Below are 274,756 nucleotides of genomic sequence, written 5' to 3' on the forward strand. Positions count from 1 at the left end.
GGGCATTTTAAAGGTAGTTCTTAAGAAAATGAGTTCATGCAACTACAAAGTCCTACTGTTTCACTTCACAGACGTTGAGGAAATGACAACCAAACTCTGTGGGCTTCGTTTCCTTTACTTTGTAGTACAGAAATCATTTGAGCCCAAATCTCCTTACATATATTTGTCTTTATACAGCATTTCAGGGCTCTAATCAATTCATCACTGCTGCAGCACACATTTGGTCCTTAAGCAACTACAGTGAACCACATCTGCTGGTAATGTTTGGGTCTGCCATCGTTTGATAGATCACAGGACTGCTTTAATGCGATGATGTAAATCAAGCTGTTGAACAGGTAGTTCAGGTTTAGGTATAGATGCTGCTGTGGCTCGACTTCTCATCAGATTCATCTGCAGGGATTTGATGACATCAAGTAAAAAAATATACATATGAAAATAGCCCACAGTAAATCACTTTACTTCACAAAACTTGACCATGTGATGTCTGATGTGCTGCAACCTGTATTTGCTTTAATTAGCAGAGCCCAGAAATAGAGTTACATGATTTAATACAAAAGGACCAAGCCAAGTCCTTCTCAATCTGAGACAAAAAGAAGAGATTTTCAAACAAAACATTGAATTTGCAGATATTTATCATTTTTAAAGAAACGTTAACGCGACAGAAAATCGAACACCCCCTCTTCACAAATACCGCCAGTATGTTTTAGTGATTAGGACTCATTTGTTTTGGCATCTTTGGACTATGCATCATCTTAACATGTTTACTTACAGGGTTTTACTGTCAACTCGCCATTTCCAATGTTTAGTGCAACATCCACCCGAATGATCTGAAAAAGCTTTGTTCCATCCCTGAACCCTAAAACTCTATCATACCTCTATATATCATCAACTTCCATAATGGGCAAACTCTATGTGAATATGCAGTTGGCCCAAAGGTTTGTACTTTTTTTTTTTTTTGTAGAATTTCTGTTGTCGGATAATGCGTCGCCTCTACTCTGCAGCATCGCCGAAGATGTCCTGCTTCCCGCGCTCCATCTCCGCAAAGTTAAAGTCTGAGCCGGTCATCCTCCGGTAGATATCTTTGATGTCATCGCAGGTCGTCTCAAAGTGAGTCGTTGCATCGTAGGTACGGGAGATGAAAATCTAGAAGGATTAAAAAAAAAAGTAATTCTGAATATTTTTCTCTGTTAACAGCCAATTATGTTTATATTTTTTTAGTAAATGGACAAGCAAGCCATTAAGCACATACAAAAACAACTGTTTCAAATCCTCATTGAAAGCTTCTATTTTACTGTCTGAACTCCAACGTTGTGCTTCAGCACAGTTTACTGGTGCTAAGAAGACTTTAATGTAGCCGTCTCAATTATACTTTTGTGTACAATATGGTGTAATTCAGTCAAATATTTCCAAATCCATCTCATCTGGGTGTTAAAGCATTTATTCATCTTCTAAACCCCTTTTGCCCCTTTCGGGGTCACAGGCTGCTGGAGCCTATCTCGACCATGGTCGACCTGTTGCAGAGCCACATATCACACACCAATTTATACCTAGGGGCAATTTAGAATAACCAATTAACCTATAAGGCATGTTTTTGGATGGTGGGAGGAAGCCAGAGTCCCAGGAGAAAACCCACGCATGCACAGGGAGAACATGCAAACTCCGCACAGAAAGATCCTAGGTTACTAGAGATGCAAGAGTTAGCGAGTTCTGCCTTATTCTCTACATCAGCAGCCACAAACAAAGCAAGCTGAACAAATAAATGAGATACCCTGACGATGTTATATTCTATAGTCTTCAACATTCACCCATGTTTGATCCTACCTGACTGTCGGTGCCTGCGTCAGTGGGTTCATACTGGTCGCTGATGCTGACAAACTTCTGCTCGATGGGCTCCAGCAGGTCCAGAGCCGGCTTGATCTCCTTCTCTGGGTTGCCCGTTTCCACTGTGGTGCTGGCAATAGCAATGTATTTACCCTGTGCAGCCACATTGTGAGCAAAGGAGATCATACAAACGTAGATGTCTGAAAACAGAGAAGGTCACGTTAACCTTTTTTAAACTGATCTTCAACTGCGTGCAACTGACAATTAAGGTCACACTCTTCACAATTACCACGTCCATCATGCTCAACATAAATGTATCACACAAGTAAGAATGTAAACTTTAACAGCATTTCCACAACACTGAAGCTAGAAATATCTGTGCTCCATTAGAAGGGAGAACAAAGACTTGAAATGCTCACCATGCTTCCTGTTGACCTGATTTTGGGGAATGATGATCTGGCAGGAGTTGATATCACCCGTGTTGGCAATAGGGTGGTTCATGATGCAAATGACCCTGATCACCTGACCCACTTTCCTCACACGATCCATTACATAGCTGGGGTCACAGATCAGCTGCTTGCACCTTGCAATCTATGGTGGGCAAATCCAGAAAAGAAGTTGAATGTAGATGTGTTTACTCTTCATGGCTATTTTGATTTTTTTTTTAGGAAATAGTGCATTAAACACAATGCCTTTGTAGGTCAAGGTTGATACTCCGTTATTACTAAATGCTGCAAATGTTTCAGGCGTGTCTAAAATCCTTCATTAACTTACGGTAAGTACTTTCAATCTGTTCACAGTGCCATCTAGTGGTCGTGCCAGTTATTGCAACTACAAACCGTTTATTTGCATAAACTTTATTGAAAGTGAGTTATGTTCAGTCACAGGAAAAAACAGAAAGAGACCTGCCAGAACACACGCATTTTTGTGGTGTTATTTTGGAGAAAATCAATACGCACATCTTGTGTTGAGTGTTGCCTCATCAGTATCTAGATGGTAAATGCCGTATGTTTTTCTTGTTTTAGCTCTGTACAGTCACAGTCCCATTCACCCAAGCGCACACACACATTCACACACTGATCCGCTGCCTAATACTGGCACCAACCTATAACCATTATATGCAATGTTGTTCTAGATTCAAACAATGCATGTTTAAATATGTATAAATACTGTGTATAAATACACAGCATTTATACAATTTTGAGTGTCGTTAAACCTGCTCACAATGTTCAACTGTCTCAAGAAATGTGATATTAAGAAGCTTTCACTTTAAACAGCCCAGTTAAAAGCTAGAAAAAACCTTTTGCAATAAAACAGGAACATAAATATTGATTTGATGGAAAGGCAAACATTCTTCCTCTGACTCCATAATCAGGAGACTTTCATTTTCAGTAGATTTGTTCATGATGGGAAGTTCAGGATGAACAGATGGTGTGCAGACCAGCATGCTCACCTCTCCCTCTGACTTGACTCCCACCACCTTCCCCTTCTCAATCACGATCTCTTCTATGGGTTTGTTAAGCATGTACGTCCCTCCGTAGATGGCACTGAGTCTGGAATTTCAAAATAAATTGTAACACATCTGACAATGTAGAACACTTGCAGCGGTTTGTCACAAACTATGCAAACTAATAATTAACAAGACTTAGAAACATTGTTTTACCTGGCAAAGCCTTGAGGAAGTTCTCCCAGACCATACAGAGGGTAGAGGTATGGGCTCTTGCCGTACCTGGCCAAAGACTCGCTGTAAAGCTTTATTCTGTTAATTGTTTGAATGCAAGGTTGATCCAGGTAACTGCAGGAACACATATTCAGAGCGTTAAACATCTGGAGTTGCTGCATGTGATCGCATCCCAAAAACCAATGAGCACTGACTCATCTGTGCGGTAGAGCGCCAGGGAGTGACCCGTGAAGTCCATGACCTCCTGCCCAAGGCTGAACTTCTGGAAGATGGCCCGCATTGTTGTCTTTTGAGGATCGACGTCTTCCATGGTTTTTGGGTCATTTTCGTCGAAGTTGGAAACAAAGATCAAGAACTTTCTGAAGCGCCGCTTCTCAAACAGTCCCATGAGGCCTTTAATGGACAAAACCAAAATCAACTGGATTATAACATTCCTAAATCTCTTTTGTTGTTGCTTGATTTGATGTTCTCCTGGATTGCTGGTGTAGTACTTTAGATTACTATTAATGTGAAATGGTGCTTTTAAATTTGTTTTAAACTGAACAGAGTAAGGGAAAGGTTAGCAGTACAGGAAATGATTCTGTGAATAGATCTTACTAGACGCTAGGGCCTCCGTCTCAGTGGAGGGGACTTTATGGATTTTTCCTCCCTTGTACACATAACTTCCTTCAATCACTTTAAAATCCAGGTAGCGGGTCACCTGTGTGATCAGCAGCATGCGGACCAGCTGACCTGAAACAAGGAGAAGTGAAGGTCCGTTTTAAACAAAAACATCAAGTTATTTTAGGGATGCACAGTATGGGGCTTTTGGTATATACTCGACTAAAAACGTAGCTTGTGGTACTGGCTGATCTAAAAAAGAAATTCTGTTAATACACTGATCCCTCACTATACACACTTCACCTTTCATGGTCCCTTTGTGAATTTTGTCTATCGAAGATTTTTTTTAGAACAGAACTCCTGTGATAAACGTTTAGCATATCCATCTCAGATTTGAACATATTGCCACAATAACTCACCATACCTGCACACCTGTAACAAATCTTCAGACGCCCAATGGGAAGAGGGATTTCAGTTTCAGAAAAAAACTTGTTCTTAGTAAGGGGTTTAAAGCAGCAGTGATGTGCATCAGGGTAACAAAATTCATGCTAAAATATGAAATACCCCGTCTTATAGCAACAACAGATTAAATCTCAATGTGTAGTCAATGACTGGGTTCATAATCGATCAATATCTATCCATCTATCCATCTATCTATCTATCCATCTATGCCAGACTGCACAACCTTAAGGTATGGTCAACCAAAGGAATAGTTTGCTAAAAACTTGGTTCAGCTGGTTTCCTACATCTTGAATAAAAAAGAATAGGAAATATTTCAGGGGAATGACAAACACCGTTAGCCATCAGGAACTTGGGGATGAGGTCCACGTTCCAATCCCGGCCTTTTCCCATTGAATCTGGCGGGTTGCCAGGAATGTTGAAGCGCTTGTAAAGCTGAAAGGATGAAGAGAAGCAGATTTCAAAATATGAACCAGGTCTAACAGAACAGCTGTCCTTTACGGTGTCAATTCCCAACAGACTTTAAAGCCAGTCTAAACTTACATCTTCAAGGGGTGTGATGGAAGCACTCTCAGCTCCGTAGTAGGAGTTGCGGTCCATGTGCAAAACCCTTTTCCCCTTCACTGACATGATGCCTGACAGGATGCATTCCTGTTAAAGAAAATTAAAAAAAAAGAACAAAATGAACTTGGAGAAAGAACAAGCAAGAACTAGGCACTGTTCCACAAAGCAGGTTATGTGAGTAATCTCTAAGTTTGAGGGAAAGGAAGCGGATAACCTCAGCTTTCAGTTCCAAAAACGGAGGTATGTTTAAAGGTATGTTAAGTTGCCATAGCAACTTATGCTCTGAACATAACCTGGTCTGGAGCAGGTTTAGTTGAAGGTTATGATGGGCGTATACTCTTCATACACCGTCATTAAAAACTGAAGTATGAAGCTCTCTTTTTAATCCACGTGTTTCCACGATGCTCTGGAAATTGTCAATCCATTGAAAATGCCTTGGTGCACTCACTGTGCACGCGCATTAACTCAGGATTACCAAGGGGAGGTTAATTAAGCAAACTCATAACAGGTGTTTTGGAACCAACATAACCAGAGTAAGCAAATTTAGGCTTCCTTAAGCGAGAGTTCAGGGTTAAAGTCAAGGTAGTTTTACCTTGCTTTCTGGAATAACCCCCTGAAAGTCTATTTTTTAAATGAATCAAACCGGCTCCAGCAGTACGATGAGGAAGAATGAATATGTAGAATTTTACCCTCCAGTAAAGAACAGTGGCTGCCTGTCACTGGAAAACATCTCTGATGACTGCCTTTCTGTTTCAACATTTCTGCAGTAGCACTGGCTGTGTCATTTCAATATCTATTGGTTTTTTTTCTTCTAATATTCTGGCATTTTCATTTAATTGTATGTAACAAATGTATAATCTACTACTACACTACCCAGAATGCATTGAAGGGCCAAGAAGCATATGATTGGGTGAAGGAGTTGATTGATGGGAAGTTTGTCTAATGAACTGTGTTGGTCTTCTTGTTTTTCTCTTATCCGCAACAGGCAGCTTTAGCAGAGACAGCAACACCATAGTTAAAAGTTTACTCAATTCATTCGCAATTACTGAACTTTATTCAGTTCTACAGTACCCATAATGCTCCAACAGTCCAAGCGATGCAGCTTCATAGTTGCCAAAGTCAAACTAAAACAATAACAGCTTTTTGAGCACCATGGAACACAGAATTTTGAGAAAATTAAAGTTTAATGCGTGCCCTATGGCCCACAAAGTACAGGACACTCAAAGTGTTTAATCCCACTTGTTCACAACCGCCATCATAAGATGTATAGACGACTAATAACAAAATATTTGTTCACCGATCCATGCTACAAATACTTTTTCTGTATGATTCAATTGTTTTTGCTGTGTGATCAAAATCAATGTGTATTGTGCAATTCCTGATCAATAGTCCAGGAGGTGAGGCAGCACCGACCTCTCCTTTGGTGCAGCCTTTTGCCAGCTCGTTATGCTACCAATGTAATGCTTTATTTAAATGTTTTTATACGTCCTATACATGTTTATAACATGTCCTTACTTTCCATATGACAGTGAATGCATTTCATGTATGTACATGCCTTATTAAGTGTTTAAATCTGACAAAGGTGCACTGAAAAGACAAAGTGAGACAGGAAGTAGCTCTGCCTCAATGAAGAGGGCACGTGTGCTCACCTGTGTTCTCCTGTGTTCTCCTGTGGTTGCTAAAAAATTTCAATAAGAGTCGGGGTTTTTTTGTTTTGTTCTGACAGACTACAAAAAACTGGCAACAACTCATGGGCAACATATTTACAATTTTAAACCAGTTATTTGGGCACACATATGAATTGGTCCTTTGTCATTTGTACTGGCTCCCCAGACTGCTTGGGCTTCCTGAACTTCATGATAATTTGCTTATTTTCATTTAGGTAAAAATAAAAAAGGTCCCCTGATTTTATTTTTTACCTTCTCTGGTAATAAAGTAACACATTTAAAAAAAAAATATTTACATTTTCCAATTAATACAATGCATAGTGAATATACATAGTGAATCAGTGTTTAATACATAGGACATATTCAGTCATGATCTACAGAGGATTTCTGCCAAGCAGAGAAACGCACTAAAGCTTGATGAGAACAGTAATCTTTTTACTTTTTCCATGTGAGCTTTTGTCTCTTTTAGATTCAGCAGTATGGGGAGATTTAAAGATTTGGATCACAATAATTATCCTCTGTCCTGTTCTTCAGTTCCCTGGTTGTAAACATTTAAAAACACAAGCTTGAAAGTTCACCACACAGTCTGTCTACTGAATCACCAAGACTTTAAAACTTTATATTTTCTGACCCAGAACTTGACTGGTTATTTAGTGTTCCAACTTTCCAAATTTCACTTTAAACATCTCCAACTTCTTAGGGTTCTTAGCTCCAACTATGAACGAAACACTGCCGTCGCCCATACAACTGATCCAAAATTTAAATAGGGAATCCTGTGCAAATAATGTTTTTCTTGGAATACATATAAATAACTAGACCTTGGCCCTCCTCCTAAAAGGTTAAGCAGGTTTGTACAAGTTACATGCTATTCTTTGTAAGATTATTTTTTATTTGCTACCTTTTTCTTAAGGTGAGCTCATGTGAATACAAAATAAAAGCATAAACATGTTTTACATATGTGGAAAACAAATTGGGACGGTTTACTTCACTAAAGTGGTTTTGCGGAGAGCTCTGCATGCAAAACATGTGACATACTTATACAATTAGAATGGAATGTGTTGGAATTCAGAACAGTGTGAAGGCAAAAGAGACATTCTTAAACAGTATGACATTTTGATGTCTTGACTAAATCCGCATATGATGTACCCACAGCATCCATGTTTATAATATTTCAATACCCCATGCATCCATTTTCATTAGTTAAACATTTCTGAATTTCATTTCTCAACAGTAATACTGCAGCTCTTACTTACACATTTTCTTCTACTTAAAAGAAACTGTTACTAATACAATAAAACAATAAAATATTAGGAATAACCCAGATTTTCAAATGTGTCTTTTTGTTAATGTTCTTGTGTGTGCAAAATGTAAAATATCATATATATGAATATTGTCCACTATAAATTGTCATTCATTAAAGTAATTATTACATGACCCATTGTCCATATTCTTTTAACCCACAGTCAGGACCATAAATATTTGGACAGAGACACATTCTTTCTAATTTTGTTTCTGTATATTACCACAGTGAATTTTAAATAAAACAACTCAGATGCCATTGAAGTGCAGACTTTCAGCTTTTATTTCATGGGTTGAACAAAAAGATTGCATGCAAATGTGAAAAACGAAAGCATTTTTTAAACACAATCCCTTTATTTCATGGGCTCGTAAGTAATTGGACAAATGAAATACAGTAAACCCTTGTTTATCGCGGGGGTTACGTTCCAGAAAGAACCCGTGATAGGCAAAATCTGTGAAGTAGAAACCTCTATTTTTTTAGAAAAATATTATACAATTAAATACTCTATTATACATTGAAAAGAAAGAACAAACCATTTTACAGGCTCAAGCATTTGTTTCACAAATCAAAGTACTTTAAAAACGTTTTTTTTTTTTTCAACAAATAACTTCTGTACTGTACTGTCAATAATTTGAATCATTGATGTAAACAGGCTTCAAATCGCGGAGATTAGCCCCGCCCACCGCGACCCGAGAGTAATTGAATTAGGGAGAAAATTTAAAATGATCATGAAAAAAATACAAAGTACAAATGGACAAATAGTGGCTCAGGTGTATTTCAATGCTCTTCAGTCTGAGAAGCTGCAGTGTTTTCTCCTTCTCAAGCCCGCGGTGCAGCTGTGTGTTTGTTCGGGAGAAGAATATAGTGATTGACAGTTGGTGTTGCTCTTTTTCTATGGGTTTTAGAGAAACTTGAAATTGCAAGATGATTTGCATGTACGTAATTTGGAAAGCTGATTTACGCACGTGTACATATTAAACTGCAACATTATTGACGCACAGGTAGAGAAGAAGCGGAGTGACTTTTTTAGCCAATCAGAATGCAGAACACAATGCACGATGCAAATCCGTGAAGTAGCGAAACCGTGAAAAGTAAACCGCGTTATAGCAAGGGATCACTGTAACTGCAAACAAAATGGTCATTACTAATATTTGGTTGAAAACCCTTTATTGGCAATGACAGCCTGAAGCCTTGAACTCATGGACATCACCAGATGCTGGGTTTTCTCCTTCTGAATGCTCTGCCAGGCCTTTACTGCAGTGGCTTTCAGTTGCTATTTGTTTGTGGGCCTTTCTGTCTGAAGTTTAGTCTTCAACAAGTGAAATTAATGCTCAATTGGGTTAAGATCAGGTGACTGACTTGGTCATTCAAGAATATTCCACTTCTTTGCTTTAATAAACTTCTGAGTTGCTTTGGCTGTATGTTTTGGGTCGTTGTCCATCTACATTATGAAACGCCCAATCAGTTTGGCTGCATTCACCTGGATCTGCGCAGACAGTATGTCTCTAAACACTTCAGAATTCATTAGGCTGCTTCTGTCCTGTGTCATGTCATCAATAAACACTGCTGTCCCAGTGCCACTAGCAGCTCTGCACGCCCAGACCATCACACTGCCTCCACAGTGTCATACTGATGATGTAGTGTGGTTTGGATCATGAGCTTCTCCATACTTTTCTCTTGCCATCATTCTTGTAGAGGGTGATTTTGGTTTCATCTGTCCAAAGAATATTTTTCCAGAACTGTGCTGGCTTTTTTAGATCCTTTTTAGCAAAGTCCAATCTAGCCTTCCTGTTCTTGAGGCTTATGAGTGGCTTGCATCTTGCAGTTACCCTCTGTATCTACTTTCATGCAGTCTTTTTGTTGTGAACGGGTTCCTCTTCACCATGGAAATGACTCTGCGGTCATCCACCACTGTTGTCTTCCGTGGACATCCAGGTCTTTTTGCGCTGCTGAGTTCACCAGTGCTTTCTTTCTTTCTTTCTCAGGATGTACCACACTGTTGATTCTGCCACTCCTAATACTGTAGCAATTTCTCGCATGGTTTTTTTCTGTTTTCTCAGCTTAATGATGGCTCCTTTCACCTGCATGGAGAGCTCCTTTGACCACATGTCATCTGTTCTCAGCAAAATCTTCAAAATGCAAGCACGAGTCCTTTAATCAACTCCAGGGCTTTTATCTGCTTCACTCATAATGACATAACAAGGGAATTGCCCACACCTGCCCATGCAATAGCATGGAAGTCAATTGTCCAATTACGTACGAGTCCATGAAATGAAGGGATTGTGTTTAAAAAAATGCTTTAGTTTTTCATATTTTTATGCAATCTTTTTGTTCAACCCATGAAATAAAAGCTGAAAGTCTGCACTTTAATGGCATCTGAGTCGTTTTATTTAAAATTCACTGTGGTAATGTACAGAAACAAAATTAGAAAGAATGTGTCTCTGTCCAAATATTTATGGTCCTGACTTAAAAGTCTATTTGCCCAGAAAAACAGAAGTTCTGTAACAAATTGCTTGATAACCTTTCTTAAAAAATAGTTGTGTCCAAATTGATTTACTACTCACTACATGGTACGCTATATATATTAATTTGTGGAGCTGTCCAAATCTACAATTCCAAAATACAGTGCCCCAGAAATCTCCCAAAAGTCTTGGCGAAAAGTTAGCATGTATCGATGCTCGCTAAATTGGCGAATATAGACCACACAAATAAAGATATCATCTTTGCAGTTCAAAAGAAAAATGTAGTGAGCATAGCGTCTGAACTGTACTAGATAGTTCTGCACCACACAGTTTTAGTAGTTAGGAAGTAAGGAGGAAATTCTTACACAGCAAATGTCAGTTTAGACAAGACGATGTTTTCTTTACCAATACATTAAACTGTTCTGACCCATGAACATGTTAAACAGTAAACAAACTGACTTTGCACCTCAATTAAAGCTCTATGTCAACTTATTATGGATAATTTTTTAATTGGAGGAGAGAATTTCACCAAAAAAAGAAAAACTAAAATGCTTTTTTTAATCTATTTAAAAATTTAAAACCTAAAGGTTTGTGCAACCAACTGGATTTGTAGGAATAACTCAACAACTGTTGGTGTGAGACACAAAAAGAGGAAGGAGACAAATGTTGAAGTCAATTTTTTGTTAGGGGAACTAAAATCCTGTTCACTGGCATGAACGGCCATTTAGGTTGCATTTCTCTTTTGATCAGTGGGTAACTCTCACTAAACTGAACTGAGCTCTCAATTGAGCTCTCAATTACTCTCAGTTCCAGCCTTTAAACACCCACAACCTTTAGGTGGTTTAAGAAACAGCTCTTTCAAACACCTTTTCCCCTCCTGAGTACTGTATTAAACATGTGTCACCTAATTTTTTTTGCAAACGCCAATTTGCATTCACTCATTCTGATGTTCTTCACAGTGTTGATGTTAAAGGGCCTATATCATGCAAAATCAACTTTTTGAGCTTTTAAGTGTATTATAATGTTCATTCCTCACAAAAACAATTCCAAAGTAGTATTTTGATCCATTCACACATTTCTGAATATTCCTCTAAAAATCTGCTTTCACATTGTGACATCATAAAGTGAGGAACCCTTCCTGGAAGGGTCTGAGCTGCCAGCACCACCCCTACCCTAACAAACACGCCCACTTTCTCAGTGTAGCAAGCGGTGATCAGCTAAACACTTTTTTTAATAAACAATATGCACATCCATCTTTGCAAAACTTCGGATGTTGTTTGTTTTGGTGAACGAAATGCAGACCCGCTGCTGAGGCCGAGTCTAGGTTGACGTCACGAAATGGGCGGCACCCACCAAGAGTGACAGTCAGCGATACAGTCGTCTTACTTCCAGGTTAGAAAAGAACTCAGGAAAACACCTAATATTTAATTTTTTTTATATTCTTTTGTGTGCCAAAGGTAAAATATCATAAATGAATATTGTTTACTATCAAATGCTTAAAAATAGCATGTTATAGGCCTTTTAGAAAATAAGTTAAAATGAGTTGAAAAAGTTACATATCGAACTATTTAACATATCTATCTACTGATGCACAAACGGTATAAAAAGCAATTAAGCACCAACAATAAAGCTGCTAACTGACTGTAAAGACGTCACGCGATTCTCACAAAAGCATCAACCATTCAAAGTTGACAGCGAGTCAGGAGGCCTGCTCACAGCTGAAACCGCCTTAAGCAGTAGCATAGAAATGTTGACCACGTCTAAAGTAAATACACACTGAACAAACAGGAAGACTGCAGTCTCCTTCAAATACCTGTTGGGTCTCCGTGCACTTTATAGATTTTATGACAAAACTATATTTTGTTTGAATCTGTCAGCTTGAAAGTCAGTCACGGAAAACGGACCCGCCTACAAAACTACTCACTCAGTCGTTTACTTTAAGTAATTTCTTACGGAACTTTTTACAATAAGACATAAAGATACAATCTATATCCTGAGTTTAAGAGTCAAAAGCTTTAATTATTTAATGCAACGTTTGTATAAATTAATCCAGCCGGCTAAACGGAAACTGCTGCGCGAACCTTACGTTCATTTCGATGTTGTTACTTTATGAATATTATGAATGCGAGCGGGAAACGAGTTAAAATGTCGTCAAAGTGACACAGAACCGATAACCCGGTCTACAAAGAGCTTGTAAAATAGATTAATTGCACAAGTTTAGACGAGTCGCTGATCTATCGTTAGCAAGCTAATTAGCTAACTTAGCTTAGATCGGCTAATGTTGGCGGAGTGACCATCCACTCGGCTGAGGAAAGCTGTAAAAAAAAAAACGGCTGCACATTTATTTTTTTACTTAGTATTATAAACATTTATGTTAACATAAAGCCGATTTAGGAACATTATTGGACAGTTTTCGTGCCAGCTTACTATCAACATTCATCTTTATAGCCAAATACTAACAAGTAACTTAGTCTCCGTTTCCATTACATTACACGCTACAGCTAAGCTAGCTACTTAGCGTTAGCCCATACCTCAAGGCCCGGTCACTGAAATGCGCTAACTGCGCTGGAAACAACAGGTTGCAAATCACTTTCACGCAAACACATGACAACACATGATCTCCTCACCGTCAGCCCGGTGCCGAGCACAATAACGTCATATTCTTCATTCATCTCTCTAATTGTTCAGTCTTCCGCTGTAGGAAATCTGGAAGCTAGAAAATGGAGATTCGTGGAGGTGGAAATGAAAAGGGGCTGTGGTGCAGCGTCAGGCGGCGAGGGGCGGGCCTCTCAGCTGTCAATCACTGACAGCACAGTCTGATTGGCTACTAGTTTATGGTAAAAACGCAATTACAAACGGAAAAGTTACACATATTTAAATCCCTTTATCATAAAATCAAACTACTTGGTCCAACGTTGGATTAAAATGAACTAAATAAAAAAAATCATGAGCAACATTTGAATTTTTGTGAAGCGAAAAAGTCAAAATGCTTTAACTTGGGGAATTATACAAAAAACCTTAAAAGTAACTTTAAAATGCTGATAGGAATATTTTTTAACAGTTTAGGCTACTATCGTTCAAATTAAATTAGACTTTTCACAATAGGTATGTGAAATGTATTCTCTGCATTTGACCCATTCCCTGGGGGAGCGGGGAGCTGCAGATACAGCTGCGCTCGGGCAGCATTTGCTGGTTTAGCCCCACATTCCAACATCTTTATACAAGTGTCAAGGCAATGGGTCCCATTTTTAGTCTTTGGTACAACTTGACCCGGACTTGAACTCGCATTCTTCCAGTCAAAGGGTGGACTCTCCAGTACAATAAACTGCTAGACTTGGAACCCTAAACAGTTAGCCGAAAGAACAGCAAAGAACAAATTTAAAGCTTTAAGACCTTATCGTAAAAGTTAAGATTCTGTTGTGGTTATTTGCATCTGTACAACAAGCAGCAGTGAACAAAGTTTCTTCTCAAAATAATTAGAACTCTAAATCCAGGTCAATAAGATAAACTAAGCTTGTATCTGGAATGGGCTCCAGCTCTCAGGGAAACAGCCACATGCATGTTATATTGTGTTTACTGAAGTTTTAGTATAACAACGCGATACAGATAAGTAATGTTGAGTTGATTTACACCAATTACACTTAAAGTCTTCACCTTTTCGGCACTCATTCTGCAAACTTTTATTAAAGCAAATCTTGGCCTCTTTCTCTCTAAAATACCATGACACTTTAACTTCATTCTCAACACTTTATTCTTTCAATAAAACTATTTCAACAGTAGTGTCTTTAAAATAATATCCTTTAATAAAGTTTATTTCGATCTAAATACTTATTTGAGGCTCCAAGAAGGTCAAGGTTCATCAAATTGTAGCCCAACTTCTAAAGCAGTGTTTTTCAATCGGTGTGCTGTGCCGTGGGAGATGGTGAGGTGTGCCATGGGAAATTACCCTTTTTCACTGATCTATCTAAAAACATTTACCATCTCCAGGATATCAGCTCTGTGTTCATCCAAACACACTGAGTAGTTAAGAATATGAAAGATTGTAAAATACTTTTTTCTTTGTTTTTATTTGATTCCATTAAAGACATTTTGATAAGAATGGCGGTACCGCGATTTAGCCGCAGCATCAGCTCTGTTTTCGGAAAAGTCCCGCCCCTTTAACTGTCTCTACCAATCATTCTTGGAGCCTTAATCCTACGTCATCAGTCTGACCAATCAGAAGTGGTTAAAGTTTTCACTTCCTTGTTCCGATTCTGCTCATGAAGCAGGGGTGTCCAAACTACGGCCCGCAGGCAAACTGCGGCCCGCGGGTCTGTTTTTAATTGGCCCGCAGCAAATTTTGAAAATATAATTGAATATGGCCCGCACATGGCGCTCAACTCTGTTGCACTCCTCAGTTTCAACACTAGATGGAGTTGGTCACAGAAAGGTGTTTCTCCACTAAACAAAATTAAGCAAAGAAGACTATTTACCACGAGTCGCCAGAAGTGGCAGAACCGAAGAAACGCAAGATAGCAAGTGAGTGTCGAAGATTTCAAACACGGTGGGAAAATGAACATTTCTTTAAGGAAATCAATGGAAAGTGTCTCTGTTTGATTTGCACCGAAGATGTTACCGTGATGAAAGAGTAAAATGTCCGTCGGCACTATGAGACCAAGCATCAGAGCAGCTACGCTTCATACACAGGTGCCGAACGAGCACAGAAATTCAAGCAAATGGCAGCTAGCCTGCAAGTTGAACAACAGTTTTTTTTTTCCCATCACGGTGAGTCAACACCATCCAGGCCTTCTTCACTATTTTCCTCGTGTAATTAGCAGCGTTACACGAGGGGTTGTCGCCTGCCTGTCTCTCCTAATAATGGCCTTCACATCTCCACACAGGCTTTATAAGAGCAAAGGGCACAGGCTTAGGAACTAAAGGAAGCTCCTATGAGCTGTCTCCGTCTGACACCTACAAGGATGCTGTTCGCAAGGCCATGTTTGCATGCTACACAAAGATAGAGTGAACCTAAAAGGTGAAGAAAATGCATTCTGAACTGTGAAAAAGTATTCCCTTATGTAAAAAAGAACTTGTTTTGTTTTTGGAATTTTTTTTGTTCATAGCTGCATATTTTGTCACAGAGTGAAATTGTAAAATGAAGCTTTTAAATTGTGTGTGTTTAATGTTAAAATTGTCCTCGTTGGTCACCCATAAGCCCTTTTTTTTGGTCTACTTTTCTGAGAAAACAGTCGACTCTTTATAAACTACAAAGTCGTGTACTCTGCCAGTCAACCACACTAACAGCTACGTATGTAAAGATCTGCTGGCTTCAGCTGCTCAATAAACCTGTTCTGAACTGCCTGGTTGGAATGAGGTTTCATTGTCTGAGTGAATGTTTCATTTTGACGTGCGCTTGTTTTATGTGGCACAGATCCGCATCACTGCTCCCACTGAGAGCAATGTTCTTCACATTATAGGTGAGTTAAAAATACACAGTAATCATGTGTCAATATGTCACCTCTTGTGTGCGGCCCGGACCTTTGCTCATTTTTCTGTATTTGGCCCTCACCCAAAAAACTTTGGACACCCCTGTCATAAAGTCTCTCAATTCCATCATAAATACCAGCTAAAGCTCGTCTTTAATGGTGTAGCTTTCTGCGGGATCCGGTGTCAGACCGTGGAACAAGTGAACAAAACAATGAAGCTCAGAGAAGCAAGTATGTCTGTCCTCTTTGGCAGTTTTTGCACTACATCTCCCATGATGCATTGGGTTAAAGTGACAGGGTCTCAGCGTCTCAGCGTACAACGTGTCTTCCCTGTTAAACGTTTTGAATCAATTCACAATACTATCCAGTTAGTTCTTAATTTGATTGACTATAATCAATTAATTGAAGATGATGGCTTCATTTTATTTTTAGATTTCTTTAAAGCCTTTGACACGGTTGAACACAAATTTATGTTTCATACTTTCATACATTACAGTCATCAAATACCGGAGATCATTCAGAGCGTAGATTTCTTCTCTAAAGCATCTGGTTTAAAATTAAATCTCAGCAAGTGTGAATTCTTGCCAATTCACCATTCTGGTCAGTCAGTTATTCATAACATACCTGTTAGGACTGTTGTGAAATATATTGGTGTTCATATTACCAAATATAGCCAAAACTTGGAGGAAACGACCTTATGGAAAACCTTAGAAAAGTGTAAAGTCAATTTAAACATGTGGTCACAGCATGACATTTCTATTCTGGGCAGAGTGTTTCTCACTAAATTAGAATGTTTATCCAGATTCATTTATCTAGCAAATTCACACCCAATTCCTAAATCTGCAAGGAAAGCAATAAACCAGGCCAATTTTAACTTAATCTGGAAAAACAAAACTCATTGCATAAAAAAAGGGACAATATTTCAGGATTATACTGAAGGTGGACTTAAAGCCATTGAATTTGAAAGTTTGGATGGTATGATTAAAAGAAATTGGCTTAGGTCTTTTCTGCAAAATGAAAGAAATATTTGGTTTCATAGTCCTTCAAACATTTTCTCTCATCTAAGGGGCATTGAATTCCTTTTAAAATGTGATTTTGATTACAGAAAACTTCCTATTAAACTTTCTACTTATCATCAACAGGTGTTACTGTACTGAAAACTCAAATTCAAACACAACTTTAGTCCACACAACACTCCCATATGGAACTGTCAGTATATTTTATGTAGTAACAAATCAATATTTTACAAGGATTGGATTTATAACGGTATTTGGTCATTATTACATATTATTAATAATAATATAAACATAATCTTATTTGAAACTTTTTCCAGTAAGTTTAAATTGAATGATAGAAAACAATACAACAATTTGATCAAAGCATTTCCTCAGACTTTGATCCAAATGTCCTCCAGTCTGGTTCAATATGTTCAAGTTCAGCTTCCATCTCTGTTGTTTGATGGTCGACCGGTTAACTCAAAACTTCCAAACTCATTTATACGATCTTTGTTTGTTAGAGAACTGTTTCCAACATCTTACAAAAATCATTCTATGTCACAGCATTACACAAAAGAAGAAATAAGCAAGTTAAGATCTCAGTTTATAAAATATCCAATTTTTACAAAATACAAAGAAATCCATTTTAAAATAATGAATGCAGTCTATCCATGCAAGGAACTATTACAAATACTTTTTTGTTTTCCAGAAAATAACTGTTCTCTCTGTGACATAAATATAGAAACACTTGATCATATGTTTTTTGAACGTACAGTTTTTGGGAGGATTTTTTTTCTTGGTGCTCCTCAAAGTTTCCCTTTCCTATTTCTATTCAATTACAAAAGCACATCATATTATTTGGAGTAGTTTTTAGTGATAAATTTTTTGATTTGACATTCAATACTTTAATATCTGGGAAATCTTTCATTCATAAGAGCAGATTTTCAAAAAACCAAACCATTATTTAATACATTTCATAAAGAGATCAGTTTATATTTTAAATCTCTGAAATTAATAAAAAGCAAAAATTCAATAAAACTGTCTATTTTCATTGAAGATTACATGTTGTATGACAAATGGTAAATGGCGTATACTTACATAGCGCTTTCTACCTTCTTTTGAAGGCCCAAAGTGCTTTACAGTCACAGTCCCATTCACACACTGATGGTGGCTCCCCTGCCAAACACTGGTGCCAACATCCCACCAGAGGCAAAGTGGGGTTCAGTGTCTTGCCCAAGGACACTTCGACACATGGGCGTGCAAGGCGGGAATTGAACCTGCAATCTTACGATCATGAGTTGACTGCCCTACCGCTGCACCACGGCCGCCGCCGAATAAAATCCCTAGTATTGTAAACTACAATTTTAATGTTTTTTTCATTTTTATTTTATTTGCATTTTATTATTTTTTATTTCTTTCTGTTGTAGCTATGTTTATATGTTTGTTTGAAGTTCAATTAAAAGAAAACATCTTGAAACCACAACGAACACACATCAAACAGTTTTTAAATCTTCTTGATGAAATCAGAGGTAAACAGTTTAGTTCTCCTTCAAGGTTTGTGTTTTTTTAATAACAGCAAAACATTGTCTTTTATCTTTCTAACTGAAACACTTATCTAATAATGTCTGGATTATTTTATATGGTATATTTAAGAATAACAATATTTAAGAAACAGGATTAAGGTGAAGTGGCCAACAGACAAAATTAAACTAAATTGAAACCATTTATTCATCTTAAAATAAATAAAACATTTATGTTAAAGTTTTCAAAGACTTAATCTTTGATTAAGACAAAAGAAAAAAACGAATAAAACTTCAACATGTTCACTTTTTGTGTAGCTACAGAAAACATAAATATGTTATTTTTTTTGTGTAAAATTTATCAAACATATTGTGATCACATAATTGCTAAAAAAAAATTACAGTTCCCTTTGCACAAACATTGAAAAAAAAAAAAAAACATTATTTAGAAAGAATATATTTGTTTTTTGTGAGGTTACATAAAATTGCATGTTAATAAACTGTAGGAAAAAATAACTACCAGGGTAAAATGTCAAATAATTTAGTTGAAAATGATAACGGAAAACTAACTTAACTTTTATTAAATCTTTTAGAAAAACTCACTTTCACTGAGGGCCACATCAGCATAGTGTCTGTCCTCAAAGGGCCAGAGAGAACTTGTAATAAATGTATTGAAAAATAAATGTAACTACTCCTTAACGTTAAATAACTCATTATTTATTATAACTTTTTAAAGTGAGAATTACAGTTGCAGAGAAAACATGTTTTCTTGTTACTTTAGCATAAATCCTTTTAAATTTGATTCTGTTAGGTTAGGTTATATGGACAGCGTTTAAGTCCTAATGTATAGTTGCCCAATCCCATATTTCAAATCCAATTCCCCCTAGATATGAATAAATACACACCCATTTTTTATTTTAAGAAATTAAAAACTTTGATACTCTCGCGGGCCACATAAAATGACATGGAGGGCCACATTTGGCCCCCGGGCCTTGAGTTTGACACGAGTGCTATAGCATCCTGCTGAAAATGATCAAATCAATCTCAACTGCACACGTTTTCTTTATTTCTTTACTCAAATAAACCATAAAAAAAGCTGCAAATGCAACCAGGTTCACAGCAGAAACTTCTAGGATCCTTTTAGTGAGACACATTCAAAAGCTTGCACAACGCCAGGTTTTTTGGCGAGCTGTTGTGCCATTGTTCCAGAGGCATCCTGGGAATCTTTCAGACCAAGCAGTAGCAGCATCCTGACCGTCTCTGCATGCTGCCCGATGCAAGCCATATGAAGAGCTGACAAGAGAAGAGAAGCAAAGATGAAATGGGAAATGTTAGTGGAGCAGAAGACATAAAGCATAAAATTTCAGCAGGTCCACAAGTTCAGTTCTGGTATACAATAAAAAACAGACCTATAAAAAAATCAGTACATTACCTGCTGTATCATAATATGTTTTTTAATTAATTAGTTCCTGTATTTATATTTCTTGTTACATGCAAAAAATATGGACAGACCACAGATGTTTAGACACCAAAGCTTCTTTCCATACATGAAGGGTTCCATCCAAATCCAGCATCCTAAGACTGTATGCTAGCTGCAAGGAAGGAGGCTTAGGACTGGTGAGCGTGGAAGCCATTACCCAGGATGAAAGATCCAAGATGCATGAATACATCAAGCTCAGGGCCCCAACTGACAGTGAATGTCTCAGGCAATGGAGAGCACACGATACAGTGCTGGAGGACAGCTCCCCATGGGAGGACAAGCCCCTGCATGAGATGTACCACCGGACCGTTACTGAAGTGGCAGATATCAAGAAGCCCTACCAATGTCTAGAAAGGGCTGGCCTACAGGACAGCACTGAAGCACTTATCCTGGCAGCTCAGGAACAAGCCCTGAGCACCAGAGCAAGAGGCTCAGATCTACCACACCAGACAAAACCCAAGGTGTAGGCTGTGCAAAGAAGCATTTGAACAATACAGCACATAACTGCAGGATGCTGACAGGAAAAGCATACATGGAGCGCAACAACCAAGTGGCTGGAATAATATACAAGGACATGTGTGCAGAATATGAACTGGAGATCCAAAAGTCAAAACCCATCCGAAAGTGGTCGAGAATGAGAAAACAAAGCTCCTGTGGGACTTCCAGATCCAGACTGACAGGATGGTAATGTCAAACCAACCAGGGACTAGCCACAAAATATCTTTAATCGGATTAGAATTCAACTGTGTACATGGGCTCAGAAAAACCTTTTCAGATTATAACAAACGTTTACATACGCCACACTTTCAGTCGGAAAAAATCATTTTGACATGCGCAGAACTATCTAAAATACCGGAAACAACCTTAGAAGAAGAAAAATTGAGTTCCGTTGTAAATAAACAGAGCTGCTACATAGAGGGAGATGATCTTCTAAACATGCTTTTATTATTGTTATGATTATTATGAAGTACCTGTTTGCTCATGATTTTATTTTTATTCCATGTGGTCGGTGCTTATTTTGAGGCGGAACGGAGCTGCAAGAAGGGTTAGAATTAGGCTAACACGTGCTAACAACATTTAGCCTTGGATGAACATAGAATCCACGCTGTCAATGCCGCAATGTGCATCTTGGCCGCAGGTAAATATGTGGGAATAACATCAGCCTTAATTTTGTCGGGACACGACTGGCAACAGAACACCTCACACACCGCCCTAAAGCCAGTGTATGAGCTGGCGGTCCGCGCCCTGCTCGGAGTCACAGTTCTCCTTAGTTCGGCAGCTCGCACAACCAGGGCAGCGGGACAGATTGCGATCCTGAAGATTCCCCCGGGCGCACACGTAACAAAGCGACCTCCGTTGTGGTGGATGTGGCAGTACCAAGTGACAGAAACATCAGGAAGAAGGAACATGAGAAACGGGAGAAATACCAGGGACTCAGAGAAGAACTGGAGAAAGCATGGAAAGTGAAGGTGACAGTGGTGCCTGTGGTAATTGGAGCACTCGGGGCAGTAACCCCCAAGCTGGAGGAGTGGCTACAGCAGATCCCTGGAAAAACCTCAGACATCTCAGTGCAGAAAAGTTCAGTGCTAGGAAAAGCTAAGATATTGCAGGACCGTCAAGCTCCCAGGACTCTGGCAAAGGTAGAGCAGTAAAGCATTTTTTAAAAAGTATAAAACACTGCTGACCAGTTCGTCCCTTTTTGTCTCGAACATGAAGGTCTGCCCCCAGCTCCACCAGGGTCTTAATGATGGATGAGTGACCCTCCTAAAAATTATGAAAGAAAATAATAAGTTGTTTAAACATTAAAAACTTTGATTTTGTGGGCCTTTAAGACATGATGATGCAGTTAACTCCTCTAACCTTAGCGGCATAATGCAGTGCAGTGATCTGGATGTCAGTTGCCCTCTGATTCACCTCCACTTTGAGGTCCCCCACCAGAAAACGGAGTGCCTCTTCCTGTCCCGTTACAGCAACCTGGTGCACTGGCTGAGCCCCAAGTATATCAGCTGCCACCGGTGATGCCTGACACATACACCTTAGGTCAGGGATGTCCTCATAAAGACGGACAAATCAGTGTGCTGTTGGGTCATGCTGGACCTGGTGGTTCTCCAGAAGCAGTCTTGCCACGGAGACGTGACCATGCCGAACGGCATCCATGAAGGGAGTGACTCCACAGCTGTCTTTGCTGTCTGGGGTGTAGCTGCACCTAGAAGAGGACCAGCCAAGTATCATTCAGAGTGGACTCTTAGTTTTTCCCACTTTTGTGACTTGTACATCGAGTACAACCTACCTATCCAACAAAACCCTTACGACGGCTTCACAGCCATGCATTGCTGAATGGTAAGAAGATGACACATTAAAATCAAATATATAATCCCCTAAAGCTTAACTTTGCATAAAAGGCTCCTTCACCTGCAGTGTGCAGTGGCGTTCTGCGTGTCTTACTCTCTGTCCTCCATATGTCAGGAAAAACAAGAAGCAGATGCTCCACAACTTGAGGATCTCCCTCCCTACAGGCAATGTGGAAGGCATTCCACCCATCCTTGTTCCTCAGCGCAGGGTTGGCACTATGATCCAGCAGTTCCTGAATAACATCTAGGTTTTTACGAGTGCATGCCATCATGAGAGGAGTCCTAGGGAAATAAAAGACAAATACCTGGAGTGAAATGAGCAGGCATATACTGAATCTGTCTGCCTTTTTTAAAATATGTTAGTGAATTTTCTGTGAAATGGACAGTATGAGTGGAACAGACGCAGAAGTGGATTTATAGCAAATAATAGTTATGATCTCAGAAAAAAGTTAAAATGTGGGAAAAACATGAAATAAAGAAAGCAACAATCACATATAAATACATATTTTATTCACAATGGAACCTCAAAAAAATTCAATCCTGGAAAGTGGGGTTGGGCAGATCAATCTGAGTATCAATAGCATTGATAGCAAGGTGAAGTATTGATACTAGAAATCAATGCTTTCGTTGCAGTTTTTCTTTAATACATACAGCAACGAGCTTGAATTTATGAACATAGTTCATGCAAGCACAGTGTCTGTCTCTCTCCAGTGTTGCCAGATTGGGAAAAAAACTGCCCAACTCGAGCAGAAAACTGTCCTGTCTGGCAACACTGTGTAAACAGCGTATACACCCCTGCTGCTGCTCACACCTTGCCCTTCCCTGCTTCATAGGTCAGCGGAGAGGTTCATTGAGGATTGTTTGTTGTGTTCTTTACATTTTTGTGTTTACCGGTTTTTAAACCACCAAATGGTTCATGAGGAGCTGGGTCTGCAGTTCACCCAGTGATCAACTATGAACACATTTCACAAACCGTAGTGTGATACAAAAAATTGTTGTAATCAGTAAACAAACATTTCTATTTGCTGAAAGTCTCTCTCTTGTGTTTTATTATAAAGTTAATGAACAAAAAATTGTTTATTTCCAAAAATGTTCTCTACTCAAATATTTCAAGAAAAAGTATCGATATCGGCACTGTTATTACTTGGTATCAGACTAATACCCAAATTTCAAGAATCGCCCATCCCAACTGGAAAGTGAAACATTTCAGTAGCAAAAAATAAATACCGTTTTCATTTGACAGTGACTCTGGACAGCATTTTATCATGGATCCATCCCTCTTCTAGTCCTGATTGGTCCTATGCAGGGTCATGGGGTTGCTGGAGTCTATTCCAGCTACTTTAGGGTCATGGTGGGGTACACCTTGGACTGTTGCCTAGTCCATCACAGGGCCACACACACACAGGTCTTCCAATAACAACAGTTGACAAATATGTGGACGCAAAAGTAATCTGCAGATGCAGTTTTGGAGTAAAATGTTTTCTACTGCGTTTCCTTTTTGCTGATTGTTTAATTTCATGGGTTTAGATCTGGCAAGCACACCATTTAGCACACAGACACAAAAAAAGACACTGAAAAATTCATATTCATTAGAATTATCGTACCAAAATGCAATTGATTCTGCTTTTATTTAAAAGTGTATTGGTAAAATTGTAAGACTGAATTGTAAATTTTCCTATCTATATCTAAATTGCAACATCATAAGACGGAATTGCTAATGGAAATGCAGTGGCGGGCCGTGCATTACACACCTGGGCCTTCAGTAGTGCTATGTGTGAATCACTCAACCCCTCATTAACCATTTTACGATGGAGAAACGACCTCTGCATTGCAAATTGAAAATTTCTGTAGCCACAATAAATGCCTCTAAATAAACTGAATGGACAAAACAGTGAACAAATCCTGTTATGTAACAACATCCACCAAAAATTGTTGAAAATAACCACATAAATTTGGAATATTATTTATAATGATATTTTTCATTTCACTCAAAAATCGGATTATTTGAAGACAAAATCCATCCTCCTCTCTTTCCTCAAAAACAGTTCGATCTCCCTGTCAAGAAGTCCTTTTCTATTGCCATCAAGGCCAGTAATGAGAGCCAAGTCTGTCCAGTTGTGTTTTTGCCTAAGTTTTAATTTGCTTTAGAGACGAAAATGTCCACACGACAGACGTACTGGACACGGGAGATGGTCAGCACTAAATACACAAATCTACATGGCTTAGATTTTTCTGATGAAGTCAAGGAAATCAGTGAGAGATTTTCTTGCAAAATCATCCATGGCGTACATTACAGTCAGCTCTGTTTTTAACTGAGCTGCTCCGTGGCTCTGTGTCAAACTGGGCAAGGCTGCATGTGGGAAATTCTTCCAGTATCCCTGAAACTTCTGTCCAATCAGAAGGTCTGAATACCGTGGTGTTTCCTGAGACTTCTAGAAGAAGTTTCAGTTGCTGACACCAACTCAAAATCCGATTGGTTGAAAGAAATGAATGTCCAACATTGATTTTGCATTAGGGTACTTTCAGAACTCATACTGAAGGCTTCTTTAGCTCTGACCCCGCCTGGCAACAATGGACAGCTGAAATGCGATTGGTTAAATGCTCCAATGTGAAAATACGTCTGTCTGGAAGAAGCATAACCATCATAAACACAATATAAGGGAATGATTTAATGAGTATGCATGGACAAAATAGAATTAACACATGATTCAGAAATTTTTTTAGGTCTTCAGACAAGGCCTTGAAGGCCCTGACAGCCCACCAGTGTTGAAATGTCAATTGCAAAATGCATTTTTAAATTGCATCATAAAATTGCAAATTGAGTAGTCAATTGAGAATTGCATATTACTTGAAATGGGAGGGTGAAAAACTTCCCTGAGAGCTTGATCTTGATTAAATGGTAAAAACTCTCACTTATGATATTTAATTCTTTTTTTCTTTTATGAATCAAATTAAACGTTTAAAAAAGTTGTGTTTTTCACTTACATCTTACAAATCATCTGAATACATTTCAGTTTTGGATTGCAAAAATAATCTTAACATTTCATGATTTTTCAATATTTCAAAATCTGAGAAGCTTACAGTGGGTCATTTTTGTTAACAAGCATAATGATCTACCAATATTGTTGTGACTAATAGATTTTTAACTTCTCTCATTTTTATTTCATGAATGAATCCATATATGTAGTAGAGGTCTCAAGCTAATCCAGAAAGTCATTCTCACCTGAAGGTCCACAACATGAGTTTCACTTTGCTTCACTTGTAAAAAAAATTGAGAATGGTAAAATTTCAAATACGAGGAGTAAATAAAAGTCTAAAACAAAAAATGGTTTTATTAAAAATGTAAATATAATCAACAACAAAGAATTGTTTGCTTCAAACCGGAGTCGAAGTAGCAACCTTAACTTAAGACTTCGACGTTCATAATCAATTTGCCCCCACGTTATCGACTGAGCTATCGTAAGTCACACGCATTAGTGAGGCGACAACCAGATAAGAATCTTGACGCCTGTAAATTGTTGGATATTTCCTCACCAGTCAGCTTTTTTTAAGCTGTCCACCATGGCTCCCTCCCGGAGCAGGTATCGGACACATTCTTTGTGCCCCATTGAAGCAGCTTCGTGGAGCGGCGTCTTATAGTCGTTGTTGCACACGTCCACATCCGAACCCAGTTGCGTTATGATGTACTTTACAATGTCCAAATGTCCGTGTCTGGCGGCATAGTGCAGCAGAGTGTCTCCAGAGCGGCCGAGGTGTTTGCTACAGACCATGTGAGCCGCCTCGGAACCGCCTGAAGTCACCACTTCCTGCACAGAGCCCAGCCGGCCCTCGGTGACGAGCTTCACCAACACCTTGATATGATCGCTGTCCATGCTGGCTTCTTGTGGAAGACTGGACATCGAGGAGTTTCATGATATTTTTAAAGACTAATACTTTAAGAGGAAACGCTCTGCTGAAGTGTTTACAGTGATCTCTGCACAGGACAGTAGATGGCAGTGTGGTCCCGTTTCGCTGCTCTGCCCAACTACCCCTGGCTGCACGAATAATGAATTACAGATTAAAATTTTCATTTGTTTGTTTATTTATGTTCTTTTTAAAATTTGCCTTGTAAAAATATGTAAGCTACTTATGTATGACTATAAAACATGTAGGTCTTTGAAACCAATGAGTTATATTGCTAGAGGAGACATCACGTGATTGCTCATGGGAGGTGAGCACCGCCATCTTGGTGAGGTCGAGTCACTGCTGCAGTGCATGCATGTGAACGCATTATTTGCAAAATGCCAGTTCATTGTGCGGGATTCAACTGCCAAAATCGGAGAAATGAGTCCACGAAGAAGGAAGGCATAACATTTCACTGATAAGTGCTATATTTTTTTCTTTCAAAGCTCCAGGGGCTTCATAAATAGTACACATGTATATGCATATGCATGATGCTGCTGCAGGGCTAGATAGATAGATAGATAGACAACTTTATTTATCCATTTGGGATGTTCCCGCATGGAAATTGATGGCCATTATCAACATGCTGCATGATGTACGTATAATTTGCTGTTGACATGAATGTAAACTTAATTTAGTTGAACCTATATACAGTATACCAGGACTAAGCTTTTATAGTAATATAGATTTATACATTTCTGACTCAGTGACTGAACTTTTCTTGCAGGTTTCCAATGGATTCTGACTTGAGGAAAAAATGGGCCTTAGCTGTCAAAAGAGCTAACCCAGATGGATCATTGTGGTTACAAACTAGCAATACCTTCTGGCTATGTTCAAAACATTTTGTGGAAACAGATTTTGATAAAAGTGGCCAGACTGTTCGCTTGAACCCCGGCACCATACCATCTGTGTTACACAAATTGATCACTTGCATGAATCAGTGGGGTAAATCTATTGGGTTTTTTTTTTAAGTGTAAATCTATTGTTAACTTTTGGACTTTTTGTTGACTTATTATTTATTATTATTATCATTATTATTTATTGACCTATTATTGATTTATTATTAATATTTATTGACTTATTGTTTATTTATTGTTGTTATTTATTATTTCTTTTGACTTACTATTGATTTTAATCTATTATTGGTGACTTATTGTTGGGCTTTTCTAAATAATTTCAAAGAGGTCTAAAACTTCAAAATGTTTAGAAATTATTTTAAAAAATTATTTGTAATAATTTTTTATTTGTAAGAAGTCCTGCAACTATGCATGTTTCATCAAAGTTTAAGCTTTTAAGGCTGACTGTTTCTCTTATTTAACAACAGCAAATGATTTATCTATATATTTATATAATAATATATATACAGTATCATTTTTTATCATATATATATCATATATATATATATATATATATATATATATATATATATATATATATATATATATATATATATATATATATATATATATATATATATATATATATATATATATATATATATATATATATATATGTATGTGTATAAAAGCTACTTAGATGCCACTAAACTAAAGGCAATAGAAAGCATTGTCATGTTGTCGCCAACGACCTTACCAAGATGGCGTCGGGCTCCGCCACCGGTTGCCAGGCTTCTCAAGCGGGCGTGTCTCCTCTAGTGATATAACTCATTGTTTGAAACGTTAGCAAACAATGGTAGATTTGTGATTTATAAAAACGAACGACCACTTATTTAACTGAGATTAATACTTATGTTGTCCATTAAAAAATCACACAAGAACTCATGGGAAATGTAGTTAAACACCCACTCCAAGAACTACAAAATGTGTTTTAAGTGTTTTTGATATGTTTTCATGGCATTTTCTCATAATGGAGGACATAAACAAGATTTAAAAAGTGTGTTTCCGGGAACTTCATTGAAACCGTTGTAAAACAGGGGCAGAAAAAAAGGCCAAAAAGCTTGTAGCAGTGATGCTGGTGCAACAGTCAGGGACTTGGTGGGCCACAAGCTCTCTGCACAACCCCATTCCGATGCATCTACTATATATAGATCCATGAATGTCTTCGTTTTCCTTTTCTGAGTTGGAATCTGGATCAGAACTGCATGTCTAGATGGCTACGATATTGCTCACCATTTTTGTGAGGTTGAGTTGTGAGGGGCTGCAAGATAGTGGGGAAGAGTGTAAACCAGGGGTCGGGAACCTATGGCTCGCGAGCCATATATGGCTCTTTTGATGGTCACATGTGGCTCGCAGACAAATCCTTAATTATACTTTTTTTTTTCATTAGACCAGTCCTTCTCGGGCGCGATGCAATGCCAGAGGCGCGCAGTAGTAGCGGTGCTTGGAGAAAAAACTATCAGTTTACTGTTATCTATTATTTCACAGAGTTTGTACCACCCGGAAACCTTTGAATTGCCTCCCTGAGGAAGAGCGCGCAGTTTTGGGGACGGGATGTGTGAGGAAGAAAGCAGAGGGGGTGGGGAGTGGGACCGGCAGCAGGTGAATCGCGCAGAGATGGTAAAAACGTAAACCTGCTGCCCGTCACTCCTGCAGCGTGGGTGTGTGTGTTTGGTTCCATGTCTGTCTCACATCTAAAGAACATTCAGACCTACGATCACGTTTAAAGTCTCAACGCCTGCATGAAGCAGAAACTCACCACGGATCAACCAGACTAGACCATCAGCAAAACCACCACGAGAAATACTCATCATTTATTAGCAACAGTATAACAATGTTATTAAAAAGAATCCACAGACTTATTGGACTTTAAAAATGTTGAAATTACATCAAATGCACACATTCATTTGTATATTTAGTTTTAAACATATTGTCGCGGACTGAGTTTAACTTGGCTGTTGGGCCACGTTAAAAGTTCTGGAGTTCATGGAACGCATCGTTCAAGCAGAGATCTGATTGGCCCTCAGTTCTGTCGCTCAGCCTGTTGTTAGGGAGTTTGGACCAATGGGGTTCAGCCATGGGCCGAATAAGGAAATGGGAGGGCTGGAGCAGGACGGGGGAATATAAAGTTGGGAGAAGCGCTCTCGTCTCGGCGGGAGAGATTCAGGAGTTGCTGAATTGATTGTACGGCGTTTGTTGCGGTCTACAGTAACCAGAATAAAGAACCCTAAAAGAGGTTAAGTCTCCGTGCCTTAGTGTGGGAAAGGGACACTACATTATTGTATGGCTCTTTCGAAATTACATTTAAAAATATGTGGCGTTTATGGCTCTCCTGGCCAAAAAGGTTCCCGACCCCTGGTCTAGAGTCTAGAGTCTAGAGTCTAGACGTAGTGGTCTCCAAGCCTGTTCTAGACAGTTGAGGAGAGTATAATCTGCACTCCAACCAGCAGTTGGCAGTGATAAGCACTGCATGTTGAGAGGAGGCCATTAACTGTACGACAAATTGACCGACTGAGTGCGACGTCACCCACAGGAAATGGAGTACTTCTGGCTTGAACCAAATGAAATAAATTTTTTGCGATAAGGACGTCCACATTTTCAGTACGCAGTGATTGGTCCGAGTTGGCCTGAGTCATCATTTCCATAGCAACCCCATAGCATGTTAGGACTTTTTTTGAGGCATCTGATTGGTCCATTTATGCCTTGAATACCTTAAAGTACAAAAAGAACATCATGACCAAAACATGATTATTAAGAACATGTTTAAAAAAAGCTATCAGATCAAGAATGGCTATTCTAACTAATGGAATGACTGAGTAACAGCTGTTTATTTCTCTATAGAAGTCTATGGGATATTGGCTTCTTGGGACTAGCAGGTACTTCATGTTTAGAAGGCCAGGGGAAGGGGTCATTGACTTCTAATTTGCATATACGGTCAATGGAGAGGGCAGTGTCTCTACTCAGTCTGTATTGGAAACCTGATTGGTACCTCTCATGCACAAATCTTACATCACTTCGTCTTGTCACCAACACTGAGACAGTTTGACCAAGAGTACTTGTGGTAGACTTGTAATAGACTACTTTTAGCTAAGAAGGAATTTTACAAGTTTACAAGATGCAGGACTTGAAGAAGAAATTGAACATCTCATCTTAAAAACCTTGACATCTTCTCATAGAAGCTCGTATAGGTTTCTGGGTGAAGAGAGGCGTATAGATCTTGGCCAAAAGTACCATTCTTAGAGAATATTGTTAAATTCTTCAATTTTATTATTTTACAGGTGACATTAGGCATCTGTTTGGCATCTATCTAAGAAGAGGTCACGCAGCTGCTTTTGCCACTGACTGCGACCTGCCTGGAGCCCACGAGATGGTTCAAAGTATCGGCATGCAGGTAGACTTTTCCAGCTTTATAAAACTGATATAATAATCAAACTCTTTTTTTTTTCAATAACACGAATCAGTGTTTTGTTTATTTGCTGTTTAGTACTTCTTGCAAAAGCTTGTGTTTGTATACTAAAGTATTTTGTTGTTCATGCTTTAGACGACGTACATGGGCTTCTTGGACTATAGGAAACAGGAAGTTAAAGACCTGGGCATCAACCCCAGTGATTGCACTTTCAACCCTGGAGTGTTTGTAGCCAACATTAAAGAGTGGAAGAAACTAAAAATAACCAAACAGCTAGAGAAATGGATGGAACTAAACTTCAGGTCGATATGGGGTATTTGAGTTCTAGACATTCAGCTGCAACATGCTGTTCTTCATGGTTGTGAGACAAATGCAACATTTAAATGATTAAATACTTTAGTGAAATGTTAGAGTAAATGGAAAAACCATTATCAGGTTGTTTGGCTGAGATGTTTGTATACAAAGAATAGGAAACCATTCCTGTGTGGGTTTTTATTTATTTTTGTTTTTGGTGAAACATTTGGTAATTTGTTTATGCACATTTATCACAATAATGTTTTTAGATGTCTATGTTTATTTAATGCAGACCAGTCCCCTGATCAAAACCTCCTTTTCCCCCTTTTGCAGACAGAACATATATAGCAGTTCTATGGCAGGAGGCGTGGCAACTCCACCCATGCTGATAGTTTTTCATGCCAAATTTACACGTCTGGATCCTCTGTGGCACGTCAGACACCTGGGTAAGACACCGTTCAAACACATCAAACACAACAGTGCAAGATGCTAATCCCACTGTGTTTGGGATTTAGCAAAGACTCTCATACCTCAATCTTAGAAGTTGTCAAAAAAATACAGCTAATACAGATGTTAAGACAGATGATATGTCATAAACTCCTTGTGTGTCCAGGCTGGAGCCCAGACCCCTTTTATTCAACGAGCTTCCTTCAGAGGGCTCAGCTGCTGCACTGGAATGGCCCATTTAAACCATGGAATTATCCTGCTGTCCACCTGGATATGTGGGAGAAGTGGTTCATCCCAGACCCCTCTGGAAAGTTCATTTTGATTCGCTCTGATAAAGACAGTTAAAGTCTGCACAACATCCTGCTGTAGCTCAGAGAAGTATAAATCTCTCTGTATAACCTAAATTGTTGCATGTGAAACTTGATTAAATATTGGTAATCTTACAACTTGATATTTCTTCATTTTGCTGAGCTCAAATCTTCTCCTGAATAAAAGACCAGGACGCAACAATCCACACTGTTTGCTGCTTTGACACTGCTAGACAAATCAGAAATCCTGACAGAAATCGGGTTATCAAACATCCAAAGACAGATCGGACAGGCACACCAACCCCACCTGCTCTATGGAATGTATCCAAACGTAAAAGTTCCATCTGGGCAGGAAGGGTCCGCCTTTCCCTTCCTTATGGAAAAAATGTTGTCAATCGCATTCATAGACCTGCTTGTCAAATCGATTTTCACAATGCGAGATACAGGCTCAGAAGGGAGACAGAACAGAAGCCTTAAGAAGACACAGGAAATACAAAGAATTGTCAAACTATGGTGAGAGCAGGAAGAAGACGAAGGCCGGCAGAACCATCTGAAAGGTAGAGATAAACATCCATGAATTTAAAAGCAGAAAGATGATTGGGATTGGCTGAGAAAAGAAGGCAGGGGCATTTAGCCAGTGAAATAGAGCTATGGAATTAATTCAGTCTCAATAATCAGAAATGCACACAACCTGTTTCACAAACCTGCTCTCATTTGTGAATTTCCCCACATTTGTGAGAGATAGCTCTGGTCAATTTTGAGACTCCCTTCACGGAGAAGTTTAACTAATGTCACCATTGGCTAATATATCTGTCAATCAAATTCATCAGAAAAACAGGCCTGCTGGCTTTCAGCCAATTCAATGGCCCCTTGGATGTTTTTTTCCTTTAAAAAAAGATTTTGCAATTCATTCTTTGCATCCTTACAAATGTTAGAGATACTGAATTCCCAGTGCAAACGTTTAATTCTTGAGTCGCTGATCCCGGCAGTCGGAATCACTGAAATTCTTTCTAATATTTTATTTTTATTTTTTTAACTTTATTAACAAATGTTGCAAATACAAAATACCAAATACAAAACTCCACGTGTGCAAAAGACAATTTTCACGTTTGGCAGGGAATGATTTATTTTTTTCAAAAAACATAATAATAACAATGTTTAACACGTTAAGCAAAAATAATAAATGCAAAGGAATCTGTTAAAGTTTCAAAAGAGACCATGTTTCAACTGTTCTAACAGCTTTTTTGTTAGTGGAGGATTTTATGCTTACATACAGTACCATTTCTTTCTGGGGGAAAAAATACTGTTTTTTTGTTAGAATATTTACACTTGTGTATAAAGTATTTAGCCATAATTATAAGTAAATTAAGTACATATTTTTTCTCTGCATTAAGTCTCCCTTGTGTAAAATATCCAAAAATAATATGCTCATAGAATAATATATAATCTATACATAGATGAGTTCTTATAAAATGTATCAAATCTTTCCAAAATACTTGAGTGAAGGAGCAATCCCAAAAAGGATGAGGTAAAGTTTTTGGTGAGGAATGACAAAATGAACAGTTTATGTGCAGATCTTTTTTAAATTTGGAAAAAGAAGTGTTTCACTGGGTAAAATTTATGAAGAATTTTGAAAGAAATTTATTTAATTTTATTGGTGATAAAATACTTTTGGGGCAAAGACCAAACCTTTTCCCACTGAATTCTACAGCCAGACCTATTCCAGTATGAGATAACATGCGGTTTTGCAGCAATCTCATTTTAAAACAGAGAACGGATACTTTGATTATTCCTGCCAGCTAACAAACATAGCTTTCCACACCACAATTCTTTTAATTTGGGAGGAGAAAATGGAGTATTTGAAGGAGAACTGCTACACAGAAGTCTAACACCACTTGGGATGGCTCCAGTAACCAATGCAAACTCTGCAGGTGAGACATGCAGATTATAGGTGGACAGAAACTCAACATATGACATCAGGTTACCTTGTGGATTAATCAGCTGTGTCACAAGAGAAATGTTCTTTTCAAACCAATTTTAAAGAAAAATACTCTTGTTTTTGTACAGAATTATTCCAAAAATAGTGGGGCTGAGGAGAAACATTATGTTTGTAGATCAAAGTCAATGCCAATAAAAACCTGCTTATGAAAATTAGACAGTTTAAAGGAATTTTTCCTATTTTGAAATTACATAATTGAAGAAATGGCAGACCTCCAAGCTTATCATATATATATTTTTGCCCCTGAGACTTTATGAATGCTTTCACACAGGTGACCAAAAAAAAGCCCCGCCCATCTTTGATTCTGTACCGGTCGGTTGTTAACGTGTTAGCATGGCTTGTAGGTTCATTGCCTTCGGTCGTCAAAAATTACTGGCTTGTGCATCTTTCCAGTTGATCTGGAAGCAAGGGAACAGTGGTTGAACGCAGTTGGCATTGAATCCAGCAGACTGTGTCAGGGTGATGAGATTTCCAATGAATGTTTCACTTGGGATCATTTACTCCATACGGTATCCTTATATTTATGATGCAAGCGTCCTTTTAACACTCAGACACCGGTTCCCTTCAGTCTGGATCATGAGGAGGTGGAGGAGAAAAATCCTCAGCTTCCAGAGACCGTTTTGTGGAGAAACTGGCATCACTTTGCTTTGTACTATGACAGTAAAATAAAAAACTAATTGAAAAGCAAATATTTAATATTTTCATGTGCGACTAAGAAAGTTTTGTGTGCAACGTGGTGGCAGAAATTTCCTGTGCCACTGTACCACTCTCCATATTAAAGACGGGGCGTGACTACGTTACCTCATGCTAACCTCACTGTCAATCACGGATCCAAACACCTCCCCCACTCAGCCCCTCCCCCCCTTTTTTATTTTTTCTCATTCTTCAAATCTGGGCTGAGAGTGGAGTCAGCCTCCTACTGTCCTGTTGCGTTACCCCTAAAGTTAGGACAGAGTTACTATACAGACTTTAATCATAATGTATGAGTTGATTTTGTTACTCTTAACTAGTGGACTTTGCATCTCCTGCACTTTATAACATTTCCGCCATACTTGTGTGTTGTGCACCTTCAGTTTCCACATCAGTGTGAAAGCGTAGATAGATAGATAGATAGATAGATAGATAGATAGATAGATAGATAGATAGATAGATAGATAGATAGATAGATAGATAGATAGATAGATAGATAGATAGATAGATAGATAGATAGATAGATAGATAGATAGATAGATAGATAGATAGATAGATAGATAGATAGATAGATAGATAGATAGATAGATAGATAGATAGATAGATAGACAACCTTATTTATCCATTTGGGAGGTTCCCGCATGGAAATTGACATCTCCATCGCATGCAGCACTATTAGAAATAATCAGAAAAGTAAGAACAGTAAAGACAGTTTACATTTCTGCAAAACAGCATTTAAAAAAGTCAATCAAGGCAGTTTAGCTCGTGCTGGTTTGCGGCGCCTTCCGTCCGTGAAACCCGGGTTCGACTCCGGGCTGCTCCCTGTTCCCTTCTCTACCTCTGCCGGTTCCAAGCCCGGTTTGAGAAGGTTGCGTCAGGAAGGGCATCCGGCGTAAAACATTACCAAATTTACCATGCGACTTGTTCGCTGTGGCAACCCCTGATGGGAGAAGCCGAAAGTGGAAGAAGAAGAAGAAGAATCAAGGCCCTTTCCTTTCTGTCCCACTCCCCCCTCCTAAGTGGTGGTTGAAGAGTTTGATGGCCCGGGGGACAAAGGAGTTCCTCAGTCTATTAGTCCTGCACCTTAGGAGGAGCAGCCTCTTGCTGAAGGTGCTTCTCTGGCTAATGATGGTGTGATGTGCAGAGGGTGGGTGGCATTGTCCAGGATACCCGTTAGTAGAGAAAGTCTAAGGGGGCATTCGATTGGCCAAAAGCGAAAACACGTGCTTTGCTGATGAGTTTGATTGACAGATTTACTAGCCGATGGTGACATTAGTTGATCTGCTCCGTAAAGGGAGTCTCAAAATTGACCAGAGATATCTCTCACAAATGTGGGGAGATTCACAAATGAGAGCGGGTTTGTGAATGCATATTCTAAAATTTGCACAATCTGTGAGTTCATATTACAAGTGTACCTAAAAATGATGTTTGTGAAGCATCTATTGTGAATTTCTGAAAAATTTATTGTGTTTTTGTGAAACACAGCATGCACATTTGTGAGAAACACTTTGTCACAATGTGATGTGACAAGAGTGGCCTGATTTACAAAGGAGGCAGATGACTTTTAAGTTCAGCTCCAGGTTTTTATTTGCTGGTCTCACACATTGGCCACACAGCTCACACATGCCCTCCTTCACACTGAGCTTCTTCTCCTTTATGGGCTCCAGTTAATTGGCTGGCCACGCCCAGGAAGGAAGCCACATTTAAACAAACATTTCAAATAATTACAACAAAAAATAGAAATGTCTTGTAAATAATACAGTTGAAGTCCTGCAAGTAATACATACATAAATAAACAAACAACTGAAATCATTACAACATAATGTATATACAAAGAAATCCAAATTCTTTCCACTTCCTGTGCCCAACTATTAAACAGGAAGTAAAGGCCTTGGCCACCATTTTGTTCCTTGGGCAACAGGAAGAGTAGGTGAGAAACATTACAAAAATCAAAGAAGTTTTAAACATGTGGTGATTATGCATGATGTGTCTAAAGGTTATGAGCCAGACCGGTGATAAGTAGATAAACTACTTTGTCACACACTTATTGTACATGTGTGTAACATTAAGTGTGCATGTGTGAAACACAATGTGTGTGTTTGTGAAACACAGGGTGTGCATTTGTGAAACACGTGTGTATTTCCAAATTTATTTTGCACGTTTTCGTAAAATTACAGTTGTGAATCAATGCATGTGTATTTGTGAAACTTATGTGCATTTCTGATTATTGAGATTGAATTAATTCCATATTAGAGCAGGGGTGTCAAACTCCCAAAATTAAGCAATGAAGAAACACACGCAAGACAAACAGGGCTGTCCTTTATATTCACGAACAGATAATCTGCCTCCCAACTGTTTCGAAAGCTCCTTTCCATCTTTCGTTTGGCCATTTTTGTGGAGGGTGAAATACATTTTTCTGATGTGACTGGAGCATGGTTGTCAATGACTGTCCCCAGAAAAAAGGAGTACTTACTGGTTTTGACTGTGCGCCAACATACTAGCAAAGCATTGTGGGATTTGTAGTATTAGTAGTGTATACCGTCAATAGCTCTAATGCACATTTAACATTATCTCGTGGGTCAATTATAATTACATTGCGGGCCAAATTTTGCCCGCCGGCCTGAGTTTGACACATGTGATTTAGAGGGAGGGCTGCAAGAACGCAGCTTATCTAAGAGTGAGGTACATCTTTACTAAAATTGCTCCAAAGCTTCACTTATTACTTTTTTACATTTTGACTTCCTGGTTTTTGCATCTGTGAGAATGCCATATTAGGTCAGTTTTAGTATTTACTGCAGCCTTTCAGGCATAAAAACACACTATCATAAACACACAATCATAAACACACACTATCGACCAACAATCTTGTTCAGTCTCTGTTGTTTAAGGGTACATCTTTCACTCAGACGATTTCATTAGCAAAATATTGATAATTGACGCCATAAAGACCTTCAAGACCAGCTTTTAATGATTAGCCAAGACGCTGATGTCACTCTGACAGAGATAACAAAAATCCACCAGAAGCATGTGGAGGTGGGACTTGGCAGATGCGGGTGAGCAACACCCCCACAGAATTTAATATTAATTTATATTCTTTTTATGTTTATAAAAAAATACTCGTATGTATGTAAGTATCCCTGGTATCCCTGAAAGTAAAATCTTTGGTTCAACACAACATAGAAATAACTTCATGTTAGGTGCACTGTGGCGCTGAATCAGCAACTCTTAAAAGGCTTTTCCCTTGTCCAATGTGGGAGAACTAAAAAAAACAAAATCCCGTTTGTTGTCTGTAATCGGATTGGCCTGTCGTCCTGTTGGCTGGTGAACAGGGTTGTCTCAACTCAATCTGAAAGAGTTTTTAAGTTCTCAGACACAGTTTATGTTTGTCAACATACCTAACATGCTTTGCTGGGATCACGTCCGCCTTCATCAAAGTCATGCATCTGAAAGATTTAAGCACAAAGCTTTAAAATCAAGCAGCTGCAACTGAGAACAAAGACAAAGATGTGAGCAGGTGTTCAGCAGTTCTGTGGAGGAACGGTGGATTAATGAGCACAAATGAAGATTTAAACAGAAGCAAAGCAGATCTGAGAGAGAGAACACATAGTCTGCAGATGTTTGAGAACAAACATGTATGTTAACATATTATTGTTAAAGTGTGCTCTCACATTGAAAATCAATGCTCTTGGTTAAATAAGGATTGGATACTAATGAAATTCCTGTTTATGTGTCAGAACTTCAACCAAAGAGTCTTGTCTCTTTTCAGAACTCCAGCAGAGAGCGCTCTTGTATGAAGAAGAGGCATAGAGGTCATCATAGCTGCTTTTGTATTGAACAATTGGAACATGAAAGACTAGAACATGAAAAAACATGGCTTGACATCATAAATTGGACAAAATCTTTGGATGAAAACGAACAGGGAAGAAACGCAGAGTAAAAAAAATCGAATGTCCTCGTAGCTTCTGTCTGTATTGTCTCAGAAAAAGCCCTTCTCTTATTGTGCTGAAGTGCTGAAACACTTGTTTCCTTGTGTTTCACCTCTTGGCTTTCTGAGCCATTTCCAATCTTTTAAAGTGATACAGGAGACAGATTTTCAAGCTTTTTGAAGGTCTGTAAAAACTTTTCTGAGGACACTGGTTGAATCTTGTCCCTCCCTCTTTCTATTTGTAAAGAATCATGACTCAGTCTACTCCTACTAACTTAAAGTACTTTTTTTCTTATCCCTTTCTTAGTTTATAAAATTAGTAAAGTGTGGTTTAGAGTTCTAAGCGTTCAGTTGCAGAAGACGGTTCTACCTGCTAACCCTAAAATTTCCCTGCAAACCATGAAAGAGCAGTTGTGTTTGTAGGCGAGCCTCCGGTTGGATTATGGCGTTGGAGAACTGGGTTCAGGATCAGCTCTCAGGTCCAAGGGTTACCTCGAGGCTTCAGGGGTTCCTATAGCAGTAGGCTCATGCTGGCAGAGGGCTTTGGCAGGACCCAACAGTCTCAGGATCCCAGATCACTAATTAGGTTTGGGGACTGTGGTGAGGACAAAATAAACTCAGTTACAACTTTTGGGCTACTAAATAGAAACAAAGGGCTGAAGTTCTTTGAACTGCAAATAATTTAATATGATTTTTGTGTCAGACATAGCATGGAGGCAGAGCAGTGAATCATCCAGGTCTGCTGAGAGAAAAGACTGCGGTCTGTGGGAAAGCGCGATGTGAGAGAGTGCACGTAAGCAGGCGGGCATGCAGAGCAGGGGCTCAGCAAGGCTGTGAGCGAAAGTGAGACTGAAACAGAGAAACAGGGATTGCAGTGATACTTCTGTGTCCCAGTAGAGGTTACAGATAACTCAAGACTGTGAGGTTTATATGTGTGTGCGAGTCTGTGTGCACGTGTGTGTTTGCACGCGTGTGCGCGTGTGTGTGTGTGCGTGTGTTTGCCTAGGTGTGTGTGAATAAGAGTATGTGACAAGAGTCACGTTTAGCTGCAGATTGTGTGACACCACTTCCTGCCAAAGGGCCAAATCTTAAGTTTCAGCTCAGGCTTAGAAGAAAACTCTGGGTCGATGGTACACAGATGATTGTTTCTTCTTCATGCTCCTGAGAATGAGAAAAAATGTTTGTAACACAAAATTTAGAAAGAAATCTGCAACATTCATCAAAGACAGACTTCAACTGTGACAGGCAGAATGTAAAAAAGACTCTTGAGATTAAATACTTGTTGGTTGGCACATGTGAGGATTCGAGAGCTGGGGATGGGCTCAACATTTTGAAGAAAAAACTTAGACGGTCATTAAGAGGTTATAAACCGTGTAGGTGAAAGGCAGACTACTGAATGTTTTAGATTAATCTGCTTGTATGATGTCATCCCCTCTAGATGCTTTAAACCTGTTATAAACTCAGACTAATGAGTAACACGGTCAGTCTGAACTTCAGCTAGACAATCTGCTTTATACAAACGACTGTCATTAATCGGCAAAAAAAATTCAGAATCAAAAAACCTCTCAAAAAATTACTCAGAAGACCAGTTTTCATTGAGAAAAGAAGAGTTCAGCCCCTGGAAAAGCCTGCAAGTGTCTTCATAGTCAGATTTAGTGAAGGACTGTTGACAAACAGGGGTGTTGCCAGGTATGAGTTGATCCACACAAAAAGGTTGATCAGAAGAAAAACTTCAAGCCTAGAAATCTGGACATTTGAGAAGTGACCGTAGAGCTGAATTTAAACTTTTCTGAGAGAATTCATAATTTAGAAGCATTTTATTTGCAGATCTGAACTTTGAGTTTGTTCTGTCCTTTATTTCTGCATAGACATAATCAACATGAGTCACTTTGTTGCTGTTTTCATTGCTACAGTAGAGAAATCCTCTTTCCATTTGCTGAAATATCCATCTTTAGACTCAGTGGTGAAATGGTAGAGCCTCCGACTCCAAACCAGAAGGTTGCTACTTCAACTCCCTTCAGGATAAATGCTGATGGTTCCCCACCTTAAGCCCGAGTATTTGCTGCAAGTGATCTGGAGGTCAAATAAACAAGTTTTCAGAGATCTTTCTTTAACTGCCTCAATAGTGGAGTGTCAGCTCTGAGTAAGAGCGTTTGAATCTGCTGTGAAGTCTCACTGAAGACAAGAGGACTAGGACAAGGATCTGTATTGGTTGCAGCACCAGAATTGGTTCCAGAGCGCAGTTGGTCAGCAGGTTGTTACCACCTCTGATTTCACACACTCTGGTCATAAACTCAGTTCGGTTCTTCTGTGCTGGATTATTGGCACCAGTTTACAGTTTACAAGGCATGTCATCATCAGTTTACTGGATGCATTGTAAGAAGTGTCAGAGCCAATCATAAATTTGACTGTCTTTGTCTTCTTCTTCTTCACCACAAACGCCACATTTGGAGCCCTTCCTTCTCATGTTGTCCTTCTATGGGGATCTGTCCCTCCTAGACTGTCTGATGAATGTTGTATAATAAAGCTATTTTTACAACATTTTTTATAACTCTGACACTTAAAAGCCATGAGTCACCAGTGTGAATGCATTTATACCACATGATTATTCTTTAACCAAGTTTGGCTGCAGAAATGTGGAAGCAGGTTAAGGTTGCAGGATCTCATCTGTTCTTTACAAACGTAAGCCGACCTCCAGGTTTTCCTGGGGGGAGCCTTTGAAATGTCATCTAAACTTAACGCAACCACCATTAAACAGATCCAAAAACGCCTTTCAGTCCAAAATGATCTCCTTCTGGTAATGGTGCATGGAAAGAGCTTTGTTTACACTCCATCATGATCTCAGGAGCACAGGAATGTATCCATGATCCTGTCTGTGTGCATTCCTATTTGGAGCTGTCATTCCTCCTTAAATCCCGTTTTACTGAAGCAGTGTCTTTCCACTTGTTTGCCGTGACCATTTCTTTCTGAATCTGTCACACCACCCCAGGTAAGCACTACACTACAGTCTTGCTCAAGAAAGACATTTCGCGTCCGATAAACCAGAACGTGATTTTTGAGAGCAGAGTCAGATTTTAAGTAGGCCAAAGAACACATAACTCCAATTGCTGTTAAATTGCAACTAGGCTGCAGCTAAAGCTGAACATTTTGACGTCATCGTGATTCACATCACATGGTTCTGGTAATCTGTCAGAGCACGCATACCAGTAACTATCAGCTTGAAATTAGCACACACTACTAGCTGCGTTTACATGGAAAAAAGTAATCGGAAGGAACGCCTGATCGGAAGCAAAATGCGTCATCTAAACACGCCGTTCGAAATAGTCTGACCCGATCAGACTCATTCGGATCAAAATTTCTTTACGATCGAGGTAGGTGAGTTACGCCAATTGTTGATCCGACATGTGAGAAACAAATCAAGATATTTTGCACATGTAACCGCAGCTACTTATTCTGAACAGGACGAGTAGAGGTATCTAGCTCTCTAAAGCAACAGGAAAAAAGTCAAGATTCTGATTCTGATAAAGATTGTGGATTAATCACCAACCTCACAACCGTCACTTAGAGTTTTCTCTTTTATTATAAATGCTGAATCTTTTTCATCTCTTCCTGTTGTTTGGTGAACTCACATAAAACCATCATGAACTGGAATCTGCTTTGACAAACAGGAGGAGCCTGTTTGCAAGAGATCTTACTGTGTAACATATTGTAGTTTTGGAGTTTCAACAAACACGACAAAGCTTTTCTTAAGTTTCAACTCACTCATGATCTCTAGGATTTGAGGTAGATACAGAATACATGATAGATACAACAAAATCATCTAAATAGGACTTTATTTGAAACTTAACTTTAGTTTTAGCCTAAGCTTACATGAAGTGAGGTGGCTGCTCTGCACTCAGTCCATGAAAGCCAGCAGCATCACTCCATAACTCCATCACTCCCTCATGGGTACAATAAACTGGTTAGACTTTCAGCAGCAGAGCTAATCTTTGGGACTGTCTTGAAAACCCTCTGGATTCCTAGTATTCCTTTAGAATGCCACATGTGTTTGGATTTTTGGTCCAACGGACGTCATTCTCTGGTTTGTTTAGCGGAGCATCAGTGTGCTTGTTACATAAAGGCAGTTGAGGCTTGGAATGTGATTTCTGCTCCAATGTGAATGTGAATGCTATGGCAGTAAAATGTGATAGGTGTGGACTTCATTTAATGGATCTCATTAAATACACACAAAAGGAAAAACAGCAGAGGAGAACAGAGGTAAAAAGAACACTTTGTTTTTTTGCTTAATTTTGTCCCATGGGGTACCAAAGCTGATAAGAAACCTGAAGATGATGCCCCCAACCACCACTTCCCGAGACACAAAATCATATTCATGATGTAATTGTCTGCATTTAAACCTCAGTACCGTCACCAAAATCTAAAATTCAAGGACAGAATAGTTTCTTGGACAGATGCAAAACCAGAAAGGAGTTTTTTCTCCGGCTGACTGAAAGTACGTTAAGTTGCATTTTTATCTCAACAGATTATGAAAGGCCTCCAACAGTTTTAATCTGAGATGTAACACATTGTACCAAAAATGGTTCCCTACACTTTGTTGTCATTCTAGCTCCTTGAAAATAACCTCTAAGTACCGTAGTTAATCTTTTTTGAATGGTCACAACAAGATTACATTGTGCAGTACATGAAATTGTCTTTGAAATACTTGGGTACCTAGAGAACGTTTCTGTCTGCTGGTCTTATGAACAACCAACCAAATGGCTGCAGGCTTTGTGTCCTATTGTACATGTCGACTGGAACAGTGGAAATACTGAAACGTGAGATCTTTAAGGTAATATGAGCAGCTGTGAAAACCTTTGATTTTTCAGTTCTTTAAACAAGCAGTGAGTGAGGAGCAACTAAACGGGACAGAAAAAAATACTTGTTCATCACCAATTCTGCAGGATGTTCTAAATTGTTCATCTGTGATTTTCTGGTTTGGGTTTATGTTATTTCTCATTTTCCTTTCTGTGGTTTCTGTGCTGGCTGGCTGTGACTCTGCCCATTGTTTTGGTGATCCGTGGAGCAGTTACAGCTGCCTGCGCTTTGTTAATCAGCCCTGACTGCATATAAAGGAAGTTTGAGTCCTTAGTGGCGGCTCATTTTGTGTTGTTTCTAGTCCCCTGAGTATATGTTACCTAAGTTTATGTTTGTAGATAAAACCTTGGGACTTTGCTTCAATGTGCATGTGGTTCTTCCTTGCATCTTGGTTTCCTCCTGCTTGCTTATATGTGACACTATCAAAGAAATACTTCAACTGTAAGACAGAATGGAAAAAAACAATCCAGGAAATCACATCAAATGAGTTTGAAAAAATATTTGTGTAATGGTGCAGAAAATTTCCTTAGTATTTATCTCCTATAAATAATTAAAAATTCTGTCCCTGGCAGACCTGTCACTTGCTTGAACTGGTTTTCTGTAAGAAGGAAATTCTGTCGAAACAGGTGTTTTTCCAAGATCAAAGGTTTTCCCTAAAGCTCCAGAACAGTTTCAGTGAGGAGTTGTTGTATGTCTTTACTAAACCCTGTACACAGTTTCTGTACAACATAAGACCAGTTATTTCTACCACCAAACAGTAAGCCAATGGCGGGTCAGCTGTAATTGAAATGTGTCTCAGTGGTTTTGTTAAAATTCGAAAGAAACATGACCTTAAAGCAGTCAGGGCATAAGCTGACAAATAATGGTGTTCTAAAGGAGGAGGAGTTGGGAGCGAGAACTTTTTTTAAACATACATTCACTATTTATACTAGTGTAAAATAAAAAAAAGTGTTCAATCAAATAAAGTAATGTAAAGGCAGCATATTTGACAGTCAGACCCGGTCCTCACAGAGACCGGTTCTGATGTGAAGAAAACTCATCATCAGGGATCTGTCATATTGTTGTCTGGCTCATCTGTGCTCCTGAACCTGTACTTGTCTATGGCTCGTCTCTGCTCCTGCTCTTGTAATTGGCTGAGGACCTCGCCTCTGGCTAGTCTCTGCTTCTGCTCCTACACTTGGCTGTGGACCCTGCCTCTGGCTTGTCTAGCGCCCCCAGCTGTCCCCCAGTTCCATCTGGATTAAGCCCATCTGCTAAACTATTTGAACATGTAGGTGTAGTGTTAGATAAGCTTCTTCTCTAAGAGTTCTGGTACATTACCTGCCGCCCAAGAAGAGGATCTCTACTTTAGGTGGACACCCCTGAGGTTTCTTCTCTTTTTCCCAGAATCTTTTTTTAGGAGTATTTTCTTACCAAGAAAGTGGGTCTAAGGGCAGGGATGCCCAGTTTAGCCTAGTCTGTTTAGTTTAGTTTAGCCAATACCTATTGAATTCTATGACTTCATGTTTCTTTATGATTTCATGTTTATTATTCAATTAGCAGTATGAAGCCCATTGAGATGACTATTGTAATATTGGGCTATATAAATAAAATTGAAATTGAACTGTTTGATCAGTTCAAAACAAAAATGAACAACAATGATCCACAGGACTTGTATTGATATCAGTCATCTTTGCTGGACACCTGATTAGATCAGGATTTTCCCAGTTTGATTCTCCAGAGGCTCTCCACGACCTCCTTATGGGATAAAGAAAGGTTAAAACTGTCCATATTCAGTCATGTGATATGACAAATCTGAGATTTCATCCAGGAGTCATGAATGCGGATACAAGATAATCTCATTCATTTGTCTTTGCAGTGAAATTCTGTTTGCAGACCTTCATTCAGACTCCTTGTGGGTCACATTCCAGCGTTTCGGGACTATTGCAACACTTTCATTCTTCTGTTTCAGCCATTCTGAGGAAGACCTGCTGCTCTACTGTGGGTTCATTGTCTTGCTGCATGACTCCATGTTAGTCAGGCTTCAGCTATTTCACAGAGGGGTGGAATTGACCACTGACATCAAGGTGTCTGATTGGTCAATAGGACTAAAAGAATGATGACAAATTTTGAAGAATGATGCATTTTAAGAGAAGGTTGTTGCTTAACCGTTGTGCTATCCTAGGCACTTTACCATTGGGAGTTGGGTCATCTAGACCCACTAGACAGTGCACTGAACCTTTTTTCTTCAATGATTTGTGATCTTCACTGGTGTTCATGGATTACATGAAATCTTTCCACCTTTATCCACCTTTGTCATGGTAGGGAGAACACGTCAAAGTAAGGGTGGGGTCATCTAAGATAGCACAAGGGTTAAAGTAAAATGAAAGTGGAGAACCAGCAGTAAAGCCCCACTCCGACCATCTTCCGATCTATTTTAAAGTGATTTCATTAGTCTTTTAATGAGGATGATGCCGTTTTTAGGCAAAACATTTTTAGGACAGTTTCTGCAGAGCGGTAGGATTTCATTAGAATTCACCTCTGAGTTGTGGGTGGGACCGTTAGAACAGAGTAAGCTTGCACTCATTTCCTATCAATTCTTTGTTTACTCTCTCCCGCTAGTTTACAGCCCCTCACAACCCCTAACTTAACATTAGCAGTGGAACAAAAATAGTGAGCAATATCCTAGCTATACAGCCTTACAGTTTAGATCCAGAGTCCAGCTCAGAGGAGGAAAACAAAGACAATATACGATCTTTTTCAAATGAGGTTTTTTTGTCTGCTCCTGAGTCACAATGATTTACATTAGTTAATACTCAAAAATGCAATTTTCAGGTTAATTTTCTTTCTACATATCCTCCATCATGAGAAAAGTGCCCCCCCTCCTACATTTTTGGTTAAATTCGTTTTTCCATTGTCTGTCTCCTCGCATCACCAATATCATTCGCACTTCTCTTACGTTTCGCGTTGTCTCCACCGGTGTCAATATAGCAGTTGTAACCCTAATTCCTGACTTTCAAAGCTCTTCATAACCTCGCTCCACCTTGCCTTACTTAGCTCCTTCAAGTTGCCACTCCTGCCCAGCCCTTAGACCCTCCTCCTCCCTTCACCTGGCAGTCTGCTGTGCCTGTCTTGTCACCATGGGGAGCAGGGCTTTTAGCTACTCTGCCCCCCCCAGCTCTGCAACTCTCTTCCAACCTCCTAAATATGGGCTCACTCTCCAATTACATCTGTTATCTTAAAACTAACCTATTTCAACTCACTTATCCATTTTGATTTTAGCTGCACTCATTACATCATCTTGTATTTTAACCGTGCTCTTTCATCTTTTATTGCCTTCACATTTTTATATAGCTTTTTTACTATTTGCTTTATGTTTATTTTTATGTAGGTGACCTTGAGATTCTTGAAAGGCACCCAACAAATAAAATGTATTATTAATATTATTAAAAACACCAAAAACACAAGAGGGACTTTAAAGTCTCATTAACCCATACAGGTGCTACAAGTTTGGGATTGTCTGGGGCATGGAGTGACATAGAGAGAAGCATCTTAATGGGAGCTGTAGGAATGTCTTGAAGTTCATTTGTGAGTCGTGGGGCAGAAATGAAAATGAAACTTCAAATTGTCGTGTGGGTGGTAATCGTATCATAAAGTATTTGTTACTTATGATGTTACAAGTGATGCTGTCGTACGGTGCCCTTTAAGCAGCACTATAGCTGTCAGTAAGGTACGAGTACTGGTCTCTTTCCTGTGTACAAACTGTGTGCAGCACACACAGGGTGTGTAAGTAATAAATAGGTGCCTGTAGGACACCCGTAGTATGTCCACACAAACTACACTGTTTAATTTCCTCATTTCTAACAGTCAGGCTGCATGTAAGGAAAGTGTATTAATAATGTGAACAGCACTAACAGGTGGCTTGCACAGACCACAGGATTTTTTTTGGGGGGGGGAGCTAGATAATTCTGTATGACGTGCCTGCGTCTCTCCATGTGTTAAAGAGTTGTTGGGCAAGACACTGAACCCCTCATTGCTCCTGGTGGCTATAGGTTGGTGTCAGTGTTCGGCGGAGCCGGCATCAGTGTGTTTGCGGGTGAATTAGACTGTGACTGTAAAGTGCTCCAGGCCTTCTGACATATTTTGCCTCGCCTGCTCTCCCCTCAGCGCCCAACAACACACTTCTGTGGAGCATACTTGTGGCAAAAGGGGGGAATTCTGATGAGCGATGTGGAAAAATGTTCTCGCACTGAAACAAATACACAGCAGGTCCAACCTTCAAAACTGTTCTTGTGAACTAGTTTTGACTTTTTGTGATTTTCGGAAATGACTTCTGTAATAAGTAATCTGAGTTGAAAGGGGGAAAAAAATGACCACAGACTAAACAGAAACACAGAAAAGACCCTTATGATTATTTAACACAACAATAATCCACCATTTACCTGCATCAAATGATGGATGATAAAACCTACGATTGCATTTTAAATATCAGGAAACGTTAGACCCAAGTGGAGTTCCTGGACCAGATCAATGAAGCAATAAAAACACAAATAAACAACAACACTTTCTCATAACACCTTAAAAAACATACTCCATGACATTTAGAAGAACAATAGTTGCCCTAAATGAAATGCATTATTTTAGTTTAATTATTATAGGAGAATAAAAACATATTAGTTTTTTTGGCATACACGTTCTATTGTCCTGAGAAAATGCGTGCAAAAATGTACCGTTTTATCAAAACAGAGCAAAATAGAATACAAATTCATTAGTTCATACACTGAAAGTGTAAATGTTTACAAACTCATTGCTTACAGTAGCCTGTAAATATTGTTTAAAGGTCAAAATAGCCTCATAGACAGAGATGAGAAATTATTATTCACAGTTTAAACTAAGTTAGACCAAAGCTTTGTAAAAGTACCGTCTTGGTGAGAAGAGTTATTCACACAAGCCACAGATATGAAATGAGATGTATGACACACGGACAAAAAATGTCCCTTATGTACATCTGTGTACCCGTCATTTACAGTGAGCAGTGGAGATTAAAGGCAGTTTAATTGTTTTAAGTGGTTTCAAATGAATTTCTGTCCAGTTTTAGTTATAAATCATTTTTTGTATTTTTGATTGACAGTTGACATTTCAAAGGATAAACAAAGAGAGTCCGACAAAACAAGTTCTGCTCTTTCGGCTGTTTTTGTTCATCAGTTTAGCCTTTTCTTGGACATGAAAACATAAATGATGGTGTCTAACAGTGATGCAGAAGAACTGAACTGAAGCTTCTGCTCCCACAAACATGTGCAAAAACAAACATGTCATGACATCATTCAATGAAATAAGTCCTGCTGTCTCAACTCGACCTTCACCTTTCCTCCACATTAGCAGCTGCTGACCTGGCCAATAGCTGGAGTGCGTTGGACCAAACCCCCTCCATCAGTCATTGACTGTTCAGTCACACATCCTGTACGCCTGACGTGACTAACTGTCAGATCATGTGCTGATTTCTGGATGTTTTACCCACATTTTCCTCTGAACCCTGTTTGGCTTGAGTCAGTTAATGATTGATTCAATTGGGCTGTTGGTCAAAGTCATGCAGGGAAGAGAAAATACAGGAAAGTGAGCTGAATCCTTTGCTTTTGGTGGAGGTTAAAAGCTTCACCTTTGTTATTTTCAATTATTGATTGATCTTGTTCTGTAGAAAATGCACACAACACAAATTTAAATGATCCTCTTTTGTATATTTCTTTATTATACAAACCTAAAGACACAATAAAACAATAACAATCACAACTCTCCTTCCTATCATATTTAAATGAGCAAAGATAAGATAAATAGCCATACAGGTAACAACATACAGAGATAACTTAAATACTTAAAATAAAATAAATACTTTGGTTTAACATATTATTTGGATTCTTCACAGGTGCATTCTTCTTGACGGAGTGCACTGACATTTTCAAACACATTTGCAGACAATCTCAAAGCAACGTTGGCAGAAGGACATCATCCAGCTTTCTCAAGTTTTGACATTGAGTGAAGTTCAAGTAGTGACAAAACATCAACACGGTCACATTAAAGTGCTTCCTGTGACTTAAAAGGAGGTCACGTGACTCGCAAAGCTAACAAAAAACACTTTCTGCCCACTCCAAAAACTCTACAAAGCAGAGCATGACGCAACAGTTGACGTCCCAAAAGAAGCAACCTTTGCTGAAGGTTGAAAATCTCTTTAAATAATGGAACAATCCACCGGGCTTCTTCTGAAAATGTTCAAACCATTTTAATGGGATGAAACAATTCAGCCGAGAGAAAGGCAGGAGTCCCCTCAGCAAGGACTTGTGACCCTGTGACCTCCAAAGATTAGAGCACAAACAGAGGTGGTGGGATAAAAACACATCACAAGACGAGAGAATGGAAAATTAACTAGTCAAGCATTACCAGGTATTAACTGACCATATTTAAGGGTAAATAAAGTGAAAGTCTACGCAAACAACTCTTACAGTGATCTTTAGTCCTACAAAGATCCACAGCCTTCAAACCTAGCAGTGTAATCCTATTTTCTACCGAACAGGGAAATGCTTTAGTGTTTTTATGGTACAGAAAATTGAAGGCTGATGTTTTCCTCGTCCACCCAGTTTTAGAGAGAGACATAAATGGACTACAAGCATGTGTTTTTGCAAGTGCTCTGCTATTTTCTGCTCCTTCTTGAAACATTTTGGTCCCTTCTGCCTCTTTTAGACCAGATTTGTAACAGTTATGGCACAAGAAAAAACTGATTGGTGTGTTTCTGAAGCCATTTTTATTGCCATTTTCCTTTGGCAACTTGTAGCACATCATTATGGCCTCTGGGCATAAGAAGGGTTTGATGGAACACCACACCAAATGGGGTCCCAACCACCTCTAACCCACCAGCAGGAAGGAAAATAAAAATGTGTTACAAACGAAACAACATTTAGTGTTTGTTTTCCTGCTGGCATTTTGGGGAATCAGTCCTTCGACATCCAGATGACAGACCTGCATGGTTGAACAACTGTGCAAACTACTTAAGCACCGGACCCCATAGAAGGCACATTGACCTCCTCTTTCATGCTAAAATATCTGACAAAAGTAATCGTGTTAGGTTCATAAAGTCCAACCAGGGAGAATGATGTTAATCCAGAGCTCCACGTTTGGACTTGCCAAAGACTTTGCCAGCGCAGCAGCCACTGTAATAGCTCAAAATCAAACTGATCATTATGTGACTGGTTTTCTTTGTGTCTGCACGCTAACACTCCTCCTGTTAAGATTTAGCTTATTATGGGAAAAAGTCTGGACAGTTCATATCCGTGGAGTCCTTCTGGATGATGAAGACTCCTATTTAAACTGGACAGATGAAGGGGTTCATGGATGTCATCTGCTTGGAAGAAGATGGGCTCTGACAAAGCTCTAGCTCACGCTGCGAGGTTAAAGTCCCATGGAAGGCTTAAGCGATGGTTCAGTGAGCTACAGGAGGTCAGTCAGCATACAGGGCACTTGTAAAAAGAACTGTCTTCTATTAGCAGGATCAGTCTGAAGCCTCTTGGCCTTTTAGAGATCCAGGTGGAAATTTTTAAAAAGGCAAATGCCCCCTCTGGGTGGAGTGATTTAGTCTAAATCACTTAGAATCAAGTACTGAGGGTAAAGGCACCACTTAACTATGTTGGGTGGAACACACGTATTACCCAACGTCCCCACATTCTACCCAACGTTTTTTAATGCAACTAAGACATTTAAAGATAAGAAACAGAGGAGACTTGTGCGAGGTGCTCTGGGTTCTTTCTCATCCATAACTGTGGGGGCTCTTTGGGTTAAAGGGGGATGACTCTTCTCTACCTTTCTGCCCAACAAGTTGATATAGACGATGGCTGAGGTTCTGGACTTGGCATGTTCCCAAGAAACAACCAACCCTCATCAGCTGAGCATTATGGGGGTATTGATGGACCCCTCGAGGGTGTGTTTGGCGCCGTGTTCTTAGCGCCCTCTGCTGGGGCGCCCTCTGCGTAGGATTCCGCTCTGCTGTGTTGGGAGACATTGCTTTCAGGCGGAATGCCTTGATTTGTCTCAAGAAACCAGACTTCCATTTTCCGGATGGGCTGGGGGAGGGAGATGTGGCGATGGTGTCGGTACGACTTCCTGAAGCAAAGGACAAAGGTGTTTGCTGGGCAACAAGTTTGCTGAAGAAATCCTCCCTGGAAAGAGTAGAAAAATAAGATGAGTAAATTTTTCAAACAAATAAAAAAAGGGGGTTGTTTTAAACATTGAATCATAAAAAGGTTTAAATGTAAAAAAAACAATTTCAAACCATAGAAACCAACCAGCCTTAAGCTGTGATTGGAACCATCTTTGTGCTACATAAACCCTGTTATAGAATTCAACCAATAGATCTGCAAATATCGTCCTAAAGAATGGATCATGGACACTCCGGACCAAAAGATGGCACAGTCAAATGTTACCTGGGTCAAATAAATCCTCAATGTCACTTGGTTTCTGGGGTGACCCAAAGGTCATTAACTGCAGATGTGTGTTTGGGCCAAATGTTCTCGGGCAGTGGCACACAAACGCTTTGATAAGAACGTCATTTTATCTCATCGCCTCATATCGTTCTTTTTCAAACAAAACATTTTCAAACCGATTTTGTGATTTAGGACATAAAACTTAAAGGTTTATGTTTTTGTTCCATGGAAAAGCCTGTTTAGCCTGTCATTTGCGTGCTGATGGACTCTAATGAAGGACAAAAGAGCTGAACTGAAAAATAAACCAACAAACCAGTCAGATATGGGAGATATGAGTGTTTTAAGACCATGATGTTTAATGGAACAGAAATTTCTGGTCCGTTTGTCCAGATTACAGAGTTTCTGAACTAATTGCTTGTGATCATTAACTTTGCAGTAAATGATCCATAAAGTTGAACACTGAAAGCAGCATTTAAAGCCACTCAGCAAACAGCACTGACCATCTGCTCATTGTTTGACCAAGACAATTTGACCCCGCTGGTCACCCCTTAACTATTAGAGTTGTTTGTGTTTGCTCTCCTTGAGGGTTAACCCTTCAGCATTACCATGAAGAGGACTAAAGCCTCCAGTAGCACTATCAGTTCTTACAACCGTTCTTACAACCAAAGACCATACATGGTCTTAACGTAAAGGCCGTCAGAAAAGTAAAGTTCTTTTAAACCAGAGTCGGGTTGCTTCGTATTTAGATCTTCCAGACTCTAGACCTGTAGTCCAGCAGTGCTTGTGTTGGAGCCAATCGTCATAGTGAGAGAGCAGACACACTCTTTTTTCAGGTCAGTCTTGATGAGTCATGATGCCACATCACCAAGTAAAAACCAACTGCAAGCTTTTCAGGTGCTGCCAGAGGCTGACTAGAACCAGACAAGCTTTCTATCCAACAGAAGTGAAGACAGCTGTCATTCAGCTTAGACATTTGGACAGTTCATGTCTGACAGCTGCTCCATCTTTGGAGGTTTGTGTGCTCCAGAAGCGCAGAACAGTAATCTGTGGTGCTGATGACATCATAGTTTTTGCCTGGATCCAGAATTTTAAAAGTTTAAATTCAAAGGAAGAACAAATACTTCTTTGTCCCTGAGGAAAAATAAAAATCTGTGAACCCAGAACAGGATTTGGCTGGTTTGGAAAATGAATGGATGGAGAAATATTTTCAAATGTAGAAAAAAACTTTAGTTTGAAATGCTTTGACAAAATTTAACATCCATCCTGTTCAATTAGGCTTGACTGTCCAGACTTTGCCACTTAAAAAACGTTTCCAATCTGATCTCAGAAAAGACTAGAGTTTGGCGTAACAGTTTGAGTCCTCTGGTTGGACACCTCCGACTGGCTGACGATCAAAGGCATGTGAGCTTCCTCATGGGTTCAGTCTGCTAAGCTTTTTGCCGCCTCCCTGCCTTTAGCTTTGAAGCTTAAGTCAAATGTTTATATGGCAAAGTGTGAATTTGGGGAATTTTCTCCAATATGAACCCTGAAGAAAGCCTCAGTGTGTTAGGTGGGACAAATACCATGAATAACTACTGGTACTTGGATTTAAGGGGTAGGCAAAGTGATAAGCACTCTGAACAAACAGAAAATACTGTGAAATGTTGTCGATCTTGAACCATGATGAACATGATTGCCAAACTTACAAATAGAGGCTCAAATCAGCTGCACATTGCTGATTATTTTTTCGTTTTTTTTCTTTTCTTCTCCTGCTTGTTAAATCTCCCAGGAGATGGTGACGCTGCCATTTAACTGAACAAAATGCCAAGTTGACCCCTTTTCATTTAGTTAATGTTTTTTCCTTTGCTTTATAAATGACACAGTCTCTGGCTGTTCCTGCTCACATGTGCACTAACCAGTGGAAACCTGTTTTTATGGATGCAAAAGCTGGAATTTGGGTCTTAGAGGTTAATCCACAGTGGAATTCTCCTCCTGCTTAGTAGCAGCTTTCTCCTTCCTCCACTTCTCTTTGTAGTTGAGTAAAAGCCACTGTCGAGGTGTTTCCAGTCACTCTATACGCATAAGGTTTGTTTTATTTAGAACGAGTGCTAAAACCTCATTCCTGTGCCATGCCTTTCACAGGCAAAGGCCTGCGAAGAGTTTTTAAAAAAGCATTGTAGCAGGGAACTACCCAAAAATATAAATTTATTCATTTTCATAACCTGCTAAACCTCTTTCTGAGTCATGGGGTTGCTGGAGCCAACCTAACTGCTGTTGGGAAAAGGCAGGATACACCTTGAACAGGTTGGCGGTTGCTGCAGGGCCATGGACATAAATTCAGCTCAATATTATGTTCAGTGATTGGGTTTTAAAGATCTTCAGGATTTAAGAGAGTGAACCGTCATTTTGTTTCATTGAATGATTAAACAAACGTAACTACAATCTATAAACAAAGAGTGACTTGTCGTTTCATTGGTCCTGATCCAAAAGTCTGACTGCAAATCGGCTTTGCATATCCTTTGTGTTGGAGCAATGACCTGCTAGCTATTTTCGAGATCTTTATTGTAAAGCCAGTCCATTCTGAAATTTCACTTGCTCTTGCTTGTGACCGCCGCGGTTATGTAAAAAGACAATGAGGGAGATGTGCTGTATGCGGCCTGAACAACACACAATTTGGCCTTGTTTGGAAAGAGTTGGGTACTTTGACAGGTTTTGCCATGTCCATATCAGGACACAGAGACAACACAAACACGGAACATGGAAGGAATTGCAGACATCCGAGCTCAGCACTCGGCACGTAACAGGCAAAAATTTCTGTTATTATTTGAGAGTCAGTGTGTGACAGTAACAGGACGTGATGTGCTGAGCAGAGGTGGAGAAAGAGGGAGAATTTAGAGACCTCTTAAAAAACCAAGGTGTTTATGCGAAGATATTTGAGGTGAAAGATATCAGGAGAGAGCTGTGGAGCCAGGCATCAGCTGTGGTGTAAGAGGACTGGACTCAGATGTGGGTCGTGCTCAGTCATAACTGAATGTTCTGTGAGAGAAGAAACTGTCAGTGAATTCAGCTGATGGTTAACACTACAGCTGCATCAGCTACTTAAGACAGACAGATAAAACAGCCACCTGACCACTCCAGCCTCTACGCAACCTACAGTCTACAGCTAAGTTTATGTGGAATTTGTATGTTCTCCTCATGCGTGTGTGGGATTTTTCTCCACACTGGTATTCCTCCCACGGCCCAAATACATGCTTCATATTAATAGATGAATATAAATTGTCTTTAGGTGTGAGTGTGTGCTTGTGTGTCTCTGCGTGTTCCTGGGAAGGACTGGCAAACCATCCAGGGTTCACCCCGCCTTTGCCTAACAGCAGATGGGATAGGCTCCAGTGTCCTCATGATCCCAAAAGGAATCAAGCAGGTTTGGAAAATGGGCGGGAAAGTCTTTTTTTATTGCTTGGTTTGATGCTTGTCTTTCATGCTTTGTTTAGTTTATAACTTTTACGATAAATTGATACTTCATCAATAAGTTTATTGAATGAAACTCCTACAGTGTCAAATAATCAAGGACTAATGCAAAGTCTTCCGTCTTGGTTTTCTTCAAGTTTCTTGAGTTTTTCTGTGTCGCTTTCATGTAGATACTTTTCATGGGTTACAAGAATTTATACATAAATAGAGGTATTATGGACTTTGTAGAACATTAGAGATAAATATTCCTCTCTGATTCACAGCGGAGGGAGCACTTGTGAATTCAAAAAACACCAGAAGAGGTCGCCCTTGAATACTAACTTTAACACTTGAACTTTAACAACACCCAACAATCTGAATGAGATGTAAGCTGGTCTGTCCATCATTCCTGTGTTTGCTGCTCTTTTGCCTCATTGCTTATTTTTCAGGATATGGCCACTATAAGGTAAGTCACTTAAAGGCTGGAAAAGTACAAGTGCTCCATTCATCTCCACACAAGATCCTTTACACAGCGCTAACTTGGCGTTTCTGCCTGATTCATTCATAAAGACAAACTGGTTTTACCACAACAGACAAAAGAGGATCCTACACTAAAAAGTCCTTCTATAAAGTTTCTCAGTGGGTATAGTAAAGTGTGTTGTGAGGGAAAAAATATGAATAAAATGTGAATTTTAGTGTCATGGTAGGTTTTTAAAAATAGTTTCAGCAGGAAGAGCATTAAGCTACTTTCAGAGATAAAACATGCCGGGGTCACCATGAACCTACCTCTGATTTCAAACACTTTTTTAAAAAAATACATAAATAAACAAATGGAAGATGTTTTTTTACACTTTCAATACTTAACATGCCTGCTTCTAGCTGTAAAGACGACTTTTGTTGGAGAAACAGATAACACCTTTGACCTTGAAGCTACATTATCAACTCTGTAGGACATAACAAAAAACGTGAGCAAACGTCTCTGCGTTTTTTTACACATGACTATGAGTCAGCCTTTCAGCTTCAGGAAAATCCAAGATACTAGCGTTAGCTTCCAAACCTGCTAAGAAATCACACCAACCTCTGACACATCTTTATGTTCAACTCACTCACAACTGCTATCGATGCCAAAGGTTAAACTAAGCTCATGCCAAAGGTCCCTCTAAATGTAATCAGATATTTCTCTATTTTATAAGGTCCCAAAGGTGTAAATTAAACTGATGCTGGTTATTTTTGACACTTTTATGAACAGATTTAATTAATTTAGTCAAATGTCTAGTAACGCTGACTTTAACAAATGGACATTTTTCTGATGACTTCTACCATCAAACATGACACATTTGAAAGACAAACTCTGTTAAATGTTATCATGACTAAACAAGATAATCACCTTCATAAAAGTTTTACTTTAATGAAGGACAAAAATCTATGCAGCAGAGTTTCTCTGAGCTTTATTTCCATTCATTCATAAAAATATTTATGTTTAGAAGATGCTCAGTCATTGTCCAGTCATAACAGGATTCTGTTGACCCACTCTGGGCTCTATTATTCAGGTTCAGTTGCTCTGAAGAGCAGAATCTAATGCTTATTTATTTCAAGAGAATCTAAATAGTAGAAGGCGGTATAAGACATTTTCTTTCTGGATTCAAAAATGATTTCGTGTCGGCCTATTTCACTGATCCACTCTCACCAGAACCTTTCGTCTACTTTGGGTATTTGAAAATAACGCAGGCCTTTAAAGCGTCTCTATTTGGATGATATTTTGAGGACAAGGCGCGCAAAGCTCCTACCTGTCTGCGCCAGGACGCTCTCCGGCCGGAGAAGCCAACAGCTGCTGCAGGGAAAGCAGGCTGATGCAATAGACAGTGAGCGGGAGGAAGGAGCGCATCTCCGGGTCCACTTCACACCTTCAGTCTCAGAGGGAGGGGGCCCAAACGGACGGACAGGAGCCGGATGCTGGGTTTGGATCCAAAGCTTCACAACAAGGAGGAGACGGCTGAGGAAATATTGCAGATTTGATAAGAATTTGAAAAAAAATCGATTTGCTTTAAAAGCCATGCACTGAACCCCCCCCACCCCCACCCCAGCCATTCATTAAAAAAAAAAAAAAAAAAAAAAAACAGTCTCACCTTTGCATAAACACTTTAGTCCAAAGTTTTTCCTCATGAAATCAATCCTCTCACTCAAGATCAAGTTCCAGTGTGAAGCTGCGGTGGTGACGTAGGGGGATTAAATAGAGAGTAGGCGGAGCCACGTGCTCCAGGTTGACACTGAGCAATTTTTAACTGAGAGGAAGTTTCTACACCAGAAGATGCACCAGCACTTTTACGAGCTTTTCTACAGTAAGGCCAGCCTGAGTGTATATTTTTATTTAACGCCCAGATACATTCTTTTCCTAAATAAAATTCATCTCATAATTAACAAATGAATAGGAACTGAAAGTACATTATCATAAGCCATGGTGTGGACAAATTTTGAAGAAATTCTTTAGTTGTCGCCCCTTCTTCTGGTTCATATCTTCCCAGTCAGACGCATGTGTAGAGCAGATAAGATGCCAGGATCTTCCACCCTCTTTGCATCTCTCTTTTACTCATCCACAGTCTGGTATTATAAACTAATAAATCCACAGTTTACATCCCAGCACAACATCCTGCTATAGGAAGAGTTCTGGTTGACTCAGCTGCTTTTAAACAGAAATAGTTGATTGTGTTCTTTCTTTTTAAATGATAGCTTCTGGGACTGTGTTTGGACAGGTATCAAGGTGGGTGGGTGCAAATCTATCACATGTCCAAACATGTGTATCATGATTTAGTTTCTCAGAAAAACTAGGATCAGCATATTTCCTGCTTTTGTTCAGGCTCTTGTTCCTCCTTTTTCTCTCTAATGACAACTGACGGGCATGAGCAGCAGTTTTATTTCTTACAGTTTGGTAGATTATCTTCCAGGTAATAAATCAAGAGAGTTTTATGATTCTGTGGTTAAAAGGAAGTGTTTAGGGTATTTCTCTGCTGAGGAAAGAGAAATTAGATGATGATTGTATGGCTTTGTTCTCGTCACAAGACAAAGATGGTTATTGCCAACTAAATATTGAAGTGATGAATTGTCTTCTCTCTTATCAGCATCTTTGTCGTCAGTAATGTGTTTAGTGACTTGTACAAATTTAAGAGGAACATCTATGTCTACCCTCCATCTCTGTCTGTGCACAAACCAGGTTTGATTCTCACCACAAGCTCTTCTGAATGAAGGCAAAGCTTTAAGTCTCATTTCCATCATCCTTTGGTCTATTTTCAAAGTCTTCCCAGTGGTCTTTTAATGAAGACAATGCTGTTTTTAGCCAAATTGAAAAAAAAAAATTATGTCATTTTTTGGGACATGGTTTCTGGAGAGAGGTAGGAGTTCATCAGAAATTCACTTTTGAGTTGTGGGTGGGACTGTTGGTGCAGAGTAACCCCACCCCTTCTTCTCATCACCCATTTGTATTTTGTTTTCTGTTTGTTTTTAATTGTAAAGCACTTTAGGCTGCAATGAATGAAAAGCTTTTTTTAAATAAATAAAGCCTGATAAAGATTGATAACTGAGAGCTCTCTGTTTAAACTCTCTTCCAGTAGCTTACAGCCCTTCACAGCCCAAACTAACATTTGGGAGCAAAAATAGCGATAGAAATAGGAGCTATCTGGCCATACAGATCCAGATTTCAGCTCAGGCGAGGAAACCCAAGCCGTTCATGGATCTATTTGTCTGCAGGGAGCGGAACGGAAAGCTTGTGGCCCCGCCCAGTGTATATTCTGCATCACAAATAGGATCTTTGTCTAACAGCATTTTTTCGTCTGCTCCCGATTCATCTGAGTAAAGAAATACTCAGAAATCCAACTTTCATTTTTTTATAAATATATAAATGCCCCAAGAACATGTTAAGAGAACCTTTTTCATCAGAGTGGGTCTTCAACAATTTTGGTGTTGTCAGAGTAGATCTGATCCATTTGCATTGATACGATGTATTTGTTTTCACTCTGACCTTCACCCAGGCTAGGTATTGATTTGGGATGCCACAGGTTTCCCAATAATGTTGATAAACTTGAGCAGGAAAGCAGGCTGCTTCCTAACCAGCTGATTTACAAATGACTTTTCAGGCATGAAGCTGTGAAGAGAACAAAGGCAGAACATCAGCCTCTGCCCTGCTGTCAGCTCCCTGCATCTATTTTTGTTTTAGGCAGTAATCATAGAAAATTAGTGTGTTTGGTTTTTGGGAAAGGATGGCACAGCATATTTGAAGCTTTGGAACTCATTCAAGAACTTAAAGTCAGCGTGTCAAACCTGCGAGTGACAGAGCTACAGTGGCTGGGTGGTTAGTGCACATAATCATCTTTCAAGCCTGACTTCTGCATGTTCTGCGTCATGCCTCATACTATGCTTCTGATGCAAACTTTTTTTTAAAAGCACTGTTTTCCCAAAGTTGAGACACATTTATTGTTTTTATTACCACTTTTCGGTTTTCCCGGGAACTTTCTTTCCCAGAAGGAAACTCACGGGTTTTCTCAGAAACATGGTTGGTGACTCTATGGCTTTTCCAGGATTGTTTTGTCTCCTCATATGATACCAGGATGAACCTGTGGAGTGAAGCCTGCCTGCAGTCCAGCTGCGATGAAGCACAAACAGAAATATAATTGCTGGTGTTTGAGTCTTGCCAGCAGAGGCAGAGGGATCAGAAATGTCTGAACTGAGCAAATCTCAAAAGTTCTAACCTGCAACTCTGAGCTAAATTTGTAAACGGAGTTTCTTCTGCTTGTGACCGCCAGAGGCTTCAACTTTGCTTTTTGAGGTCCAAACCATCTTTTTCCACAGATAAAACATTTCTGTCTGTTCTGGCTCATATTTTTGTTCCAAAGGGAAAATCTTTACTATCTTGAACATTTTAACTTATTTCCTGCTTCCTTGTATGGGGGTCAACTGAGACTGTGGATAAGTAAAAGACAACTTTCTCCTCTGTGATACCTGAAGAGGTAGATTTGTTTTGTGCCTGCAGAGTTTCAGCGTTTCCAGTGAAAAGCGTCTGTGTTTGTCTACCAATTGCTGCCCTCTAGTGATCCTCATGCTGCACACCCAGAAGACAACTGCTGCAACATCTGCAGCTGAGAGTCAACTTCCCACGACAACAGGCACTCAGAAACTGAAGAAGAACAAACAAATATCCTTTATCAGTGTGTTTGTACAACAAATACAAACTCCATCCCACTGAATGTGGAAAATACTGCAGCGGGAATCCTAGTAAGGATTCACTTTCCCACTGTCATGGGGTTAGCGCCAACTTGGCTGCTTAAATAAACTTTATTTACATAGTTTGTTTGAGTCTGTGTACAACATGCACACATCTCTGTTCTTCTCTGTCTGGACCTTCTCTGTGTTTGTTTGGAGTGGCTTCTTACCAGGACAGTGGTGTGTGGGAGGACGCTACCAAGTACAAATGAGAGATTGGATTTCATTGTGGGAAAGATGAGCAAGAACATGAGTATTAACTATACGGGGCAAGACTTAGAAAGCAACGTGACTTTTTTGGAACTGAACAAGGACCAAAACTGAACCATGGCTGCTGAAGATGCCGAACTGGACCTCATGCAGCACGTTTTTAGCAAATATGACAGGAACCACTGGGCAGACATAATCTGTTGACATCACTGGTGGACCTGTGAGTAAAAACTAACAGAGGGGAGAAAATTCCTACAGCCAGACTCCTGGATGTTCACAGTGACCTTAACAGTAAGAAATCAAAATGTAGCCTCTTATTTTCGAGCAGTCACAGTTTCTAGTGTGGAGCAGGGGATGTTACACGTGTTCCCAGCAGGTCATACAAGTTACGTTTTCCAGATGATAATGAGGACAAAATTTGACGGGGGACCCGAAGAGCAGCAGCAGCTACAGCCTGTGCTCTCAGGACCTGCTCCTGCTCTCTGTGACCAGAAGACACACAGAGTTGGGGAAAAAAGGCTTTTAGATTCGCTGCAGCACAGTCTTGGAATGAACTTCAAAAAGAGTTTAAATTGCAAGAATTGGTCTCTCTGGACTCTTTCAAATTATTTTTTAAATGAACGTGAGACAAAGTTACCGAACTGTAAATGTTCTATTTAGGACTGTCTTTTTAAATTAACTGAGTGTAATTGAGAATTGCGTGTTATTGTTGTGCTGCTGCCTCTTGTCCAGGACGCTTTTGCAAAAGAGATTTTTAATCTCAATTTGTTTTTTTATCCTGGTTAAATAAAGGTGAATAAAAAAATGCAGGAAGGTCAGTGAGCAAATAACCAAACCCTTGAACTGTGACGCAGGAGACCACCATTCTGACATCAGTGACACAATAATAGCTACCTATACGGTTCAAGGTTTACATTTGTGTCTGACATGTTTTTCTGATGATGAGCAAGTTTCTACTCTGCCCCGTTTCTTTCATCTGCTTTGGAAGTTTGGATTGTGGACCACAGATTGGATTGCTCATCTGGTTAGAATTCTCTTATTGATTCTTCTTAGTTTGGACCTTGATGTTGTGCTTCATCCTCCCCCCTACCCCCCTTTTTCCTCATTCTGGAGGAAAAGGGTGACCCTGTGGATGGTACAGTCTGTTACTGGAGTTGACTTTTTATTGTCTGGAGGTTGTTCTGGCCTCTTTGGTTACCATAAGGTTCTGTCATTTGTTTTCTTGCTGAAACTGCTCCCTGCAAGGTTTGCTTCAGACCTGTGGACTGAAAACTTTGTATCACCAAACAGAGCAGAGAGGATTGACATTCTGTTGACAGACGGATAACAAGGCACCTGTGATGAATGATAACTAGACAAGATGCATCGGCCAGATGAAGGAAGAGAATATCTCAGGTAACAGCATTAAACAAAAATCAGATCATTTCAAGATCTATAAATCATCAAACTGTGGTTATTTATTGTCTAATATCAAAATCAAACATTGGGGGGAGCCGGTTTAGCTCGTGCTGGTTTGCGGCGCCTTCCGTCCGTGAAACCAGGGTTCGACTCCGGGCTGCTCCCTGTTCCCTTCTCCACCTCTGTGCCGGCTCCAAGCCCAGCTTGAGAAGGTTGCGTCAGGAAGGGCATCCGGCGTAAAACATTGCCAAGTTTACCATGCGACTTGTTCGCTGTGGCGACCCCTGATGGGAAAAGCCGAAAGAGACACACATCAAAATCAAACATTGAATCTCTTTCATCACCATTTTATACTTTCATGATTTTGAAGCAACAATGTCTACCTTTTACATGAGGTTTCATTTTAAGCTTCTTTCAAGTTCATTAAAACAAACTTTCCGGTGTCTGCTGTAAAAAAACAAAGCGGATACCCACTTCATTCTGCCCCACACCACGCTTTGCCTCAATGTTTGCAGCAAAAACATGATGGTTTATGTTCACTATATACAGTATTCTGTTACATTACTGCAGCAAAATGTTTTTTTTACTCCTAAGAACTTCAAATGGCTGTCAGCTATCTGCTTGAATACTTCTGATGTGCCACTGGTGTATCAGTGTGACCAGTGGCCCTGGTCACACTGATACAGTTACAATCTCATGATGCATTTCCAAACATCACTCTGAGCCCAATGACCAATAAAAATAGAATATATGAGCAGATCCTGGTTATTAAAAACAAATCCTGGTTTCTATTTTAACAAGCAATACATGCATGAAAGGTCGGCCAAAGGAAGGTGATGGGTATAAAATCCTTGGTGTTTAATTTTTTCATTTAGCAAAAACACCGAGAGCTTTTGTAATAAAGAAACCTTAAACTGCAGAAATGATGTTGGAAAGACCTTGCTGCTAAAAGAGCACAGATGCTTCCACATCCAAACCTTGACCCTTTCCTGTAGGTAAGTTGTGAAACATAGAACGGAAAACAAAAGAAACAAGAATTGTCAAAATATTCTTGAAGTTCAGAACCTAACTCAGCTGAACTGGTAATGATGAGTGTGAGAGAACTGTGTGTAAACTAACATCAGGGAAGCAACTCTGAACTCTGTGTGTCTAAGGTGTTTGAAAAACTTCAGTAATTACTGAGGACCACTGTAGGTATATATTTCAAATGGTGTTTTTAATATGTTTTTGTAACATCTTTCTGATGGAGGACTTAAATAAAGAAATTTGGATCAAAACAGGATTTCTGAGTATTCCTTTGTTCAAAATTTGTTATTCAGGAGCAGATGAAAAAATCTAGTTTGGAAAAGATCGCATTTGTGAAAATATGCTATTTGCATCCACCGTCAGACAAATAGATTCACGAATGTCTTTGTTTTCCTCGTCTGAGCTGGAATCTGGATCCAAACTGTCTGGCTGGATAGATCTGATATTGCTTGCCATTTTTGTTGCACTGTTAATGTTAGGTTGGGGGGTGTGAGGGGCTGTAAGCTAGTGGGAGAGCACGTAAACAGATGGATAATGGGAAGGGGTTGGGCAGGGTTGCTCAACGATAACAGTCCCTCCCATTACTCAGAGGTGAATTTCTAATTAACTGCTGCCACTCTGAAGAAACGAAAAATGACACAGGATTTTGTATCTTGCCTAACAACAGCATAATCATCATTAAAAGACCACTAGGAATGTTTTATATAAAAAAAAAAGATCCAAATATGATTAGAGTGGCACTTTAAAAAACATTAGGCAGTCACTGATTACTGACCGATTGACAGGCCGCAGTAAATACAGATCTAGGAATGTTTGTTAAACATTTAAAGATTAACCCACAAGATTTTCTGAGCAACTAAGAACCAGAGTTCAGGGCCTGTCTAATTTATGCTACTGTCACACCGAGCATGAGATGCGTGTTTTTGAACGCATGCTTTGATGATGTTCACACTGGACTGCCGCTACCCAACACTAGCGCATGTTTGCCACTCACAGATGGAAAAGTCTTGGTGCCAAATGTCAAAGCTGTGCAAAACTTTTTTCACAGCTCTATTCCCATATATGAAAGACTTGATGTCATAAAAACCAACAAACCAACAAAGGTGGAGCTTCATGTGATCACGAGTGATGATGAATCACAGAAAAATATCACAGAAAACCGACATGGGTCAACATGGAAATATGCAAGGTAATCAATCCAAAAACATTATTATAGTTTCCAAAACAGAAAAAAAGGTGTGGTTAAACAACATGTCAACTGGTCAGATAAACGTGGAATGTGGGCAGATCAAAACATTAGATCAAATGTGGAAAAGAGATCCAATCAGGCAGATCTAGTTTCGGTAAAAACCACTTGTCAGTTATAAATGTTGGCAGACAGAGGTAAAAAGGTTAAAAAGCATCAAGGTGAGAGATGTAAACTACTGAGGACCAGAAACATGAAAAACATGTCAGAAAATAGAAGCAGATCATCAAAGCAACTTCAATTGGGACAGATTTTCTGAATCCAAGTTCAAATGTATTTGCGACACAGAAAGATGCGCATGGAATTAGACTTTGGCGGTGAGGCTCTGGGCTGATGACCTCTTGCATCTTTAGGATGAACTTAGACCACAGATCCTATAGACTATAACGTCTAGATAACAGGATCACCAAGGCTTTACGCTCTCTCATGCACACACACACACACACACACACATGCATGCACACTCATGGACACACAACACATTCGCCTGTCTTAGGGTGCAGCGGTAGGGCGGTCGACCCATGATCATAAGATTGCAGGTTTGATTCCCACCTTGCACGCCCATGTGTCGAACTGTCCTTGGGCAAGACACTGAACCCCACCTTGCCTCTGGTGGGAGGTTGGCACCAGTGTTCGGCAGCAGAGCCGCCGCCAGTGTGTGAATGTGTGTGTGCATGGGTGAATGGGACTGTGACTGTAAAGTGCTTTGGGCCTTCATAAGAAGGTAGAAAGCGCTATATAAGTATACGGCATTTACCATTTACCTTTACTTATAGTTCATAGGTCTCTCCTTCTGGACAAAACACCCTGTCTTAGGCCCTAAAGTCCGCCTATTTTCTTTTCTTTTTTTTTTAATGCATTTTGATATAATTTTGAAACTTTTTTTAAATTTTCAATCTTGAAACCCTCTAGCTCTGGTCTGTCCAATGGTCGTTCATTATTAACTACCTCAGTTCAACTTTCAGACATTTTAAAATGAGACATTGCATCCAAAAATGTTTGCAATCAGTCAAACTGAAACATAAAAGAACAGACTCCACCTTTATGATCAACCACAGAAGGACAAACAAGCTGACAGAGATACCGCCTGCCCACCCCACGAAATAAATGATATATATACAGTACAGACCAAAAGTTTGGACACACCTTCTCATTCAAAGAGTTTTCTTTATTTTCATGACAATGAAAATTATAGATTCACACTGAAGGCACCAAAACTATGAACTGACATATATAGAATAATATACATAATAGAAAAGTGTGAAACAACTGAAAATATGTAATATTCCAGGTTCTTCAAAGTAGCCACCTTTTGATTTGATTACTGCTTTGCACACTCTTGGCATTCTCTTGATGAGCTTCAAGACGTAGTCACCTGAAATGGTCTTCCAACAGTCTTGAAGGAGGTCTCAGAGATGCTTAGCACTCGTTGGCCTGTTTCCCATTACTCTATGGTCCAGCTCACCCCAAACCATCTCGATTGGGTTCAGGTCTGGTAACTGTGGAGGCCAGGTCATCTGGCGCAGCACACCATCACTCTCCTTCTTGGTCAAATAGCCTTTACACAGCCTGGAGGTGTGTTTAGGGTCATTGTCCTGTTGAAAAATAAATGATGGTCCAACTAAACGCAAACTGGATGGAATAGCATGACACTGCAAGATGCTGTGGTAGCCATGCTGGTTCAGTTTGCCTTCAATTTTGAATAAATCCCCAACAGTGTCACCAGCAAAGCTCCCCCACACCATCACACCTCCTCCTCCATGGTTCACGGTGGGAACCAGGCATATAGACTCCATCCGTTCACCTTTTCTGCTTCGCACAAAGACACGGTAGTTGGAACCAAAAATCTCCAATTTGGACTCATCATCAGACCAAAGCACAGATTTCCACTGGTCTACTGTCCATTCCTTGTGTTCTTTAGCCCAAACAAGTCTCTTCTTCTTGTTGCCTTTCTTTAGCAGTGGTTTCCTAGCAGATATTCTACCATGAAGGCCTGATTCACACAGTCTCCTTTTAACAGTTGTTGTAGAGATGTGTCTGCTGCTAGAGCTCTGTGTGCCATGACCTGCTCTCTAATCTTAGCAGCTGTTAACCTGCGATTTCTAAAGCTGGTGACTCAGATAAAATTATGCTTCGCAGCAGAGGTGACTCCTGGTCTTCCTTTCCTGGGGCAGTCCGCATGTGAGCCAGATTCTTGATGGTTTTTGTGACTGCACTTGGGGACACTTTCAAAGTTTTCCCAATTTTTCGAACTGACTGATCTTCATTTCTTAAAGTAATGATGGCCACTCGTTTTTCTGTACTTAGTTGCTTTTTTTCTTGCCATAATACAAATTCTAACGGCGTATTCAGTAGGACGATCGCCTGTGTGTCCACTTGACTTCTGCACAACACAACTGATGGTCCCAACCCCATTAACAGGAAAATTGCTTGCCATTTCATTAAGGCAAGAAATCACACTTATTAAACCTGACAGGGCACACTTGTGAAGTGAAAAAAATTTCAGGTGACTGCCAATTGAAGCTCATCAAGAGAATGCCAAGAGTGTGCAAAGCAGTAATCAAAGCAAACGATGGCTACTATGAAGAACCTCCAATATGACATATTTTCAGTTGTTTCACACTTTTTTGTTAAGTATATAATTCCACGTGTGTCAATTCACAGTTTTGATGCTTTCAGTGTGACTCTACAATTTTCATAGTCATGAAAATAAAGAAAACTCTTTGAAGGAGAAGGTGTGTCCAAACTGTATATGAATTATCTTTGAGTTCCTATTATATGGAAAATGAAGATGCGTAAAAAAATGTCAGGAATGTATTTTTAAAACTTATCACGTTACATTTACAACATACACTTTGAAAGCAAAAGGCTCGTGCTCAGTCCAGTCTGCAAAGGATTGCACAATCTGATTTGATGCAGAACTCAGTGGTGCCTCACCTCGCTGCCTACAATGTAACTGAATGAAAAATACGCAACATCCAGAGATTTTGATTATAAGAATATTTGCTGCATTCACAGCACAGATCAGTGGACACATATTTTTGCATGCAGGCTGCATGGTAGTGCAGTGGTTAGCAATCTTGCCTCGATCTGTTCAGGGCCTTCACCCAACAGCTGGGACCTGTGACTCCAAAGGGGATTCAGCGGTAAATGAAGACGGATGGATGAACAACAAAAGAGCGTGTCAACTGATCAAATGCTGCATTATTATTCCAGTTACACTAGTGGCAACAGTGTAGCTATCTTGTCTTATTACATTGGATTTGTGTCATTTTTACTCTTCTATCTGAATTTTATCCTTTCTGTGTGGAGTTTGCATACAATCATCATGCTTATGTACTTGCCCAAACCATGCTGAGGCCAAAGTCCACATTGATGACCAAGGTTTTGACCCTCACTATGCTTTAGTCCAACTACACGCATTTTCTCAGGCAAGTCTTTTAAGTCAATGCGTGGATCTTCTCTGTTGCAGATATTTCCTCTGTTGCAGATATTTCCCAGACCTTTCCCTGAAACTACAACTCAGGTGGATTTCCTTAAACGTTCTGCAAATTCCTCTTCACTGGATTTAAGTAAATATAGAGTATATTTCTTTTTGACCACGTAAAAGTATTGTTTTAGCATCCATACTGCTCTAGTTCTCTATATATCTTGCAATATTTCCAAGCAGTGAAAACACAGCAGTCATCTGTGATTCATGAATGTTTGCTCATGTCCAAAAAGAGCATAAAAATTTGCTCTGCAGGATGCAACAACCGTGCGACTTCCGTGGAGTCGCACGGTTGTCAACCAACAAGCAGGAAGTGGTTTGAAGACGCCATGCAAAGAGCGCTGCTCATCACAGGTCTCTTGTCGCTGTCTTCTTCCTCTCTGCGCTGCAGGTGAATCATAAAGTCTGAAAATACTCTTGTCAGTGCTGCAGCTGTTGGTGTAAATTTGTTGGGGCATGTGGTCAGTGCCCAATAATCCTGTTTGTTAGCTTCACTTTGTTTAAAATGTACTTTGCTAGTCATAAAAAAAACTGCAAAAAAGTCCAGTTCTGTAAAAGTAGTGAAGGTTTGATGTAATTTCAACGAGGAAGATCTACCTAAATTTCAGGTGTGTTGGGTTTCTTCACTCTACACGCCACTCATCAATTAGTCCTAATTGATTTCAAACCAATAGCTAAATGACTCATTTTTCCTTCTCAGCCAGTCCCAATCAACTTCTGCTTGCAAGGTCATGGATGTCTGTCTCCCTGTTCTACGGTTTTGTCAGCCCGCATCCACCCTGTTCTCCACCTGTGTGATGCTTTGGTATGGTCTGGTCAATCAGGGTCTCTATATTGTTCACCTTGGTGTTTTTTGGAGTCATACTGAACTGCTATACATTTCACATTCCTCCTCAGCCCAATATGAATCTGCTCTGTTTTCAAAACAATGCTTATATTAGATATGAAACACAGTCAGTGGTATTGGGTTCATATATTTGTAAATCTGACTCTGAAGGAGTTCATGCCTCACCACCAACAACTTGAGGTAGACACTGCATGGAATGAGTGCTCCCTTGAAGTGCGTGACTTGAATTTTGCCAGTGCATATTCAGCCTGATAAAATGTTATTTGACAGCTATATTAGTCATGTTGTTACTTGTTAGGCAAGAGCAGCACAAGCTAGTGAGTATGAGTGTACAGTAACCCTTATGGAATTTAAAACATCTTTTTCTACATTTGGTTTTAAAGTGGGAGTAGTCCCAACGCAATCTGAAAGCATTCAGAGATTATCTTGCAGTCTCATTAGAATGTAAACAAAGTACAGTGACTTTCTGAACCTGAATAACTTCATTGCGGTTCAGGTGGACTTTATGTTGTGAATTTTTTAAAATGTTTTAGCCTGAATCCTAGTTGTTCAGTTTTTATCTTCTTCCCTGGGTTAAGAGAATTTGTCTTGCAGCATAGTTTGATTTCCATGTAATGACAATGTGTCACAACTTTATTCTTAAAAGGAAGCAGGAGGGATCCAGATTACAGTGACTATTCAAATTACAGTGGGGCAAAAAAGTATTTAGTCAGCCACCAATAGTGCAAGTTCTCCAACTTAAAAAGATAAAAGAGGCCTGTAAGTTTCATCATAGGTATACCTCAACTATGGTACACAAAATGAAAAAAAAAAACAGAAAACGTTGTCTGATTTTTTTAAATAATTTCTTTGTAAATTATAGTGGAAAAAAATATCTCATCTATTTACCTCTTGTGCTATCTTGTTGGAAGTGTTGCGGGTAACGGATTTCAAAGTAATAAATTGCTGTAATTTAATGACTTTTGTCAGTAATGGAGGAACGTGACAAATTACATTTGAAATTTTGGTAACTAAATTAAAATGACTTGACTATGGAAACCCCTTGTTACTTCATTACTTAGGTTTTGTGGGCCCTGACATTTTTCTTGGTTAAATTAAATTAAACAGAGATTAATTTAAAAAAAAAAAAACAGAGTTACTGGCACATACAAGTTTAGTTTAGTTTAGTTTTTTAGTTTAGTTTATTTTTCCACAATGTGTCAAAAGCAAACAAATCCCCTCACAATACAGAATGTGGAAAAAATGGACATCCCCGAAGCAGCTGCTTATTATTAGGGGTCCAAGCACGCATGTGTGCACCGGGGTGGGAGAAGATAGTTTAGACTCGCAGCAGCCAAGGACTGTGAACAAAAGGCAGACGTACAGAGAGAGAGACAGGTGCAACTCACTGAAATGGAATAGGTAAGGTCAGCGAAAATGAACTTGGAGGCAATTAATTGTTCTTTGTGTTTTCAAAAGAGTGGCTTAGTTTCATATTTGATAAATTTAAATATAACACAATAGATATCAATGTAACAGTTTTTTCCAAATCTTACTTTGAGCGGTGACATAGGCCACATGTGTCGTAACTTATTTTTATGTCATTTTTCACACTGTTTGAATTCTAATAAAACCAAGTTTTTTCTTGAACCAGGCTCAGAGGTCAGTGCTATAAAAATAAAGCTAAATGAAAGACAAAACAAATTTTGTTTCATCAGCTGGACATAAACAAGCGGTAAGAGGTGAACTTTTTTCTCTGAACTGATGCTTTATTTAACCTATTGTGACGATCAGCATATACATCGCTTTCCTTTGCCACCACTGTCTAGGTCAGTGTCGGCTCAGCCGTTACCATGACAACGTGCCCCACCATGCTTCAAATAATTTGCTTTTTGTGGAAAAGTGATTTTAACTAAAAAAACAACAACAAGGGATGAGTGGGATAATGCCCGGCGAGGTGTCCATTATCAGAAATTAACAAACTTTGAGAAAGCTTTGCATCAGACGGTTGAGGCTTCAACATCGTCTGTTAATATCTAATAATGGACACCTTTTCGGGCATTATCCCTTACATAACTCATCTCAACAGAACTTGCTGCAGCTAAGTATCTTCACATTGACTTGGAGCCAACTTATCCCCTTTTTTGATGTTTATTCTCTTCAAGGATGGACCAAACTAGTTCCAGGCCTAAAAACACAGCCTAATTAGGTCTTTTTTCTTGATTTCTTAATAAGAGAAAAACAGTTTTTAGCTCATTTTCAAGCAGACCTTGCTTAGAAATTATGTTAAATGTCAATGCAAATAAAAAACAAAAACACTTGAACTATCCCAGACAGAAAATTACATACCCAATAGAAAAAAACATAAATCAAATGTTAAAAACGTCACACACTACCACCTGATGACAATCCTGAAGAAGGCGGAAGGTATTCCACCAAAACGTGTCGGTACGAGTGTCTGATAGAAAAATAATTTAAGTACTCAGTATATATTTATAGACACAATTAACTTTATTGAATCAAACATAGAAAAACATTAAATTAAAATTATTTTAAAATATTTAAACATAAATATTCAGTCTTTTTTTTAAAGGGCAGAACAAAGTTAAAGAACTAAGTAATTGAATTCCAAAATATTTACTTCAAATTTTTCTTGATTTAAATGTTGGTTGTACATTTCTGAAACTGATTTATCAAACTTGCGAAGGACACACTGCTGCCAAGATTTAATCACGGAAATTGAAGCTCCACAGGTTTTTAAGGTTGTTGTTGAGATCATGTCTCACAAGAAACATCGATTTGTAAAGAATAAACCATACTTTTTTTTTTAACTGTTAAACTCTTACACTTTATTTTTTTTGTCTCTGTGACAAGCTGATAGGTTGGATTGAATATTATGGAATTTCTTTTTTTATTTCACTTTGATTTTGAATTAAAAAAAAAGTTTATTCACTTTATTTTATTTATGTTTTTTAAGCTATATTTACCAAGTGAGGCACAGCCTCCCCGCCTCCACGTCACTGGCTTGTAGTTTAAGTAGTACACTTAAATAGACTACGTTTTGCTATTTTTTTTATTAGAAAAATAGTAAAGTATACTACAAACCCAAATAATAAAGGAACCAATATGTTGCTTGACATAATTTAACAGTTTCTTAAGTACACTTCATTTTCAGAAACTTTAGCATCCATTTGCGGGTGTGGGCCCTGCTCTGCTGCTCCGGGACAGCTGCCCCCCCCCCCCCACCCCCACCCCCCGTGAGCCCTCAGTGCGCAGGCTCCAGGCTGTCAGGGCTAGGCACACTGACAGTATGGCGGCGGAGTGCAGCTGGAAGGATGCTACTATCGCTGGTGATGTTTCTGTCCCCGGCAGCCCCTAAATGGACTATTGACGGGAGCAAAACAAGCGGAATTATCGAGAGAGACCTTTCGCCGTGAGCTCTGAAGATGGCCAGGCTCGCCGACTACTTTGTCGTGATCGGTTACGACCTCGACAAGCGAGGTGGGTGCTGCAGTGAGTTAGCCTGTCCTGTTAGCTCTACGGCGTCTCACCAGAAGAGGCGGGGAGGGAGGCGTGGACCAACCGGGACGCACTTCACAGCTGACCTGTAGTAGGAACTGTCAGCCGGTAACCTGTCAAATATAGGCCGGGGACGTAGAGGCCTCGTGGGATTAGTGTGTTGAAGTTTGAGTCCAACAGAAGTTTTTGCAGATTTCTGAGTAGATGTCGCATTTGTGTTTTAATACTCAACACAGAAAGCGACACTAGACTGTTCTAGAAGCCAATCCAGCCCGCTGACAGCAAACGAAAGCTAAACTTGATTTTCTCCGAGCTAACGCTAGCCCGGCTAGCTCCCGAGGGGGGGCTGCTGTTTGGTCGACTGTGACCTAAGTCGGATTTATTTCCTCACTTCGCCGTAAAAATAAATCTTCTGCCGCTGTCTGCCGTTCACATTCGTGGCACAGGCCGGTAAAAAGCGGCCAAATTCCGGAGCGAAGTTGCTCCGTCGGGACCGGGGCTGCTGCTGAAACAGATCCTCCTCCGCCTAAAAAAGCCGACTCCTCTCCACATGGGAGTCAGACGCGCGTCAGACTCCTTCTGTCACATTTAGTCTTGGTGTGTGTTGTTTAGTGGTTCTTTGGCTGGGTTTTTGGGGATAAAACAAAGCGTCTCCCTTCCCTGAGCCCCCTCACCGCGGACCTCCCTTTTTGGGACGGGGGTTTGGACCGTTATCTGAGTCCCCCTCCTCCCTTCCTTTCAGCTTGAGCCCTGGCCTAGATCTGAACAGTAGTATGCCCCGTTTAATCATCAAATATTCAACCGGCGTCCTCCATGGAAGCACACTCTTTCTGATGCGGGACGGTTTGCTATTTTCAGTAGGAATTTACTCATAACTTATTTATTGACAGGTAGTGTAACATGGCCCAAAGCAGGCGCAGGCTTTTGTCCTGAGGATGCTGGGACAGCCTGCATCAACTTTTTTGCACAGCAGAAGGTTTGCCTATTGCAGCTTGTTTCAGAGGGAGTTTAATACAGGATGTTCTTAGGTGTACACAGCACGCAGCGCAGAAACCTTCCTTCCTGTTTCGCAGAGTTTGTATGCAGAGCAGTGCACGGCTGTAAAACTCATCTGGGAGGCAGACATGAAAGCTGCACTCACTTGCTTTAATGCATCAAAGCTTCTTTACCTCGTAAAAGCAAACACTTAAGGTTAATGATGAATGCTGCCATTCGCCCTCGGCTGCTGCAGCTTGATGAATTTTTACACTGTCAGGTTTAAAAATGAAAGGGTTTTAGCATCAAATTCATCTTAAGTTGCAGTCAGATACTTTTCAATAATGTGATGAGCACCGTTGTGATGTCATGTGTCATGCACTTCCTGTGTGCAGCTTTTCCTCTCAGTTCTGTCAGTCTCCTGTCTTCAGTAATTCTTGTCAGGTTACTGTGAGTGATTTAAGGAGACGAGTTTTTGTCACACTCCTTTTTTACGAGCACAGGCATTAGGAGTATTTACAGCTGAGATTGTCGAGTGTCGAGAATTCAAGTTTTTGCTGACTACATTTTTGATTTTTGGTTTTGGTCAGTGATCCTTTGGTTTCACAAGGAGAAACTGAGGTGTCAGGTTGCTGGCATTGTTGTCAGCCTAGATTCGACATTGGACTGTCAGTTCAGTTTAGAACCAACATGGCCTTGTGTTTGTTGGGTTCGGGTCCGTGGTGTTAGGGTGTGGTACTCTGAGGAAGGGTCTCTTGCATATTACTGTGTTTTGACAGCGATTCCCTCACTGTGTCAAAGAGCCAGCAGCCAATAGAATTTACAGTCTGAGGCCTAAACAGGAAGCCAGACGAAGACTCGAGGGAGACTTCTGTTTAGAGTTGGAGTCCAGATTGTCCCCTGTGTGTGGAAACCAGGAAAGGATTTGGTGTGTGGGTCTCATTCAGGACAGTGTGACACTCCCACAGACGTACAGACTCTTTTCAGCTCTGCAGTTCACACAGCACAACTGGCAGGGTGTTGTCCATTGTAGTGAGGCTGTACATGGGAAGTGGACACCTTACAGGGGAAGTTCTTTATTATAACGGTTGACTAAAAGATGCATGAGCCTTAAGAATGCTCTGTAACTGGGCATGCTGTTGTCTTTTTTTTAACTCTGTACTAGATATTCTGGTCTTTACGTCTTTTCTATGAAATTATTCTTTGTTTATAGATTGCTTAATGGTTTATCTATTGACCTTTATTCATCAAGTACATATCTTATGTATTGCAGGTTTTTACTTTTCCTACATTCATATGCTGCTGAACGTCTATATCTATAATACATAATACATATCTACAATACATAAAACATCTATAATATAAATATTTTGGCCACTAGCAACTAACCAATAATTAACTTGTGTACTTTATTTCCTCCAAATTGACAAAAAGAGTTGCAATTTTGTCAGATAACCCATCCATCCAGCCATCTTCCTCCGCTTATCCGGGACTGGGTCGCGGGGGCAGCAGTCTAAGCAGAGATGCCCAGACTTCCCTCGCCCTTGCCACTTCCTCCAGCTCCTCTGGGGGGACCCCGAGGCGTTCCCAAGCCAGCCGAGAGACGTAGTCTCTCCAGCGTGTTCTGGATCTTCCCCGGGGCCTCCTCCAAGTGGGACATGCCCGGAACACCTCCCCAGTGAGGCGTCCAGGAGGCACCCGGACTAGACGCCCGAGCCACCTCAAATGGCCACCTCTCAATGTAGAGGAAAAGTGTTTTTTACTCCAAGCTCTCTCCGGGTGACCGAGCTTCTCATCCTATCTCTAAAGGAGCGCCCAGCCACCCTACAGAGGAAGCTCATTTCAGTCGCTTGTATTCGGAACCTCGTTCTTTCGGTCATGACCCAGAGTTCATGACCATAGGTGAGCACTGGAACGAAGATCAACAGGTAAATTGAAAGCATTGTTTTTGGCTCAGCTCTCTCTTCACCCCACTGGACCGGTACAGCGACGGTACGCTGCTCCAATTAGCCTGTCAATCTCCCGCTCCGCTCTTCCCTCACTCCCACTGAGAGATGGCAAACTACCTTTTCTTTGGTCGAGAAACATGGCCTCAGATTTAGCAGTGCTGACCCTCATCCCAGCCGCTTCACACTCTGCCGCAAACCGCCCCAATGCATGCTGGAGGTCCCAGCTTGATGAAGCCAACAGGACAACAATGGTCAGATAATCACCGTACTTACTTTTTAACATGTTTATTGCTCAGCTGCTTTTTTGTCTGGCAGCAGGTGAAAATGCTGCTGGGATTTCTTGATGGTCACAACTAACCACCAGTCAAATAAAGCCAAGTTTAATGTAGGAACACTTTTGCTGCTGTGTTGCAAAGTGTTTGGAGTTTCCTGGCCTCTGTCAGGACACCCATGGGGGGTTTTTACACCAAGGTGTGTGTGTTCTCATAGGGACTGCATCGCTGTCACAACCAGCTAGCTTTTGCAAGTTTTTCTGACGATGGTATTAGTAGAGAATTTGTCTGGAGAATCTTTGAAGACTGAGTGCTATATGGATTCTGTATGAGTGAGTTTATTGCAGGACTTCTACTGATTTGCCCCAGACTGGAGCAGTAAGTGTTTTTGGAATTAAGGTTATGTATGATTGCAGCCGTTTTGTAAAGTGAGTCATGTTTTAAATAATAAAACGGCCAAGGTTACACAGCATTGTTTGCATACATGACATTACATTGAGGTAAATGGATGTTGAAAATTGTGGACTGTGTTGTTCTACTATGCAGATCTTTTTTCTTTTTTTTTAAACTTGTCCTGTCCAACAGATGGGCAAACAGATGAGAGCTGAAGTCCTCTTGTGTTGGACATATTTTACTTTAACAATAGGGGTTATGTATCTACCATGCAGATCTTAACTTAAACTCCATCCGTCCATTTCCAAACCTGTGTATCCCCTTTTTGGCATCACAGGGTTGCTGGAGCCTATCCCAGCTATCCAGTCCATTACAGAAGTCCACACAAGAGATACACAGTATATTCAAGTATATGGGATAATTTACAGTCACTGATTAACCTGTGAAGAGTGTCTTTAGACTGTGGGAGAACATGCACAGGAGAAACAGGCACGGAGGGACATGCACAGGCGAAACAGGCACGGGGGGACATGTACGGGGGGATAGCACAGGAGAGACAGGCACGGGTAGGACATCCACAAGAAGAACATGCACAGGAGAAACATGCACGTGGAGAACAGGCACGGGGGGGACATGCACAGGAGAAACAGGCAGAGGGAGAACATGCACGGGGGGAACATACACGGGGAGAACATGTACAGGAGGAACATGCACAGGAGAAACAGGCATGCGGACAACATGCATGGGGAGAACATGCATGGGGGAGAACATGCATGGGGAGAAGACGCACAGGGAGAATAGGCAAGTCCCATATAGAAAGTCCTCTTGAACCAGGGCTTTCTGGCTGTGAGACATAAGTGCTAACCACTACACCACCGTGCAGCCCCCTACTCATTTTATTAATGTCTACAGAAAGTATGTGTTTATAAATATCAGTATCAATTTGGTGTAATTACTTATAGAATTTCCATTTTATGTTTGTGTTTAACCCACAGACATTGTTTGAATGAAAAAGAATGTAGACATCACATTTTCATTAACATCTCAGCATTACAGTATACTTTTTTGTTTCTTAAATTGCTTAGCATTTGCTGACAGGAGAGCAGTGCATTCATTGCAGCATGACATGTTTCTATAGATGCGTTGAGATTTTTTAGTGTTTCAACTCCAAATGTAGTAGAACAGTTACAAATACATTCTTATCAGCCAGTTGTCTTCCCTGCATTGTATTAAAAGACGTTACTGCATCTGAGCAGGGATACGCTCTTGGAAAATTTTAGGATTAGAGGTGTGCTCTGGGCTTTCATCATTTCTGAATGATTCAGACCACAATATCAGTTTTAATATGTGTGTGTTATTAAAGCACTACCATACTGCCTCACTGAGACAAAGATCATTTGCAGCTTGAAGGACTTCCTGTGCTCTTTCTTTCTTTCTTTTCATCTTTGAGGCACTCATTCATGCACTGCGTGTGTGCATCTTTGTGTTTCTCTCTTTATTGTTGACGTGGTATTAACCCACTGCAGCACTGAGTGGATTTGCTTATTGGCAGTATGAAGACTTGGGAGATCCCAAATGCAGAATGCTTATAGTAATATGACAAAGTCAGGAATAATAATCTGGTGTGACAAATGTACAGGAATCCACCTCAAATATAGACATGAAGTAATGAGGGTGAAGATCAGGCATTTGGTGCAGAGAGGTTTGTGTGCTGCTGCCAGCACTGCCTGCCTGTGGGCAGCCACTTCCTCTAATGTTCCAAAGTGGAGCTCTTCGGCTCTCCACAAATAGTCTCCACAATCAACCTTTCATGGGGAGACAGAGGGATGCTGGTTTCAGCTGCAGCCATGACACACTGATGCTTGTGTGTGTCTGTCGAAGTCTTTTGGCATTAGGATGCTCAGATGGACTGCCAGCTTGGGTTCTGCTGGCAGCAGCTCACGTGTTTACTGTGTTACCCTGGAAACGTTTCCTTCCACGTGGCGTGCAGCAGTGCTTCAGTTTAAATCTAGTGCAGCAGTATTTCTGGGTGTTCAGACAGTTTTCATGTTCTTTAAAAGCTGCTGAATGTGCCGTCTTTTAATGACAGTAATACAGAAACCTAAGATGCGAGAGAAAAAGCAACAGTTTTTTGCTGCCAGCTGTCACTGCTGGCTGAGGAGGAACAATAACATTAGCTGTAGCAAGTGTGTTATTGCGGATGGCTAAGGCTTGCTATTAACTAGGGAAACGGTGGCCTCGGGGTCCCAGCCCTGCCCTCCCCTTAGGGGAGGGATTCAGATTCAGGAATTCACACCCTGCAAATGCAGACCACCTCTGAGAGTCTGAATTCAACTGAATAGTACATTTTAATATTCTGTAGTTCAATTAAGTTGTATATCGTAAAGTAAAGGTCTGTGAAATGAGGGAACAATCCTCTGTGAGCAGCACTGCAGCATTTGTCTGGCGGTGGCTGTGTTTAGGACGCCTCCCTCTTCAGTGCTTTGATGGTGGCCATGGAATTTGGAGAATGAAGCCATCCCCTCTCGGGACAAAAGCAGTCGGTTCTGTGGCTGCTTCGGGGTGCAGTCGCTTAAATCCACAACAGCCAACTCTAGCAAGCTGCCAACACTGCTGATTTACTGATAGGGAGCTCGCTTGCTGAGATCTGTAAAGCCTGCAGTCAGATTATGTAGTGTCTTTTCAATAGAAAGGGTCTTTTTACTACAAAACCTCATGAAGATTTTGTAGTGCTAAAATCTTCTTATTTAAAGCAATAATTTTTGTATTTGTTTTAATATTTCATTTCTATTGCTACAGGGTTTTCTCTATTTTTCCTTCTCATTTTAGTCTTTTATACATAGATAGTTAAAAGTACCCAAAAACTGGTAATATAAGTCTCATCTATGGGGGCCCAGCACCCAGTTCAAATGTGTGTTGTTGTTTTTTTAAATCTGCTTCCACATTCTGGTTGTTCCTGCTGTAATCGCACATAATGCTGGTTATTGGTTCTGTGTACAGATTAAAGGACAGTCAGTGGTCAGGATTTGGCTTAATGCCAATGCTAGTGTGCCATGTTTACTGCCTGGCGGGGTCCCCTCCCCCAGAAATAGAGCTTCTTTTTTAAAGCTTTATTGAAATCATGGTTGAAGTGCTTCAAACTGGCTGCACATAGAGGATTCATCGTTTCAATGAATTCCGATCTCAATAGTTTTTTTTAGCTCTTCATCTGCCCTTAAGGCTACTGCTTTGTACTAAGATGTACTCATCTGTAAGCAAAGGTAATGGAGTATTTTAAAATATACTCTACTCCTGCAAGTCCCTCTTTGTTTAATTAATTTTCTGATTTTGAGTCTGAAAATTGAGGTCAGGATCCAGTTCAAACCAACATTGTTTGCTTCCATTGTTTTTCCGTCTCTTCGCCTGCTTCCTGTTTGATAATGAGAATCTATGTTCACTACTGGATGTTAAAGTTTCAAGATGAAACTTCCTGTACAAGGCCTTTAGTGGAAGTGGAAGAGGAAAGACGAATGTTTGACTGAAGTGATTAGTGAGGGAGCAGTAAAGACAAATGTTTTGGTTTCAAAAGCAAAGCTGAGATTGATGGAATTACCACCCAGTATTGAAACATGGAGATGCATCCAGTTTTAAGGACCTGCCAGCTTCCTTTGGTTCACGGTCACAGATGTTTTGCTGAAACTTTTATATTCCAAAAGTTCCAAACAGTTTAGGAAAGACCTGTATTTTTTTCTGATATAATATCATTAAGGAGTCAAACTGGTGGAGCTTAATCAACCATTTGCAATTTTCCCACTTCTTCTAAAAGGCTTCTTATTTGGTTCTGTCCTTCCTTGTCAAGAAGAATCAGTTCTCAGTATGTTTGAACTATAGATCGTACACTGGCCGGAATATCTCTGACATCACCCATTGGGTTCTGCACCGAAAGAATGAAGCAGGAAGTGGGAGGGACTTATTGACTTGGGTTTGCTTGACCTAACTCAGCAATGGAATGACAACAGCAAATAGGTAATGAGCAAACACTGGCTAAAATGTGCAAAATAACGATTTAGTAACATCAAAATGACAGATTGTTACCACTCCTCCTTATTTATCATGAATATAAAATTAAGCAATATACAAGATGCTTGAAACCAGACTGCAGATATAGTGATTTGGTGTAAAATCTGGCTTTCAAACAGATTTTGGAGTCTATAAAAATTTGCTCCCTTCTGGAACCAGTGGTTTGGAACTGCTAACTGGAACAGAAGGTGATGGCTTGGTTTGGTAAAGATGTATCAACACCTAGATTTTAGTATAACCTAAATTTTGAAATATGTTGAAAATTTGGCTCTTTTCTTAGAAGTAAAACAAAGACACTGAGCTTCTTTCAGCGGATGACATCTTTAAGCAAAGATCGAGAAACATGTTAGCCGTATTGTGATATTTAAACTTTTAAATCGGTTTCAAAGAAACAAAGTCTAAATTGTTCAAATCCTCCAGTGTCACCTCCTCACCTCTTACCTCCTTCTCCTCCAATCTCTTCTCTCCTTGTCTTCTGCTGTATTTTGGTTTTTTTAAATGATCAAATTCACAAAAAGGTTAAAGAAAACTAAAATTACTTGTCTTATCTACTGTCTTGCCGTTGTGATTAACTATGAAATAACATATGACGACCTATGTATGTGTTTGTTTGTTTTCTTTTGTTTAAAACATGTTAATAATTGGAATAAAATCCATATGATACACATTTATAGATACTGATAGTAATATTGTGTACGGAGTAATATACTCAGGTTCTGTTGCTCTTGTTACCAACTGACGTTTAGGCCATCGCAGTGATATAGAACATTTGTGCTGTGTGACCGGAACTTCTTTTTAGGTGTGCATTATGGCTGTGGCTTATGTAAGCGTTAATGGCTGACGAAGTATGCATAATCACTTTTTAACGCATGCCGTGGAAGCCCGATGCGAACCGTTCCGCTTCCATGGTCACTTACAAATGAAATAAATATTAACCAGTTTTTAGTCCTTAATTCTTGTATTTTTTTCCGATTTGGATCGCTTTTTTTTTTACAAAAAGCGGACTATTTGTTAAATGGTGCGGCGCCTTGTCAAGGTAACTGCTGATCGTCCCAATGGGTTAAATAAAGCATCAGTTCACATAGAAAGTTTACCTCTTACCGCTTGTTTTTGTACAGATGATGAAGCTAAAGGTTGTTTTAAAGAAGCCGGTGCAGTGATACAGAAGATTTAAGATAGTTGACCGGAACTTCTTTTTGGGGCGTGCGGTTATCACTTTGTGTTATCACTTTTTAATGCACACCCGGCAGCCAATAAGAATCGAGTGTTTACCCGGACCATGGTATAACACTTTTTATTTCACACCTGCAGCCAGTTAGAATCGAGGATCCACCCGCACCATAGTATAAATATATTTAATTTTTAAAAGTATTCAAAAATATTAATTTTTGTTTAGGAAAGACATTTATTAAATGAATGGTAATTTTAACTGATCGAGTTTTGTTTTTTATTAACAAATTTGGAATTCTTACATGAAAAACTAGCCGAAATCATTCATTTGTATTAAAAAATTTCAAGAAATTACTATAATTGAAAATAGGTATTGCTCTTTAAGAAAGATTAAGAAAGCTGTTTGTTTTTTTTAAGAAAGATGGATTTGATTTTGATTTATAGATTAAAGGGCCTATATCATGCTTTTCTTCCCAAAGTAAACTTTATCCATATATATGATAATATATTACCTTTGGCACAATAAAGAACATATTTTTAAAATAAATATGAGTTATTTCTGCAGCACATTTTCTTACCCGGAAGTAAGACTACTTGATCTCTGAGGCTATGCCTTTTACTCCCTGTGGGTGACGCCCATTTCATGACTTGGCCTCGGCAGCGTATCAGCGTTTCACCAAAGAAACAAACGACACCCGAACCTTTGCAAAGATGGATGTGCATATTGTGTGTTTAAAATGAAAGTGTTTAGCCGATCACCGCTAGCTCCACTGAGAAAATGTGTGTGTGTTAGCCTGGAGGCGATGCTGGCAACACAGCCTTTTCCTGGAAGGGGCTGTTCCTCACTTTGTGATGTCACAATTTGAGAACCGACTTGTTTTTGTGGATTGGGAGGGGCTGGTGCTTAGAGAGCAGGTTTTTAGAAGAATACTCAGAAATGCATGAATAGCTGAAAATACCACTTTGGGATTGTTTACAGTGAGCAATGAACAACATTTTAAAATAATTTTAATTAATTTAAAAGCTCAAAAAGTTGATTTTTCATGACATAGGCCCTTATAACAAAAAAAAGGTTTTTAAACACGCAGCTCGTTTCATGATCTGTAGTGACAGTGGCCTGGAGACAGTCACATCCAGTTGTGCCCAACAGATCTTGGAGAAACTGTTATTTAGATATGCCAGCAGACAATTTTTATGCTTTTTAGGTAAATGCACTTCACGTACACTTAATGTTTGATCTGCAGTGAACAAGAGTGAACAAGGCCTATGGCCCCGCAGCAAGTTCTGGCTGTTGGCTCAGACTGATGCAGATGGCTTTCCATGGACACATGAATAACTGTAATTGTAAACGAGAGCAAATGAAGAGCTTATGCGACTTTTCAGTATGACTGTCATCTGAGAACAAGAGGAAATGGCTCCACAGAGAACTGCCATCATGGTGGCTTTTGTGCAGCTCTCTCTGACTGTTTCCTCTCCTGGAAAGCCTTTCCTCTTCGATCCAGAGTTTGAGGAGAGAGGGATGGGTGTGCCACATTTAGTTTGGTGGAAGGATGTTAGTTTGCTGAAGAGCTTTTACACTAAAAAAAAAACATCCCGTATTGTCTCCAGGACATCAGAGCTTTTATTTTAAAACTTCCTTTTTTGCTCTTGAACAGCAGCTTTGCTCTCTCACTTGGAATTAAACACAGACAAACCATCTGAAGATAAAAATAAAATGCTTTTAAATCTGCAAATAAGCATAGAAGCTCTGTAGATGTACAGGACATGCTTGCATCCTGTTTCCTCTTAACCAGTCTGGGACCTCCATTTTTTATGGTTTCAGTGACACACGCACACACCTACTTTAAACCTTTGCTGTCTGTGTGTGTGAGAAAACACATAAATTTTGGCAGCTCATTGGCGTGTGCTGAGCAGATTGTGTCAGAAGGTGTGGTGCAGGGCCCGAACTGAATGATATCATCTTGTTTCACCCAGGGGCTTCTTCATCGTTGTAATGTTTCAGGAGATCTTATCCAAACATGCTGATAATGCTGTTATTGCTGCATGATTTCTTTCAGTTCAGTTTCTGTTGCTGAAGTTCTGCATGTAGGGTCAGGTTCAGCACAGTCGCACAAACCAGGTTCAGTGTGAGGAATAACACCCACAGTCTTACAACATAGTCTGTCACTAGTTAGCATTACTGGAATAATTTGGAGGGGAATTTGGAATAAAAAATTCTTGATTTATTAAAAAAGAATTGTAGATCCTAACAATTGTAAAAATGTTACTTTGGCTGAGTGTAAAGATTGTCATGCTTTTATTGTACAACCTGAGAACCCTAACAGGTGATTTTTCTTCATTTGTTATGTATATTTGTGCTGTATAAAAATATAGTATATACCTGCAGCAGAAAGATAACAAATAAAACAGTTTAGCCGACATTGGTGCTCAGACGAACTGAACATAAAAAGGTTGCTTTGCATAAAGCTGCAGATGTGGTTACAAACACACAGGAACAGTTTACTGAGGCGTCCTTGCTCAGCAGCATCTTTATCTTTTCAATTCTCTTTTCTGTTGTTTTCAGTGTTGTTTCGTGTGACCAGAATCATCTTGTTTTCTCATTTTGGTTGGTTGCGAGGTCCAAGTTTTGATTCTGACTTGCAGTAGTTGAGTCTGCTTCTCTTTGGGTGGAGAATGGAAACATGTCATTTTTATCTCTACAGCTGGGTGATATGGCCATATAATGGAATCCCAGATATAAAAATATTTTCTATTAGAAGCAGATCCTGGGGAAAATTGTGAAGATTGAGGTTTAAGAGTCTGACTCTGCTGACTTTCTAGAGACTTTAGCAGAGCATGAAAATGCAGTGATGCGGTCTCTGTTGTTCTACACAGATTATAGGTTTATAAATTGACAAGGTTTTGTTCGATTAACTTCTCCTGCCTGAGATGAACTAATAAAAAAAAACTGCTCACCTTGTTACAACAGCTGTTGCAGTCAAACCTTCATTTGCATAAAAAGGTCATTTCTCAAGCTGCGATTTTCTTTAAATGGGAGTAGCTCATGAATTCATCTTTCTATGGCTGTTTTTTTTACTGTTAAATTTTTGAGTATACAGTAAATCCTTGTTTTTCGCAGGTGTTACGTTCCAAAAAGAACCCGTGATAGGCAAAATCCGTGAAGTAGAAACCTTTATTTTTTTTAACAATTACTATACAATTAAATACTCTATTATACATTGAAAAGAAAGAACAAACCATTTTACAGGCTCAAGCATTCACCAATAAAACGCCTTGGTTTCACCAATAAAAGTAATTTAGAAAGGTTTTTTCAACAAATAACTTCTGTACTTTACTGTCAAATAATAATTTTAATCATCAATGTGAACAGAAGGCTTCAAATCGCGGAGATTAGCCCCGCCCACCGCGACCCGAGTAATTGGATTAAACGGGAGAAAATTTAAAATGATTATGAAAAAAATACAAAGTACAGCGGGACAAATAGTGACTCGGGTGTATTTCACTGCTCTTCAGACTGAGCCGCTGCATCCTGCAGTGTTTTCTTCATTTGAAGCCCGCAGTGCAGGTGTGTGTTTGATCGGGAGAAGAACATAATGATTGGCAGTTGAAGTCGCTCTTTTTTCTATGGGTTTTGAGAAACTCGAAATTGCAAAGATGATTTGCACCTGCGTAATGAAAATTTGGCAAGCTGATTTACGTACGTGCACATATTAAACTGCAGCGTTATTGACGCACAGGTAGAGAAGAAGTGGAGTGCCTCTTTAGCCAATCAGATTGCAGATCACAATGCACGATGCAAATCCGTGAAGTAGCGAACCCGTGAAAAGTAAACCGTGTTATAGCAAGGGATCACTGTATTGTCTCAAAGAGATCTGCTCTTGCTACTACACATCAAGTTCACGTAGTGCATCCAGGTTTTTAGTGTTTCCACTCGGAAGCAAACGTAATTTTTTGATATAATAGTTCTGAAAGATTAAGAACATTGTAATAATGTGATGATGTTCCAGCTGTCTTGTTGCTTTCATATTCTATTGCACAACAGGACCTTCTCAATAATGAATGTTGTTGGTTCATACTTCACTTTAAGAGAACTGTCTTATCTAATCAACAATTTTTTACACTCTCGTACCTGCTGACTGTTATCTGCACCTGACCAGCCCTGTTCCAGAGCCTCCCACTCCACAGGGTTTATCACTGTGGGGGAATGGTCATTGTTTTCAAAGCAAAAGCAATGATATTCTTTTTTCTGTTTTCCTGGTGGTTCACAGATATTTTCTACTCAAGGCAAACTTGCTGAGTTCAGGGCCAATTCAAAATGTTCTCCTTAACAACTATAATGTGAACTCTAATTCAAAGAAATACAAAACATTTCCCATAGATCTGAAATGATATTTTATTCACAAACAGCAGGTCAAAAAGCTTTTTTAAAAAGATTTTGGCTTTAACTTAAAAAATAGCTTTCATAACAATACGGCACAAGGAAAATAAGTTGAAATACTATTTCTACTATGTTTGAAACAAATAGCACTGCACTTGTGGTTTGCCATACCTAAAGCGATAGGATTGGATATGTCAGAACAACATACTAGCAATATTTCTTAGAACCTCTCAACCATTGACATGAAAATAAATACATGTATTTTGACTCATTCATCTTTCCTTACATTATTAGACAGAATCTGAGTAACGTAATTTAAGTTCATTCTGTTATGATGCTTTTATTGCAGGTAAAAGGAAAATGTTCTTACTTTTGCATTAGTATGCTAATTATAGTTATATAAATTTCCTCAATTGGACAGCATCATTATTCATTTTTTCAGCCCCAGGTAATAGAATGCTGAGCAGCTGTAGAATTCATTTAAAATTTGTTCATATTTTATATTGAACAGAGAGAAAGTCTGGGTCTAATCTCGCCTTGATTGGTTATTATTAAAAAAACGGAACTTTTAACGTCATAAATGTCAGCCGCTGTGATGCAAAAAGCATGACCAAAATAACCAGCTGTGCAGTCATAAATGTCTGCGGCAGCTCGAGGATTCGCTTTGTGCTTTCCCACTCAGGCACCCACTCACCTTCCGTCCACAGACACGCGCTCATAATTCTCCGCCTGTCATCTTACCGCCAACAGATTTAAAACACAGCATCATTATTACGTTTTCATGTCTCCGTGGTAAACTTAGTTCTGTTTTTTACCCCTACTGTGCTCATTCTTTGAAATCACCCGTTCATGAAGGCCGTCTGTATTTACTGACTGAGCACTCCCCCTCTTTCTACATTCCATCATCTACTACAGTTGAACACAAACACTCAGGTTTTTAGAGCCAACAGGTATGTTTGGAACATTTGAATGTGTGTGCGGACAGTAAACCTAAATAAGAATAAACCTCCAGCAACTTTGTTTTCAACCCCCCCCCCATTTCTTTGTTTTTTTTTAACCTCCTTCTTTCCCCCCATTTCTTTTCTACCCGTATCCCCCCATCTCTAACATCCCACTCTCTCTTTCTCTCTACTCTTAACTATCAGGTCGAACTGGAAATGTATACAAAGATAATTAATATAGATACATTTTAACCTCAAATCCAAAAGGGGTTTATACAAATATACACCCAGTGTGTCCGAAGATTCATAACCCCCTATTGTAACAGTATAATCTCTCCAATGCAAGAGGCCTTCAGCTCTGAACTCTTTGTTAAGCTGCTAGAGAGGACACGATTATAAAAAAAAAGAAAAAAAAAAGAAAATTGATCCTGGAGGAGAAATTAATAATTGTGGTTTGTGTCCGGCTGGAATTATATCGGAATAAAGCTGTGACAGTAAAGCCTGGAGCAAGATTCACCAGGTTTTCACGGTTTTGACATTTCGTACCAAATTATCAACTGTAGGTGTAACAAAGGAATAAGAACCCACTTCCTGCTTGTCCAGCGTGAACATCATGGGCTATACTTGTGTCCAAGAACCCGCGTTTAGCATGTTCTTGAAATGTCGTCACGTGCCCATTGTGTCTGTACCTTCACACACATTGACAGAAGAGCAGAATCCAGCAGGGCTTCATGAACTGCTTAAGACCACCTAAACATCTCAGTAAGAAACTTGTCAGTTTGACTCCTGAAGGTGGGTGTGTCTGTGCTTTAGCTCATTCCAGCGTGAATCTTTGTGTCTGCATGGAGAATCTCACAGTTACAGCAGCTGCTTACTCAAATGAGTAAAAGTGAAACCTGGCTGATATGTACGTATATGTCTGCTCAAAGGAGGCTCTTCAACATGTTCTTTATTCCTGTTTCTTTGGATTTTGGTGCGGTGGGCTGTTTTTCTGATCAGAATCCATAATATTCCAATCTTTGCTCTGTTTTTGGTTCCCTGGATAGTGTATTTGTGTTAAATGTAAATGAAATTCATCAGGGGTCACTTCAAAGTGGTTAGTGTTTTCAGACAGGTGAGGGTTCACTTTTGATCAGGTTAGTTTTTGTACCTGCCCAAGTAAAGCACATTATCTGAGAAAAAATCTGGTTTTAACTAAAACAATTCATTTTCTTTATCTTCTGACACGAACTGAATTACATCTTGTTCATTCAAAAGACTTGTAAAAGTGGCTGCTGACAGGTTCATCTCAGCTCTCTGAAGTTGTAAAGATTCATAAGTTACCATATGTCTTATGGCTGATATTTTATTTCCTCTGTAGCTTTATAAATGCCTACATTATGGAAGGAATACATGTGATGCATCCTTTCATACTGAACTCGTGTGCTGTAATTTTTATGGATTTAACATCAACAAACACTGTTGAAGTAAAAAAAACAAACTCTAAGCATTAAGCAAACATTACTATTAGATGTAAAGGAGCTGATGTATAGAAGTGGAGAAGCTGCACACACAGATGTATGTTTGATCAGATGTAAAAGCCCGTTCAGTTTCAGTCTGTTCGTTTTCCCTCAAATGTTGCTCCTTGATTGTTGTGCAAGTTTTTGACCCTGAGGTGCTGTGGGACAGCAGAGTTATGGCAGCACTCTTGACTCTGTTGTGTTGAGGAGAAGTAAGAAGAGAAGGAAATCCTTACTGTGAACTAACGTTTCCTGTTTATTTACATTTTTTTAGTCATCTCTGACTTAAAGGCAGTTTTGTGCTTAATTTAGCGGAACCAGCTGCATTTACACTTTAGGTTTGACTCATTAATGGGCCTTTACCATGCGATTCCTTAGCCTTTTATAGAAAACAATATCAATAAAATGATAATATATTACCTTAGGCACACTGAAGAGCAATTTTTTAATTGAATTGTGAGTTATTTTCTCAGCTCATTTTCCTACCCAGAAGTAAGACAACTCGATCTCTGGGGCTCCGTCTTTCATTCCTTGTGGGTGCCACCCATTTCATGACATCATCGTAGAGCCGGCCTCTGCAGTGTCAGTATGACTGTGATTTTCAGTAAATGAACAATATTCAACATTTAAATTTTAGGCTTTAGCTATAGACCCTTTGAACGAAGACAGTAGTTAGAGCAACTTCATGTCAAACTCCTAAAAAAAGGGAAGGATAAACAAAATGTTTGGGATTTTTTGATAGCAGCTTCTTTGAAAATCAGGAATAACATCTGTCTGGCTGTCAGGGCTGTTCTCCTGCAAGATCCACCTGGATTAAATTTTGGATCTGAGTTCAGCAGATAAAAGGGCTGCATTGTGTTTGGAGACCTTTTGATCCACAGCAAACCTGTAATGGAAGATGCTTGTACAAGCTGCTATGGTTGTCTATTTTTTAATGGAATCACAACAGAAGCGCCTTTTTCTCTGGCTTTTCCTTAAAGAATTGGTGCACATTTAAAGCTAAAGTCTGCTGTTGGTGCACTGTTCCCCTGGATCCTGCAGAGTGCTACAGTAAAAGCATCAGCCGGTCCAGCTGATGGGTCTAATGAGTCATTTTCTCAATTTTGCATATAAACGAAGTACTGTGCATAACCAGTAAATGGTCTTTGAGGTCTTTGAATATTTTATTTACTGTGTGACAAGTGTCAGTGCCGGAAAGAAGGATGTAAGCGGTTTGCTGTGAGTTCCTAGAGCCTGTTGGCTTCATGCTGGGTGTTATTTGGGCTTCTGTTAATGTGTCATTGACAAAGGCACACAGGCATTGTTCTATTACCTTGGGTCTTTTCCAGTACTGTACATGCAAGGGTTTGTCTTAGAGCTGATGACATCCTCCTTTCAGCACAGCACAGTGCTTGGATTGGTAGTCTGGATTCTCTTCCTTTATACGGGAAATGTAAGTGTATTCTCTGTGTGAATGAATGGTGCCTTTAAGCAGCCTGCCGGGCTTCAGCTGGAACCAGGCTGAAAGACGAGCCTGTTGTGGTTACATAAGTCAGTCTTTGTTGTGTTTTGGGCTGCTTTGATAAGCCATGGCCAGCAGAAGCCTTTTCCAACAGCAGAAATGTACTCATTAACTAGCAGCTCTCAATCATAAAACATCCCTTTAATCTTTAAAAAAAAAAGCAGCTGTAGTACAAACAATTAAAATAATCACAGCAAACAAGCCATTTCTCTGTTTTAATCACAGATTAGCATGAATAAACAGGAAAGAAACTCACCAACACCTGTCTAAACTGCAGCTGTACTAGATGCTGCTTACATTTTCCAAAGTTTAAGATTTTTTTTAATCATTTTTTGAAAATGACTGGAATGTTTTTGGAGGTCCTGAGTGACAGAAAATTATTGTTTTATCACTGCAGGACACCAACCTTTCACTAGCAAGACCTGAAGGGCTTTAATGGTTTAAAAATGACCTGAAAAAGTTTAGTATTTTTAGTTCTGATGAGATTATTAAAGCAAACAGACAAGAACAGTCCAGACTGACCTCTGCCTCCTTCCGTCTGTTGTGTCCTCCTGCAGTGGAGGGAGAGGGTCAAGGCTGCATTCTCCAACGGTTCCCTGAGAAAGACTGGGAAGACAGTCCCTTTCCTCAAGGCATTGAGCTGGTAAGTCAGTGCTGATGCTGATTCTCCCCTGGACCACAGGTTTTACCATTATCAACCTCAATTAGTATGAAGGCATTTACAGTTTTTCATCTCTGGAAACATTTACGTGTTTAGATTTTTCATTTCAATTTCATTTTTCAAGTTAAGGCCGTGTCAGACAGTCACCAAGTACGTTTTGTGCATATTGCACGGGTGAAAATTGGTCGTACGTGAAAAAACCTGGATAAAGTGAGAAAGGTTGTGATCTTTATGTGAAATTTTGAGAGATGTATCATGAATAAACCACGTTAAAACCACGGCAGAAGTACGAATAAACCAGGGAAAGAACATGTAAACAAATGTAGAACATGAACAGTGGGTGATTATTGCGCTGTTTATTATTTTATTATACAATTCATTAGTGATTCGTGCATCAATTACGTAATTTCAACATGATATGTGCCCCGTATATGCAAAATAAAAGTTATACATTGGTGGTACATGCATGAAAAGCCTGTTAGACATACTAGGAACGGTCGTGGAAAGCCAAACATTTGGTTGGGTATGCATCTCACAAAAATCATGCACAATTGCGCAAAATTTGCATAATAATTGTGCATAAACTACATATAATACGCGTAAACTGCGCAATTCTCAACCGACCATAAGTGTTGAACAGCTCAAATTCGAATTCACGTAAAGACCTGTAGGTCGAAGTTCTCGACGGACTTCTGTGAACATCGACGAACACAAGAAACGCCTATCAATTACATATATTACACATGTATCACAAAAGACAGACATTTCATACTTGGAAAATGTGCAAAATGTGGCCGTGTGACATCAGTTTAAGACCTTAGAAAGCTGCACTTGATTTTCCAGCTTAGAATAGGAAAAGAGGAGCTTGTTCCCAGGTAGCTGAACGCGTTTACTAAAAGTAATCACAAGTTTTAAATCCACGCTTTTCCCCGTATACTTCTTTATTTACTTCTAATTCATTCAAATAGTTAGGAATTCATTAATTGGGAGCTGTTTTTCTACCAACTTTCCGGCCAGTTTGTACCCAAACATTTTAAATGCTCATAAAACGTATCCCGCTGAATCTAGCCACAGGGGTTGCAAGCCAGTTGCCTCTGTGCCGGTCCCAAGCCCGGATAAATAGAGAGGGTTGCGTCAGGAAGGGCATCCGGCGTAAAAATTGCCAAAATAACCATGCGAATCATCCACAACACTTTTGACATACCGGATCGGTCGAGGCCCGGGTTAACAACGACCGCCACCGATGCTGTTAACCTACAGGGTGTCGGTGGAAATTTGACTACTGTTGGTCGAAGAAAGAGGGGAGGCAGAAGGGTCCGTGGCCAGAGAGAGAAGGGAAAAGGCAGGAACATAGGTTTGAGAATAGGGACTCTTAACGTTGGCACAATGACAGGGAAAGGCAGAGAGCTGGCAGACATGATGGAGAGAAGGAAGGTAGATGTACTGTGTGTGCAGGAGACAAGGTGGAAGGGCAGCAAGGCACGTAGTATTGGAGGAGGATACAAACTTTTCTATCATGGTGTTGATAGGAAGAGAAACGGGGTAGGAGTGATTCTGAAGGGGGAGTTTGTAAACAGTGTTCTAGAGGTGAAAAGAGTCTCAGACAGGATGATGAGCCTAAAGTTAGAAATTGAAGGGGTGATGGTGAATGTAGTCAGTGGGTATGCGCCACAGGTTGGCTGTGAGTTAGAAGTGAAGGAGAGATTCTGGAGTGAGTTGGATGAGGTCATAGAGAGTTTTCCCAGAGGAGAGAGAGTTGTTATTGGAGCAGACTTTAATGGGCATGTTGGTGAGGGCAACAGAGGTGATGAGGAGGTGATGGGCAGGTTTGGTGTGAAGGAAAGGAATCTGGAGGGACAGATGGTGGTGGACTTTGCGAAGAGGATGGAAATGGCTGTAGTCAACACTTACTTCCAGAAGAGAGAGGAACATAGAGTGACATACAGAAGTGGAGGTAGGAGTACTCAGGTGGACTACATCCTATGTAGACGAGGTCATTTGAGAGAGGTTAATGACTGCAAAGTGGTGGTAGGAGAGAGTGTAGCCAGACAGCACCGCATGGTGGTGTGTAAGATGACTCTGGAGGTCAGGAAGAAGAAGAGAGGGAAAACAGAAAAGAAGACCAAGTGGTGGAAGCTACAGAATGAAGAAACTTGTGAGGAATTTAGGCAGAAGTTGAGGCAGGTCCTGGGTGGTCAGGATGAGCTTCCAGAGGACTGGGAAACTACAGCAGAGATTATCAGGGAAACAGGTAGGAAGGTGCTAGGTGTGTCATCTGGAAAGAGGAAAGACGGTAAAGAGACTTGGTGGTGGAATGAGGAAGTACAGGAATGCGTCCAGAGGAAGAGGTTGGCTAAAAGGAAGTGGGATGTAGAAAGGACTGAGGAAGGTAGACAGGAGTACAAGGAAGCGCAGCGTAGAGTGAAGAGAGAGGTGGCAAAGGCCAAACAGAAAGCTTACGATGAGCTTTATGACAGGTTAGACACAAAGGAAGGAGAGAAGGACTTGTTCAGGCTAGCCAGACAGAGAGACAGAGATGGGAAGGACGTGCAACAGATAAGGGTGATTAAGGACAGAGATGGAAAGGTGCTAACAACCCAGGAGAGTGTACAGAAAAGATGGAAGGAGTATTTTGAGGAGCTGATGAACGTGGAAAATGACAGGGAAAGAAGGGAGGAAGATGTGGTTGTTGTGGAGCAGGAAGTAGCCGAGATTGGAAAGGATGAGGTTAGGAAGGCTCTGAAAAGGATGAAGAGCGGAAAGGCCGTTGGTCCTGATGACCTACCTGTGGAGGTATGGAAGTGCTTAGGAGAGACAGCAGTGGAATTTCTAACAAGGTTGTTCAATAGGATTTTAGAGAGTGAGAAGATGCCTGAGGAATGGAGGAGAAGCGTTCTGGTTCCGATCTTTAAGAACAAGGGTGACACGCAGAACTGCAGCAACTACAGAGGAATAAAGTTGATGAGTCACACAATGAAGCTGTGGGAAAGAGTAGTGGAAGCCAGGCTTAGGAAGAAGGTGGAGATCTGTGAGCAGCAGTATGGTTTCATGCCCCGTAAGAGCACCACTGATGCCATTTTTGCTTTGAGAATGTTGATGGAAAAGTACAGAGAAGGTCAGAAGGAGCTGCATTGTGTGTTCGTAGATTTAGAGAAGGCGTATGACAGGGTGCCAAGGGAGGAGCTGTGGTACTGTATGAGGTCGTCTGGAGTGGCAGAGAAGTATGTCAGAGTAGTTCAGGACATGTATGAGAGAAGTATGACGGTGGTGAGATGTGCTGTAGGTCAGACAGAGGAGTTCAAGGTGGAGGTGGGACTACACCAAGGATCAGCTTTGAGTCCTTTTTTGTTTGCTATGCTGATGGACAGGCTGACAGACGAGGTAAGACAGGAATCTCCCTGGACAATGATGTTTGCGGATGACATTGTAATTTGCAGTGAGAGTAGAGAGCAGGTGGAGGAACAGCTAGAGAGGTGGAGGTTTGCTCTGGAAAGAAGAGGCATGAAGGTCAGTCGTAGTAAGACAGAATACATGTGTCTGAACGAGAGGGATCAAGGTAGAAGCGTTAGGTTACAGGGGGCTGAGGTGAAGAAGGTGCAGGAGTTTAAGTACTTGGGGTCAACAGTTCAGTGTGATGGGGAGTGTGGAAAAGAGGTGAAGAGGCGAGTGCAGGCAGGTTGGAGCGGGTGGAGGAAAGTGTCAGGAGTGTTGTGTGACAGAAGAGTGTCAGCAAGACTCAAAGGAAAGGTGTACAAGACAGTGGTGAGACCAGCTCTGCTCTATGGGTTAGAGACGGTAGCAGTGAGACAGAGACAAGAGGCTGAGATGGAGGTAGCAGAGATGAAGATGTTGAGGTTCTCCTTAGGAGTGACCAGGTTAGACAGGATAAGGAACGAGTACATCAGAGGGACGGCTCATGTTGCCTGTGTTAGCGACAAAGTCAGAGAAGCCAGACTGAGATGGTTTGGACATGTTCAGAGGAGGGATAGTGGATATATTGGTAGAAGGATGTTGGAGATGGAGCTGCCTGGCAGGAGGGCAAGAGGACGGCCAAAGAGGAGATACATGGATGTCTTAACAGAGGACATGAAGTTGGCTAATGTTAGGGTAGAAGATGTCCATGATAGAGTGAGGTGGAAAAGGATGATTCGCTGTGGCGACCCCTGATGGGAAAAGCCGAAAGAGAAAGAAGAAGATAAAACGTATCCCGCTGTGTTTTTTTCTTACATTTGAGCCACTTAAAGGTCAAGTTTAAATTTTGCTAACCGTAAAGGTAAATGTAACTTTTAAAAGAAAGAATAGTAATGTTGGCTCACTTTAGTTTACACTCGTCTGAACCTTCTGCAGCTCCTCCTCTTGCTAAAGTAAAGTACATAAAGTTGTGCACCGGTTTGACTGTCAGTTCTTAGAATCAGTGAAGGTTGAAGATGATTGTGGAAAAAACAGAAAAGGTTTTTGTGTGTGATCTGACCTGATCTTTCTTCTTCTATTTTACATCTGATCCGGATCCATGTTCCCCTCCCATCTACCACCCCCTCACCCCCTGTTTCTGTACAGTTCTGTCAGCCCAGCGGTTGGCAAGTGGTCCCTGAGCAACAGCCGGCCTCTTTCTTTGTAGCAGTTTTGACCGACATCAACTCAGACCGTCACTACTGTGCCTGCTTCACCTTCTGGGAGTGTTTGGACAATCCACAGGTGACTGGCTGCAGGGTTCGTCTTCTTTACAGACATTAATGTTGAGATGTTTTTATGTATTGACCACACAAAGCTGACATTCATGCACTCATAAATTATTACCATATAATAACAATAATAATATGTCATACTACTGGTGATTTATTCAGTTTGTTTGATTCAATTTGGATCAAATGTATCTGAAGCCCTTTTTTCTGTTTGATGTGTGACATCTGTTTATGGCTGTTACCTGCAGAAAGCTGATGGCAGCAGGGCGGATGAGGCCGACGAGGAAGCTGATGTTGTCCAACCCGCTAGAGTCTTTGCCCCAAAGAGTTTGGTTCTGGTGTCCCAGCTTGATTACACAGAGGTTTTTAGGGTGAGACATAGCTCAAAGTCCTCCATGCAACCAATCTCTGTTTCTCCTGATCCTAATAAAATAGAATATAATACAATGGAATAGAAGAGAAGAGAATAGAATATCTTTATTTCTGTAGAACTTTTCACAGAAAGAATCAAAAATTGAGTCACAAAAACACAGCATCAAATTAGACTTTAACCATCCAATATTAACAAGGTCTACATACTAAGTGTAATTACCTTAATAAATATTTTTCATATAAACATATTTCATATAAACATTTATCAATGTGTATATTTAAGGGTGTAATTAAACCTTTGACTGTATCAGAGAACTGGACTGATTGAGTGTAAAGTCATCTATAGAAGTGATTTACTTCCAGTTCCAATTAAATTAAGTTTTTTGCAATAGGTGCCATGTCTGAGCAGACAACGTCAGTGAGCGGTGATTGGTCTGAGTCGGTCTGAGTCGTTTTTAGATGGCAAAACTCTGGCCAATCAGGAGTGAGCCTGTTGGAAGTCCACACCCCTACTACTTGAAAGTGGGTTACACAAAATTTCAAACATGGGACCACCTACTTTTGTTGAGACATTTAATTGGTCGGTTTATACCTTGAATAGCTTAAATATAGCTTGAATCAACACCATGAGAAAAAGGGAATTATCAAGAAGATACATTTTTTTTCATCATTTATTGACAGAAAGATGGTGCCCCTGGGTCAGGTGTGCTGCCGGTCTACTGCTCTGTTTGAATGTGAGTGTGAAAGGAAAGACTCTAAAAAAGGCTCTAAAACCCACAAGCTTGTCTACAAGAGAATTGAACTCTTGAGTCTGATGAAAAGCAAGGCTGGAATACGGCATAACATTCCAGAAGAGCTAAGAAGAAGATGCAGAGGGACCCGTGCTGGGGCAAAGAGGAGTAAAAGGGCCAACGCCAAAAAAGGACGCAGCTGGAGATATAAACCAGTAATCATCAGTCAGTAATCATGAGAAATGTAAATGCCTTGGCAAATAAGGCAGATGAACTCCTTGGGTTGGTCGGTAGTCAAAGGATCTATCAAGAGTGCTGTCTATTCATGCTAACAGAGACTTGGCTAACGGGCAACACACCCGACAACAACATGGAGCTACCCGGCTTCTCTCTGGCGCGTACTGACAGAGACGCCGGGGCGAGCGGCAAAAGTAAAGGAGGCGGCCTCGTAATGTACATCAACAACAAGTGGTGTAACCCTGGAAGCTTCACTGTTAAAGAGACCATTTGCTGCTGTGAACAAAAAATGAGACTGTGAACTTTTAGGCGTTAGCATTCGGCCGTATTACTTACCATGGGAGTTTACGCATATCTTGGCTGTCTGTGTTTACATTCTTCCCAGAGCGCACGCAGAGACAGCGATGGAAGTGGTTGTTATGGTCATGGAACTACAAACGCAGCACTCACAGGCACTTGTGGTCATCTCAGGGGACTTTAACCACGTCTCCCTGGATTCCCCGTTGTCATCTATACAGCAGTATGTGAACTGCCCAACTCGCAGCGACAGGACTATTGATTTGTTTTATTGCAACATCAAAGATGCCTATCAGGCCACACCCCTCTCAGCTCTCTGCAAATCAGATCACGTTTTGATCATCTTACAGCCTTCTTACACACCTTTGGTAAGGAGACAGCCTGCAATAAAACAGAGCGTGAGGAAGTGGACACCTGAGGCTGAGAAGGAGCTTAGGGACTGCTTTGGAGGCACTGACTGGAGCGTTCTGCTGGATCATAATGGAGAGGACATCGAGGGAGCATCTCACTGCAAAACAGACATGTGAATTTCTGTATGGTCACTGTTGTGCCCACAAAAACAGTTAATTGCTTCGCAAATAAACCCTGGATAACGAGGAAAGTGAAAGTGATTCTAAATAAAAATAAGAGAGCTTTCAACAAAAAGGATCAGGAGGAAATGAAAAAGGTGCAGACAGAACTGAGACAAAGCTGCTTGAAGGAGGCAAAAAATACCTACAAAGACATGGTGGAGAGGAAACTGGAGAAAAACAACATTAGGGAAGTATGGGAAGGCATGAAACAATCACAGGGTGCAAGAAGGTGACAACGGTAGAGGGGGAAAGTGCAGAAAAAGCCAATGAACTGAATACCTTCTTTAATAGGTTTGACATTTCACCCGCCACTCCCCCCACTTCTTATACCCGCCCGGTCCGCGCTACACCCATCACAGTGCCCTTTCCTCCACCTGTCCTCACACCTCAGCCAAAGGAGGGCCCAGCTGCTCAGGCTGCTTCTTCATCACTAACCAGCTATGGTCTCTCTCTTCCCATATGCTCTACATGTGATCCACACCCTCCACCTGCCGAATGTGCTCCCCACCACATCACAGAACATCAAATGAGGAGGGAACTGCAGAGACTGAACATCAGGAAAGCAGCAGGTCCAGACCGAGTGTGTCCCAGGCTGTTGAAAACGTGTGCAAATGAACTTGGGTCTCCTCTTCAGCACCTTTTCAACCTAAAGCCTAAATGTGGGACATGTTCCAAGACCTCGTGTATTGTTCCTCTCCCCAAAGTCAAGCACCCTAAAGAAAACAAGGACTATCGGCCTGTAGCACTGACCTCACATGTGATGAAGACCTTTGAGAGGTTAGTGCTTCAGCAGCTGAAACCACAGGTGCAGCATGTCCAAGATCTACTGCAGTTTGCATACAGGGAGAGAGTAGGGGTGGAGGACGCAATCCTCTAGTTCAGGGGTCGGGAACCTTTTTGGCCAAGAGAGCCATAAACGCCACATATTTTGAAATGTAATTTCGAAAGAGCCATACAATAATGTAGTGTCCCTTTCCCACACTGAGGCACGGAGACTTAACCTCTTTTAAGGTTCTTAATTCTGGTTACTGCAGACCACAACAAACGCCGAACAATTAATTCAGCAGCTCCTGAATCTCTCCCGCCGAGACGAGACGAGAGCGCGTCTCCCAACTTTATATTCCCCTGCTCCCGCTGCAGCCCTCCCCTTTCCCTTATTCGGCCCATAGCTGAACCCCATTGGTCCAAACTACCTAACAACAGGCTGAGCGACAGAACTGAGGGCCAATCAGATCTCTGCATGATCGATGCGTTCCATGAACTCCAGAACATTTAAAGCGGCCCAACAGCCACCCAACTCAGTCCGCGACAATATGTTTAAAACTAAAATACAAGTGAATGTGTGCATTTGATGTAATTTCAACATTTTTAAAGTACAATAAGTCTGTGGATTCTTTTTAATAACATTGTTATGCTGTTTCTAATAAATGATGAGTATTTCTCGTGGTAGTTTTGCTGATGGTCTAGTCTGGTTTACGTGGTGAGTTTCTGCTTCATGCAGGCGTTGAGACTTTAAACGTGATCTTAGGTTGGTATGAATGTTTTGTAGATGTGAGACAGACTGCTCACATGCGGACCTGGAGCCAAACACACATTCACACGCTGCAGTGAGTGACAGGCAGTGGGTTTTACCTATTTACAATCCCTGCGCGATTCACCTGCTGCCGGTCCCCACAACACCTCAGCCCCACCCTCTGCTTTCTCCCTCACACATCCCGTCCCCGCAACTGCGCGCTCTTTCTCAGAGACGGGAGCGCGCAGTTTTAGGCACGGCAATTCACAGGTTTCCGGGTGGTACAAACTCTGTGAATTAGTAGACAATTTTAAACTTATACTAGTGCTGGCGCAGATTTGTCTCTCTAAGCACCGCTACTACTGCGCGCCTCTGCCATCGCATCGCGCACGAGAAGGACTGGTCTAATGAAGAAAAAAAATTTGAATTAAAGATTTGTCTGCGAGCCACATGTGACCATCAAAAGAGCCATATATGGCTCGCGAGCCATAGGTTCCCGACCCCTGCTCTAGTTGCTACACCGCACCTATTCCCACCTGGATGAAGGAGGTGGCACTGTGAGAATGCTTTTCTTTGATTTCTCCTGTGCCTTTAACAACATACATCCTCACCTGCTGCAGGAGAAGCTCACCAAGATGACTGAGCAACCATTCTTGGTGTCCTGGATCATGGGCTATCTGACCAACAGGCAGCAATATGTCCACATGGGGGGATCTGTCTCCAGTACCCTCAGCTGCAGTGTAGGGGCACCACAGGGGACAGAGCTGTCTCTTCTTCTTTTCACGCTGTATACATCCGAGAAAGTGTGGAGATGGTACAGACTTACAAGTACCTGGGGGTTGTGTTGGACCACTTGCTGGACTGGATTACCAAAACGGACCAGCTTTACAAGAAAAGCCAGTCCAGGCTGTCCTTTCTCTGGAGGCTGCGCTTCTTAAACATCTGCACAAAACTGCTCCACATGTTTTATCAATCGGTGGTGGAGAGGGCTCTCCTCTATGCTGCTGTGTGCTGGTGCAATACCAACAAGAAAAACATCTGCAGGCTCAATAAGATCATCAAGAGGGCAGGCTCTGTGGTGGGGCTGAAGCTGAATCTTGTGGAGGAGGTGGCAGAGCAGAAAACTCTGACCAGGTTCAGGGCCATCATGAGGAATCCCTCACATCCCTTACATGAGGCCTTCAACAGCAGGAGGACCACAATCAGCAACAGACTGCTGTCCCAGCGCTGTTCCACAGAAAGACTAAAGTTTCTCCTGTTCCTCCTTGTTCATCTTAAAATTACTTTTAAGATGCGGAAGGGCATCTTAAAAGTAATTTCTTTTCATTTTTTTTTTTTTTTTTTACCCACTGATTTTTAAATTGTTAATCTATTTATTTATTTTTTATCTATTAATCTTTGTAGTCTATTGCTATTTTTACTATTTTTATTCTTTTTTATGTGTGCGTGTGTGTTTTATGAGTGTGAGCACATGGCCATTGTTACATTTCCTTAGGGATTAATAAAGACCTATTCTATTCTATTCTATTCTATTTTATTCTATTCTATTCTAAGATGTTAAAAAGGTTTTAGATTCAGAATGGTTACTCTGACCAATAGAATGACTGAGGACCAGCTGTTTTTCTCAATAGAAGTCAATGGGATATTAGCTTCTTGGAACACAGCAGGTACTTTCCGTTCACTCGGGTCACTCAGTCCAGTTCTCATATACAGTCAATAAAAGAAAGGTGTGTCACAAGTCATGAAGTTGTGTCTGTTTGAAGATGTTTGTTGACAAAGAAAAAAAGGATCTGATACACAGCAAACACAGCGCCTTGTTAGCATGTTTTATAATTGTAGAAAAAACTCTAAACAACTTCAGTATTTTGTAGATCAAGTAGAAATGACAAAAAGTTTCCCTCTGACTTGTGTCATCTCTTCTTTTTGGATCAGAACTGTTTAGGTCTAATCTATACTGTCCATGTGGATGATCTCTCTGTTCCCTTGGAAACTGTGATTGGAAACCTACTGACCTGCGTCATCCCCCTTGCAGGAGGCTCACAGGTACGCTAACTGGCCTTTTCTTATTTTTCCTCTGCTGCATAAATGGAGAAGTTCAAGTTGAGATATAATCGAGACCAGAAGTATTTTGCAAATGGATTGTCTACAGGCGGCAGTCGCAGTGTGCACCCCATTAACTTTTGCTCTCTGTTGCATCAGTTTCTGTTCTCAAACAGCTCACTTCACCTGCTGCCTCACGCAGTGGGGCAGCTTTTTAAGCACTGTTAAAAAGTAGGGCCTTACTACACTCTTCATGAAGAGTCCGCTTCACACCTGTGCTGATTCAGCAGATGAAATGCAAGCAGAAGATGGGGTGACAAATTTTCAAAAATTTGTTTCCAGAGTCATTATTTCAATCAGACCAATGTGTTTCATGTGGGAGAACAGCCCTCATAAACAAATATTTTAGCATTTTCTGCTGAAGTGGATAAAACAGAAGACCCCCCCCCCCCTAGTGGAGACCCAATGCTACAAACATTTGCAAACCAAATCTGTGAGCAATATGAAAGGGAAAAAGCTACTTTTTACAGTCCAATATCCACTCATGTTAATGTTTTGCTTCATGTAGCGCCAACTATTACATATTTCCACTTAGGCTCAGTTCAGTTTTAGGATTTCTTACAACCCAAATTTCTAAATATTTTACACATTATTTAAATTACAAGAAAACAAAAAGACAAAGACTATCCAACCACAGGAGCTACTACTTTGTTTTTTTAGCATAACAATTGTTTAAACTGTAATTTTCTTATTTATATCTACCAAATGAGCTGCTTTTAAGTATGATTCCCCCTATAGGTCACTTTTTAAAACAGTTGAAAGACGTTTGAGCGTTAAGGTTTTTGTGTTTTGGGAATTTGATCACCTTCTAGAGACGATGTCTCTCTAAAGGTGTATTAACAACAGGAAAGTCTGTTGGTCCACTTCTTTGGTCATATTCAAGTGTGTAATTCTTTTTTTTTTAATTGGCTAATTGTAAGTCTTACACCAGAGTTTTAAACTGAAGCATGTGTGACGATCCTTACACCCAACGGCCTGGAGTCACGAGGGTGGGGCTACACAAGTTTGGAAAAAGAACTGTGGGGGTCTTAATGCTGTGCTGTTGTCAGAAAAAATGTTCTCTTAATGGAGTACGAATTTTTTTGAAAATCATTGGGAATTTCAAGATGCACTTGCCTCATGTGTCCTCTGCCCAAATATTAAGGAGAAACAGTATCTCCTCATTGTCCCAGGTGATTTTTTTGGCGTGACTTCTGTAGCTGTCTCTTTCCCTGATGCCCATCCGCCTATGGTAGCCTATTGTTCCAAAGAAGCAGATGACGTTTAGGAGTTGGGTCAGATTGGGACCAGTTCATGTTCACACTATAAGTGATGTCAACCAAATTTCTTGGAAAGTACATCAAGACCAGAAGGTTTGCATGAATGAATTCACACCTGCTCTGGGGGCAGAGCTGTAGTGGTTGGCACTCTACCTTGACAGTACGATGGCCCTGATTCTAATCCCGGCTGGGTCCTTTTAATGTGGAGTTTGCATGTTCTCCCTGTGCATGCGTGGGCCTTCTTCGGCCCCTCCACTTCCCCATCAGACCAAAAACAGGCTTCAGAAGTTCACTCATGTTCCTAAATTGCCCTTAAGTGAGAATGTGAGTAAATTGTATTTATTTTTTAAAAAGATGAAAGATTTTCTGAATTTTGGGTTGTAGAGGCAGGAGACTGAATATCACAAACCACTGCATTCAGCCATCAAAATAACAATGTTATAAATAAATATGTTGTTTTATTAATGCCTTGTAATAAAAGCCCCCTTCCTGGAAAATAAGAAACGAATGAATATTCAGTATATTTCTGTTAAATGCACATGAAAGGGCAGTTTCAGCAAAGAGTGGAAATATTTAACCCTAACTCATATCTATAGTTATCTTATGCATTAGTCGCCAAATTCCAACGTTTAGACATACATTTCAGAAGATTATTGTTGGAATCCCAGCTTGTCTCACTTCCTAATGCCATGTGGACGTTGAGCTGTGTGATTTCTGTGCATTTCTTCTGCAGATTTCACTGCAATAAAAATCCCCCCAGAATCAATTCATGTAACATACTTTGTGTTCTGACATTCAGGTATTCTTATTAGAGTTGTTTAAACCTTGATTTTTTTTTTTAAACTTCATATTATTTGATACCTTCCCAGTTATTTATTAACTCATGTTTCAAGCATTCTCTCTGTTTCCCTCAGCTGAAGCCTCCCTCTGTGGCTTCCAGAAGTTGTAACCCTTGTGTGTCATTTTTGTGCACCCCATTGTGTTACAGACAGATGAGTCTGCAGTGTGTAGCTTAGACAGAGTTGTTCCGGGCGTGGCCTGTCTTCAGGTAACGTATCGGTTCTTTCAGCCAATCAATGAGCAGCTTTATTTTTCCCAATCAAAGAAAAGACACTTCTTTTTTTCTTCTTTCTTACTTTCTTTAATGAAGGAATATGTGCTTTTACATTTCCAAGCAAAAACCTACCAACCGCTTTTTGGCTTGTTTGGTGATCAATTCTACTGGATCTCTGTGATTATCTCAAATGCTTAAATTTAAATAACACTTTATTCTTTTCTGTTATCTCGGTTTGATTCAGCCGTTAATACGCTTTTCAAGATCACTACCAGTATACATGTCCAGCTCTGGAAAAGCCTTTTTGCTGTGTGTGCTGCAGCTCAGTTGTTTTGTGAGCATATGGGATGGCAGATGGCTTCCTGTTGGGCCACGCAGCATCTGAATGAGAGAGTCAGATGTAATCAGTATTAACACACACATAGGAACCTGAACAGCAAGGCTGCTCTGCCCTCCTCACACCTACACCACCAAAACCCACACACGTTGAGTCTTCAAAATGTTGAAGGAAGAGCCAATAGCACAACAGGCTTTTCTGTTTGTAAAGCACTTTAAGTGAACAATAAACTCTTCAAATCTTTTACAACACTTAAAATTTAATGTTGTTTTTTAAAACTTGAATTTTCTGTGGTGTTTCTTTTATTTTAAGTGATTTAACCTTCATAACCTGAAAAATATTCTAGAAAAGTCGAGATTGGCCTTTAATTACTTGTCAGACAGATGGATAGATGCAGATAATTAGATACAAAAGAACCGTTATAGACAGACAGATCTGACCGGATCAAGATTATTACATGTATCCTGAATACATGAAACCCTTTCTGAAGGATGTTTTAATGTTCTTCCACTATTCTTTGTGATCAGCCCATGTACCAAACCCTTGATTTTGCTTCATTTCTGACTCAATTGTGTCAATAAGCACAACTTACTTTCGTAGGTTTGTTCCCTTCTTTGCTCCAAACTCTTTCATTGGTCATTTGTCAGTTATTGAACCAATTCTTAAGCATAAACCTCTAAAAAAAGTGTTCATGTAGAAAAAGTCAGTTGTTTTTTTACTACATTTCTTTTAAATATTAAAAATAACTTAAATATAAAAATATCTTTTTTCTTCCCATCAAGCTGAATTCTCAATAAAAAGTGCTTCTTGAAGGTTTAAATTGGCTGTCCTTCCATGACCACAGGTTGTAGAAGCTTCTCATCACCAGCGGGACGGCTGTTGAAGTCATCAGTCAGTGCTGTACTTTTCCAAAGAAAGCCTCTTACCTTTTTTTCTGTGGTCCTTTTTTAACAGGAATTTGGTCTGTAAAGAAATCCCTAAAAAAGTTGTTTACACAGCCTTTTCCTCACTAAGCGCAAACAGTCGTGTGTGTTCAGTGAGAGCAAAGGTCATGAGCGGCCACTTCCTCTCATTTCTTTAACCATACAAGACTTTCAACGTTCATGAATATCTTTCATGGTTTCCCATGACACATAAACTACGTAATTCTCAACCAACCCAAAACTTAAAACAGCTCAAAACCGAATTCACGTAATGACCCCTCAACCGAAACCCTTGACAGACATCTGCACACATTGACAGATGACAAACGCAAGAATCGTATATGAATTACATATACCATGCATGGATCACGAACTATATTCTAAAACTAAACCAGTTCCTTAGCTGTCACTGTAAAAGCATGTTTGCGTACAAATGTAGGATCCAAATTGCATTCCCTTTTTTTTCTTTGTTCCATGACAACTATTTGAAGCACACCCAATTCAAACTGATGGTTTCTTTCTTTTTGTTTTGCATGGATGTCACAATGTTTTGAACATCTCAGGGTTTATGTGATAGAATCTGTGTGAGTGCAGCTTTTTTTGTTTGGCCATACTCACACACTACTGTCAGACTGTCCCTGTGCCTTACTCCTGTTGTTTCTGACCTGTCTTATATTGCTGGATGTTTATTATGCGTTTTTCTTTGCCGATATTTGTGTAGCCGGGCCAAGAGGAGAAAGCAAAGAGTTTGGTACGCTGACTTCATTCCTCTATCCTCACAGCCAATCAGCTCCCAGCTTTTTCTCTTCTCTCCTCCTGTTTCCTTTACACCTCCTGCTGAGGGACAACTGAGACAAGAATCAACCACTAAACTGTGGAATCAGACAATCGGAAGAGAATCTGACAGCTGATCATCAGTTTGGTTCTGTGGAGAAGAACCAGGTTTAGTCCGTAAAGTAACAATCATTAGACATTTCCAGATCAGTGTAGGTAAGCATGTAACAAATGCAGTGCAGCTTCTTTCAAATTAATCAAGTCTATCTTTATTTATATAGCACTTTTTATATGTAGTAGGTCAAAACACTGAATAGTTTTTGTCTTGTGAAATGTCATCTTCTTGCTTTAAGTGTAAAATACATATTAACACTCACTCTGGAACTAAGCCAGCTTGTTTGTGCAACTTTGTTTCAACTGCTCTTAACAAATTGCTCCTCATTTAGGTTTATCGAACCCACATATGAGTTTTATTATTTCATTCATCTTCTTCCGTTTATTCCCTTCCGGGGTCACGGCGCTGCCAGAGCCTATCCCGGCCACTTGTGGGCGAAGGCAGGGGGCACAGTGGACAGGTCGCCAGTCTTCGGCAGCATATGAGTTTTAGTTTTCCCATTTGTTCCTTCACTCTGTTTTGGACGTATTGCTGTGGGGTGTTGCTAGACCGGATGAAAATGTCAGACTAAAATGGCCATATTTGATTTTCACTATGCAGAACAGTTTGAACTCAGTGACATGCTTGACAGTATTAAGGAGCTGTTTGGATGCAGTGCATTATGGGTATGGGATACCAGTGTCCCACCTGTAGCCAAGCAGAACCCCAAAAAGCTGATAACACATCATGGTGTTGATGTTTTTTCTTTACTTATAAAAGCCCAAAATAGAAAGAAGGTGCTTTATATTCATTTTTACAAAAGACTTTGAGTCCAGACTTCATGTTTGCACATTTAGAAGCCGTGCTGTTAGCTAGCTGTTAAGCGTGACATGTTGCGTAAACCTTGTGGATGTAACTGGCAAAGCCTGGTTAAGCCCAGTCGCCTCTCAGCATTGTGGGTCACAGATTAGTTCCCACTCTCAGGTTTCCTTGAAGTGGAGTCTGATTACCCAGAACACACCTGATGGTCAGACCTTTATGTCACAGCAGGAGGCTGCTAACACTTTTCATGTGGCTGCATTACACGATGCTTCACTCTTTTCTTAATGGTTGTGCCAAACAGGTCATTTGAAGCTTTACCTGTATTTTGAGTTCTTTCCACACCATAACATGTAAACATTTGTATCAAGTCAGAACCTCTCCATGTCAAAAGACATGTCTTCCCTTCCCAAGAAGCTGTAGTTGGCCTCTTTGGTTCGACCTTTGCATGTGCTTGGTCAACTTTAGTCACAACTGCCCTCACAGGTGGATTCAGACCTTCTGTTTGTGAAAAAATCAGCAAAAGGAGCACAGAACACACAAGAAATATAAAGCATGTAGGTGAGGCGGTAGGGTAAAATGTTTTTGCACATTTTTCTATGGGCATGCTAAGGGCTGCACAGTGGGGCAGTGGTTAGCACTCTCGCCTCACAGCAAGAAGGCCCTGGTTTGAATCCCAGCTGGGTCCTTTCTGTGTTGAGTTTGCATGTTCTACTTGTGCATGTGTAGGTTTGCTCCCTCTGACCTTCTTCCACAGTCCAAAAACAGTCTTCATGACTCTAGACTGCCCCTATAAGTGTGCAGGTGAGTGTTGTTATGTGGTTGTTATGTGGTGTGCGGCCCTGCGACTGACTGGTGACATGTCTGGGTGTACCCCGCCTTTGCCCACCAGTAGCTGCATTGGCACAAGCAACTCCATGACCCTGAAAGGAATTTAGCAGGATGTGAAGATGGATGAATGGATGGAATTGTTACAAGGGACAGGTCATGGCAAACACTTAAGGAGAAGTAGGTAAGATGCAGGCGTGACAAACAGATTAAAACGTATGAAATGTCTGTCACAAAAGACCGACATTTCATATGTGTAAAATATACGTAGTGGCTGTGTGACACAGCCTTCAGATGCAGCCTATCGTGTCTATAACCCTCCACAGGCCCGGACAAGCCGAAAACTCACTAGCCCAGCACAGGTCAACCCGCTACAGATCCATGTGACTAAGGCTTTAGCAGAGCCACATCCTTTGTCCTGAGTCAGTTTTGTTGTTTCTATAGGGTAAAACTTTATTTCAATACATTTTAATAGGCAGATTTTTACTATTCTTAACAATCAGGACCTCTGGTCTGAACAGTTTAAGTCAGAGGAGAGTAAATATTGTAGATTCTCATCTTATTCATTTCATGGTTAAACCTGTTCCGTGTCTACGTGGACTCACCTCTGCCTTTCCATATCACATTGCAATGGAAACCTTCAGTGCATGACACCTGCCATGTTTTTTTAAAGAACTAAAGGCTTTTAGTTCTGGTGCTGCTGGTGGTTGGCATGGAGCGCTCTGCAGCCTCTCTGTCATAAACTGGAATGGCTTGGGTTTTGATTTTCATCTACCTGCTAAGCTTGTGGGATTCTCCATCTTTCTCTCTGATCCATGCTGTTCTCTGGACACGCATAGTTGTGATTAAACCGTGCACTCAAACCCTGATTTCTCTCAGAAACCATGTTGGTTGTTGATGTTTTTCCGCCTTCTCCTTAATCCGTCTTTTCTCCTCTCCTAATCTGTAGAGGACGATAACTTTAGGTGCTGGTGACCGGCAAGTTATCCAGACCCCCATCAGCGACTCCCTTCCTGTCAGTGGCTGCAGCGTTGCCCAGCTCTTCAGACAGCTTGGTATGGGTGGTTAGAAATGATCAGTAACAGTATGGTTGCATTTTTTTATTTGAATGTATGCATGTCAAATGTGCACAAAAACATAAGGAAATTAAAAATTCACACTATTATTAGAAAGCAAAACCTGATAAAACAGCTAAATAACACTTTGCATTAAGCAAAGACAAGTTGTTGCACAGCTCAAATTAGAAAAAAAAGTGAATGAAATGTTAAAAATAAAAACTTAAAATCAAAGTGGAGCCATGTAAGTGTTTCATGATTTAAGTCTAAAAAATGTTAAACACCTCCAGTTTCCTTAACAGACCAACACCTGAGCGAGGCTAAGCTGATAAACAGGCACATGTGTGGGATGCAGCTTCATTTTTGTTTGTTAAATTTAAATGCAACTGAAAGAGGATTTGATTCACCAAATACTGTTTTAAATCACTAACATTAGCAGAAAATCTGTAAGAAAATGAAAACTGTTGCAATTGAACAAGATAGCAGAAAGATAAAATGTGTTTTTTCTTCTAAATGCTGTATTTGACTTTTTATCCGTGAGGGACTTTAGGTAGAAACTACCTGCTCTCTTGTAGAGTCCATTTTCAGAAAATTTGCTGATGTAACTGATGAGATGTAAACTCCCTTTTTCATTGGAATTTTACCCATTGACCGAAGCAAAATTTTGATATAGTTTGATAACTCAGCCCCTTCCTCTTGTGTATCTCTGGTCTTTCGCAGGTATTGTAAACGTGTTGTATCTGTTCTGCGCTGCTCTTACCGAGCACAAGATCCTATTCCTATCCAGCAGCTACCAGCGGCTAACCGACGCCTGCCGGGGGCTTTTGGCCATCATGTTTCCCCTCAAGTACAGGTGTGTCGCCCCTCCCTTGAACCTTTTTTTGTTTTTGGTTGTTTATTAAAGCCAACTTTTTTTGTGTGTCTTCTCAGTTTCACCTACGTCCCTATCTTACCGGGAAAACTGCTAGAGGTTCTGAGCACCCCCACCCCCTTCATCATTGGTGTCAACTCCTTCTTTCGTTCAGAAACACAAGAACTGGTGGGTCACAGAAGAACATAAGTCTTTTTTATTAGTATTTTGCATTTTTTTTTAAAGACACAAAGATGCAGATTTAGCAAGGAACTTAAAACATCACCCCCCAACCTTCCGTCCCGTTATTACTATACCACCTATTCAAACGCCATATATATAATAAAATATACATTTTCACAAGTAAATAATTCTCTCAAAAGTGCGTATAGTACAGGGTCATTCTACTACATCTCTCAGCTAGAGGAATGGCTGGGGAAGTCTAGGCATCATTGCTAAGGCCACTACACCGTCCCATATGAGTGAAGATGGACGGATGGATGGACTGATGGATGGATGGATGGATGGATGGATGGATGGCAGGCATTAGCATTTTTTCTCGACCTTTTTTCATTTTAATGGCTGCAGTTTTTATACTTCCTAGATATTGGTGCATGAATGGATTCAGCGTTTACATCTTTTTTGTCCGTTTTCTACATTTTTCCTTAGGTTAAGGTGGTTAGTTTTTGGAAATCACACCAAATTATTTGTACTGCATGGGACCTTTTATCAGATGAGTCTTTACTAATCTGTAAGTCTGTTTTCATGTGAAGTGTGCAAATGACCTCTTTGCTTGAAGGGCTTCAGGCTCGTTGCCTTTGTATTCTGAAAAAAACCATGAGATAAAAACAGAAGGTGGCTTTAAGCACCAAGCTGTAACATCAAACTGCACATTCAGCTGCAGAGGCGAAATTTAATTCTGCTGCAAGGTCCTGGTGACTTCAAAGCTGAACAACGTGTTAGCTCATATAGTGGGAGGGAACCTCCTCTTCTCTTTTGACTCTCTGGGCCACAACGTCTCCATATGTCTGGATATTATCTGTGCTATCATCCGTCTGTTTCTTACCCAGGATAATCATGCCATGTACTTGGCAAACCTAAAAAAACATGTCAGTATACATTATTTCTATAACGAAAAAATGTTTCTGTCTTATTAAGAGAGCAGAGGAAAGTGCTGAGCTGCAGAACTTTCAGTCTTACAGAGCGCTATCCCTCCCTATAACAAGATTGTAAGCAGGAGCCCTGATGGAGGTCAGGAGTTGTGGCCTGGGCAGTCGCTGTCTGCTGCAGTCACTCTGGGAGTGTTGTGTGATGAACTTTCTTTGTCTTTACTTAGATGTAGGTTGTTCTGCTGCTGTATTTTTATCCCCAGCCTTGGATGTGGACGTGATAGATGCTTATATGAGTGTTTGTTTTCAGCTGGATGTGATCATCGCTGACCTTGACGGCGGCACTGTGACCATCCCTGAGTGTGTGCACATCTCCTTACTGCCTGAGCCTCTGCTACAGCAGACCCAGACCGCACTCTCAATGGTAAGAGCTGCTACCCTTCCTCTGCACACTACTAATGTATGCTGGGAACTCTCATTACCAACACGTGGGCGGTTTCCACAAAGCAATACATTCTTCAGCGAAGAGATGCCAGGAAGCTCCTCATGAATTATTTGTCTTCATGTCTGAATAGGTTTATCCTCTTAGTTTACTTGAGCCACATCTTCATCGTTAGGTTGTTTTCCTTGGTTTTGATGACTAGGTGTTATCCAGAGTCATCCTCTACAAATGAATGATTCTCTGCTTCAAACAAAATAAAAAGTTATTTTGGGGATTTCTGAGGAAAATCTCCCTTTTGGCCTCAGAATTGTTTAAAAAGAAATGAACTGCTCATCTCCTAAACCACGTGAAATGAAAAACCTCCTGGATTCGAATAAATTTGCAGTATGTGATCATTTTTCTGTTCAAAGTTGGGGGCACTTTTGCCTCCTCCCAAATCCCTCATTTTGGCGTGTTGTTGATATGAGGAGAGCCAGCTCCTGTCAATATGCCTGTCCCCTTCATTGCGAGATATTAAGAGGTTCTTCCAGAAGACAGGACAGCTACAGCTTAAGAGCTCATGGAGATTGTGAGGACGGTATTTGGAGTTTCAGCTTGGTGATCAGTATGGAGGTCCTTGTTTGTTGAGATGATGGACAGACTGACAGGGTTAGACAGGAATCTTTGTGGATCATAATGTTTGCAGAAGCCACTGTGAGCCAAAATAAGATCAGGAAGCAGGTGGATGAACATTTCGAAAGGTGGAGGTTTCCTCTGGACAAGAGAGGAATGAAGGTTAGCTGCAGTGAGACTGAGTACCTGTGTTTAATTACGCCAATTAATTAATCAGATTTATCTATTTTTAATCGCAATTATTTTTAACCTAAAAATTCCTGTAAAAAGCTTCATTTTGAGATATTTTTATTTACATTTATGACACTGTGACACAGTAAAGGATCAAATTACAACTGAAAAAGGGGCTTTATGAAATGTTCCTATTAGAACAGACTTACAACCTTTACTTTTACACCAAACAGGGTTTTTTTTTCAATCTCAAAAATTAAAAACAAAAACACAAGAACAAACCTCAGGTCAAGTGTCTTTAGTTCAACACAAAAACAGTTGGAACACTTTTCTGAGCAATCCAAATAAATAATCACCACAAACTTCTTATTAATACCAGAATATATGTGTTGACAAACCTTGATATACACTTTACCACCCCATGTGATTTATGAGAACGAACACCTCGTAAATCATAGATAATAGCTGTGGCGTTGTGAGCTTGTTTTTATGACTTTTGTGAAGAACCACAAAGTTGCACATTGTTGACGTCACAGGTGAAGTGATGAAAGAGGCCAGTTCAATTTAAACTTTCAAAAAAGTGAACAGTTGGACCTTTGTTTTTTGAGAACACTGCTACTGATTTTACATTGTTTTAACATTGTAAAGCACTTTGTGAGTCGCTGTCTGAGAAAAGTGCTACATAAATAAATGTACGTACTTACTTAGTTATAGATCAAAAAATGAGATTCATGTAATAAAAAAAAAACACACGTATTTGTAATTGATTAATTGTGATAATTTGACACTCTTAGTGTAAATGACTCTGAGAAAAAGAGGGGAGGCAGAGCTGGAGGCAGCAGAGACAAAGATGTTGAAGTTCTCCTTGGGAGTGACCACGATGGATTAGGAATGAATCCATCAGAACCGATAGATGTTCTGGAGATCAATGCAGGGAAGCAGATGGAGATGTTTGGACACGTTGAGAGGAGGAACATTGATGATGTGGGTGAAAGGATGCTGAGGTTGGAGCTAAGAGGTCTAGAGGAAGAGCAAAGAGGAGGCTCATGGATGTAGAGAAGGAGCTTGGTGTGAGTGAGGAGGACGCAGAGGAGAGGGTTAGATGGATGTTAAGAAGAATCTTAGATGGATGTTAAGAAGAAGGGCTTGTGGCGACCCCTAAAGGATGCAGCTGAAAGACGAGTCTGGAACCAAAAGAGTCGTATATTTCTCTTTCCTGAAATGCCTTTGTGCATCAATCATAACTGAGTTCTGTTTACGATCAGCTCACGTTCCAAAACAGATTTTTTTATGAGACTATCAGCGTTTTTGTTTGTTTAACTGTAACCCTTTCCCGTCTTTTGGTTCCAGCCTTTTCTCAGAAATATGTCTTTATCTGCGCTCTGAAAGGACTCTTCCTTGTTTTCTTTATGTGGCTAGCATTGGATACCAAGACGCACATGCACGTGCAGTCATGCTAGCTACTCATCACATAGCTTTCTGACCTCTAGACTTTAGAGGAAGTTAAAATGTATGTTTCATTGCAGTTTGCTATCATTTCGGTTCATCTTTATGGCCTTGTTTATGTGGATGCTGCAGAAAATCTCTATCATCTTTTTGTCATAGCACACTAAAGCAATGTAAATGTCTCCACTCAACCAATTTAGCAGAAGGAAAAACCCTCATCTTTCCTTTAGTTCCAGCCCGACTGCCTTAGTGGGAAAACCTGTTTGGCCCGTTCACGTCTGTATTCAGGCAAAAGAAAAGAAAGGCTGGGTTTGAAGAAACTTGGCTCAGTTTTTGCTTTGCGACTGTCAGCCAGACGTTCAGCCATGTTTGCATGAGAAAGGCTGGAGTTGGCATTCTCAGCTTCCCAGTGTCACTTTGTCGCCGTTTTATAATGTATCATCGATTATTCCAGTGTTTGGGGAGTTTGATTCGTCGTCAGAATCGTGTGACTTCTTTTGTTTAATTGACATACTTCTTTCAGGGTGTTGAAATAAAAACTAACAGAGGTTTGTGGGGTAAAGGTCTTGTCTCTGTCAGGCACTCACGATCTTTCACAAAGTTCTCTATCAACTGAAGAGCTTTTACTTTTTACCTCCTTCTGGTCTTTCTTGCTTTAAAACTTAGAGTCCAGTTGTTATTTTTTTAGAGAAGACATTGCCCCACATCCTCAGGTTGCAACCGTGGTGTCATCTATTCCAATTTGTTTATGTGGAGGGACGCAGAATAACATTTGTGTAGCTGCCGAATGGAAAGTCTTATTATTCATGAGGTACAGAGAGCTGCAGCTTTGTGCCTTTTAATGCTGACCCTTAACTGGATTGCAGGGATGAGTCAACAGCAACATTCAGTAGTAGAGTTTCACAAGGATGCCACTGAAGCCGAAGGTAAAATGAAATCCTAAAATAGCACTTTTGTTGTGAAATTCGGGATCACTCCTTTTGTTGGTGGATGTTTTGGAGGATCTGCTGCCCTGTGAGCTTCATGACCTGCATCACGAGCTGGGACCGGCTCAAAGGCAGAACGCTGTGTGCAGATATTCAGCTCCCAGACACTCCTAACAGAAACTCCTGAAGCTGGAAGTCTGGTCTGATACAAGTCTTTACTTCTCTGGTTTGAAATTTATCTATGATTCTTTAGAGATCTTAGGCAAAGAAAATACATTTTTATTTTCAAATATGTGGAATGCATAAAAAGCATGAAGTGTTTTTTTTATTTTATATTTTTTCTTTCTTTATTATATATATACTAAAGTCAGGCCTTCTCAAATTTATCAGGATGTGGACCCAGCTTGTGACAGACGTCACCAAGCACCAGCAAATCACGTCCACATGTTCTGGTCTTTTTCGGCTCTACATTCGTTTTGGAAAGACAATTTTAGATTTTCATCCCAGATTACAAATAAATTAATAGAGCCTAATCCTTTGACCGCTATCTTTGGTGCACCGCCATCATCTGTCCCATCCTCCTCGCAGTGTCTACTCTTAATGCTTTTGTTACCTTGCTAGAAAGGTGCCTAATTCTGCTTCTCACACAATGTGGATTAAAGAAATGATAAATCTTATAAAGCTTTTAAAAAATCGGATTCTCACAAAAGGGTTCACTTGAGGAAGTCCACAAAACATGGGACCTTTTTTTTTGTTTATATCGACAGACTGAGCCCATCCTTTGTTCTGGAGTAGTTGTGTGTGTGTGTGCGTGGAGGGGGGGGGGGTATGTTCGCATTGTCTTTGTAACAATTATTTTTATTGTATTTATTTTAGTTTTGTTCTGTTTGTTTATATACTGTGTTGAGTTTTATTTATTTTTTGTTGTGGCTTCTTACTTTGTCTTCGATTTGTGTAATGTTCAGTTTTTCATCTGTATTAATTTACTTTTTTTTCTACATTGTTTACCCGTTTGCAAAGACAAAAAATCTAAAAACAAATAGTGGAAAACATAAAAAATGAGAACTATTATTAATATTTTTGTTTATTTTTGTTGTCCATAACTAAAAACACATAATCTTGTAAACTATTATTTGACTCCACTTGACAGTAAAACAGTAAAAGAATTTTGGACTTTTTTCTTCAGGTTTTGGATCCAGAGCTGGAAGTGGCGGACCAAGCCTTCCCTCCGCAGTCCACGCAGCCCTCTGCGCTGAAGATCCAGGTGAGAACGCCGCTCTGGTTCTGGCTAAAGGCAGCGTGGGGACGTACAGACCTGGGCATGCTGCCGTTTTGTTGACTGGATCATTTCCTAAACGTGGCCGCCGTGTGTTTCAGGATAAAGAGATAAGAGCAGTCTTCCTCTGGCTGTTTGCTCGGCTCTTCCAGGGCTATCGTTGGTGTTTGCACATCATCCGCATTCACCCAGAACCGGTGATCCGCTTCCATAAGGTACTCTAAGGCCCCAGACACTGTGGACGCATCACTGCCTCAGCTCTGTCTGTATAACTGAAGAGGAGTGTTTCCTCAGGCGGCCTTCCTGGGCCAGCGAGCGCTGATGGAGGACGACTTCCTCATGAAGGTGTTGGACGGGATGGCGTTTGCTGCTTTCGTCTCAGAGAGAGGGCCCCCTTACAGAACTACTGACCTGTTTGACGATGTGAGTCTGTCAGCTGTTTGAATGTCTACTTTTACTCAGCGTCAGGTTTCTAAAGAGTCTCCCGCTGCAACCATCATGTGACGTCTGAATTTGACCGTAAAAGTGAAAGAAGGGATGGCTGATGGTTTCATTCTTACCTCTGCCAGTACGAGCAGATCTACTGGAAATCTGCAGGAGGTTGAATGAACGTTCTGCTTCCCGTGAGCAGGAATGTGTGGTTGGATCGGTTGTTGTTTTCCCGGTCTGTGACCGTTAGCCGGACGTCCCTTCTCGTCCTCGTATTTGCCCAATCTGTATCTACGTGCTGGTGGTTCAGTGTTGCTGAAATTACATCAGCTAAGATTTGAAAATGCTGAAAAACAACCACACTAGTTGCTGTTGAATAAGGGGTCATAGTTGTAGCAGAACTGTTTGTTCCATTTTAAAATCCTACCTTAATGAACAATTGCATGCTTGGCCTCCTTTCAGACAGAGCCCTGAAGCTTGAGGTGGTGAAGACAGACTGTCTAAAGGAGACAGTTCACTGTCAAGAGCCTTGTGTTGGAGTGAATAGATGAAGCATTAAACTCATCTTGGTGTCTGCTTATTTAATAAAAAGTTAGGATCATTTTCAAGTACAGTGCTCAGAAAAAATGAGAGGTCAATGAACAAAAGAAAAATTTCCAAACTTTCCACAAGGTTGAGTTTTATTGAAGACTTCTTTAACTCCATAACATAAAATCAAGGTTAATGATCTAACTTGGAGCACGCAATCTTCAGTTTACTTAAATTGGTTGAAGCAAAAATAAACACACCCTGCAACAAAAACTATTATGGCTAGTGTTTTGTATGAGCACAATGATTTTTAAGGGCAGCACAAAGTCATCTAGGAATGAGCAAGTTGGAGACATATTGCAACATCTATCTTTTTCCATTCTTCAAGATGAACTCCTTTTAGAGCCTGGATGCTGGATGGAGAGTGATGCTCAACTTCAGAGTTTCCCACAGGTGTTCAATTGGGTTCATATCAGGAGACATACTTGGCCATTCAATCACATTAACCCTATTCTTCAGAAATGCAATAGTAGCATTAGAAGTGGGTTTTGGATCATTGTCATGTTGGAAAAGTGCTCGACGACCATTGACAACCATCAACGAAATGCAGCTTCCCCACACCAGCAGTCCCACATAAGGACACTGACACCACCATGTTTCACTGTAAGCATCATGCATTTTTCTTTCACCTTTGCAATACCATACAGTTTTAAAACCATTAGTTCCAAAAATATTGATCTTTGTCTCATCGCTCCAGAGTATTGAGTCCCAATAGTCTTCATCTTTTTGAGCATGGGCCCTAGCAAATTCTAGGCGTGCTTTTTTGTGCATGGGCTTTAGTAAAGGCTTCCTTCGTGGACGATAACCATGCATGGCATTCCTCTGCCGTGTGTGCCGTATGGTGTCACGGGAAACAGTCACCCCAGTTTGGCTTTCTACTGCTTTGGCTAACTGCAGTGAACTTGCATGGCGATTTTCTTCAACCCTTCTCATCAAAAGACGCTCCTGTCAAGATTCCATGAATGACCTGGACGTCTCTGTAAGATGGTTGCACTTCCACCTTTCTTAAACGTTTGGATCACTTTTGCTATAGAATTTTGACTGATATGTAAAACTTTGCTGATCTTCTTGTAGCTCTTGTAGGCTTTTCTTTGTTAAGAAATGCCCTTTTATAGTCACCTGTGTACTGGAAACCTCTTAAATGAACCATTAGACTCATCTGTGGTTAAATGGCTTTTCTCTTAAGACTATGACTCGGGTGTACTCGTTTTTGCAACATGGGCTTGAATTATTATTAGGAAAATCCCTTTTTTGTGTGTGCAAATTAACATATCTTGTGTGCAATCAATGTCCCACCTTTGTAGGTGTATTTTAGAGTATAAAAAACTGATTCTGAAAGAACACTAAAGGTTTTCTGACAAATGTAGTGGGGTGTACTCATTTATGCTGAGCACTGTATTTGCAGCTGATGATGAAACATTCAAATGCAGTTTGTTTTTTACAAGTAGTTCTGCACATCATGCAGGATCTGCATCCCACAGATAGTTCAAGTGTGAAAAGGACTTTCAGCAGCAGGAACTTTGCTTTATTCTGTCTTTTTGATGGTGTTGATGTTCTTTCTGATCCTGGTGGATTTGGAAGCATTTCTCTCAGTCCTGACTACTGCATAAAAAACATCAACCATGTCAACTAGAGCAGTGTTTTTCAACCAGTGTGCCGCGGCACACTAGTGTGCCGTGGGAGATGGCCAAGTGTGCCGTGGGAAATTGCCCTCATTAACTGATCTAAAAACATTTCCCATCTCCAGGATTTTAGCTCTCTGTTCATCCAAACAGGCCCTGATAAAACACTGAGGAGTTAGGAATATAAAAGATCGTAAAATACCTTTTCTTTGGTTTTATTTTATTTTATTAAAGACATTTTGATAAGAATGACGTACCGCGATTCAGCTGCACCTTCGGCTGTATTTTGGAAAAGTCCCGTGTTGGGGGGGTTAATCACATGTCATCGGTCTGACCAATCAGAAGTGCTTAAAGTCTTCACTTCCTTGTCCCGATTTAGCTCGTAAAGTCGCTCAGTTCTAACAAAAATACCAGCTAAAGCTCGTCTTTAGCGGTGTTGCTTTCCACAGAATCCGGTATCAGACCGTGGAACAAGAGAACAAAACAATGAAGCTCCAAAAAGCGATATTCGGCCGTTTTATGCACTACATCTCCCATGATGCATTGGGTTGTGAGAGTGACAGTGCATAATGAGATCTGTTGTTAAACGTCTTGAAACTAACGAACACACAAACTGTTTTTAAATCTTCTAACTTAACTTTTATTGCATCTTTTAGAAAAAAACAGCTGCAGTTTCCAGCTTTTTCTGTAACAATTATCTCAAAAATGCATGTGAGATTGTGGAGGGAGGGGCTGTAGATCAATACAGACTATGAGTTTCTCCTTTTTTTTAAATTTTTGGATGCTGGTGTGCCGCGGGATTTTTTTTAAGGTTAAAGTGTGCCGTGGCTCAGAAAAGGTTGAAAAACACTGAACTAGAGGACATTATGACAGCCATCTGTGACTCTTTTTAAAACCTGTTTATGTTAAGTTGACGCCCTTCATCACTCGAATGCTCTCAGGAAATGCTTGAGCTCCTCTTCCTCTCAGCAAAACCAATATATTCAGCTGTACTAGATCATCTCAGTCTACATAATTTAAATTACACGGAAGAAAAGGAACAAATGAAAATTTTAAATTAACACCAAAAATTTGTTTTTTTGTAAATATTCTAAAGTACAAGAAAGAGTGACAAGTTGCAAACATTTGACAGCAAGTTTGAGATGCAGCTGAGTCACGAGAATCCTTCCTTCTGTTCCTCTGGAAGCATGTTTTTATTAAAGCCTGTTAATATTCCGTCAAAAAAAAGCAAATATGACCTTTACTCATGTGTAAAAAATCTTCTCTGATGGGAACACTGTGTTTCTGAAAATTTCCACAGCTGGTAGCAAACCAGGTGGAGCGGATCCGGCAGGAGGAGAGCTGTCCACACAAAGTCTTGAATCACGTGAAGGAGCTTGCAGAGCAGCTCTTCAAAAATGTATGACTTCACAAACTAGATCTCCTGTTGTCAGCCGTCCTTTTCATGGCATGTGTTTCTTGACCTTAGGAGAACCCATATCCGGCTGTGGCCATGCACAAAGTGCAGCGGCCCTCGGACAGCAGCCTGAACCCCACACAGAACCAGAAACCCTTCCCTGTTCTGGATGAGGTTTCTGTGCAGCTCTTCATTGATCACGCTGCTGCCAAACTGAAGACCGCTCCTCCTGTGGTGAAGGCAGAGGTCAAGAGCATGGTGCCATCCGGGCCTCCGCTGGGTGAGCTGCAGAACAAATTATCGTGTGTGACTTGCCGTCTCTGTGGGGCTGTGCTGACTGAGCATCTTCTGACTTCACAGGTGACACCGTGGACAGGAACGGCTGTGTGATGGCTAACAGCGCTCGCAGGCTGGAGGTGGTCAGGAACTGCATCTCGTACATCTTTGAGAACAAAATGCTGGAAGCCAAGAAGGTGAGAATCCATGGAGCTCTCCGTCTGTTCCCGGCATTTGTGCTGGAGTTGTTTAAGCTTAAAGAGTCCACCCTGTGTCCAGCTGATGCCAGCTGTTCTGCGGGCGCTGAAGGGTCGAGGAGCTAGGCTCTGTTTCACCCAGGAGCTCAACCAGCACGTCCTGCAGAACCGGGCCGTGCTGGATGACCAGCAGTTTGACTACATCGTTCGCATGATGAACTGCACTTTACAGGTAAGCATGAAAGGAAAAGTCTTTCCACCACTGGAGCATTTCTCTTGAGCTTAAGGGTCTGGGTTTCAGTTTACGGTTGAAGCCGTTTTGCCGTGTGAGAGTTTCATCTGTGTTTCTGTTCAGGACTGTTCACACATGGATGAACACGGCGTTGCTGCAGCTCTGCTTCCTCTGGTCACAGCCTTCTGCAGAGTGAGTGTCATGTCAGAGTCTTCCTCATTCCACAAAATCAACTGTTTGCACAAAACCCTTTTTTGGGGGGATTTTATACCCCTTAGGAAGATTTATGTCAGTCCCTTGCTGTCAGTAAATGTCCATCCAAATCTACAAATGAGGAGATCTTCAGGAATTTCTAGAATGTTCTAGGTGCTTTTGTCTCCTGAGACCTGCTATAACAGCATGTGTGTGTATGACAGAAACTGGGAGCAGGCATCACGCAGTTTGCCTACAGCTGCGTTCAGGAGCACACTGTGTGGACCAACATGCAGTTCTGGGAGGCCATGTTCTATAGTGATGTCCAGAACCACATCCGGGCTCTGTACCTGGAGACGGAAGATGGAGAGCAGCACAGCATCTCAGTAAGCACCTTCTTTTAGCTGATCAGCATTCTCCGCTGATCGCTCATCCTGGCGTTTGCTTCCAGCAGCAGCAGCAGGACGGGTCTGGCAGCAGAAAGGACATCAGCGCTTTGGAGTTGGCCTCGGAGCAGAGCCGGCTGTGGCCAACTTTCGGCAAGGAAATGCAGGCTGAACTGGTACAGAAGGAGGAAAGCACTGTGTTCAGCCAGGCCATCCACTACGCCAACAGGATGAGCTACCTGCTGCTGCCTTTGGACACCAGCAAGAACCGGCTGCTGAAGAGCTCCGGTCTCGGAGATGTGGAGAGCGTCAGTAACAGCTACGTCACCAACAGGTGAAGCCTAGTTGAGATAGTGGTAGAATTTGATCAGAAGTGGGATGGTAATGGAGGCTTGGCTGGTGAAGTCGATCCTCCAGAGACATAACTCTTCAGAGTTTGGCTTTGTTGTCCGGCAGCATTGCAGGCAGCATGGCGGAGAGCTATGACACTGAGAGCGGCTTTGAAGATGCTGAGAGCTCCGACGTGGCCAACTCAGTGGTGCGCTTCATCAACCGCTTCGTGGACAAAGTGTGTAATGAGAGCGGCGTCACTAACGAACATCTGAAAGCGCTGCACATCATGATACCAGGTAGGACGTGGTCTGATTGGTCCTGATGTGAGGTGGGAACGTGACCCTGAAGCTTTTTGAATGTTTGCAGATATTGTTCAGATGCACATCGAGACGTTAGACGCAGTCCACCGGGAGAGCAAGAGACTGCCTCCCATCCAAAAGGTAACCAATTCCTATTTTTACGTCTCACTGGACAAAGGCCATGCAGAACCCCAGCCAGCCCTGTCCACCCCCCTCTCCACCAATCCCCACAGCTCAGGCTCACGGTTTCCCAGCAGGTACGTCTGTCTGCAGAGACAGAAAGGTGTGAGTCGCACCACGCCTGAGCAGTGCATGCTGGGTGATTGCTCTGTGATGAGCTGAGTGCCTTCACCCTGAAGGATGCTGTTCCTGCATGCAGCTTGTTGGAGAGGGACAGGGGCTTTGTTGGGCCCCACGGGTCAAACATGGATTCTGGCCAGCATCACTGCATGCAGTCTGTGAAAATTCTCATGTCATTTTCCTGGAGAGACAGTTTAGTGATGAGTTTGGGTCTTTACTGTGGACTTTACATCTATTACACATTAGTAACACAACCGATACAAAGTTAATGGTCTTTAACGTGATTAGCAGATTTAAAGACTTTACAGCATCAGTTCATCTCAAACTATTTATGAGTTTCTTAATTTCCTAACGAAGCCCAGAATCCCAGCTTATGTTGTGCCAACGCGCTTCACAAAATAACAAAAGAAATCAAAGCAAGTTGATACATTCAACTTGCTTTAAACTGTATCGGGAGTTTGGTCTAAACGTCAGTGTTCATCTGTATGTTTGCTCATCTGAGTTGATGACTTTAGCATCTTTTGTTATGGGTGTGCTGGTTGCAAGCGGTGGGGTCAGTTGGCTCCAGCGTTGTTGACCCCTGAGCCTGTAATGACAGTCGGGCCCTCCTCTTCTGTCTGTCTGTGCAGCCCAAGCTGCTGAGACCCACTCTCCTGCCAGGAGAGGAGCTCATGATGGACGGGATGCGGGTCCATTTGGTTCCCGACGGACGCGATGAGGCAACAGGGCTGATGGGAGGGCCTGCTCTTCTTCCAGCGGAGGGAGCCATCTTCCTCACCACATACCGCCTCATCTTCAAAGGCACGCCCACCGACCCCCTGGGTGAGTAATGTCACATGACGAAAAATGTGGGAGACCCGCTTCATCTCCTCAATGAACTCCTCCTTTGGTTGCAGTGGGTGAGCAGGTTGTGACTCGCTCCTTCCCCATCGCCTCTCTGACGAAGGAAAAGAAGATCTCGGTCACAGCCATCGACCAGTATGTTCAGGAGGGGCTGCAGCTGCGGTCATGCACCTTCCAGGTATCCAAAGAGATGCACAGCTCCTCTGTGTGGCACGCACCCCGAGCTCTGACCTGATCTGGGCTTCTTGTTGACACTGCAGCTCATAAAGATCGCATTTGACGAAGAGGTCGAGTCAGACTTGGTGGAGGTTTTCAGGAAGCATCTTCACAAGCTGCGCTATCCTCAGCATGTGCATGGGACCTTTGCCTTCACCGTGGGTCAGTGTGGGAAGCTGGTGGTGGAGCACAAGACCAAAGACAAGAACCAGTCACTGAAGTAAGACAACTGTAGGAATGGGCCTCTGTGCACACACACACTCACACATGTAAACACACACACACTTCTGTAGCCACTGCAGGGCTGTCGTAAAACTTCTGAAACAAAGGACTGAGTTCTGGACGACAGGAAGTGACTTTGATGGGCGATAAGGTTAAAAAACGGGTCTCCTGGTCTTTTCAGAACCCTCTCCAGAAACCTGGTGAAGACCGCGAAGAGGACAATTGTCCGGCAGAACGTGTCCAGGAAGAAGTATTCTCCGCCCACCTGGGAGAACCGCAGCAGCTTGCAGTCTGAACTGGATGAAGATGAGATTTCTGGTAACTATGAAAACTAAACCGGCGATGTCAGTCTGCAGACGCTCACATTCTGACAGCAGCTGGCACTTTACAGTTTATCTTTATCTTTTAACTTTAGACTTTAGTCTTTTTTAAAAAGTCACAATTTCAGGTGTAGATGTTTCTCCACAGGCTTAAAGTGCATACGTTTCTGTTGTAATGTCCTAAAAACACGCGAAAACCCTTTTTATTGCTGAAATTTCAGAAGTAAAAGCATAATTAATAAGTTTATCCGTGTTGGTCATGGAAAGTGTTTGAAAGCATTTTTGTGAAGAACTTTAAAATTCAGCTCAACCCTCGCTCCGAATCCTTCCTCATAGATTATCAGAGCTCATTTTCTGGGAGCAGATCTTCTCCAGCAGTGGGACGTATATTAACTTTAAAATCCTCACTGTTTTTTTGCTCTTCTTTTACTTTCTGTTGTTGTTTTAGCTGATGTAGGTGGTTGTTGTTTACTGTTGTTTATCAGATGTTGAACTTGAAACCTGGTGAGAACCGCCTTTTAATGTTGTGACTGTGTTAAGATGTTTAAAGTTCTCTTTCTCCTTGAAGAGGTTAACAATGATGGGGTGTCTCCGCAGTGTCCGAGGAGGTGGACCACAGCGTGCTCACACTGTCCTCCACCATCCGCTCTTCAGACAGACAGACCATGAGCAATGTTGTGGAGCGGGCCTGCTGTCGAGACTATCAGCGCTTGGGTCTGGGCACGCTCAGTAACAGCCTAACACGTTCGAAGAGCGAGCCTTTCCGGATCTCCACCGTCAACCGCATGTACAGCATCTGCAGGAGGTAAGAAGCCCACAACGACCAAAAAAGGAAGGGGAAACTCTGCTAACTGTGCCTGCCTCTGCAGCTACCCTGGCCTGCTGATCGTCCCTCAGACCATCCCAGACTCCACCATCCAGAGGATCTCCCGCTGTTATCGACAGAACCGCTTCCCCGTGGTGTGCTGGAGGAACTCTCGAACCAAGGCCGTCCTCCTGCGCTCGGCGGGTCTTCATGCTAAGGGAGTAGTCGGATTCTTCAAGTCACCCAACACGCCTACTGCAGGTAGAGAAACTGTAACACCTTCCTCTAACAAGAAAACCCTACGTGTTTAAGACATTTAATAAAAGCTGTATTCTTTACTTCCAAGTCTCTTTTTGGTAGTTTGTCAGTTCTGCCTCCAAAACACAAGTTGATGTGTGGTCATCATTATCATTCCATCCCAGCTAGTTTGAAAAAAACAAGCCCCCACCTGGACTCCAACCAGAACGTACCATATTCAGTTCTTCACATGACTCCCTGAAGCAAAAGTCAATTTCCAATTGCCTTCTATGTTACAAAGCCAACTTTTGAATCTAAAATTAAGCTTTTCTAACCTTGTTTAAAAAATCTGTTGAAAGACCCGCTCTGATGAAAATGGTGATTTTGGTGTTTTTAACATGTTTCTGTAGCATTTTTCTCATGATGGTAAGGCATATTTGAAGAAAATGAAGATCAAAACTCCATTTCTGAGTTTTCTTTATTCAAATCGGGAGCAGATGAAAACATTCAGTTTAAAAAGGTTGTAGCAGTGATGTTGGTGCTTCAGTCAGCTGGCGAAAAGAAAACTCCTTGCTCCGCTTCATTCTGACGCATGAATCTACATCTTTGTTTACCTCGTCTGAGCTGGATTTTGGATCTAAACTGTACGGCTGGATAGGTTTGGTGTTGCACCCATTTTTACTGCACCGCTAATGTTAGCTTTGGTCTGTGAGAGGCTGTAAGCTAATGGGACAGAGTGTAAAAAAAAAAAAAAGCATGATGGGAAATGGGGGTTGGCTTGCTTCCGTTCCAACAGTTTAGTCCAAATCTCAAGGGGGAATTTCTGCTAAACTCCTGCATCTCTGCAGAAACTATGTCATTGAAAGCGACACAGGTTTTTGGATTTTTTTTTTTTTTTTTTTGCAAATATCTTTTTATTGTTTTTAAACACATGAACAAAGTTAGAAGCATTGAAACAGCATATATTTAACAAAAATCCAAAGAAAATGAAAAATTAGTACAAGAAGGTACGTAGAGTTGTCAGGTTGAAATTATCCTCCTATCTAGGATACTGATCACAGAGTTAACAATTTGTCATGACCTTTTCTTGTTTTGTACATAAACCATTTTTCCCAGTCCTTCAGAAATTTGTTTTCCTTCATTCTTAGTTTGTATGCAAGTCTCTCCATTGTTTGTATTTCTTCCACAATATACATCCATTGCTTGTGTGTTGGGGCTTCAGCCTTCTGCCAGTTCTTAGTTATGGCTTTCTTTGCTGCCACAAGAAGAACTTTTACTAGATTTTGGTCCGTTTTATGTACTGTTCCCTCTAAGTAACCCAGATACATCACAAGACAGGTTCGGGGTATCTTATAACTGAGTATTTCACATATAGCAGAGTGAATGGTGTGGTTTTTGGATTTTTACTAAAAACTGCATCATTTTCTTTACCCTTTGAAAATTGATCAGAAGATGATTGGAGTGGGACTTGAATGTTTGTTGCTTATTTTAGGGGTTTTCAATGTGTTATTCTTTGATTGACAGGTGGGTGGACTTATGGGTGAGCTCAACAAAACCCACTTTACATTTCCAGAATGCTGAAGAGTTCAGGCCATTTGCCCTCCCCATGTTTGTTGAAAAGCCTGTGGGTGACGTCAGAGATGATCCGTCTAATGGTCATACAGTATGTTTAAGATTTATTAAGCAGGAATCCCATCTTGCGGTTAAAACAGTCACCAATTAGTAGCATAGTCAAAAACATTTCACTTTGCATAAAGGGAGCACAGATTTAATCAGATAAAAACTGAGATCTCTGAGGCAGAACACAGAATAAAATTTAGTTTTCTCACGTATACAGAGATTTCTTCAAATTCTCTCAAGGAGGATTTGATGTATTCAATCTCTTGATCATTTAACGGAGAATCATTAAATAGATATTTATTATAGAAACGGTTGTCACAGCAGCCGTGTTGCCGACTGTTCTTATTTTGCGACTTTTACATGTTTTTGTTGTAGTTTAATTAAACAAGTTTCTGCTTTAGAAAGTCTTTTTTTATGCTTTTAGATGTTTAATTCTGATTTGAATCTAAATCAAACTGCTGGTGATGTTGTGGTCCGTCTTTCCTGGTAACCAGGAAGTCCACAGATGTTGCTGCTGTCTCGTCTTTGTCTTCTAAAAACGCTGTAACAGGCTGGCGTGTTTTTGTCCAGTTCCCAGTCAGGCCGACTCCACCAGCCTGGAGCAGGAGAAGTACCTGCAGGCCATCATCGGCAGCATGCCGTCCTACAGCGAGAGCAGCGGCAGAAACACGCTGAGCGGCTTCTCTTCCGCTCACATGAGCACCTCAGGTGAGGACGCCCAGTTACGCACTGGAAACACCGCTGCCAGAGAAACCTCTCATCTCTGCGTCTTCTGTTTCCAGACTCTGCAGATAAACTGAGGCAGCCTAAAATCGGGATGCTCATGAAGCAGGTGATGGGCGTGAAGGAGGAGGTTCCCGGGACGTTCAGCAGAGGAGGTGAGGTCCAAACTGGTGTGTTTTGGGCAGTTCTGGCTTCTGTTCATGTGAGTTTTGGAGCTGGCCTGGGACAGAGGAGGAAGCGGATTTGGGAGTCATGTAGGGAGAAGGTCCTCTTTTGTTGGTTAACTGGCATTTCTGTCATTTGACCTCAGCTCAGGGTAAAAGCGTCAAAGTGTCCTCTCAACCCAAGGGGCCTAACAAGGCCAGGAACTCCCCCAGAGGTACAGTAGGCCACGCCCCTCAGCCCTTCCTTCACTCGTCTTTAACCAATCAGGTCTCTAACGGTAGATGGGTCTTTTTGTGTGCTAACACTGCAACGTTGCTGCTTGTGTTGTTGTGTACACGCTGCAGCTCCGGCTGAGCTGCGTGACGTCCTGCTGGTTGTTTCTCCTTCAGAACTTTAGACTGTCAGTGTGGCGTAGCCGTTTCTCTAGGACGACGGGAGGCTGGCAGACTGGATCATTCCAGCTCCAGCACTAGTCGTCCCTGCGTCCTGCAGCCTCAAACCCCTTATGATCCACTTCTGCTACACTCTGCTGTCTGTGTTCACATGATTTTACAGGAAAGGCTCCATCTGATCTCACTATGAAGGCATGATTCCACCCAAATAAACAAATAAAGAATCAAACCACAGCATAACGAATCTAAATATTTGTTGCTTTTGTTTGATGTTTCCTTTCAGTTTGTGCCAGTACAAATGAACAAATACTGAAACACAACAGCAAATCACAGAACAAATCAAATTTCCATTAAGCAGCCGGCCGGCAAGTGCAAAACGCGACAGTAGAAAGTGGAGAAAAAATGAACGCTATCGAACGAAAGCTGCTAACGGAATGGGGATTCCCTTTAACACCGAAGGTGTTGTACATTTTCATTGCATTAATACAATTTTAAAAAATTATTTTGGACTGTTTCATGTATTTATAACATAAAGAAAACAGTAATAAATCACTTTAAAAAATCGTATATGATTGGTTTAATATGACGTCCCTTTCTAGCTGTGTCTATATGACCGTGTTTCTGGATTTGGTCATTTGTAATGTGATTTGCTTTTGTGTTTCAGGACTCTGTAATTTGTTCTGTGATTTGCTGTTGTGTTTCAGTATTTGTTCATTTGTACTGGGATTTGTTGTTGTATCTTAAATGTGCGCATGTCTTGCACCCTCGCCCACCGTAATCAGGACAAGAAAAACTGCTTCGTACATCAACTTCAGATTTTAGTAACAAACTTAAAACAAAATATTGTTTTAACCAAAAAGGTCACCCAAACCACACACCCCAAAAGAAAATCAAGTTCAAATTTTAAAATAAACCAAAAAAATGTTTGTAAAAGAACAAATGTGCAAAGAAAATCTGTCTTTATTAAATGTTATATACGGTTATATGTTGTATGAGTACAGCAACATGTAAATGAAAAATATCCATCCACCTTTAGGGTCCTGGGGCTGCTGGAGCCTATCACAGCTGCTGTTGGGTGAGGGCGGGGTTCAGCCTAAACAGGTCACCAGTATGTAGCAGTGATACACAACCACGCACACAGTCCACCTATGCAGCATGTTTCTGGACTGTGGGAGGAGGCCAGAGAAAATGCACAGTTGCATGAGGAGAACATGCAAAAACTCCACATCGGAAAACCCCAGCCAGCAGTCCAACCAGAGTTGTGTGACAGCAATAACAATAAAAATATTGTGTCTAAAATGTAAAACAATCAATTCATTTATTAAGACAAAACAGAAACGACAGCGTTTAAAAATCGGACAGATGTAAGACTCTACTGTCTGATCAGAAGGTCCTCAGTGTGTGACCTCAGAGCTCAAATAAATTCTGATCCCTGCATGGTGTGTGTGTGTGTGTGCCCACATCTCAGGTAGATGGGGCAGTATCCGTCTGACAGGATCGGGAGCTCTACGTCTGAGTGCCTACAACCCTGACGTGGGGCCGCGTCTGGCGGGATTTGAGTCTCCGCAGCCCAACGGCGGGCCGAGTGAGCCCCTCTTCCTACGGCAGCAGAAGGCGTTCCTCTACATCATCGGGGACAAGAGCCAGCTGAAGGTGAGCTGATGATCTGCAGAGGCGGGGGGGAGGAGTCGAGTTGTTCTGAACTCCGCCTCTGTCATCAGGGGGGGAAGCAGGACGCGTTCCAGCAGTGGGAGGTAGTCCCCATTGAGGTGTGCGACGTGCGGCAGGTGAAGAACAGCTTCAAGAAGCTGATAAAGGCCTGCATGCCCAGCTCGGTGACGGCGGACGGCTTCCTGCGCTGCGTGGAGGAGTCGGAGTGGATGTCTCTGGTGGGAACCTGCTTCTTCCTTGTGTCTGTCCTCCCTGCTTCCAGCTGCTGTTTGACTCTGACGTCCACATGTTTGCACAGCTGCACAGGGTGCTGCAGGTCTCCGTCCTGGTGGTGGAGCTTCTGGACACGGGCTCGTCCGCCATGGTCAGCCTGGAGGACGGCTGGGACGTCACCACGCAGGTCAGACTGAAAGCCAGACTTCCACTGTTGTGAAGGTCAGACTGCGAGGTGTTAAGGTTCCTGCTGGCTGCAGGTGGTGTCCCTGGTCCAGCTGCTGTCTGATCCGTACTACAGGACCTTTGATGGCTTCCGGCTGCTGGTGGAGAAGGAGTGGCTGTCGTTTGGCCACAGATTCAGCCACCGGGGGGCACAAACGCTTGCCAGCCAGAGCAGCGGCTTCACGCCGGTGTTCCTGCAGTTCCTGGACTGTGTGCATCAGGTGGGTCTTCCTCAGGACATGGTGGGCTCTAACCTCATCTGTTCATGAAAACTAGAAGATGAGCTACAATTCAAAGTAGAAAACCCACAACATGTCCGTGTCATTGACATGATCTGATTAGTTTGTGTTCGGCATCATATCACCCGTCTGTTTGGTTTTTCTACTGACTTTATTCACAAACATTACAGAGGAAAAACATTGGAGATGGATTCAGTATTGACCAGTATGAACTGTTTTTTTAATTTCTTTTCTTTATGTGTCAATCCTGATGAAAATATCGGACACAAAGCACCAAATTCTGTGGGTGACCTGCAGCATGCTCACATTGGGGGTGTGGTCAACTTCACTAAAACAAATTCTGATTTTTGCTATGATTTTTTTCAAAGTTGTGCCAAAGATTTTTAATTTTGCTATCTTTTTTTTATTTTACTATAATTTTTTGTTAAATTAAGCAACATTTTTTTTTTATTTTGCTATAATTTTTTTCTGAATTTTGCTGTAGATATTTATAGAATTCGCTATAATTTTCATTGTAAAACAGTTGTCATTCGTTGTAATGATTATGAGATTATTTTTGGGAAGTTACTGAGAAACTGCTATTGTTTGTCTGGGGTCTTTTATGTACTTTACTGATGGTCCATGCCTGCCTCTGCAGCTTCACATTTAGGCAAACTCCGGCTGGAACTCGTTTTCTGCATCACCACAGACAGAAATAAACAGTTCATTCTGGTCAATAGAACTACATGAGAAGTTCTATTGACATGAGAAACATGTCATTTTTGTTGGCTCAGCATTAAGGCGTGCCCCTCCTCCTCTTCCTCAGATCCACCTCCAGTTCCCCATGGAGTTTGAGTTCAGTCAGTACTACCTGAAGTTCCTGGCTTATCACTACGTCTCCAACCGCTTCCGCACCTTCCTGCTGGACTCGGACTACGAGCGCATCGAACTGGGTAAGAGGGGGGAACAGGCGGCGTGGCGGCGGGTCATTGTGGTGCTTATCTGTCTGTCCATGCAGGAGTGCTGTTTGAGGAGAAGGGCGAGAGGAAAAGTCCTCTGGTGTGCAAGTCTGTTTGGGACTACATCGACCGACTGAACAAGAAGGCACCCGTCTTCTACAACTACATGTTCAGCCCAGAGGATGAGGAGGTGGGTGCTTCTGACCTTCATCGCCCGCCAGATGCCACCAGCATTGACGGGAACGCTGTGTTTTTGAGTTTCAGGTGTTAAGGCCGTACACCTTCATCTCCAATCTGAAGCTGTGGGATTTCTACACGGAGGAGACGCTATCTGAGGCACCGTCCTATGACTGGGAGCTGCGGGGCCGGCAAGAACGCGCAGAGGAGGTGGCGGACAAACCCGACACCAGCGCTCCCGTGACTCAGCGCCGCATCGTGTGGCCATGTTACGACAACCTAAGCAAGGTGATGCCAGACGCCATCAGCAAGCTGCTGCAGGACCTGCAGAGTCTGGAGGCTGAGCTGGGCCAGACGGCGGAGAGGTGGAAGGACACCTGGGACAAAATCAAGATGACGCAGAGGACGGACGCCAAACCGGAGAGCAAGGTGAGGAGGCGACTGCTTTTCCCGCCTCGTCAGTGGAACCCTGAGCCCGCTGACTCTGGACTCTCCTCCACAGCCGTCCTTCTCCAGCTCCCTGCTAATGGCGTCCAACCTGAGCCACCAACGCCGCTCTCAGGGAGTCTGCCTGCAGGAGAGCGCCGTTGGGCCTTCCCTTAACCTGGGCTTGGACTGCGAGGGCGGCGCCACCTCCACCCCGGTGCCGGGCCGAACCAGCACCAGCACTCTTTACAGCCAGTTCCAGAGCACTGAGAGCGAGAACAGGTGAGGCAGCCGCCATGCGATCACCTGCCCGCCATGTGGTCCACCTCCTCTCTGATTGGTTATCATCTGTATCCACAGGAGCTTTGAAGGGATTTTATACAAGAGAGGATCCATTTTGAAACCGTGGCGACCCCGCTGGTTCGTTCTGGATAAAACCAAACATCAGGTAAGAAGTATGTCTCAAAACAACAAGCACTCTTCAGGTAGGCATCTAACTCCACCCTGTTCTGATCCTGCAGCTGCGGTACTACAACACCCGACAAGACAAGGAGTGTAGGGGGTTCATTGACCTAGCAGAGGTGGAGGCCGTCACTTCAGGATCACCGATGGTGACGTCACCCAAAATCACGGAGAAAGCCTATTTTGACGTGAGTGTCAGCTCGGTGGCTTATGCGCGCTCGCCTTCGATGGGTCCTGACTTCTATTTCTTTCCCTCGGCAGCTCAAAACCACCAAACGGGTCTTCTGTTTTTGTGCGCAAGACGCCGCCAGCGCCCAGCAGTGGATGGACAGCATCCAGAGCTGCCTGTCTGACGCCTAGAGGAAGCAGGGCTTCTGACGCTCCGTCCTGTTGAACGTTTCAGCCATTTTCCTATAAAACTACAAAAGAAAAAAAAGAAAAACGTTTCCCCTCCTCAGTCTGACCACTATGAGTCTGAATGCACAAAACCAACTAGAGATCCTTCCAGAGCCCCCACCTGCGCATCACCTGTTGAAAAGAGGAGGAGCCTGAAGCCTAACGGACCAAACCTGCAGGAGCAGACACTGCTGCTCTCACTGCCTCGTGTAGCCACTCAGTGTCTTCAGAGGAGGGGGGGGGGGTCCTTAGTGGTTCATGAAGGATGTTCTGTTTAGCCCTTTCCCCCAGCTTTTTTCTACAATCAGAAGTGATTTACTGTGAAAAGCATGAAATTATGGTGGCAGGAAGTGTTTACAGAGTAGATGACCCCCCCCCCCCCCATCACTACGAGGGACGCCTCCTTTAAATCTGTAAGGGAAACTGAGAGGGGGGGCGTTGAGCAGAACAATGTGGGGTGTCGCACAGTATTATGGGATGTCTTCATAAAAAGACAGCAGGTCACTTTTCCACGTTGGGGCGACGCACCTTCCCGTCTGAAACAAGGGAGGGGTCGCCCCCGCCACCCTGTAAAATCCCCCCCCCCCCGCTGCTGTCTAAAGGTGAAACTGTAGATTTGTTGAATAAGTCTCTTGTATATACGACTCCAAATTTGTATGTAACGTTTCTAGTAGTAATTTATTTAACTGGTCTTTTCAGTAAAGGTTTTTCACATCACTTTATTTTTTAATTAGGAATCCAATGTGCCAACTGTTTATTTGTGTATTAATGTGACTAATGCTCTTTTTGTTTGGAAACCCTGGTTTTGATACATCACTCCTGATTTCCCAGGCAGTCCGAGTAAAGCGGTGGCAGTGGAGTAGGCGGCGTCCTCTGAACTATTGAGTTTTTCGCCGCCTGCATTGGTCAGACGGCAGAGCTCACCTGTGGGAACGTCACTGCCTCTCCTCACTGCTTCACCTTCCTCCTCCGTGTACAGCAGCTACAGCTATAACAAAACCCCCTTTATTTATTTGGTTTTTATTTAGAACGTTCCCTCTGAGATGGGCTGTCAATCATGTCAGTAGAGTTTCTAGACTCCAAATAAAAAACTGTGGGTTCAAATGTTCTCTGGTGAAGTTCTGTTTCCACAGCGGCGTTCCTCTCAGCGCCTTCAGTTGTTTCTTTTATGACAAGTCTAAAGGATAGAAGGATCGGGTCCAGCTTCTGGGTTTAAAGTAAATGCTTAATAATCAAATCAAACCCATCATTTCATCTTATAAACCCTCTTAATTACACTCACCGGCCACTTTTTTTGGTACCAGGTTGGACCTTCAGAACTGCCTTAATCCTTGGTGGCATCGATTCAACAAGGTAATGGAAACATTCCCCAGAGAGTTTGGTCCATATTGATGCAGTTGCTGCAGATTTTTCAGCTGCACATAAATAATGCCAATCTCCCGTTCCACCACATCCCAAACCATCTCCATTGGGTTGAGATCTGGTGACTGTGGAGGCCGTTTGAGTCCAGAGAACTCATTACATGTTCAAGAAACCAGTCTGAGAGGATTCCAGCTTTATGACATGGCGCCTTATCCTGCAAGAAGTAGCCATCAGAAGATGGAACACTGTGGTCAGAAAGGGGTGGACATGGTCAGCAACAAGGCTGTGGCGTTGGAACCATACTCAGTTGGTACTAAGTGGCCCAAAGTATTCCAAAAAGATATCCCCCACATAACACTACCACCAGCAGCCGTAACCGTTGACACAAGGCAGGACAGATTCATGCTTTTTTTATTGACCAAATTCTGACCCAAATATAGCAGCAGAAATTGAGGCTCATCAGACCAGGAATTTGGCCATTCTCCTTTGACCTCTGGCACCAACAAGGCAATTCCACCCACAGAACTGCTGCTCACTGGATATTTTCTCTTTTTCAGACCATTCTCTGTAAACCCTAGAGATGGTTGTGGGTGAAAATCCCAAAAGATCAGCAGTTTTGGAAATTCTCAGACTAGTCTGTCTGGCACCAACCATGTCATGTTCAAAGTCATTTCAATCACCTTTCTTCCTCATTCTGGTGCTCGGTTTGAACTGCAGCAGGTCGTCTGGACCATGTCTACATGGCTGGCATGTAGGGGGTTCATTGGCATTGAGTTGCTATGTGATTGGCTGATTAGTAATTAACATCAACAAGCAGTAAGACAGGTGTACCTGATAAAGTGGACGGTGAGTGTAAATGGTGTATTCTTATAGAGCGCTTTACTGTCACAGTCCCATAATCATACATTCACTCTCTCCACCTATAGCCAACCAAACAATACATCTTGCTTAACCCTTGTGCTATCTTAGATGACAACTCCCAACTCCCAATGTTAAAGTGCCTAGGATAGTACAAGGGTTAACATTGGGAGTGAGGTAATCTAGCCCCCTCTAGACAGTGCGCTGAACTTTTTTCTTCAATGATTTTTGATCTTCACTGGTTTCCATGGATTACATGAAATCCTCTTCACCTTTATCCACCTTTGTCATGGTAGGGAGTCAATGGTCATCTTGATCCCATAGGATAGCACAAGGGCTATAGACACATGGGTGGACGTTCTACCCCTGCAGCACAGCTGCAGAAGGTGGGGTTCACTAGTCCATAGCAGGGCCCACAACCACCTAAAGGACAATTTGGTCATCAATGATCACAGCACACTGCAGCACCAGATCTCCAAACAAAGGACAGACAACGACAGGATGGGGAATTGCTTTTTAAAGGTCTTTTAAGTGTAGATAATATTTGTGTATAGGTAGATGAGGTTTGGTTGATTTCAGGGAGACAGCATGAAGAACTCAAATATCATTACAATCAGAAGGTCTTTGCTCACTAGCTAGGTCAACAAAAATCTGCTTCAAGATGCACAGAAAAGGTAAAAATAAAAAAATTTGAAATCTCCACTTAGATTGAATCCAGATCAAATTTCACAAATGTTGATTTTTTGAGAAAAGAAAAGGCTGAATTTGCTTTAAATAAAAGGCTGACATTATTGCACACGAGCAGAGGACAATAATACTATTGGAGACGTTGGTGGACCTGCTGTTTGCTTCAGGAGCAGCAAAAAAGACAGGAAACCCTACCTGGATGAAGACCACATGAAGACAATGCTGTGCTAGGACGTACAGTAAATGCCTGCATAAGTGCTTTTATTAAGCTTTAAGAGGAAACAAAAAAGAATATTTTCAAAAAACAAGTATTTATTGTTGAGGCATCATTAAAAGTCAGCCTGTGCTTTCCGTTCAGGGGCGACCGGGTAAAATCCAACCCACCAGGGAGACCGGAGAAATCTTTGAGGACTTAAAAAAATACGCAGGCCGGCGTTCCCTCCAATTCTGTGGTTTTTAAAGAACTCTGCTACATTAAAAGAGCACAGCTTTATGTGCAACATCAGGAAAAAAAGGCTTTGACATGATTCCTCTCCTCTGTGGCGTTTTGCTTCTGGCGGTCCACCTCGTCGTTGGTTGGCAGTGTCCATGTCCGATAGCATGGCAGAGTGAAAACACCGGAGACCAGGGAGTCGCTCTGGAGGAGGCTGGCGAACGCCCCGCCCAAACTTGCTCAAACCGGCCCGTTGACAGACACTTCCTGTGCTGGCGCCACTGTCTCTCTGTAGAACCACAGATGGGAGAACCACACCCTCAGCCAGGAGTAGCACACACCCCTTTTTATAAAGCAGCAAATCACAGACCATCAAAGTAAAAGCTCAGTTTTTCCTGATTCCACTGAGACAGAAATCTAAACCCACTACTGCTAAAGCCAGTTCCTGAGGGGAACCTGGCTCCAGTGGGGAACTTGGTCCCTGACCTGCAGAGCACACAGCAGCGTGCAGATCCCAGGTCAAGTCTTTGCCGGGGGGGGTCTGGACACCCCATGATGCAGATTTTGGATGCATCAGACTGACCTCATCCGTCTTATTAAAGTATCTGTGGGTCTTATCTGTCAGACAGGTGGATTGTTTTCATGAGTATCCTGGCGTGTACGGATCAGTGGGTCACATGACCTACAGGCTCCTGATTTAGCATTAAAACCCCAAACTGTTTAGAACAAAGACAGTGATGATTTATGAGGAAACAACCGTCTGTCTTCAGTGAGGGGAGAGTATACTTTGCACCTCCTCTTTTCAGCTGAGGAATGGGTCGTGCTCCTCTTGTTTATGTCCTAAATAAGTCAAACTGAGCATGCCCAGAAGTGTGGAGAGCCCGAGGCACTTACTTCCTGTCGGCAGGTGTGTTTGCAGGTGGCTCATCTGCGGGCGGCTCGGAGCTCGCAGGAGGATCTGACAGAGACAGTTTCTCCAGGGAGGCCAGGCTCTCCTCACTGTGGACACACAACAACACAATTCGCACACAGCAGCTCTGACACACAAACGAACCTCATCACGCCTGACCTTCACGTGGATCTGAACACCTTAAACGGTTTACCCACAGTTTCAGCGCACTTTTTTTTACTCACACTTGATGAAAGTTCAAATCCCACCTTAGAGAGGGTGGGGTTGTTCTAGCAAAGCAAATGAGCACTCAGGTTGGGCCTAAGTTCCTTCACTGCTTCGGTGCACTTTACAGGGCGTCCATGCTCATGACTGGTAGATTGTTGAATGTAGAACACAATGCATTGCACTTGAATGATTGGTCATTGGTTATTTTTATTTCATTAGAACACAGTGGTTTCATAAATAATCTTTATCAAATGATCATATTTATCAGGTTTTTACGCCTAGAAATCAGTGACATCATGCTTGCTGTTTAAAAAAAATGTAGTGAGCATGAGTCTGAACCGCTGTAAAATCCAGGACACAGGGTTGTCCCAAACTCTGTTGTCTTTTAAGGGTTATGGATTAGAGTGGGAATTAGGACAATTAGGCTGATTTCCACTGATCCGTCTGCGGTCCGACTCTGTTGTGTTGACTCAAACAATAGAACGTTTATTGATCAATCAGAATGTTTACGTCGCCTCCGTCACGTGTGTGTCTCAAATCCATACCTCCACACCAAGCTTTACGCTGGAGTTCTATTTCCAGTGCGTTGACCCATCAATGTTAAGGTAAAAAGCCAGAGCAACAGGAAACGGGTCTGGGTTACAAAATCAAAACTTTGTTTGTTCTTTCAAAATAAAATGTTATGAAAGTTTATTTCATTTTAAGGTGACGGACCCACGTGATAACACACGTAAACGTTGCAGATAATGCTGCCATCCATTTTCGCCATGGACGACAAAGCTTACCTTTGTCAGTTAAAAAAAGTTTTTAAAAAAACCCATCATTTATGCTAAAAATGGCAAGTATCCCATTGCAAAAAAAGTTCATTAAATACCGTATTTTCCGGACTATAAGTCGCCCTTTTTTTCATAGTTTGGCAAGGGGTGCGACTTATACTCCGCAGCGACTTATATTAGAAATAAATTGAAATAAATCCATTGTTAACCCTCCTGTTATGTTCATTTGTGAGGAACAGAGATGATGTTCCTGGGTCAATTTGATGGATGAGGTATGTTAAGTGTTAAGAGTATGTTAAGTGACTCAGAGAATCAGCAAACTTTTTTTTACAGTAAGATCTTGAAGGCTAAGAACATAATATTCTATTTTCCAATGATTTCATAGATTCAGAAATGCAATAAAAATGAGAACTGTTTCTACAAATACAGGATGAAAACAGAGTATTAGTTGGCCAATGATGCTTCATGAAAAGAATAAATAAATAAGTTTGAGAAAAAATTACTGTGAAATTATTAGATAAACAGTCTGCTATGATTGTGTCATATAAGGTTGTGAAAGTTAAAATGCGACTTATAGTCCAGTGCGACTTATCTGTGTTTTTTTCTACTTTATAATGCATTTTTGGGCTGGTGCGACTTATACTCCGGTGCGACTTATAGTCCGGAAAATACGGTAGTTTGTTTGGATTTAATGTAACCATAAGGGTTGGTTGGCCCTCACACATTTACACCTCACTAAATCTGGCCTTCTTTGTAAAAACCTAAATCAAAAAGCAGAAATACTGAATGTTTTGTGGTGATTTTTTCCCCTGGGCAATGTGGGTGGTTGCCCAGGACGGAATCTCTTAGGTGGCACACTAGTGCCCAAAAAAAAAAAGTAAATAAATAAAAAAAGGACAAAAAACAATGCCAGATCCACCACAAACCTTTTGAGGTCAGGTGTCTTGTTTTCGGAGGTGGCTTCCGTGGCAATCTCTGCAGCAGCCTTAGCAGGAGGTGCCCTCTTGTCTTCGTCCTCGCTGTCGGATCCTCCGGAGGAGCTGCTGTCTGAAGCTATGAGCGGAGCTTTCCCTCCTTCTGCTGCTGACGGAGAGCCACAAGAGGTGCTCACTGCTGCGGTGGCACAAACACACACACCTACAGGTCAACACAGCAACTTTGGTTATGTTTTTTCTAGTATCACCCTGTCATAAGGGGGGGGTCTAAAAGCTCCATTGGCTTTGGAGTGAGAGTTTACTCCTCCAAAAAGAACATTTTATTTCATTCACCAGAATAAAGATTTGAGAATATTTTCACCACAAGTGTCTTTTTTGCCGTCATCTGTGCTCCTCTCCATCATGAGAAGTAACCGTCCTTCATTCATTTCTGCTAATGGACGCCTCATCAGCCATTATCCATTACTGATACGATGCCTGACATTAAATTGTTCTTTTGTCACTTAAAGACAAAGTTGGAGTTATACCTTTGAAATCTAAGAGCTGAAAGGTAAAAAAATTGGGGAGGGCCTTAAACGCCACGGTCCTTTGAAACACTTTAGGCCTTAAAGCTAAGCAAGGCCATGTCACACAGCCATTATGTACATTTTGCGCATGTTCCACATGTGTAATTTCTGTCTTTCATGACACACCCATGATATACGTGATACAAGTCATTCATAAGGGTTTCTTGTGTTTGTCATTCGTCGATGTGTTCAGATTTTTCAGCCGACAGGTTTTTGTGACTTCGGTTTTGAGCCGTTTAAAATTTTGGGTCGGTTGAGAATTACACAGTTTATGCGTATTTTGCATAACTTATATGCAATTATTACTTAAATCTTACACAATTGTTTGTCTGGTAAACTTTTCCCACAACTTTATATTGCGTATATGGCACACATATCATGTTAAAATTACAAAATCACACAAATCCCTAATGAATTGCACATAAACAGTGCAATAATCATGCACGGGTATATAACTTGACGATCTTTCACCCCTCCAACAGTCTATACAGAGTGGGGGTCTCCTACCCGACCCCCCGTCCAGAGTGGTATCTCTCTGGTGCCGACCAGGGAAATTCGACAGTTTAATGAAAACAAAGCATCGCAGCGACCCGCGGCAGGAGCTGACCATGGTGCTGTCAGGATGTGATTTCTGCTCAGTAACCTAAATGTCAAATATTTTCATGTCTATGAAAATTGTAGATCCACACTGAAGGCATCGAAACTATGAATTAATGTGTGGAATTATATACATAACACAAAAGTGTGAAACAACTGAAAATATGTCATATTCTAGGTTCTTCAAAGTAGCCACCTTTTGCTTTGATTACTACTATGCTCACTCTTGGCATTCTCTTGATGAGCTTGAAGAGGTAGTCACCTGAAATGGTCTTCAAACAGTCTTGAAGGAGTTCCCAGAGATGCTCAGCACTTGTTGGCCGTTTTGCCTACACTCTGTGGTCCAGCTCACCCCAAACCAGAAGTCGGCAACCAGCAGCTCTGGAGCCACATGCAGCTCTTTCATACCTGTGCTGCGCAGTGCTCTGTGTTTTTGTAAAATAACTATACTAATAACTGTAATTCCGGATTATAAGGCGCTACTTTTGTCACGCTTTCAACCCTGCGGCTTATTCAATGATGTGGCTAATTTATGCATTTTTTTTCTTTTTTTTCATGCATTTTTTCTAACGGCCACTAGGGGCGCTTGAGCAGAAAGGGTAAGAGTGAGGGGGAATACGGTATATGTGTCGAACAAGACCCAAGTTTAATGTAAATTCCTGCTTTGTGAATGAATAGCACGAACACACCGTCATCATGAAACCAACGGGTTTGGAACAGCCGCTCTGCTGCGTGAGGGAGAGGACAGCGCAAGTTCAGGAGTGAATTTGCCTCAGGATGAGAGTGACTCTGACAGTGACAACGAAGGAGAGACAGAGAGAGTGTGTGTGGCGCAGAATATCTGACGCTATTCCAATCTGACACTGAGGAGGAAGACTTCCATGGTTTCAGTGCACAGGAGGCGTGTGCCACGCAGAGGCGCCTATAAGTTACTGCTGCTCTCAGTGACTTTTTTTTTCTCTCTCTCTCAGTGACTTTTACCGGCATGTTTTTTTTAACCAGCCCTGTTAGTGCTGTTACTACCATATTGCTGCCCTGTTCTGTTACTGCCGCGTCAAAGTTGGGAATAGAGCTGTGACGGTATGGGATTTTTGATCACCGCGGTAATGAAGCAGCAGGTGTTTCGGTGTCACGGTTATACACACATATATACAGATATGCAAGTAGCCAGGATAGGCTCCAGCAGCCCCATGACGAAGATGAATGAAAAAGGATGAATGGGGGAAAAAAAAAAAAAATATATATATATATATATGTATATGTATATGTTTATAGATATAGATATATATAGATATATATAGATATATATAGATAGATAAATAGATATATATGACCCATTTTCATCCATGCAACACGAGCAAATTGTACGTAGTGGCTGTGAGACACGGCTTATGAAAAGGACTATACAAGAATACACTAGTATTTAAAGACAATGTACACACTGTCTTTAAGGATCTCTCACTCTCTCACATACACACTAAAACATTTACAAAACGCTCCAGGTGTTTTGTAGTTTAAAAATAAGAAAAGTTGACAGAAACTGTATTGTATAAATGAGTCCATAGAAGATCGTCTTTTCTGTCCCAATCAGACTGTATCCAAAAGTCTGTGACAGTGACACTCACCAGTCTTGCTGTGGTTTTGTTTGGCTTGTTTGTCTTCAGGATCAGCTTCTGTCCTGCAGGACAGACAGACAGAAACCGGTTTAAGGACCGCTCTTCCATCTAGATCCTGGAAGCAGAACTCACACAAGCTGTTAAAGTCAAACATGTCTCACCCATCGAAAGGCTGGAACTCCGTGAAGTTGGCCCAGCCCGTTCCCTGGGCATCTCCATTCTTCGCCGCCTCCTCCACGGTGTCAGCTGGGCCCTCCCACCCGGATGCACTCTGGGACGCCCCAGTCCCTCCAGAATCCCTGAAATCTGCCGTCCAGCCAGGATCTGGATTTGCTGACTTATGCTCAGAGTCGTCCCCATCGTCCGACCCAGACCCGTGGTCCTGCTGCCGGTCGCCGTTTTCCATGCTGCTTCTCGAGCTTCCCTCCAAAGTCTGGGAGACCCCAAACCTGGACGGAGAATTCCAGTCAGAAGACACACCTCTCTAAGGTCCAGTCAGAAGAACATTTTCAACACGTTGTTACTGCATTTATCTATTTAAAAATAGAAATCTATTTCTCCATCAAAAGAAACTGGATTCTTTCCATCTGATACTATGAGGACAGCAAGTTTGTCATTTAAAAGTTTCCAGGTTCATCCAAAATAATTTTAATCCACCTCGTTCTGGATTTAGCTTGTGTTGCATAGTTGATCTCCTTCTCCTCCCAAATGTCCTCCTCTTCTTCAGCATCATCAAACTGGCGTATCCTTTCCTTGCAGCAGGCCTCAAAAGCTGCCGCGTTGGCCTGAGGAAAAGAGAAAAGGCTGCTGGGAAAGCTTGTTCAACCTTCAAAAGCACAGGAAGCTTCAACCAACACTTACACTGTTGTCATCAGCATCCAGATTGAAGTTGATCTCAGCAATTCTATCAAATGTGGCACTGAGAAAGGGGCAAAACCCAAGGAAAAGGGTAAGACCAATCACAAAATAAACTTTCATTCTGGAAAAAATGAAGAAAGCGAAAAACTGACTTGATGTTTTCATCGTGTTCACTGAATTCCTCATCGTTGAAGCCAAACTGATCCACAAAGTTGGCGGTCATCTGCTGGATCTGATAGTCTGCGAAAGTCTGCAAGGAACAGGAAGTTCAAAGGGAAGCTCTTCCTGTCAGCTGCTGGATCAACGTGGAGGAAGTGTACCTGCTGCAGGGACAGGTCGTTGGGGAAGGGGCCCTCCATGTCGTCGTCCTCGCTGGAGGAGTGCATGTTGTGGGTGCTTACCTACACAACACAAGCTCAGCATCACACACCTGTCTGAACCTGCAGCGTAAAAACATGCTGCACAAATCAACAGACCTTTAAAACACTCTCACAAAAAATCTAAATCAACTTTCAGCTTTAGTCCGATGACCCTATCCTTCGACTCCTAATAATGATGGCAAATAACGAGAGCAACTGCAGGAATCGGAGATCATAGCCAGACCATCAGAGCTTTCTTTTCCATAAGCCAAGTCTAAACTGTATACATTTGACAAAAAAGACTTTTCAGTCCAATTAGCTCACTGACATAAAAAAAGCTTCATTAGGCTACGCAGCTGCCAAGTCCCAACATCCTCACCATGAGCTTTAATGGACCTTCACTGTTAAACACTCAGAAAAAACAACTGCTGTTTTTAAGATTTCCACACACCAACAGTCTAACTGATTGCTATGATTAAAAAAAGGGATGGCGCCTGTTATCCATGCAAATTTGTTTAGTTAGATAGTTCTGAAGCCAGCAAACTCCTGACACACTGTTTGGGTCAGTCAGGTTCTGCTGTAGGCTCTGCTGTGCAGCCCTGTTGGAAAAGGAAGGGGCCGTCCTAAAACTGTCCCCATAAACTGAAGAACTGAGGGGTTAATCACAGCTCCTGGACCCCATTACCATGACCCTCCCTCCACCCAACTTTATACTCAGCATGGTGCAGTCAGGCAGAAACTGTCCAGCTTCATCCAAACAGAGCAGAGAGGATTCTTCCCCCCCAGAAAGTGTCTTCTTTTGTCCAGAGTCCAGTGTTTTACTCCGCTACTCCAAAGTTTTGGTTATGGATGTTTGAATGCAGTTTTTACATTGACCTTAAAGAAACCAGCTTTAGTCATCGCTGATTTGAAAGTTTAAATTTAATCTCTGCCAACAGACTTGAGGCTTCGCTAACTGGAGTGGCAGGTTCATCTAACATCCCATCTGCTACTGCCTAAACAATGAAGAGGTTTCCACACCAGAGCCACAGTCTGAAAGAGGCTGTTCTGAGCTTTCCAGTCTGAAACTGAAGAGTTTAGCTCTTAAGGAACAGCTTTGTAAAAGTTTTGTCCCAGGCTAATCTGTTCCAGAAGAAAGATGGCTGACCAGCTCCACCGTGTTCCTCCTGTTGGTTTCTCTCAGAGTCTCGTCCACAAAGCTCTCCCATCGACCCCTGCAGTCTTCTGGCAGCTCTGCAACAAAAACTCGGTCACTGACATGTCAATCAAAACAGGGCATTATGGGAATTATGCTATGGGACTTTAATACCTTTGATGAGGTCAGCAATCTGGGTCTGAACTGGGCCTTTCTCCAGGTTCTGCACCACCAGGTTGGCAATTCTAGTCAAGTGACCCATGTTTCCTCTTCTGGTACCACCATTAGCCCTGGCATGCACAGGTTCAGTTTAGACCAGTAGAGTAGGGGTGTAAGAAAAAAATCGATTCGGCAAAATATTGCAATAGTTCATTTGGCAATACTTTTTTCAATTCAAAATGCTGCCAGGACGATATTTATTTAATTATGTCTGAGCATCCTTCAGTGTCTAACTCTTGTTGACTTCACCCTCCGACCTCTAGTTGGCAGCAGAGCACACGGAGCCTCTTTGACCAGCTCTACACCACGCAAAACAACAGGAAGACTGCAGCCAGAGGCAGCTTGTTTCATTGTTATGAGACATGAACTACTTTGTTTTAACTTGGGATGGATACCAAACAGAAACTCTCTGCCATGTTGCTGCCGGTAACATATAAAAGCGTGGATTGCAGAACCTCCCAGCAATAGTTTCTAAGTTAAGAGACCTGATGGACCACAGGGATGTGTGAGAAGCGTGGCTGCAAAGGTGCAGCAGAGCGGATTGATATGTAAACAAAGCACCTTCTTTGTCACATTAAAGCAACTTTCCTTCGTTCTGTCATGCTGCCTCATCATCACACTTTTTTGTTTCTGGAAAGGATCAGTGTGTCCCACCCCACCCTTTATTTTTGAAGCACCATTCTGGCTCCTGAACCGTTTAAAAGTACTGGAGAAGCTAAATTATTAAGCAATGTTGAAAATAAACAGCATTTTATTGCCCCAATAGAAACTTATTGGTTAAGGCACATTCATTCTTTGTTTTTTCTTATAATGAAAAATATTTTGCTGTGGAAATCAGACAATGTTGACTGTTCCCTTTGTATATTTTAACTTACCAAAATAAAAGCACAATGAATTTGCTTTGGTAAATGCAACTTATGAGATACAGCTGCAGTGCTTGACATTGTGATCATTAAATAAACTGAATTTGACCATTTTATTACAGTGGAAGACATTAAAATTTAGGTATAGTTTTTTCAAAGTCATATTTAAAAAAAAAGAAAATATGTTTCAGTAAAATATCGGGAAACGTATCGTATCGCCAGACTCTTGCCATTAGATACCCCTACAGTAGAGCCACCCCTCCTCCCTCTTTCACCCGCTCCCTTTCATGCGGATGTTTCCCAACACTCCTGCGCGTTCAGCTTGCATGTCCTCCTGCATTGGCAGCTTTTGCCTTGTTAAAGGTCATCTTCAACATCTAAAGTTACTTTAGCATCAAAAGCAAGTTTATGCAAATGTTTCAGCCCTCTGAATTTCCTAAGCATGTTCAGTTTTAATTGTGAAGCATTCATCCATGCATTTTAGCATAATGTAATTTGATAGTTTTTCTCATAATCACAGTGAAAGCAGCAGGAAAATTACACCTTACTGTATTTTATCATTCTCCTCCCAAGCATCAAGGATCCTTTGAACCAAGCGACACTTCTGGAAGAGCTGAAAGTTCAAAACAGAAAATAAAATCCATAGGGCTTCCAGATAAAAATGATTCTTTTATTTCAAGACACTTACATGTGCTACAAGGGCGTTATGAACAGAGGTCTGTGGATCGCTGGCTGAACTTGTCTCTGCTCCCTCTCCCTGCGTGTCTGAGCTGGTATCAGCGGGCTTCGTATCATGGTTCTGGAGGCCCGGACCAGACAGCTCCTCTGAAGACGGATGGTTCAGCACAGCCGACACGCACAGCTCCACTTGGAAGTGCAAAAAGTTATTCCAGGAGTATTTGAAGAACAGATCCTACATGAAGAACAAAGATTGGAAACAAAGTTTAGATGAGGAAACAATACAGACCAGAGTATGTTCTGAAGAACATGAAAACAATCCCTCAAGCGTGTGTTCAACAGAACCATCCCGAGGCTTTTCTGCAGATCATAGACACTTGGGGTTTTCTTTGTTTACAGCCCCAAAAAAAGATCTTTAAACGTTTTATTAATCAGATGAATCCTTTTTGATCTGAGTCCTTCTGTAAGATAAAAGAGAAAAGTACATTCTCCATACTCTGATTTACTATTTATCTAAAGTACTACACATATGATGGTTCAATAAAACGACCTGAAAAAGACCCATTGTTTTCTACAGAAGGTAAAACTACATTGAAACAGTTGTACTACGTGTAAAACAATGTAAAGAGAAAAAATAAATGAATATTGATCATTCTGAGTTTATCTAGACACAACTGAAAAAACAAACAGCTCTACATCTGCTAAAGAGTGGATCCACCTCTGAACATGAACCGTACTCATTAAGTTCTAACCACACGTCTGCTCTTTTAAGGTAACTACTCCCCACCTTCTGTCTTAATAATAAACATTTTTTGTTTGTTTGTGTATCTTTTGAAATTGTTTTTTTTGTTTATATTTAATAATACCTGATGTCATTGTTGTTAAATCAACTGTGTGTAAAACCACAACACAAACCAACAGCTTCTCTATCAAAGAGATCATAGAGGAAAATATATATATAGCTTAGCAAAGAAAAGCAGTTCATCCTGTCATCTACTGAAACGTAGACGTGTGCTTTATCTGTGATGTGTGCTGCTTGTGTCAAATGAGACATTTTCAAAGGGTTTTTCTTTGTTTGCAACCTGAAACCAACATGGCCGACCTCTACTTTAGAGACTTCGTGTGACAATGGCAGCTGACCGGTCCTCATCAGCTAGCTAAACCCACTCTAGTCGAGTACCGTATTTTAACGACCATAAAGCGCACTTAAAAGTCTTAAATTTTCTCCAAAATGTAGGGGGCGCCCTATGAGGCGGTGCGCCTAATGTGTTGTTGTGAGACTTTGGCAGAGGACGTAGAAGAGGACGGCAGGAGAGCAGGGGAGGGAAGTGTGGGTGTGAAAGAAGAGACCAGATGGGTTTTTCCACGCGTCACCGTCTCTGTTAATCTGTGACTTCAGGTACGCACATCTCACAGATGCTGTGAAAAAACAAGTGAAGCAAATGAACTCGGAGCTTGCTGTCATTCCGGGAAGGAACTCCAACCACTGGACATCGGTGTAAACAGGGCGTTCAAAGTGAGGTTGCGAACAGCGTGGGAGTGATGGATTCATCAAGACTGGGAGGCAGCGCCGGGGGAGTTACGCCGCAATTTGTGAATGGATTGTAGATGCTCGGGCTAACGTGTCTGCTTGTACTGTTATTCGAGCTTTTGCAAAAGCTGGCATCATTCATGAGGAACCGCACAGCAACGAGACAGACTCTGAAGTGACAAAAGGGAACCTGGCGTGTTTGAAAGAGATTTAGCCCAGCTGTTCATTTCAGATACAGAAGATGAGGAATTTGATGGATTGTTGGATGCTGTTTCATGACTGAAAAAATAAAAAATAAATCACAACAACTCAGTTTTGCTCCCACTGCCTTTTTTAACGTGCCTGCGCCTTAAAACCCGGTGCGCCTTTTATGTGTGTGAAATACCGAAAAATCACCCATAACTGAAACTGCGCCCTATAACCCAGCGCGCCTTATGGTCGTGAAAATACGGTAAGTTCAGATGGAAATTAGAGATGAGCTAACCAGTAGTAGGTCCATGGTGGTAAGATTGCAGAGCTCCTGGCAGATGGTAGGTGAAGTGGTCTGCAGCAAAGCAGCCACCAGCCGAACCACATGAAGGCGAGCGTTCCCAAGAGGCTGTTCAAGAACGCCAACGGTCGTCAATATTGCACTTTTCTAGTGAAAGAAAGAACAAGCGTCATCTTCTACACCAACTTTGTCAGTTGCAGGGTGATGGGATCACTGAGGCCAGCTAACTGTAGGACAGAGGTAGGGTTTAGTTCAGTTTATACAGAGACACACATGGACCAAAGGGACAATCCCCAATTAACGTGGGAGGAAGCTGGACCAACCAAAACATGCATGGACGAGGAGAACATGCAAAATCCACACAGACAGGACCTAGCTGAGATTTTAACTGGAGCCTTCTCACTGTGAGGTGCTGACCACTACACCAAATTCCATCATATAAAGTGTCTTCACAGCACCAAAAAAGGGACATCAAATCCAAACCCTGAACTGAGCCAACCAAAGAGTAACATGACAAACAAGCATGACTAGAACTGTTCTTAAACAGCACATAGATCAGCGTTTGAAAGCATCAAATCATGAGTTTAACAAAGTGTTACCTTAGGGGGATCCAGAAGAACCTGCTGGAAGTCCTTTAGATGGGACTCGATGGCATTTAAAATACTGCTGCTGACAGTGTAAGACCTTTCATAACCCTGAGAATACAGATCCATCAACCCCTCCAACCTGCCAACAATACATAGGCAAATACGCTGATGTTTAGTGGATGTTACAGCCTCACAACTTTTCATCCAATCCTGGAAAACTAAAGGAACCTAATGAGCATTGCAAGACTCACCCAGACCTTCTGGTCTCCAATAAGGTAAGTAGCACTTGAGTCCCGTTAACGATGGAAGTCTCGCTCCTTTCCCCCTCAAACATGTTTTTGAGAAGCCCTGCTACAGTCTCCTGCCTTAAAGACATGCAAGGATGAGCGACAACAAGCAGCCAGCACACACAGGCTTTCCTATGGCTGAGGTTAAAGTTATGGCTGCAGATGATCACATCAGCTGGGCTCATCACAGACTTCAAGAGTTGAAATCTTCAGTTTTTGTCCAAGAACTTCAATGAAAAATAAAGTTTAAGAACTTACATTTCTATGACAGCCAATAGTGGGTCCGACTCCACGTTCTCCTGCATCTGATTGGCCTGGTCTCGACTAAGGCGAATTATGTCACAAAGCGTTTGGGAGGCATTTGATTGTCTCTGGAAGATAAATGTGATGTGGTTGACACTCTTTAATGGTTTACCAATTTGCCCACCGGGTCTTGAGCTTTGAGCAAACAGGAGGTGAACCCTCGGCTCCTCAAAGCAACCCCATCAGTCCTCACCTCTTCATCTTTGCCAGAATGAATCAGCTCCGTGAGTCTCTGGACCAACTTCTCCTCATTCAGCCACTAGAGTAAGAAGGAAAAACAAACCAATCTATCAGCTTCCTGTCTTCACAGCAGCTTTTGTTTCCACTCAGGCCCGGGGCAGCTAACCTGCAGGACCTCCTGCCTCAGCGATGCAGGCTCCACACAGCTGATGAGGCGAAGCAGCAGGTCCATCATGGCAGAGGCATCGATGTGTTTGAGCACTAGACCAATAAAGCCTTCTTTTTTCTTTAGAAAGGTAATCAACTAAAAAGCAAAGATGAAATATTTTCAGCTATAGAAAACAACCAGAAAGACATTTCAAAGAGCATTGCATTCAGCGGACCTGTTCAGTTTTCCTGGCAATCAGGTTGCCGATGGTTTTGCTGAAGAAACTGGCCAGTAAGGGGTTGAGGGGGGGATCCTGCTCCAGGAAGTGGTAAAGCATTTCAAGAAGAGACTCATCCCCGCCAAGCTTATCGTTGATAAGGGACACATCTGAGGTTAGGAGCTCACACGCAACATTTGGAAATCTTAAAGAAAAAACACACAAGGGACCTCGTTACGAGTGACTGGAAGAAAACCCAACAATAAGAAAAATGTAAAGACTTAATTTCATTTGACTCGAATGAGTCTGAAGCAACTGCATTTCCAGTTTGGAACAGCTAGAAATACAAGTGGCACTGCTGAAAATGGTTGAGGTTTTGACAGCCTGCGCGGATCTGCTCATTTGGCAGAATAAAGGACTGGAGGGGCTTTCATGCGGTCACAAAGACTTCTGAGCAACAAGTTGTCCGTGAGAAGGTTCCTGCTGGGTTTTTCCCCGCCCGAATGCACTGAGTGTATTTGTATTTCATTAGCAATGCCTGGCTGTCACTTGGACACTAAATTACCATGGAGAAATTGTAATCTAGATTTATATCCGTTTTTGTTTTAATGTAGTTTTGTTTAGAAAAACCCTTGAGTTGTTTGTCTGAGTGTTTGTTTATTAAGTCTTGATGAGTAAATTCTTAGAAGACGGTTGTTTTTCTGTAAGTAAAAATGATAATTGAAATTAAATGTGGTAATAAACTGCAGACTGTCACTTTGAAGAAGTTTCAGCTGCCTTCAGGAGGACTTTTTTTTTTTTACAAACAAGACAGTCTTCTCAAAAGTTGAAGAAAGTTCCTTTTATTAGCTGTTTATGCTTTGAAAGACCCTCAATTTCAGTGATCGATGTACCAAAAAAAGGATTTGTCCTATAATCAGTCTTATGAAATTGAAACTTATTCTTCAATTTCTGCTGGGATATGTTTATTTTAACACAGGCAACAATCTGTGCACAAACATATCATTCATAATTTGGCACAAACCAAAAAATCTTGCACATTTTGTTTATTACCAATAAAAAAAAAATGTTTAACAACTCACAGATCAAAGTACTATTCAATATACTATGTGTGGACGTATAGAAACCATTCACACATAATATATTGATTAGCAAGAATTGTGCTTTGATCTGTGGATTGTTAAATTAGATTTGTGATCCCTGCCGAAGTAATGGTCCACAGCCTAGCATCTCAGTCCGGGTTTCATCTCTACCAAGATGACCAAGAACATCCAAATACAAGCTTTGCCAGAACCTTCCGAGGGCAAACTAACAAGAATGTAACCTTGAAAACATGCAGGCTCCAGACTGAACTGGTTTGGACTACCTGGAGTTTGCTGAAGCAAAGACATCAACAAGTAATCAACATTTATGGGAATTTCTGCTGGAGATTTGGACAGAACTTTCTGAAGAATATTTCATTAATTTTCTCAAATAACATGAATGCTGCTGCTGTGGTACGTAAAAAGTGGCTACTGTGAATTAAAAGGTTTACAAAACATTTTGGTTTATAAAAATGCTTGCTGGGTTGTTTTTTTTGTAACTACAGTTGTTCATGTGTACAAACCTATTATTTCAGGGAAACAGAACATTTTCAAAAAAAATCTGAAAATATTGGAGTGTTTGAAAACGTTGATTGGTAGTTTCTCCCTATTTTCCATCATCAGTGCCCACAGGTCACTAGAATACAAATTTATGTGCCTTTAAATCAGGAATCTAAAGCTTGTAGATTAAAAAAAAGAGAGAGAGATATTGGTAACTTCAAAAATATTGAACGCCAAAATGACTAACAATTCAAGTTCTGCCTAACTGCTAAACATGACATGCTGCTTTTATGCTTTAAATGTTCCAATAACTTTGTTACTAATACTTTTATTTACTTCTGTTGTATGTTATGTGGTTCCAGGAAACTTGTATGAACTAAATGTAAAGACACAAGTTTTTTGCTCTGCTTAATTTTCAGAAGAAAGAAGGGAACAAAAAAAGAAAGCAGGAGACTAGTGTCAGCAGGTGTAGAGAAGAAACTGCAGATCTTAAACCCAGATTACACCACCATAAACTAAACCATGTTGTCTGACTTTACCTAAAACTCTCATTAAAAAGCGCATACTTCATTACAGTTCAGTATTATTAAATATAATAAGTCCTTAGGTCCCACAAGCTAAAGTGAGACCCACACAAGCAGTAAAATACCCTCGTGCTTCGATTAGATAACAGCTGAATCAGCTGGACCTGTAACCTTTATTGTTTGGTCCTGAACCAGAGCTGCCTGACCCTCATCCCAGAGAGCTGCTGCTCGTTTCCCAGCTATCCCCGCCCTACCTTTTGCAGACTTCCCTGGATCAGGTGATTCTGAATTCTTACTGACTGAACATATCCAATCACATGCAGTTCTGGTGGTTGTGTGAGGATGTGTGTGTCTGTGTTGGAGCTCACTTGAAGCGGCTCCTCTCCTCCAGGTCAGCCGGTGGCTCTGTGGTGATGAGGCTGACCAGCTCCTGCATGCAATGGTCCTGGGAGAGGAAGAGAAGCAGCCGACGGTTCTGGGCCTTACACTCCTGCAGGACATCGTCCTCCTCCATCAACTCTTTCAGCGTCACGTCTTCTCTGTCCAGCAGCTGGTCAATGTGGGAGGTGGTGTGTAGGTCAAACTTCCAAAACATGGTGGCTGCTGGGACGAGGGGCACGGCCCTGTACCGAGGAACAGCAGAGACGAGAGAGTAAAACAGGTGGATGAAAGAGCCCCCAAACAGTAAGAGAAAGTGGGAGGAATGCAAAAAAGAAAAACGGAACAAACAGCTTTAAATAGAACATTTCACTCATTTTAACAAAAATCCATTCTAAACACCAGTGAAATCTTTCATTTTAATAAAATTAAAGCTGAGAGAAGCACAATGGTGCGCTCACTTAGCATTTAGAAACCGTTATGAAGGAAACACTGAAAACCCAACACCATAAAGATCCATGTGGAAATCATTTATGCTGTAAATATCAGTCTAAAACTCAAGCATCGTCTAACAACAACAACAAAAAAGCCAGGACTACCAAAGTCAAGTACTGGCACATACCAGTGGATGAAATGTGGATATCTTTAATCAGACCTCCCCCGGGGGCAGGCAGGCATTTATGTTTGTGCAGACAGGAGAGAGTGTGGCGAGGCCTGGCATTTATCAGCATCAGTCTCTTCTTAAAATGCAGGGCTCTTCAGGAGATGAGACGCAGAAAGACTCATAACCTGGAAAACTGAAAAGGTTCGTTAGTGAATCATCGGGACTTGTGTCACGGCTTATGGAAGAACCCCGGAGAAACCACAGGGTTAAATTTGGCCACTACTTTATTTTATTTATTTATTTTCTATTTTTATTTTATTTTTATTTTTTTGACCGCCGTTAATTGCTGCTACCCAAAATGAACAAAGACTAACCTCTAAATTGATTTAAAGGCCCAGAAGAAAACTGTTGTTGGGTTCTCCAGGGTTCAGCATTCATATAGAAGACAAATGTTTAAAAAGCCATTTGAACACGAAGTTCTGTGTTCATCCGTTGATCACAGTTGATCAAGATTAGTCTAGCTCCTTGTCTGGTGTCAGTAGCACAACAGTAATAAAGGTGATATTGCTGCTGAATGTTTCTCAGATCAGTCTTTCCAACCCTGTTACTCAGAGAACACCATCCTGCTTATCTCCAAACCTTCCATGGCTGTCATCATCAGACTTCTGCAGAGCTTTATGATGAGCTACATCAGGTGCTTCACCATGCAGGACAGCGTTCCCGACTGTTCAAACCACTGTACATCCACAGGTAATCTCAGGCTGTTGTTTTCTCTGACACTCAGTTTCTATGGCAGCTCAGCTAAAAACACAAGCAGCTTAGTAAAATAATTAGCCTTGGTAAGTAACTCTGCCAAAGTCAATGCATCAAGTGTTGATCGTGGAAGTTAAACTAAAGGAGGAAATCAAAGAGCTTCCTTCTTTTTCTTTCCTATTTTCCTGAGTAGGACCTTTCCCTCCGCCCGCATTAGCCGAGCCAGCCGTGTCCATCTGGCACACATTTACAGAGTACACAAGTGCAATAATAACCCACTGCCGAGCACTCCCTGTGGACACTGAGCAGGAAAGCAAATGCTTGACTTTACATCCAAAATAGAACCCACAAGAGGCGAGCTCGACAAACAGTCTACCGGCAGACATCATGCATGATGAAAGGAGGAACAATGATGCATGAAGAGCACGCATGTGGACGCTATGACGTGAAGCAGGCTCTTGTTTGGTTAAAAGCAGCAGAAATAAAGAAAAGGGAACGTTAACAGTTAGTCTTATTTACTTGCACAAAGCTTCAAAATATGTTTATCTTTGTTGACATACTGGATCGGATCACATTGTTTAAAAGTTTAATTAAATTCAAACAGAATGTCTATAAATTACGACTCTAAGTGTTTGTGATCAATGCAGTCAATAATTTAAACTTTGAAAGTGTTAAACAAATCTTTATCATACTGAATTAGCTTAAGTTCGATGCAACCTTTACATATAAAACCAACAGTTTGTGTTTCAGATTCAAGGGATGAATGTGCCTGTTGAGTTGGTTCGGTTGATTCAACAATCTTCAGTGAGTTTTCTTGGCATGAAATAACCTGACATCAACTGGTTTGCTATGGAAGCTCAGGTTTCTGTTTACTTCAACTCTCAACCGAGGCGCCGCCAGCAGAAAGGAAAAAAAAAGTTTCAATAAGATTCACTCTATGCTAAAAACAAAAGCGAGATTACGACATCAAGTGATTAGAAATCAAACTACATCTTGATTTAGAAATCAAACTAAATCTAAGCTCGGATCTGTGAGCTCGACTCTTGCACCAACCAAGGCTTTGGTCGCTCATGGTTTCAATCGATTCGGAAGCTCTTTGGAAAACCGACGTTCTTGAATGAAAGTGTCTTCACTCATAGATGATGCGTTTAAAAGCTGATTTACAATACGGTCGATGCATAAAGGCATAAGTTGTAGATGAAGTCCTACCATGATGATCTGAACAGAATCCGCGTCAAACGGCGGCTAAGTTCCCATCTGACGAGCCTCGCTGGTTTCCTGATCATAAACGTCAAAAGACGGTTTCTTCGGACGGTGCCTCGAGTCGAGTCTTTTTCAGAGTGTTCAGCTAGTTAGTTCCTCATTTTGATCTGATTAGCATCCGAGCTAATTAGCGCCTGACAGGAGTTACCGTATGCTGGACGGAGTTAGCCAACTTCAATAGCTCTTCTATTGAAGTTCAACTTGGGTTCAACTACTTTACTACCATATCGGCGTGGGGTCTAGATTTAAGTCGTAACGCGACTGCGGTCAGAACTTACCTTCGACTAAAAGTCGATTGTTTCTCCTTCCGTCTGCCTCAGATGTGATGTAGTTTTGTCGTCAAGAAGTATAAAGTCATTAGAAATGAGGCCAACTCGTCGTAGGCTTAGGGTGCTAGCGTCCGTTAGCCAGTGAGTGATTTGTTTTGAAGAGGAGCTCAGTCTTGCTGTGTTTAAGCTAGCCCAACTTGGCTAGTCAAATGTCGCTTTTCGGAGCCATCGAAAAGCAGCTCCGCTGTGTTAGATGCCTACTCAACACAGCGGGGATTCGTGTATTGTTTAGATGTAAGGCAAGGATTTACACACGCGAACGAAGCGACATGAACGCGGGGCTAAGTTTAGCATGCAAAGAGGAAAAACTCAAAAATTTAGAATCAAAATGGCGACATGGCCGCGGGAGCGAGCAGCAGATCTTCCCGGGAACGAGCGCCGACTTCAAACGGCAGGCGAAGATGATGATGAGGTTCAAAACATCACGGAGAAGGAAGCGACCGCCGCGTGCACACTGCGCCAAAGAAGAGGAATGCAAAGAAGGATTTTAATCCATCCATTTAGACACATTTGCTCAAAACTTAAAAAAAGATGATCACGGTAGAAAAACAAACACTAAAAATAATTATTAATTTCTAATAATTATTATTTTGCTCTTTCCACTCAGTCGCAAAACAAAAGATGCCAACACTAATTTAGAAAGTTTAATAAGTGAACTCTTAAAAAAAAAACCTTAAGGTTAGAAATTAACAGCATTCTATTCAGAGTTATTATTTTAAACTTGTCCTGTCCAACAGCTGAGCACACAGATAGGAGCTGAAGGCATCTTGTGTTGGACATATTTTTTTACTGATATATTATTATTTTTTAATCATATACATGTTTTTTCTAATTAACATAATCTGAAAATATTTTAGATAACTGATCTGCATTTGCCATGTTGATTTCAAAAATGGTTATGTCTATTTTTACATGATTAAGTAATTCATTTTTGTTATGTGCTTTATTGATACTTAAGGATTCTTAGTTCTGTCTGATTAAAGTCATGAACAGGATTACGATAAATCATGTAAAAAAATTGTTACGGTAGAACAGGGGTTATATAAATTCCCTTCCGTCTACTCTCTTTCAAGCAATTTTTAATTTTATGTCAAATTATCCTAAGTTTGATACGTTATTGTATGAATGTATAACAAATGATTGTTTTGTTTTTGTGTGTTCTTATTAAATCAAAATCAAATCAAATTTTACTGTTACAACAGGGGGTCTGGATCTTCTAACACACTAAGTGTGTATTTGTATAAACCCCTTTTGTAATTTGGGCTAAACTTTATTAAAATTGATTACATTTCCTTTTTCTTTTTGTTGTTGTTGGACCGGACAGAAAAGAACCCGAGAAAAGAAGGGGAGATGTTGGAGACAGGGGGTAAGGGCACAAAAGAAAGGGGGAAAAGAGGAGTTAAGGAAATCCTTAAGCAACAAGATGCTGGAGGATTATCATCATTACTGTCTGGTGTTAATGTTAGTAAAAAGGGGGCGTGGCCTGTCCACACACATACTCGAGTGTTACAAATATACCTGTTGGCTCCAAATATCTTCACGTACAATCATGTCAACATGTACACAACGAAACTACAGTTCACACACACATACGTATGCATACAAACCAACACATGTAAAGCTTTTCAATCTGTCACACATTCTATTTGTGCAAAGGTGAGCTAACGCCTGTGCTCAGGTGTGTGTTTTTTTCTGCTGAAGTAGAGGATGGAATGTCAAAAGAGGGAGCGTGCCCAGCCGTCCCCAAACCAAGACCCCCGCCGACGCGGTAGCAAGGGCCCCCCAACACGAGCATGGTAGAGCAGATAGAGGAAATCCGCCCATAAAAGAGATTTTGATCTCAATGGGTTAAATAAAGGTTAATAAAGCACAGACATACACAAAACCAAAACACTCATGTTGGGGATATTCAAAGGAAGTACTGAAATTCTTATGGGACGGCTCCAGAACTGGTGGCTTGGTGACTATTTTGTGGCAAAGTGTGAAATTCTGTGATTTTCTCACTTTGTGTGAAAAGAAAAACTTTTTTTGAGCCATCTTCATGAAATTTCACAGAAATGCCACAAGGATAAAACTACAACCACAACAGAAGTTTTATTAACCTTTGACCCCTGGAAGAGGCTGACATCTTGACCCCCCCTAACTACTCTTTCGTACCTACTAGAAATTTAAACTCCTCCTAGGGGTCTCAGTTTTTACCCTTGTAACTCCTCAAGCATCATCAGGAAGCTACTAAAATGTTGCTTTTACAAGTTGTAGATTTTGAACAACATCCAAATGGCTCAGTTGGTTAAGTGTAGGACTTGAATATGGAAATCCAGGGTTTGATTCCCAGGGGGCACAAGAGCTTCATCCAGTGTGGGTCCCTGGGCAAGACCCTTCACATGTGGCCACAAGGGGGCTCAAGCCTGTGACAGGCTGAACTGGGCTGAGAACCAGCACAGGTCTTGTGCCTTGTATTTTATTCCTGGATAAAGTACAAGGTTGTGCCAGGAAGGCCATCTGTTGTAAAATATCTCTCAAACCACCTGTGTAACTCATTCACTGTGGCGACCCCTGAAGAGAAATGCCCAAAGCTATGCCAAAACATCAAAAAGTTAGCTTGGTGAGTGTTGGCTCAAGCTAAACATAACGATGTGATACACAATATGAACATACTCTGGGCAGGGGAAAAAACTCAGTTTCCAAGGAAATCATAAGGTTTACTTCTGCAGATTCTTTTAATAATTTCATAGACCTGTTCGTTACCCTCAGACGACCAAAATATAAAATGGTTGCTATGGACAAAATATGCCATTTTGAAAAAAAGGGTTTTTTATGAATTTGTCACATGCAGAGAGAATAGTATTTGAGGGGAGTAAAGAAATGTAGCAGCCAGTAGTGCAGGTGTGGGTAGCTACAGTGCCACTTATGGCTTTCATTTTGTTTTGTGACTTTTGACAAGAACATCTAACATAATGGTTGGAAATCTTGGCTCAATGGTTGGAAATCTGCTGGTCCTGATGGAATATCACCACGGTTGCTAAAGGACTGTGCGTCAGAGCTGGCGGTGCCTCTTCAAACCATCTTTAACAGGAGTCTTCAGACAGGATGTGTCCCTGGCTTGTGGAAGACCTCATGCCTTGTCCCAGTGCCCAAGGTGACAAGGCCTGCAGGGATGAAGGACTATAGACCAGTTGCCCTAACATCTGTCATAATGAAGACTTTTGAGAGGCTACTACTCCGGAGGCTCAAACCCCAGGTGGAGGGGGCGCTGGACCCCCTTCAGTTTGCCTATCAGGACAGTATGGGAGTGGAGGATGCAGTCCTTTATATGGTCCATAGGGTGCTCTCCTTTCTGGAAGGGACTGGCAGATATGTGAGGGTGATGTTTTTCGATTTCACAAGTGCCTTTGATACAGTCCAGCCTCAGCTGCTGAAGAGGAAGCTTGAGAGGATGGGAGTTGATCCAGGTTTTGTTCGCTGGATCCACAACTATCTGACTCTTAGGTCACAGTTTGTCCGACTAGGAGACTGTGTATCTGGGACATTGAGGAGCAACACCGGAGCACCACAGGGAACTGTACTATCGCCTTTTCTCTTCACACTCTACACTGCTGACTTTAATTATGCATCTGCAGCTTGTCATGTTCAGAAGTATTCGGACGACACTGCTATTGTGGCGTGTGTAAAGGGAGGGGATGAGAGTGAGTACAGGGAGCTCATCACCAGATTCACCTCCTGGAGCAGGGACAATGGTCTTGTGCTTAACATATCAAAGACCAAGGAGATGATTATTGACTTTAGTAGGAAGTCCTCCCACCAGCCAGTGATCATTGATGGAGGGGGAATCGAGGTGGTTGACTCCTACAAATACTTGGGTGTGCACCTTGACCACAAACTGGACTGGTCGGAGCAGGCTCATGCTCTGTATAAGAAAGGGCAGAGTAGACTGTTCTTTCTGAGAAAGCTGAGGTCCTTTGATGTATGTACTGACATGTTGCTCCTCTTTATCAGTCGGTTGTGGCGAGTGCTGTCTTCCATGGGGTTGTCTGCTGGGGTGGCAGTATGACCACGAGGGATTGCACTCGATTGGACAAACTGATTAAGAGATGTGCATCTGTGATCGGGAGGAGGGTGGACTCTCTGGGATCTGTGCTCCAGAAGAGAATGAGGGCTTTGACTCAGAGCATCCTGGACAATCCCAGACATCCTTTGCACAACACGATGTCAGGTCAGAGGAGCACACGGAGTAATAGACTCCTTTCACTGCGCTGCAGGACAGAGCGCTTTAAGAACTTATTTGTCCCTACAGCTATCAGGCTGTTTAATGAACCTGCCTGATATGAACTGATATTATTTTGTGAACTGTCTTTTTACTGTTGTTTGTTGTGTGTGGTTGTGTGTTTTGCTACCGGACACCTGAATTTCTCCTTTGGGAGATTAATAAAGTTTATATCTATCTATCTATCTATCTATCTATCTATCTATCTATCTATCTATCTATCTATCTATCTATCTATCTATCTATCTATCTATCTATCTATCTATCTATCTATCTATCTATCTATCTATCTATCTATCTATCTATCTATCTATCTATCTATCTATCTATCTATCTATCTATCTATCTATCTATCTATCTATCTATCTATCTATCTATCTATCTATCTATCTATCTATCTATCTATCTATCTATAAGCTGCATGTTTTTTAAATGTTTTTCTACATTTGACCTCAAAGTCCAGGCCCTGGGGGTGGTTGGGTGTCCTGCATGTTTTCCAACTAGCCTGGCATTGCAGTTTCTTTTGGGCGAAGTACACCTGTTCCAGATGTTAACAACCCTGCTTGCTAAGGGTTTATAAAACCCAGCATTTAGTATGTACAGGGAATGGGTTTGCTTCAGTTAAATTGTGAGGGTTATTTGTTGTTACTTCATAGCAGTTTATTTAATCTTACAAGTAAAAATACTAAAGTGAGATATTTCTATAGCAGTTTTTGTTTGATCGTCAGTAAATTTGGATGGTCACAATCACGCTTGGTTTTAAAAAGCCTCATGTTTTCTCAAAACCTTTTGAAAGTTCACTCTGATGGATCATATGTTGAATTAAATAGTATACAATAGTAACAGTCAGTGGAATTAAATTCTCTTTAGATGTGTACTTCACAAAGTTTAGAGGAATACCGCACTACTGATGAAAAAAGTAACAAATACTAGTAAAAAATAAAATATACTGAATAAAAACAATGATCATAAAACAATGAACAGGTCAAAAGCATATAAGAATAGGATAACATGGTTTAGACATAATTGAGGGAATGGTTTATACCAGTTGAGAAGCAAACATAAAAGATGGAGACATGCTGCTCTTAAACCAGCTGTGGAGCACTTTTAAACATTTAAACTTTTAAAATCCTATCTTGTTCACTTGTTTCCTTTCCTTATCTTTCACTTCCTAGTTCTTTTTTTATCCCAACATGCATTGCGCTCGCTAGATGGATCATGGACCAAAGCGGTAAGCAAAAAATGCTTAGTTTGGCCTACCGTAGCTATGTTCTTTCTTCCTTTCTATTTCACACACTTTACTGCAGCACCATAGTCTCTGTTTTAGCAGCTGTTTGGGTGGTCAAAAGCGCTGTTTTCTGTTCATTTTTACTTTGAACCTCGTTCGATACCGTTAAAGCTAGCATGAAATAAGCTAGCTCAGAAATGTTCGGGGGTAAAAAAAAAACGCACGTTAGTCCGTGAAAGCTGAAATGTTTTCTTTTATCTGGTTAGCAGGTTGTTGCACCATAGACGTATTTGGGGCTTGACTTCTATCATTAGCTATCCGTTTTTTAAACGGAAGTTATTGTAAAAGTAGTGACTGAGTTGGTGAACCGATGCTCGAGTGTGTTAGCCTGTGCTACTGCCAGCGGCTGCGGCGGCTAAACTTTTCAAAGAGTCCGTGGTTCAGTTAAGCACATTTGCGTCCTATATAGCTTTTTTTATTTTGGTTGTTCGGTGATTTGGGGCTGAATTAATCTAAGTTTGTAGCACCAATAACTTGATTAAAAAGGAAAGCTAACTTTGAAGTTTTACGAATATTACATGAATTTGTCAAAAATAAATCCTAGTCAGATGGAAAGGGCAGTGTTTTTATCACGTGATCTGATCGTCTTCATGAAGGGCACATTTGAAACTGGCTATGTAGCATTAATGAAGCACAAATTACTCAAAAGGGAACTGAATAACTGAATCACAGAGGCTTACGAATGTAGGGTAAAATGTTTTTGTTTGTTTGTTTTTCAAAATTAAAGGGCCCATATCATGCAAATCAACTTGATGAGCTTTTAAGTGTATTATAATGTTCATTCCTCACAAAACAACCCCAAGGCGGTGTTTTGATCCACTCACACATCTCTGGGTCCTCAAAGCCCCTCCCAATCCATGTAAAACGCGTGGGTCCTCACATCACAAAGTGAGAACAGCCCCTTCCAGGAAGAGTCTGTGCTGCCAGCACCGCCCCCAGGCTAACACACACGGCCACACAAGCTAGCAGGGATCAGCTAAACGTTTTCATTTTCTATGCATGATATTCACATCCATCTTTGCAAAAGTTTGGATGTTTGTTTCTGTGGGTGAAACGTGTGACGTCATGAAATGGGCAGCACCAACAAGAAGAGAAAGGTGGGCCTCAGAGATCAAGTCATCTTACTTTCGGCTTGGAAAATGAGCTGCGAAAATAACTCCTATTTAATTTAAAAAATGGTTCTTTAGTGTGCCAAAGGTAATACATTTTTATATATAAATATAGTTTACTCTGGAAGCATAGCAAGATATAGGGCTTTTAAAATCCTTTCCATTTTGTCTGGGGTTTTTTGTGTAAGGATATCTGCCAGTTAGGTTTAGAAATTAAATTACTAAAGTTTGTCCACAAATTAAGATTTTAAATGTGAAATAGAACAATACACACAGGAAGCAGAAGGATAAAAATCACCAAAAACACAATATCCCGCTTTATTTCAGTATTCCAACTCTGCTAGCAGCAGTTCTCAGTTGATTAATGGGACAGAACTTCTTAATTCTAAAGCATTTCTGCAATTCTTCATAAAGTCGCACCCTCTTATTTATTTCAACTTGTAAAAATAAAATTGAGCCAAAAATAAATGAATTAAATTCATGAAAACACAAAAGCAAAGCGTGCAAAGTTGATATTTGTGATATTCATATGTTGTGTTTTACTCTGTGATTTTCAAAACAAAATCGGCGATTTATGTTATTTATGCTTTTGTCAACAGACAACGATCTTCAAGGAAGCGATTGCTCTGGGACCTTGGGTGGCCTGGATGTTCGGAGGCGAATCCCCATCAAATTAATTTCTAAACAGCCATTAAGGACTAAACCTCAGCTGCGCCTGCCGAGACCTGTTGGTAACAGACCCTGTAAAAGTGAACCTGGAGACGATGGTAGGCATCGGGCACAGTTCAACCTGCATTTTTACCCTTTTTTTTTTTAGCACAGAGTAGTAGTACCACTTAATTGTGGTTTTCTGTGTCGAAACTGAGCTGCTTTCAGTGTTGCCTTTTTTGATCCGATAATATCATGGTAAATGGTAAATACTTATACTTGTATAATGCTTTTCTTTGAAGGCCCAAAGCGCTTTAGTCAAGGCCCCATTCACACACATTCACACACTGGTGGTGGCTCTGATGCTGAACCTTCCACCAGTGTCTTGCCCAGGGACACTTCGATACATGGACGGGCCAAGGCGGGAATCGAACCCGTAATCTTCTGCTCGGAGGTCGACCTCCCTACCACTGCCCAACAGCCGCCCTAATGAGGCTGCTCTCTTGTGACTTGACCTGACTTACATTGCTTGCATGTCAATCTTGATGTGTTTATCCTACAATAATCTATCATATCTTTAAATAACTTTATAATTATTATTTAGTTTTAATCAATTTAACAATTTTTTAAAAAATGTTACCGCACTTTTCTGGGGTTGAGCTGAGGACTGCACCCTGTGGGTGTTGTGGGCTTTTTTAGCATCTTTGTGTTATTCTCTGGCTTTCTCAGAAAAGTTCGGCTTCAAGCAGGAGGATCGGTTTGACTGTGGCGCTAAAGCTGGGGATGTGTTTGGAAGTCAGAGAAGATTTCCGCAGCCTCTGTTATGGGACTGTAAGGTATGGTGGCTATAAAGACGGTTTCACTTTGCTGACAGTGTCATGAAAGAGCATTTTCATGCCTAAGTTAGTATCAAAATGAGTTCTGTCTATATTGGTGTTGTTTTTTTGAACGATACTGTTAAAGTTTCTGTTTTTGAGTATATTTTACCAGTATGTGATTCAACATTTTAAGTGACTTTTCCAACAGCTAAATCTGATCGGTGAAAGAGATGAAGTTCCGATTCACTTCTGTGATAAATGTGGTCTCCCCATTCAACTTTATGGACGGATGGTATGTGCAGAATTTCAATTTCTGTCATTTTCAGTCAACATTTTCTTGCTTAACTCTTGACCTTGCATCTTTCAGATTCCCTGCAAGCATGTTTTCTGCTATGACTGCGCTTTGCTTCATGAGAAGAAAGGCGAGAAGATGTGTCCAGGGTGAGACATGTTTCCATCTTCAATGTGTAGTTCTGTTTAATTCTCTGTTAATTGAACAATTGGAAACAGTTTTTTTATGTGGCTGCTTAATGACAAAACGTAATAGAAAAGTTACTAACAAATTGACAAAAGATTGGAAAATATTAGTAAAATAATAAAAAAATATATATATATATATATATATGGCAGTATAATAATTTTTGCTCTGTAAATTTACATTTGGAGGAATTTCATTTGTGGTTGCAAAATTAGAAACATAAAGCACTTTTAAGTGAAAAATGTTTTGAAACAATTTATTAAGCATTGAAGCTATGATTTAATGCAGCCTTAAAAAAAACACTTTCTTGGTTACGGGTAACTTTTTTCCCTCACACGAGTCTATTTCGTTGAATATGAAATAGCGCAAATTAGATTTAGGATAATAAATTTACCTGATTGAAACACGACATTAAGCTAGTATTTATCAAAAAGAAAAAGTTTTTGTGCTTGGAGGTGGTTGTTTTTGAGGCATATCCAAATTGACATATTTCACAAAACTGCAATGGAAACACTTTTTTCAAACTAAATGAGCCCCATGACCAACAACCGGATGGCGAGGCGTCTTTTGGTAGGAACTGGCTGTCTTGGGGAATGCACAGCGGGCGCCACCAGAGGTCCCAAAGCGTCACACAGCTCATCAAAAGTTGAGCGTGTCATGTGGAATTGTTGGGTCCACAGCTCCTCTGATAAATGATGATGAGCGTTGGTGCTATGGCAGAAATTTGGATCTGTTGTCAAAGTATTGTTCACATCTCTCGCCATATTTTTTAATGATTTATCGCGTGAGTAGGTTCGTATTTATTCACATAATTAGGATCTAAAGGAAACAGTGTCATTGAAAAAAAATTTGTTTTGACATTTCGAGAATTTTGATAGGGTTTACACACGTGTGATGCAAAAGCTGCTCGTAACCTGTAGTTTTATGGTTTCTGTTTGAAGAGACTCAACTGTTGTATGTGTGTTCAGTCTCAGTCTGTATAACTGCACGGATCCAGTTCAGCGCATCGAGCAGTGCCAGCGAGGGTCCCTCTACATGTGCAGCATTGTACCAGGATGCAAGCGCACCTACTTGTCCCAGCGGGACCTCCAAGCCCACGTGAACCACCGTCACATGAGAGCCACCAAGTCCTCCTCGGGCCGCCAGGATCCTGTGCATCTGCCACAAGCACCTGAAATTTCTGATCGCTTCCGTGTGCCTCCTCCTCACATCCCTAAGAACCATGTCCACCTCCCAAACCAAATGCACAGCAGTCACGATCCCTACAGTCAGCCGCCTCCACCGACCCCCCATGACGGGCCTCCCCCAACTCCATCTCTGGGACCAGAGACGTTTCGCATTGCCACTGTAACAACTCGTAAACACAGCAATCTCATCACAGTGCCCATTCAAGATGACTCGTCTTCATCACGGGATTCCCATCCTGGTGGGCCATGCCCCAGCCAGCCCCCGCATCACCACCCTGGAGACTATCCTGGGCAGCCGCCTGTGGTGTCACACTCTCACCACATGATGGCGCCACCTCAACAGCACTTTGGTCCACCTCCTCCTATTAGTCACCCAATGCAGCACCCCCCCCAGGGCTCTGGGACACCACACATGGTCTACAACCAGGCTCCTCCCCCCATGTCTACAGCCCCGCCTCCCCCACCAGGGCACATCATGCCCCCCTATATAAATCACCCACCTCCAGGACCTCCCCCACAGCACACCGGACCTCCTGTGAATGCCCCCCCACCTCACCACTACAACCCCAACTCCATGCAGCCGTTCCCTGAAGACCAGGGCACCCTCAGCCCTCCGTTTAACCAGCCAGGAGGACTCAGTCCTGGGATGTGGCCTGCTCCCAGGGGGCCCCCACCTCCTCGAATGCAGGGTCCACCTCCCCAGGGACAGATGCCAGGCCCCCATCACCCAGATCAGGGCCGCTATCGACCTTATTACCAGTAAACTGAAAGCTGGTTGAGTGGGAAGTCGTCGGTGTTGTTCTTTTCCATACCGCTTGTCTAAGTAATGTGATAGTGAACCTCAGGATTTCAGGATGTAGAACTTTGATTTGGATAAAACTGCCCACATTCAAATGTGTGTATGGTGCACATTTTAGTTACCTGTGCTCCACTTCCCCATGAGCGCACTAATAATTTGGAGAAGAGCAGGAATGTCCCTTTTTTAATAGCTTATTGGAAAGGATCTCTGTATATACGTCTGCTGATGTCAATGCTGAAGTGAAAGACGTTCATTCTCAATAAACTTTTCATGTCATACCTACTTGTCTTTATTTGATGAGTTGGGAGCAGCTGAGTTGATTACATCAGAAGTTCTTTTTTGCTGTAATAAAAAAAAAAATGTTTTAAATGCGATCTCCTAAAAGCTTAGGAAACCCAGATGTTAGGACTTTGCTGTATGTTTTTTATTTCCTTTAAAGAAATTCAATTTTTTTGCAACATTTAATAAAAAACTAGAGACTTATAAATAGAAAAAAACCTGCAGCAAGATGAAATAAGTATCAGAGGACAATGATGCAAACTTTTATGCCAGTCTCACAAAAAAGTTGTACTTGTGCTACCGTTTGGTGTCTTAACTGCAAGACTTTTTTTCCCCCACAATAGTTATGAAAAAAATTGTCATGTCTTATTAACATTCTAGTTTGACTTGTTTGAGTGTAATTGTAAAATTGTAAGATTTCTGAAAACAATGCAAGTCACAGCTGGGTCCTCATTGCATGTTTGCTTTGAGGCATAAGATGGGAGAATGGCAGCACCATCGCTCGCTAAGTAGAGTTGGAATGTAAGGCCAAAGGTCCTTGCTCATGTCAGAAGTTGCGTGTTTTAAAAAGTCATGGAGTTGATGAAACAGGCACAGAAAAAACATGAAATCCAGTGTCTAAAAGGTTTGTGTGAGTCTGAGCAGACTTTCATGACTTTCAAGTGTGTAGAAGAATGTTCAGACTCCACCAAACAGAAACTTTATTGCAATGTTGATAACACTCTGTGTGCTAATGGATGTTTGGGTTCTAAACACTTTTTTTTTTTTTTTACCCACAGCACAGTACCAATCTCCTCTGTCTCTTCATATGTTTTAAAAAAAAAATAGGATGGAAGTCATTAACAGTTTCAGCTCAGTTGTAAACGACCTCCAAACAAACATTTTTATAAATATTACTTTTGAATATTAATATTCATGTTTTTATGCCTCTGGTAGAGGTATCTCTACTATAGATGGTGGACCAATCAGAAACATGAATTGTTCTTATTCTTTTTTTGAGGGGAAGGTGGACACTACAACCTAACATAGGTTTGTAGTGGGTTGCACGGTGTTGCAGTGGTTAACTCTTCCTGGTTCAAACCTCTGGCTGGGACATTTCTGTGTGGAGTTTACATGTGCATTCCAGGGTTTTCACCAAGTGTGTCCTGTGAAAGACGGGCAAACTCTCCAGGGTGTACCTTACCTTTGTCTTGACGCTGCCCAGGAATAAGCAGAAGTTGGCTGGCCACATTTGCTTTATGAAGGAGACTAGCTGAACAGTCAGGAAGTGGTGTGATGGAATGGCTGATGCTGCTTCATATATTACTCATTATTAAAAGTAATTATTTTTTCAAAAGGCTACAGAAAGGCTGCCCGCAAAAGTTAACCAGGGACAGCCCCTTAAACATTCCAGTTATACACGTGTTTGGAATGAGTAAATCTGGACTAAGTTCTGATCAAAAGGAAATGATTTGAGAACAAAAATATGAGACTCTAATCAATGACAGATTGCAGCTGTTATAGGCATAAATGTGAAGTGGTAAAGATAATTTAGTGTTGTATTTTCATAAATCTTTACAACAAGGAAACCCTTTGGCCTCACCCCTCTTGCCTTGCACCTTAACTGAAGTTCCATCCCATTCCTGAACCATAGAGTTCAATTTAATGTGGGTCCACCTTTTGCAGTTATTACAGGGTCAACTCGTCTGGGAAGGCTGCCCACAAGGTTGAGCAGTGTGTTTATAGGAATTGCTGACCATTCTTCCAAAAGTGCATTGGTGAGGTCACACACTGATGTTGGTGGAGAAGGCCTGGCTCTCTGTCTCTAGTATTATTCGTCTCAAAGGTGTTCTATTGGATTCCGGTGAGGACTCTGTGCAGGCCAGTAAAGTTCATCCACACCAGACTCTGTCATCTTTGTCTTTATGGACCTTGCTTTGTGCACCGTCATGTTGGAAGAGGAAGGGGCCAGCTCCAAACTATTCCCACAAGGTTGGGAACATGGAATTGTCCAAAATGTTTTGGTGTCCTGAAGCATTCAGAGTTCCTTTCAATGGAACTAAGGGGCCAAGCCCAAGTCCTGATAAATGAGCCAACACCATAATTCCTCCTCCACCAAATTTCACACTCGGCATAATGCAATCCCAAATGCACCGTTCTGGCAACTTCTAAATCCCAGACTCGTCCATCAGAATCTTAGATGGAAAAGCGTGATTCATCACTCGAGAGAAGGCGTCTCCACTGCACACACTCCACTCCACACCTTTTTTTTTTGTAACAAAATGCACTTTTAAAAAAAGGTGTTGTATGTGAGTACTGTGCATCATGTCAATAGCGAATTCTTTTATTCATTAGTAAGCATTTATTCACACACATTGTTCTAGTATTGTTCTTTTTACTACCTGCACTTTATTTGACTATTTTTTTACATCTTTTTGGGAAAAGAATTTCTCTCTCAATCAACAGTAAACAAATTATATTTATACCCTGAATCTTATACATTATCTAAAATTTGAATGTGAATAAAAAATGTAAATATGTTTCATGAGAATTATGTAAAATATTTGAAAACATTTATATACATATGTATCGGTGTATGTCTACGTGTGTTTTTGGCAATTATTTTACTATTCATTAGTCATTTACAGGAAAACAGTAAAAACAAAGGTATCACAGAAAACTAAAACTGCACTGTACAAAGTATAAAACATTCTGCTTTTTTTTAAATACAGTAAATATGCAAATATGCATGAAAATACACATAAGAAGTATAAGGTTTTTAATTATGCAGGAAATAGTACAAACTTCTAAAAATGTATGTTTTTAAGCCTTAGTTTTTTTGTTATTCCAGTCTTTGTCTTCTTCTCTTCTTTAAATGTTAAAACTTGTGTTCTGGTTCTGGAACCTGTGAAAGTAGAAGTTTTTATTTGAGTAAATTTAGATTTACAACAAAACAACGAAAAGAACAGTTAGGTATGTTACAGCTAAAGAATGTATTTATGGAATTATTGAGAAACATTTCTCTTTCTATTCAAGAAATAAGTGGAATTAAAGAAAGAGCAGTTGAAAGACGGGGTCACATACATCCTTTTCTCTGATCTTTAAGCTGTTGTGGACGGTGACTGTTGTTATTATCTGCAAAAACATCAAAACCATGACTGTTTTATCACTGCTTACATTTAATGGTATCAAAGTGAAGGGGTGCTGTGTCTCACCTTTCCGTGGTCTGGATTCTTCTCTGTTTGCTCAGAATGCTTGTCTAAAATGTTCAGCATGGCGTCGTGCAGCGTTAAGAAGAACATGCTTGGCTGAACTTCCTCATCAAAGAAGCAGCAGTCGTGAAGTTTCTCTAGGATGTAAGCTGCAGGTCAAAACAAATACAGATGTTCATCAAGTGACCATGGTAAATGTAGAAGATGAAAAGAGAAAACTTTTCTAAAAACAAACATCTGTGAGTTCAGACATGACACTCAAAATACAAAACCCATTTATTGAATATAAAGACATTTTCCCTCTCGTGGTAGAACTCTAACAATTGTTAGAGCAAAATACCCCAATATAACTAATTTAACCTAAGCCTAGTTTTGCGGTTTTTATTCCTCAAACAAACATGGCGATATAGGTTCCGTTCTTTGGTTGAAACTTACGGTCACAGGCCACAATATAAACCTCGATGTCAATGCGGATCAGCTCTTTCAGCATCTTAAAAGAATATGAGAGTATTGAGTTAAAATGGTCAGAGTTGAAAGAAGTGGTTTGGCTGCTCCTGTGGTGAATCACTTACGGTTTTCAGTCCTTTCAGAGCTGATATGTCCAAAAAGGAGACGGCAGCAAAGTCCAGGATCAGGCTGTGGACCTCCACCTTAGGAACAAAGATGTTGGCAGGAAGGTCTCTATTCCAGTCAATCTGGGCTGGAAGATCCTTGAAGTCGATGGGTTGGTCAAGTTCTTCCATGTTGTCTTGGTCTTCAGAGTCTCCGATAGATCCACATGTAGTGTTGAGGAAACCCATCTGTAACACGTGTTTTCATGCTTAGTCTGGGAGATGACAGTGAAATGACATCATATTTTGGTCTCTAACAGAGACTGTTATTAAAGTTAAACTATTTTAACGTGCCTTTATTGTAACTATCTTGATTGAATTGTACTATGGTGTTGTCCACCTTTGATGTGTTGAAAGGTGGCACAACCCTGTGTTTTATCCAGGTTGGGGACCGGCACAGGGACCAGCAGTCTATCTTTTTCTACAGATCTTCTGAATGGAACTTTCATTGATTTTTCAATATTTGCAAACACAGAACCACTTGATCAAACTTGCATTTATCTGTGTTCTTAAACTTGTAATGTTTTTACTTTTTTCAGAAGACGGTAAATAATTTCTGTCATTTATCTTGCTGTTGTAAAATAATTTACAGTACCTTATTTTAAATATTTTAAATATTTTACATTCAGCGGCAGCAGTATAGAAAATTACAGTACTGGAGAAAATAATGCCTGTAAAATACTGTACAATTACAAAAAAGGTTTTAAAGGTTATGAATTCACAAAATACATAAAAAATCACAAAGCACAACTATCATGGTAGTTTTATAAATATAACTGATGATTTATCAAAACCTTCAATTCTTCAGTGGTAAAGACAGGAAGACAGTTCTTTACTGCAGTGGTGGGCAGATCTTTTCTAAAGAAATTCTCTGTCAACTAAAAACATGTCAGCTACATTTTACAATATCTGACTACATATCCATTTTTGCTCCATCTGCATGCAAAATGGAACTTGGATCTTCCTTAATTGTAAAAAGAAAACTTTGTTTTAATAAACAGAAACAATAATATCATGCATTTGTTTACGTAACCCTTGTGCTATCCTAGGAACTTTAACGTTGGGAGTTGGGTCATCTAGACCCACTAGACAGTGCTCTGAACCTATTTTTCTTCAATGATTTGTGATCTTCACTGGTGTCCATGGATTACATGTAATCTTTCCACCTTTATCCACCTTTGTTATGGTAGGGAGAACAAGTCAATGTAAGGGTGGGATCAACTAAGATAGCACAAGGGTTAAAATGTATCTGACAATATTTGAATGAATACATAGAAATAGGTGGTTCATTGCTATATATTTTTAAATATATGAGTTAGTATCTCATATATTAAAATATATGAGAAACTAACTCAAAACTTCTTTTTTTTTAGAAGTTTGTTTGGAAGCTGCAGTGCAGAGTTACGGGGGGTGATGTTGGAGCTCACTGGCAGCTCTGACCTTTTATTGTCATGCAAATCTGATAGGGCCTCATGATTACCGTTATTTGGCTGCATGTTGCGCTTTGATGCTCTTTCCTAATTGCGTGTTGTCTAATCGTGAACCATAAAAAAAACCATAAAGTTAAATGTAAAACCAAAGAGTGATGTCTCTCCCAATGACACTTCCAGGAATTTAGTTAATAAAGTTCACTTGATTTAAGTTGTCTTCTATTTGAGCCAGAAAGTGTATCATAAAAATCTGACCTGAGCAGGTAATCCCATTCATAAAGATATGTCCAAGAAGAGTCATAAAAACCAAATCAAAGCAAGTCCAAGATGCAATAAAGCATCCGTTTACTGATTTGGAGAGATTAGAGGAAGACGTGTTTTTGTCCCCAAGAACAGAGAATGATTGATATTTGTTTAAATCGCCAGATCTTTGCTTCTCTGCAACTTCTTGAGACCACAAAAAGTGATGCTGGTTCAAACTTTAATTTTAATTAAAGCTACAAGTAGCATTTAGCGGGCCCGAGCACGTGCGACCGCCTGGCACGAGCGACCGCCCCGTGAGCAACGCCCTGCTCGAGCCATTCTCGTCGTTCTTTCTTGTCCATTCTGGAGCTTCAAGCTAATGTCAATAGGAAAGCAGCCTGTGGGGGGTGGGGGGTGGGGGTACTGTAATCTGTTGCCTTAAGGGACAAAGACTTTTGCATATAGCATGAACGAGTGAGTGAATGAGCAACGCCCTGCTCGAGCCGTTTTGTGTCGTTCTTCCTTCTGCATTCTGGAGCTGCAAGCCACATTTAACATGACAGCAGCCTGTCGGCGAAAGGTGGGGGTGGGGGTGGGGGGGGCTGTAATCTGTTTCCTTTAAGGACTGATATTTTTGCATATATTGTGAAAAAAAAAATTCAAACAAAGCTTTGTTTAGTCCTGCTCATTTTCTCATCCAGAAGGCCTTTTCAGATTAAAAAGTTGTCAATCAAGCAATGATGATAAACATTAACACTGTACCTAAAGATGTGAAAAATAGAAGTGATCTAATTTCCACTACAATGTCTAGACATGTGTCAGCTATGTTTGATAACTTGGCCGATCAGGTGGACCGGGATCTTGCAAAGCGCATGTTGTTTTGCATCCAGTTTGAAGAATCTCTAGACAGCAGCAGTGCAGCGCAGCTGTGTGTTTGTTTTTTTTTTTTTTGTTTTTCTTTACATCAAGAGAAGAACTCTTGACAGAACTGCCCTTACAAACAAATATAGGAGGAGTTGAAATGTATTACACGGTAAAGAAGTTTTTGTGCAGAAAAAGGTACCATTAGAAAAGCTGGTAGCAGTGACTGCAGACGGGGCTCCTGCTATGATAAATAGACAAACAGGTTTCATCACTCACTGTAAAGCTGACCCAGACTTTCCAAAATGTCTGCATTACTGCTGCTTCATTCACCAGTAGGCCTTAAGTGTAAAAGTGATTGGCTCTGGACACTAAGTTGGAGATATGTAGGAGGCATCTCATTCTGAAATCTCAGCCTCGTGATACAAACGGCTGATTTTTTATGAATTTTTAATTATCTGACTACAACGCAATCAACCACTTCCTGTTTGGCGGTGGCTTGCACAGGCACCGTCAGGTGTATACCCATGAAACTCTAAACGATGAGAGAAGACCCTTCTGAGTATCTCCTGTTGTAATTTTATGAACATCGGACGAAGCACAGAGAAAAAACAGGGCATAATGTGCCCCATGCAATAACTAGGTGGCGCTATAGAGCTCGTCCAAAGTTGTCATATCCATGGGTTCAGAATGGAAGCTTCATCATGTCCATTGAATTTCAGTGAGATTGGACAAGGAATGTGCACGTGAGAGCAACATTTATGCATGGCGAGACGCCCAACTCTTTGACTTGGTGTATAGTGCAATTAAGAATAAGTTAAAAATTAAGTTAACAACAACAACACACTATATACAGTAGAGTAAGGTGAAGTAAAGTGGGAGCACAGGTGGGCTGGGATGGTGGGGCCTGTAAGTGTCACAGACAGTCCTTTGGTGGGCGGGGGAGGGTCAGCTGGGGGAGTTGGGGTACTGTTCAGCAGGCTGACTGCAGTGGGGAAGAAGCTGTTCTTGTGGCGCGAGGTCCTGGTCCTGATGGACCGGAGCCTCTTGCCAGAAGGGAGGGGCCGAAAGAGATTATGTCCTGGATGAGATGGGTCCGCTACAATCCTGGCTGCCCGCCTCCAGCTCCTGGAGAGACGGGAGGTGGCAGCCGATCACCTTCTCTCCTGAGTGGATGACGCGTTGCAGCTTGGCCTTGTCTCTGGCCGTGGCCGCAGCGAACCAGACTGTGATGGAGGACGTGAGGGTGGATTCGATGATGGCATCGTAGAAGTCTACCAGCATCTTTTCAGGGAGGTGAAACTTCTTCAGCTGCCTCAGGAAGTACATCCTCTGCTGGACCTTCTTAGTGATGGAGCTGATGTTCTGCTCCCACTTGAGGTCCTGGCTGATGATGGTTCCCAGGAAGCAGAAGGACTCCACAGAGGTCACCGGGGAGTCACAGAGGATGACAGGGGGGAGGGGGGCTGGGGCCTTCCTGAAGTCCACTATCATCTCCACTGTCTTCAGAGCATTAAGCTCCAGGTTGTTAGCGCTGCACTATGACACCAGCCTGGCTATTTCACTCCTGTAGGCCGACTCATCTCCGTCAGAGATGAGGCCGATGAGTGTGGTGTCGTCAGCAAACTTCAGGAGTTTGACAGACAGGTGACCAGCTGTGCAGCTGTTTGTGTACAGGGAGAGTAACAGGGGTGAAAGGACACAGCCCTGGGGGGATCCGGTGCTTGTGGTCCGAGTATCTGAGACAAGCTTCCCCAGCCTCACATACTGCTGTCTGTCCGTCAGGAAGTCTGTGATCCACCTGCAGGTGGAGTCAGGCACATTCATCTTGGAGAGTTTTTAATACTAAAGATGTATGAAAGACATACCGAAAAAATATGTCTTTCAGTGTTTAACTGGCTGTCTTTGGATTATGCATGCCTGAGTAATGGCCATTCTTACTCCTCATCTCTCTGTTCACTGCTTGCTAATTTACATAGAAGCAGGGGTCCCAGCAGGAGGGGGCGGGGTTGTAACACGACTCCTTCAGCTGAGCCAGGCTGAGAGAGGCTTTGACATGTAAGATGTTAGATGTTAGAATGCCAGATGTTAGAATGACCAGTTCATTTTATATCTATGAAAATATTCAGGGAGCTATGGGACATGTTCAGCTATAGGTCTGTGAAAATTGGTGTCGATTGTTGAAACATAAGTTACCATAAAAAATGTTTGTTTGGAGTCTAGACAGATTTAACACAGGTTTTTGGATGAAAAAGGATTTTTTATAAATCATCTGTTACACTTTTAAGTCTGAAAAAAATATGGAAGGCAGCAAACACAGATCCCTACCGTTTTTAATTTTTTTGTGCTGATATTTGAAAGATAAGTTATGCAAAAAAATAGGTGTTTGCAGTTTTGCCTAAAAAGACGTTTTCGGACCTATTTGGATGAAATGTTGTCTAAAAGTTCACCTGTAACTTCAATCATTCTGAATTTTTTTAGGAAGCAGTGGCACATAAATGCCTATGAAAGTTGAATTCTTGGTGCTGATAACCTAAACAGAAGTTATTATAATAATAGTTGTTTAGTCCAAAATTTCATTAAAAAAATCAAGTGATGAAGTTTCTCGTAGACCCTATAGTGTTACATATCAAAGCTAGAAATTAATAAAGGCATCTTATTCTGAAATCTCAGCTTCCTGAGACAAACGGATGATTTTTAATAAATTTCTATTATTTGGGTGCACATAATCGACCACTTCCTGTTACGCAGGCACCGTCAGATGTACACCCATGAAACTTTACATGATGAGAGAGGACCCTTCTGAGTATCTCCAGTTTTAATTTCATGCACATCGGACAAAGCAAAGAGAAAATACAGGGCAGAATGTGCCCTATGCAATAACTAGGTGGCGCTATAGAGTTCGTCCAAAGTTGTCATATCCATGGGTACAAAATGGAAGCTTCATCATATCCATTTAATTTCAGTGAGATTGGACAAGGAATGTGCACGTGAGAGCAACATTTGTGCATGGCGAGACGCCCAACTTTGCCGCTCTGTCACGACCACACCCCCGCTTTGAAAGTTATGGTTTTTTATCAGAGTAAACTTCAATGGTTTTTCAACAGGTGGATGTCATTTTGAGGTGTCTTTGCTCATCCTACTTGGAGCAGTGATGCTCCAAGTAAAACATGTCATCTCCTTTTGCCAACAGGTGGCGCTACATTTATTCCATATTTTTCCACTGCAGATTTGTTCAGAGTCAGACTACAATCATGCACATAAATTTTGGATCAGATTAGATTTTGCATGGCTGAGTAATGGCCATTTTTCTTTTCATGGCGTGTTTTCGAAACGACCTCCAATTTTGACGCGCAGCCACGGTCACAAACAACCGTAAAAACTTAAAAGCTTCGCAATTTAACATCGGACATGTGTTTAGTTTACAAAACCAAAGTTTGGAGTCATTATTCACAAATCTCTAGGAGGAGTTCGTTCTAGAAGGAGGCCTGCAAATGACCAAAATACAGCAAAAATGACATATTGACATCAATATAGCAGACTTCCTGTGCAACTGACAGCTTGGTACCAAGAGACTTTTTTGTAGGTTTTCATCTGATGAACATGTCCTGTAAATATCAAGCTTGTATGTTAAAGAACATGGCGGGGCTCGCGAAAACAAACATTGTAGGTGGCGCTATTGAGCCTAGTTTGTGCACCCGTGCGAGTGCTGTATATTTAAGTTGGAGATATGTATGGGGGAATCTTATTCTGAAATCTCAGCCTCGTCAGAACAACGGCTGATTTTTTATGAATTTTTAATTATCTGACTGCAACGCAATCAACCACTTCCTGTTTGGCGGTGGCTTGCGCAGGCACCGTCAGGTGTACACCCATGAAACTTTACATAATGAGAGAAAACCCTTGTGAGTATCTCCTGTTGTAATTTTATGAACATCGGACATAGCACAGAGAAAAGACAGGTCAGAATGTGACATAAAATGTATTTGTCAATATCTAGGTGGCGCTATAGAGCTCGTCCAAGATTGTCATATCCATTGGTTCAGAATGGAAGCTTCATCACCTCCATCGAATTTCAGTGAGATTGGACAAGGAATGTGCACGTGAGACCAACTTTTGTGTGCACGGCGAGACGCCCAACTTCGCCGCTCTGTCACGACCACACCCCCGCGTTGAAAGTTATGGCTTTTTATCAGAGTAAACTTCAATGGCTTTTCAACAGATGGACATCATTTTGAGGTGTGTCGGCTCATCCTACTTGGAGCAGTGATGCTCCAAGTAAAACATGTCATTTCCTTTTGCCAGCAGGTGGCGCTACACCTGTTCTGGATTTTTCCACTGCTGATGTGTTCAGAGTCGAACTACAATCATGCATATCAATTTTGGATCAGATTGGATTTTGCATGGCTGAGTAATGGCCATTTTTCTTTTCATGGCGTGTTTTCAAAATGACCTCCATTTTCGACGCGCCGCCACGGTCACAAACATCCGTAAAAACTTAAAAGCTTCGCAATTTAACATCGGACATGTGTCTAGTTTACAAAACCAAAGTTTGGAGTCATTACTCCAAAATCTCTAGGAGGAGTTCGTTCTAGAGCGAGGCCTGCAAATGTCCAAAATGAAGCAAAAATGACATATTGACCTCAATATATCAGACTTCCTGTGCGAGTGACAGGTGGGTCCTTTCAGACTTTTTTGTAGGTCTCCATCTGAAGAACATGCCCTGTAAAAATCAAGCTTGTACGTTAAAGCGTATGCGGGGCGTCGGGACAAAAGTCACTGTAGGTGGCGCTATCGAGCCGTTTTTGTGCGCCCATGCCAATCTCCTATAAAATACGAAATTTTTCGCGACTCCTGATGTGTGTGCCAAATTTGGTGAGTTTTGGGGTATGTTAAAGGCCTCAAAAAGGCGACTCTTCCGGTAGAATAATAATAATAATAATAATAATAATAATAATTAAAGCTACAAGTAGCATTTAGCGGGCCCGAGCACGTGCCACCGCCTGGCACGAGCGACCGCCCCGTGAGCAACGCCCTGCTCGAGCCATTCTCGTCGTTTTTTCTTGTCCATTCTGGAGCTCCAAGCTAATGTTAATATGACAGCAGCCTGTGGGGGGGGGGGGGGGGGGGGACTATAATCTGTTGCCTTAAAGGACAAAGACTTTTGCATATAGCATGAAAAAAATTCTTAAATCTAAGCCTCGTTTAGACCTGCTCATTTTCTCATCAAGTAGAAGAAGGTTTTTATCAGATTAAGAAACAAGCAATGATGATAATTGCTATCACTGTTCCTAAGAATGAGAACAATAGAACTCATTCAATTTCCACTACAATGTCTAGATGAGTGTCAGCTATGTCTGATAACTTGGCCAATTAGCTGGACCGGGATCTTACAAAGTGCAGGTGGTTTAACGTCCAGTGTGATGAGTCTGTGGACGGCAACAGTTCAGCATAGCTTTTGGTTTCCACAAGAGAAGAATTCCTGACACATCTGCCCTAACAGACAACTACAAGAGGAGTTGAAATGTATAACACGGTGAAGGAGTTTTTGTGCAGAAAAAGGTACCATTAGAAAAGCTGGTAGCCATACCTGCAGACGGGGCTCCTGCTATGATTGACCGACAAACAGGTTTCATCACTCACTGTAAAGCTGACCAAGACTTTCCAAAATGTCTGCATTACTGCTGCTTCTTTCACCAGTAGGCCTTATGTGCAGAAGTGATTGGCTCTGGACATATAATGACTCCTATTGTGAAAATCATAAAAAACCTCAGCTGCAAAGCAAAACAGAACAGGATTTTTAAGGTGCTATTGGTGGAGATATCTGCTGAATATGGTGAATCTGAACTTGTATTCTTGACTGACATTACTGGAAAACTAAACCACTTGATCTGCGAGCTGCAAGACATTGGTAAAACTATATTTTTTTATTGACCAGCCTGCCTGAGCCAGTGTTTTTCTTGTGGGGATCTTTTCTGCCAGGGCTTGCCAGCTTGGTCAGTGGATGTTGCTGCAGTTGTCTCCCTTGCTGGGACAGCTGGAGTTAAACACAGCAGCCTCACGGCTGTGAAGTGGACCCCGTTGCTGTCCCAGTCTGGATGGGCACTGTGGTGATGTTCCAATGTTCAGGCTGGCTCCTGGTATGAAGAGATTCCCAAGTACCATTTCCTAACCGCAGAGCCAAGGATGTGTTTACATGTTTAGGTCAAAAATGTGATGAACAGTTTCATGTTGTCTATTGATGTAAGTTTAAACCTAAACATGTTTCCCTGTTACTAATCCAGTTGATATGGTTCTCCATCTGTGTCTAGGTGATAGAAAAGCATTTTTTTATATTTAGAGCTCCAAGCAAACAAACAGTTGTCTATATAAAAGAGCTTTTACAATTGTGGACTTTTAGCAGGTCTCTGAATACATGTGACCAATGTATGGTGGATTTTCACAGACTTTGTGTAAAACTGAAGGTGACAGAGACTTTGGAGAAGTGGCTACATTGCTCTGGACTTCTTTGTTTCATCCACAGAAGAGTAAAATATGTGATTGATTTTGAAAAGCTGCTGAAAAATGTATCTTTTTAAAATTGCAATTTCTAATTTGGGTTTTACATTTTGTGTTCCATTTTTTGTGATTGTATTAGAAAGATTTGTTATTTATTTGGTGTTTAAAGGTGGTACATAATGTATATACACAATCTTCTTAGAGACATTTGCTATATGTTGTGTTTGTTGTCGTTGTAGTTTAATTTCTTTGGATGTATTGAAAGGAAATGAAAAGAAGTTGCAGCATTGATTAAAAAAGCATAAAAGAGACATTTACTGTCTGATGTTACATCTGTAGGAGTGTACTGAGACTGGGTTTTGTTTTGGAGCACATTCATGTATTTTGTTTGTAAAAAAAAAAAAAAGATAAAATATAAAGTTAATTGTATTTTGGATGAATAAAAAAGCAATGATTAGTGCTAAGGATGTATAAAAGACAAACAAAACAAAGGAAATTGCTGTATTTTAGTGTTGAACTAGGCTTTCTAACTGTTCTACTTTCTGTCTGCCACTCGTGGCTAATTTACATGTGAGCACACAGCCGGGGGGGGGGGGCTAACTCCACTCCTGCAGCAGGGGAGACTGATGAAAAGCTTGAGGATGTAAGATTGAATAAATAAAATCCTAGAGTTGACCAGTTCATTTTATAAATGTAAATATTTTTTATTTTGGTGGTGATAAACTAAACAGATGTTATGATAAAAATATTTGCTTGAGTCAAAATGTCCAAAAATTTGCTTTCAGCACAATAGGGTGATTAAGGTGGTTAAATGTTTCTCGTACGTATAGTGCTGCTTTTCAAACGTGGAGCTTTGTAAGACGCATCTAATTCTGAAATCTCAGCTTCCTGAGACAAACGGCTGATTTCCTATGAAGCTTGATTATATGATCATGCTTCATGATCATTTATGAACATATATAGCTCGTCCAAAATTGTCATATCCATGGGTTCAGAATGGAAGTTTCATCAAATCTATTTAATTTCAGTGAGATCAGACAAAGAATGTGAACGTGAGAGCAACATTTGTGCACGGCGAGATACCCAACTTCGCCGCTCTGTCACGACCACACCCCCGCGTTGAAAGATTTGTTTTTCATCAGAGTAAACTTCAATGGTTTTTCAACAGGTGGACGTCATTTTGAGGTGTGTTTGCTCATCCTACTTGGAGCAGTGATGCTCCAAGTAAAACATGTCATTTCCTGTTGCCAACAGGTGGCGCTACACCTGTTTCGGATTTTTCCACTGCAGATGTGTTCAAAGTCAGACTACAATCATGCACAACAAATTTGGATCAGATTAGATTATTTATGGCTGAGTAATGGCCATTTTTCTTTTCATGGCGTGATTTCGAAACGACCTCAAATTTTGACGCGCCGCCACGGTCACAAACAACCGTAAAAACTTAAAAGCTTCGCAATTTAAGATCAGACATGTGTTTAGTTTACAAAACCAAAGTTTGGAGTCATTGTTCAAAAATCTCTAGGAGGAGTTCGTTCTAGAACGAGGCCTGCAAAGGACCAAAATAGAGCAAAACTGACATATTGACATCAATATAGCAGACTTCCTGTGCGACTGACAGCTTGGTCCCAAGAGACTTTTTTGTAGGTTTCCATCTGATGAACATGTCCTGTAAATATCAAGCTTGTATGTTAAAGAACATGGCGGGGCTCTCAAAAACAAACATGGTAGGTGGCGCTATTGAGCCGTTTTTTGTTCACCCATGCAAGTGCTGTGTATCTAAGTTGGAGATATGTAAGAGGCCTCTCATTCTGAAATCTCAGCCTCGTGATACAAACGGCTGATTTTTTATGAATTTTTAATTATCTGACTGCAACGCAATCAACCACTTCCTGTTTGGTGGTGGCTTGCGCAGGCACCGTCAGGTGTACACCCATGAAACTTTAGACGATGAGAGAAGACCCTTATGAGTATCTCCTGTTGTAATTTTATGAATGTCGGACAAAGCACAGAGAAAAGATAGGTCAGAATGTGACATAAAATGTATTTGTCAATATCTAGGTGGCGCTATGGAGCTCGTCCAAGATTGTCATATCCATGGGTTCAGAATGGAAGCTTCATCACCTCTATTGAATTTCAGTGAGATTGGACAAGGAATGTGCACGTGAGAGCAACTTTTGTGTGCATGGCGAGACGCCCAACTTCGCCGCTCTGTCACGACCACACCCCCGCATTGAAAGTTATGGCTTTTTATCAGAGTAAACATCAATGGCTTTTCAACAGGTGGACATCATTTTGAGGTGTGTCGGCTCATCCTACTTGGAGCAGTGATGCTCCAAGTAAAACATGTCATTTCCTTTTACCAGCAGGTGGCGCTACACCTATTCCAGATTCTTCCACTGCAGATGTGTTCAAAGTCAGACTACAATCATGCATATCAACTTTGGATAATATTGGATTTTGCATGGCTGAGTAATGGCCATTTTTCTTTTCATGGCGTGTTTTCAAAATGACCTCCATTTTCGACGCGCCGCCACGGTCACAAACAACCTTAAAAACGTAAAAGCTTCGCAATTTAACATCGGACATGTGTTTAGTTTACAAAACCAAAGTTTGGAGTCATTATTCACAAATCTCTAGGAGGAGTTCGCTCTAGAGTGAGGCCTGCAAATGTCCAAAATGAAGCAAAAATGACATATTGACCTCAATATATCAGACTTCCTGTGCGAGTGACAGGTGGGTCCTTTCAGACTTTTTTGTAGGTCTCCATCTGAAGAACATGCCCTGTAAAAATCAAGCTTGTACGTTAAAGCGTATGCGGGGCGTCGGGACAAAAGTCACTGTAGGTGGCGCTATCAAGCCGTTTTTCTGCGCCCATGCCAATCTCCTATAAAATACGAAATTTTTCGCGACTCCTGATGTGTGTGCCAAATTTGGTGAGTTTTGGGGTATGTTAAAGGCCTCAAAAAGGCGACTCTTCCGGTAGAATAATAATAATAATAATAATAATAATAAACATTCGAATTACAATAGGGTCCTTGCACTCCGTGCTCGGGCCCTAATAAACATTCGAATTACAATAGGGTCCTTGCACTCCGTGCTCGGGCCCTAAAAATGCGCTTCTCATAGCGTGTGCAACTCGAAGCATCGTAACAGTTAAAACAAAATTTAAAAAAACACAATATTACAATAAAAACCCAACCCACCCTTCACCCTTCCCACTCCCATCCGTTAACACATATGACACATGACCCCACACACAATGAATACTTATAAAAGTAACTTTTAAAAGAAATTTAAGGCTTGGCTTGTTTAGACCCAAAAGATGACAACATGCGTCACTTTTTCTGTCAGGTGAGAATTTTTTATAGTCCATTTTAACTCATGTAGTGCAAAATTTACTAGTTTAGACAGCGTACATCTGGTCTTACCTTTTATTTAATAATTTCTCATTTTAAACAAAACAAGATCTTCATTTCCATAAACTTGTCTAATATAGAGTAACCAAAAAATGGAAAAACTATCCAAGAACCTATATGTGTTTGATTTCAACATGTTTAGTTCTCACAGAGCTTACCTGTGAACAAAACCAAAAAGAATAAATGGCAATGTTCAGTAAAGAAAAAGAAAAAACACATTTGTGATGATGTGCAGAAAGTGGGACTGAAGTCTTACCGATGTCCACTGCAGGTCACCATTCTTCAGAAGTTTTTTGATCCGTCTTAACGCCTTATTTCTCTTTTTTAAGATTTGTAGGGGATTAAAGCCCAGCTGAGGGGAAAAAAAGGGCAAGAATAAGATCAAAGAAAGGAGGGATTTGAGTATTAAAAATTAAGATCAACTTTATTTATTTGTCAAATGTGACCTGATAAATGACAGGATTAACATACCGCTTCCACCAGCTTGTTTTTAAAAAAATCAATGTTGGCAAAGAAGATTGGAGATGGAATCCTGAAGATTTTCACTCCCTCTGGCTCAAATATCTAAAACAGAATACGGAGTCGCATTAAAATTTATCAAGAGAAATTATACTGTGTTCAGAGAAAAAAAACGGTAACTCGTAAAAATAACAAAAATAGAGCTGAGATTTCTAGGAAAAGACTGATCTGTTAGGAAAGGTTAGGACAATTTTCTGTTATTTTCATTCGAACGTATTTAATAATGTAGAATCAACCTCTAATTACTGAAGAGGCCCCTGTAGAGCTCATTAACCCTTGTGCTATCCCAGGCACTTTAACATTGGGAGTTGGGTCATGTAGACCCCACAAGACAGTGCACTAAACCTTTTTCTTCAATGATTTGTGATCTTCACTGGTGTCCATGGATTACATGAAATCTTCTCCACCTTTATCCACCTTTGTCATGGTAGGGAGAACACGTCAAGGGTCATCTTGACCCCATAGGAAAGCACAAGGGCTAAATGACATTGGTGTGTTTTATCCTCAGGAAAAAATAAATAATAAATAAACAAAAATTGCAAGAATTTTAGGAGACATGTTTATTTTGTATTCTTGAACTGTTTTCCTCTGGTCCAAATATTGATGTCAAGCTTATCACTATACTGTTTCTATAAACATATTTAAAATAAAATGGTCCTCCCGCAATAATCTGAGTCATGAATTCTAATAGAAAAAAAAAAACAAGAACACAGAGATAGAAAAAGAAATGTTTCTTTTTCCAAGCGTATTTAGTTATAATAAATAGTATATTTTATGATCTGTGATGCAGCGTTTTATTGGTGTATTGGCCTCTCATTGTTATTTACAGATAGTGCAAAGCTTTTTTTCTTGTCTGTTTTGAAAGGTTCACCACTGGGTGTGTTTTCATGAACATGTTACCTGCTTTCAGGAGAAAAATCTATTTTTTAAATTTTCAATTAAAGAAAACATTAAATGGAGATGGAGAAATAGTTTGCATGCTGCCACCCTCTAACTATTGAGTATCTGTATTTGCTGTTAGATAAAGGTTATATGCAAACACACCACAAGAATAAGATGAGAATTTTGATCAAATTTATAAATAGATTATAAAAAAAAAGCATTTTAATGCAAATGTTACAGTGAATTAATTTCATACAACAGGCTGTTTTCTACAAAGGTTGGCAAATCTCAAAAATCCCCAAAACATTTAGATTCATGAACAACAAACAATGTGGTTTTTTGGAAAGATGTCACCTAACAAATTACTGACATGAAGACATTTTTTCAACATGCAGGACCCATCACATCATAGAAGTCCAGTGTGTGATACATTTGCAGCTAAATTGAGCATTATGAGCCACAGACACATTCAGATCCCTTTGAAACAATAATGGTTTTCTGATTTCATTTAATGCTTGAAGGAGAGAGAAACACAAGCCAACTCACACTGAAGTAGTCCTTCCTGTCTTTGTAGATGTCGGTTCCTGTAATGTTAGCTAGCACACTACAGCGAGGACTGGAAAACACAAAGACCATTTTTAAAAACAAAGCTGTAGCTTTCAGCTCAGCGGTGCTGGAACATATGTGCAAAAACCAAGACTGAACTTATTAGATAATAGGTTTATACTGAACTAATAAGCTCACAAAAATAATTGTAAACAGAGACTGGTAAAATAAATCAGCTCAAGGATCTATTGGTGGAACCGAAAAGTAGTTTTTTTGCTGACTTATTGTGTCACAACAACAAAAATGAGGTTTGGGTTGTTAATAAGTAGACTGTTGTGAACCATAAAAGTGTTAATCTTGATCAAAGAAGAACTGGAACCACCAACACAACACTGGTGCCCATTAAACCTATGATGGAGCTGAAACGGCTAACAAACATAAGTTAAAGCATAGAATGTGTAGCATTGGTCTGCCTTTATACTCACAACTGAACCCTCAGAACAACACTGATGAGTTCCACACCAAGGCCAACAGCCAATCCAAGATCCAGCCCCAGCAAAATGGATGCAGTGCAGGTGCACAACCACACCATCTTGTTTGATGACAAAACATTTCATTACCCCGCTCTCTTTTTATGAAGTGTAAACAACTCTGATTATAAGATCACAAGAGCTTTTCATGATTGTGTGGTATTGCTCTGAATGTTGGCTCTTACACAGTCGGGTTTGTCTCTCCTCCACAGATATGGAATATCTCTGAACTGCATCAGCATGCCCTTTAGATTAACGATGACCACAGCACCCAACACAGACTGGAAAAGAGTCAAAGGTTAGATCTAACCTGCTGGAGGGTTGTGAAAGATTTGATAACATTAATTGGATAAAATGGATCCCGATTTTGCACCTTTGGCAGGGGTGCCAGAAGAAATCCAATAGCCAGAGTGACAATCATCACTATGATAGCTGAGATCAAACCAGCCACCTAAAAAGTAGAAAAGAAAAGTAGTAAGAACAAACTTTGCAAGAGGATATTTTTATTTCATAAAGAGAAATGGCGCCTCACAAGCCTTAAAATTGTACTTGTATGTACTTTAACTCAGAAATGTAAATGTTGCTTTGTGAGAATCTACCAAAACTAGAGCAACCATGATTTCATAAAATCCTAGAAAGGTGCAATTCAATTTAACTGTTGAACAGGAAGCGTCCTGAGCACAACTGGAAAGTGCTCATGTCTCAAAGTCAAAAAGAGAATTGTAAGCAACAAACCTTAAACCAGCTACTCATTAACATTTTCTTGATACTAGATCAGATAGCCATACATGTGCACACCTTGGAAAGTCCACATGGAGAAAGCAGAGTGCTTCAGGACTTTATTATAGCAATGAAGCTCTAATGCCCATTTATTGTGGATCAGAAATGTCACTAGTGTAGAATATGGCAAGGACTACTGTGGCCCTGAAGATCAAATCATATTAACAAATCACTAGACGCAAAAACATATAAAAGTTCACAATGGCAATTAAAAAAGCAAAAATAATAAAACACTACTTTTTGAAAAATCAAAGCAAAATTCCTAATGTAATAAAAAAAATGAATAAAATGAAACATTTCGAAAAACACAACTTATTTCCAGAAATCAAAATGAAATGTTACAAAAAGAAACCAGAAAAGATAGGTATTATGGAATGTCACTGATTGAATGATGACACGAGTTTTTTCAAATGTGTGCTCAAGGTCAGTATACTAATAAAAGTATCGCTCTATGCCAAAAAACCGTTGGTTGAAATGATGGACAAACATCATCATCCAGTCAGTGATGTCCCATAGTACATACCTTTTCTAGTTTCTTTTTGTGTTTTTATTTTTGACATTTCTTCCTGATTTCTGGAAAGTACTTTTGTTTTTGCAAATGTTTTCTTTATTTTGTTTCATTTTTTTTAAATTGTGTTTTGTTTTCTAACATTTAATGTTGTTTTTATTTGTTTTGCTTTTGTTGTCGTTGTTGTGAGCTTTCAGTATGTAATTGGATCGAGTGATTTGTTTATGGGATCTGCACTTCAGGGCCCCCGTCGTTACTGTTGTCGGGTCTAAAGTTCTGAAACTGGATCTTGGCAGAGGGTCTTAGCCCCCCTAAAGTAAATCACCCGACTCTTGAAATTAAACACTGAAAGATGGAAAATGGATAGATGGATGGATGGATGGATGAATGTTTGGCTAGATGGGTGGATGACCGATGATGGATGGATGGATGGATGGATGGATGGATGGCTGGATGGATGGATGGATGGATGGATGGATGGATGGATGCATGGATGGATGATTGGATGGATGTTTGAATGGATGGATGATTGGATGGACGGATGGATGGATTTTTGGATAGATGGATGTATGATTGAATAGATGGATGGATTGATGATATGATGGATGGATTGATGGATAGATGAATGGATGAATATTTGGATAGATGGGTGGATGATGCATGGATGGATGGATGGATGACTGAAAAGATGGATGGATGACTGAAAAGATGGATGGATGGATGATTGAAAGGATAGATGGATGACTGAAAAGATGGATGGATAGATGATTGAAAGGATAGATGGATGATTAGATAGATAGATAGATAGATAGATAGATAGATAGATAGATAGATAGATAGATAGATAGATAGATAGATAGATAGATAGATAGATAGATAGATAGATAGATAGATAGATAGATAGATAGATAGATAGATAGATAGATAGATAGATAGATAGATAGATGGATAGATGGATAGATGGATGAAGGGATTGATGCATAGATAGATGGATGAATATTTGGATTGATGGGTGGATGATTGGATGGATGGATGGATGATGATTGGATGGATGGATGATAGGATGGATGGATGATGAAAAGATGGATGGATAGATGATTGAAAGGATAGATGGATGATTGAATAGATGGATGATTGAATAGATAGATAGATAGATAGATAGATAGATAGATAGATAGATAGATAGATAGATAGATAGATAGATAGATAGATAGATAGATAGATAGATAGATAGATAGATAGATAGATAGATAGATAGATAGATAGATAGATAGATAGATAGATAGATAGATAGATAGATAGATAGATGGTTGGATGATACATGGGTGGATGAATGGATAGATGTATGGATGGATGGAAGAATAGATGGATGGGTGATTGCATGGTAGGATAGATGGATGTTCGAATAGATGGATGGATTGGATAGACAAATGGATGGATGATTCGTGCATGATTGGATGGATGATTGGACCAATGGATACTTGAACAGATAGATGGATGGATGTTTGGCAAGCTGGATAGATGGATGGATGGATGATGCATGGATGGATGGTTGGATGGAGTAGAAATCACTAGTGTACTACTTGGATCTAACTGATAGAGTGTTTTATAAAGACATCAAACTCTGATTGTAGTATTTAGTACTTTTAGTATTGAGTACTTTTCTGCAGCAATTGTTGTTTAGCAGGAACAATTAACAATTTAATAAAAATATTTAATTTACATTTCTGGACTGTCTAAAAAAATTGACCCAGGGTAAGATAAATAACATGAGATGTTTTGTTGCACCCAAAGGCCCAGGGTAATGTAAATCTGATTGTTGTTTCAAGTGTCTTTTCATAAAAAATTGATTATTGTTGGTTCATTGTGTTGCTGGTAAACAAAGAATCAGGAGAAAGGGTACATATAACATATAATATAAAGACACATAGGTTTTAAACACAAGTGCCAATGTGTTCAGATTTTTGCTGAGTTCTTGCATTAGGGGCGTAAACATCTGCAATGTATTTTGTTTGGATTTTACATTATTAGTTTGAACTGATGATTTGTCGTGAAGAAGGGTGGTTTTAGATTTTTGTGAGTTAAGCCATGTTGTAATGCTGAGTTTGACGTTGAAAATGTACATTTGTGATAACAAATTTCAAATTCTATTAGTTTACCTGGGTTTTTCCACCCGTGCTTTCCTGCACTGCACTTCTGGAGAGAGCTGTACTTGCTGCAAAAGACTTGAAGGTAGCTCCAAACATGTTACTTACTCCAAAAGCTATCAGCTCCTGCAAAAAGATCAAACGTAACATTTGTTTGATCAGTTGCAAAGAAGATCCTAATTAATCCAAATTTGATCTTAGTCAAGATTTTCAGTTTAAAATCCATTTCCATACCTGATTTCCATCTATAGTGTAATCATGTTTTACAGAATAAACTTTTGCCACTGAGAAAGCAACAGCAAAACCCACAATGGCCATCGGAAATGCCTCCATTGCTGTCTCCTGGAAGATCTGCAGGTTTGGGGCCACTGGAGATTCATACCTACAGAAAATGAAATCTACAGCATTTTTCCCAATCAGGTTGATGCTGGTACACTATAAAAGAGTGACATGTACTAAGTAATACTACGTAGAGTTTTTAAATACACCTTCAGAACTGATGCATAATTTTACATGTATAGTATTGTTCAACAATTTAAGATTTAGCTGTATATCCATTGTGTTGCTATTTAGACTGTGCAAGACAAAATAGTAACAAAGAATCCAGGAAATCTCATTTGTTTATTTTTTATAAAAATGTATTTGCACAATGGTGCAGAAAATAAGTATTTATCTCCAACTAACAAGTAAGCATTCTGTTTCTCATAGACCTTTTACTTCTTCTTTAAGAAGCTCTTCTCTCCTCCACTGGTTACCTGTATTAATGTCACCTATTTGAACTGGTTATTTGTATAACTAACTGTTGGAGCAAACTAGAAAATGGAAGAAACACAACAATCTCCCTCCACCTGGAGCTCCATGAAAGATCTCACTGGGTGGAACAAATGATCTTGAGGATGGTGAGGAAACTGCCCAGAACTAGAGGTCACCCGGGACCGCAATAACAAAGGTTACTATAGTAACACAACTTTGTTAAGGTTTCAAATCCTGCATTTTTTTTCAAAGGTCCCCCTGCTTAAGCCAGCACATGTCCAAACCTGTCTAAAATTCTCCAGAGACCTTATGGATGATCCAGAGGATTGTCATGTGTTCAGATGATACCAAAATGAAACTCTTTGGCATAAACGCCGTGTTTGGAGGAGGAAGAATGCTGAACTACATCCCCAGAACACCACACCCACTGTAAAGCATAGAGGTGGAAACAACATGCGTTGGGATTGTTTTTCTGCAAAGAGGACAGGATTACTGATCTGTATGGAGGAAGGATGAATGGATACATGTATGAAGAAATTTTGGGCAAACAAACTCATTCCATAGGTGAGATCTTTGAGGATGAAATGTGTCTGGATATTCCAGCAAAACAATGACCCCAAACACATCACCATGGCAACCAAGGAGTGGCTACATGTAAAGCATTTCAAGGTGTGTTCTATCCAGTCTCAGGACCTCAGTCTAATAGAGAATCTGTGGGGGGAGTTGAAAGTTTGCATTTTCCAGCTAAACCCTTAAAGCATTACAGCTCTTGAGAAAATCTACATGGAAGAATGGACCAAAAAAGACCTCTATCTTACCAGGAGTAGATAGTGTGTCCCCCCAAGTAAGAGTTGGCCAGAGGGAGCATCCTCTGCCGTTCAGGACTGCTTTGAAACAACAGACTGGAACATGTTCAAACAAACTGCCACCTACAACAACCTCACAGACATCGAGGAGTACACATCACAAAGTGCATGGATGATGTGACACACACAAAAAGCATCATCATTCGAGCCAACCAGAAGCCATGGCCCACAGTGGAAGTCAAAGGGCTGTTGAGGGCCCGAGACAATGCTTTCAGAGCAAGGGATGAAGCTGCCCTAAGAACAGCAAGAGCCAACCTGTCCCTAGGCTTCAGGAAGGCAAAAATAGACTATATGCACAAGGTATCTTCTCACTTTAACGACAGCAGAGATGCACAGAGCCTGTAGCAGGGCATCCAGGCCATCACAGACTAGCCTGCACCACAGAGCTGTGAGAACAACACCCCCCTTCTCAACAACCTGAACAGCTTCTTTTCACGCTTTGAAGGACTAAATAGCACACACCCACAGAAAACGCCCCCTCCCCCCACGACCAAACTCTGCACCTGATAACTGCCAGCGTGAATGAAGAGGACACTCTCCACCATCAACCCACAGAAAGCTGCGGGTCCAGACAATATCCCAGGCCGTGTGCTGAAGGACTGCGCAGAAGAGCTAAAGGATGTCTTCACAGACATCTTTAACATCTCCTTGGAGCTAGCCATCATCCCATCATGCTTCAAGGCTACCACCATCACACCTGTGCCAAAGAAACCATCACCATCCTGCTTCAATGACTACCGCCCCATAGCACTAACGCCCATCATCATCAAGTGCTTTAAAGGGCTAAGCATGTCACACATAAAATCCACCCTTCCCCCCACCCTAGACCCCTTTCAGTTTGCATACCGACCCAAACGATCGACAGAGGACGCCATCTGTTCTGCTCTCCATGCAGCTCTCACCCACTTAGACAAAAAGGCATCTGCATTTAACGCAATAATACCACAGCAACTCATTTGCAAAATGGACAAGCTGGGTGTTAATACCCCCATCTGCAACTGGCTGCTGGACTTCCTCAGCCGAAGACCACAAACAGTACGTGCCGGCATCAACACATCAAATACAATCATTCTCAACACCGGGGCACCCCAAGGCTGTGTGCTCAGTCCGCTGCTCTTCACTCTGCTGACACATAACTGCACAACAACCCACAGCACCAACCACCTTGTGAAATTTGCAGACAACACAACTCTGGTGGGTCTCATCACATAGGGGGATTAAGACCAACTACAGGGAAGAAGAAGATCTGCTGACAAAATGGTGCAGAGATAAGAACCTCCTGCTAAATGTCAGCGAGACAAAGGAGATTGTTGTCAACTTCCAGAGGGGCCACACTCAACACTGCCACTGATCAACGACGGTACTGCTGTGGAGAGAGTGAGCAGCACTAAATTCCTGGGGGTCCACATCAATGAGGACCTCTCCTGGACCGCCAACACCACATCATTGGCAAAGAAAGGTCAGCAACGTCTCTAGCAGAGAGCATTCTCTCCAGCTGCATCACTGTGTGGGGTGGCAGCTGCACACACAGCAACAGGAGAGCCCTGCAGCGCATAGTCAACACAGCCAGGAGAATCATTGGAGGACCACTCCCCTCCCTGCAGGACTTATACATCACCCGCCTCACCCGCAAATCACTAACAATAATCAAGGACGCACACCACCCTGCACACAACCTGTTTAGCCTTCTGCCCTCGGGGAGGAGGTACAGGAGCCTCCGCTCCTGAACCACCAGGCTCAGAAACAGCTTCACACACCACGGCATCAGGATGCTAAACAACCTCTCCCCTCTCCACCCACCACCCATCTCCCCCCATTAAACAGTGCTCAAACGAATTTCCCCCCCCCCCCCCCCCCCCCCTGCCAAGAGATATTGCCTAAAGTGCACTCGCACTTTATTGGCTAATATTGTAAATAGTCTTTCTTGTCTTTTCTTTTTATTTATTTATTTTATTTTATTTATTTTTTCTCTTGGACAGGCATGAGAGAGTAAGAAACGGAATTTCCATTCATTGTATGTGATGCACATGCTAAGAATTGACAATAAAGCTTTGACTGACTGAGCATAACATTACAAAGATTGAAGTAAACTTTTGTTGTTGACCAAAATAGATTTTCTGCACTAATATGCAAATAAATTCTTTAAAAATCAAATAATATTTTTTCCTGGATTCTTTTTTCTGTTCATTCTCTTACAGTTGAAGTGTTTCTATGATGAACATTATAGAGCTCGTCTTTTTCATTTGGGACAACTTTCAGAACGGGTTGACATGCTTTTCCTTTCCTTTCTTCTACCCTGTCTGTCTTTCTCCATTCCGAGGCAAGTTTAAATAAAAAAATGGAGGTACAAAAGACATTTCTAGAGGTTTTTTTTTTTTTTACTTTAACATTGACTTCTCTGCTCTTACCCTTGTGGAATATGGCCAACAACATCAATTCCAAACTTATTTTCAAAGTCGAATCCGTATGAAACTCCACATGCAATCACAGTCTGTAAAAGGTTGAGAAAAAACATTTTACAACAGATGAATTATGCAGTTTTACAGCTCTTTCTTGGCTGGCATACAGTTTCATTGCTATTGAGTCTTTCAAATTCTTGTTTCTGTGGGGAGTTAATATTAGATCTTATCAGTCTACTCATACATCAGTTTAATAAACTTCACCGCTGCATACTCTGGAAATATACAGAGGGAGTGTTGCACAACAAGAGCTTACCATTATAACCTCAATTGGTATGGGCACAGGCAGCTTGGATTTGAACTTGTCATTCAGCTCTTTTACAATAAACACCATCGCCATGATTATCAAGGCGATGACCAGGTCACACACGTTAGTGGAAGTGATCTTGTTAAAAATGACCTCCAAGGTCTGAAAAAGAAAGAGCACAAGATGACATAAAGCCTTCACATTTCATGGGTTATGAGATCAGTCAGGGAAATTTGTTTACATAAATAAGTGACAGTGGTCCACTGAAGCCTGGAACTTGCAGTCCCAGAACAAACTTGAGCTGAGAAACCAGGATGTGGATGGCAGCAGCCGTGGTGAAGCCAGAGACCAAAGTGTCGGACAGATACATGACAACAAAGCCCACTTGCAGTAATCCCATTCCCAACTGGAAAAGAAAGACAGGTAAAATTGACTGAAAATGAAAATGCTCCTATGAAATTGATATCAGTTAAAAAGCCACAAGAAAGATTACAATTATTTACAAAAAGGAAGCTACTTGTTGTTAGAAAATAGAATTTTCTAATCATGGGGTTTTCTTGCTGACATTTTTTTTCAGTACTTTGTCACAATGCCCAAGATAAATCCTAAGATTTTCTCTGAGAGGACAAAGATGGACAGGCATGAGTACACAAAAAGGACAGCACACAGAGGATGGTTTGGAGAAAACTAGTAGAAAACTTTAGAACACAGAGATGAAGAAAAAGAAGTTTCCAAATGTTTGTGATCCAATGCCACTTGTAGTGATGCTTGGGATTATTTGTTGCGTTGTTTGTCTGTTTTGTAAGTCTGTAGTTCACCCTGAAATAACATTAGATTTAAATGCATTCGTAGTTATAAGAAAGATTAGGTAAAATTCTAAAAATACACAGATTCCTCCTTTTTCTGCTCCCGTGAGCTCGCAGGAGAAGGCAAAAACAGAGAGTTCTTAGCAACGGTGTAGAGAAACGGGGCAGGGTTGCACCGTGCTCTCTCATATGATGCATTATGACATTTAACCTATTCAGACCATCACATATTTACCACCGTTGTTAATTCTGCTTAACTGGGGCCCTACATGTGTAGAGCTCAAATATTAGCTCAGGTCCTTGTGAGGTAAAAGAAGCAAATACAGAAAAAATAAAAGTGTTCTTGTCAAAAAGTAGGTAAGCAGATTTTTGTCTGTTTACTAGTCTTCCAGATTTTACTAAACTTTACTCACTAACCCTATGAAATAAATGCCCTCTGAAAGGAATATCCTATCCAGTCTCAATCAAAAAGCTTTGGTTCTATGGGATGTTCCGAAGCCCTCAGTGCCAAACATATGCAGGTGATGGAACACTTTCTCCAACACGCGCAGAGGTTAACTAATAAAATATTTCCAATAAAGAATTTCCCAGGTTGTGTGGGACAAACGTAACGAAAACTTGCTTTTGCGTAAAGGAAAAAAATCTCACTAAGACAAAGCCACGGCAGCCTGTTGACAACTCTTTCTGACAAATTGAAGCAGGAAAGTGAGATTAAAGAAAATCAAAACAGAAAATCAATGTCTATGTTATGAGGAGTTACAAAAAAGATAGAAAACATCAGTGTGGCGTCAATTTTTTTCACAAATTAAATTCAAAAGTGTTTTACTCCTATTTTCTACTTTCCAGAGTTAAGATAAGATAGTTTGTAAGTTTGGTGTAACATTAGGTCATAAAACTCTGAGCTAATTTAGTTTGGACAAACGTAAGCAAGACAAATTATGGCTACAGTTTGGCGGCACAAGTCTATTACTTTTACCCTTTTGGTCCTTTAAACATTTGCCTGTTTTTTAATTAGAAATGCCCAGCAAACACAGTAGCCTTTTTTTAACTCTTTTTACCAGAGAACAGTCAAAAGAGTGCACCAAAGTTTCAAACCAAGGCCAACAGGACAACATTTCTGCATCCAACTACAACTACATCAACATCTCCCACATTAAGTTCACCAGGGAACTTAGACATCTAATTTCTGCTCCAATTGTCTCCAAGATCATCATATATCTTGTTCTTTTTGCTAACCTGCATGATGCCAACGAGGAAGGTCACAGATGAAGCCACTAAAACCCTTTGATCATCTACTGACAGGCCTTCAAGTCCTGTGATGTTGACAGGGGGCCCTTCGTCCGGTATGAGCCTAGTCACCACTGAGCCAATCATCAGACACAAGACTGGGAATGGACCTGGAGGGAGAGAGGGAATGGAACGGAAAGGAACACAAATGAGTTTTGCATTTCTATTGCACTTTTTATCTTTTAACCCTTGTGCTATCTTAGATAACCCCACCCTTACATTGACGTGCTCTCCCGACCATGACTAAGGGGGAAAGATTTCCTGTAATCCATGGACACCAGTGAAGATCACAAATCATTGAAGAAAAAAGGTTTAACGCACCGTCTAGTGGGTCTAGATGACCCAACTCCCAATGTTAAAGTGCCTAGGATAGCACAAGGGTTAAGCAAAAAGAGTGAAAAAAGAAAAATATAATATGCTGGACAGAGGACCAGGATTTCTCTGGGCTCTCACTAATTTGAGATGGGTTCAATCTTGTACATACAGTACATACATTACAACATGTTCAGTGATTTATTTACTATTACTAAGCCACAGCTCTGTTCCCCCCATCTAAATGCTCTTGCCAGACTTACCCACTGAGATGTGCCTCGAAGTACCCATGAAAAAGTAGATGACCACAGGGAAGAAGGCGGAAAAAAGACCATACCAGGGTGGCAGAGAGGCCAGCAAACAGTAAGCCATTCCTGTTTCACAAAGACATGTAGCACTGAAAAACCCTGCTGAATTGAACAGATCTTTAAAAACATACATTTCAGCAGATCCCAAAATGTCCAGGAGACAAAATGGAATAAAATACATTAGTAAGCATGTCAAAAAGCTGAGGGGGGGGGGTTATCTTAATCATTTCCCATAGTTACTACATGTAAGTTTGGTGCAATGTTATTATTTACATTTAAATAAATTTTGGTAAGATTCTATGTTCCTTTGAGGGGGTGAAATGATGGCAGCAATATTGAAAAGGCTGCTCCGTACAGGGCTCCATTTTGGTCATCATTGTTGTGCACAGGAATAGAGCATGCTTGAAACAGCGCTCCCATAAACGTGGTGACGTGGTGACCATGCGCAAGAATCGGCATCTTCCGCATTGATCGAGGTCATGGATCATGCATGATTGATTTACCTAAACATTTGGTGAGGTCGCTAGCTTTTGAAAACAAAAATGGATATCTTTATTAAGTGACAGATCAAAGCTGCAGTCCTAAAGAGATTACCGGTATATATTGTGCCATTATAATGTATACAAATTTCCTAGTTGGTTGCTCTGAGCCATTTTTGCAACGTCATACAATGGTGCCATTTTAAAGACCCACTTCAATGAAAATTGCCTCTTTTGTGTTGACACTGTAGTACTGTAGTAACAGTACTGTGACACTGTAGTAAAACTCCATTCAAGTTTGTGAACGTTAAAATACATCAATCAGTTATGAGGCAAGACTTGATCATCAGATAGTGTTTTGCTATCAAGAGCCTTTTTTTCTGATCTTAGTAAATGATTTCTAAAGAGACTGTTCATAAATGTTCTGTTCAGTATTCTCTTGTATCATATGATCATAATACACTCCTGACAATCACTGTAATCTGCAAACCTAGATAAAGCAGTTGTTGAGATCTTGATCTAGTCACAGTGTATTATTTTATTGGAGGTCATTTGGGTTAAATGGTCCTAAAAACAACCTGATTCTGTCTGACTGTACAAACTGACTCACAGCCCCTAAATGACTGAGGATGGTACCCCCTACCCCACCCCACTAAAACACACACACATTTCAATTGATGAATAAACACTTAGTGTTTTTTGAATTACAGCTTTTCATTAGTTCATTACGTAATGTGTTATTGTCTTGGTGGTGTAAACTACGTGGGGACTTCCCTTTGCTGCAGAGTCACTGAACTCTGTATGATGGCGATTAAACTAGTGCTGGGGAGGGCCGCTGCTAAGTATTTTGTACTGAAGCGATTCTGTAGCATAATGAAAAATAAAAGTCAAAACCAGAAATGCTTTTTCATTTTCAAAATGAAACTGCATTTTTTGACTCTAAATTAAAACGAAACAGTAATCCTTCAAAATGCTTTTTCATTTTCTTCTTCAACACTGCTTATTCTGTCACTTAATTAAAATAATAGAGAAAATGGTATTTGACATTTCATTTTCCAAAAGTTCTCTGGTAAATGTGTAGCAAAATTCATTTAGAAATGTCTAATTTGACAATTAAAATGGATTAACAGAAATGCTTTTTAACTTTCAAAGTGTAACTGCATCAAATGACTCAAAATTAAAATGAAAAATCAATACTTCAAAATGCTTTTTCAATTTCTACTTAAAAACCGCTTATTCTGGGAATTACATCATCCTTTATTTTGTTCTGGACACCACTGGAAACACAAATTCATGTGATGGTTTCTCAGATCGTAGGAGCACTTCTGCCTTCGGGAGCTTCGCGCTCCACTATGTGAAGGCAGCTGCCGGTCCGAAGAAAAAAAGCTTGTCCGCGGTGCGTCCGAAGGAGGACCGCAAAAGGCGGAAATGCTGCTACTTACCGTAGTCCTGAGAAGCTATGTAATATCATCACAAGTTCACAACCAACACAAAACCATCTCCCCTGCCACTAACACACAGCTCCACTGCTCCTAGCATGTGTCTCTTAGCAGCCGGAGAAAGCACTGACGTCATCGCCCCGCCTCCCCACTGGAAATCCTTATTTGAATTGAATAATGCGACAATGTTGGCAGGGTGGATGTTAAAATGAAAATGCAATCCCCTATTTGCATTTTCGTTTTAATTATGACACAGAATAAGCGGTTTTTAAGTAGAAAATGAAAAAGCATTTTGAAGTATTGATTTTTTAATTTAATTTTGAGTCATTTGATGCAGCTACATTTTAACAATGAAAAAGCATTTCTGTTAATCCATTTTAATTGTTAAATTAGACATTTCTAAATTAATTTTGCTACACATTTACCAGAGAACTTTTTGAAAATGAAAGGTCAAATACCATTTTCTTTATCATTTTAATTTAGTGACAGAATAAGCAGTGTTGAACAGGAAAATGAAAGAGGGCAAATATTTTCGAACTATTAAAATTGTTAAAAATAATTTATTTCATTGACTTTCATTTACTTTAATTAATTATGACAGATTCACCTTTGTTTTGTAATTATTATTATTGAAAATATAAATTATTATTATCATTTGACCACACACAGTTGCTCATCTTCTTCAAGTGGGAGCTCTGAGACTGGTTCAGGTTGGGTTTGAGCAGTTGGAGGCTGACTGACAGATGCTGCAGCTGCTGTTTCTAACGATGCTGGTCTTCTTGACTCAGTTCAGAATTTTCAGAAAAATAATTTTGAAAGAGGGGACATAAAGTATTGTTGAATAAGCTTGATAAATATTTTAATGAAATGATTATTTCACTAATATATTTTTTTCCGAAATACTGGGTGAAACACGGTATTCCCCCTTATTCACCGGAGAGACCCGCGAATAGGTCATCGTCTTCCCGAAGAGGCCGGTTTCATTCATCATTTATTCCATCTGGATGATGATCATTCTCCTCGATTATCTTCTTCAGCGTTTCAGGATATTTTCCGGTCGCTACTGAGTGAGCTGATTTCTCCATGCAGGGGCACAAACTTTGCTCAACCCTTGTGCTATCCTATTACCCCACCTTTACATTGATGTGTTATCCCTACCATGGCAAAGGTGGATAAAGGTGAAGACGATATCATGTAATCTACGGACACCAGTGAAGATCACAAATCATTGAAGAAAAAAGGTTCAGCGCACTGTCTTGTGGGGTCTAGATGACCCAACTCCCAATGTTAAAGTGCCAAGGATAGCACAAGGGTTACAGTAGTTCAAGAACTGGTAGAACCGGCTGTTGCTTGGTGTGAAATATTTTTTAGCAGCTGGCGGAGAAGCCGACAGGCCGGCGTGATCTTCCTCTTCGTTCCCCTCCTCAGAAATTCCCTATTACCTCTGGGTGGGGTTTAATTCATTGCGCTCCGCCCACTGTATGCATTTCTTATTTGCATACAGTAACTGATAAAAATACGCAAGTATGTGAAACCGCGATACTAAAACATGAATGACCGGGAAAACATGTATTCCTTTTTCTCTAATTTCTTTTCCCATCTTTTTTGGAATCCTGATTATTAAAGTATGTCTTCTCTACTTCACACACTGTGGCCCTGTCTGCCACAAACTGCGCCGGCACTTTCGTGAAAGTTCAATCCAGTCGGACTGAACCATTTTAAAACACATAAGGGGTGGGGGGCTGCAGAACCTGATGTTTCCAAAACAAAAAATAAAATATCTGTGATTATATATAAATTACTTACTTACTTAAATTATGTTTTCTGTTTTATTATTTCATCATCGTTAGGGGCCTCTGCGAAACCCCTCATCAGTCTGGGTCCCTTGAACCAGCCACCTTCAACCCCCCTTTTTGGCGCTTAGGTGTGTTCATTTGTTTTTGTTAGTTACAGTTCAGGGGGGTATTCCAGGAAGCATGTTTAAACTAGCCTGACTTTAATCCTGAACTCTGGCTGAAATCCGCCTGAACTTGCTTACTCTGGGTATGTCGGTTCCAAAAGACCGGATATGAGTTGGCGTAATTACGCTCGACTTGGTAACCCTGGGTTAATGCACGTGCATGTCAAGTACATAAAGACATTCTCAATAGATCGCCGATTTCCGGAGTCACCATGGAAACGCGTGGAGAAAAAAAGAAAGCGCTATACTTCAGTGAGACGGAGTCTGAGATTAATGACGGCGTATGAAGATTATACGTCCATCAAAAAAGTAACACGGCTGCATCATCAAAAGAAAGAGTTTCTGCTTGTAGTAGAAGAACAGACAAAGTAAACGCACGAGTTTCTGATCTTATTTCCATTTTCACGTGACGCATATATATATATATATATATATATATATATATATATATATATATATATATATATATATAATTTATCCAATTTTGCCAACTTAAATTATTTACCGTAAATTCCGGACTACAAAGCGCACCCGATTACAAGCCGCACCCACCCATTTTCACGTGTTTGACTGCTTTTATACATACACAAACCGCGTCAGAGTACAAGCCGCGCATGTGTTAGGCGATATTGTCATCCTGACAGATCAAGGCCAGCATCCCAGAGTGAGTGGAATTCATTAGCACATTGTGGGTGGTGCCAGCTTTGCCTCTGGCTCACGTATTTGAGTGTATCGACATCTGTCAAACAGCATGGACCTATATTCTGTTCACAAGTTCCTCAGTTATGGTGTTTTTATATCATTTTTTTTTACTTATTGACAATCTAGGTATCACACATAAAATTACAAACAGTAACCATATAATCAACATTACATCCCTCAGTTATAATGAGGAAATTTACATCCGCGATTCCACATTTCCCATGAGTCTTAGGGGCTAAAGGCGGGGCCAATGCCCGGCTCGCCATACTGTTGTACGTGTTTAAGAATGAGCAAGTATCAGCAGTGCATGAAGGGGTGAACGGGTACAGCTCTCCTTCCGCTTGTGTCGCAGCAGCGTTATGGGAGTAACAGGACTGGTTAAAAAACACACCGGTAAAATACAGCAGCGGCGACTGAAAAGCGCGCGCCTCAGCGTGATACGCGCGCCTCAGTGCGGCGCGTGCGGCAGAATTCAGAAGCCTCTGCACTCCGCGGACGCCTCTGCGCTCCGCTCCCGCCCCGCGCGCTCCTTGTCTCCCCTTCTTATCTACTGCGACACCTCTGGCCAGGGCGGCTTCAAGGAGGAGCACTTCGTCCCCATTGTGTAAGGAGCAAATAGTTTCTGTGCAGAGCAATCGGACTTAAAACTGTACGTTTTGTGTATGAGGGGCGGATGCGTTGTTACGTGTGGGAGCCATCAGACTGCCATCGGCCCCGCAGCTCAATCAGCAGGAGAAGATGTCTCCAGCTCACATGGAGGCTGTGAGTTTTTCAAAGCAAAATTCCGCTTTTACGGTTTCCTTAGAAACCGTAAATGGAGTGTAAATTCACTCCATGCGCTGTTCTCTCCGTCACGCAGCAAACCGGCTTTTCCAAACCCGTTGGTGACGGTGGACTTTTTTACGCTGCTTTTAACGATTGCTTTTAACTTGAAAGCTTCATCATATTGTAGCGGCGATCACATGCACGTTGGGTCTAATGGCCCCAAAGGATTCTGGGATGCGGCCGGGCATGCGTGTTTCATTTTGTTGAACCATGACTGAAGTGTCTAAGACCTGAAGTCAAGTCCATGCTGTTTGGCTGCTAAGAGGTGTGTTGAATATAAATGCCTTGTGCTAGAATTCAAACTATTCACTGAGTTCGAAAGTATGTACATGGCGGCCGCCAATTAAATCCATAAATTAGCCGCGTCACTGAATAAGCCGCAAGGCTGTAAGCGCAGGAAAAAAGTAGCGGCTTGTAGTCCGGAAATTACGGTACTTCTATTGGTAAGTAATTGAGTCAAATTTATTCAACCTAATTTCTTACGTCAATAAAACTCAATAATTGTAAATACAACTCAAATTTACATATTTATTTAACTAAATGTCATATTACTCCAATTCAAGTAATCGTTTTTCCATCGTTATGAATTATAATTCTTGAACTCTCATATGTCTAAGTTTGAGCCGGCAGATATACTCATTTTTATAACAATGAAAAGAACAAAACAGTATCAAGTTGGTGCATTCATCTAGGAATTTTCCAACATTGTCAGAATAGTAATTGACTGTAGGGGTGCTATATAAACTCATCATCCTCTCCCTCCCTCTCACTCATGGTGCAGAGACTTGAGCAAATTAGGACAAAATAACTCGGCAAAACACGGTAAAACATAGTAAAACAGCTAAACAACTAAACACATTTGGTCAAAAACCCACACTTAAACCCAAATCCGTCCAGACAGGCAAAGGAAATGGTATCCCACAATCCTTTGCGGTGCCGATCTAACAGCAGCACCAAAGTAACATCTACTTAATTGAATTATTTTGAATGAAAGTAAAATAACAAAAAAAAAAAGATTTTTAATTATCTTACCTGAAGCAAATAATTAAGTTAGATCAAAGTAAAAAAGTTTCTTTTTCCAACATCCATACATGGTCTTATCACCCTCTCACGGTGGAAAAAGTATTATCTGAGCTTCTTCATTCACTAAATCATCTTCAAATGGACACGCCATGCTGCTTCACCTCTCTGTAAACAAACTAAACTTCAACTAAACCTGCTCCGGACCAGGTTATGTTCAGAGCATGAGTTGCCATGGCAACTTGACCTACCCTGAAACATACCGCCATTTCTGGAACCGAAAGCTGAGGTTATCAACTTCCTAAGCCTCAAACTTACCGTGGGAGCTAGCATAACCTGCTTTCTGGAATACCCCCCAGAACAAACTTGAACCCTCACCTTATTTTTTATTTATTTATTTATTTCACCTTGTAGTACTGCCACCAGTCCTGTGCTGACACCAGACACCACGTCGGGGAGCAGCCACTCTTTGATTCGGTAGATCCTCAACCAACCGATGACCGGCAGCAGAGACAGCGCAGCATGTTTGACTCGTTTGACATCACACCTGGAACGACACAATCGCTAAATGACATGGGGTAAAAGGATGGAGAGTCTGAATCTGGCTTAGATTAAGAATCAGGTTGGGAAGTTGTGGGAATCTCAGCTGATTCTACTCATGAACAACAACAACAAAAAACAAATGAAACTCACAAATTAGCAGATCTTTTGGTTTATGCAATCTATTTACAAAAATATATACATTTAAACTAAAGAATTAAAACAAAAACATTTTTCTTTTTTGCCTTAACTTTTTTAAGCAACCTTAAAGAAAGATAGAAAATATTTCTTCAAATAAAGAAAAAACTCCAAACACTCAGTAATGTATCAAATCAAACATACTACTTTATTTTCATGACGTATTACTTATTTACATTTACGTATATATAATGGAGATATTTTTCCTATTTCACAACTGCTTTCTTCTGTATGCCATCAAGTTAACTTTGGAAAAGATCGCACATTATTTTTCATTTTATCTTATTTTGGTATTGGAATTATTTGCTCCTCAATTTCCTGTCCCAGAAATAAAAAGCAAACATGATCCATCAGGCTGTGGACACAGAGACACAACAGAGAAACATCTCTTTTACTTTTCAGCTGTCATTAAATTTTTTCTAGTATAGTAATCATTTTTGGATATTTATGGAAAAGCTACTCATACATTACTGCTAAAAACACAAGGATTAAAGCTGATTGTCAGTTTTTTACCAAAAGAAAAAAACAGACTAACAGGTTATTTCGTCCAAATTTAGCAGCATTCACAACAAAAGATAGTCTTTTGTGTCACTTCAGTGAGAGGTTTTGTTCTTTCATATTGTATCGCTTCAGTTTGTGTGCTGAAGAAGAGCACAGCGACCCCCCCCCCAAATAGAAGGAAACAGTAAACTGAATCTCAGGAACAATGAAATGTTTTCGATTTAGTATCCTGACAAGTTTGCAGGAAGGCAGCTGCCGTTAACACACCGTTCTGCTGTTTCAGGTTCAAAACGTCCCAAAAATAACCGCCAATCTCCTTAAAGCATCACAAAAGCAACTGGTTACAAATAAATCTGCTGCTTTTGAAACTCATCCAAACAAAAACATAGATCTAAATTCACAAGCATCAGGTGCTCCTTACGTGAAGTAAAGCTTCAGGTGGTCAAGCATGGTTTTACGCTGCCTGTAGACCTTTTCGTGCTCTTCTGCAAAGGAGTCCTCTGAGTACAGTGGTCTGGTCACCACGTACTGCCTGGCTCCTGGTCGCATCATCTTGCCTCTGCTGCTCGGAGGACCGCTGCTGCCTTTCTACGTGTCTCTAAGGCACATTAATCACATTAGGTCAGAAAGAGTGTCCTGCCTTGCCTTTGAACGTCACTGTCAAAGATTATTAAAGACAAATTAAAAAAGACCAGATCCTTGAATGTGAGCATTTCACAGAAGTCAGGTTTGTCTTGTTCTACATAGAAGAAACAGGCCTCAAAGACCAACACTAAAAGACTAGAACCCCCCTCTTAAAACTATACACATAAAAAAAAGTAAATGCAATAGTATATCAGATTTTCTTTTTGCCTTATAATTTACTTATTTCATATTCATCCAGTGCCATTCTGCTCATCTGACATACCTGCCTTGGTCCTAATCTGCTCGGATAAACTTTTCCTTCCTGCTGCCTCTGGAGATCAACTGAGACCTCAGACGGTCTTGCCATCAATAAATGTGCCCTCTGCTGCTTATCAGGCCTGTAATTATTAACAGCAATCATGATGAAGTCCCGGTTTCACACAACTGCTGGTTGCCTGACTTATCCTTGACCATTGTTCTTTCTGATATTCCAAAAGTAGAACATTTGGCAGAAGGAGGTGTGGTCAGAGCAGGCGAGTCACGGTGCTGCGAGTTGTTGGTGAGGTGCGGACATGACGCAGGTTTTAAGGGGGAAAATCTTCTTTAGAGTCTAGAAATAAACTGTTTTAAATATGAACCCTTGAGATTTTTTTAGATGTTTAATAAATCAATCAATAGCAGGAGGTAAAATAATCAATGACACACCTGAGAAATATTTTTTGACCATTTACTCAAGTTGGAGAAAGGAGCAGAAATGGAAACCCTTTGATATTGCTAAGTTAAGGAAAGTGCCTGATTCCCATTGCTCAATAATGACAGAGCTGACGTTTGAGGGTAGACCCCCGAGTCACACAAACAGGCCTAATAAACTGATGTAATCTGACTGCTGGGACGATCAGGCTTCAGAGGGCCTATCACAGTGCACAGCATCATTGTTTAATTGGTGACTTAAGAAAGTATCAAATGTTTAGAGTTCTCATTCTCCTGTTAGTGTGCCTATACTGTAGTAATATTGATTCATGAGTAGAGAGTAGCTCACCATTATTTGCTATAAACAGCTGTCTCCTGTCATAGTTTAACCTTCTACTACTGAAGGTTCCTCCAATAAAAACGTGCATCCTCTCCACGGTTAAAATTCTTCATTGTAAATTAGTGTTCACCCACTATATATAGTCCTCTTTGGACACAGTTTAGATAATTTTGCTCTTTTAAAATAATTGGGATAAAAAACAACCATTTGAAGGGGTATTAGGAAATTACTTTTTCTTCATTAGTTTGAGTATTTTATGGGGATTTTTTTGTGCAGCAATTTAGGATTAAAATAATTTTTATGTGTTAAGATGTCTCATTTTTTATTTAAGTGTGAACATGTTTTTTCTAGACAAGCAGAGATGCAGATGAAAAGATTTTCTATAAAAACCTGATTGTCAGTTACACTTCAAACGTAACATTACTGAAACTGAAAGCCCCATCAGCCAAATTCTTAACATCAACTTTACTTTTAAAAGAATCAACTTGTTTTAAACGTATGCATATCTTTGAGTAGGATTGAGGCTCCAATGGTTAAAGTTTGACTTGTTTTCTTTTCAAAACCCTCAAATTCCAGGGAGAAAGACTGACTCATTACTACGGAGCCTCCTCCCCGTGTAAGCAAGATGTGCCGGGTCTGATAGAGGAGAAATTCTGAGAAAAGAAGGATGGTGTTGCAACTTTCAAACACTCAGCTGATAGAAGTGACCAAACATGAACCATAAAACAGTTTGATATACACCATGGGTCCATGTTTGGACCACAGTGGGAGGGACTCAATCTTACCATTCATTCTGATAGTATATCATCTGAAGGCCGGGTAACACAGCCACTACGTAAGTTTTGCGCATATTGCATGGATTAAAATTGGTCATCTACAACTTTATATGACCAATATACATGGAAAAAGTGAGAAGTGATATAACTTCACCGGCTGACACAGGATATATTTTTAAGACAAACAAGCACAAAAAGCTTTTTGTGAAAAACAAGCAACTCCTGTTTCAACTGAAACATCTTGAACATTATTTCAATGTTATCCGTTTTCTCAATTCCATTTCCAGTATTTTGCCTAAATATGGAGAAGCTACAGTTTTTTCCCAGCACCACTTTATTGCTTTGAACTGAACAGTTGCACTCTGCTGGTAAGCTGCTGTTGCACGGCCCAGCAAAGCTCACAGTGAGTGGAAGTAGCTTGCATGTGCATTCATGTAGTTAAGAAATGTTGAAGGAACCCAAATCATCTCATTTTTACAGTCGTGTCCTTGTTAGTGTGAAGGATTGGCACTATTGATAAGGGTAAACATCTCCATGTGGTGTAATCTGTCTAAAGAACTAGCTTTGAGACGTTTAGATACAAGAATGAATAATAACTTTGTTTCAAAAGTCACATTATAAATTTAAAGATTTACCATGAAGACTGAGATCCATAAAAACTGACATCCTGGATTTTTCCATCATGACTAACCTTGAACTACTGTAAAGTTTTCCACTTCTTAATCATCTTAAGCAGTCATTGGATGGACTCCAAGAAAAATCTTATTGCCTTTGCAGGTCGATAGGAAGCGAGCTCTGCGGCTGCTCCTCTTACTTTTAGAAAATAAACCTTCAGAAATGCAGTTTTAATATTAATTTTATACATAAAAAAGAACGCCCCTCTCACCCTTCCGCAGAAGTCCCACAGGATCTTTTTTCTCTCCTTCTCTACCACTTTTGGAGGTGTTTCCAATTTTGATGTTGGGGTTTCCAGTCCATATTCTGCACATGTGTTTCTGTATATTGTTCCAACCTCTTGATTGTCGCGCTCCATGTATGCTTTTCCTGCCAGCCTTTACAGCCTGCAGTTATGTGCTGGATTGGTTCGGCGCCTCTTTGAACAGCCTACACCTTGGGTCTTGTCTGCTGTGGTAGATCTGAGCCTCTATCGCTCTGGTGCTCTAGATTTGAGCCTCTATCGCTCTGGTGCTCAGGGCTTGTTCCTGAGCTGCCAGGATGAGTGGCTCAGTGCTGTCATGTAGGCCAGCACTTTTCTAGACATTGGTGGGACTTGTTGATATCAGCCACTTCAGTTATGGTCCGGTGGTACATCCCATGCAGGGGTTTTTCCTCCCATGCGGATCTGTCCTCCAGCACTGCATCCTCTGCTCTCCATTGCCTGAGACTGAGCACACTGTCAGTTGGGGCCTTGAGCTTGCATGTTTTCTCGTGGATAGTGGCTTCCACGCTCACTAGTCCTCGGCCTCCTTCCTTGCAGCTAGCATACAGTCTAAGGGTGCTGGATTTGGGATGGAACCCTTCACGTACGGTAAGGAGCATTTGTGTCTTATCATCTGTAGTCTGTATCTCTTCCTTTGGCCATCTTATTATTCCTGCAGGGTATCTGATAACTGGCAGTGCGTAGCTGTTTATTGCCCGGGTCTTGTTCTTCCCATTGAGCTGGCTTCTCAGGACTTGCTTTACTCGTTGGAGGTACTTAACTGTTCAGCTTTCCTTGTTGCCTGCTCCAGGATGCCATTTGCCTGTGGAATTCCAAGGGACTTGTAACTGTCCTCAATGTCTGCTATTGTTCTTTCTGGGAGTGAGATCCCTCCTGTTTGGACTACCTTGCCTGTCTTTGTCACCATCCGACTACATTTCTCGAGCCTGAATGACATCCCAATGTCAGTACTGTAGATCCTGGTGGTGTGGATCAGGGAGTCAATGTCACGCTTGCTCTTAGCATATAGCTTGATGTCATCCATTTAGGTGATTGATGTTGGCCATTTCACATTTCTGAGTCGGTATCCATGGGCAGTCTTGTTGATTATTTGGCTGAGGGGGTTTAGGCCAATGCAGAACAGCAGTGGGGACAGAGCATCACCTTGGTATATCCCACATTTGATGGACACTTGTGCAAATGGCCTTTCATTAGCTTCAAGGGTGATTTTCCACAGCTTCATCGAGTTTCCTATGAAGGCTCTTAGAGTCTTCTTAATGTTGTACAGCTGTGCACAGGTTGGTGTGTCATGTTCTGCAGTCTTGAGCGACTGTTCTGTCAACCAGGAGTTGGTGTTTGGCTCCTCTGGAGTCTCTACCAATGCCCTTCTGTGTGTTGCTCATGTATTGATCCATGTGCCTAATTATCTTGGTTGCAATGATGCCTGACATGAGCTTCCATGTTGTGGAGAGACAGGTTATTGTCAGACAGTTAGATGGCCCCCTTTGAGGATCCTTTGAGGATCCAAATGGATCAGGATCGTTCGCCCTTAAGTTAGCAATTAGGGGTGGGTCCCATCTCTTAGCAGCTGGTTCTTTGTTCTGGTTCATATATATATATATATATATATATATATATAAATAAATAAAGATATATATATATATATATATATATATATATATATATATATATATATATATACATACATACATACATACATACATACATACATACATACATACATACATACATACATACATACATACATACATACATACATACATACATACATATATACACTGACAATAATCTGATTTTGAGTCACCAAAAGGTTCAGAATTTTATTTTTGAAACCTATCTGGAAATAAAGCTTCACAAAATGCTCCACATCTTTCATTTTCAAGCTAGGCTCTGATAAACAGACAGCTTTGGTGTTTTTTCCACGTTAATCTATGACTTTTTTGTCGTAAATTTACGACATAAAAGTTTGTAAACTGGCCGTGAAACTGGAGATGCAGATTTAACCCTTGTGCTATCCTAGGCACTTTAACGTTGGGAGTTGGGTCATATTCTAGACCCACTAGACAGTGCGCTGAACCTTTTTTCTTCACTGATTTGTGATCTTCACTGGTGTCCATGGATTACATGAAATCTTTCCACCTTTATCCACCTTTGTCATGGTAGGGAGAACACATCAATCCAAGGGTGGGGTCATCTAAGATAGCACAAGGGTTACATGGAGACCCCGTTCAGACTGTTGAAGTATTGAGGATGGACATTTCAATGACTGATTACATGTTTTTGTTCAATTCAATCATGTTTATTTCCATGTTTAGCATTTGAATCAGTCTTCTTTTATTGACACATATGACCAGATTATTGGTCATAAATTCTTACAGGAAGGCATAAAAATCATGTAAATACTAGTAAAATTCACAAAGCTGTCAGATGATGTTTATTTGCTGGATTTTAACATTTTGCGCCCCATAGATAAGAGTGTCTGGTGTTTTTAGATTTGTACCTTTTTATCCAATGGCTATCTGTCACACAGCCACCACGGAAGAAGTACGAACAAACCATGCAAAGGACATGTAAACCCGCGCTTGAATGAATTTCTTCTATTTAACATTCAGAGCACTGAGCAGAAATCACATCGTCTCAGCACCACAGTCAGCTCCAACCGCGAGCCCTCGTGATACTTTGTTTTAATTAAACAGACAGATTCCCCTGATCCGCACCAGTCCTTCGTCAAGGCGGTATCACATATGTCCAATCTGCGAGTTGTAGCCCCTGCCTCGGCGGTCAAGCCGCAGCTGGGTCAGTACGCATCTGTGCCCGCCATAACCAGAAGCCATCTGCTACTCGACATCCTCCCAGTTTATAATCATTTTAGAAATCAGCCTTTTCTCTATTTTACAGATATTAAAACTATTTAAAGTCTGTGTGTGATCATTTATAAACAACTTCACATAAGGGCCATTGAACCCAACATAATCAGTCTATTTATTTTATTTTAAGGTGACAGAGTGGGACAAGATTAGACAAGATGAGACAGAAAATCACAGACTAGTGTGTCAAAGAGAAAGGCTTTAAAAGCAGCAGGTGGTTTCTTTGACTGCAGCCGCACATATTGGCTGTGAGAGGAAACCTGAAAACCAAGGAGGGATTCAAACAAAACACAACTTGAAAAGGTATAAGTGGACACCAAATACTAAAGTACAGATCCTTTCCAAAAATTATTAGAAAATACTGAAAAAGTGTGATCATTTCCATCATTCCATTTAAAAATTAAACTGTCAGAATCCAGATTCAGGGCCCAATGTTTAACTAGTATTTAATTACAGGGTTGATTTGATGTGATCACAATCTCTGTCTTTATCTTTTTGCAAAAATTGAGAAGTAAAAGGAGATGTCTGCACAGTGTCTAATGTTTTTGTGTGTTTTATGAGCTGGAACCCCAATGTCTGTCAAAATAAATTCTTTCATTTATTCCTCTTCTAAACCGTTTTTGTGCCTTTTGGGATCACAGGGCTACCAAAGCCCAGTGGCAGACCATGCATTACACACCCGGGCCTTCAGTGGTGCTACATCTGAATCAGTAGCCACAATAAATGCCTCTAAATAAAACTAATAAACAAAACAGTAAACAAATCTCGTTTTACAACTACAGCCAGCAAAGAACATTGAAAACAACCACATAAATTTGGAATATTATTTAATATGATATTTATCATTTCACTCATCAGAAAATTGAATAATTTGAAGACAAAATCCACCCTCCTCTCTTTCCTCAAAAACAGTTTGATCACCCTGTCATGTAGATTATCGTGCTTCACTTCCGTCAAGAAGTCGTTTTCTTTTGTAATCAAGGCCAGTGCTGAGAGCCGAGTCTGCCCCCGTGTCCGATGGAGCGCCAAACACACAAATCTGTACAGTTGCTCATGGTCTCACACATATTTTTCTGATGAAAGAAGTCAAGGAATCAGAGGAACATTTTCCTGCTTAATCCTCCATAGAGTACATTACAGTCAGCTCTGTTCTTAACTGATACAGATCAAAAAGTGCTCCACAAGGCAAACTGGGCAAGACTGCATGTGTCTCCCCGAAACTTCAGTCCAATCAGAAGGTCTGAATACTGTGATGTTGCCTAAGCATGCAAGAAGGCCCTGCTGTCACAGACTCAAAATCTGATTGGTTGAAAGAAATGAATGACCGAGATTGATTTTGCATCACAGGACCTTCAGAACGGATGGTAAAGGCCCTTACCTTGCCTGGCAACAGGGGACGCTGAACTGCAAGTGGTAAAAGGCTCCAATGTGAAAATATATCTGTCTGGAAGCAGCATAACCATCATAAACACAATAAAAGGGAATGGACAGACCATTTGGAATGATTTAATGAGTATGCATGGTCAAAATATAGTTAACACATGATTCAGATATCTTTTAGGCCTTCAGAGAGGGCTTGAAGGTCCTGTAGGCCCACCACCGCTTGAGGCTACTTGTGGGCGAAGGCAGGGGACATCCTAGGCAGGTCACCAGTCCGTTGCAGGGCAATAAACAAATAAATACCTGAATACCTGAAATCAATTAAATATTCGGCCCTGAATCTATGTTCTATGAGAGTTTTTTTTTTTAATGATGGAATAATTACACTTTTCCATGACATACTATTTTTTTGGAAATGGTCTAGATTGAATCTTCAAAACTTATCAAGGAAATATGTCTTATTGAAAAAAAAGAGCAAGAGCAATGACATTTATATAGAATATAATATACATTTAAATAGAAAAGTACAAAAAGAATAACGGATGAGAAAAAAAGATTGCTTTGTGGAACAACAACTGGAAGATAAGCCATCAGTCCATGCAGACTCCTGAAAGAGACCCTTTCTGACCACTGTACCAGGGCCTGTGCTCACTTCACTCTCCTGTGAAGCTCAGTGAAAGTCAATCTTCATTTAAAAAAATCTAATTCTAGAATTTTGGTGGTGTTTTCATCATAGAAACAATTGCACAAAAAGCAACATAGTAATATACGGTACTATAGGTAGAAACCAAACTTTAGGTTAACATGACATTCTCTGATGTTAAAGAAATTTTGCATTCCCAATGAAGACTGTGGATGGTACTTGCTTGAATGTGTGCAATTTAGTCTTGCAATTTAGAGCCTGGTGCACCTCGCCTTCAACCGTCACCATATTGGTATAAGCTCCAGCAAGCCTGTGACACTGAACAGGAATAAGCAAGTGTAGAAATGGGTGGATGGATTCAGAGCCCGCATTATGGATTTGTCAAAACCTACAGATGCAGAGAAGACCCTTAATAGCTCACCAGTATTAAAATCTTCTCTGTGTCTATGGGAAAAATCTTTTATGAGTTCTACTTCAAGCTAACTTAAACTATGATGAAGGGTTGCACTTCCTTCAGTTAAAACTAAATTATTCAAATAACTTTTTTTATCAATAAAAATACTGTATAGACATTAGATCTATTGTACATTGTCTTTGAAGAACAAATGGATGTTAGTTGTTTGGATTAAGGAAAAAATTAGGAAGCAACCCTAATGGTTTGACTTCAAAACGTTCAAACTTTCAACTCATCAATGCAATAAGCTGCAGAAAGTCTGACAGGAGAAAACCAACGAGACCATTTAGAGTTGAAGATCTCATAACAAATGCAACACAGTAATATGAGAAAATTATTGAAGGGATGAATAAAGATAATCGTAAAAAATACAGAATTTCCAGAGCTGATAAAAATAAAAAAACTTTACTATGTTTTTTAGCACAAACATCTTTGTGTAGTCTTATTAAAAATGAGTAAAGTTACTCTTATTGAAGCGGATTGGTCCTTCCCGTATCTGTGGGAGCGCTCATATTTCAAAGAGGGCACTGACCAAGTTACAAAAGTGTGGGTTTACGGTTCAAACCTTATCTTGGGCTTGATGTAAGTGGGAGAGAACATCAGGCATGTGAGCATATTTGCTCCTGTGACTAATAGTACCAACCAGGCAGTGCTCCTGCACGGGAGATGTTGCAATCACTTTTGAAGTCCAAGCAAACAATGCTCTGCCATTTGCTGAACAAGGTTAAGCCTTTTTTCTCTTTGGGAAAGACCATTCATTATTCATGAGTTTAAGGAGCTCCGTGGTGTCTGTAATGTGCTGAGCCTCCCTGATGCTTTTCTGAAAATTAGAAAATACTACATGCAAACATTGCAAACATTGCAACCAGTCCCAATCTCACCTTCCATCAAGAAAGATTAACTTTCTACAGAAAACAAAGCTATCTAAATTTGAGCTCACCTCACATGAAGTAAAAAAAAAAAAAAAGGTTGACGTCAAGGATCCAGGCCTCGAGGGCTGGTGTCCTACATGTTTCCAAACCACCTGCCATGAAAGCTCCTTAGTGGCTAAACACATCTGATCAAGGTAATCACTAGCAAATAGGGTAGGGTTTTTGGAAAACCAGGAAAACACCCTCGAGGCCTGGACTTGGGGACCCCTGGTTTATGTGTTCAGATGAGTCACAACACTGTGATCAGGTAGGTTACAATACTGAGAACCATCAAAATGGCTTGATCCACATCAGACTCTGTCATCCACGTCTTTATGGACCTTGCTTTGTGCACTGGTTCACTGTCATGTTGGAAGAGGAAGGGGTCCGCACCAAAGTGTTCCTACAAGGTTGGGAGCATGGAATTGTCCTAAAGGGTTTGGTGTCCTGATGCATTCAGAGTTCCTTTCACTGGAACAAAGGGGCCAAGCCCAAGTCCTGAAAAACAAGCCCACACCATAATTCCTCCTCCACCAAATTTCACACTCGGCACAATGCAGTCCCAAATGTACTGTTCTGGCAACCTCCAAACCCAGACTTGTCCATCAGATTGCTAGATGGAAAAGTGTGAATCATCACTCCAGAGAAGGCGTCTCCACTGCTCTAGAGTCCAGTGGCGGCGTGCTTTGCACCACTGCATTTGGACGGGTGAGCTAATACTTTTGGTAAAATAGCGTAAATGCAGAAAAAGCAGATGGAGTTGGTTTGTATGGTTGGAGATGATTAAACTTTAAATCCCATAAACAAAATTGACTTTAACCCGTGCTTGCGAACATTTACGTGACCTGAATCTGCTATATTAAAAAATCTAACGAACAAAATCTTGTCCCTTTGCTTTTCTCTGACTGTTTTACAAATCACAAAGTAATATACAGTTCGACATGGGGAACCAGAACCATTCAAGCATGTAAAAAGGGAATTTAAAAAAGTAAAGTGAATCCTAAAATGTGCATGCAGAGAATCAAATCTGAGACATGTCCTGTTTCCATAAAATGAATGGGTTCTCACAGCCCCGGAGTACAGTTGGGAGAAGAGCACTGCAGTTATCTGTCCCTGTGGAGGCAAAGGAGTGTATTGTTGCTTAAGTATGTTGCTTGGACAGAATGCCCTTGACTTTGGCCAAATTTCAGTCAAAAGTGACGTAACAACATTGATGTGTTGTTGCAACGATCTCCCGTTTATTGAAAAGAGTTAACATCTTCTAAAGAAAAAGGTTTGGGACTAAACATAAAACAAAGTAGAACAGTAGTACAGTAACTAGATAATTCTACATTTATTAGAACTAAAAGGAGAAATCCATTTTTAAACTATTAAAAACGGTACGTTGAGCAACAGCTGAAATATTTTAAATACAAACTAAATCTTATTTTTGATTACAGTTTACTATTCCAGTTTTTTTAATTTAATTTTCTTTGCTTTTGCATTGCTCCTCATTAATAAAGTGTCTGTACATTTCAGACACAGTGAGGTGACTGATGCTTGTCATTAGAGGCCTGTGACACAGACTTTAGAACAGCTTTTAAAATTCAACTTGTTTGTTTTTCATTTCAGAAGATAGTTCACCAGCTGCTGAGCTGGTCCCACAACAATGAAAATGTTGAAGTATTAAGTATAACCAATAAGTAGTATTTACATTGACTTTTTTAGTAATGTAGTTTGGTATTACTGTTATTTACATCAATTTATGGGCAGCTAGACAACACAGATCCATGAGAGGATAACTGTGTCAGGAAGCGGGAGTATAGGACCAAAAATGCAGGAGACCAGGCTTGGGACAGAAAAAATAGAAACGTATATGCACTTAGGATTATCAAGACAGCTGTGGATGATTGATGAACAAAACCTGGTGGGAGTATAAAAAGACTGACCAAAACTTGAAAACACAAGAAAACTAAGGAAACATCACTAAAAATTAAAATAATTCGTCCAGCTTGCAGAAAGCAGAACTTGTGGGTGATTACAAAAGTAATATGTTACTGCAGATTCCAGACAATAAAGGTGACAGGTGTGAAAAGATCTAAAGAGAAAGGGATGAAATGTTTTAAACTTTTCCTTCAAACCCCTAAGCACAGATATTTTATTGATTAAACCGCAGTTGCCTTCTCTTAATGAACAAAAGGCAGACTACTTCTTGACACAACGGTATAGATAGATTCTGAAAGTATTTATAGGCTGATAAAGGCTTTGTAAATGTTTAACCAACCTGTCCTGAAATAAAGATTGTTAGAGAATATCTGATGAAGATGACTCCTGAAGAACTGGGATGATCAGGGCGTGTGATCCAGTTCTTTTATCAATCAAGTGCAAGATTGATCCTTCCTTTTTTCACTTTAGTGTTTTTGTTCTTTGTTTGAATCCGTTTTAGTTGTTGTTGTTTAAATTACCTAATCCATATCTGGTCACATTTATTATCCCTCAGTTTAAGAAAGCTTATAGCTGCAGTTGTAAAGTCTCTGTTTTTGTTCCTTTTTCAAATTTTTTCGTACAAATCACAAGTCTTGTGATGTCTGTGCTGTTTCACCTTTTCTAATGTTGAAATTTTAGTATTGTTTTCTGAACCCACTTGGTCCCGTTTTGGGTCCTGGGGTCGCTGGACCTACCCAGTGACTGAGTTGGGAGAAGGTGGGGTACAACCTGAACAGGTTGCCAGTTCAGCAAAGGGCCACACAGATACAAACACACACTTTACACCTAATTTCACACCCCATTTAGAGTCACTAGTGACCCTATGAAACAAGTTTTTAGTCTGTGGGAGAAAACTGGTGAAAGCCCACGCATGCATGAGGAAGTCCACACACAAAAGTCCCACTGGGTTTTGAACCAGGACCTTCTTGCTGTGATGGGAGAGGACCAACCATGACACCATGCCGCACCGTCTTTGAGTTAATATTTGTAATATGTCAAGGCTTCTGCCAACAACTTTCCAGCTCCAGAACTTCCACATCTTTTTTCTAAACTCCAGCAGCAAACATTTTCTCTGCGACATTGACACAAAACAAAAGCAGCGGTCATGGATGTTTGACAATGTCTCACAGTTTAGAATGCACAAGTCATTAGTTCCATTACTTTATCAGCAAAGCTTCTGTAAACCTCCTCTGTCACTCAGTGAACACATGCATGAGTACTGCATGTTCATGTTAAACCAACACCGCAGTTATTTGACCTTTCACCCCCCCCCCAACATCGACTTATGAGCCAGATTTAGGCCAGCTTTGTGGATTTTTTGTCATGATCAGAACACGAGATGGACCCAGATGCTGAAAACCGGAAGGAGGAGACAGGTAAGTGGTAGGTAAGTAGAAAGTTTTATTTTTGCTGGTCCAGGAAGTGTTGTGCGTAAGCGTGGCTGGAGACGCTGGAGAAGCCTAGTCCGAGACTGGAGCTGAGATCCTGGTGGGGCTCTATGGCGAACCTGAGTGAAGCTCAGAAGCGTGGCTGGAGATCTTGGCGAGTGGCGTGGCTGGAGTTATTTTTATTTTATTTTATTTATTTTTTACTTGTACTGTCCAACAGCTGGGCAGGCAGATGAGAGCTGACGGCCTCTTGTGTTGGACATATTTTACTTTAACAAGAGGGGTTATTAATCTTCAGACAAACCAAAGGTATGTCTGAATAAACCCCTTTTGTAATTGAGGCCAAACTTTATTAATTTCAATCATGTTTGAAAATCTTTGGTGTTGGACCGGACGGAAAAGGAAAGAAAGGAAGAAGAGAGAGGGATGTTAGAGAGGGGGGGGGGGGGGGGGGGTAAGAGGGTTATAATAGGAGGGGGGGGGGATTAGACCATGAAGCAGCATAAAGCAACAAGTTTACTAGTTGTTCATCATTACGGTAAGGTTCAAATGTAGTACAAAAAAGGGCGGGGCCTGTCCACACACACACTCAAATGTTATCAACACACCACGTCAACATGTACACAAAACCGATAGTGTTCACACACGCATACTTATGCTTTTAAACCAACTAGTGTGAAATATTTCAGTCATTCAGTCATGCAACCTGTTAGTGCAAAGGTGAGCTAACACCTGTGCTCAGGTGAGTGTTTATGTTTTTCTAAAATGGGCAGTGGAATGTGAAAAGAAGTAAGGAGAGTGCCCAGCCATCCCCACACCAAGACCCCCGCCGCAGCGGCAGCCGGAACCCCCAATGCCACACGGCAGCAGGCGTTGAACAACTGCCCCCCGGGCGACCCAGTCCGCCACCCAGGCCAGGGCCAGCAGAGCCGCCGCGAGGTCCCCAGAGCCAGAGAGCAGGGAGGCACGGAGGGAAAGGGAGCGCCGCCCCAGCCCAACCAGAAGAACAGCCCCCCTGCCGCGCCGGGAGAGCCAACGCAGGGCCCCACCCGAGAAGGACGCCCACAGCCCCAGACGAGCAGCCCATCCCCCCCTGGAGTTCCGGGCATCCCCCCACCCCAACCCCAGGTACGAGCCAGGACCCCCCAAGGGAGACCCGCTCCGCACTCCAGGCAGCCACTGACCCGGCCCACGGTTGGTCCAGGGAGGAGCAAGGCAGGGGCCAGCCGCCCCCGCCCAGGAGGGGAGCGCCCCGGGGAGAAAGGGGGCCCACCAGGGATGTTTTAAACTTGGCCCGACCAGGCTCGGCCACAGTTGGAGATTTGACGGGGCCCATCACCTGGGGGCAAGGACCAGAACCCAACCCCCAGGGACACGGACACCCCCGGCTCAGGTGTAATGTGACCCCCCCCCCCCTCCCTTGTGTGGAGAGAGCACCGCCGCGCCCATGAAACCGGCACCCAGGGGACACGGCCGCCATTGCCAAGGGCCCCGTATCCCCCACCAGGGAAGGGGTAGGGGACAGATGGTCCTATGTCCCACCTTCCTTGCAAAACGTGTGTGCATGTATGTGTGTTTGAGAGGGTTTGTGTGTGCATGCGTGTGTGTTTATGTTGGAATGTATATTTTGAGGGGGGAGGGGTGTGTGTACTAAGGGGGTGCAGTTAAAATTGGCGGGTAGGGCACTGATGGGACATCTCCTGATTACTCACAGTGATGTCCCCTCACCCTCCCCACCAAGGGGCCCTAAATGTCTAAGGTGCAAATAAAACCGAAAGAGGGGGGGGCCCACTCCATACAGCAACCATGGGAGGGGGGGGACCTAGCCAAGTAGCCCCCCCCCCAAGGCGCATCGCAGGCTAAGCCCCCCACCCCCTCACCCTAATATGAGGTTTTATGAGGAAGGGGGTAAGTTGGGGACAGCTGGTAGACTGTCCCCCGGTGGTCAAACAGCCGTCCCCCAGCCCCCCCCTCCCCCCCAGCATAGGGGCCCTGCCCCCCCAGACCAGGGGCCCCATCCCCGGAGGCGCCGACACCCCCGGCCCAGCACCACCCACCCCACACAGAGAGAGAGAGGAGCCAGAAAGCGCCGGCCCCCCGGAGCAAGCCCAGGCCCCCACCCCCAAGCGCCGGCCCTAGAAGAGCTCCGGTCAGGCCTCGATGGGACCGAGGCAGCCAACCGGCCGGGGCAACCGCCGATTGCCTCAGCGGAGACCCCGACCCGTCAACCCCCCAAGGTCCCATGCCAATAGTGGGCTCCCCCTCCCCCCCAGAACGCCCCCCCACAGGACAGGGCAGACAAGCCCCCACCCCAGACCCCGCAGCCGAAGCAGATGACCCCCAGAGCGACCGGGGTCCCAAGAGGGTTGTCCCGTCCCGTCCCAGAGGCAGGGAAGGGCTGATCCCAGCCCCAGGTGAAGACGGGCAGCCCATCCAGCGCCGCTGGCCCCCCCCCCCCCAAGCAGGGCCACCGCCAACCCCCCCCAGCACAGGAAAAGGGACCAACCCCCCAAGCCAAGCCAGACGGCAACCCACCCCCCCACCACGCACCCCCACACCCAAGCCCAGAGGACCACGCAGCGCCCCAGCCCGCCCCATCCAGGCACCGGACCCGGCCCCCCGACCAGCGGAGCCCCCACCAACCCCCGGAGGCCCAGACCCCCACCCCAAACCACGGCAGAAGAACAAGGAGCGGCGACGACCAGGCCCCCCACCCCCTAAGTCACGGAGTTAGCTATGGGAGACCAGAGAGACCGAATTCTTCCAAAGTTGGGCTGACATTTTTTCCAAGCTGATATGATCAAGGAGCAGATTTCTGTGTTGACTTATTTTTAGATTTTTCTTGTTTTTCCAATTTATTAAAATAGTTTTTTTAGCAATACAAAGAGTTACGAAAATGATAGATACTAATCCTCCTTCTATCTCGATGGCACTAATGTCACCAAGCACACAAAGTGACGGTGAAGCCGTAATTGAAACCTTAAGCCAGACTGATAGATCGGCACATACCTGCTGCCAAAGAGCCTGGACAGGTGTGCAGAACCACAGTGCGTGCATGTAACTGTCGGGTAGATTACTATCACAGTGCTCGCAAATGTCTGAGTTACTGAGACCCATCTTGAACATCCTCTGTCCAGTGTAGTAAATTCTGTGAAGAGTTTTAAAATGGATTAGCTGCAGATTTGGACTTTTTGTCAGTTTAAAGGTGTTTAGACAAAGTTCTGACCAGAAGCTTTCATCCGTGCTGATGCTCAAATCTGCATCCCATTTTGTTATTGGAAGGGAAATATTATCTAAATTACATAAAAGTTTGTATATTTTGGAGAGTGTTTTATTCATTTAGAAATTAATCAGGGTGGTAACTACATCTGGTAGCTTCAAATCGTCTCTGTATTTAAACTTTTTGGTAATAATTGATTTAAATTGCTGATATTCCAAGAAATTATTTATTCCATGTTTGTCTTGAAGTTCCTGGGTAGTTATGAATCTTCTATCAATAATTATGTGCTCTAGTTGTTTTACTCCCCTGCTTTCCAAGCTGGGAAATGTATCATTTTTTTGTTTATTAGGATGTCTGGGTTGTTCCAGATGGGTGTCATTTTCCACGGTTGAATTGATGATTTTGATATTTTGATAAATGCCCACCAGGCTGTTAAAGTGGTGTTTATATTAATACTTTGAAAACAATCCTGTTTTTCAACTGTTTGGCTAATAAACGGTAGATCTGACAGGTTGATCTTTCCACATAACGCCTGTTCCAAGTCTAACCATGAGTTGGTTTCTGGATTATTTTTTAACCATTTTAAGATGTATTGCAATCTATTTGCAAGAAAGTGCTTGTGGAAGTTAGGTAGTTCTAATCCTCCACAGCTTTTTGCAGATTTTAAAGTTTTTAGACTAATTCTTGCAGGTTTATTGTTCCATAAAAAATTTGATATGGATGAGTCTAATGTTTTGAACCATTTTAGTGGCGGTTGTGTGGGAATCATTGAGAAGAGATAATTAACTTTAGGTAAGATTTTCATTTTAACCGTGGCTACCTTGCCCATAAGGGACAGAGGCAGGTTGGTCCAGCGTGTTAGATCGTCCTGCATGTTTTTCAGTAATGGGGTGTAGTTTAGCTGCACCAGTTCTGATAGTTTGGGGGAAAATTGATACCTAGATATTTGATATTTCCTGATTTGACTGGTATTGGGAGTCTTTGTTCCTCATTCCTGTTGAGTGGTAATAAAACAGACTTATTCCAATTAATGGATTGGATGATATGGAGGAGAATTCCTTAATGATTGTTGCTGTTTCATTTACAGAATGTAAATTACTTAAAAACAGTAATATGTCATCCGCATAGAGACTAATTTTATGATGGCTGTGTTTGGTTTTAATTCCTTTAATGCTCTCATTCTGTCTTATTGCTGCAGCTAAAGGCTCAACAATTATAGCAAAAAGAGAAGGAGGCTGGAGGTGGCTGGAGTTCATGGCGAGTGGCGTGGCTGGAGTTCTTGAGTAGCACGGAGGCGTCAGCGTTAGTGGAAATGAAGCTGCTGCTCAAGATGGTGTCAGAATCAGGTGACTCTCGTGGCAAAAAGATAGACCTGAGGCACAAAAACAAGGCAGGATTAGCGAAATTCAATTCAATTCAATTTTATTTGTATGGCCCAAAATCACAACAACAGTCGTCTCGATGGGCTTCGAAGTAAAACATGAACTCAAAAGGATCACGAATACAAAGAGTTCAATAGGAAAATACTAAAAATTAACTAACAAACTGACTAAGCTATACTGGCATCCCTGCCCTTAGACCCCCCCTTTCGCGGTAAGGAAAAACTCCCAAAAAAAACGGATTCCGGAAAAAACGAAGAAACCTCAGGGGTGCCCACATGAAGGAGGGATCCTCCCCCAGGACGGACAGGCGATTTACCAGAACTCTTAGAGAAGAAATAACTTATCTAAATCTACAACTACATATATAAAGTCCAGCAGACGCGCTTCATCCAGCTGTGGTTGGGGGGACAGTCAAAGGCGCGAGTCGAGCCGGAGACAGGAACCACAGCCAGGTGTAGGAGCAGGAGCAGAGACGAGGTACTCGGTCAGGTACAGAGCAGAGACGAGCCAGAGACGAGCCAGAGGCAGGATCCACAGCCAGGTGTAGAAGCGGGAGCAAAGGTGAGATAGACGGTCAGCAACTGGAGCACGGATGAGCCAACAGGAGTCTGGAAGCACTCCCACTCCCCAGGAGGGGAGAGGAAAAGAGGGACAATACATGAATCGCACTGCACCAAACAGAGGCATGGAGAACTAAATGATGAATAATGATCAAGAATGGAGAAGAGAGGAAGGGTAGAAGTAGAAGAGAAAAGAGGACAGAACCCCGGAGCACCATAGTTACCCCAGCTTCAACTTCTAGCAGCCTTTTAAAACAAATAGTTACTATTAAGTTTAATTTAAACAAATTAACATTAAGTTAAATAATCTCTGAATACTAACTAGTCTGACAATAAGCCTGTCCAAAGAGGAATGTTTTCAGTCTAACTTTGAATGTAGAAACTGAATCGGCCTTTCTTACATGAGCTGGGAGCTTATTCCATAAGACAGGGGCTTGGTGGCTAAACGCTGTACCTCCAACCGTACTTTTACTAATTCTAGGAACCACAAGCAGTCCTGCATTTTGCGAGCGAAGTGTTCTGTTTGGGTGGTAAGGGACTATGAGGTCCTTAATATAGGACGGGGCCAGTCCATGTAAGGCCTTATAGGTTAACAGGAGGATCTTGAACTTAATTCTAGAATCAACTGGGAGCCAATGGAGCGACACCAACACAGGAGTGATGTGATCTCTTCTGGTAGTTCCAGCTAACAATCTAGCTGCTGCGTTCTGAACAAGCTGGAGACTTCTTAAGGAACTCTTAGGATACGCTGCTAACAAGGAGTTACAGTAATCCAGCCTCGACGTTACAAATGCATGGATGAGTTTTTCAGCATCACTCTTAGAAAGTATATTTCTGATCTTAGCAATATTCCGCAGGTAAAAAAAGGCAGTTCTACACGCCTGAGACATGTGAGCCTTAAATGATAAATCTTGGTCAAACAAAACCCCAAGGTTTCTAACTGTGGAATTGGGGGCTATACTTATGCCATCCAGGGAGACTATCTGAGCAGACAGAGCATCTCTGAGGTTTTTAGGACCTAGTATAATGACCTCAGTTTTTTCTGGGTTCAAGAGGAGGTAATTAATTGTCATCCAGGTCTTGATGTCACTGATGCAGTTTCTCTATCTGGTCATTCTGGTCAGGCTTCATGGATAAATACAACTGCGTATCGTCGGCATAACAATGAAAATTAATGCTGTGTTTCCTGATTATGTTTCCTAGGGGTAGCATATAAAGCGTGAACAGGATCGGTCCCAAGACTGAGCCCTGTGGGGACTCCATGGTTGACTCGAGTGCACTGAGAGGAATGGCCATTTACTTTTACTAATTCTAAATCCCATCTGTCCGATAGGACAGATAGGATTTAAACCACTGGAGAGCAGATCCTCTGATCCCTATGTCCTGCTCTAATCTATGGAGTAAAATACTGTGGTCGATAGTGTCAAAGGCTGCACTGAGGTCCAATAGGACCAGAATAGAAAGTAGTCCCTTTTCTGAGGCCAATAACAAGTCATTAGAGACTCTAACTAATGCAGTTTCCGTACTGTGGTGGGGTCTAAACCCCGACTGAAAGTCTTCAAAGTGGCCGCTGTCGTGTAGGTGGCAGTAAAGCTGCTTAACTACAACTCTTTCTAGGATTTTAGAAATAAAGGGCAGGTTTGATATCGGTCTATAGTTGGCCAAGATGCTAGGATCCAAACTGGGCTTTTTCAGAAGAGGTTTAACAACTGCATATTTAAAAGACTGTGGCACGTAACCCGTTTCCAGAGAGGTATTTATCATTGTTAATATGGGATCATTAATTTGGGGAAAAATTTCTTTAAAAAGTCTAGTGGGAATTGGGTCTAACAGACACGTTGAGGATTTGGAGGACGTAATAATTGATGTTATTTCCGCTTGATCCACAATAGTGAAGCAGTCTAATGTTACAGAGGTTTCTATGGATGCCTCCATTTCTACCGTTTCAGCCTGTTCTGGGCTGATAGTAGGAATAACTTGATTTAACTTATGTCTTATATTTGAGATTTTACTATCAAAAATGTAAGAAAATCATCAGAGCTGAGAGAAACAGGAACATGTGGTTCTACTGAGCTCTGACTGCGAGTTAATTTAGCAATAGTGCTAAAAAGAAATCTTGGATTGTTGCCATTCTCTGATATTAAGGTTGAATAGTACTGGCTTCTAGCTCTACGCATGGCTTTTTTATAATTTAATAGGCTATGTTTCCAGATATCCAGAGACTGCTCTGAACCAGAGCGGCGCCATTCTCTTTCCAACTTACGGGTTTCTTGTTTAAGAGAACGAGTTTCAGCGTTGAACCACGGTGCTACTCGGTTTTGTCTAACGAACGGAAAGGAAAAAGGCGAGGGGGGCCAGCCATAGAGCTCAGCGAGACTGGGCACCATCAGGGTTAACGAACTGGCGAAAAATGCTGGAGCTGGGTCTCCTTATGAAGAGCAGGTGGCTGATGAGGTGAGTAGTCACAGCTGGTGAGTCTGGAGCAGAGCAGAGCAGAGCTGGGAGGGGGAGGAGCACTGACAGAGGCACCATGACATTTTTTCTTTTTTACCTTGAATGGAGAAATGAAATTGGAGTCTAATTGTACAAAGTTGTGGCATTTTTTTTGCTATGCAGGAGACTTCATGATTGACTGCAAAATGTCCTGCAGCTGCACAGCAGACCCATACTATCACCCTCCACCACCATGCATACTAGTTCTTATCAGGTGTTTCTACTGAGTTTCTGACTTTCTCCAAACATGCTTTTAAGTCCCACTCAGAAAGTTTTCAAGCATTTCCAGTGATCCTTTAATGAGGATGCTGCCGTTTTTAGCCAAAATCAACAAATCTGTGTTATTTTCTATGACATATTTACTGCAGAGCGGCAGGAGTTCATTAAAAATTCACCTCCGAATTGTGGGTGAGACTGTTGGTACAAAAGTAAGTCACCACTGATATCCCATCATCCCTTTGTTTACATTCTCTCCCGCTCGCTAACAGCCCCCCACACCCCCAAGCTAACATTTGCAGTGCAACAAAATGAGCAATGTCAGAGCTATCCAGCTATACAGTTTAGATCCATATGCCAGCTAAGGCAAGGAAAACAAAGACGTTCGTGGATCTATTTGTCTTCAAGTGGATGCATCAGAATGTGGCGGAGCCTGGCGACTTTGGCCCCACCCCTTTCAGTTTTTGCGTCACAACTGAGAGCTGTTTCAAGAAGCAGTTTTATATGCTCTGATTCATCAAAATTTGAATAAAATAAAGTTTCATAAAAAAATGCAACAATAACCTGTAAAAACAGCAAAAACACAGTTTTAAGGTCAAACTCAGTCAAGGTGATGTGACATTGACTGTGGCTTAAAATCTTTTATCATATGCAAATCTTTTATCATATGGATTTCATATCCTATTAGAACAGTGGAGGTAGGAGGAAAAAGTCAAACAGATACAGCATTAATAAAGTATATGATTCACCTGTTCAAGTTAACAAAAGTGTGAAGCAACACAGGCAGATGCATACAAAGTAATTTGTGTACGTGAGAGACATCCCTCTGTCCTCCACTGTTGTTAAATTTGCTCAGTCTGGTTAGATAAAACTGGTGCAGCTATAAAATCTTCATTTATCAGCACAGGAATGAACTTCCTGAAAGCAACAATTTTTATTATGTTGCTATTTTAAGACAACACAGTGTTTTACCCCCTTTTTATTGTGTACTTTTAATTTTTATAGACACTTAATTGTGACATAGCGGTAGTCATAAAACATCAAAATAACAAAAACAGATCTTAAGTGACCAAAGTGTTTGGTGCATTATTAGGTAATGTTTAATTTTTTTATGAAAACCATAACCACCCCCATCCCCTACACACACACACAACTAATTCCACTGAACAAGTTTTTACAGTAGATGTTATTTTCTTACACAAAAAGGTTCATGGCTGGACACTATGACAGTTCACATTCTTGTTTTTCTGCTCTCACTTTAGTCTTTTTTTCCTCACAAGCATTCACAAAGTCTCACACTTTTCCCCTTAATGCAAAAACTAACACCATTTTTAAAACTCAACAATTAAAACTGGAATACATTTCCTGCAAGAACTTTAAAAAGCTGCAAAAACTTCTTGAAACATTGTGGAGAAAAGCCTCTCCTGCACAAAATTTGTCTCAAAAAAAACACTACAAACATTTTGATAATCATTCTGTGAAAATAATACAGTGGTGTAGCAGTTAGCATTCCCAAAGTGTTGGGACCCCCAGATAATCATCTACCTTTACCTAATAACTCCACTCCTAGTTCTGACAACATACCTGTGGAAATCTGGAAGAGTTTCAGAGGTGGCAGAATAGTCTGACTGAAGAACAAGATTTCGGAGAGTGAGACCGTCTCTGAGGAAAGGAAGAGAAAGGTTCTGGGGTTTAAAAAACAAAAAAAAAAAAAACAAGAATCAGTGTATCGGAAGCTAGACTGAGGTCAGAGGCAAGCATTTGTGGACAATGTTATGGTTTCATGCAACATTTTTTTAGTGGATGTTTCTAGAGAAGAACAGAGAAGGTCAGAATGATCTGCATTGTGTCTTCGTAGATCCAGAGAAAGTTCAGGACAGGACCCAGAGAGAGGAGCTGCAGTTTGGATGAGGAATTCTGGAGTGACAGAGAAGGATGTTGGAGTTGTTTTAATATGTATTTATTTAAAACAAGTGACAATGCACAAATAAAATAGTTGGAATTCTACAGAGTGGGATGATGTGATGAGCACTGTTAAGAAAATAAAAATATGAAAATAAATAACGAATAAAGCAGATTAACAAAGAAGAGAGCACAAGATACACAAAATACTCAGGAAAGCTGAGCACAACAGCACGTTTTCTTATTTTCATCAAACATTCAATCACAACCAAACAAAAAAGAAAAAAAAAAAAAATACTACCACACCTACAGTACAGACCAAATGTTTGGACACACCTTTCCATTCATTTGAATGAGACAGTGTGTCCAAACTTTTGGTCTGTACTGTATAAGTCTGTACTGTATAAATAACAATACAGTCTCTTAATTTAGTAATGTGTGCAAGCTTGCTTACTTAATGGCCAGCATGAGAAAGTATGGGAGTTTAGGATCAATTCTGTAGTGCAGTCTTACAAACTTTTCCAGAAGGGGTTCAGAAACATTAAACATCATTTTATGAAGTAAACACCCATCTGAGTATATGATCGAGTTAGTTGTTCAAGACACGGATAACAGCTGGAAGATAGTGGTGAGATGTTCTGTAGATGGGACCGAGGAGTTCAAGGTGGAGGTGGGACTTTGAGCTCCTTGTTTCCATGGTGATGGACTGACTAACAGATTGACTGACAATCTCTGTTGACCATAATGTCTGCAGATGACATTGTGATCTGTGGTGAGAGCAGGAAACAGGTGGAGGAAAGTCTAGAGAGGTGGAGGATTGCTCTGGAAAAGAGAAAAATGAAGAACAGCAGCAAGACAGTAAATCTGATGCAAAGACAGGAAGCAGAGCTGGAGGCAGCAGAGATGACGATGATGAGATTCTCTTTGGGAGAGACCAGGATGGATCGGGAATGAATCCATTGGAGAAACAGATCATAGTAAATGTTCTGGAGATCAGTGCTAGGAAGCAGATGAAGATGTTTGGACACATTGGAGTAGGAACAGGAAGACCAAAGAGAGGAGGATGAAGGGTAGAGGGTTAGATGGAGAAGGAGGATTTTCTGAGAGAACAGTGAAAGATAAATATTTCCCTCTAGAACAAAACATGAAGTAAGTTGTTTACAAACCACAAAGTTTAAGAAAGCATAAATTAACATTTATTGTTTTTGAACATTTTTTTTAAAAAGGTCATTTCCTTTTATTGAGGGGTGAAAATAATTAAAATGTTTTTTGAAAAGGAGAATTTATGTAAGAAAAGGCAACTAATGAAGGATTTTTCAAAAATTAAAATTTTCTTGCACCATGATTAACTTGGGTTTTTCCGGAGTTTCCATGCTGGCCCCACCAATGTTTGCCCATATTGGCTAAAGTGGACACTCAGTGGGCTGTCTCGCTACGCTAGCTGTCCGGGCAGGTGGACAGCACTGAGAGCCAAAGTGGGCAAACACACGAGGGGCCGCAATGGAAAATGCCGACAAACCCATCTGGGGCCCACATTTTCTGCCCACTTTTAGACCATATGCATCCAGTTTTAATGTTAAGTCAACTTACAGACGCAGTGAGGAGTCCAGCGGCGTGATTTTGCAGGTGTCTTCAAACCTGTTCCTTGTTTTGCAGCTAACCCCGCTTCAGTCATTGCTGATTAGCTGGATTGAGTGAGCCCAGTTTCTTATTGACAGAACACACCTGATCCAGGGGAGCAGTAATTATTGAATCAGGGTGTTAGCCCAAGAGGAACAGAGTTGGAGATAATTGCACATTTTGGGTACAGGGCCACAGACGGGCCAGAGGTCAGGAGCAAGATGAGCCTACTGGAATCTGGAATCACTCCCGTTCCCCCAAAGGGGAGTGGGAAAAAGGGGCAATACACGAATCGCATTGCACCCAACAGAGGCATGGAGAACTAAATGATAAATAAATGATCAAGAATAGAAAAGAGGAGAATTCTCTGATTAGCTAGTATGGCAATAAGCCTGTCAAAAGAGGAATGTTTTAAGCCTAACTTTGAATGTAGAAACTCTGTCGACCACTTTTACATGAGCTGAGAGCTTATTCCATAAGACAGGGGCTTGGTGGCTAAAGGCTCTACCTTTAACTGCACTTTTAGAAATTCTGAGAACCACAAGCAGTCCTGCATTTTGTGAGCGAAGTGTTCTGTTTGGTTGGTGAGGCACTTTGAGATCTTTGGTTTAGGATGGGGTCACACCGTTTACAGTAAGGCCTTATAGGTTAGCAGGAGTATTTTGAACTTCTTGCTGCTGCATTTTGAACAAGTTGAAGACTTTTTAATGAACTTTTAGGGAATGCTGCTAACAAAGAGTTACAGTAATCCAGCATAGACGTAAAAAATGCATGAATGAGTTTTTCAGCATCACTTTTAGATCATATATTTCTGATCTTAGCTATATTGTGCAGGTGAAAAAATGTAGTTTTACAAGCTTTTGATAAATTAGCTTTAAATGACCAATCCTGGTCTGAAATATTTACGCCATCCAAGGAGACTATCTAATCAGACGGAGCATCTCTCAGGTTTTTAGGACCTATTATAATGACCTCAGCTTTTTCTGGTTTTGGGAGGAGGTAATTAATTGTCATTCAGGTCTTGATGTCTCTGATGCAGTCATTAAGTTTCTCTATATGGTCATTCTGGTCAGGTTTAATGGATAAATGCAACTACGTATCATCCGCATAACAGTAAAAAAATTAATGTTGTGTTTCCTGATTATGTTTCCTGAGGGTAACATGTAAACAGGATGGGTCCTAAAACTGAACCCTGTAGGAGTCCGTAGCTAACTCGAATGCAATGAGAGGACTGTCCATTTACTGAATCCTGACTGAAAATCTTCAAAGGGGCTGTTGTCCTGTAGGTGGCAGTAAAGCTGCTAAACTACAACTCTTTCTAGGATTTTAGAAATAAAGGGGAGGTTTGATATTGGTTCATAGTTGGCCAAATTGCCAGGATCAAAACTGGGCTTTTTTCAGAAGAGGTTTAACCCTTGTGCTATTCTAGGCACTTTGACATTGGGATTGAGGTCATCTAGACCCCACAAGACGGTGCGCTGAACTTTTTTATTCAATGATTTGTGATCTTCACTGGTGTCCATGGATTACATGAAATCCTCTCCACCTTTATTCACCTTTGTCATGGTAGGGAAAACACGTCAATGGTCATCTTGACCCCATAGTACAAGGGTTAACAACAGCATATTTAAGACTGTGGAACATAACCTGTTTCTAAAGAGGTATTTATTATAGTTTTTTTGTAATATTGTTTTTAATTTTTTTATTTTTGGTACATTTTCAAACGTAATTACAAGCTTTACACCTAATATGTACATGTAAAACAAAAATAGAAAAAAAAACGTAAAAATAACAAGAACAAAAACAGATCAACCTCTACTAGTCATATACTATTAAAGTATATTTAAGATATTAAAGTGAAGCCATCCTATGATACATTTATCCAATTCAAATGCATTTTTTTTTATTTTAAATAGTGAAGGTTTACAGAGTGTTCTTAGTTAGTCTTAGTCGTCCACAGATCCATTCTGCAAATTAAGACCCCTCACAAAATTTTTTAGAGGTTGTAATTGTCTTCGAACAATTACAACTTTCCTTCCCTAATACATGTAATCCTTTTTAATGGGAAAACTATGAGCATCTGTTTCACCCACTGAGTTAACTTGGGCCTAAATTGCAATGGTTCTTTTTGCTTGTCAAAAACACGTTGATCATAATTTGCTCGCTTTTAGTAAACTTGGGATTTAAAGGAAATAAAATAAAACATAGCAGGGTTTGTTGGAACAGTTTTTGAAACAATCCTCTCCACTGCTTTTCTAACCTCCACCCAAAAAATTCTTATCTCAGGGCATTGCCACATGCAGTGGAAAAGAGTCCCTTTAGCCTCATCACACTTACAGCAGATATCTGGGATATTAATGTTATATCGATTCAGTTGGGCTGGTGTTAAATATGTTCTCATTAGCCACTTGTATTACAGAAGCCTAAACCGAGTACAAATTATCTGTTTGTGAACTTTGCTACAAGCTAACTCCCAATCTTCCTCTGACAAGGCTATTTTGAGATCCTCATTCCAGGCCTAAAGTTTAAAATCAGATTTTTCATTTGAATTGGACAACAAAAGGTCATAAAGTTCTGATATGGCGCCTTTATCCAGACTATTTTTAGAAAATGTTTTTTTTGGCTTAGTTAATTGATTACCCTGCCTTTCTCTAATAAAACTCCTTAGTTGAAGGAATTTAAAGAAAATTTTTTATTATACTTACTTGTCAGTTTGTCAAAAGACATGAGTGATTCTGAATTTGGTAGATATAATAGATACTATATTGACTTTAATCCTCTCAAAGAGCAGTCTTGAAAGACATTATCTGCCCTCCCTGGGAGAAAATACTGGTTTCCCCAAATTGGGATGTACAAAGATAAGTTATTAGTCTCGTTAGTATGTTTGTATGCCCCTAGACCAGATTTTTATCATGTATTTACCAATTGGATTTGTGGTTTTCCTAATCAAGTTAAAAATCATATCTGAGTAAAGGTAATATGGCAATCGTAAATCTAGACAGATAGATTTAATTTCTTTCCACTCGGGGGCCTCAATAGTTTCAAAATAAAATTGTATTGATCTTAATTGTGTAGTCTAATGATACCAAATTGTATTTGGACATTTTAACCCACCCTGGTTATATGGCAGTTGCATTAAAGATAATCAAATTCCTGCTTTTGCATTTTTCCAAATAAATGCAACAAATTTTTTTTTTTTTTTGAAAAAAAAAAAAACATCAGGTGGGGGCAGTGGCAAATTCTGAAACACATACAACATTTTGGGGATAATATTCATTTTTATAACATGGATTCTTCCAATCAAGGACAGATGTAAGGACAATTTTAATCTTTTCTGGAACAGAACCTCATTTCATAAAACTGATGGGATTCACCTCAGTCCACTGGGCAGCAATATTTTAGCTGCAAACATCAGACACTCTGTCCAGACATCACCGGCCCCCATCATGCCCACGCCAGTCCAGACCTCCTCCTCATCCGTGCAGACATCGGTCTGTGGAAGTGACTGACTGGATATGGTATCACCTCCCCACATTCCCCAAAAAACTGCTTCAATTGACAGTGCTTCTTTGCCACCACCTACACCCCCTCCAGTCTATCCCATTAAGACCATTATTACAGACAGGTCTTCCATGAGGGGAAGTGCTGGGAGAAAAGCAAACACTAACTGGCTTCGTCCACTAAAGGAAGCACCAAAACCTGAGGAAGCAGCTTCCACAACCACTCTACCCCCCTCTTTTAACATGGCACTTTTGAATATTCGGTCGTTGTCCAACAAAACATTTATCATAAATGATTTTATCCATGATTATAATATTGATGGACTCTTTTTAACTGAAACATGGCTGAGCACGGATGCATCTACTGTTCTCACAGAGGCCTCTCCACCCAATTTTAGCTTTGTTTGGGAGGGCAAAAAGGGTAGGGGTACTGCATCTATTATGTCCAACTCCTTTGCAGTAAAGCAGATTGCATTAGATGAGTACCCCAGCTTTGAACATCACGCCTTTGTTTTTAACAGCCCTCCAATTTTATGCATCACAGTATACAGACCCCCCAAACCAAGCTCTGTTTTTATTGAGGAGTTTTCTGAGTTTTTAGCATCTGTCCACACTTCCTTTAACATGATTTTAATAACTGGTGACTTTAACCTGCATATAGACGGGAAGTTGGACTATTGCACCACTCAGTTCTTGGACTTGCTCTCCTCTCTTGATTTTAAACAACACGTCATGCAGCCGACTCACAACAAGGGGCACACTCTTTACCTCGTCATCAGTCATGGTTTACCTACCAGTGTGTCCGCTGTTGTGGATCTGGCTGTATCTGACCATTACTGTGTGCTTTTTAACATCACTGGTTTTAGAAAGCAGGAGACCTGCTGAAGAAACGCTACTTGACTCCTGAGGTGGTCGAAAAGTTTATTACATCTGTTCGCTCCCACTCTCCACTTGTCTTGCCGGCCCCCTGTGATCTACTCGTTGAAAATTTTAACAGTAAATTAAAATCCAGTCTCGACTCAGTTGCTCCTCTAAAATCTAAAAAGATAAGAACCAAAGCCACACCCCCTTGGAGAACTGAGGAAATTAAACAATTGAAGAGACGTTGTAGATCTGCCGAAAGACTTTGGAGAAAACACAAACTTGAAACAAACTATCAATTATACCAAAACCAACTAAAACTATATAATCAAACCGTAAAACAGACCAGAAATTCATATTTTGCGAACATCATTTCTGTAAATAAAAATAATCACAGAGTCCTCTTCACCACAGTTGAATCTTTAATCAACTCAAATGCGAACAAAAACACAATGCCAGCCTCCGCCTCATTGTGTGAGGACTTTGCAGACCACTTCAGGAGCAAGATTGATTCTGTCAGAGTGAACATCATAAAAGGACAGAAAAGCCTTTTTATTGGAAATGATGGCTTGATTTTACCTGAGGAAGCACTGGACAGTTTTGACCTGGTTGAAGCTGCAACACTTGGTCGAGTTTTCTCCCAAGTTAATCCAACAACTTGTTTTTTGGACCCCATCCCTACTTCACTTTTTAAATCATTTTACGGGTCTTTTGAGAGTGAGATTTTAAATATCATGAACTCCTCTCTACAGACGGGTATTTTTCCTGCTGCCTTTAAAACGGCAGTGGTGAAACCGTTACTCAAAAAAACTAATGTAGGAGCCCTATTGAGAAACATGTCCTGTGGGTGTCGCTGTTTTCATGTTTTTCTGTCAATTATAAATTTGTTGATTATCTGACCACAGACAGGTGTGCATGAGCCAGATGGAGAAATGGTTTTTGACCGCTTGTGCGGGAAATGAAGCAAAAGAGTAGTCCAATCCGTTCAGTAGTGTAAATAAATAAAAGAAACAAAGAAATGCAAAGTTGATCGGAGTAAAAGACTCATTTTTCTTCGTCGTATAAGGAAACGACAGCCCGCTTGGCGCGTCAATCAACTCTGGCGTCGCACATCTCAGTGTATCAAAGGAGCTAGAACTTAGTTAAATAGTTTCTACGCCTTTAGCTCCTACACTTAGTAGTCAAAAACCCCTCCTTTCTTTGGATGGATTGATGGAAATCTCGGGATTCGGAAGCCAGTTCGGAGCATCGCTGGATTGTTTTGAGTGATCGAATCAGCTGGACCCAGTGCTGACAGCGAGAAGATCAGCAAGACCCAGGGCAGCCTACGATTCTGTTGGAATCCGATCGGGATATTGGAGTGGACATTTGGAATAATTCGTGGATTTGGACAAGGAAGAGAGCCGACAACTGAAGCCGTCCGTGAAGTTCAGCTCTGCCTTCGGCGCCCAACACTTCTAAAACCCAGAGGTATGAGTAGCGCTACACCTTCAATGGCCATTTAAAAAGTGTGCACACATAACTGAAAATAAAATCCAATGCATTGGTTGACTGATTGACGAGACTGCTCAATAAGCGCTTTAAAACTTGTTGAATAAAAGACTGCGTTGGCATGGAGACGCGCGACGCAACGTCAGACGTAACAGTGGGAACTGCAGCGTGCACCGCGAACAGAACTAATAGTTTGACTGGCAGTGAAATACAAGCTGAAAAGCGAGTGGTTAGACTGACTGCAAAAGCTCTCGCTGATAAACTGGGCAGGCTACAAAATAACAGAAAACTGAAATTAAATAAAGCAAGCAACATTAGGAAATCACTGCAAAGTTTAATGGTTACAGGTGATAAAACAAAGGTTCAAATAGCTCTTGATAAACTTGTTGAGGTTTGTAATGATGCCACACGTATGCACGAATCTTTGTTGGGTTTATTGCCATCCGATGAATGTGAAAAACATGAAACGTGGTTTAAAGCTAAAATGTTGTTCAATAATGAATGTATTTCTGAGGGTACAACATGGATTTCTGTGAATGAGGAAAATGTGTTTAAAAATGAGAATGCTGAAGATGACGTTGGTCCAAATGACAGTATTTCCAATGTTGAAAGTAAGCCTAGTCTGAGAAGTAAATCAAGCAGAACATCATCTTCAAGAATTAAAGCTCAAGCAGACAAAGCTGCATTGATTGCTCGTATGGCTGTACTAAAACAAAGACATGCTCTGGAGGAACAAGAACTGCAAATTAAGAGGAAAAAGGAAGAACTGGACTTGGAAGCTGAACTAGCAGCTTACACAGCTAAACTTGCTGTACTGCGAGCTGCAGATGAAGAATATGACATTGAAAATGAAGCCGATGGGATGAATTCTTACTTTGAGAAGCAAAGGCATCAAATGGAGACTAAAACACTTTTAAATCCCTCAGCGGAGGAATACAAACCAGAAACATGGAAATTAGCCTATCAAAATGCTTCAAAGGGACAACAACCGACTCTGCCTATGGATGCAATACCAAAGGAAACCAAACAAATGGAGTCAGCTATCAAGTATCAACACAGCATAAGTCTACAACCGGAGCACAACCAGCAAAAAACGGTTCAACAAACTCAATCTCATTCATCAGTTCTAGTTTTAAGTGATCACACAAGGCAATTAACTAACTACCATTATTCCAGCAATAACCAACAAGAACAGACTGGGAACTCACCAAATGACCGCATAATTAACATAATGGAGAAGCAAAATGAAATAACATCAGCACTTGTGCAACAGCAGCTTTCAACATCTCTACCACCACGAACTATTCCCATCTTCGAAGGGGATCCTCTGGAATATAGAAGTTTTATCAAGGCTTTTGAGCAAGGAGTGGAAGCAAAAACAGGAAAAGCCGATTGCTTATACTATTTGGAACAGTTTACAAGGGGACAACCACAAGAACTGGTGCGTAGCTGTCAACATATGACTCCTGAACATGGCTATGCAGTGGCCAAGGATCTTCTTCAGTACCACTTTGGAAATCCTTATAAAATAGCAACAGCTTACAATGAAAAGGCGTTGGCTTGGCAAACAATAAAAGCTGAAGATGTTAAAGCTCTGAAAGCATATTCTTTATTCCTGCGTTCCTGTTGTAATGATATGACGGAGCTTCAGCACATGCAAGAACTTGACATGCCTGCAAACATGAGAGCTATAATCTCAAAGTTGCCATATAAAATGAGAGAACATTGGAGAGTCACGGCACATGAAGTTATGGAAAGAACCAACAACAGAGCTCATTTCATTGATCTTGTCGCTTTCATTGAACGACATGTAAAAATTCTTTCAGATCCTCTATTTGGCAACATACAAGATCCTTTATCAAACAATTCTCATGCAAAATCCTTTATAAGACCCAAGTCATTTCCTAAGTTTGGATTCAAAGGAAACACTGTGGCCACTACAGTAACATCAGGTGTATTTAAAAAACCCAGCAACAACAAAGAGTTTCCTAACTGTGTTTTTTGTGCAAAAGGCCATCTATTGGAAAACTGTAAAGCCTTTACAATAATGAAACATAAAGACAAGATTCAGTGGCTTAAAGATAGACAATTATGTTTTGCATGTTTAAGCACTGGTCACGTGAGTCGCATTTGCGAGCAGCGGCTAAAATGTGAGGCCTGTAGTCAAATGCACCCTACTGTGCTCCACATTAAAAGACAGCCCCTAGCTGCAGAGCAGTCAAAGGAGTCCATAGAGAATAAACCAACCTTACAGACAACATGTGGACATACAGGGGCCGGAGTGGATTACTGTGCCCTATCTATACTTCCTGTGAAGATCAAGGCAAAAAAGGGAAATTGTGTCATCAAAACACATGCATTTTTGGATCCTGGGAGTTCAGCAACTTTTTGCTCAGAACATCTTATGCAAAAGCTGAATGTTACTGGTAGAAGAACTTCATTTCTCTTGCGTACAATGGGACAGGAGACTGTTGTTCCAGCCTACTCTTTGATTGGTCAAGAAGTGTCTGGTGTAGAAGACCATAGTTTTTATCCTCTGCCAGAAGTATTGACACAAAGGAAAATGCCAGTTTCAACTGAGAGCATGGCAACATCTGAACATCTGAAGAAACATCCTCACTCGTCTAAAATTCACATGCCAAAAATAAATGCAGAAGTCGACCTATTAATAGGTACCAATGCCCCCCAGCTACTGGAGCCTTGGGAAGTTATTAACAGCAATGGAAATGGACCATATGCCGTTAAGACAGTGTTGGGATGGGTAGTCAATGGTCCACTGAATGGAAACAGTGGTGTTTTGGAGGAGTGCCCCCACTCTGCTACAGTGAACAGGATCTCTGTGAATAAACTTGAGGAATTGCTGTCCAGTCAGTACAGCTATGAGTTTAATGAAAAGGTTTCAAAAGACAAAGAGATGTCAAGAGAAGATGTAAAGTTTCTAAATACATTGGAAAGTTCAGTTACGTTGATTGGCGGACAGTACTGCATGAACTTACCCTTTAGAAATCCTGAGGTTCATTTTCCAAACAACTACAGTGTGGCTAAGCAAAGACTTCAAGGTTTAAAGAAGAGATTTATTCATGATAAAGCGTGGCAAGAGGAGTATTCAAGATACATGAATGAACTTTTCAAGAAATCTTATTCTGAAAGGGCCCCTAAACAGCAGATAAAGGGGAGGGAAGGAAAGGTCTGGTACATCCCTCATCATGGTGTTCAACATCCAAGGAAAAAATCCCTGCGTGTTGTTTTCGATTGTGGAGCCACCTTCAAAGGAGTGTCATTAAATGGAGAGCTCATGCAAGGCCCCAACCTAACAAGTTCATTGCTGGGAGTTCTTACAAGATTCAGACAGGAACCTGTGGCTTTCATGGGTGATATCCAGGCAATGTTCCACCAAGTGAAGGTAATGGAAGAACATAGAGACTTTCTGCGATTTCTATGGTGGCCAGGTGGAGATTTTGCTAAAGAGCCTGAAGAGTATAGGATGACTGTGCATCTGTTTGGTGCCGTTTCATCACCAAGCTGTGCAAGCTTCGCTCTCCAGAAAACAGCAGATGACAACAAATCTGAATTCAAATCAGAGGTTTGTCAAACAGTCAAGAAAAACTTCTATGTTGATGACTGCTTGAAGAGCTCGCCCACGGAGGAGACAGCAGTAAAAATGATGAAAGATCTCATTTTTATGTGCGCCAAAGGAGGGTTCATTTTGGAGAAGTGGATCAGTAACAGTCGAGCCGTTTTGGAAGCTATCACTTCTAGTCAAAGAGCCAAGGACCTGAAGAAGCTGGATTTAGATCGTGATAAACTTCCAGTAGAAAGGGCTTTGGGACTGCAATGGTGTGCAGAGACTGATGTGTTCATGTTTAAAATGGAGATAAAAGAAAAGCCCCTCACCAGACGTGGTGTTTTGTCAGTCACCTGCTCGATCTACGACCCTTTAGGTTTTCTTGCACCAGTCACATTGTGTGCCAAGATGATTCAACAGAAGTTATGCAGAAGAAAATGTGGATGGGATGACACTTTACCACAAGACCTTCGGTCCCAGTGGAAAAAATGGCTTGAAGAATTAGCTCTACTGTCCACATTTGAAGTGAGAAGGTGCATCAAGCCAGTGGGATTTGGAAAAATCAAATGTGCACAATTGCACCATTTTGCAGATGCCAGTGAATGTGGATATGGGACAGTAACCTACATCAGACTGGTAAACCAGAATGATCACATTCACGTAGCCATTTTGCTTGGCAAAGCCAGAGTAACACCTTTAAAACCTATAACAATTCCCAGATTAGAACTAACAGCAGCTGTTCTTGCTGTTAGACTTGATGCAATGCTAAAAACAGAACTAGAGATCTCACTGGAAAGTTCTGTATTTTGGACTGACAGTACTTCCGTGTTGAAGTACATTCGCAATGAAAACAAGCGCTTTCACACGTTCGTTGCAAACAGAATCTCTGCTATAAGAGAAGCATCTGAACCCTCACAATGGAGACACGTTTGCTCCAAAGATAATCCAGCTGACAAAGCCTCAAGAGGAATGAAGGTTTCAAGCTTCCTAAAGGACAGCGTATGGCTTAAAGGACCTGAATTTCTTTGGACACATGAATGTGAAGAGCCAACATCATTCACGGAGTTTTCAGTTGATCCTAATGACAAAGAGGTCAGAAAAGAAGAAACTGTAAATGCAATCAGTGGCTGTGATGCTTCTAACCCTACAGAGAAGTTGATTGCATATTTCTCAGACTGGAGCAAGTTAACGACTGCGGTTGCCTGGATCCTTAAAATGAAATCCATACTGTTGGAAAAGGGTCGACAGAGAAAGCAGTTGAAAACTGTACAGGATGAAACCACAAGGACAAAGCGGAAAAATGTCACACCTGCAACAGACACAACATTTGGCAAGGTTGACTTCTTAACACTGAGTGATGTGAAGGAAGCTGAATTGGCCATCATACGCTATTGTCAGCAGCAGCGATTTATGAAAGAAATTCATGCATTGATGTCAAACTCAAGTGTGAGTAAACAAAGTTCGATCTACAAATTAGATCCCATCATGGATGATGGACTTCTGAGAGTAGGTGGAAGACTGTGCAAAGGAGCAATGCCAGAAGAAAGCAAGCATCCTCTTATCCTTTCTAAGGACCAGCATATCTCTATGCTCATTCTGAAATACATACATCAACGTCTTGGTCATGGCGGTCGGGCTTATACACTCTCCAAAGTAAGGCAAAGATTTTGGATTACAAATGCCAACTCTGCGGTGAGGCGAGTAATTTCAGAGTGTCTATTTTGTCGACGGTTTCATGGGAGATCAGTAACACAAAAAATGGCTGATCTTCCAAAAGAACGAATCCTTCCGGATCTGCCTCCATTCACCAACACAGGTGTTGATTACTTTGGTCCAGTGGAAGTGAAAAGAGGAAGAGGAACCTGTAAACGCTATGGGGTCATCTTCACTTGCATGGCTAGCCGAGCTGTTCATTTGGAGGTTGCAACATCTCTGGATACAGATGCATGCATTAATGCTTTACGTCGCTTCATTAGCAGAAGAGGACAAGTGAAGCAACTAAGATCGGATAATGGCACAAATTTCATCGGTGCCAACAAAGAACTAAAAAGAGCGTTGTCTGCAATAAACCAAGACAAAATTGCAAGAGTTATGACACAAGCCGGAATACAGTGGAGTTTTAACCCACCAGGAGCTTCACATTTTGGAGGCGTATGGGAGCGTTTAATCCGCCTGATTCGTAAGGTTCTTTGTTCAGTTCTACAGCAGCAGCAACTGGATGATGATGGACTGTCCACAGTACTCTGTGAAATAGAAGCAATTCTAAATGATCGTCCACTCACGAAGATGTCTGATGATCCAAATGACTTGAAACCTCTTACACCAAACCATCTTCTTCTTCTCATGAGGAAACCTGCTCTACCCCCTGGAATATTTGACCTGCAGGACCAGTATGTTAGAAAACATACACAAAACACAAACCTTTAGCTCCTACAACTAATTTAGACCCTTCAATTTTTAATAACTACAGACCTGTGTCCAACTTGCCATTTTTAAGTAAGGTTTTAGAAAAACTTGTTTTTATTCAGCTAAATGAGTTTCTCTTACAAAACAACATTTTTGAGATAAACCAGTCTGGCTTTAGGACGAACCACAGCACAGAGACAGCCTTGTTAAAAATCGTTAATGATGTTAGATGTGCCTTGGATTCAGGTCAGATCTCAGTACTAGTTCTGTTAGATCTAAGTGCAGCTTTTGATACTGTTGATCACCTGATCCTTGTAAACAGACTTAAAAGTCTTGGCCTTTCAGGGACTGTTCTCAAGTGGTTCGATTCTTATCTCATGGAGAGAAACTTTATGGTAAGCATGGACACACACTTTTCTAGGGTCCATGAAATTAATTGTGGTGTGCCTCAAGGTTCCATCCTTGGCCCCTTGCTTTTTAACATTTACATGCTTCCTCTGGGGAATGTCATCAGGAGCCACAACATCAGTTTTCATAGCTATGCTGATGATACCCAGCTGTACATAGCTATGTCTCCTGATGACACAAGACCAATAGAAGCACTTTTTAACTGTATTTTAGATGTAAAATTATGGATGGCAAATAATTTTCTGCAGCTCAACCAGGAAAAAACTGAAATTTTAGTTATTGGTCCTGAAGCCAAGAGGGAGAAACAGTTTCTGAAGCTGCAGCAACTTTCATTAAGTCATTCAGAAACAGTCAGAAACCTGGGTGTTATTTTTGACTCTAAGCTGACTTTTATCCCCCATATAAAACAGGTGGTTAAAACTGGTTTTTATCATCTTAGAAATCTGGCTAGAGTCCGCCCACTGCTCTCTCTTGCGAATATGGAGATGCTAATGCATGCTTTTATCATGAGTAAAGTTGATTATTGTAACACCCTGCTTGCCGGTCTTCCAAAAACCAACATTAGGAACCTTCAGCTTCTCCAGAACTCTGCTGCACGAGTTCTTACAAAGACCAGGAGGCGAGCTCACATCACCCCAATTTTAAAATCCCTGCATTGGCTCCCCATATGCTTCAGGATTGATTTTAAGATACTTTTAACCGTTTTTAAATGTCTTAACGGTCTTGCGCCTTCTTATTTATCAGATCTTTTAGAAAGATATGAACCCTCGCGGAGCCTGAGATCCTCTGGCACTGGTCTGTTGACCATTCCAACTGCAAAAACTAAAACCTATGGAGAGGCTGCATTTCAGCACTATGGCCCCCGTTTGTGGAACAGTCTGCCGGAGGACCTGAGAGCCGCAGAGAGCATTAATGCTTTTAAGAAAAGGCTTAAGACCTATCTTTTTAACCTGGCTTTTAGCTAATTTTTTACTACTTTTATTTATTTATTTATTCAGTTATTTATTTATATGCACTTTTTATTTTTATTTTATTTATTTATCTATCCATTGTATCTTGTTTTATGAACTTGAACCTGATTTTTAACGCATTATTTTAATTAACTTTATTTTAATGTTTTATTGTTTTTATCAATATGTTTACTTGTTTATTCTCATTTTTATTCAATTTTATTTCCGGTGCTTCCTCAGCTGGATCCTCTCCCTCTGGGTCGGCTACTGTTCAGGCACTGCAGCTCTGGATGGGGACCTGCATCACCGCTTAGCTGTGGTGGAGCGGTCCCCACCTGTGATGCTGCATTTGGCTGTCTATGCGGCTGTTCACGGAGGGGGAGGTTCCAATTATTAGCGTTTCCAGCATCCTGTTTTTGTGCTCAGCCTATTTCATTCCCATTCTATTTCCTATTTCATTGTCCTTGCCATCACTTAAGGGGTGGGAGGTGTGAAAGGAGTGGGGGGCTAGGTACGGGGAGGGGGGCCCTATTTATTTATTTATTAATTTTTATTTTATTTTTAATTCGTCAGTACTTGTTTTTATATTTTGTTGTGTTTTAATGTAAAGCACTTTGTGTTATATTTTTATATGAAAAGTGCTTTATAAATAAAGTTTGATTGATTGATTGATTGATCCACCTATCAACAGACACTGTTGTGTCATTTATCAAAGATTCATAGTTAACCCAAACAACATCGTTTAGTTATATGTCTGATTTCGATAACTAAATGTGTAAAATTAGTTTAAATTATAGAGCCTGCAAGTTAGAATTGCTACTTTGCTTCTCATCAACTACTAGAATGGATGATTTTGTATTGTTGACTGTATAACCAGAGATCTTGCCAAAGTCTTCTATCAGTTTTAAGATAATTGGAATTGTTTTACTCATGTTTGAGGGGAATAGGATAACATCATCTGCATACAATGCAATTTTGTGTTCTTCATGCCAGATCGTTATTCCTGCTTTATCTCTATTTTCTCTAATGGCAATTGCTAAAGATTCTATTGCCAATGTGAAAAAGAGGGGCGACAAAGGCCCATTTTGTCTACATCCTCTCTTTTTCGTAATCCGCAGTGAGGTGTTTTTGTTGTCACCACGTCAGCAGTAGAATTCAAGTACAGCGAGCGCACCCATTTTAGGATGTTTTCGCCATGTCCAAATCGTTGTAAAACGTTAAAAAGATAAGGCCATTCAACCTTATCAAAAGCTTTTTCGGCATCTAAAGATAAGAAGCCTTTATCTGTGGTATAATCTAAACCATGAATAAGATTAAGAACCCTCCTAACGTTGTGAAACCCCTGTCGCCCTAAAATGAACCCATTTTTGTTTGTATGTATTACATAGGGTAAAGTTTCTTGTAGCCGTTTGGCCAAAATTTTACATAGAATTTTTGAATCAGCATTCAAAAGGCTTATTGGTCTCATGTTTTCACAACAGTTGTTTGGGTTCAGGTAGTAGTGTTATAGTGGCTGCTGTCAGCAATTATGGTAAACTTCCACATTAAAATGCTTCTAAAAACATATCCAAAAGAGGTTTAAGTAGTTTAGATTTGAATTTTTTATTAAAGTCGATTGGAAGTCCATATCAGGGCCAGATGTTTAACCTACCTTCATGTCATCATTAGCCTTGCTGATATCTTTTTCCTCCAAACTAGTTTCAAATCTTTCTATAAATTTTAAATTACAGAATCTAAAAATATATATTTTGATTATCACAGTTTTACCCTGAGCTGTATGATTTTCCATAATATTCTCTGAATTCTTTGTTGATTTCTACATTGGATTGGTAATTGTAATACCTTTGCTATTCATGATTTAAGTTATTGCTTTTTTAGTTTCTAATTGTTTAATTTGCCATGCCAAAAAAGACCCCACCTTCTTTCCTTGTTCATTAAAGTTCTAATTAAGCCTGGTAATTTCAGAAATTGCTCTATCTGCGGACATTTTATTATATTCTGCTTTAAGTGTCAACATTTCTTTTTCAGCATTAGCAGTGTTGTTGTTGATCACCTGGTTCTGAATAGTTATTATTTTAGTCTCAAGTAATAATCTCTTTTTAAGAAAATCTCTAGATTTGGATGAGCTGTAGATATTTATATATCCTCTCACTACAGCCTTAAATACCTGAAGTAGTCATCTATTACCTTTCCAATGTATTTAAGAAAATTAATGTCCAACAGCCATTTTTGATTTAGACTCCATTTGGGTGGATCGCTGACAAGGGCATCCTCTATGTGAATAATGTCACAAGGTCCATGATCTGACAGCAATATACTATCATAAAAGCAATATGCAATTTTGGATATCATTAAGGATGAGATTAAAAAATAATCAATGTGAGAGAAAGTTTGATGTGTTCCAGAATAGCATGAGTAGGTAATGTCATTGGGTTTTAAATTTCTCCAGATGTCTATTTAATTTAAGTTACTCGTAAAATGTTTAATCGTTGTGCTACTTTTATTGTGGGTATTGTCAAATCCAGTAGATCGGTTTTTAGTTGGATCCAATGCACAACTCCAGTCTCCTGCAATTATACATAGAGGCCTGGGAGGGTGGAAAGAGTAAGAAATAAATTGATAAAAAAATTGTCATCATCGACATTCAGGCCATATACATTCACTAGATTCAATCTGGTTTCAAGTAGTGAGCCTTGGAGAATCAAATATCTTCTTAATTTTTCTTCAATTATGGTACGTTGGACACTTGAAAAGGAACTGAGTTATGTACAAGGGTCATAACTCCCCTTGCTTCTGAGCTGAAAGATGCCTTGCCATCTCCTTCTAACCTTCACATGGTCTTCTTTGATAGTGTGCCTCTCTTGTAGAAAGACTGTTTTTGCACCTGATTCATTAATATTATTCATCACTGTCTGATCTTTTTTTTTCTGCAAAACTCTGCAGTTCCAAGATATGAAATTAATTTTCATTTTTCAGACATTTGAAATCCAAAAGTAAAGTTTTGATGACTGTGATTGTCTGTGAAGGTTGATCACTAAACAAAACACACTCTGAACTTCACAAACAAAAGGAGAACCCATCCCACACTAAAGTAGTTACCCCCCCTTACTATTTAGCTTCCTCTAACCTGTAAGGATAAATCGTTGACCTTGATTAATCCTCTAACTGTTTGACACCTTTGACGGAGAAGAGAACTAAAAAAAAGGTCACTAAATTAAAACACTCCCCTAATCTGTTTTTTTCTTGTTCTTTCCCCCTTTTTCCTTCTTCCTCTTTTTTTTCTTCTTTTAAAACACTTTTAAATGTTACTGTGCACTGATATAAATATATCAAACAGAAACATATATAAGAGGGTCAGTAAATAAGGCATATGCAGATCTAACAGAATAAAATTAAAGAAATGTTAATGATATACAAAAATAAATAAATAAATAAAAACACTGCACTTTGTTATGCAGTCTTATCTAGCTGCTTGGATTTCTCTTATTTTCTTACTGTGTACTAATTTTTCATTAATGTAGAGATATCAAACAAACAATAAAATATTCAACAGAGTTAGTAAACATGGCATGCACAGATTTAGTCTAATGAAATTAAAAAGAATGTTTCTTATATTAAAAATAAATAAATCCAACAGAAATAAAAACCTGCACTGCTTAACCTAGCTGGTTAGGTTCCTCTTATTATACAAAAATACGAAAATACAAAAAACAAAAGTAAAGGTGGCATATATGCAGTCTGACCAAACTAGTTAGATTTTTCTCTTTCAATGCTACTTATGAACTCCTGCACTTGTGATACATAATCAAATGTGTGGGTTCTTTGTTTGTATGTTACCAGCTTGGAAGGTGGTCTGAATCCATGTCTCAGCCCAAAGTGCCGCAGCTGCTGACGCACCATGTCATACTGCTTCCTCTGCTTGTGCACCTCAATTGCCAGATCGTTGTAAAGTCGCACTTTGATATTCTTGTCTCAGATGTCCCCCTTCATTTTTGCAGCATTTATTACAGCAACTTTCTGTTTGTAGTTCATAAACCTCATAATCAGAGGTCTTGAATCTCCTGTAGCTCTCCTGGGTCCAATGCGGTGTGCTCTCTCCAGTGCCAGAGGTGAGCGCAGAGGTCCCATGTCCAGTGCGTCTGCTAGCCAGCTCTTCAGAAATGAACACGGGTCGGGACCCCCCGCTCCTTCTGGCAGTCCCACCCCCCAAACATTATTTTAGGCGCGAACTGGTTTCCATATCAACCAATTTATCCTCCAAGGCTTTGTTTCTTTTTTTTAACTCTTAAACTTTGCCTTTGAGAACTCAGCACTCATCCTCCACCTCGGAGACGCGCTCCTTAGCTTCTCCGATCCTGCTGTTGCGGTCAGCTAGCTCCTTAAACTCATTCTTTAGGTCCCCCACAGCCTTCAGGATTTCCTCTTAAACGAGTTTAAGTTCACTGGCAGCTCCGGCCGGAGTGTGGGGCACAGAGCTAGCTTCTTTAGCATTAGCATTTTCCTCCACCGGGCCAGCTGTTTCTTTGCTGGGAGGTACTATTGCTGCGGTGCCTATTCTTGTTGGGCTGGCTGAGGTACCGCTCTGTGGTGTAATAGCCATGGAGTGGGCCCTATGCTGCTCTGTGTTGGGTGGGCACTGTGGTATTGATCCCCGTGGTCGGGCTGGGCCTTGGAATTATTGGATCCCCATGATATCGTTTCCTCACAGTAGTACCAAGGCAGACCTTCTTTTAGCTGCAGTTCTTTGTGTGTTCAGGGTTCTACTTGGGGAACGGGGTGGGTGGAGGGTAGAATCTAGTGACGGAGGGGTCCCATCTGTGTGTGATTGTCCTGTGCTTTCTGTTTTTAATAATTTTCATTTTTTTGATTTTTTATCTGGTTCTTTGTTAAGCGCTTTGTGTTTTCTTTACTGAAATGAAAGGGGCTATATAAATAATAAAGTTTGAGTTTGCGTTTTGAGTTTCATTTCCCACGGCACACCTGACCATCTCCCACACTGGTTGAAAAACACTGGTCTAGGAGACAAGTTGAGGTTTTGGAGGACTAAATTACTGATGTTATTTCCGCTTGATCCAAAGCAGTAAAGCAGTCTAATGTAACAGAAGTTTCTATGGATGCCTTTACTTCTACTGCTTCAGCCTGCTCTGGGCTGATTGTCATGGCTATAGTTTTTTTTGCCTTAAGTTTCCCCTGTTTTGTTTTTGTCAGGATTGGAGTTTCTGCTTCCTGTTTTATTTTGAAGATTTTCTGCTTGTCTTTCATTTTGAGTTTTACTTTCCTGGGGGGTATTCCAGGAAGCATGTTTAAACTAGCCTGACTTTAAACCTGAACTCTGGCTGAAATCCGCCTGAACTTGCTTACTCGGGGTATGTCGGTTCCAAAAGACCGGATATGAGTTGGCGTAATTACGCTCGACTTGGTAACCCTGGGTTAATGCACGTGCACAGCGTGTACATAAAGACATTCTCAATGGATTGACGATTTTTGGAGTCACCATGGAAACGCGTGGTGAAAAAAAGAAAGCGCTATACTTCAGTGAGACGGAGTCTGAGGTTTTAATGATGGCGTATGAAGATTATACGTCCATCAAAAAAGTAAGACGGCTGCATCATCAAAAGAAAGAGTTTCTGCTTGTAGTAGACAAAGTAAACGCACGAGTTTCTGATCTTATTTCCATTTTCCTTGTGACGCATATATATATATATAACTTATCCAATTTTTGCCAACTTAAATGAATTACTTCTATTGGTAACAAATAATTGAGTTAAATTTATTCAACCTAATTTCTTACGTCTATAAAACTCAATAATTGTTTATACAACTCAAATTTATGTATTTATCTAACTGTCATATTAATCCAATTCAATTAATATTTTTCTATCTTAATTAATTATATTTCTTTTCTTTTTTTTTTTTTTTTTTACTTGTCCTGTCCAACAGCTAGGCAGGCAGATGAGAGCTGAGGGCCTCTTGTGTTGGACATATTTTACTTTAACAAGAGGGGTTATTAATCTTCAGACAATACCAAAGGTATGACTGAATAAACCCCTTTTGTAATTGAGGCCAAACTTTATTCATTTCAACCATGTTTGAAAATCTTTGGTGTTGGACCGGACGGAAAAGGAAAGAAGGGAAGAAGAGAGAGGGATGTTAGAGAGGGGGGGGGGGGGGGTGAGAGGGAGAGGGGGGGGTAAGACCATGAAGCAGCATAGAGCAGACAGGTTTACTGGTTGTTGATCATTAAGGTACGGTTCAAATGTAGTACAAAAAGGGCGGGGCCTGTTCGCACACACTCAAATGTTATCAACACACCTGCTAGCTGCAAAAAATGTTCACATGTCAACATGTACACAAAACAGATAGTGTTCACGAACGCATACCTATGCCTTTAAACCAACTAGTGTGAAATCTTTCCCGCTCCGCACTCCAGGCAGCCACCCACCCGGCCCACAGTTGGTCCAGGGAGGAGCAAGGCAGGGGCCCGCCGCCCCCGCCCTGGAAGGGGGGAACCCCGGCGAAAAAAGGGTGGCCCACAAGGGGTGTTATAAATATGGCCCGACCAGGCTCGGCCACTGTTGGAAGTTTGGCGGGGCCCAGCCCTCAGGGGCAAGGACCAGGACCCACCCCCCAGCGACACGAACACCCCCGGCTCAGGTGTAATATGAACCCCCCCACCGTGCGGAGAGAGCACCGCCGGGCCCAGGGAGCCGGCACCCAGGGGACACGGCCGCCGTCGCCAAGGGGCCCGCACCCCCCACCAGGGAAGGGGTAGGGGACAGATGGACCCAGGTCCCACCTTCCTTGCAAAATGTGTGTGCGTGTATGTGTGTTTGAGAGGGTGTGTGTGTGCATGTGTGTGTGTTTATGTTGGAATGTATATATTGAAGGGGGAGGTGTGTGTGTACTAAGGGGGTGCAGTTAAAATTGGCAAGTAGGGCACTAAGGGGACATCTCCTGATTACTCACAGTGATGTCCCCTCACCCTCCCCACCAAGGGGCCCTAAATGTCTAAGGTGCGGTTAAAATTGGCGGGTAGGGTGCCAGGGGGGGGCCCACTCCATACGGCAACCATAGGAGGGGGGCCACTGCCAAGTAGCCCCCCCCCAAGGGGCATCGCAGGCTAGACCCCCCACCCCCTCACCCTAATATGAGGTTATATGAGGAAGGAAGGAACTTCCAATTTACTCTGTCAAAGGCTTTTTCAGCATCCAGCGATAGTACCGTCATTTCCTGGTTTTCAATGGTGGCAAAGTCTATTATATTAACTAGTCTACGGACATTATCATCCGAGTGTCTGCCTTTGATGAATCCAGTTTGGTCGAAGTGAATTATGTGAGGAGTGATTTTTTCTATTCTCTGTGCTAGTGCTTTGCAGATAATTTTTACATCTGCATTGATTAGAGAAATAGGGCGATAGCTTGAAGGACTAGTGGGATCTTTGTCTGGTTTTAGAAGAAGAATTATGTTGGCTGAGTTCATGTTAGGTGGCATTGATTGGCTCTCATTAATAGATGTGACCGTTTTATAAAATGTTGGTGCCAGTTGTTCCCAGAATTCTTTATAAAACTCAGCAGGAAAGCCGTCAGGCCCTGGTGCTTTACCATTAGGCATAAGTAACAGAGCTTCATGAAGTTCAGACAACGAGAGAGGAGAATCTAAGTTTGTGGTTTGATCCTCATTTAGCCTGGGTAGGTTTACATTATTAAGAAATGAGTCAATACTTTGCTCTGACGGATTGATCTGCGGTGTGTACAAGTTTTTATAAAAGTTTTCAAATGCGTTATTAATCTTGACCGGGTCATGAGTGACATTTCCTGTTTGGTCCGTAATAGAGGTGATTGATGATTTTTCTCTATTAATTTTAAGCTGATTAGCCAGAAATTTGCCAGATTTATTAGAGTTTTCAAATCTTTCAAGTCGTAGCCTTTGTATTTGAAATTGTGTTTGTTTATTAATGATGTCATTTAACTGCAGCTTTAAATTTTTCAGATCTCCCAGAATGTGTTCCTGTGCAGAAGCAGCAGAAGCAGTCTCCAGGGTTTTGATTTTATTTTCTAATTCAAATAAATCTGCTTTCTCTTTGCGTTTTTTGTGCGTTGAATAAGAAATGATTTTCCCTCTCATGACTGCCTTTGCTGTTTCCCAAAGAATGCACGGTGGGATGTCTGGAGTATTGTTGAAGTCTAAGAAGGTTGCCCACTCTTTTTTAAAGAATTCAAGAAATTCCTGGTCCTTTAACAGAGACGTATTAAACCTCCAGTTTGTACCAGAGGGTGTGGATTTTTCCCTAGAAATGTTTACAGAGACTGGTGCATGATCACTGATAATAATTGGATGGACATTGGAGCTTTGAATATTTTTTAAAAGAGAGTTACTGATTAATAAATAGTCTAAACGGGAGTGTGAGTGGTGAACTGGAGAGAAAAAGGTGAACCCTTTAGTGCTTGGGTGACATGAGCGCCACGCGTCGCAGAGACCCAAATCATTCATGTACTGCTTTAGAATACTTGCAGACCGCCATGTACGCTGATTTGCTGCTGTGCTGAGTCTGTCAAGTTCAGGGTCCAAAACAAGGTTGACGTCTCCTCCTATAATGATTGTGGAGTCAGAGTGAACTGAGAGTGAGGTGAAGAATCTGTGAAAGAAGGAAGAGTCGTCAACATTAGGGCCGTAAACACTCGCTATACAAAAGTCCTTATTCTGAATGGATATATTAATGATTACAAATCTGCCTTCTGGGTCAGTAACTGTATCCTTATGAGTAAAATTAAGATTTTTATCAATTAAAACAGCAACTCCTCGTTGTTTGGAGTTGTAACTGGCAGAGTATATAACTGGAAATTGTAAGCAGCACATAAGGTGGTTCAAAGAATTCGATAAATGGGTCTCCTGCAGTAAATGGTAAATGGCGTATACTTGTATAGTGCCTTTCTTCCTACAAGGACAAAGCGCTTTACAGTCACAGACCCATTCACCCAGTCACACACACATTCACACACTGGTGGCGGCTCCGCTGCCAAACACAGGCGCCCGCCTACCACCAGAGGCAAGCTGGGGTTCAGTGTCTTGCCCAAGGACACTTCGACTCATGGGCGTGCAAGGCGGGAATCGAACCTGCAATCTTATGATCATGGGTCGACCGCCCTACCGCTGCACCATGGCCGCCCCGAGCTATATCTGCTTTTAGACCATCCAGGTGATTTAACACTTTCAATCTCTTTGGCCCAGAGCCAAGTCCACGCACATTCCAGCTAACGATGTTAAGACTGTTCATAACTGCTCTGACTGTAAAGGTGTAAAGCTAAGTAGTGCTTGTGTACCAGTCCGTGTGCGCGTGCCCGCATTGAGAAGCGCTGTGCACGTGAACGTTTTCTGGCTATGTGAGCTGCGTGTCGCGTGCGTCTTATGAGAGCCTGTGTGAGGTGTTTGCAGTATGTCGGCGTGTGTGTGCGGGATCGCATGTGCACGCCCCTGTGTGCGCTTGTGTGCGCGCGCGCCCGTTCCGTGCATAAATAAATACTTACCGAGGATGAGTTGCTTCCAGGTGATTTACATATGATGAGGGGGGAGAGGGGGGGGGGAGTAAAGGAAAGAAAAAAAGAGATAGAAGGGAAAACGAAAACAACAACAAAACAACAATAGAAACATGAGTGGGACTGAGGTGAAGAAGAAAAAAAAAGACTGTTTTCCTGAGATCGAGGTGTGGATTATTGATGATCCGGTTTTCCATTCATTGAAGTAAGTTTAGCGGGTTTCTTCTGGGCAGCGCAGATGTTCTCAGCGCGGATCTGAAAGCCTTCAGCACAGCCAGGGGGTGATCTCCGGGTCCCGAAACAGCCGGCCGTCCACGTAAAGTTTGTCAACGGCCACAATCGCTCTCAAACCAGCAGCAAGATGCTTCCTCCTCAGCGGGAACAGGATCTTCCTTCTACGGAGGATTTCTGCCGGGAACTGGTCATTAACGCTGTAATGCGTGCCTTTCAGTTCTCGGCCTCGGCCCTTCACCAACTCCTTCTGTTTAAAATGTTCGAATTTAGCTACAATAGGACGCGGGCGCTGGTGGTCGGACCTTCTTCCTCCGAGGCAGTGAACCCTGTGGAAAGAGATCTTCTGCACCTCCTCCTTGGGGAGCTTCAGGTGGACCTCTAAAAAGGACCTCACGGTGGCCTCGGGGTCTTCTCCTGCTTCCTCTGGAACCCCCGCGACCATTAGATTGTCCCTCATGCTCCTTGACTGAAGATCCAGGAGGGTTTCCTTTATGGATCGGTTCTCCTCGGAGAGACGGGCGGTGTCATTGCCCAGGATCTTGACGGTTTCTCTGAGGGCCTGGTTCTCCGCTGCGAGCTCCCGCACCTGCTGCTGGCTGAATTCCAGAGACTCCCGCAGACCTTGAAATTCTCTATGGAGGATCTCCAGCAAATTGAGGCGGCAATCAAAGCTGGAGAGCTTTTTATCAATCGAATCCAGGATATCGCTCACGCCGCTGCCTGGAGCGGACGCAGCCCCGGGAGAGTCCTCAGGCCGTTCACGCTTGGCGGAGGGGGTGGTGGTGGCGGTTCTGGGCTTCACCATGTTGCAGGTATTAAAACACTCGTCAATGAATTTCTCCAGGTCCTCCAGGCTGACAGAAGCTTAATACTCTTAACAGGTTATGTTAGTTTGCAGGAAATATTTTAATATGGCGGAAAAATGAAACAAGATCGAAAATGTTTGTTCAAATGCTTACGCGCCGCCAAGTCGACTCACCACACTCGTCTCGCTGGGTCTCGCGATACTACAGCATCACTCCTCACCCAATCTTCCACTCCACTCCTCAATTAATTAATTATATTTCTTGATCTCTCATATGTCTAAGTATGAGCCGGCAGATATGCTCATTTTTCTAACAATAAAAAAGACGGGGAAAAAATAAACATTGTGCATATATTCATTAATGAATTTTCCAACAATGTCATTACAGCAGTAAATGGTAGGGGTGTTTTATAAACTCATCATCCCCTCCTTCACTCTCACTCATGGTGCAGAGACATAAGCACAGCATGACAAAATAACTCGGTAAAACATGGCAAAACACAGTAAAACAGCTAAACAACTAAACACATTTGGTCAAAAAGCCACACTTAAACCAAAATCCGTCCAGACAGGCAAAGGAAATGGTATCCCACAATCCCTTGCGGTGCCGATCTAACAGCAGCACCAAAGTTACACCTACTTAATTGAATTAATTTGAATGAAAGTAAAATAACTGTCTGAAAACTACGTGTTATTTTTAAACTGACTTAACAAAAAAATGATTTATCTTACCTGAAGCAAATAACTAAGTTAGATCAAAGTAAAAAAGTTTAATTTTCCAACATCCATATGTGATCTTATCACCCTCTCACGGTGGAAAAAGTATTATCTGAGCTTCTTCATCCACTAAAGCATATTCAAATGGACACGGCATGCTGCTTCACCTCTCTGTAAACAAAGTAACCTTCAACTAAACCTGCTCCAGACCAGGTTATGTTCAGAGCATGAGTTGCCATGGCAACTTGACTTACCCTGAAACATACCTCCATTTCTGGAATCGAAAGCTGAGGTTATCAACTTCCTTAGCCTCAAACTTACCGGGGGAGCTAACATAACCTGCTTCCTGGAATACCCCCCAGGTCCCAATCTCGCCTGATTTGTATATATTTCTTGTCTCTGCCTTCCTCTTTGCTGGTCCATACCATCTTTTCCCTGATTGTCTTTTTCCATGTCTGCCTGGTTACCCAGATGTTTTGTTTGGTTTCCCTGCTTAGCAGCACCTTTTGTTTGGAAATAAACCCCTTTGCCTTGGAACCTTGTTCCAGCCTGTCTCTGCATTTTGGGTCCTTCATCAACCCTCGTACCTGACACTGATAGTAGGAATAACTCAGTTCAACTTATGTCTAAGATTTTAGTATCAAAAAATTTAAGAAAAACTTCATAGCTGAGAGAAAGCGGGATATGTGGTTCTACTGAGCTCGGACTGCTGGTCAGTCTGGCAATTGTACTAAAAAGAAATCTTGGATTATTTCCATTCTCTACTATAAAGGTTGAATAGGACTGGGTTCTAGGTCCACACAGAGCTTTTTTTTACAAGTTAAGAGGCTATGTTTCCAGGTATTCATAGACTGTTCTGAGCCAGAGTGGCACCATTCTCTTTCTAACTTGCTGATTACTTGTTTAAGTACGGAGCCCGTGTGCTGACATTAAAAAACTAAAATAGATCTCGTTCCCACAGACTAATATCTTTCCCCAAAAATTAATATCTCGTTCCCACAAGATAATATTCCGTTCCCACAAGATAATATTCCATTCCCACAGAATAATATTCCGTTCCCTCGAAATACTATTTCGTTCTCTCGAAATAATGAATTCGTGCGAACGAAATAATTATTCACGTCATAAGTCATTCATAAAAACGGATATGCTCTTTGTCCGTCCGCAAAAGCCGCTTTCAGCTGTAACTTTCGTGTCTCTGTGACCCACATTCTTTCAAGAAAGGAAAAAGAAAAACAAGAATGATCAATTTATTATTGTCTCTATGAATATAAGAAAAATATCATAAGATTTATGATACCTAGGCTTGCTGCTTTGCCATACGATTCACCGGACATAACTGGAGCTGCCGGCATTCGGGCAGCTGGCTGGCAGGTAGATGTGATGACATTCCCCAGGGGAAGCATGTAAATGTTAAAAACCAAGTGGCCAAGGATGGAACCTTGAGGCACAACACATTTAATTTCATGGACCCCAGAAAAGTATGTGTCCATGTTTACCATAAAGTTTCCCTCCACGAGATGCGATTTGAACCACTTGAGACTATTCTCTGAAAGACCAAGGTTTATTCTTCTGTTTAAAAGGCTCAGGTGATCAACAGTATCAAACACAGAACATAGATCTTGTTTTGGCTTTGCCCTTATGGTTTTTGTGTGCACTTACCCTTTAAGAGGAACTGTTATCCTATGCTAAATAGTTTGTATGCACTGCCCCTTTAAGAAGCACGTTAGCATGCTCAGCTTAGAGCAGGAGGGGCAGAGTCAAAGACACGCCAGTGAGACGTTGAGACGACAGGTTGCTGTGTTTTGGTGATGATTAAAGTTCAAAAAGGCATTCCCAGGGGGGTATTCCAAAAAGCAGGTTATGTGAGTTACCACGGTAGGTTTGAGGCTAAGGAAGCGTATAACCTCAGCTTTCGGTTCCAAAAGCAGAGGTATGTCAGGTTGCCATAGCAACTCATGCTCCGAACATAACCTGGTCTGGAGCAGGTTTAGTTGAAGGTTAGTTTGTTTTTAGACAGGTGAAGGAGCATGGCGTGTCCATTTGAAGATGATTTAGTGCAGGGGTCTCAAACTCAATTTACCTTGGGGCCGCTGGAGGCAGCAGTGGCGGTTTTAGATATGGGCGATGTGGGCGGTCGCCCGGGGCGGCACTTCATAGGGGGCGGCATTTGCCGTGCCCGATGCGTGCGTTACTCATATTGTGCTACGATATTCAAAGAGGAAGCTTGCAGCTTTTAATTTGAAATTGCTTCAGCTGCCGACACTTAGCACTTTTACATTGACACATCAGACTCTTAAGAATGTCTTCATCCTATTTGCTCTTCACACTTAAGGCCCGTACACACCGGGACGAATATTCGCCAGGCGTTATTCGCCAGCGTTTTTCGCCACGTTTTTTGTGTTCACACCCAGGCGATTTTCGCTGACGATGAGTGGAGTGAACATGCAATTTCATTCCCTGACATTAGATGGCGCTTAATGTAAAACAGAAATACTCCTGTACACAAGGTGGCGCTGCGCAACTTTACGCTTCTTAAAGTCGCTTTTCACTCAGAAGAAGAGAGCAAGTATTTACACGCTTGTCAGAATCAAACAAAGAAAACATGAATATTTCAAGCACCAGTAGCTCCAACTGGTGCTTGGTTCGGGGATGTTTTAGAATGTCCGTCATTATTGCTTCGCGGCTGTGTAGACGCTACTTGGCGTCTATCTTCTTCGCTGGTATGTGTGCTCAGCAAGGCAGTGTTGTGTTTGAGCGCCCCCAAGTTGTGTTTTACTGTAACTTCAGAAGCTCCAGACACGTGAGCAAAAGCGCCGTTCTCATTAGTCGAGTAGATTTAAAAAAAAACGAACCCGAGGCGTTTTTTTTTTTTGACGCTTTAACGCCTGGCGTTTTTTCGCGTCGGTGTGCACACTCTCGTTGGTGCCCTTTGTTTAGTCACGAGGCGTTAAACGTCGGCGAAAATCGCCGGCGAAATTCGTCCCGGTGTGAACAGGCATTTATGGTGCAAAAAAAAACAAACAAAATAATTAGATGAAATAACTCAGAGTGAAACAACGTAAAACAGGCACATGAAAAGGAATTGGGCAGAACAAACACCCGTGCTCAACTCAATTTCGACAAAAGCAGGCAATGGGGATTATTTCCCACAATACTTTGCGCTGACATGGCAGACCCGACACGCACGTGACCACCGCCCTCTGCTGCAAGACGCTTGCGGCCACACCTCTTTGCGGTAGTCTTTGGAACATTAGTCAAAAAACTCGAGAGGGGGGCGCAACTCGCCGGTGGCTGGCTGAATCACACTAACAGGGGATTGGGAGTCTTTTTCTATCTGACAATCAACTCTGGGCCGCAGCTGCACCTCCCGTCATAGAGACGGAGCCGCGTGTGTCAGAGGGAAGGGGAGGGGGAGGGGGGATGAGCGCAGACCATTTTTTATGGATTGAGTTTTTTTGGTGGATTTCTGCTGTTGGTGTTGCACAAATTTAGGGAAATGCCAAATATTTTTGGAGTAATCCCACTGACGAGTTTTATGATTTAGTCTTTAATGTTTTATAAGACCTAAACATATTAATCACAATAAGTTTTTTTTTAGATCTAATCCCTCTATGTTTCACAAAGACACACACAGGGCGTCACACATTAAGAAATTATTGCTAAAAATGAAGCAGGAGTCCGGCTATAAAAAAATGCTCTAAAAAATGATAAAAGAGCAAAAAAAAAATGGAATTATTTGATTTGTAATTTCTTATTAATATTTCCAGGCTTTCTTTGTTTTGTTCTGCAGCATGTTCATATTTGTATAATTTTGACAGAATATATTTCTATGGGGAGCAAAATATTATTTAAGGTTTAACTTGTGTTCCTGTTTTTATTCATATTTATGTTCAAAAAGTTCAGTTTAAAAGGTTTAAAAGTTTAGCTTTAGTGTGTTCAGTAAATGTTTATCTTCTTCGGCCCAAAACCTTAAGCGTGTTTTTAACTTAGGCCCCCTGTGTGACTGAGTTTGACCCCCCTGTAATACGAGTCTAGAAAAGTCATGCATTTTTTGTGTAAAATAGCTAAATAGAAGATAGGGAACACAACAGGATGTTGTCAAATTTTGTAGGTGTGCGGGGGGGGGGGGGGGGGGCTGTGGGGTTACTCGCCCAGGGAGTAAGTCAGTGTAGAACCGCCACTGGGAGGCAGAGTCTGGGTGAGGCAGATTTTCCACAAAAAAAACGCTTTGTTTAAAAAATTCCAATCTTTTCAAATCTCTTAATATTTTTTTAACACAAAAGAAATAAACCAATTAAGAATCAATGAAAAAATAAATACATTAATTAAGAATCAATGATAAAACAAATTAATCACTAATAAATAAATAGACATTTTTTCATGAAAATTATAATAAGTAGATTTCTCTTAGCGACTATGTGTGGTTTCTTCAATCTTTTACATCTGCTGAATTCAGATACAAATGTCTGTATAACAGTTCTTTAACCTTTAACCTTCTCCTGAACATGAATTGTCCTGAACATGAATGGAACATTAAAGAACATGAACTGTTCTTCTGAACATGGCTTCTCTTGCCTACTTCTTGCTCCGTCGGAGACCTGGCAGCGCTTCCTTTCGCATAGCCGAGCCACATTTGGCTTGATGGAGGAAGCACTTGAGACCCTCAGTATTGCTTGCAGATGATCATCAGTAAGTCTGGACCTGTACTTGGACTTGTTAAAGTTCAAGGTGGAGAAAATCTTTTCATACAAGTATGTGCTCCCAAAAAGGCACATGGTCCGCTTGAACATTCGGGAAAGCTCAGGGAAACTGGGGGTCAATTCTCTCAAAAATTGCCCAAGCTTGTCTGCTTTTCCACTGGCCTTCCTGAACTTTGCTTTTAGTTCAGAGTTGCACTGCAGGTCAATGAACTCCATTTGAATCACAGGAGGGGCACCTAGCACATCAAAGGAGAAGGGTTCTGCAAAAATTTGAAATGTGGCTCCGTGCGTCTTAAAGTCAGCAAATCTGTGATCAAATTCCTTTTGTAGCTTCAAGATTACATCAACGTACTTCTCACCACTAAATGGTGTGCCTAAATCCGCAAGTGCCTTGCATGATGGGAAAAATGGCAAAGGTTTGTCTGAGACAGCTGGGCTTTCCATAACATAAGTTTTTCTGCTCTGAACTCAAAAAATCTTTTCAATACGTTTCCCCTGCTGAGCCAGTGCACCTCGGTGAAGTAAAGGACATCCCCATATTCTGACTCCATTTCCTCTAAAATAGCACGGAACCTTCGGTGCTGTAAGCCCCTGGATTTGGTTTGGTTGATGCATTTCACAACGACAGACATCACATTGTCAAAACTCAGGCATTTGATGCAAAGGGCATGCTGATGGATAATGCAGTGCAGCCCAAAGGCCTCCTCCACACCCTCCTCCAGTTTTTTTTAACAAGTGGCAGCAGTCCATTTTTCCTCCCTGTCATTGATGGTGCTCCATCGGTTGTTATCCCAAAAAACCTCTTCCATGGCAAACCGGCATTCTTAATGGCATCACACAACTGGTAAAATATCTCCTGAGTGGTGGTCTGGCCATGCATTGGACTTACTCTGAGCAACTCCTCCATCACTTTAAAATTGTCGTTTACACCACGGACATACATTGCGAGCGGGGCAGTCTCGGTGATGCCTGTGGTCTCATTAAGAGCTATTGAGTATACACTGAAAGATTTGGCTTTCTCACACAGTTGTTCATAAACATCACTTGACAGATCTGACATGCGCTCTGCCACAGTGTTGGCAAAAAGGCTGATGTTGCTAAACTGACCTTTCTTTCCTGGAAAGATTATACTTGCAGCCAGCAATATGCACTTTTTTACAAATTCCCCTTCTGTGACTGGCTTTCCTGCTGTAAAGATAATCTCACTAACCATGTAGCTAGCTTCAACTGCTGCACTACCCTCTGTGGTTGCTTTCTTGAAGAAATCTTGTTGCTTCAGTAGAGATGTTTTAAGATTGGCAACCCGGTTAGCTCTCTCATCTCCATGGTATTTCTCATACTCCTCAGCATGTCTAGTTGTGTAATGACGTTTCAAATTGTTTTCGTTGTGCACCGCAATTTTCTCTGTGCAAATAAGACATGTCGGGGTGCCCCTATGCTCAACAAAGAAATATTGCATTTCCCATTGTTTCGCATTATTCATTTTAAGGTTCAAAAAGTTCAGTTTAAAAGGTTTAAAAGTTTAGCATTAGTGTGTTCAGTAAAGTTTAGCATTAGTGTGTTCAGTAAATGTTTATCTTGTTCGGCCATTGTATCTGTGCGGGGGGGGGGGGGTGTTACTTGCCCAGGGAGTAAGTTAGTGTAGAACCGCCACTGTCCTTACACGACACTTTAAAATGCCATACATGTAGCTGGCCGCACAAACGTTAAACTTTTATATTAAGGTGGGGGCTACAAACTATCATCCCGGGGGCCACAATTTGCCCGCGGGCCGCAAGTTTGAGACTCCTGATTTAGTGGATGAAGAAGCTCGGATAATACCTTTTCCACAATGACAGGGTGATAAGACCACGTATCCATGTTGTAGAAATAAACTTTTTACATTAATCTAACTTAATTATTTGCTTCAGTTAAGATAAATAATTTTTTTGAGTTCAGTCAACTTAAAAATAACACATAGTTATCAGACATTTATTTTACTTTCATTCAAATTAATTCAATTAAGTAGGTGTAACTTTGGTGCTGCTGTTAGATCGGCAACGAAAGGAAGTGTGGGATACCTTTGCCTGTCTGGACGGATTTGGGTACAAGTGTAGGTTTCTGTCTACAGGTAAATGTGTTTAGTTGTAGCTGTTTTACTGTGTTTTGCTGAGTTATTTTACCCTTTTATGTTTAATTCTTTCTGCACCATGAGTGAGAGGGAGGGAGAAGATGATGAGTTCATTTAGCACCCGTAGTGCATCACTATGGTACGAATTGAAGTCACAGTCAAAGTCAAGAAAATGAAATGCATGGTATATATTGCAAATCCAAATTGTATCATTTATTTTAATTTTGTTAAATAAGAAAATCTGCAGCCTCTAACTTAGACATATGAGAGTTCAAGAAGTACAATAAATTTACACTTAATTGAATTGGAGTAAATTGACATTTAGTTAGATAAATATGTAAATTTAAGTTGTATAAACAACTATTGCATTGGATAGACATAAGAAATTAGGTTGAATAAATTTAACTCAATTACTATTTGCCAATTGAATCAATTCATTAATTCACTTAAGTTTTATAAGTTGGATATATACACATCACAATGTAATTGTAAATAAGATCAGAAACTTGTGCGTTTACTTTTTCTGTTATTTTTCTCCAAGCGGAAATTCTTTCTTTTGCTGATGCAGCTGTATAACTTTTTTGATGGACGTATAATCTTTATACGCCGTCATTAAGTCCGTCTCACTGAAGTATGGCGCTCTCTTTTATTCTCCAGTTTCCATGGTGACTCAGGATATCTGCAAAACATTGAGAATGCCTTTATGTACTTGCCGTGCACGAGCATTTAACCCAGGGTTACCAAGTCGAGCGTAATTACGCTAACTCATATCTGGTCTTTTGGAACCGACACACCCAGAGTCAGCAAGTTCAGGCGGACTTTAGCCAGAGTTCAGGGTTAAAGTCAGGGTAGTTGAATCTTGCTTTTTGGAACACCCCCCTGTAGTTGCATATTTAATTTTTATAAACACAGACTTATTTTGTATGGGGTTCAGTTTGTATGGGGTTCCATTTGTCTGATTATTACTTTGTAATAAACATGCCTGATCCACACCACCAGGATCTACAGGTCTGACATTGGGATGTCATTCCGGCTCGAGAAATGTAGCCGGATGAGGACAAAGAGAGGCAAGGTAGTCCACTCAGGAGGGTTCTTACTCTCAGAAGGAACAACAGCAGGCATTGAGGACAAGTCCTTTGGAATTCCACAGGCAAATGGCAACCTGGAGCAGGCAACAAGGAAAGCTGCAACAGCTAAATACCTCCAACGGGTAAGGCAAGTCCAGAGAAGCCAGCTCAGTGGCAAGAGCAAGACCCGGGCAATAAACAGCTACACACTGCCAGCTATCAAATACCCTGCAGGAATAATAAGATGGCCAAAGGAAGAGAGACAGACCACGGATGTTAAGACACGAAAGCTCCTCACGATGCATGGAGGGTTCCATGCCAAATCCAGCACCCTGAGACTGTATGCTAGCCGCAAGGAAGGAGGCAGAGGACTAGTGAGCGTGGAAGCCACTATCCAGGATGAAACATCCAAGATGCATGAATACATCAAGCTCAAGGCCCCAACTGACAGTGTGCTCAGTGAATGTCTCAGGCAATGGAGAGCAGTAGATGCAGTGCTGGAGGACAGATACTCATGGGAGGAGCAACCCCTGCATGGGATGCACCACCGGACCATAACTGAAATGGCTGATATCAAGAAGTCCTACCAATGGCTAGAAAGTGCTGGCCTACAGGACAGCACTGAAGCACTCATCCTGGCAGGTCAGGAACAAGCCCTGAGCACCAGAGTGATAGAGGCTCAGATCTACCACCCCAGACAAGACCCAAGGTGTACTGTAGGCTGTTCAAAGAGGTGCATGAAACAATCCAGCACATAACTGCAGGGTGTAAGATGCTGGCAGGGAAAGCATACATGGAGCGCCACAATCAAGTGGCTGGAATAATATACAGGAACATGTGTGCAGAATATGGACTGGAAACCTCAAAGTCAAAATGGGAAACACCTTCGAAGGTGGTAGAGAATGAAAGGGCAAAGATCCTGTGGGACTTCCAGATCCAGACTGATAGGATGGTAATGGCGAACCAACCAGACATTGTAGTGGTGGCAAAAGAACAGAGGAAAGCTGTTGTGGTGGATGTGGCAGTGCCAAGCGATGGGAACATTGGGAAGAAGGAACATGAGAAACTGGAGAAATACCAGGGACTCAGAGAAGAATTGGAAAAAGCATGGAAAGTGAAGTGACAGTGGTGCCTGTGGTAATTGGAGCACTTGGGGCAGTAACCCCCAAGCTGGAGGAGTGGCTACAACAGATCCCTGGAAAGACCTCAGACCTCTCAGACCAGAAAAGCGCAGTGCTAGGAACAGCTAAGATACTGCGCAGGACTCTCAAGCTCCCGGGCCTCTAGAAGGGGACCCGAGTTTGGGTGAGAAACCACCCTCGGAAGGGTGAGAGGGGCATTTTTATCTATCTATCTATCTATCTATCTATCTATCTATCTATCTATCTATCTATCTATCTATCTATCTATCTATCTATCTATCTATCTATCTATCTATCTATCTATCTATCTATCTATCTATCTATCTATCTATCTATCTATCTATCTATTGAAGGAATTTATATTGTTGTTTTATTGTTGTGGTCCTCATTTCTCCTAGGCTTTTAACTTATCTTTATTTCATTGAAGGTTTTCTTTCAGGTTTACTGTGTGTGGTTCCTTTGAATTTCAAAGGGACTTCCTGAAAATTGCATATGTAAAGAGGTTTTGATGCTGCAGCTTCGAACTCATCCCCCTTCAGGAGAAAACGCGTCTTTGATCTTCTAAGACCATCTGGAAGCCTTAGCTGCAGACCTGACATGGACCAGAATTAAATTGCCTCCAGGGTTCGATTCAATGTGTGGGAATCCCTGGATGTGACAACTCACATGAGAAGGACAAAGAGTTGGGACTGACTACCTGTGGAGAAGGATCCGGGCGACTGTGCTGGACCCCCATGGGGACACAGTTTGGGGTCGGACAGATGTCCGTCGGTGAAATAACCCCCCGGACGTCTGAAGCAGGAAGCGGACCAAATGCTGTGATGGACTGAAGGAAGTAGGCGGGCTCCCCTGTCAGCCAATCTCTAGCGACCAGAGGCGGAGATTCAGCCGCGGGGGAGGAGGTTCTGACCACATGTTTAAAAGTCTGCACTCAAGAAACTTTCTTTTGTTCCCAGACGGCCTCATGTGATTCGGATTTGTAACTTCTTACGTTTTGATGGTTTTGGATTTGGGAACCCAGATCGATCTGTTTAATTCTGTTTTATTTTGTTTTACTCTGTTTTTAGAAATATTGTTAGGGAATAAATTTGTTAAACTTAATCCGGTGGAGTCCCGTGGTTTCTTCTTCTCGACTTTTTTGAACATGCGAGGAAAGTAATCTCAAAGCGACAGATTATTTCCTACACTATCTATCTATAAACATCATTTGTTGTTTAATAAGAGAAACAGTCAGCCTTAAAAGCTCAAACATTAATAAAAAATGCGTAGTTGCAGGACTTCTTACAAATAAAAAAAATTATGACAAACAATTTTTTAAATAATTTCTAAACATTGAGAAGTTTTAGACCTCTTTGACATGTAATTTAAATTGTTTAGAAAAGCCCAACAATAATTAAAAAATATGTCAATAATAATAATAATAAATCAATATTAAATCAATAAATAATAATAAATAATAACAATAATAAGACAATAAATAATAATAAAAATAAGTAAATAAATAATAATAAAATTTAATAAATAAATAATAAGTCAACAATAGATTTACCCTTAAAAAAAAACAAAGAAAAACAATAGATTTACCACACTGATTCATGTGAGTGATCAATTTGTGTAACACAGATGGTATGGTGCCGGGGTTCAAGCGAACAGTCTGGTCAGTCTTATCAAAATCTGTTTAACCAAAATGTTTTGAACATAGCCAGACTGTATTGCTAGTTGGTACCACAGTGATCCATCTGGGTTAGCTCTTTTGATAGCTAAGGCCCACTTTTTCCTGAAGTCAGAATCCATTGGAAACCTGTAAGAAAAGTTCAGTCACTGAGTCAGAAATATATAATTCTATATTACTATAATAGCGTAGTCCTAGTATACTGTATCGGTATATAGGTTTAACAAAATAAAGTTTACATTTATGTCGACAGCAAATTATACGTACATCATACAGCATGTTGATAATAGCCCTGCAGCATCATGCATGTCAACATGTGTACTATTAATAAAGCCCCTGCAGCATTAAAAGGAAAAAATTATAGTACCTACCTGTGAAATGTCATTCCTTTCTCCTTCGTGGAATAATTTCTCCAATTTTGGCAGTTGAAACCCGCACAATGAACTAGCATTTTACAAAAAATGTGTTCACATGCATGCACTGCAGCAGTGACTTGACCTCACCAAGATGGCGGTGCTCTCCTCCCATGAGGAATCGTGTGATGTCTCCTCTAGCGATATAACTCATTGGTCTCCACATTCTGACTGAATGAAAACACCTGCTCTACAGGGAGAGTTAGAAAACAGGGTGGGAGATCTTGAGGACCAGGAATGAGCAGCCCTGGATTGGAGGCTGCTAATAGGCACACTGAAAGCAATACTTTAGCTTTAGCGCCACCTCAAGGTGACACTTAAATAATTTGCCTAGATACATTTCTGATGTTCTCCTTTTTAAACTTTTTATATTTTTATTTTCGTCATTTTTTATTTGACATTTAAGTTAGATTTTTTAAAAAGATGCCACAGAAAAGGTATAATATGGCTGCATTTACACTGCAGGTCTTGATGCCCAAATCCGATTTTCTGACCATATGCGATTTGTTTGACGACCCGCTTACATCATCTTTTAGAAGTGACCTGTATCCGATTTTTACATTTACACTATACAATGCTGAAACTATCAAACGTAGACGTTCTGAGGACCACATAACGTAGCAGCATTTCCGCCTTCCACTGACCTGAGCACTGACCGCACAGATTAAAAAAATTATGTGTGAGCAGGCCCTTAATACTAATCATAACAGTAATAAAAGCACATTTAGAAGATGCGTTTTGGTCCAAACGGCAAACTTTTAGCATGGCGAAACCCCCCGTTTTTGTTGTGTTTTTTTTTTGTCACTGCGGTTGTCATAGAGACAACGCAGCGAAGGAAGGAGGCGTTGCCTTGGGTGCTCCAGGATGAGGCAGGCGGACGAGAGGGGATGCGCGGGAGAGGAAAAAGGAGGGCTGCTCGGCCGGCTTATGTACTCTCTGAGTTTTGAATGACAAACTGTTTGCAGACGTTGTGCTGTACTAACAATTTGATCCAAGCAAAGAAATAAACGGCTTCTACCCTGTTCCAGAGCAACGGTGTCCCGCTTCATTAGTTACCGTCTGTGCCCCGAAGGGGAACCCGACCGGAAATAACAGCGGTTTCCGACTATGGTCTGAAGCCTGGGGCTGAAAGGTAACACGCTGATGGGGCTCCAGCTGTCCTCGAACAGCAAAATCAGCGCACAAAAGCACCTTAATAAGTCATGTGATCTCAGTTGATGGTATCCTGAGTTTACGTCACTGACGTACCACTCGAATTTACTGGGGAATATCCGATTTGTCTGTTTACGTGGCACACGCAAATGCACGTATCCGATTTTCACATTTGAATGAGGCCTGGATCCGATCTCAGAAAATCGCAATCCATGCGCTTTGTCCTGCTTATACGTTCACCGGTCATACCCGATCTGTGCCACATGAGAGGAAAAAAATCAGAATTGGGTCACTTGAACCATGCAGTTTAAATGCGGCCTATGTGTTGAGACTAAGAATAATGTCAGATCCACATGTTCTGCCTTCAGACAACATACAGTCTGAAGGCAGATCCACATGTTCTGCCTTCAGACTGTATGTTGTCGATTAGAGGTCTGTGACCTTCAACACTAAGGAGCTATTTGGATTCTTATTGTCCAAAATGAATCATACAGAAAAATACAGCATGAAAAATGCAATGTTTTTGTAAACCTTTAAATTGAATTTTTTAAATAATTAGATTTAAAAAATGTCTGTATTTGTTTGAATCAAATGACAAAGTTTCTTTTACCTTTTACTACGGTTGTCATGATTAGGGTTCTTTTCCATTAACTCTGCTTCCTGTTTTATTTTGAAGGTCTCCTATATGTCTGTTTTGAGTTTTACTTCCCTGGTCCCAATCTCCCTTGATTGTTTTCCCCTGTGTCTTGTCAGTCCTGTTTGTATATATCTCTTGTCTCTGCTACCTTCTGTGCTGGTCCATACGGTGTTATTCCTTGTCTTCCTGGGTGGTATTCAAAAAAGCAGGTTATGTGAGTTACTACAGAAAGTTTAAGGCTAAGGAAGCAGATAACCTCATCTTTCAGTTCCAAAAAATGGAGGTATGTTTCAAGGTATGTTAAGTTGCCATAGCAACTTATGCTCTGAACATAACCTGGTCTGGAGCAGGTTTAGTTGAAAGTTAGTTGGTTTCAGAGAGGTGAAGGATCATGGCACGTCCATTTGAAGATGATTTAGTGGATGAACAAGCTCAGATAATACTTTTTTCCCCGTGAGAGGGTGATAAGACCATGTATCCATGTTGTAGAGATAAACTTTTTTACATTGATATAACTTAAGTATTTGCTTCAGTTAAGATAAATCATTCTTTTGAGTTCAGTCAACTTAAAAATAACACGTAGTTATCAGTTATTTTCCTTTCATTCAAATTAATTCAATTACGTGGGTTTAACTTTGGTGCTGCTGTTATATTGGAAGCACAAGGATTTGTGGGATACCATTCCCTTTGCCTGTCTGAACGGATTTGGGTTAAAGTTTGGGTTTTTGAGCAAATGTGTATTGTCTTGCTGCTTTGCCCAGTTATTTTGTCCTATATTTAATTCTTTCTGCACCATGAGTGAGGGAGAGGGAGAGGATGATGAGCTTATTTAGCACCACTAGTGCTGACTGATGTCTCAAGCACTGAAGTTAAAGTCAGAGTCATGATTAATGAATGTATGCTTCATACTGAAAATTCTCATTGAATCATTCATTTTAGTGTTATAAAAATGAGAATATCTGCGGCTTGAAGACTTCAAGACTCAAACAATCTAATCCAGTCACCAAACAGGTTCAGCTCTGGACCCCTGAGACTGAGAGCAAATTGCTGGACTGTTTCATGACAACAGACTGGGATGTGGTCATAGCTGCAGCCACTCTGGAGGACTCTTCTGTCAGCATACAGGTTTATGCTGACTATGTAACTGGATACATCAGCACTTGTGTGGAGAACATTGTGCCCACCATCCAAGTCAGGAAGTTTCCTAATCAGAAGCCCTGGATAAACGGCCATGTACGTCGCATGCTGCGTGCTCGCTCCACTGCATTTACATTTGGCAATGAGTCCGAGTACAAAGTTGCGAAGTACGGCCTGAGAAAGGCCATCACAGCAGCAAAGAGGCAGTACAGAGAGAAGCTGGATGGCTTCTATTCTACTGCTGACTCTGGCCGCATGTGGAGGGGCCTACAGCACATCACGGACTACAGAAGCAGCACCAGCACCATCAGTGCTGCAGACAGCCTGCCCGACGAGCTCAATGCATTCTACACCCGCTTTGAGACGCCCACCCCCCACACGGAGGAACCATTATACTCTTGGACAATTACACCCCCCTCACCCCCATCAGTCGTCTCATCAGCCCAGGTGAACAAAGCCCTGAGGAGGATCAACACCCGCAAGGCAACAGGTCCGGACAACATTCCTGGACGAGCCCTCAGAGCATGTGTTAACGAGCTGACAGACATTCTCACCTCCATATTCAACCTGTCCTTCAGCCAAAGAGTTGTCCCCTCCTGCTTCAAGACCACAACCATTGTTCCCCTCCCCAAGAAGAGCCCTCCCACCTGCCTGAATGACTACAGACCAGTAGCACTCACTCCGATCATTATGAAGTGCTTTGAGAGAGTGATGCTGACCCACATCCAGAGCAGCATTCCAGACACACTAGACCCCCTGCAGTACGCATACCGGCCCAAAAGGTCCACCTCGGACGCCATTGCTGCAGCACTGCACACCTCCCTTTCACACCTGGAGAATAAAGACTCTTACATCAGGATGCTCTTTATTGACTACAGTTCTGCTTTCAACACGGTCGTTCCCGACAAGCTCACCCACAAACTGTTCTCCCTTGGAATGCACCCCATCATCTGTGACTGGTTTCTGGACTTTCTGACTGGCAGGCCTCAGTCTGTCAGAATAGGGAACAGGACTTCAGCCAGCATCATCACAAACACTGACACACCACAGGGCTGTGTTCTCAGCCCAATCCTCTACACCCTGTTCACCCACAACTGTGTGGCCTCTCACAAGGACAACATCATCCTGAAGTTCGGCGACGACACCGCTGTGATAGGACGCATCACTGGCGGGGAAGAAGCACCCTACAGGAGGGAGGTGGCCAGTCTGGTGACATGGTGTAGGGACAACAACCTCACCCTCAACACAGACAAGACAAAGGAGATGATAGTGGACATGAGGAAGGAGAGGAGGAACCCTCATCAGCTGCTTCTTATCCGGGGTCTGGAAGTGGAGAGAGTGAGCAGCTTCAGATATCTGGGGGTCCACCTCAGCCAGGACCTCACCTGGGGCCTCATTTATAAAACTTTGCGTAGGATTTGCGTCAGAAGTGGCGTACGGATGAAACATAGGACGTGCGTACGCACAGAAATATTCGTATTTATAAAACCGTGCGCACGCACATCCTACGCATCTTTCCCTTAATAAATCACAACCAATTCTAAATGCAGCGCAGCTTTTGCGGCTTCATGACACACCCATAGTTGCCCATAAATAGTCCGTGAAACGCCCACAAGTTAATATTCATTGATTGCGAAACCATGGCACACACAGAGAGGAAATCAAAAAAACGTAACTTCACTCAATGTGAAGTAGAAGTTATTGTTGGCGAGGTGGAAAAGAGGAGAAGAATGTTGTTTGGAGGGCAAAAAAACGTCTGGTGCTGCATTCCCCCCCCCCCCCCACACACACACCCCCGTGTCTGCCATGGGTGTGGGGGGGGGGGGGGGGGGGGCACCGGAGCTGACCCCTCCTGATGAGAGACTGGCGGCAATAATTGAGGAATCCCTTTTAAGTGGAGTGGTGACTGAAGCGCAGGGGGACGCCGATGCGCTAGATGCACCGGGTGACACCCCCCCAAAAGCCCGCAGAGGAAGTCGGAACCGGCTCATAAGCCACTCGTCCTCGTTTGCCAGCAAGTCTTCTTGCTGTCTAAAGATGCGTTCACTCCGAATTCTTCCATTTGCCACATCTTCTAAGAGCGCAAGATCAGCCATTGTGCGTCATTACGCATTGTGATGGGGCATTTGATTTACATCCATTTAATTACATCTGACAAGCTACAGATGTCGGTAATAATCAACGTGGAAATGGGAAATTGATCAGCGCAAATGTAATTTCTTGTTGCTTTCTGAATGGTTAAGACATACGCCATACATTATTTTATCAAAAATAAAACAAACTAAAGGCATATGCATGAATACCATAATTCCGTAGCTTATGAAGAAATGTTTTACTATGAAAACAACTTTCCCTAGTGGACAATTAATGCATCTCTCTCTATCTATCCATCTGTCTGTCTAATTGCACCTATATCTGCTCCGCCAGACGGACACATTGACGGGAATATCAGTTTTGTACATTATTTCATTCTTTTAACTATATTATTTATGAGGATGAATTGCACAACATGCCAATATTGCAGAACATGTTTCACTTTTCTTTTTGCAAATAAGTGTTCATTTGAATTTCTGTTGTAATTTTCGTTTGATTTTTTTTTTATTTGTTTCAATGCTGATCGATCAAACGGGTGTTCGTGTAGGCTGTTTATTGTAAGACTTGCTTTGTGAAGTATTCATGTTATTTCTGAGAGGCAGTATTGTCATTTTCACTTTCACGTGTTTCTTCCATCTGCCTACGGTGTCGCCGTTTCTCATTTCACCCATTTTTGTGCGTACGCCTGGGTCAGAGCTTGCGTGAAGGACCGCACATTTTCCCGTCACGTTTGCTTTTTATAAATATCAACTACTTCGTAGAGAGTGGCGTACGCCTTCTTTTGTGCGTACGCAACCTTTATGAATGAGGCCCCAGGACTCCTCTTCCCTCGCTGCAGAGCATCTACAAACGCAGGGTCTGCAGGAGAGCTGCCTCCATCATCAAGGACCCCACCCACCCGCAACAAGGACTGTTCACTCTCCTCCCCTCAGGACGGAGGTACAGGAGTGTGAAGTGCAGGACAACCAGATTTAGGAACTCTTTCTTTCCCTCTGCCATCAGACTCCTTAACAGCTGACTGGAGTCTGGAAAAACAAACTGCACCTTTGCTCGTCCTAATTGTTGCTATTGTCATTGTCACTTTTGCACATTTGCACTTTTAGAACTGCCACTCGACATCTTGTGTTTTTGTGTGTATGATGTGAGTGAATTGTTTTGTTTCCTCTATACTTTTGGTTTTTTTGTACTTTAAGTACAAAAAAACGAGTGGCCATCATCACTTTAAGAAATGAAGGTCAGTCAGTTCGAAAATTTGGGAAAACTTTGAAAGTGTCCCCAAGTGCAGTCACAAAAATCATCAAGCGCTACAAAGAAACTGGCTCACATACGGACAGCCCCAGGAAAGGAAGACCAAGAGTCACCTCTGCTGCGGAGCATAAGTTCATCCGAGTCACCAGCCTCAGAAATCACAGGTTAACAGCAGCTCAGATTAGAGAGCAGGTCAATGGCACACAGAGTTCTAGCAGCAGACACATCTCTACAACAACTGTTAAAAGGAGACCGTGTGAACCAGGCCTTCGTGGTAGAATATCTGCTAGGAAACCACTGCTAAAGAAAGGCAACAAGCAGAAGAGACTTGTTTGGGCTAAAGAACACAAGGAATGGATATTAGACCAGTGAAAATCTGTGCTTTGGTCTGATGATGAGTCCAAATTGGAGATTTTAGCTTTGTTTTGCCCTGAGCGTCCACCATAAGACCAACCTGCTTCTTTCCTCCATCTGTCCTGATTCTTTTTCTCTCTTCTCCTCTTTCTCTCCATCCTCACAGCTGTGTGATATAAACTTTGTGTTAGGAAGATTTTAAAAGAATACAGCCACTAAACTATTTGTAAAAGTAGAAGCATTTTTAATTTTAAATTATACTTGTGTTGGATATCACTTAGTGGTGTAACAGAATAGAATAGATTTCTTTATTGTTGTCAAACATCTCCAAATGTTCAGCTAAAATCCAAAATGTCCATGTTTAACCAAGCCAAGTTTAGCCAGCTGACGGTGTCACACCGTCACACCCTCCCTCAGTGTTTTTCAAAGCTTCTCTTGTGTTATTTTGGTAAAGATCATTTGTGATTAGAACTTTGGAGAACTGCATGAAGCAAAAGAGTTTTTGGAGTTTCAGTAGAAGTCTTTGTTATGACTGTACTTTGGAATTGACCAAATTACACTTTAATTGTAATTACAGGACTGTAATTAGAATTACAGCGAGCAAACGCCAGTTTAAAAGAAGATTAAAGAACTAGACTTTAACTAAACCAAAGTCAGGTTTTCTCCTGGTGCTCAGGTTCACCCTTAAAAAAAATCCTTTGGGGATAAAATGGATATTAGATTTATCTGAAAGTGGGAAGATTTAAGAAAAGTAATGAAAGGGGATGGAAAAAATAAATAAATGAATGGATGGATGAAAGAAAGAATGAATGAGAGAATTTAGTTTAGTTTTTTCTTGGGGGGTTTTCCCCTGATGCTCAGGTTCGCCCTTAAAAAAATTTCTTTGGAAGATAAAACAGATGATTCTAGATTGATCCCAGAGTGGGCAGATAGAAAAAAGTAATGAAAGGGGTGGAATAAAGGAATTCTCCTGGTGCTCAGGTTCGCCCTTAAAAAAACAACAAAAAAAACATTTTTTTTACGCCCTTTAACCTTTAAAAAAATGAATGAATGAGAGAATGAATGAGTAATGCAACCACAAGGGGGCACAACCCAGTGCTCTCTTGTGCCGGTCCCAAGTCCAGATAAATGCAGAGGGTTATATGAGAGCAAAAACAAAAGAAACATCTGAATCACAAACACAGATGACTTCATGTAGAGAATTGAGACTGAGGAGAGCTGTGTTTTTCAGTGGGAGCTGCTGCAAGACATGAAACTCGCCTTAAGATTCTGATTCTCTGGCTGTGTCCACTGATGCCTCTTCAGAGTATGTGCCATCAAGATTCTGTTACATGGCCCGCACTGCTGTCACCGGGGCCCTGCTCTGGAGCTGAGCACCTGATGGGAGGGACTGATCCCACTCCCTGGTTGGGTTCCAGGCCAATGAAATGGGATCTCTCCCTTGTGGGCCGACCACCTGCAGGAGAGCTCAAAAGCTGTTGTTGCAATGTGGTTGGGGTGGCAGTTGAAGGTGGATCCCCTGGTGACCCAAACCGCGGCCATGAAACTTTACTTTTGGAACTTGAAAGGTTACCTCTCTTGGAGGGATGGAGCCTGAGCTCGTGCAGGAGGTTGAAAGGTTCCGGTGAGATATAGTCGGATCCACTCCACGCACAGTCTGTGCTCTGAAACTCAGTCCCCAAGTGTCGGAGTCCACCCATGTCACTTCGCCTTCAGGCAAGGCATAGGTCTCAGGCTATGGTTTTGGTTAGGCCTAGAAAGCAGTTACGGGTACCTAGCCTTGGCCCAAACCCGCGGCCATGGAACATTGCTTTTGGGAAAAGTCATCTCACACAGTCGGATCCACTCCACGCACAGTCTGGGCTCTGAAACTCAATCGCTCGAGACAGGTTGGACTCTACCATTCTGGAGTTTCTCCTGGTGAGAGCAGGCGGGCTGGAGGGGGCTTACTCGTGAGTCCCCAGCGCAGCCCCCAAGTGTTGAATTTTACCCTGGTTGGTGGTAGGATCATGTCCCTTCGCCTTTAGGCAGGGGACAGGTCTTGGGCTGCAGTTTGTTTCAAAACGGACATCATGTTTAAACACATGGGTGTCCATAAACATTTGGTACAACAACACCCTCGGCAGAAGATCAATCAGCGACTTTGTTCTGATGACATTCGGCCGTGTGTCTTGGACAGTCAAGTATTGAGGAGGGGCAGAGATGTCCAAAACCGCTTGGTGAGTTGGATTTGCTGGTGGGGAAAGAGGCTGGAAAGACCTGGCAAAATGTCTGGTTTGCTGGAATCATCTGGCTGAGCCCTCCATCTGGGAGGTCTTCAACTCTAACATCTGGGAAAACTTCAAGCGGGTACCAAGGAAGGTTGGGGATCAGTTCCTTGGCTGACATGTCTCTGCCGCACCCATGGCAGGTCAGTACTATTGGACTGGGAGACTGGATTTTTCTCCTTGTTGGGTGAAACCAAAGTTCTTATGGACACCAGCCTGTCCTGAGACGCACAAAATTAAGATTAAGATTAATTTTATTAATCACTGTAGGGAAATTCAATAATTAAGCAGCTGGACCTGCAGTGACTCCTCAGAAAGTGGAGCTGAAGCTTCGTTGGAGGTGGGTCCCCTGGTGGCCCAGGGGACCACCTTCAACTGCCACCCAAACCACATTGCAACAACAGCTTTTGAGCTCTCCTGCAGGTGGTCAGCCCACAAGGGAGAGATCCCATTTCATTGGCCTGGAACCCAAGCAGGGAGTGGGAACAGTCCCTCCCATCAGGTGCTCAGCTCCAGGACAGGGCCCCGGTGACAGCAGAGCGTAACAGTAACAGAATCTTGATGGCACATACATACAGAGAATTTTGTGAGACATACATGAAGTCATCTGTGTTTGTGATTCAGATGTTTCTTTTGTTTTTGCTCTCACACAGCCCTCTGCATTTATCTGGACTTGGGACCGGCACAAGAGAGCACTGGGTTGTGCCCCCTTGTGGTTGCATTACTCATTCATTCCCTCATTTATTTATTTTTTTAAAGGTTAAATGGCGGAGAAAAATGTTTTTTTGATGCAGATTTATGTCAGCCTGGTCGGCCAGAGGTGGGCTGCCCGGTTCACAGCTTTCTAGTTCTTCTGGGGCAGGGAGTGCCTTCGCTTTCTTGTTCTTACGCCTTTTTGCGCTTTTTGGAAGTCTCTGGAACCGCTTGTTGTTCAGAACCCAGCTGTGGTTCTGAAACTGTGTCCACTGATGCCTCTTCAGTGATCCGCAGACTCCACAGGTGGGACAAATGCTTGCAGCGTTGTTTTGACTTCTGAAAGCTCCGCCGCCTGAGACTCCAGTTTTTCCGCCAGTTTGATCTTCAGCCGCAGTTTTGTGTTGAGCTGATGTTTCAGGTTGACCTGTTCCTCCAGGTCCTGCTTGACTTTTTTAGCCTTTGCCTCGACCAACTGCTTACATCTTTGCAGTTCCTTTTCACGCGTCACAACAAAGACTTCTACTGAAACTCCAAAAACTTTTAGTCAAAAACTTTTGCTTGTTTACCAGAAGGTAAAAATAAAACAATTTAGTGCTTTAAACAGAAAAAAAATAGGCATTTTGCTTCATACAGTTCACCAAAAGTTCATATCACAAATGATATTTCCTAAAATAACACAAGAAAAGCTCTGAAAAACACTGAGAGACGGTAAAATAAATAGTTGTCGACACTCAGAAAACTCTCATTTATACTTCAGGTTTATTCAAAAGAAATCCATGCGACATAAACGTCAGTTACTTCTCGCTGCGACTATGTGAAGCGATCTGATTTCCGCGTGCTCACTTCAACTCTGGAGCTAGCATTTTGTTTTTGACTGAAGAAAAGCAGGAAAAATATGGAATACTTTCCACAGATATAAACAAAAACTCAGCTCTCAGACGACAAACTGAACCCGGAAGTCTACGGAGTCTGTCAGCAGCAGGACAATGAAATGAATGCCAAAGACTGGATGTGTCCCTGAAGAACCGGCTAACAACCAAACAAAAATCTCAAAGACGAGGATTTTTAGTTTCCATTAATACAAGGATTCTAAAGACACAGTTAAACTCTGCCAACGTGACGATTTTTCCCCTAAGTCTGTTTTTACTGTCAATGAGGCCGGAGCTAAATACGCGGGGACAGTTTTTCTCCCGGAACATTTGGAGCAGGTACACAGAGTTGCTTCAAAGATATCTCACCAAAAAAACAGCACCTCAAACAACAATAACAGTTACATAGCAGATGTCATGGAAGATGCATAAGGTGGGGAAACACAGTGATAATAAAATGCTACAACTGATCATTTCAATCTACTTTTAGGAGCAACTTTTATCATTATTTAGTGCTGTTTTAGTCAAAGGATGAAAACTTTTTCAGTGTTTTGGTGCATCTAGTTAAAGAAATTATTTAAAACAAAATCTGCACAAACAAGCTCCTTTATTTTTTCTTCATTATTAGTGATGCTGTAAATCCTTCTCACTACAGCTGCAAAACACTTGTGACCGTAGTAGCTATAACCTTAACACCCAAGCCTGTTTTTATCACAGCTATAACCTACCTGCTGTCTCTCAACCATTTATAGAAACTTTTCTACATTCACACCACATCTTTGCATTTCCAATCAAGCCAGAGAGCCACTATAAACGAATGAAAGAAGCTCATGTGACTCCAGAGCCTCAGGTTTCAGACCCCTGCTACACAGTATACATTTGCTAGTAGAATCATACAAAATGTTAAGTTTGAAATGATTTTGTTAATGTGTGCTGCAGATCCGTGTTGCAGAAAATGAAAATCCTGCATGTCTCATTCACCATGGAGTTGTATGGGTTTTACCATGGTGTTAAAGATCCTAATCTTGATCTTGAGAGTCAGATCTGCTGCTCCCTATATGTTCTTTAATTGAAGGAATGTGGCTCTTGCCTTACCGATGCGTACTTTTACATCCCAATCAGTTCCTCCTTGCTGACGATGCTGTCAAGATAAGTGAGGCTTTCCAGCACCTCACCATCCACCCTGATTGGAGCATTGTTTGCTACGTTCAGCTTTAGGACCTTGGTCTTGGCTCGATTGATGTTGATCCCCAGCTGTTAGGACATTGCTGTAACCGTTGATGTCTCATCATGCATCTGTGTCTGTGTGTGGGACAGGAGAGCCAGGTCATCTGGCAAGTCCAAGTCGTCTAAATGCGTACAAAGAGTCCACTGAATACCGTTCTGCTGGTTCGTGGTTGATGTTTTCATGATCCAATCGATGGTCAGCCTGAATAGGAATAGTGATAGCAGGCATCCCTGTCTTACTCCTGCTTTCACTTGGAAGGCATCCGCGAGTTTCCGTCCATGAACTATCCTGCACATCAGTCCTTTGTAAGCGTTTTTGATGATGGTCAGCTTTTCTGGTACTCCATAGTGCCTAATTAACCTCCATAGGGTCTGCCTGTCGACACTGTCAAATGCCTTTACATAGTCGATGAAGATGACATAGATGGGCCAATTCCACTCCTTTGAATTCACCAGGATGATGCACAGGGTTGCAATTTGGTCAGTACATAACCCCCCTTTGAGGAATCCTGCCTGCTGGTTCTAAATCAAGCAATTTCACCTGAGAGTGAAGAGTATTTGGTGTTTTCCTAATTGTACTGTATATAAACAGGACTTTTTGTGCAACACCAACAGTAAAAATCCCCCCAAAATTTATTGACATGCATTTGTGAAACAAATAATCTATTGTTTCTATATTCATTTCACAGGAAGTACTGTCGTTTTTATGAAAACCAAAAAGTAAGCATAATAGCTCCTCGCATGATGAAATATCATTAATAATTCTGAAATGATTTCCTTTGCTTTTTGGAGCAACAGAATGTTTCAGTTCCAGCCAGTGACAGAGTTCAGTATATATACCGTCATTGGTTCCAACAGAAAACAGCTCTCTATGCTTCACACACAGGCGTTCCTTGTCTCATCAGTTTCCATGTAGCTTTTAAAGTCTTCCACACGGAGGCGCTGCAGCAGCACACAGTGAGTCTGGATTATTTTTTCTTCCAACAATGCACCCCTCCGTGAAGATTTTTATTTTTTTATTTTTTAAACCAAGTGCACGTAAACCAGCACCAGAAAGCTTCCCTTTTCTACACCTTTCATGCACAGATGCACTTTAAACAATTAAACATATAAAAAGATCGAGGCAAGAATAAAATTATGAAATTAAATAATACTAGAATGTAAAAAACATTTACAAATGACTTGCAGCATTAGAAAAAAAACTGGTTGAATCATTTTTTGGGGTAAAAACAAAAAATAAGCAAAAAACAATACAGCAGACCATAAATATGTAAATTGTGTCACTTCTGTTATATTTCTACCAGGAAAAGGGTACATGACCAACCGGCAAAACAGTTACACATCAACAGTTTACAGCAGGGGTGGGCAAACTACTACCTGGGGGCGATATGCGCCCGTTAAACTATTTAATCTAGCCCGCCAAACAGGCATAAATCACATTGATGATGCTTATTAGAGTTTATTTTCTCTGCAAAGATGGTGTCCCCCCATGGATAGTGCTCTACAAATAAATTGACCACAAATACATATTTAAGTGCAAAAAGGCATTTCTGCATACATGTCGTGTTGGAAGATTTTGCTGTTTTGCTTATGTACATGTTTGTTTTTCAAGTCGGACAGTCATTTTTCCGATCATTCCAACTGCACACCAATGCAGCATTTCTCTCTGCCTTTTTACCTGAAGAACATCATCAACCCATTGGTGTAATTGGTGGTAAAATTAGAAAAAAAGTCAGTTTTGAAATAAAAGCTCTTAACTGTTCTGTTTAATGTATATCTACCAATTTTTTTTTAATCAAAGTTAAAGCAGGTTTTTTTCCAGACTCCATGAAATTTCATAAAGTGGATTATCAAAACATAACACAGATCTGCTCCTGGTCGGCCCTTCTGACAAATTTAAGAACCTTGAGTGGCCCAAAACGGGAGGAAGACTGGTGCCAATGGCGGTGGAAGTATGTAAACAAGACCAAAACAAAGTGACTTGTAACTTAAGTGACTAATAAAAAGCAAAAATGTGAGCTACATGTCTAGAAGGTTAGTCTACAAGATTATACCCATTTCCTTCATTAAATGATATTTCTTTACATGTTTTCCGGCACATAAGGACGTAAACGAATCTAATCTGAAGCAGCGGTATTGTGGAAGCCCGTGACCGTGTGTCGTCAAAGCTCCATGACGTCAACCAAAGACGACCTGAAAACTCAGATGTGCACAAAAGGGAAGGACCCCTCACTCTGACACAAAATTTAGAGACGAGCACACCAATGACCATCAGAACTTTAGCTCAATGTTGGCTAGATGCAAACATTAAATGATACATTAACAAAAACAACAACAAAACAAACAAACAAATAAACAAAACCCCAAAAATGTAGA

At 41.1% G+C, this 274,756-nt stretch overlaps 8 protein-coding genes and 2 long non-coding RNA genes across 19 annotated transcripts; 4 read left to right on the forward strand and 6 right to left on the reverse strand.

Moving 5' to 3' along the window:
* Window positions 1-99: 99 nt before the first annotated feature.
* On the reverse strand, window positions 100-13,318 carry LOC101168509 (rab GDP dissociation inhibitor beta). Its single transcript, XM_023952236.1, has 10 exons — window positions 13,182-13,318; window positions 5,105-5,212; window positions 4,897-4,996; window positions 4,100-4,234; window positions 3,697-3,895; window positions 3,485-3,616; window positions 3,275-3,374; window positions 2,241-2,412; window positions 1,822-2,021; window positions 100-1,143 (listed from the first exon to the last, which is right to left on the reverse strand). Exons 1-10 carry the CDS (start codon window positions 13,224-13,226, stop codon window positions 991-993), a joined length of 1,344 nt encoding a protein of 447 aa, XP_023808004.1. The 5' UTR covers window positions 13,227-13,318; the 3' UTR covers window positions 100-990.
* Window positions 13,319-14,853: 1,535 nt separating this feature from the next.
* On the forward strand, window positions 14,854-15,903 carry LOC110017637. Its single transcript, XR_002293100.2, has 3 exons — window positions 14,854-15,072; window positions 15,163-15,318; window positions 15,435-15,903. It is a non-coding gene; the product is annotated as an uncharacterized LOC110017637 (long non-coding RNA).
* A 3,675-nt stretch (window positions 15,904-19,578) lies between these two features.
* Window positions 19,579-26,362, reverse strand: ankrd16 (ankyrin repeat domain 16). Its single transcript, XM_004082965.4, has 7 exons — window positions 25,900-26,362; window positions 22,427-22,647; window positions 22,305-22,347; window positions 22,112-22,220; window positions 21,875-22,036; window positions 21,700-21,778; window positions 19,579-19,827 (listed from the first exon to the last, which is right to left on the reverse strand). The coding sequence occupies exons 1-7, from the start codon at window positions 26,262-26,264 to the stop codon at window positions 19,664-19,666; spliced, it is 1,143 nt and encodes a 380-aa protein (XP_004083013.1). The 5' UTR covers window positions 26,265-26,362; the 3' UTR covers window positions 19,579-19,663.
* Window positions 26,363-29,549: 3,187 nt separating this feature from the next.
* On the forward strand, window positions 29,550-31,796 carry LOC101166764 (glycosyltransferase 8 domain-containing protein 2). Its single transcript, XM_011490989.3, has 4 exons — window positions 29,550-30,594; window positions 30,745-30,911; window positions 31,237-31,349; window positions 31,517-31,796. The coding sequence occupies exons 1-4, from the start codon at window positions 30,571-30,573 to the stop codon at window positions 31,693-31,695; spliced, it is 483 nt and encodes a 160-aa protein (XP_011489291.1). The 5' UTR covers window positions 29,550-30,570; the 3' UTR covers window positions 31,696-31,796.
* A 17,023-nt stretch (window positions 31,797-48,819) lies between these two features.
* Window positions 48,820-57,274, reverse strand: am3 (adrenomedullin 3). 3 transcript variants are annotated; one of them, XM_020713980.2, is made up of 3 exons: window positions 57,123-57,274; window positions 56,784-56,967; window positions 48,820-51,306 (listed from the first exon to the last, which is right to left on the reverse strand). In XM_020713980.2, exons 2-3 carry the CDS (start codon window positions 56,879-56,881, stop codon window positions 50,898-50,900), a joined length of 507 nt encoding a protein of 168 aa, XP_020569639.1. In that variant the 5' UTR covers window positions 56,882-56,967; window positions 57,123-57,274; the 3' UTR covers window positions 48,820-50,897.
* A 14,455-nt stretch (window positions 57,275-71,729) lies between these two features.
* sbf1 (SET binding factor 1) lies at window positions 71,730-131,886 on the forward strand. Of its 6 annotated transcripts, none has more exons than XM_023952679.1 (43): window positions 71,730-71,943; window positions 89,656-89,741; window positions 94,317-94,454; window positions 94,690-94,812; window positions 100,096-100,206; window positions 102,511-102,570; window positions 104,558-104,587; window positions 107,301-107,406; window positions 108,127-108,259; window positions 108,337-108,445; window positions 109,676-109,789; window positions 114,149-114,226; window positions 114,340-114,453; window positions 114,533-114,661; window positions 118,178-118,276; window positions 118,346-118,553; window positions 118,634-118,746; window positions 118,829-118,978; window positions 119,102-119,170; window positions 119,395-119,556; window positions 119,622-119,890; window positions 120,013-120,185; window positions 120,256-120,329; window positions 121,118-121,310; window positions 121,385-121,509; window positions 121,592-121,767; window positions 121,951-122,087; window positions 122,687-122,894; window positions 122,959-123,155; window positions 125,322-125,459; window positions 125,534-125,629; window positions 125,785-125,853; window positions 127,500-127,684; window positions 127,753-127,920; window positions 128,001-128,102; window positions 128,176-128,361; window positions 129,185-129,311; window positions 129,377-129,507; window positions 129,582-129,923; window positions 129,997-130,202; window positions 130,281-130,368; window positions 130,442-130,570; window positions 130,644-131,886. In XM_023952679.1, exons 1-43 carry the CDS (start codon window positions 71,889-71,891, stop codon window positions 130,740-130,742), a joined length of 5,805 nt encoding a protein of 1,934 aa, XP_023808447.1. In that variant the 5' UTR covers window positions 71,730-71,888; the 3' UTR covers window positions 130,743-131,886. The 6 variants fall into 6 exon arrangements, with proteins under 6 accessions (XP_023808447.1, XP_023808448.1, XP_023808451.1 ...); XM_023952680.1 differs by having other exon boundaries at window positions 119,625-119,890; XM_023952683.1 differs by lacking the exon at window positions 125,785-125,853.
* A 1,611-nt stretch (window positions 131,887-133,497) lies between these two features.
* ppp6r2 (protein phosphatase 6 regulatory subunit 2) lies at window positions 133,498-153,370 on the reverse strand. 3 transcript variants are annotated; one of them, XM_023952213.1, is made up of 23 exons: window positions 152,964-153,370; window positions 150,688-150,862; window positions 150,056-150,310; window positions 147,599-147,785; window positions 147,382-147,519; window positions 147,229-147,294; window positions 146,991-147,103; window positions 146,697-146,810; window positions 146,458-146,584; window positions 145,853-146,005; window positions 143,848-144,072; window positions 143,708-143,772; window positions 142,252-142,367; window positions 142,090-142,175; window positions 140,904-140,984; window positions 140,736-140,833; window positions 140,587-140,644; window positions 140,383-140,510; window positions 139,887-140,174; window positions 139,735-139,787; window positions 136,938-137,124; window positions 135,013-135,117; window positions 133,498-134,407 (listed from the first exon to the last, which is right to left on the reverse strand). In XM_023952213.1, the coding sequence occupies exons 3-23, from the start codon at window positions 150,280-150,282 to the stop codon at window positions 134,359-134,361; spliced, it is 2,664 nt and encodes an 887-aa protein (XP_023807981.1). In that variant the 5' UTR covers window positions 150,283-150,310; window positions 150,688-150,862; window positions 152,964-153,370; the 3' UTR covers window positions 133,498-134,358. The 3 variants fall into 3 exon arrangements, with proteins under 3 accessions (XP_023807981.1, XP_023807982.1, XP_023807983.1); XM_023952214.1 differs by lacking the exon at window positions 152,964-153,370 and adding an exon at window positions 152,632-152,866; XM_023952215.1 differs by lacking the exon at window positions 150,688-150,862.
* Window positions 153,371-158,404: 5,034 nt separating this feature from the next.
* cbll1 (Cbl proto-oncogene like 1) lies at window positions 158,405-163,883 on the forward strand. Its single transcript, XM_023952451.1, has 6 exons — window positions 158,405-158,509; window positions 160,275-160,442; window positions 161,053-161,159; window positions 161,350-161,433; window positions 161,509-161,582; window positions 162,588-163,883. The coding sequence occupies exons 1-6, from the start codon at window positions 158,497-158,499 to the stop codon at window positions 163,567-163,569; spliced, it is 1,428 nt and encodes a 475-aa protein (XP_023808219.1). The 5' UTR covers window positions 158,405-158,496; the 3' UTR covers window positions 163,570-163,883.
* A 2,303-nt stretch (window positions 163,884-166,186) lies between these two features.
* slc26a3 (solute carrier family 26 member 3) lies at window positions 166,187-201,769 on the reverse strand. The gene is made up of 21 exons (XM_023952515.1): window positions 201,659-201,769; window positions 201,173-201,349; window positions 199,920-200,059; window positions 193,043-193,153; window positions 192,417-192,577; window positions 190,616-190,780; window positions 190,384-190,536; window positions 190,077-190,159; window positions 186,284-186,431; window positions 186,062-186,175; window positions 182,988-183,065; window positions 182,800-182,895; window positions 182,570-182,676; window positions 182,085-182,154; window positions 180,609-180,701; window positions 180,394-180,489; window positions 167,648-167,875; window positions 167,511-167,565; window positions 167,079-167,224; window positions 166,948-166,998; window positions 166,187-166,768 (listed from the first exon to the last, which is right to left on the reverse strand). The coding sequence occupies exons 2-21, from the start codon at window positions 201,301-201,303 to the stop codon at window positions 166,742-166,744; spliced, it is 2,253 nt and encodes a 750-aa protein (XP_023808283.1). The 5' UTR covers window positions 201,304-201,349; window positions 201,659-201,769; the 3' UTR covers window positions 166,187-166,741.
* Window positions 201,770-223,544: 21,775 nt separating this feature from the next.
* Window positions 223,545-225,173, reverse strand: LOC111946937. The gene is made up of 2 exons (XR_002872774.1): window positions 225,093-225,173; window positions 223,545-224,250 (listed from the first exon to the last, which is right to left on the reverse strand). It is a non-coding gene; the product is annotated as an uncharacterized LOC111946937 (long non-coding RNA).
* Window positions 225,174-274,756: the final 49,583 nt, after the last annotated feature.

The sequence above is a fragment of the Oryzias latipes genome, chromosome 23 (genome assembly GCF_002234675.1).
Source record: "Oryzias latipes chromosome 23, ASM223467v1".
NCBI classification, from domain to species: Eukaryota; Metazoa; Chordata; class Actinopteri; order Beloniformes; family Adrianichthyidae; genus Oryzias; species Oryzias latipes.

What these genes read in the sequence shown, in the direction of transcription:
- sbf1 (XM_023952679.1), top strand. Translation starts at nt 71,889, where the DNA reads ATGGCCAGGCTCGCCGACTACTTTGTCGTGATCGGTTACGACCTCGAC. An exon ending in GACAAGAACCAGTCACTGAA is followed by an intron (nt 121,768 to 121,950) that starts GTAAGACAACTG and finishes TGGTCTTTTCAG; the next exon opens with AACCCTCTCCAGAAACCTGG. An exon ending in CGGAGAAAGCCTATTTTGAC is followed by an intron (nt 130,571 to 130,643) that starts GTGAGTGTCAGC and finishes TTCCCTCGGCAG; the next exon opens with CTCAAAACCACCAAACGGGT.
- ppp6r2 (XM_023952215.1), bottom strand. Translation starts at nt 150,282, where the DNA reads ATGTTTTGGAAGTTTGACCTACACACCACCTCCCACATTGACCAGCTG. An exon ending in TGGATGCTGATGACAACAGT is followed by an intron (nt 140,511 to 140,586) that starts GTAAGTGTTGGT and finishes TCTTTTCCTCAG; the next exon opens with GCCAACGCGGCAGCTTTTGA. An exon ending in ACAAAACCACAGCAAGACTG is followed by an intron (nt 137,125 to 139,734) that starts GTGAGTGTCACT and finishes GTGCCACCGCAG; the next exon opens with CAGTGAGCACCTCTTGTGGC.
- LOC101166764 (XM_011490989.3), top strand. Translation starts at nt 30,571, where the DNA reads ATGGTTCAAAGTATCGGCATGCAG. An exon ending in TTCAAAGTATCGGCATGCAG is followed by an intron (nt 30,595 to 30,744) that starts GTAGACTTTTCC and finishes TTCATGCTTTAG; the next exon opens with ACGACGTACATGGGCTTCTT. An exon ending in TGGATGGAACTAAACTTCAG is followed by an intron (nt 30,912 to 31,236) that starts GTCGATATGGGG and finishes CCCCTTTTGCAG; the next exon opens with ACAGAACATATATAGCAGTT.
- cbll1 (XM_023952451.1), top strand. An exon ending in AAGTGAACCTGGAGACGATG is followed by an intron (nt 160,443 to 161,052) that starts GTAGGCATCGGG and finishes TGGCTTTCTCAG; the next exon opens with AAAAGTTCGGCTTCAAGCAG. An exon ending in TTCAACTTTATGGACGGATG is followed by an intron (nt 161,434 to 161,508) that starts GTATGTGCAGAA and finishes TGCATCTTTCAG; the next exon opens with ATTCCCTGCAAGCATGTTTT.
- am3 (XM_020713980.2), bottom strand. Translation starts at nt 56,881, where the DNA reads ATGCGCTCCTTCCTCCCGCTCACTGTCTATTGCATCAGCCTGCTTTCC. An exon ending in GAGCGTCCTGGCGCAGACAG is followed by an intron (nt 51,307 to 56,783) that starts GTAGGAGCTTTG and finishes TACTCTTTCCAG; the next exon opens with GGAGGATTTCTTCAGCAAAC.
- slc26a3 (XM_023952515.1), bottom strand. Translation starts at nt 201,303, where the DNA reads ATGATGCGACCAGGAGCCAGGCAGTACGTGGTGACCAGACCACTGTAC. An exon ending in TTCGAGGCACATCTCAGTGG is followed by an intron (nt 192,578 to 193,042) that starts GTAAGTCTGGCA and finishes CTCTCCCTCCAG; the next exon opens with GTCCATTCCCAGTCTTGTGT. An exon ending in GTTGTTCTGAGGGTTCAGTT is followed by an intron (nt 182,155 to 182,569) that starts GTGAGTATAAAG and finishes TGTGTTTTCCAG; the next exon opens with TCCTCGCTGTAGTGTGCTAG.
- ankrd16 (XM_004082965.4), bottom strand. Translation starts at nt 26,264, where the DNA reads ATGTCCAGTCTTCCACAAGAAGCCAGCATGGACAGCGATCATATCAAG. An exon ending in AGCTTAAAAAAAGCTGACTG is followed by an intron (nt 22,648 to 25,899) that starts GTGAGGAAATAT and finishes TTATTTCCCTAG; the next exon opens with GACTCCTCTCATGATGGCAT. An exon ending in CACTGCATTATGCCGCTAAG is followed by an intron (nt 21,779 to 21,874) that starts GTTAGAGGAGTT and finishes CATAATTTTTAG; the next exon opens with GAGGGTCACTCATCCATCAT.
- LOC101168509 (XM_023952236.1), bottom strand. Translation starts at nt 13,226, where the DNA reads ATGAATGAAGAATATGACGTTATTGTGCTCGGCACCGGGCTGACG. An exon ending in CCATCACACCCCTTGAAGAT is followed by an intron (nt 4,997 to 5,104) that starts GTAAGTTTAGAC and finishes TCATCCTTTCAG; the next exon opens with CTTTACAAGCGCTTCAACAT. An exon ending in GACGGAGGCCCTAGCGTCTA is followed by an intron (nt 3,896 to 4,099) that starts GTAAGATCTATT and finishes TGTCCATTAAAG; the next exon opens with GCCTCATGGGACTGTTTGAG.